At 46.0% G+C, this 208,450-nt stretch overlaps 3 protein-coding genes and 2 long non-coding RNA genes across 8 annotated transcripts; 2 read left to right on the top strand and 3 right to left on the bottom strand.

Moving 5' to 3' along the window:
* Window positions 1–10,197: 10,197 nt before the first annotated feature.
* Window positions 10,198–35,857, bottom strand: LOC133218120 (uncharacterized). Its single transcript, XR_009727053.1, has 2 exons — window positions 35,754–35,857; window positions 10,198–10,472 (listed from the first exon to the last, which is right to left on the bottom strand). It is a non-coding gene; the product is annotated as an uncharacterized LOC133218120 (long non-coding RNA).
* A 66,958-nt stretch (window positions 35,858–102,815) lies between these two features.
* Window positions 102,816–117,431, bottom strand: OAT (ornithine aminotransferase). The gene is made up of 10 exons (XM_061364116.1): window positions 117,289–117,431; window positions 114,247–114,473; window positions 113,058–113,282; window positions 112,835–112,930; window positions 110,183–110,310; window positions 108,426–108,548; window positions 107,249–107,377; window positions 105,592–105,705; window positions 104,681–104,825; window positions 102,816–103,785 (listed from the first exon to the last, which is right to left on the bottom strand). Exons 2-10 carry the CDS (start codon window positions 114,443–114,445, stop codon window positions 103,625–103,627), a joined length of 1,320 nt encoding a protein of 439 aa, XP_061220100.1. The 5' UTR covers window positions 114,446–114,473; window positions 117,289–117,431; the 3' UTR covers window positions 102,816–103,624.
* A 216-nt stretch (window positions 117,432–117,647) lies between these two features.
* LOC133218067 (uncharacterized) lies at window positions 117,648–127,282 on the top strand. Of its 2 annotated transcripts, none has more exons than XR_009727044.1 (3): window positions 117,648–117,862; window positions 119,366–119,434; window positions 127,107–127,282. It is a non-coding gene; the product is annotated as an uncharacterized LOC133218067 (long non-coding RNA). The 2 variants fall into 2 exon arrangements; XR_009727043.1 differs by lacking the exon at window positions 127,107–127,282 and adding an exon at window positions 124,834–125,405.
* Window positions 127,283–128,293: 1,011 nt separating this feature from the next.
* NKX1-2 (NK1 homeobox 2) lies at window positions 128,294–130,766 on the bottom strand. Of its 2 annotated transcripts, XM_061364122.1 has the most exons (3): window positions 130,486–130,766; window positions 130,225–130,386; window positions 128,294–129,373 (listed from the first exon to the last, which is right to left on the bottom strand). In XM_061364122.1, exons 1-3 carry the CDS (start codon window positions 130,709–130,711, stop codon window positions 128,811–128,813), a joined length of 951 nt encoding a protein of 316 aa, XP_061220106.1. In that variant the 5' UTR covers window positions 130,712–130,766; the 3' UTR covers window positions 128,294–128,810. The 2 variants fall into 2 exon arrangements, with proteins under 2 accessions (XP_061220106.1, XP_061220105.1); XM_061364121.1 differs by having other exon boundaries at window positions 130,225–130,766.
* Window positions 130,767–134,096: 3,330 nt separating this feature from the next.
* LHPP (phospholysine phosphohistidine inorganic pyrophosphate phosphatase) lies at window positions 134,097–206,124 on the top strand. Of its 2 annotated transcripts, none has more exons than XM_061364126.1 (7): window positions 134,097–134,297; window positions 145,672–145,859; window positions 146,528–146,681; window positions 150,550–150,613; window positions 151,824–151,916; window positions 159,244–159,335; window positions 159,947–160,559. In XM_061364126.1, the coding sequence occupies exons 1-7, from the start codon at window positions 134,179–134,181 to the stop codon at window positions 159,975–159,977; spliced, it is 741 nt and encodes a 246-aa protein (XP_061220110.1). In that variant the 5' UTR covers window positions 134,097–134,178; the 3' UTR covers window positions 159,978–160,559. The 2 variants fall into 2 exon arrangements, with proteins under 2 accessions (XP_061220110.1, XP_061220109.1); XM_061364125.1 differs by lacking the exon at window positions 159,947–160,559 and adding an exon at window positions 205,282–206,124 and having other exon boundaries at window positions 134,098–134,297.
* Window positions 206,125–208,450: the final 2,326 nt, after the last annotated feature.

Below are 208,450 nucleotides of genomic sequence, written 5' to 3'. Positions count from 1 at the left end.
AAGTTCATTCCTCTGCTTGAAAGGGAGCCTACACTGATTTAAAGATGGAAGGCTAATTTTGCGATCCCTTCCACATTCCACTGGTGGCTTACTATATGATCTTATTTCTCAACTGAGATGGAAAGCCTTCCTCTTCAGATAAATCCAGTTAAGTAAAGCTGGAAGCTTTTCTATTCTGCCTGATTTTAATACCCCTGACTTATTGGTTGTGGACTTAGATATAAGTCACACTGTAGCTTCTCTATGGTTTAGACAGAATTTAAATGTTGAAGGCTTGCTGCATGCTGTCTTTAAAATGGACAGATTTTAGGTCCTGCTTAGAGCAGTTCTTGTTCAGGTGTATAAGCAAATGACATAAATCAGGATCCTTTGTTATTTAGCAACACAACATGCCCTTGGCTTGTCAGTCTTGCAGAGACTCTCACGCCTTTCTGGGATGCTTGCTTTTGGGGCAGCTGGAGGATCTGAGAGGCTGCCATGCAAAGTGAGCGTGAAAAACATGCACAGTCCTTTTGTCTTCTCTGTGAGTCATTCCAGCCTTCTTGTCTTTCCCTTCCTGTATCCCAGAAAAACGGGGGAAGGCTGGATTCCAATCAGACAAGCACCAGCAGGAGCAGGTAGGCAAGGCCAGTGTGCCCACAGGCATGTGTGTAGCAGGTTTGAGGATGGGACCTGCTGAAATAGAGCACAACGAAGAAGGAAAAGATCTGGAGAGATCAGAGCAAGGGCTGGATTCCCAAGGCAGAAGTGGTTAGCACATAAAATGCAATTGCAAGCTGAAACCCTCTTCTTGGTCATGCTGCCGGTTATAGCAGCCTTCATTATGGCTATTTGTTTTAAGATGCTATCCCTGTGGCAAGGGAAGATTAATCCATTCCATTCATTGTGGTAGAAGATCTGTTTTTAAAGCCAACAATGCTGTGTAATCACCACAGGCTCTCTGCAATTGCTGGAGAAGCATCCCCAGCACCAGCCAAGCCAGTTATCATATAATGGACCCTTACTCTAGGTGTCCCTCCTCATAAATGACTAGGCTCAAGCACTGCAATGTACTTTCATATGGTGTAAGAGATGGAGAAAACTGCTCTGATGCCCCTGTTCTAGTGAACTAAACACTGCACAGGGACCACTGGTGTTAGTATTTTTTTCTTTGATGGCTTCTCAGGATCTCCAGGTGCTCAAATGTTCTCTGCAGCCTTGCATGCTCCTTCCACAGCTGCCTGGTATGACCTTCCTACCAGGACACCAGTGAAAGCCCTGTGTGATCTTGAGCAGGATTGTGCTCCCTGCTATTCTTGCACATTGTGAGCATGCAACTTTCAAACTCTGTGGAACTTCAATTACAGAAAAATGACATCTCTTAAATAGAGACTGTCCCAAAGGAAAGCAGAGCTGACAAGTTCTTTTGCTTGTCTATGGGACTAGAACTCTTTGTCATAAGTAGATGTGTACAGCAGATACTACAGCAACACTCAGAAATTAACATGAATTAGGCTTTAACTTGTGTCTTGTTCAAGAAACTCAAGCACAAACTGACTTTTTAAGCTGGTTGTGGCTAAAATTTTTCATCACGTTGAACTCAGCAATGCCAATACTATGCCTTTGGTTGACTTCACAGTGATGCAGGTGGCTCCCGGTCCAAGTAGAGTGGTTTTGTTATGCCTATTCTTTCCTAGCAGAAAAATGTCCTCACGATGGAGGGCATCTTTAACACCATGACCAAGAGGAGACAGGCCAGGATCAGGACTTTTCCTGGGGGTTTTCAAGGGAGCCAGCATGGCTCAGATTCATGCCGTATGTGCTGGCATGCTACAGAGGCCCTGGACCACCAGAGCCAACAAACTCATCTCTTTGTGAGGCTGCTAAATCAAAAACCAAACATGAGAAAGAGGCAATAATAGAAGTCACAGAAGTTCTGCATCTGTGAACACTACTTAGTACAGTGATGATAACTGTGTCTAGAAAAGCAATTTATAAAGAGATTGTATTTTTTCACTCCACCCATCTTATTCCTATGTGTGTGCTGAGCAAAATCTACGTGCCTTAGCACCCTACACCTGCTTTGCACACTACAATTCCCCTTCAGAGAAGTCTAAGGAGAGCCAGATGGTTGTTGTCTCTTGTCTGGTGTGTTGCAGATGTGTTTTATCTTAGAAAACAAAACCATTCTTCATCTTTTCAGAGCAGCAATGAGAAAGCTGAAACAAGGCAAGAACATTTGGAACCAGTGCATGAGCCTCAGCCTAGCAACAGCTTGCATCTGCAAGGCTGAGCCAGAAGCTTAAGAGGACTCATTTTAATGCCATCAGCTTCCAAATGCACCCAGGCCTTGCCCTGCTGGTCCTGCAGGTGCCTTTTAAGATTCTGGAAAACTGCTGACTTCAAACAGACGAACTTTTAATTCAAGAATGTCTTTCCTGGTCTCTTCACTTGGGTAAAGCTAAGACAGACTGACAGCTTTCTGCTGCATCGGACAAGAGGAGGCTGGGTAGAGAAGGTGATCTTGGAAGTCACAGCACCTTCACAGACCAGAGACAGCTCTGTAACTCAACTAAGCCAGGCAGGAATCCATGTCTTTTTCCTCCTTATAACTACAAAACAAGGCTTTCTCTTTCCTATCAAGAGCATTTCTTATATCCAGCTGCTTTTCTTACCTTTACACATGTCCTTCCTTCTGCAGGAGCCAAGTCCACCCTCCTATGCAGCTATGCCATCAGGTATAGAAACAGATTGAGAGTAGTTTACAGGGGCCTAAGCATGTTCTTTTGCTTGGTCTGTATCAGATTAAACTATTTTTCTCCTTCCATTCTCCTTATACACAGACTTTCCATAACTCTCACCGCACTGAATGATGTTCTGAATGTGTCTGGAAAAGCAGCTCTCTTGCTCATGCTCACTTCAGTGCTTTTTGTGCTAAATAGTTCTTTCTGCCACTCCTTAACAATCCTTGGCACAACACGTTGTGTCTAGCCATACCCTTCCTTGGGCAACGTCAGCTCACGTTATCCCTCACCTTAATTCTCCTCACTCATCACAAAACCCAGGAGTTGGATCTTGCCCAACTTTTGCTGTTTCTCCCTTTTTCTGCCTCTGTGAAGCCCACAGCTTGTTCAAGCAGGCCATATTGGTTTTAGGTATGGCCATTATACATTGGCACATATATGCTCTTAGAAACATACATGCTGTACAGGGTGACTGCAGGCTGAAGCTCTTCTACTTTCTCTGGTTTATTTACTAACAGACTTTCATCCCCTGCAAAGGAGGTTGTTTGACTCAGTCTACTTATGGTACAGTAATCCCACATTAAAGAATAAGCAAGCCAAGGAAAAGAATTAGACACCTTGTAAAGTCTGCATGTGAATAACATCATTCTGAAGCAGATCCACCTCCTCAGTCCTCCTCACTGACTTTGGTATAGCCTTATGTGCATACAAATGACTTAACACAGGAGGTACATCTCTTTGCTGATGCGCGTGACTGCTTCTCCAAGCAGCTTCAAACAGAAATCACACTTTTCCCTCATATAACTCAAAGCACCCTACAAAGTAGCAGACCCGTATCTTACAATTCAAGAAAATGAGATGCTGACAGCTTGCTGAGAGAGAGAATCAACAGCAGAAGTGGAAAAAACTTGGCTCTCCTCTTCCTAGTTCCCTATCCCAGTCATATTGACCATAGTCACAGTAAGCCTACCAGGAAGCTAGCTTTTTTCCCTGTATTTATATACTTTCTAACTGATGTTAGCAAAGATTAGATGAGCTTGGAGGCAGAAAGTCCCATTTATGCCAAAAATGAATGATTTCCAAGTCAAAAATGAGAAGGAACAGCACATCTCCTGTTAGGTACAACAGGGTGGCTTCACCCCCATGAGTGAGATGATGCTGATGCTTCAAAGAGCTGAGGTTTTGTATTTGGGTTCAGGCATTGGAGGAGACCACGACATTCTGTGCCTCTAGTCACACAGGGATCTGGTGAATCAAAAGTCACCTGCTTTTAGATGACTCCTGACTTCCCTTCTTAGCCCCCTCTGCAGACAAGCAAAGGTTTAGTTCTGTGTACAATACTGAGGCACATCTAGCAGGGGTAGGGCAGGAGTATCATTAAAATTCATTGTAGTAATGCTGATTCACACCTAGGAACCTCCAGTTTCATGCAGGAGAAGCCCAAAACCCTGTTCTCCTACCCTTGAACCCTAACCTTCCACATGGAGCATAGACATCAGCATGTACCTTACACACCACACACACTTGCTTGAAAGCCCCTAAGACCTCTTGCTGAGGTGCTGCGTGATCTGCACACAAGTGTGCTGGCTTGGCCCTGATTATGATTTGATCACCCCCAGCTGCAGTATCCACACTTCTGAGTTCATCAGTAATACTTGAACTTTCCCACAAGGGACTTCAAACCCTTCCCCTTTCCATTCATCAGCTATTCTTCTGCAGAAGGAATTAGCTGACTACAAATCGAATTAGAAAAAATTAAGTTGCTTTCCAAGTTATTCACTGAAAGAAACAAAACTGAGCAATGGCAAGTTATATGAGGGAATATGTCAAATACAAAGCATTTTCCCATTTTCTCAGCTCTTTGACATCACTGGGAACCGGGATCTTGCATCCTTAATAGGCCATAACATTTTCTTCTTGTACAAAATGAGGTATTTAATGCAACACTCATTTTTCCTGAAGATCTTCTTGGGGATGCAGAAATGAATGTTAATGTATGCAAGCCCATCTCTGGGAATGGTAATGAAGAAGTCCCGGCCAACGGTTAAGCTGAAATTAAGCACGCTTCAGAAAACAAACACAACTCCTCCAGAATTCCTATTCAACATTTGTAACTGAATGAAAGTCCCAATAAAATGTTTTCCCTGAGAAGTAATAAATTCTGGAAACACGACTGTATTTACTTAGACCTTTTGGAAACAAAAAACTTTTCCTCAGACAGGAAAACTGCTTTCTACAAGGAAAACGCAATAAATAAAACCATGCAACTGTTGTCTGGAGACTTGTAGAAACTTGTGCTGCTGCAAATGCTCAACAGGCTGGTGAATTAGAGTCCCTATCTCACCTATACAAGTGTGTTAAACTTAGAGGAAAATATAGCTCCAAAACCCACATATGTTTTTTGCTTTTTCCCTTATCTCATTGATATAATTAGAAGTTTTTCCAAGCCCTCAGTAGAGACCTGAAAAGAATTGATTTATCTTTCACTGGAAGCGATTTTGTTCGTGCCATAAATCTTCTGAAATGAAACGTAACAAATTTCCACTTCCAACTCCTTGAGAAATGCAAGATGACGTATTTTTGTATATATTATTTATTTGGGCAGAAAATAAATTGCCTCAAATTTATGGTTTACTCTGAGAAAAATGCATCCAGTATCATTACAATTGATTAGTTTTAAGTGAATGCTGACCACCTAAATGCTCTTAATGCCTCCAGAATTAACATCCAATATGCAATTCACATGCATCCCCAGCTGAAGTGAGTTCTTGTGACTGGAGTTGCACTTTAAGTGCAGTGCTCATGACTAAATTTAAGCAAGTTGTCACTGCTTAACTCCTGCCACAGGGGTTTCCACCTCCTCAGGCCACTACCTTGTATCCTGTGTGGTGTTTCAGAAAGCTCAGAAGGCACAAAATCATCCCCATCTGCCTTGACAAAGATGCTCAGGTCCCATTGCTGAGACTTGAAGCAGGTTCCTGAACAGCACTGAGTTTTGCTTAAGATAATAACAACCTCTACATGGTTTTGGTGGCACTTTGTCTGGAAACAGAAAGGTAGTGATGAAAAGAGTTCTCCCAGTGCTCCATAGCACCAGATCCATTGGTATGCTCTGGCCAGCCATATCAATGATACAAAGCAGCCTACAAACCTAACGTCTCTGTGTTAAGCCAAGTTTATGGCTGCTTTGCATTACCAGCACAGTGCAAAGCAGCTGGAAAACACCAGTGACTTTGATCCCAAACTATAGAAGGAATCCTGATCATTAGGCTAACGTGATCCCAGGCAATCAGATCTTGCTTTAAACGCAGAAGAAATCGCCTCTCAAGGAGTCTTTGCCATGTCTCATCCAACACAGACTGCTTTTCAGAGGAATCAAAGCTCAACAATTGCATTTACACAGAAAATAAAACTAGCAGCCCCCCATTGTGCACCACTGTGCTCTCCACTCCAAAAATCATATCAGAGGATCCTGGAATGGTTTGGGTTAGAAGGGACCTTAAAGCTCACCCAGTTCCAACCCGCTGGCACGGGCAGGGAGCCCTTCCACTAGAGCAGCTTGCTCAAAAATGGGGGGAAAGCATTATTTGGGCTTTGTGGCATTCAGATAGGTACATTTTAAAATACGACACAAACATCAAATCATTTTGTTTGGGTTTTCAGTGAAATGAAGATAATTTGAGAGAAAATGCTCTCTGGGACAATAAAGGACTGGAATGGTGGCACAATGTGCAACTCCTGTTGGCTCGCAACATGATTTTCATGTATATTTTATGCCTCTACTTTCATCTTTGAGATTTAATTAGCTTCCTAACAATATTCAAAGAGGAAGTTTCAGCTCCTGAGGCAATTTGGAACAAGTTTGGCCAAAATTATCTGCATTACTTAAGGATGATGTTTTCACCCTGAAACTAAAATGCCTTTATTTCTCTGCCAAACACTTCACTATCCAGGTAATCACAGTGCCAGACTAGAAACTTATCTCTGAATAAAAATACTGGAAAATCCATCAGTCAAAGTAGTGTAATGGAAATATTTTACAAAGTATACTCTAGATCATCTGCATTCACAAGGATGAGAGGCTCATTCCCATTTCTCTTAACTCAGTAATTTCTCACATGTCATTAAGCTTTAATCAGAAGACTTAAGTCTTAATCTATCCAAAATTAGCTTTAAGCAGAATATGAAGTACAAGTACAGTTAATCCATGATAGCTTATATACCCTTACATCTGTTAAGGGATAGACTGAAGGAATTATTGTCTTGCTTTCTCACCTAGTCCAAAAAGGGCAAAGGCTAAAACTTCAGATTTAGAAAGTATGCTCAGCTACAAATATATTTGACATCTCTAAAAGCTGTAATGTTACAGCAAGACTTTGAAATCTATGTCAAATACAGTGTGACTTACAATAAAAGCAAGCTGCAAACTCCAAATCAACTGTTTTTTTTCCCCACCTCAAAAGCTTTCAACAAAAGGTGCTACAACTTGTAAGCATTTATTGTGAAAAATCCGTAAGAGATATAAAGTTTAGAAGGGAATAAAAATACCCAAGCCCCTCGGATCCTTACTTCATATTGTGAAAGAGCTGTCACTGAATTTACTTCCTTTTTTCTCCTTCAGAAATAAAAAGACTGACTCTCAAATAGTAACATGGACGGAATATTAGCAGCCATCAATGCAGCACACACACAGGTTGAAATCATCACCTGCTGGGGAGGGTATCTGGTTTACGAGTTGTTTGCAGGGTGTGTTTTGTTGAAGAACCTGTAGCTGACAGTAAGAAGGGAACCAATGCCAGTTCCCTCTGCTACTGCTCTGGAGGGAAGGAGAGAAGGCAGCAGCCAAGTGCTCTTGGCCAGGAGAAACAGGGTTTGAGGGACCAAGGACATGGAAGAGAAACAGGCTGGAATGCTTCCAGTACCAAATTCCCATCTAAACCATAAAGGCATACAAAAATCAGATTTCTTCTGGAACCACGAAAGGAAGTGACTGTGTGGAGCTGGTGAAAACCAGGAACCACCAAAACCTGCTGGACCAAGAACAAGACTGGAAGGGAAAAATGGCCTACTAAGTAGGGGGGAGATTTGTCTGCAGATGATCCTGTATCAGTCCATCTCATCCAGCTGATGTGCGATGTTCCCATTTTGTGCCTTCATGAAACACAGCTTCAGAGCTCTAAAACTCACATAGCAACATTATAGAATCATAGAATACAAGGTTAGAAGGGACCTCAAGGATCATCTTGCTCTCTCTTCGAGGACTGGCCCTACCACACATGACCCCCAACACAAAACATAGGCATCCCATCAAGGACCACTTTTATCTTTTAAGCTTGCAGATGACCCCAAGACAAGCAGATCCCATAAGGCACATTCATGAGCACAGATTGGATGAATCATCTTCACCTTGTTTGTACCAGTTCATTATTAACACCTTCCAAAAATGCAGTGGATCCCTGTTATCTTCCCAGCTGCAATAACTCATATTACCATAATTGCCTCATTTGTTGCTTATCTGCACAACACATAAAGGACTTGGGGACTGTTGGCAGATGAAATCTGCAGCCGCTCCTGCAGGATTCCTCTAAGCTGCATGTAGCATAATGCATCTTTATGCTGCTCCCACGCTGGTCTGGGGGGAAGCAGAAGCTGGGGCCTCCACCTCCAGCTATGCAGACCTCTCACACGTGAGCTAACATCAACAGCTGTAAACCCATAACTTGTCCTGAGGGCCTGGGTCGCTGACGTGTTCGCTGGCAGAGCCCATGAAGAAGCACAGCCATAAACTAGGCACTTAGGCAAGAGGGACCTCAGGAAAGGAAAAAACTCAGAAACCATTTAGATTAATTTAAACAAGAGGAATGTTCTCTTCCTGGACTGTCACACTCTTTGTCTCTCTGGCATCAGGTTAGTAATGCCTCCAAGGACTATGTTATAGAGGAGTTCTGTTATGAAAACAAACTCACTCAGGCTTCTCCTGTGTTTATTATACCGCAGTGATTTGCACATCGTGATGCTCCAGCTATCTTCGCCTCGATCTGCATATAAACTTGTTTTGTTTTCTCACCATAATAAGACCCTAAACACCAGGGGCGGAGATTCCTTCCAGCCATTGCCACATCTTCCACAGCATCTTGTGACCCAGCTGCCTTTGTTGGTGGAAACTTGCTGAACAATTCAAACCACACATAAACCAAACAGGAACTGATAACAGGCTGGTCTGTCTCTGGAGAAACCTCATTGTCATCCCACCAAACTAGGTGACGACACACACCACCTGCAAATGAGAATGGGACCTTCCCATACTGGTCTTTTCCGTGGCAGAGCCCCAGGCTTGATTCACCCAAGTGCAAAGCGGAGGGCACAACTTTCAGTATCCAGCTGCAGACCTGTTCTTTCTCTAAAAGATGATCATGTGGATAATCACAAAAACCTTCACTGGTTTTGTAAGATTATCATAAATCATATTGTAGATGTTAATATTTTCAATGAGTACTCTGAGGAAAGAAGTTTAATGGGTAATGTACCGGCACAAGGGAGAAAACATGCTGAAATGTGAAATGTAAAAACCAGTGAAGCACCAAAACAACAAGTTGTCCCAGAAGAGAAGAACAGAAGGAAGGAATGATCTTTCTCCATCAGCCATGGTAGGGCTGTTAGGAGACCCATGTGGAAAGACATGTTAGCTCTGTAGGAGAGAGAGACAAAGGAACCAGAGGAGCCTGGTCTCAGCCTTGCACCCATGTATATGCTCACTACCTCACCTCCTGCAGTGCTGTCTACCAGCCGTTCAAACTGAGTTAAATATGCCTATAGGAAGAACAGTGCAGGACTGCTGAGCTACCGCTGTCTGATATCGGAAGACAAAACTGAGGGTCAGCAGCAAGACAGAGGAGCACAAGCATTCAAGCATGCTGGTGATGCTCCTTGTGCTACACTGCTGCTCACACCAGCTGCACCAGGCTATTCTCTAGTAGGGAGACTGGAGAAACTTCATGATGCATCTGAACCTTGAATTTGCTGAGGGAAAACTAAAGGCATCCTTGATAGAGGTATATGGGGTCCCCCTTTGAATCTGGTGAAGTCTATGGGCATAGCCACTTATCTCTGTGGCAAAGCTCACTGACAAGCAGCGCAAGGAGTGATTGCTTTGTGATCATTTCTTTTTGCTGCTTCCAGACAACCCAAACTCCGTGGTCCATTTCTGCACCTGGGTGATGCACCCACCTTCAGAAAGCCCATCCTGGTTTGTGGTGAACAGTATCTCCCTCATCACTCCATCAAATTCCCTGGGAATCAAGGTCAGGCCACAGCTTGGCCAAGAGAATATACTTCAGCAGGAAAGAGAAACAACCTTTCTGGTTCCAAAACTGCACTTGAGTAGGTTTATTAATCCCAAAGTGCAAATCAGGGGAAGAAAGACAGGAGAGGAGGAGAAGATACAAGGAATTCGGAGAGTCCAGGACAAAAATAGTACTATTAAACACCTCATTTCTTTTTTTTGGACATTTTCCCAAAGACTTTGAAACCTCTATGGGTTTATAGAGAATAAAAAGAGAAAAGTTTATACCCTTCACTGCTTCTTTATGTAAGGTCTTTTAGAAGACAACTTTGTATAGTGCTGTTGTATGGGGGAACTGGAGCTGCAGCTCTCCCATCCTCATGTCTGGGAGCTCAGCACCAGTCCCAGCCAGCACATCCTGTCTGCAGCCCCCTAAAACAGGAGCACAAGGGAGGCGCCAGTTAGTCCTGCTAAATAAAGGGAGAGAAAAGTCCTACTCAGAAGTAAACCTAATGGGAATGGGTGGGGTGGGGATTATGGCAGCTTTAAACCGAAGTTAAAAGGAAGTGAAAAAATACAGAGTCTTTTGTTCATCATGGGGAAAAATGATTACACAGCACTTTTCCCTGAATTCTGGCAGCAGGTATATGTATCTAAGGAATATATACCATATTTCTTCCATTAAAAAAACTTCTGCCATTAAACGTTCTTTTTTTGACAGCCTAAGATTCAGTACCTGATTTGCATAGTCCTGCTCTGTCTCTGTGCTTGCCAAGTGTAAATTAACTTCTAATTGTCTCTTTTATTGAAATACAGCTAGACCTGCATGTTCTCATGTTATAAAACATAGTTATTGCTTTGCATATAGAAGCAGATGTTGTTTTCAGCTTTGAAAAAACAAACATAAAACAGAGCAAGAAGGGAATAAAGTGACTAGGATGTATGTTGATAGTGGTGAAGTGAAAACACAACTTCACAAGTTCTGGAGTCCTCAACATAAAAAGGACATGGAACTGTTGGAACAGGTCCAGAGGAGGCCACGAGGATGATCAGGGACTGGAGCACCTCCCCTATGAAGGTAGGCTGAGAAAGTTGGGGCTGTTCAGCCTGGAGAAGAGGAGGCTGCGTGGAGACCTCATAGCAGCCTTCCAGTATCTGAAGGGGCCTATAGGGATGCTGGGGAGGGACTCTTCATTAGGGACTGTAGTGATAGGACAAGGGGTAATGGGTTAAAACTTAAACAGGGGAAGTTTAGATTGGATATAAGGAGGAAATTCTTTCCTGTTAGGGAGGTGAGGCACTGGAATGGGTTGTCCAGGGAGGCTGTGAATGCTCCATCCCTGGCAGTGTTCAAGGCCAGGTTGGACAGAGCCTTGGGTGCCATGGTTTAGTGTGAGGTGTCCCTGCCCATGGCAGGGGGTTGGAACTGGACGATCTTAAGGTTCTTTCCAACCCAAACTATCCTATGATTCTGCAAAAGGAGCTCTGCTGAACAGATTAATTATCATTGGCAATCAGGTTCAGATTGAGATGGCCAATAGCTTCAGCGAGACAGGTTTTCTTAGATGCCCTGGCAAAGGCCCTTTAGTCTGGTTTTCATGATCTGAAAGAGACTGAATGGGTGGCTGAAATGCAGTAGGATAACAACAGGAATAAGAGCCAGCACCCAAATCAGATTTGTGCATAATCAGCTCAGGCAATTCAAGCCTGTGAAAGCTTTTAAAGGCTCACATGATCCTAAATGGTTGACATGAAAGGGTAAGTGTACATGTCCATAAAATATTGAGTTTATTTAAATAGCTACCTTGTAAATACAGCTAGGCTGAAGGCTTGGAGAGGACTGGTAATGGACTGCAAGGTCTTTTATTTATAGATCCGCTCCAGTTCAAACCCAGTTCAAGGCATCAGTAGCTAGAAGCTGGATATTTTTCCTGTGGCCTGCACTTGGTCCAGGGCTGCAGAGCTGTGAGCAAGCAGGAGCTCCCAGCCCATAGGGAGCCACCTAGGACAGGAGCTTGCAAGGATGTTACAGGCTGAAAGCCTGGAAAAGGCAATTCCAGCCTTGGAGATGGAGGCACAGCCTCCCTAAGAGATCACATTACTGAGAGAGGGGATGGTTTTAATCCTGCCTGTCCTCCCTAGGTGTGCTGCCTTCAGGGTACCCAAATCTAGCCTCAGGTGCCCCTACAGACAGCACTAAATACTCAGTGTACCTAGTTAGCATCTTTGAGGTTTTAGCTCAAGGTGCTGTTTGCACAGTCTAAATAAGCACAGCCCTGCGGATGTGGTTTAACACAGAAACGGGTCAGTGGTGGCTCTGTCCTCTGGCCCATCTGGCATTGCCACTAGCAAAGCTGGAGGCTGGACCAGGGCAAAGCAGCCTCCACACTGCTGAGACGAAGCGCTGCAAAGACCACAATCCTCCTGAGGTCACTGCTCTTTAAAGTCACTGCTTCAGCAGCAGCAAAGACAAAACAGCAAGCTAAATCTGTTTAGCTCTTGATAACCAGGAGCCAAATAATCATATCTCATGACACAGCTAAACAATGCAGAAAGACAAAGCAAATGCTACTGTACAGGAGGAGTAAGCATTACAGGAGATGAAGCCAGGCTGAGAGAGCTGGGCTGGGGCAGCCTGGAGAAGAGAAGGCTCCTGAAGGGGAGACCTTAGAGCAGCTCCAGTGCCTAAAGGGGCTGCAGGAAAGCTGGAGAGGGGCTTGGGACAAGGGCCTGTAGGGACAGGCCAAGGGGAATGGCTTGAACCTGCCCGAGGGGAGATTGAGGTGAGCTTTTAGGGAGAAGCTCTTCCCTGCGAGGGTGCTGAGGCGCTGGCACAGGGTGCCCAGAGAAGCTGTGGCTGCCCCATCCCTGGCAGTGTTCAAGGCCAGGTTGGACACAGGGGCTTGGAGCAAGCTGCTCCAGTGGAAGGGGTCCCTGCCTGTGGCAGGGGCTGGAACTGGATGAGCTTTAAGGTCCCTTCCAACCCAAACCATTCCAAGACTCTAAGATTTTATGAGTTTAGACACTTGAGGCCACTCCTGGTGAGAATGCACTATAGCTTACTTTCAAAATTCTCAGGAACAGAGATGGAAGAATTGGGATCTAAGGTCAGCCTCTTACCCAGAGGCCATGACCACAGGGGATGTGAGAGGGTTTAGCAGGCAGTTCCTTTCCAACCACCAGCTCTGAGGGCTGGAGCAACAAGAAGCAATTTAACACACCCAGGGCAAGTCCAGAACACAAAAGGAGATCTGTGCCACCTACTGGGCTATCAAATATTTAATGGGGTGAGGAGAGCTCAGATTCAGAGTGGAAAAAACACAAAAAAGCTGGACCATGTGTCAGGGATGAGGACCGAAGATGCAGGATGTGTTCTCTAAACCACACTGTAGGTTGAGCACGGCCACTCAACTGTGCTACCCCACATTCTGCAGGTCTTCCTGCAGCTTACAGCAACATTTCTGCTAGACAGAGAGGGCTACAGTAGAAATACTATTGCAGTTTAGCAAAGGGAGTAAATGATCTTCCTTTGCACCCATTCCGCTCTCAGCTCTCATCTATTTTCAGGGCATCAGGTCTCCCCTAACTGTAGAGGAAGGATAGGAAAGGAGTCTGGGCTGTAGGAAGGAGGCAGAGAAGGGGCAGAGGGAGGTGAGCAGACACCCAGACAGCTACAGTTCACTCAAGACAAATCCCTGTTTTGGATAGAGCTGACCAGACTGTCTAGTCACTGTATATATATAGGAAGGAGCAGAAGTTTGCAATTACATTCCATTTATGTGGTTTACATATAGCCATGCTTTATAAGCTTGCACACATCAAGGCTGAGCATTTCAGTGGGCTTTTTCCAGGGAATGGGGTTCTTATCTCCTCTTAGGAAATAAAAACATGGGCAAATTTGCTTTTCCAGGTTGAAGAAACCACAGAAACGTGAAAGACATTTGTATAAATAACATCATGCACTGAATTCCACCATTCCTTCTTGCTTCTACTTATAGCTTCAGCTGCATGAAGTGTTTCTTACTGGAACAAATGTGTCTTTCTTTTTAAAGAAAGCCCCAGAGCAGATTTACAGCAATTCTTCCTATCAATGAACAAGCTACTGGAGCTCCTGATTCCCAGTGTTGTCACAACCAAGCACAGTGACCATCTCATTTGTGGCCAGATGGTTTGAATTAGAGCTGACCCATTAGAGTAGCGGAGCTCCCACCTCAGCCCTGCATGTGTGACAGGCCAGTGCCCACAAATGCTGCCTCCTGCTCCTAACTCCAAGGGCATGAAGGTTACAGCAGAAAACCAGAATGGTGCATTAATAAAGGCTTCCCCAGTCCATGCCAATTGCAACTCGAATGTTCCTATTTCCAAAGGATACGAGATGTTTCCTAGCAAGGCTGGAAAACCAAACTAATAGTAATCCTTTGAGTGGAAAAGACTTGCAGTTTGAATCAACAAAAAGAGGTGAGAATATTGCCTTTACTCCAGTAATGCTACCGCCTCCAGCTGCACCCATCTCCCAGTGGAAGAATGGAGCTTTCATAGCATAAATAAGAAAACCTACAAACAGGAGCCACACAGATACAAGCATTTCAGTATTAAACTCATCACACTCTGGCATTGCAGACCCAGCTACATAATGCACCATTACTTATCCACATGGCTTTACCTGTTTTTCAAACCAAGCACATGAAACCTGTGATGTGTTACAGAGTGAGAGCTCCTGCATGCTACTGATTGTCCATGAAAGCAGCTCAATTAATTTCAGCAGGGAAACGAATGGGAAGCTCCAGCTGATTCCAAATAGAAAACTCAGTGAGAAAAGTGCTCTTTCTTAAATGAAAAATAAGGAAAACTTTCTCTGCAAGATGGGTAATGAAACAAAAGCTAAAACACACCAAATTGGCTACAAGACTCAGCCATTGAGGAGCATCACAGATGAGGTCTTGTGATATGCCCCAGCAGCTTGGCCTGACTGCAGCCACAAGCAGCAACTGAAGCAGAACGCTGCGACGGCCTGGTTTGAGACACAGCGGGATGTGTGAGTTTAGGCTGTTTGAACACAACCAGCTAATCCTAAACCAGCATTTGGCAGCCTGTTGACAGTTTATTGACCCTGACACTTTATTGTTGTCTTCCCTAAAACACAGCACCATTTCCTTGTTCAGGAAGAGACCACGACAGCCAGACCAACCCAAACCCCCTTGGAAGCAGTAAGGCTTTTAGTTCACCCCAGAGGTACTATGGGGAGTAGGGCTTACCCTGTATGCTCTTGAAAACCAGTCAGTGCTCAGCAAAAGGCTGGCTGAGACTGCATTGCTTTGCATGAAGCGTTGTAAAAGAAATAAAATTCCCAGCAAACAGGAGCTTAGTTGTCATCTCTGCTTTTCTTGAGATGGAAGAAAGCTCGAAAGCCAAGAAGTGAGCAAGTTGTTCATTCTTCCAGCCATAAAACCTTACTATTAAACATTTAAGTAGTTACAAGTGGGGTTTCCCATTTCTTAGCTGCCCTACCACCCGTCCAGTTATTGGAGCTCTGATAATGGAAGCATCACTTGCAGAGAAGTCAGTGCTAATCCTGGCACCGTACCTGGAACAAATCCAGGCAGGAAAAAAAGCTGGGAAACAACACAGCAACATAAAAATTCAAGCCAAATTCCACAGGGATTGCTGCAAGTGACAGAGGGAAGGGACTGCAACTGCTGCAGGAAATACAACCATTTTTCCAAGTATTTGCAGTCAAATTAGGAGAAGTGACAGAATGCCAACAAGGGAAATGTAAACTGATGGAGAAGGGAATTGTACACTGAGAGCACGTCCACAAAAGCCAATTGAGAGAGATGAATTCTTTCATTAGAGATCAGTGTAACCTGGGTGTGCCATAAACTGGGTTGGTGCTCAGACAAGTGTCATACCAAAGAACATTGCTAAAACCAGTAAATAAAGGGCAGTAAAGCAGAAGTATTACTATGAAACAATACTGCCAGAGGGTTCCATAGTTTTAAGTTAAAGCTAAAATTGTTCCTTTGGAATTTGTTCAGGTTTGGAAGAAAAGGAGGTAATGGTGGGTTTAAAGATACGGTGAGCTGTCAATGTAATTGTGACACAGGAATAGAAAAGCATAAATGAAGCACTGGCTAGCTGTAATCATCAGATGAATGTGGGAATAGGTAATAACTAGTGAGTGCATGAAATTTGCCAAAGGATTCAGGCTAGGAAAGAGCAGTATCAATGGATCAAGACGTAATGGAGCTGCAGTGTGGATGCCTTCACACTACAGGGAAATGCTCCATTTTAATGCCTCCTTAACAATGATGCTCCCTGCAATTACATTTTTTGACAATCCCACCTCAAAAAAAGCTGAACAGTCTTCTTCTCCCAGACACGAAAGCCTGGAAATGCCTCTGCCCACCACTGGTCATCACTTCTGTAGACATGAGTATTTCTGATTTCAGCACAAAAGACTGGTGCCGGATACTCTCATCCAAATAGTCTGGGAGAAAAAGGAGCTGAGCTAGTTTAAATGCCTTTCAAATAACACCTAATAATAAACTTCATCTGAGCTTCTTCAGAGAAGCCTTTCTAAAGCATGAAATGTCATCAGCTTAAATTCTGAATAACAGAAGTCTTGGGAAGTAAGCTCCCTAATTCAGGTAGAGTTATCTCACGGGGTAGAAAATCTCTGATCTTACATAAAACACCCTGAAAACTGCCCCAGAGTCATAATATAACAAATGCACAGGACTCTTCAAGCCTCTGGCAGAAAGAAATGCATTTTGCATACGTGATAGCTGTGGGGAGCCTGAGGATGGATTGCAGCTCAGCCTGTTGAGATACAGGCTCTTAGAAGAAATCAGAGCAACCACATCTGGTCCTTGCTGGAAGGGAAGCCAATGGGTGCAGCCAGCAGTGATAACACCTGAAAATCAATTGGAAGGAGCCAGCAGCAGCAGCTGTGAGGACAGAGATGACATTCCTTTTCGGAATAGTGAGAATAGGCACAGCTCCTAGAGGGGAGCTGAAGGTGCGTTGAGTTGGGCTGTGCTGCTGGGAGGCATTGTGCACAGCAAAGACACCCCAGGGCTGTGAGAAGTCTGCAGATGGGCTCAGTTCTATTCACTTTGCAGCCTGAGCAACCTGAACCTCAAGTATTCAGGCTCAATCCCCAAAATCCTGACTCTCCCTCAGCGTACTCCATCCCTCAGGCTGCATTTGGCATGGTTCTATCTTTGCAGTGAACCATGGCAAAACCTGAAGCTTCAGCACTCTTAGGCTAAGAAATCATCAAAATCTATATCTGAATGTGTCCATATGGACCTGAAAGATCTATACCATCCTGAAGCAATTTGGCCATAATCCTGATGCAATATGCTGTTTCAAAAAGCTGGTGTTGGATAGGACAGATATGATAAGCAAAGCAGTAAAACCCTGAGCAGCCTGACTGTTGGGAGAAGAAGGGGTTTGAGCCCTGGGAATGGATATCTAGTAAGGCTGGGGAGGTGTGAGGAAGGAAAAGTGAGAGACAGCAAACATGTGAGTGAGACAAAGTGAGGATATGTGGATTATCAAAGTGAACAGGAACAGCAGGGGAACCACAACGTGCCAGAGAGCCCACAGAAAGCAGCTGAGGACACAAAAGCACTCAAAGAACTGCTCTTACAATGAGATGTTTTCCTGCCCAAACACATCAAAGGTGCCACAGATGAGGGGAGGGGAAGATAACACTGAAAATACTTCTGTGCAGATAGGGAGCTCCATCTGAAGTCCAAAAAGGACAAAACCTTTGAAGGCTGTGCCCAGCAAGCCTCAAGTGAACTAGCAGCACTAACATCACAGTATCTACAGCCCTCACTGTAACCCCACTACAGTCAGGGTTGCCTTTGTCCCCAAGGACACCAGTTCCAGTGGTAGCCCTTGGATAAGGTCTGATGTCAAGCATCACTTGGCAAGTGTTGGCACAAGCATCAGAGGCTCAAGACCCCAAAACTGAAGTCTTAGAGCTGCAGTTTACTTCATCTCTAAATCTACAAGGATTTGTGATAAATCACTTGCCCTACTAGCACTGGTTCTGCTCTCGGGCCACTTTAATCTTGCAGAGCTATTCCTAGGTTGTGCCAGGGCATGGGGAGATTTCAGCATGTAAAAATTCACTATGATTTTTCACCTGAATTACTCCAAGCTGCCAGCAAACAGAAACAGCGCCTTAGAGAGACTTGTTGTAAGGATTGTTTGAACGCAGTGTAGGGTGGTTTATGTGTGGTGCCAACTCCTTCTGCAGTAAATCAGAGCTCCTCAGCACATGCCTCTCGGGAGGTATAAAATCACCTGAGGAAAAAAGTCCTGGCCATATGCCTACACTGTGATTCTTTCCAAGGGAGCATCGTCACCCATGTGTAACACACATGGGATGAGATGCTGCTAGGCTCGGCCAACACTGACCCTGGAGAGGGGCCTCTGCAAGAAACAGTTATCACTTTCATAGTACTCATACATAGGATGAGCTAAACCTGTTAAATAGCACGAAAAGACTCACTCACAGTGATTTTAGTGGTAGTCCACTGGATGTGTTTCATATCTGAGACCCCTTTCATTCCCAGAAGAGTTGTCTCCCCTATAGCAGCACACTGGGAGAACGCAGGATGAGCAGCCAAGGGAAAGCAAACTTCATTAACCATTTAATTTCAGTATCAGCACTTACATAGTTCATTGGTTATCTGGCTGCACAGACTCCTTCAACTGCTTAAAAGTATAAAATGATGCCAATCTGAAATGTGCTTTGCCAAGACCAACCTTTTGGCAGCTATATTGCTGGAATGAAGTTGGAGAACATGCCGCTCCAGCAAGACCACTTTACAGTTTATAGGATCAGGAGATGGACAGAGGATGGACTGATCCTGAATGCTATTCACACTCTTGCAAGTCATACTTTGACTGTGCATTAGGACTATTGACATGAAAACTTACCCACAAGGATAAAAGCACCCTACCAGCTCCCTTTCCTCCCTACATCTTTATCTTCTGACCATATCATCTCTAAGTTTAGCTCTTGAAAAATATTGCTCAACTGAATGATGTTACTTCTGTGGCCAAGCAGGTGGTTCATAACAAATAGTTGTGATTCAGCAAGATCTGGCCTTTGGGTTCTGTGGGAATGTGTCCTCCTGAGTCATAGCTTTCCTTCTGTTGAGTATTTTTAAAACCATGCATTCTTAAAACCAGATCCAGTGTCACATTAGCTTGTGTCATCCAAGAGCCTGGGTTCGGCACTGTGGCTCATCTGGTAGTCAGATTGCTCTGTTAAGTTTCCAAGAGTTTGGTTTTCCTCTTGATGCTTTTCTGCTGGCTAAGAAAAGAAACATCTGTTGATTCCCAGCCTATTTAACCCCCCACAACTATAAGTGTCACTGCAAAAGGTTTTACAATTGATTGTTTCCTTATTCCCTTCCAAATTGTGTATTAAGTGCTATAAATGAGTTAAGAAGAGAAAGCCATTCTTTCTGTTAATGCCTTCCTTTGCAGCTGAAGAAACTACAATGATAGCTGAAGTTTCCTTTCAGTCTGTGACCATACCAAAGAGAAGTATAAAATGTTAACTAAGGGGAAATAACCTTCTGTTCAAAAGACTTGAGACTAAAAAGTAGCCTCAAGTGACCACACAATCAAAAGGCAGGTATCATTTGCTGGTGAGGTTTTTTTGACTACCTTGCCCTCCAGCACCCAAAGGCCACCCCGAACTTGACGTTCCTCCAACTACATCTCATGATTTTCACTGCTGCTGCAGCAGCACTGAGCACATCCCGGATGTATACAGCAGGGCTGGTAAGACACAAGGGGTGCATGCCAAGTCATTTCAGCACAGGCAAACGCCCAGCTGAGCAGCCTTTGTAGTGCACCGCAGCATGAAATGGCCAATTTGTCCTCCTCGCCTATGCTGCAGCAAGGTGTGAAATCCTAAAGAGGAAAGGCAGCTTTCTCGTTTGCCTTTGGGAGTTGGTGGAGAGCCGGAAGAGCAGCAGAGTGCTGTAAAACCCTTACTTAGGAAGCCCAAGATGAAGCAAGGTGCAATTCGGGCAAGACGATGACCATTGGTCATGAACACAAGGCACGGCAGTGCCTCTAATCCTGCCCCCATGTGTTTCTTCCTTCTACCTAAACTAGTTTTCTTAGCTTTCACAATTCATTCTCTGTGGAAAGACACTACAGCCCCTAAAGGGAATATTTTTGTGGATCTATGGAGATAAGGGCTCTCAGAGTGGCCAACCATTTACCTGCTGTGGTTGGGAGCCCTGAGGAATTAGGAAGAGCAGGAAAGAAGCATGGAAAAGCTGCTTCTCCATCATTCACTCCTATTTTGGTTTCCAATAGGCAGCAAAAGGTAAAAATATAGCACAATTTTCAGGCCAACCAGGCATATGTGAGATTCATGCTGTAGCCATAAAAAAGATTCCAGTCATTAAAGGAAATGGAAGTGGCATTTTGTAAGACTTAAGGCTCCAATAGAGAAGTGGGTAAGAAACTTATTGTGGGTGTTTCAAGGGATGTTTGCAGAAATTATTATGGGAATATCTTGCATGTGGTTGGAATTACACAGGGAATGGATTTCTACTGCAATAAAATCAGCCATGGATGTGGTGGAAGCGCATTGTTGCAATAACCATGACCAAGATTCAGGATTTGCTGCCCCAAAGTCTTCTTTTATAGGGAAGTTATGGGCAAAGAGCAGGTCTGACCTTTTCAGCAGCTCCCATGGAAGGTGGCAGTGGGAGGGTTATAGGGAGTTTATTCTTCGATTACAGTGGCTTTGCACTGCTATAACATGTGTTTCAGGGAAGTTATTCAGAGCTACCCTTGTAACACAGTCACACCCTTTTAGAGGGGATAAATGCACAGTTTGATGTTATTTTAGGTAACAAGAAACAGGCTGGACTGCCTTAAATAACTCGTAGCCTGTAATCATGAGCTAAGAGTTGCTGCATACAATGTAAAGAAATCCTCTGCATGACCAGAATGGAAAATATGCCTTTGAACTGAGGTGGAGATGCTCACATATTTCTTCAAGCATATGCCCTCTCAGGCACAACCTTGCATACCGTGTATACGTTTGCATCACTGCTGAGCATAGGGTAATGTGCTTCTTTGATCAGATATGAAGAATGAATCCATTATACATTCCCTGCCAGACAGCCAGATTGCAAGGGAAGCCTGATCACAGGATTTCTTGGCTCATAGTCCATAAAAGCTGAAGCAGAAGGATGACGCTGTCAAATACAAGATGCCAAGTGGGAGCAGACCTGGTTTTATGTGACCTTCCCTGCCTGCACAGCACCAGCATGGCTCTGCAGGGCATCCCCATTGCCTCAGGGAAGTCTCACCTAGCTGTCCATCACTCCAACACCTACCCCAGCTACAGGATGGAAAAGAAAGGAGACATCCAAGAAAACCCAAATGACAAACAGAAAAAGAGGGAGCTACATTAGATCCAGGAGAACAACATAACATGGTGTTAATGAAAAAGGGATTTCAGCCACATATCTCATCACCCACAAGTCTACTTGAAGAACTGGAGTTCTTAATTAGTCATTAATACACCAATCAAAAAGTATCAAAAACGAAAACATTTAGGAGTAAACTGTTTGAGAGACTTGTTGCAACTGGCATTTGATGGCTTCTGACATATAAACTGTGCTTTGGTGATAAGGGTAGGACACCCAACTTCAGCTGGGTATTCCATGACAGCATCTGCTTTTGAGGCAGCTGCTATAGTGAACTCACAATAGCAGCTTGATTCTCCTCCCTTGAAATCCCAGGGCAGGCCTAGGGCTCACTAATAGTTTATTACTTATTGTTCTATGCTTCATTAGCCTGAGCATCGCACAAGATTGGCAAAGATAGCAGGGACTGGAACATCATAAAACTAGCATTAGTTTCCTATCCTGTCAGTGACCTGGCAATGGGTTTTCCATAAATGATTTAAATTTCCTGGCTTGTTTTTCTATATTGAAAGAAAAAGTAACTTTTTAATAAAATGGTTTCATATCTAGTAACAAACACACGACCTAAAATAGGTTATTATCATATCAAACAGCCTGTCCCATTTACATGCTACAAATGTTATACTACAAACCCTATAAAACCATGAAAAGTCGGTCCATTAAGTACTACAAAACATGTGAGCATTAAAAGAACAAAATTCCCTGGAATTGCTGCACTCCGTGCTAGTACAGGTTAAAAAAAGAAGTTTGAATATAAATCTTAGGACATAGTAACTGTGCATAGAGAGCAAGTCAAGCCTTCCACATTGTATGGCTGCAGGTTTTAGCTGTTAATGGTAACAGCATGTTGAATGTATGTGTTTTTCATTATTGGCTAATGTTGTTAAACACAGTCAGACCCAAATGTACACATGTATTGCATTACATTACATCTGTACAAGGAAACTCTTCCCACAGCAAGCACCACTTTCCAAATCCCCAGTAATAACTATTCAAAAGAGCAATTGCTTGGAGCGCACCCCATGTATCTTATGGGACACATATTAAAGTCTTGGATCAAATGTTGCTGCTCTTTCACTTGTGATTACAAAGCTCCTGAGAGCATTAGCAAGCACAGCCAAGCAGAACCTACAGCACTGCAATCCTATAACCCACTTACTGTGAATTAGACAGCCCCAAGGATAAACGCTTGTCCCGACTGGTCAAAAAGAGATAAAGTGATTTTAAATACAATAGCAATTAGCAAGGCTAACAAGGGTTTCCATGTGGGATATTACTAGGCACAGGAAAGCATTACATAGAGTAGAAAACAAGGACAGTGGAGCTCTGCAAACTCAGGGCAGTGTAAATATCCATGGTGGCAGCGAGATATAAACCAGAGCAGCTGCATTCAAGAGTTAGCATCACACGAAAGAGTAGAGGAACGGGCTCTCATCCTTCCTTTAAACATTTAGATTTTGCTGCAGAGAATGCTGCTGTTAAACCCAGTCGATGTTGCCCAAAGAGGTGGTAGATGCCCCATCCCTGGCAGTGTTCAAGGCCAGGTTGGACACAGTTTGGAGCAACCTGATCTAGTGGAAGGCATCCCTGCCTGTGGCAGGGGGTTGGACCAGATGACCTCTACAGTCCATTCCAACCCAAACCATTCTATGATTCTATGAACCAAGTCACAGGGGAGACTGAATTTTCTGTTAAGCTTATCTGCTCCTCCTCTCCTCCACTTACATTCATCTATTTCAAGGTCAGGCCAGATGTGGAATGTAACTTGTACCACCAGAAAATCTGCTATGGGGTATTTCTAAGCCCATCCTGGAACAAGAAATCTCTGAATCATGTGAGAAAACCTGATTCTCACAAGATCTTTAGGCAAAAATTGCAGATAAGCTTAGATAAGTGTGATAGCTTCAGCTCAGATGGTCCTTGGCTGCATCACCTGGCATCCTTCCACTGAAGTAAATGCAGTTCTGCTGATCTGGCTCCATATCTGGGGAGGGTTGCCAACAGCCAAGCTGATGTGAAATATTGTTAGAAAGAATGAGGGAAAAGTATTGTTAGACTAATAAAAAAATGGCAAGTTTGGGGTTTCTCAACCTTGTACGACTCAGGGGGTAATTCAAAAGGAATCGCTGCCCATGTTTCTGTGACCCAGGAAAGATAAGTGACTTCTCAGGTCTTCTTCTCCTGGCCAAAGTCCTCAGCCAGGACTAGAGGTGCTGAACTCCAGCCTATCTCACCTGGATGGGCTGCAGGCACTTCCCTGCCCATCCTGCCTTAACACCACTCTCACCCTCCAAAAGCACAAGTGAGACACAGAGCTTGCACACGTGCATGAGAACACCAGCATCTCTGCTTATTTACAAAGCTACTTTAGTAGGGTGAAATGAACAGCATGAGCCAGCTTGCAAAGAACTGTCAGCATTAGCATATAATCTCTCCATTCTAAAAGTCAGCATGTTCACATCAATTTGAAGTGTGTGTGTATGTGGAAAGAGCTCTTAGTTGTTCCCTGGTTTCTTCAGGGTTGTGTGTCACCAAAGGTTCCTATTCTGGCAACAAGGAGAGTCCAGAGCAGCACAGGCTGCTGGGTTTTACCCCCTTCTTAGACTCATCTGAAAATCTATCACTAATAGAAAATGCAGAAAAGGCTTAAATTCTGGTCAACTGGAATATTCTGACATCCCTCCAAGTTTTTCTGCTGGGGTTTGGTTTCCAAAAGGAATGAGCCACAGGTAAATTCCATGTAAAGGGACCAGAGGCCACCTGCATCCAGGCATCAGGGCTCATCTCTGGCAGATACAGTTGGCTGTTTCTCTACAGATCAGGAGTTAAGGGCTTGCGCATCAGCACTGGGAAAATACACAGCAAAGAAATTTGGTAGAATGTTGTAAACTGAACTTTAGGCAAATGCAGAGGAGACTGAGCCTGATTTGAGACTGGGGAATTTGATACTGTCCTTGCAAAGGGGACCAAAAATTACTCATAATGATTTGTGTTGGAAGGGACCTTAAAGCTCCTCCAGCTCCAACCCCTGCCACAGGCAGGGACCCCTTCCACTGGAGCAGCTTGCTCCAAGCCCCTGTGTCCAACCTGGCCTTGAGCACTGACAGGGATGGGGCAGCCACAGCTTCTCTGGGCACCCTGTGCCAGCGCCTCAGCACCCTCACAGGGAAGAGCTTCTGCCTAAGAGCTCAGCTCAGTCTCCCCTCTGGCAGGTTCAAGCCATTCCCCTTGGCCTGTCCCTACAGGCCTTTGTCCCAAGCCCCTCTCCATGCTTCTTCCTTAGGTAATTTATTCTGCAAGTAATCCCTAGTTTCAGGCCATAGAACCCCCTCCAGCACAGGCATTAATGGGAAAAGGGCAAGTTTCTTAACCAAAATACTTGTTCATGTACTTTTAGATTATACCTTAATTGTTTTTAAGGCAGAAGGTATTATCCCATTGGCTTTCAGGTCTGTCATGCTTCTGGGCTTGAAGTACATTGCTGCCTGAGCTGGATGCAGGGAAAAGGAAGAAATAGCTATATTTGTCAAAAGCCCTTCCTATCTCTTTTTAATCCTAGATGGTTTATCATATTTCAACAATCATTTATATTGGATAGCAACTCTCTTCAGAGATGCCTGTGCCCACATTACAATTATATCGACACCTCACCCCTTTGATATGATTACTGTTTCTGGTGGAGTCTGCAGCAAATCAGACCCGGTCCTGACCAGTTCATGCTGCTCGCCTGATGAAATCAGGAAAAAATGTAGCTCTTGTTTGTTGAGGAAACAAAGCTGCTTCCATAAATAAGCAGGAGGCACAAAGGAGAAGCAAAGATGAAACAGCACTCTGAGGGACGCATTTCAGTCATTTTAGAAGGATTTTGGTGCAAAAAGACGACAGGAAGAGATTTCTTCTCTATAAAGAAAAGGCTTATATTTTTGGTACACTCAAAACCTTCAAATCCCACTGGAGGAAGAAATATTAAAGAAACCTCAGCTTTAAAATGTGGTAAGGAGCCACCCTCCTTTCCATGGGCATGGATTTGTTCCCAAGGGAATTACATTTAAAAATAGGAGGAAAAGGAACAAAAATTGCAGGGATATAAACTACTGTCCTGAACCACTCGCAGCTCTGCAGCTGTACGACACTGGTGCTTGGCCATCCCTGAGCAACACAGGGACACAAAGACCATGCTCACCATCACTGCCAGGTAGCATCAGGGAAGAGCTTCTACCTAAGAGCTCATCTCAGTCTCCCCTCTGGCAGGTTCAAGCCATTCCCCTTGGCCTGTCCCTACAGGCCCTTGTCCAAAGCCCCCTCCAGCTTTCTTGTCAGCCCCCCTTTAGGCACTAAAAGGCCACAATGAGGTCTCAGCAGAGACCTCTCTGAACAACCCCAGCTCTCCATTTTAATTATCCAAAATACAGTTTCCCTAATTGTGGAATGAGCACTTAGGAGAAGCGATGGAAATTAAAGCTGACACAGGATGATGGAGATGCAAGTACCCTTCCCCTGCTTATCTATGGCTCCCTTTTCATCCCCCCTCTCATTAGCATCTCACACACCTTTACCATCCGGAGCAGCATCCTGACAATAAACAGACCGCAGGCACCCGTTCTAGTCACATCCTTGCTGCATTTTGATCAATGAAGCACAGAAAAGCTTTCACGTTCGTCTAAGATGACTGCTGAGAAAAAAACCTGAAGGGCTGGATGTTCAATACCCAGAGCAATGTGTCCAGAGACATTTACAAGTAAAATCACATCAACAGAGCAATACACATGAAAACTCTCAGTTCATGTGACTAGAGCTCACAGGCATTAACCATGGTGTATGTCAGGGACTCTAGCACCTATTCAGACTACAGAAATCAGCTCCTAGGCACCCAGTGGGTTTTTGTGATGAACTGCATCACAGCTCTGTAGTTAAGAAAGATGAAATTTCATCAATAGCATTGTTGGAGGTCTCACTTTAATACCATTTGCAAACGTTCCAATAAAATCCTCAGCCTTTCGGCAAGTTTTGCTCATAATACCATATCACTGATTAGTTTAAGCAAGCTACAAATGGCAAACCGTCTGACTGCTTGTTAATGCAGGCATCTTCTCTCATCTGCTGTCTCTTTAGAATAACAATGAATGCAGCATCCTTACACTTGCCAAATGCACTTTAAGCTTATGAAATACTAGCTTTATGGCAAAAAATGGGCTTCTTGCAGGACTAGAACTTGGTAGTTTGACAGAAAACAGAGAACAGTTGCAGCATATCGAGAAAAGATGCAGCTTTACCCCAAAATTCAGATCTAACTTCTCTTTTCAAAGGTTTTGGAAAGACAATTTTGATTGAGCCATGGCACACACAGCAAGAGAAATGATTGTGAACCTCAGACTCCAAAATGAACCTATCATGAATATGGCTCTCAACAAATGGCTTCATCATCCATATCCTCCTTGAGCAACTCCAGAGGAGGCCATGGAGATGCTGCGAGGGCTGGAGCAGCTCTGCTCTGGAGCCAGGCTGAGAGAGCTGGGCTGGGGCAGCCTGGAGAAGAGAAGGCTCCTGAAGGGGAGACCTTAGAGCAGCTCCAGTGCCTAAAGGGGCTGCAGGAAAGCTGGAGAGGGGCTTGGGACAAGGGCCTGTAGGGACAGGCCAAGGGGAATGGCTTGAACCTGCCCGAGGGGAGACTGAGCTGAGCTCTTAGGCAGAAGCTCTTCCCTGTGAGGGTGCTGAGGCGCTGGCACAGGGTGCCCAGAGAAGCTGTGGCTGCCCCATCCCTGGCAGTGCTCAAGGCCAGGTTGGACACAGGGGCTTGGAGCAAGCTGCTCTAGTGGAAGGGGTCCCTGCCCGTGGCAGGGGTTGGAGCTGGATGAGCTTTAAGGTCCCTTCCAACACAAACCAGGCTGGGATTCTATGATCCATTGCTGGCATTCCCCAGCCTTCAAGAAAACAAGTCTCCCTAATGACTCACCAAGGTCTAGGAGAGGAGCCTGGGCTGTGTATGCAGTCTGTCTCCATCTCCTATACAGGGTCCATCATCCCTAAAGATGTCAAGAAGAGGCCCAAAGGCAAAGGGAAACAAGGGGAATGCCAAATCCTCAGACAGCTGCAGGGAAAGGCCACAGCCTGCATTTACTGCCCTTATCCAGATGTATCACAGCTGGCCCTATCCCTGCCTAGCTCCGCAGTGACAGGGGGTTTTATTACTCTTCCAGGCTCCATCCACTACCATTATTGCAATGAAATAAAATGTAATCACATTTACATAGGATTTTCCACCCTCAGTAAGAAACACTTGGACTTTAATTGCAGACCTCGGTTCCCTACCAGCCTCCCTACCCACCCTGCATCCCACAGCTGACTGACACATCCTGCCCTTTGTCTAACAGCCTTTCACAAACAACTTCAAAGAAATCCTTCTTAAAAGCTCCTCCTGACCATCCTGCCCCACTGCTCTCCCAGGGGGGCACAGGATAACAGCAATTCAAGGTTTGCTTCCTTTGTACTGCAGTGCTGGCCATCTCACCACCATTAATCACCAGCTTGGGTACCACAAGGCACTGGGATAGCACAACAGCACAGTCTGAGGGTTTGGGGCTTCAATCAGTGGTACTAATATTATAGGAGGAAATATGGGAATTCCAGGGTAATCGCAGGCCTTTCTTCAGATACTGAAAGCATTTATAGACTGCGTTACAAATGACTGCGAATAGTTAGGCTAATGGCTGGGAAACTTCCAACACCAGCTAAAGTCCCGAGTTAAGGATGAGGGAAAAGGTCTTGTCTACAAGCTTTATGCTGCAAAGCATGACTTGGATTGCACGCTTGCATTGCTTTTGCTCATTCCTTTCCCTCCTTCTGTAGATCTCATCAAGAAGACCAAACCAAGAGTATTTAAACATCAATGCTTAAGACTGTACTGCAACAAATCATATTGATGGTGCTTTAGCATGTTTAACCCTTTTTGTATATGACATGTGGGATAAGAAATGCTTTGCTCACCCTTCCTGTTACCTGGGCCCCCATAGCCAGGCTCTCTGCAAGGTTCACCCCCATCAGAGAGGCTAAGGCTGGGGTTGCACAGAGGTAGCTCTGCTTCACAGTTGGTTTCCTCAAGTGATAAACGTGCCCTTTCATAAACAGCCTTGTAGATGTGCTGACCTTTTTATGTCCATGCTAATAGAGCTGATGTTCACCAACCCCCTCAGAAGATCAAGCAATAAAATCTTATTTTCTCAGGAAATGGTATCACTTGTGTATCTTAATGAAAACACTGTGGTTTGTTGTTTTACACTGCACTGGAAGCCCCAAGATCAAAGATTTAACACAAGGTCCAAGATTAGATCTAGCTTTGTAAGCAAGCCATGTAGTCTTTGAGATGCAAACAAATTAAGTTGATTTGATAATATCAAGCTATTAAGAGGTTCAAAATGCAAGCTGAGCACTGGCTAGATAACTGGAGACAGGCATCCTGATAAAGCAACATTAAAAAGATACATAAAACCCAACTTAAAACTTTGGAATCCATCCAAACACAGATCAGAAAGTCACACTGATTTTGTGTGTCAGTATTTTACCTCCAGACACATCACTTAAGGAAAGTGTGGAAGGAGAACCTGATGAGATTATTTTTCATATAGCAACAAGTTTTATAGCTGCAAAACTATTAATACTTGTGGATGGACAGTGCTCAACCCCATTGGATTCACCTTAGAGGGAAAGGTTTGAGACAAAGTTTTTGAGCTGGTTTAGAGGTTATGTGTCAGTCTTCCTTTCAACCTATTAACCTTTTGGAAGATATCTATAGAATGTCATGAGCTCAGCAAGCTACTTAGAGCATGAGTTATTGTATCACAATGAAATGTAACCACTGATCAGTGCATAAGGAGAGAAAGGAAATCTCTGCCTCAGTTTCTCTGTAAGCGAGTGGATAAAAGCTGCTTTGAGCTCTAAGTAGAATCTGCTTTTTCACTTTGGAATATTAAGACTGGCCATGGACAACAGCAAGACTATGTGATAACCAGTTGCACCCCAGTGGTGCCAAGGATGTCTTCTTCTAAACACCTCCCATCCAAAGCACAATCACAGCACAGCCGGAGCAGGGTCAAAATAACCCACAAAGCTGCTTCCCACATATCTGCTTGTAGAGCTCGGACCCCAACGGTAGGGAACCCTCAGACAACACCACATCACTCAGGGCCTGGACAGCAAAATAAGCTTCAGAAAGGGACACCCACCTGGAAGTCACCAAGTTAGAAACTCTCTCCCACTCTTGATGTTACTCATGACTCCAGGCAGGGCAGCTTCCCAAAGCAACTGCCAGCTCTCCATTCTTAGGACCTTCTCTGTGCCCTCATCCTGGAGGCAGATTTGTGCTTCCCCACCCCAACTGGTATTCAGCCTCAGGATGTGCCAGGCTTTCCTTGTGTCTATTTAGCATCCCATCTATTTAGCTGCTTTGCCCGAGCAGCTGCAGGTACAAGGCTTAGTGCTTTAAGTGGTTTTTATACCCGCTCAAAGGGGGCTTTTTTCAGGGCAGCCACAACAAATCAGAAGAGTTTTAGATGAAGTCTCTGGAATAAAAGAAAGTGTTCAGACTATTGCAGCCGCACAAGCTGGCACGCAGATGAGGCTGTAATCTATGGTGGTTTTAAAGACACAAATGAGCTTTTATTGTTTCAAAAGGGAGTCATGGAGAAGAGGGAGACTGTCACCATGATGTGGTAACCCATTCTGCTCCTAGCTTTTCTTATGCTAAACCCCCCCAGCTGATCATTTGCATTAAATCTGTACCTGCCTCTGCAACCGGACCCGGCACAAAATAGAGCAGAAAAGCAGAGGTCATCCCAGGCCAGCAGCGACAGAATGCACAACTATTCCCCCAGTTCAATGCAGTGAGAGGCTGGGATGTTACAGACTTTAAAGGCAAACAGAAGCAAAGTGCAAATGCTCCCCCTTCCAATACCAAGCACCACGGGAGCCACCGAGTGCTGTTTTCCCTGGGAGGACTGCATGTAGACTGTAGCAGTATGTCTTGCCTTTTTAATACAGCTCTTTATTGCCTGCAGTACTTATGAGCCTCAATTGCTCCTTGTGCACAGCCGGAGATAAAGCACATATCGGTGCACAAATACGTGTTGTGAGTGGCCCATGAGCAGCAGCCAAAGCCCTGTGCACCACACCAGTGTCTCTGCCACTATTTTGTGACTCACGAGCTCTAGGAGTATCTCAGTGGCAGAGCCAAGGCAGATAATCCATCAAGCTCAAGTACACAAACACTTAGTGTAATACATTATGGGAAAGGCTACATCCTCCATTTAATGTCCATATCATCACTGGTCCAGAATTAATGTTCATGCCAACAGCATTAATTACGCTTTGCTTTGATTTCTCACAGGTATAAGGCAGGCTTCAGAACACTGAAACCCCACAGTCCCTTATTACAACTCACTTCTCTTAAGTCCAGGAAAAACTGTGATAATCAATATTGACTGATTCCTGTGCTTAGTCCCACTGCTGCTTCTAAATCACAAAAAGCACTCCATCAGATAATGCATCCATTTAAGTTTACCAAAGAAGAGGTAGTTACACATCAGGTTCAGGACCTAGACATGCAAGAGTGCACCAACGACTCCTGAAATACACGAGAGTAATTAAATGGCTGAACACACAATGCTAACAGGAGTGCTGCCACACACCTGACTTTGCTGGCTGAGGAGCATGGATTAAACACCCTTCAAACAGCTGGACTCCTGCCTGCCCCACCATCCATGGCTGTAAAGCAACTCCCAAGTGTGGTTGCAGAAGCATGGATGGGCTTCTGGAAGAGGCAGCAGATTAATCATCTTCACCTGTAATTAGCAAAGAGCCATGGGTTTAAAAGCCCTTTCTACTTGAGACATGGCACAAAGCCCTCATTTCCCACCTCCCACAACAGATCACTAAAATACACCATAGGGATGCTCTGAGCTCATGTGTCTGGATGAATTCTTCAGGTGGAAGAAGTGGGAGCACACCAGCTCCCTGAATCCCACCAGGATTTCAGCCACTCATGTATCTGTTCAGCAGTGCTGTATCTTCACAATAAAAGCTGGAGTACAAAGCAGGATTTCACTGCAGAGATGAAGGCAACCACAGGTGAGGGGGACAGGAATCAAGGCCAACAGGACTCACTTTCATTTCTTTGTGTGCACCTCACCCCAGGTGTTGGTGACACCTCAAAAATAAGATCCCCAGTCACATACAAACCTCTGTATGTACTGCAGTTAGAGTGACAGAATCCTTTCTATCGATTTCCATTAAAATCCAGCCCCAGAAACCTACCCAGCTTTGAAAATTATGGGAAGCTTTACCTATATAGTTTGTAAAGACTTGTCAGGATGTGTTGTCAGGCTAGCGTGGGGAAAAAATCCCAATATTATCTATGGAATCCTTTTTTTTCCTGCAATGTTATCCCAAATTCTGCCATTATGTATAATCAGGATGGTGGTCAAATACACTGGAAAGAGGAGCTCAGATTCATAGCACCCAAGTACAACACAGGCTCAGGAAAAGGTATTAAATCATTCCTCAGAAGAAAAAAAAATGGGCTTCCCAAACAGCCACACAAAACCATACTTAAACTGTATTTTATTAACAAAATCTAAGATGGGCTGAAAAATAATGAAGCCTGCCTGTCTTCCCTTGCCACTTGCCTCTATATTTGATCGTAACGTGAGAAAGATAAATAGCACTTACTTCACAAGGCAACAAGCATCTTCTCTGGTAGCCAATGAAGCTGCCTATTCTCAGTTGTTCTGCATCAATATATCTTCACTGAAGCCTGTGGAGCCCACCAGCCCACAGTGCTGGGATCTGCACTTTCAAGGGCATTAACTTGACACCATATAAATATTCTATGCTTTTCTTTCACTTTGTAGCTCAGAATTGATTCATCCTAGAGCACAGTTTCAGGGCTGGAGTACAACATCACTCATCTCCAACTGGGCTGTTCTCTGTGGATAACAGAGCATCCCTACACCCAGCGGTAAAGCCACTAAGAAAATAGCATGTCTTTCTTGCTCATGCCACTACAACCCTGTTTGTGATTTGCCCTCTTCCCTTGTCTAGTCCAAGAGAATAGCTGTGCTAATTCTTTGCCCTGTTCTCTCACTGCAGGCTTGGTTTCGTTTTCACCAGAAATTGTTTGAATGGAAAGCTGGTGTAGTCAAAACATTGAAGCACATAAACACCTCCCTGGGTAATAGCATTCCTGTTGGAAGAGAACACAAAACCCACAGTGTGCAACAGCAAAGCCAAATACCCAGTTGCACATCAGCTGTGAAAGCTGGCCAGAGATAGGTGTCCAGCACCAAAAGGGAAAATGAGATTTGATGGCTGAGCCCGAGATGAAGATGCCGTTTTTTTACTCAGGGGCAGTGATTTCAGTCTCCAACCTTGCCTGGGGAGAGGATGATCTGCAGCGAGCTGGCTGAGCTATAAACCATAAGAGAGGTGAGGAATCTGCCAGAGAAATAAGGCAGAGCAGCCGTGGTGCTGCCACGGAGCAGATGGAGTCACCAGGAGAGTGCTGCCTATTTTACATGCTTATTTTACACTTCTATGCAGTGCTGAAGGATTTGAGTCCAATTACTGCTTTTTAACCTGGCTAGTGAAGCATCCCTTGCCTGCCTGTTCTACAGCATCCAAGACCTCCATAAGGCAGGGTACTGTGGACAGAACATGACTTTCCTGTGCAACAAGGAGTCCTACTCACTTCAGAACTGGTATATACACTTCAGCACCACTAAATCCATGCACAATCTGGGCTTGGCTGGAAATCTGGATTTGACACAAATACAGTCTCAGTCTCTGAAAGAACAGGTAAATCCCTTGATATTTATAAATAATCGCTTCTGTATTTAAAGCCTGAAGCTTGAAATCTATTGTTTGTCAAGTGATCAGCCTAGCTGGCTAAACCAAAAATGATAAACCACTATTTCCAACATGAAGCAGAAGTTAGCTTAGTCTATACAAAGGCATGTTCCAGAAATATCAGCAAGATGTCAGCAGAATGATACAACACTGCAAGAGAATCGAGTTGCTCCTTTAATAGCTATCAGATAGATATCAAATCACATCCATGGATTCCAATAGCATTTCTCAACAGTACCCCTACACAGAGTGCTTGCTACACCTCTCTGCTCTTTCCTTTCTGCAAGCAATTGACTGACATTTGCCTTTTTAAACGCAGGATTACCTGTTTGGGGAATACACCTTCTGCAAGAGCATTTCAAAGCTCAAGGGACATCCTCAAGGGCACATTCTGCTTGATGGGGTTCTTGGCTAAGTGCTTAAATTTCTCCACCAAGTATCCCTATTTAGCACTAAATCAGATTTTAAGAGCTCTTGCTTTGAACATACTGTGTTATTCTCAAAGTGATGCTCATCAAAACATTCTAGTTGTAGGTTTCTTTTATTCACCATATTCCTGAAGGATCATTCCGTGTGGACACAACCCATAGAATTGCTTTCCCCCAGTTCTTCTCATTTTCTCAACTGATTTCTTCTAAATCCCCATGAATCTCCCACTCCAATGTGGGCTAGCGCACATGGTAAAATGGGTTTAGTGCAGCTTGTGCAAGCCTTCCCCACATGCCATTTGCAGAACGTCTTACTGCACTGTCAGTACTTTAGCTCATTGTAACAAAGCTACTTTCAGAGACACATAGAAATCACTAGAATATAAAAGAATCTGTTCTAACAACTTCTTAGAAATGTTAAACTTAACGTTCACATCATTTGCAGGCTTACATCTTGAGCAAGAGGTCTTTCACAAGGGACTCCAGACTTGAACTTCATCAAGTTTCTGAACAGGTGCTGTGTAAAAAGTCACCTAGATCTCCTATTCCCATCCCTTTCCTTTTCTCTGAAGTAGTTTCTTCTTTTTCCCTAGGAATTTCTCCCTTATCTTTCACAGGTTGCTGGCTTATGGCATCTACTCTGGTTGTCTTCCTCTGCTTGGAAAGAAAACCTCCCTCCCAGGGCAGCCCTTAGCACACAGAGAGACACTTCTTTCCCTGCTCCCCATAGGGTTCCTCAAACACATCCCAGGAGAGGACACAGTGGCACCATGCATCACAAGATACTCATTCCTTGGCTTGCTCTTTCAGATGTCATTTCTTCCTCCTTATTGAGGAGAGAATGCCAGCTAAACCTACGGCTGAAATGAGTTTCCTCCTACATCTTCCAGAACAATGGAAACTGTACACATCCCATCAAACAGCAAAGGTCAGTCTGGTTTTAAAAATGCTACATCTTATCATAGAATCCTAGAATGGTTCAGGTTGAATGGACCTCAACACTCATTCAGTTCCAACCTCCTTGCCAAGGGCAGAGACACCTTCTACTAGACTACTGTAACCGCACTTGAGAGTATCATCCTAGTTATCAGACTGCTGATACTGCATATTACATTGCCTATAACCTTTAAGAGAACAGATGCTTCATATGCCATCTAGAAAACAACTGTTAATGAAATGCAACACCAGAACAGCAGCACAACAAACTTCCAGCAGTCTCCTGTTTTTCCTCTACCTCAACAAGATCAAACCACAAACATACTACCCCAGACCATCACTGGTTTGGGGATCTTCAGGACTTCAAGCTAAGCTCTCAGCAGCATCAACTCAGTACAAAGAACTAGGGAGAAACTACAGAAGTTGGGACAGTCTTGTTGAAGTTGACCAGTTTAACAGAGCTGCTTGCAATGGAGATCTCACATCCCTAATTACATCAAAGAGTCTTCTGCAAGAATGCCTTGATAGCATTAGTTTATTCCCCTTCCCAGCTGGCCTCTGAGCATTGACATCAAGCAGCCAGAAAAAAAAGGAGTGCCATAAGTAAGCCTACTACTAAAGCAAAAATTTGCTTTAATCCCATTCCCAAACATGACTCATGTTCTTTAACAGAACTTGAAAGTAAAGGTTCTACCCGTTAAAGTCTTTGCCTTCACACAGCATTAGTCTCATAGCAATTTTCCATGCAAACAGGAAAGTTTTAATTACATAATGGGTACTCCTGCTGCTTTCATAAGAATTCCTTTAATCAGATGCAATGCTTAAAGAAAGCTGTTCCTTACTCAAAGGCCAGATTGTTGAACAATAAGACACTATCCCAAACAAATAAAGCAACATTGCAGTAAATGCTAACTTAGTGTCACAATCTGCACCTCCAACTCTTTGCTAACCCTACCCAGATTCAAAAACCATGAGCAAGTTTGGTGCTGTCTTTATAGCTTACCTGTATGCTCCTGAAGAACAAACTCTACTCACAGGTGGCCTTAGACATTGATGTCCCATTAGGAACACCAGCTACACCATCAACCTCCCCACAGCTAGGGGAAGTGAAAGGCTCAGGGAAAGTTCATTGGCTTATATATAGCTATGAGGTTAAAGCATGATGGGAAATGGGGGTGGAGACTTTCTTAGAAAAGGTCCCACCATGTGCCTATACTTTGTGAAGAAGTAGGTGTTTTATGGTTTTAACATGTAGGGGCTTTTCCCCTTCCCTCCACATTCTGTTTCTTTGATAGTGCTTCTTTGTTTTCTTGTTTTGCAGGCTTTAATTCTATTTCTTGTGTTAGGATGGGTGGAAAGAAAAAGCTTTTACTAGAATACAAGTATCTGCAATTGTATGAGTGGCTTTATCTTGCTGTTCCTTACTGTGGTTGCTACAGTGTAATAGGCAGAGGAAGCTATGTAGTCTGTGGCTGCTTATTCATTTTAGTGGTTTAATTTGTTTTTCCCATGTATTTTTTTCCTCAAAAAACTCACAGAGTTATTTCTTGGATTTCTCATGTTGTTCACCCACACTAAATAGCGACTGGAGTCCTGGTTTAAGCTTAATCAGACACAAAAGTCTCAAGTCTTCTGAAATTTTGCTTCCTGTAATTCTTACCTCAGAGAAAGGGATCCTTCGGGAGGTTTTGTGCAAAGCTGCTCCATCACCCCCTGCAGCTCCATTTTATCTTAAGCTAATCGATATTTACCCTTATCTGCTACTTTGAGTCTCTTTGTGTCAGCTAAGTATCCATGAAATGGGACCAGGTGATGCTTATTGGGGTCTTTAAAAAGCCATTGATAAACCCACTTAGGAAAAGCTTTGTGAAACAAAGAAGGTGCAAGTTAATGGGCTATAATAGTCTAAAGAACAGCTAAGGAACAGAATATGACAGAGAACTGCATCTTCTGAAAGCCGACAGAGCTATTCCAGCCTGCTGAAGCTGTAAGTTGGCACCATATGCAATTCCAAGAGGAAGGTAGAACATTAAGTGAGGTAGGCTGCCTTTAGTAAAATTAAGGGGGGGTCAAGTAGACAACTAACACAATGAAATTCATTGAGCTCAAGATATCCCATTTTCTTAATGCAAATGTTTGCTGCATGTTGCTGGGAGTTCTGTTGTACAAAACATGTATGCTGCACTGCTGCAGGCAGCTGAATGAGACTCCTTAGTGCCTGGCAGCATTAATAGCAGAAACAAAGCGCTGTCATACCTTCAAATGTAATCTAATCTAGCCTGACATGGTGTGTTGTTTACCTCTGACCTCCCCAAGTCCAAAATCCTATTAAGGACATGAAGAGGCTTTGACTCATTGAGATGAGCAGCAGACCAGCTTAAGCTGTTTTGCTTGAGCAAGTTGATAAATGACTGTTGTCATGAAAGGTGGAGAAGAGAGAAACTGGGCAGCAGTGCCAGGCTCTTGGGGAAGGAGAGCCTTACGTGTCAGTACTGTGGGCTAATATCTCCTGGAGGAAAGGATGGGATTTACCCATGTTGGATATGCCAGTGGTGGGAGAATGCTTACCTTCCTCATGGCTGAGATTGCTCAGGGCTTTGATAGTGACAACAGAACACCAGAAACACCTTGGGAACAGTGAATAGAAGTGAGCTGAGACTATATCTGGTTGTTCTTGTCTGGCCCTTCTTCCTCCCTTCAGGTATTCCGCCAAGCCCAGATAGGTTTTAGACTCCTCTGTTTTGGGTGCTGAGACTGGTCCCACTCTGCCCTTGCATTGCCGGTATCCACGTGAGAGGAATGGGAGCTAAGAAAAATAACCCACTGGGAACATTGGAAGGGATTCTGGTCTGCTTAGAAAGACTGAGAGGAGATATACTTGCAAATGTGAAGGAGCTAATGGCGAAGAGGGTGCATTTCAGACAGCAAAGTTAAATGTCAGGATTCAACACTGCTTATTGTGGACACCTCTAATCAGGTGGGGTTTCCAGTTTTTAATTCATACAACATAAACCAGCTTGTTAATGACACACGTGGAACTGTTTCAGTAGCTGGTTCCTACCTGTGCAGTCTATAAGAAAGTATTCTCTTGGCTTTCAAAAGCACTTAGCTGTAAAGCTTCAGATGACAGAATGTTTTAAAGTACAGTGTAGGAACTGAGAGAAGATTCTTGATGCTCACTTCTTTATGCTTCATGAAAACCAGGGCTACAATAAGAATCTGACACCTTTTAAATGCAATTGTTCGCTTTTGAAAACTTCAAAACTCTGGGTTTACCCCAACCTTTTTGCTGGTGTAGGCTGTGACTTGTAGTTTCAATCATAACTAACCATCTAAGAAGACCCCCTAGGTGTAATATTGTACAGTCAACACGGCATGGTTTTTGTGGCTTTGTAACTGCATCAGAACGCTAGATTACTGCTGACTTGCACTGCATCTGCAGATCACTTTACCCCTCTCGACAGCTACCAAATACAGATGAAATAGCCAATCATTTCAGTGTTGGGTAGATTCAGAACTTCTGTAATCAAGATGAATAAAGAGTTTTACTTATGAAAGACAATTCTTGAGGCACAGAACTACTTTAGAGATTGGAATCACAGAAAACACCTTTTCTCATGCACACTCAAAGGAAATAAAGCTATTCCCAGCAGTTTCCTGCAGCACCCATGACTGTGACATTACATTTACAACATTATCCCACTGTCTGCAAGCAAAGAGTTTACTTGTGTTAATTAATAATGCAAAGTCAAAGTATCAGAAGAGCTGTCTTCATCCTCCTGGTGGCTAAAGAACACTGCAGCCTGTAGACTAGCACCCATAAGTAGAAGAAGTCTTTCGGTGCTGTTCATAGCTGTAGCATGAGCTTCATGTGAACATGCTCAGAATATAAGGGCTTTTCTGTGCTTTTCATTTTGTTGCTGCACCAGAGAAATCTGTGAAACATTTCATTTAAAAAGCAAGTGTCCATACACTTACATTTATTTATTATAATTTATTTCATTAGGAAGAAAATAAACTGGTTTGTGTAGTGTGATGTTTGTAGCTTGAGAAAGTTCTCCTATTGCTTAATGAGAACTTTAAGAACACTGTTCCAAGGGGGCAGCTGAAGAGACAAATGTATTTACTGTTTTCCTGATGATTATATTTGCACTGAATCAGTGGCTGGTTTAGAAGAAGCAACCTGGTGCAGGTATAACAGCTTAGCTGATTTAATGGAAGCACTTACGAAGCTTTAAAACAATTGGAATAATGACACAATTGAGGCCTTCATGATGTCTGGATGATCTGTTGCTAGACAAAACCATCTCTTTATATCACAGGTGGCTTTGGCTGCTCAGTGGTCTCACTTGGTAAATGAGGGAGAGGAGGGGGGTAGGTTTCCTGCCCTCCCTATTGACCTGGCCATATCTTTGTGGGATGTCACATTAATTTGGTGATGTGCCAGTTCCTGGAAACATCAGTTCTGCACCACCAATGATACCATTTAGCTGCTCATGCATCCTCAGTGTAGTTGCGAGATTTTCTGTTCCTTATTTCATGGGTTAATGAGGGTGGGTAACACATGGCCTCTCTAAGCTGTACCAATAATTCCTCTGCACATGCAATTTCTTCTTGCCTTCTTGATCATGTGCTGAAATGAATCATTAATTTTCACTCACAGCTGCCTCAACAAGTTAACAACATCATGCATATTCTAAATAGCAAATTTATTTTCAATACCAGGCTCTGAATACCAATTTTTCATTAGTATAATTGATAAATTTCTACCATACTTGTCAACAGAGAAATATATTTCTTAAATCATGTAGAAGTGCCCTCTTTAATTTGCATCCTAGTGGGAAAGGTTTAAAATGTAAATGCACAAAACATCTGTATTTGCACTAAATAAGAGGTTAAAAATGAAGGGATGAAGTATAAGGCCCAAATCAATGAGGGATCTGATCTGAGGTTGTTGCAACACTTTTCTATAACAGAAACCCCTTTCTCTAGTACTTTCTGGAAGATAGGAATGTTTTTTTCCTGCTGTGGCTCATAAAACACAACTTTATATTGTCAGGCTTGGCTAGAGTTTGCCTTGACGTGGATTTCCTCACTCTAAGGAAATCGTACAGTCTAATCTCATCTAGATGATAGCTTTTACTCCAAGATTGCTCAGTAACAGCATCTAAAGCCAGCTCAGTTCACAATTATTACATTGTTCATTTTACGACAGGGGTGCAACCAGATGTGCTCTACTACTGCGTAGGGCAGCCCTCCCCTAAACCATTTGCTTTCCAATCATTTTCCCTCTGCCAACAAACTGCCTTTGCTTTCTGTTTTGATTGTCTTTGATTATTTGTGTTATCCAAATGAATATTTGGATACCATTCTCACAGGTTTTTGCATGAAAATATCAGTGGAAATCCTTTTGCATATATATGGCTGATTTCCCAGCCCAAGACTCCTGGCAATGACAGCTCTCTTCTTGCCTTGGCCCCCAAAGGAGGTGTTTCTTTTCCACCAGCAGCCATAAACACCAATGGGATGAGGAGTTCCAACTCTTACCATTTATTACAATAAACCTTTTCAGCCTCAGTGTAATAGTATTGCTGGATCTGTTCTGTTATCCCAAAAGATAATGGGGAATGTGAAATCCAGGTGAATTAGTATTAGATGATTTTGCAAAGTTTTCTCTGTAACATGAGCTCTCTGGTGCCCTTCCAGTTTTTCAGCATATTCCAAAGGGAGAATAGATGATCTACCAAAACATGAGCAATAAGTGAATCACTTTAGATACAAATCAGGAAAAGGTAGATCTACCGCGCTCCAGAAGCATTTGTTTATGGTACGTCCTACTGATTTCAGTGTTAAATGATGGTGGTGGAAAATAGCCTACGGAGGGAACTTGCAGAGTAGATTGGAGTCTTGAGTTCGAGTGATATAAGGAGAAAGAATTTCTTAATGACCACAGAATTCTTTGTGTGAAATTTCCTTTAGAAAGCAAGTCCTGCTGTTGTTTAGCTACTAAAGCTTTTAAGGTCTGTTCTGGAGTTGGCTTCTTTTCTTAACAGGTTTCTTTACATGTTTTGTGGGTTTTTTGAGCTGGTCTTGAATTACCTCCAGGCTGAGAGCTATATGAAAGCTTTAAATCTTTCCAAAAGTAAGAGGTTCAGCACAGCCTCCCAAATGTGTTGGCAGAAATAAGGAAAAGGGGTTTGAGATAGAGGTAAGTTCATAGAAAAGAAATTATAGGGAAAGAATAATCATGGAATGGTTTGTGTTGGAAGGGGCCTTAAAGCTCATCCAGCTCCAAACCTGGCTTTGAGCACTGCCAGGGATGGGGCAGCCACAGCTTCTCTGGGCACCCTGTGCCAGCGCCTCAGCACCCTCACAGGGAAGAGCTTCTGCCTAAGAGCTCAGCTCAGTCTCCCCTCGGGCAGGTTCAAGCCATTCCCCTTGGCCTGTCCCTACAGGCCCTTGTCCAAAGCCCCTCTTCAGGTTTCTTGTCAGCTCCTTTAGGTATTGGAAGTCAACACTTTTTGCTCTGATAAATCCATGTGTCTGAGCTGTTGATAAATTCCTCATGTGTTTGTTGATAATGAGTGTTGGTATTATACTTACATTGTATTAATCTCCTGCTTCAAGGCTTGGTTATTCACGTGGGGCAAGATCAACTTTCCTCCACTTGACCACTGTTTTGAGAGAATGAGGGAGGAGGGAGAAGCTCTCCTTCCTCTAAGACTCTTTGAAAGGGCCAAAAGAAGAGACATGAGATACGCTGATGCTGCTGCTTGAGTCTCCAGGTGGCTGGTTGATGTTTGGCCAGGGCTTGCACTGCTCATCAGATTGCACATCATCACAGTGCCCTTTCTGTCTCTGAGCTTTGCATGGTCACTGAATTCAGCTGCAGGGAAGCTGTGCATCCAACAGCCCTTGAAGGTTTAATAAACGCTTGGTCTGCTTTGCGTTAGCATTCCCTGTGCACATGTATTATAATTGTTGAGCTTTACAAGATCTTGGCACTCACCAGAGACCAAACTCTGTCGGTAATTCTTCAGCGAAGCATAAAAATGTCTGTTTAAAGATCTATTATAAACCAGGCTGCATGTTTGTCCATTTTCACCTTACTGGCCAACAGTGTGTAATAATACGTCAAGATGAAAGATGTTAACTTTACAGATACAAACAAGTTGGAGCAATAACTGCATTAGTCAAGCACTTTGAAGGGCATAAGGGATTTTTTTCTTAATGCAAAAACTACAGAAAGAAGGATTCTCCACTTGATTTGGTGCTATCGGAAGCAAAACATTTCAATGGAGGCTAAAACTCTTCAGCAGAAGTGGTTTGCTCTATACTGTGGGGAAGGATGAATGATAAAAATGAGGTGTTTGCATTGAGGAAGAGGAAATGCAATGAAACAATGTTGAATAAAGAGGCAGAAATTACGCAGGGTACAAAAGCCTCAGCTTCAAAGCCAGTTTCTAGGAGGCTTGGAGGCTGTGGATGTCATTAAATCTACTATAGCAGCATAAAAAGGCAAACATTGTTGTGCAAAAACATTGAGGTGCAAAAAGTCACAAGGAGCAATAAAGAGGTAGGTAACAGAGAAAGGCTTGAATGGTTAGTGAATACAATTAAAGATGCCAAAGAAATAACACTGAAAGTAGTGATATAGATTACAATATGATTTTACCAGACGATGAGCAATAGGAAGTGTTTCCAGTATGAGAAAAGTGTCAGTGAAGGAGACATGGGCTTTTTAAGGCAAAGACAATAATTTCTAGACAATAGATCGAGCCTCTGCATGAAAAATAAGTTCTTTGCTTCAGTGTTCATAAAGGATATGGAACAGATGCCAAGAGCAGATGTACAGTTTCCAAAAGAAAAGAGAGAGACATTGCAGAAAATCATTGCTGTAACAGCTGATCAAGAAATAAAATCTCAGCAGTGGGCTAGAAAGCCAAAATTAAACAAAGATCCATCTCGCTGTTCAGAAGAAATCCAAAGAGGAAATATGTTGAAAAAGGGAAGCAGGGGTAGACTAAAAGGATATTAAATAGGGATATTAAACTCAATGCCCCAGAGCCTTATCTTTCAAATCGGAAAGAATGAAACTGTATGATTATGTGTTTTTCTTATAAAGGGCTTGAATTGCTTGCTACAGTAACACAAACACCAGTTTAAAAAAGGACAAAAATAAGAATTTGGGTTTATTTCCTCTGAAATACCCATTTTGTGGTTCATAACTTTCTGATGGCATCTTACCTGTACTGCACCAGATGTGGATCAAATACATCATAAAATAATTGTGTTTTCCATTTCAGCACGTTCCAGCTATTCAGCATTATGCTTTCAAGATGAAGAAGGACGTTTTTCCCTTGTATCCTCATGCTTCATAGGATTTATAACAATAAATATGAGCTGGTAGCTGAGGGGAATTCTGATTTGTAAAGTGACCATCACAAAAGTAAAGCAACATGAACTAAAATTAAACTTGAGGTTTGGGGTTGTTTCCAGGAGCAGGATCCTATTACTGGTGATGAAAGGAAGGAAGCAGAGTAAATCAGAACAAAGTTATTCGTGCAGCTAGAAAGCCAGAGCTGTACAAAACCTTGTAGATTAGATGGGGATGGTTTTAACACTTTGATTTGGAGCACCAGTGAGTTAAAAAGAGAACTGATGCAAAGTTGCTTTCCTGCCAGAAAGCGCTCAAGCTAACAAGACTGCACTTCAGTAATACTTCACTTAACTGAGGTTGAATTTCTTTGGAAAGCAGTCAAAATACTTCAAGAAGTTAAAGTAAACTCATAAATTTATCAAGAGAAAAATAAGGTGCATTGTGACATTCAGAAGCGAGGGAACACGGCAGCAGGTAAGATGCTTTCTGAAGTACTTTAATACATTAAATTTATCTTCCAAAACAATGTCAAGGGTGAGAATAGAGTACGGAGAAAGTGTTGTGCCCTTGCTGCAAGATGGCATCTCTGAAGGCAATGGGCTACACAGGTTGGAGAACAGGGTTTGACTGGTAGAGGATTCTGAATACATGTTTATTTCCCCAGTGATAATTTTGCAGACAATAAAACATTGCAGCCGTGTTCTGCAGCTCTGCACCCTTCTTATCAGGTATGACTGAAATTACTGGCAGTTATCTTTGTATGTTTAATATGGTAGAGTTTAAACTTTCTGTATGAATACAACAAGGGGTAATGGCTTCTAACTTAAACAGGGGAAGTTTAGATTGGATATAAGGAAGAAGTTCTTTACTATGAGGGTGGTGAGGCACTGGAATGGGTTGCCCAAGGAAGCTGTGAATGCTCCATCCCTGGTGGTGTTCAAGGCCAGGCTGGACAGAGCCTTGGGCATGGTTTAGTGTGAGGTGTCCCTGCCCATGGCAGGGGGTTGGAACTGGATGATCTTGAGGTCCTTTCCAACCCTAACTATTCTATGATTCTGTGATAATTGCAAAGAAAGGAGACTCAGGAGGATTCAGAAGGGCTTGGACACTTCCACTGGCTACTGACATTTTGGGTCATGCTCCCAAGAAATGGGCATTTTGTAGAATCATGCAATGGTTTGAGTTGGAAGGGACCTTAAAGCTCATCCGGCTCCAACCCCTGCCATGGGCAGGGACACCTTCCACTAGAGCAGCTTGCTCCAAGCCCCTGTGTCCAACCTGGCCTTGAACACTGCCAGGGGTGGGGCAGCCACAGCTTCTCTGGGCACCCTGTGCCAGCGCCTCACTAAGAAACAGATTACCAAGAAACAAAGAGTGGAGATGTTCTTCCAAACCTTGGCCAGTTTCAAAGGCTGAGAAGTAGAAACCACTTACTACAGATGAGTATCCAGCTAGAGAGAGGATAACATCATGCACACTTTCGTAAACAAGTTTTGAAAGAACATTGAGAGGGAGTAAAAATAAGACTTAAGAGGGAGGGAGAGCACCATCAAAGTAGGTACTATGTGGGAGGAAGTCGTGTTGACTTCTTGCTCCAAGTGCAATAACTCCCTATCATTTCCTGCACTTTATTAATAACTGCTCTTCTGTTTAAAAATATTTTAATCCCTTTTGTAGCTGGAGTGACTCATCAGCTCCTTTCCATTGCTGAAGACGATGTCTTCCAGCCTCTCAGCCACCAGAACAGTGTCCCCAGGGAGTAGCATGGTGCGAAACCAACAGTATGTCCTACTTTGTTCCCACAGATCCACCAGTCTGATTATTGCCATTAAGAGGCAGCCAAATATCTATGGTTATGAAAAAAAGAAGTCAGCAATGCCATACTCGGCTGATACGAGACATGAATCTATCAGGAGCAAGAGGCTCCTGTTGCATCACATGAAGATACAGTGCTACATTATAGCACTAGAATCACAGTTTTGCCCCTTCTTGCTCTCATTGCTCATGAACAAATAGTCTTGAGAGACTTCACTCTTTCTCCAGCAGACCAGTGAGTAGGCTGTGCAAAGAGCCCCATGGAGGGACCTTTAAGCAGGGCCTGCTGTAATAGGATGAGGGTGGTGGTTTTGAACTAAAAGAGGGGAGAGTCAGGCTGGATGAGGAAGAAATGCTTCACAATGAGGGTGGTAAAACACTGGCACAGGCTGCCCAGAGAGGTGGTGGATGCTCCATCCCAGGCCAGGCTGGATGTGGCTCTGGGCAACCTGGTCTAGTTGAAGGTGTCCCTGCTGATTGCAGGAGGTTGGACTGGATGAGCTTTGAAGGTTCTTTGCAACACAAACTGTTCTATGACTGATATTTCCAAGAAGCAGGTGTCATGCAAGGGGTAGGTGCTCTTGCCTCTGGGCAGCCTTGTTACCTGCCAGCCAGAAGAAAGGCTGTTTCTGTTAGCAAGCCCAAACAGACCAAAGCACTGTTTCCTACTGTGGGTCAGGAGAATGATGTGGGACCAGCACTGTGTTCCGGGCATGGAAGTATGCTTGGGAGGGAAGGAGGCAACTGTGCTTGGTTAGAGAGGAGTTCACAACACATTTTTTCACTCAGTAGCTGGCACACCACTAGTTTTACCTCCCGTGAGGGGCAGAAAACCAAGGGAGAGGCTTTTCTGCTGCACCCTTACCCTATCAGTGGAGAATGCTTGATCCTGCCCTGAGCAAAAAGCCTATAGTCAGTAGGGAAGGATGTTTACAAATGGTTCTTCCCAGTGATGGAAAATATTGTCTTTCTACAACCTTTAATTCCCTTATTTCTATTCTCTTTGTTATCCCTTATCCCACTGCAGAAAGTGATGCAAAGTTGTTTTCCACATGCTGTTGCCACAGATGATGGTGTAAGACCACCAGATTTTCTCCTACTGTGAGGTCTTTCGGTCAAGGCCAATGGAAAACACAAATATCATTGAGTCAAAAGATGGGGTAAGGACATTGTTCTGACTGCTGACCTGCAGGCAGAGAGGCTGGTTAAGTGTAAAAGGGTCAATTTATCATGCTAGCTTAATTTTAATTTGAAAGTAATCCTTTTTGCACCACTGACATTATTTTCCCACTTGTTGTCTATGCCAGTGCTGCAAGTAGAGCAAATTAGGCTTCAGGGATGATGGCACACCAGGCTTTTTATATTTGAAGTCTATGAGAAAGGAAAATGTGGTGGAATCTCCATTTTTTGAGGTCTCTGTTTCAGTGCATCAAGACAATAACTCCCTGAGAGATACGCTATCCTTCAAGTGGCTTTTATGAGCTGTAGACAGAATTATTGACTTGGTTTCTTTAGACTGAGTTCTGCAGATCAAAGAAGGTGTTTGTAATCGTCTTCTAGGAACCTCACCAACGTCAATGTCGCAAATTCCACATTAATAACCATTGTTTACCACCCAAGAAGGCATAAAGATGGCAAAAAAGTGACATACAGACAAAAGGGAAATAATAATGGGGAAAATGACTGCTTTCCAAGAGCAAAATTTGTTTGAGAGTAACTGCGAAGAATACTGTGCATAGTTTAATCCACACCAGATCTCCTGGTGAGCATATAAGCATATTCACACTATTAATGTTTCCACTCAGAAGCAAATTACCATTGCACTACATAGAAACTTGTCAATAGAGAGGTGGAGGTGATGGGAACTGAGGTCCTATGGGGGTAAAGACTGAGTCCCACTACAAGCAATGTGAGCCAAGCCCATGCACGACCCTGTAAGGTGATGTTTGAAGATGCTAATAGGTTGCTTTCTTCAGATTAGTTATTTGATTGTGCATAGCTCAGAGGAAGAAGGAACTGAAGCTACCTATGCTCCCATCACCCACAAACAAAGCAGTGTGTAAGCTTCTTCAGGGTATCAAACAGCTTTTTTTATTTCAAATATGAACATTCCTTCTATTCAAATCTAAACACAATGGACTTTATCTTCGATGGGTTCATGGGGCCCTCAAATGTCAGATCTGTAATCCTGTGGAACAGATCCTCATCACTGTCTATTGTTTTCCACCAAATGAAGATCTTCCATAGAAGCTACATAAATAGCCCATTCATAAAAGTATAAAACCATATTGTACCAAGACAATAGACCCACAAGGCCAGCAACATCCCTGGTGAAGTTAGCAGAGTAAAACATGCAAAGAATTTCCCTCTCTCCTCAGGCTCCAGTGCAGAATCTCAATAACCATCATCTTTCTCATCTCCATTTCTATCACTGCTTCATAAAGACTGGGAAATAAAGATCAAGAGCAAAAGACTTTAACTACCTGGAGAGCTCTTGTGTCCATGGTGTAAAATGGGCTATGATAGTGTACAGTCAGATAGAGTCTATTATCCAGTTCTCTTTAAGATGACTTCTTAAGAGAAGTTCCTTTGTTTATAGCAGCAGCAGGAAAGTACTGAGGGGGTCTCCTCATAGCATTGCATGCACGAGAACTAACATTCACATATGCTTGGCTTTCCCTCTTCCATATGTACTACTTGTATTCTGCTTTGCTTAATATTTAGGAGACATTAAACTGTTCATCAGAAGATGCCCCATCCCTGGCAGTGTTCAAGGCCAGGTTGGATCCAGGGGCTTGGAGCAAGCTGCTCTAGTGGAAGGGGTCCCTGCCCGTGGCAGGGGTTGAAACTGGATGAGCTTTAAGGTCCCTTCCAACACAAACCAGGCTGGGATTCTATGATAAGATGCATTTTTATATACATATTCAGATGTATTTATATTATAAGATGCATTTTCAGCATGCATGTGGTCATAACATGAATTTCCTTTGGTCTTTACTTTAATAGAATTATATTTAGAAATGTAATGGGGATGTAGATCTAGTTCACAGCTATATTTATGTATATCCAGGTCATTTACCTCTTTCTTGGACACATAATGCACCTTTTATCATGGCACGATGCATCTGCCTCACATCACCGAGTCCATCACGGCAGCCCACAGTGGTGACTTATTGGCAGGCCACTTCTTAAGGTCAACATCAGCATTGCCTTTACACAAAACAGAAACGCTCTTTCTACCTGATTAGGCACCACTGTAAGTGAGCAGTGGGAGGCCAAGGATTCTCGAGTTAAAAGGCTGATAAGTCTGCCTTAAAATAAACTTAAATTGAACCAAGGGTGAATGATCCAGAAAATAACAAAGTACAGTTAATGAGGGTGGAAACGGAACAAACTGTGCTCTGCCTTTTTGGCTTCATTTTAGATGTTACTGAAAAGCGATAAGCACTATGCATGACATTGTGGAAGAGCTTGAGTGGATGAGCCTCTTGTCTTTGGCCAGATGCTCTTAGTGTTTATACTAAGATAAACAAGAGTCTTCCTTGGTATGGATCCAAGGAGCTGAGGCCTGTCTCATGTCACATAAGCCCAAGTATGACCCTTGAAAAGCCCAGACTCTTCTTGCAGTCCTTCACATCACAACCAGAACATGTTGACCTCTTTGCTTAACCCTAAATTAAATTTGCCTTTGGCATTTCTGGGCTGCAGGGTCAATTTACAAAGCATTTGGAGCTGCTCTGTTCCCACCATTATAAAGTTCAGAGAATGTCAACTCACAGTGGTACCACAGACCCCAGCTCTGACCGTCTGCCCATCAGTGTGCACGTACTCTGTACATCGGCTTTGTTAAGCACATTACTCACATGGTTTTACTTGTGGTAGCTTCTAATACTCAAAGTACACTGAGGATAGAAGAGAACACACAGGAAGATTTATAGATTTCCCTGGGAGAGACCTGGCATAGAAAAGCATCACCAAATGAAAGAAGAAGACATTGAAATGTGCTGCTGTAATAGGAACGCAATGAAGTCTGTAATATCAGCACAGGATGCTGGTGAAATTACCCAGTTATTTCAATAGCTGTAGATTTCTCTGGTGTCCTGTAAGCTCATATTCTGGGGGAAAAAAAATAGCTTAAAAGAAATAAAGGTGCTGCACCAGCAATGCTTGTGATTTGATAAATCGGTCTTTCCTGCATCAATATCCCTTAACTATGCAGCTAGGGACAACATACTAATTTCCAAGTCTAAACTGAAATGGGGTGGAAAGTTCTTTCCTGGTTTTAATCCTAAGATTCTTTTCTGTAGATGCTGTATCTTGTACTTACTGCCCTTGGGGGCTTGGTGTTTCGGTAAGAACACGCTTGACCGTACCCTCTAAGGTTCACCGAGGGCTGGGCTGTCCCTGTACGAGTACACAGCTGTATAACATCCTAGGCAGGGCCTGAACCAGGAGCTGACTCCTGATCTGAATGGCTTCTTGGTCCAGATAGATAGGAATTACCCTGAGCCAGCTTCTTTGCCTTGATGTATCTTAGGAAGATGACCAGTACTTTGGGGAACTAAGCCAAGTCTTTGTCCCTCCTATTCTGCCCAGTTGGGGTGAGAGGTAGCAGTGCCAAGTGGCAGCAAAGGGCTGGGCAACCCTAAGAATGAAGTATCCTATGCTCTTAAATGCAGTAAGGTTTTCAAACTGGAGGTGTTGGGGGTAGGACAATTATTAGTTCTTAAATTGAATCATTTTCCTGAGGTGATTTGACCTTCTGACTGCAGAGGTTTGTGGGTTGTGCAGCTGTACATGGCTGGGATGTCAACATTGGCACACACAGCTGCCAGCATTGCTCAGAGGTCAAGCTCCTGGAATGATGAAAGAGTCCAAGCAAAGGAAGAAACCTAAAGCATGGAAAAAGGAAGGCGGGGAGGGAGTCTGAAGCTTAAATGTTTGTGGCAGATCCTAAATTATGGCAGGAGGTTCTAGTGTCTCTATAGTCATGATCAAAGCCAGGATCTGACCAAGAATCAGGCTTCATTCCCAACTCCACCCTCAGCTTCAGCAAGGCCAGACTGATCCTCCTAACACTTGACAAAGCAGACCTATCCCAGGGTAGAGTTTTTCCAGCATGCTGGGAAAAAAGTCTGGCAATGCCTCTGGACAGCTTCAGGGACCAAAACACTCCGGGGCCTCCTACACTGGTAAGATTTTCCTATGATTCCTTGTTTGGTTTTCTTTTTATAGATTTTGTCTTTCCTCTAGAATGACAAACCCTAAATGTGTTTGCTTTATTCCTCTCTCTTCAAAACAGCTCTTGACTGGGGTAGCAAAAGAGATGCAGAAGGATGGAAGAGGCTGTGTGGAGGTCAGCAGTGTAGCCATGCTGGGTATCTGATGGCCATGTACCAGCCTGCAGCTCATGTCTGGCTCCATCACTGATGGCACAGGTGAAATTCTTTTGGAGGCTGAAGGACATGGAGCTGCTGGAGCAAGTCCAGAGGAGGGCCATGAGGATGATCAGGGGCTAGAGACAGGCTGAGAAAGTTGGGGCTGTTCAGCCTGGAGAAGAGGAGGCTGCGTGGAGACCTCAGAGCAGCCTTCCAGTATCTGAAGGGGGGCTATGGGGATGCTGAAGAGGGACTCTTCATTAGGGACTGTAGCGACAGGACAAGGGGGTTAGGGTTAAAACTGAAACAGGGGAAGTTCAGGTTAGATGTAAGGAAGAAGCTCTTTACTGTGAGGGTGCTGAGACACTGGCACAGGGTGCCCAAAGAAGTTGTGAATGCTCCATCCCTGGCAGTGCTCAAGGCCAGGTTGGACAGAGCTTTGGTCGACCTGGTCTAGTGTGTCCCTGCCCATGGCAGGGGGTTGGAAGTGGATGATCTTAAGGTCCTTTCCAACCCAAACCATTCTAGGATGCTATGATTCTATGTTTCTATACATTTCCTGCTCTCTCCATCCCTTTTTATATTATCCCAGCTCCAGTTAATAGCTAAGAGCAGGAATGCCCTTCTTCTGCACGGTTAGGAGAGCCTCCCAGGATACTGCTTGGCAATCCATCTCCAAAAAGCATGTAAAGGCTTTGAACAATTTGTGAGCAAGTGGTATTTTTATGTATATGGAAGTGTTCAGGCCTTGAGATATAGGCTGTATTTCTGCATTAACTCAAAGTGGATGATATCATACCCTTGAATTAAATCACTGGGCACAATGATGGTAAATCTGGCTTTATATTGATAGTGTCATCTTATTGTCCCTGCTTTATGTCTCCTTCACTACTGCAGGATGGCAGTGAAACTCCAGCATGGATGTTCCAGCGTCCATGTCATTTAATACAACTGTCTCCAGTGTTATAGAATAGATGGCTCAATCCTAAACAGATTAACTCCCTCTGAGAAGCTATACAAAGGTGATTTATTTTCCCCTAGGTACCCATGCAAATACACAGCCACACAAAGAGCTGACTTGCATGCACATCAAAGAGAATATACAGCCTGAAAAATCCCTCACCACATCCAAAGCCCTGCAGAGAGGAGCAGTGTGAGTAATAGTGAGAAGTTGATCCCAGCCTATGGGGATTTCATTAGGCTAAGTAATATTTATCTGCGTTCATATATCTAGAGCCCAAATCCAGGTTCATGTGGAATAAGGCACAGGTGACTCACTCGGTGGGATTTGCTGGTCTCTAAAACACTGGTATTCTGGAAAGTTCACAGAATTAAGCTCTTACTGATGTTTCTTTTCCATATGTATAAATTTACAACATCAAACAGACTAGAAGCCTGTCTCTAGAATGTAACATGATACCACATGAATTTCCAGGTTTCAGCTCCATTTAATAACAACTTATATTTCTAAGCCAATGGCAAAATAGTTTTTCTAAACCACTACTAAATGTATTCTCTCCTTATAAAACGAGATGTCCTGATCAATGTTTGATGGAAAACCTAAGGAAACTGATGATAGTCTTTCCACTGACCTCAGTAAGTTTGGATAGAGACCCCGAAATACAAGTTAATGTGCATCTTGGGTGACATGGTTTATAGTGTGCGGTGTCCCTGCCCATGGCAGGGAGTCGGAAATGGATGATCTTAAGGTCCTTTCCAACCCAAACCGTTCTGTGATTCTATGATCAGGATAAATAGTGAACTGGAAATGAAATACCAGAGATAAGTATATAGCCTGAAATCACCGCAGGGATAGCGTTTATCTGCTGTTTCTGTGCGGTTACATTTTAAACATGCTCTCTGCCTGGTTAGAGCAAACATTTTCCTTAAATGAAAAGCAATGGAGTCTCTCAGACTTCCCTCACTTTAAACGCTGATGGTATTTTTCATCTTTATGCCTTTCTCAAGAGCTTGTCCAGAAGAACACGAGATTCTGCTGAAGCAATAGGGGAATTTACACATTCAGAACAGATTCTGCACCAATATAACTTCAACATATAATGCTGAGGCAATAAAATTTATGACTGTCTTCTTCAGTGCTTTAATGAGGCATTGCCGGGCTCACTGCATATTTGCAAATGTCTTAACAGATAATGATTTTAAAGAGTGCTGGAGTGCAGCTGCCAGCACAAATGGCCATAACACCAATTATCTGTGCAGGATTTAGTCATTATGTTGAATCAAAGGCAAAACTGAATCATCGGCCAGTTTTCTCCTGCAGTTTGTGAGGGAAGTCAAGGGAATGCATTTCTTCTGGACACATCTCGTGTTAGTTTTCCTCCCATTACACCTCCACTGCTAGCATAATCCTAGCAATTAAACTGAGCCTTCTGATGAGACTGCTTCTTTTTAATCCAGTTTGTTAAAGGGTATAAGTGTTTTCTCTAATCCAGTTTTGGCATGCGTGCTTTCCCAAGCATAGCCCTTCTTCTGAAGGCAGCAAGGGTGCTCTGATGGTGCTGATGGTTGAGTGGTTGACTGACAACCCACTTGAGCAAGTGACCCCTAAACTCACCATCATTTAGTCATACGGGGCCAGCTATAAGATGGTGAAGGTGAGTGGATTGACAGAGTCAAGCATGGAAATGTTTATGTGCATTCCATTGGCCTTCATATCCTCACAGAAAACTCTCCATTCCCAAACATCTGTGGGGCCAGAAAGTGCAAGAAAAATCATAGAATCCTGGAATGGTTTGGGTTGGAAGGGACCTTAAAGCTCATCCAGTCCCAACCCCTTGCCATGAGCGTGGACACCTTTCACTAGGGCAGGTTGCTCAAAGCTCCATTCAGCCTGGCATGGGATCTCCTGTGTTGCCTATCTCCAAACTCCTCCATGTTGTTCAGCTATCATAGAGTGAGTCTGTCTGGGGAGGAAATGGCAAACCACTGAAACCTTCTCTCCCTTCTCTTTCCCTACCAAGAGACATGCCAAACCCAGTAGCTAGCTTGTTTAAGGTTAGACCAGCTAAGTGTATGGGATTTGAAGTGCTCCTGGAAGGTGAGATGGCTGATGCTAACTTTATTTCCCCTAAATTCTGACTCAAGTAATAGGAAGCAGCAACTTCTCTGTTTCCTTTGAGAAGAAAGGCAACTGTGGCCCACTGACATCTTTAAGTTACTCTGTCTTCTGTCTACAGCAAAGGGAGAGTCACTTGGGTGTAATATACACACTGAAAGCCCAAGGGAGAGCTGAAAGCTCATGTGAGGAAACAGGAGGAGGAAGGTACTGCACAAATACACAAAATCTCCCCCATGCTCTACCGTAACACTGTGCGTCTCCACCCCTTACAGCCTCCAAGAGTAGCCTTTGGCAGAGGGTTGGTCAGTAGCTGAAAGCTGCTTCTGGTTTTCAAAGCATGGAATCCCAGGCAGAGCATCTCTTCTGGGAGGTCTCTGTTTCAGCAGCTATGTGTTTGAAGGATAGCAAAGGCTGGTCTAACCACTGACTCAGCTGTCTCACCAGGAAGGCCAGATTCTTATTCATAGGTCATGGTGAAGTCATTAGTTATGAGTTTCCACCACGCTGGGCTGCAGTTAAACCATCCCCATGACCTCACCATTAATCTCAGCAATTCCTCTTGGCTGATACCAAGTTGAAGCCATGGAATGATGCCAGGGCACCCATCTGCTGTGGCTCTTCCTTCTCTGAAGGCATCCCTCAAGCAGTCACTATGTGCTGACTGGGTCTCAAGGAACAACCTTCAGCATCATTTCTTGCCTCTTCCCACACCTGACTGGCAGCTAAGGCAGAAAACTATTAATGTATCTTCCAGGTCAGGTATGAAAGGAAAGGGTGCGAAGAGTTCACTGGCTTAATATCCTTAGCAGCATGGGCTGATTTAAGGTACGTGTTTTGGTAAGGTCTACAGACCAATTCTTCCTGTCTAATAAAGCAGGTAAATGAAATGGAAGCATTTTCCTGCAAGTATTTTAATGTGCATGGCTTTCCCCTCTGAAATAAATGAGATTCTTAATTTATCCTCATCCACTTGGATGCATTTGATACAAAGGTGCTGTCAGCGCACCTCCCTGTTGAGTGTACAAGTGGAATGTCCTTGGGCTGCTTGATTCCTTTTCTGTCAAGGGATAGAGCTACATGTGAGGCTTAAAACAGCAGGACTTTGCTGATTTGCTTTAGCTGGAAGATTCTGAAGGTAAGTAATTGATGCTGTGGGTTACATGCAGCAGTTTCTCTCCAGTCTCACACTGCAATTTCTTCTTAAATACCAGCTTGGACACAGGGGCTTGGAGCAACCTGCTCTAGTGAAAGGCGTCCCTGCTCATTGCAGGGGGTTGGAACTCAATGAGCTTTAAGGTGCACTCAAACCAAAACTGTTCTATGATTCTATAACACTTCATAAACACGTTCACTTTAATATATGGCACCATCACAGGATGAAGATTGTCTTGAAACAGGTGCTGTAGAAACCACAGAAGGCAGAGAAATGTTCAATCCAACCATGAAGCACAAGATGAAATGGGGACCAAACAGCCTAGCAACTGCCTGAGACCCAACAAGACTTCTGGAGGAGGAGGTCCCTCTAAAATGCATATTTTGGAGCAGCAGCCTAAACCCAGGTAGAATGTGAGCATTAATTTGTGGATTGCAACATCCACTGAGATTAGAGTGAAGACTCAGCTCTTCTGTGCACTGATGTTGCTAAAAGCAAGTGTTGCTTTCATTTGCAAACCCACAACTCCCATGTGAAGTATTATTTCCCTGTTTTTCAGTGCTAAGAAATGTGTCTATATAAAAGCTCTCAGAAATATTGCTCTAAGGCTTCTGTAATTCTTGTTGCAAGTCCCAGCCTTAATAACTACAAGGTGATTTTTCATACAGTTCTAAAATTGGCAAGATAATATTTCTTGAATCAGACACAGAAGAAATATTGCTCCATCCTTTGCCTATCCTGTCCTCATCAACAAGTCCAATTACAAAACCCTATTTCCCTAGCCCAGGATTTCAGGGCTCCCTGTCAGAGTCATTCTCCCATCTTCCAGAGTCAATCTGAATCCTATTACACCAGGGGAATGTCAACTGATTCGTCTTCCACCCCTGATGGCCATAACTTCCATTTCTACCTATCAAATATATGTCATAGCTGGAATGGATGAAAAGCAAAGATATTCTTACAAGCCTAAAACTGAAAGACATTCATACTGAGGAACAAAAACAGTGATACAGGTTCCCTCTCCCCAGGGAACAGAGCATCAGCTCCAGAATTAACAACTTTATGCTTATCAGGGGGTCCCTGTGGGTACCATTTACTACTGTTATTTAATCAACTCAGAACTGATACCTGTGCTGGGAAACCAAACAGCTACGTGTATAGAAGTAAAAAACACATCATGGAAGAAAAATGGTATTCTTCAGCCAAAAAAGAGGAAGCTCTTTCCACACAAAGGTTATAGATGCTTTTAATTCCAAAGCTCCATATGCCAGGGCTGCAGTAATTGATGCTACAGCTTGACAAGCCAGATCAATAATTAATGGTGAGTTTGCTAGTTTTGAACCAAACAACCTCAGCACAAGTTAAATCCATTTGTTCCCTGTCATAGGAGCAGTGTGCTTTTAAAATGCTGAGCAGGAATTGGCAGGGTGCTTTACAAGGGTCTGGTAGAGAGCTGGGTATTTTGAACTCTTTAATACCAGCTTAATTTAATTGAAGGCATGCTGCATAATCAGGTTACTGCAAGCATTGGGTGGCTTATCTGGCGAGTGGTGTGTGATGGATCCCCCGTGTGTTAAACACCTTCCTTCTGCAAGTGTCAGAGAGATGATTGATTTTTCTACCCCTGTGCTGTTGGAAAGTTCAGTTGCAATGCCATGCACTTTGTCAGCACTAAAACAAAAGTCCAGGCAGGCAGCACTGAGTGAAATGGTGACGCAGGCAGTGTGTGTCATTCCTATTTGGTGGGGATTAAAGCATGGTATGTTGCTAGCCTTTTAAAAGCTGTTTACCCACATACGGAGCATCCGTTTACCTGAATGGACCTCACAGCCCCGTGATCTCTTATTTCCAATCCTGCTCTCCTAATAGAAAAGAGATTATTTGATCTGAAATCAACCTTTTAATGTTGTTGATCCCAGGCACAAAGCAATCAAGAGTTAATCCTCAAGTTTTCACTCAGGGAAATCATCTTGTATCAGCAGTGGGCTCCTGCCTTGTGTAAGCAAGTCACGATATCTGACTAATTTATTGTGATACATCTTAAAGATGCAGCAGTGATAAGTTAATGTGTCAACAGCAGCACATGCCTAACCATCACAATGTGATGCTGCTGATGCCATGTTCTGCTCCTGGATGGCTTTGTCGGAAGCATCGCCTTGCCCTCCTCATGCTGCAGTACCCAGCCTGTGTGCCATCAGTTTGTGACAGTTGTGCTTTAAATCAATGGCTCCCATCAAACAGGAGGCAACTCTCAGGCATTCACATTTTTACCCTGTGAATCCAGGGCCAGAGCACCAAGAGCACGGTGCCAACTCTCTATAGTCTGTGTAGGAACGTGTGCCTGTTGCTGAAACACTTTCCAGTGTAACCAAAGGTTAATATATGCATTGCCATGCATGTAATTAACACTTCTTCTCTTGCAGCACTTCACCTTTTCACATTAACTTTGCTCTTGTCCTTTTGTCACAGTTGGCATTTCCCTTCTGGTTTTTACATCTCCCTAAATTTACAGCACTGCTTTGCTGACCTCCACACGTGTATCTGCAAACCCGTGCTCAAGTCTCACTTATGAGACTCTCTGCTTCAGTGGCACCGTGCAGTGCCCAGTGCTGAGGTGGCTCCTGAGCCAACCTGTGGGCAGGGAAGGATGCTCTGTATGTGTCTCCTCTGCATCCGCACCTCTCAAGACCTCCCTGCAAGCTTCCTCCTTGTCCATACCTGCAAACTGAGATGCAGAAGCTCCTTTGCCAGTTCAGTAACCTGACAAAGTCTTGCTTCCTTCCTGGTTGCTTTACCCACCCCTGCCCCTCATCCCAACTGCCATTTCAGCTCCTCACCAGACCCACTTCTGACCTCTTGACATTTTTGCTCTTTCAGTTGAGCCTCTTCTGACCACGGCATATGCTAGTGCTCCCAAGGGATGCTTTGCTGCAGTTTCAGCTTCTTCTATAACGATCAAAGCTTTAGACCTTGACAAGGAACTGAATCAATCCAGAGTCTGATTGAAACATTAGCCCATTGAATATTTTAATGCTCAGTATTGCAATAGCTGGGAAGATGCTGGCTGCAAGCACCTAACTATCCTGGGTCACATTTCTTCACACACTCCATAATTAAGGATAAGCGCATGTTTTCGGTGTTATGTCTCTCTTTTGAGCAGGATTTCAGGTGTCCCCATGAATGCCAGCACGCTGTCCCTCCAACGTGTGCTCCACGAGGGAGAGCTGTTGTTTGTTCACCCACTTCCACCCTCCCTTGGAGGCTTTATAAAGAAATGCTGAGAGCATTCTGTTGCTGGCAAACAAAAAAGATGGGGTGTTGTTAAATACTATATATCCCAAACGACCTCAGAGTATATGCCCACACTGTGTGATTAATAAGAGGGACTTCTTTAATCAGCACTCATTTCCTGACCAGTCGTCAAAGTCCTCCTTTCCCCCCCTATGCTTCCTTGTAATGCTGAGTTCAGTGTTTTCCTTGGGTTTACAGCATCCACAAGGCATCATGCTCGGATGGCAGTTGGTCACCCCGCAGGGACCACACATGTGCCAGCAGTGGTCACCAGCACTGCACAATGGAGGGAGGTCAGCGGCATTATGAGCAAGCTGCTCTAGTGGAAGTTGTCCCAGTCCATGGCATGGAACTGGATGAGCTTTAAGCTCCCTTCCAACCCAAACCAGCCTGGGATTCTGTGATTCTAACTGAAGGGGGATATAACCTAAATGTCAGGCCCCCGAGTGAGGCAGGGGCTTGGATGGATGCAGTGGCAGGGATGGTGAATGGATGAGAACAGCCTGTTACAGACTGTGCTGCGTTTGGAGCCAGGAATGGAAAGGGAAAGCAAGCAAGTGAAATACTTGGAGGCTGTTTTATCCCATCCTGCTGTTTGTTTCCCCTCTTCCTCTGGCCCTGCTCCTACCATGAAAACACATCAGGCTGAGGAGGTTTAACTGCATGGTGGTAGAGGTACAAATGAAACTTGAAACGCCCTTAGGATAAGGACACCATAAACCCATACCTCCTCCTGCTGTTCCCATCACTACATTATGCTTCCTAAGAGGGGCAACAAGTGCTTTGCTACGTGAGTGCTTGTCTGCAGACTGTTTCACACTGCACCACTCCTTCTGAAGGCAGTGAGGAGTTTAAAAGTCAAAACACTGGGATATATAGGGAAAAATGGTCCTTTTCTACTGTTGTTTTCTGAATTATCCTTTCAGCATCATAAAAAAAGCACAAGGGAGGAGATGGATTTTAAAAGACCAAAGGAAATAAACATCATCTGAACTTGTTTGACTCCGCTTGCCAGACTTGGAATTTTTAGTGTTTTTAACATATCAGGAATGCCTGTAATTCTCTGGAAACCCAAAGGCTTGCTTGTTTTCTGCCTTTCGCTTTACCCCGATGAAAGATGAGCAAAAGCCCGTGTTTTTCTTTTTCCAGCCTAAGACAAAACTTCTCTAAACAAGGAGGAATATCCAGGTCAACAAAGCAGGAACAGGCTGCACCATGGAACAAAAAACATCAGCTCCATTTCCAGAGAGGTGAAGAATCAAAGGCCTTGTCCCTGCCAGGAATTCCTGTCTCCCAGAGAAACTCAACTGAGTTATACACTGAAAAGACCAGAAAACCCTCTAAATTGAGGAATTTTTTTCCTCCCCAATAGGAAAAGGGGCTGTTGCATTCTCTGTCTCATAGAAAACCCCTCAAACTGAAAGCTGGATGTATTGTCAATGCCTTACAAATCACTGTGTTTTTGAGCCTCTCTTGTTGCTCCCCCGACAGTGGAAGGGCTGATTTATGTTTCCTGGGATAGGTGATGACACCTCAGTCATCTTGGAACGTCGTTAGCACAAGGAGTCCCATTGGAACATAATCATCTGCAAAACTGCCTGCTCATGAAAGGTATGTGCAGGCTGGCTCCCATAGATGGGGCTGGGCCAAGTTGCAGTCAAGTCATAAAATACAATCCTCTGGTCTGTTTTTCCCTAAACTGACTTTCCTAAGGCAAAAACCCTTCAGCAGGTATTTTAGCCAGGCTCTAATGATGGTTTATCCCATTTGAGTAATCCCACTCATAACAGTCCAAGTTACCTCTAAAGCAGCTCTCTGGATTTAGCTGTGTTTAGTTAGCCAAGTCCAACCCATTCAGTTTTGTTCTTCTCCTGAAAGGATTCAATATATTCAACTGCATTGTGACAATTGCATAGACCTAAAAAAGCACCTAAAAAAATCATAATAATAATAAAGGGTATGTAGGAGGGTGCCAAGAATTCCTTAGGAAAGTTGTTTTAAATACATGTGCATAAACCCCAGCGCTTTCCATTCAAGGCACGCCTGACACTGTTAGGAGCTAGAGCTGGGGAAAGCATTTTGGCTTGGGAAATGGTGGTGCAGTGATGGTGAAAAAGAATTCCATTCTTTTTTTCTTGGATGAGTAAAGAACAGCTTGTAAAAATCACTTTCCTCAAATCCAGCATGATGGATTACAGGAACAAACCCCAGGTAAAAGAGGAACTTGCAGGGAAAATGTGAGGCTAGTTCAGCAAACCCGTTCATTCAAGCTCTGCACACTTTGCTATGTTCCAGCAGTGGCAAGGTGAGTGCATTTATCTGAGGAGCCGATTCTGCCACCCTCCCTTGGCTGGCATTTCAGAAGTTGCACATAATTACTGGATAAATACAAGATGGGAAGAACCCTTCTTCCTCTGATTGAAAACTACTTCCTGCAGGTTTCTTTTCCCCCAGACTATGCCGCTTATGCTGGTTCTATAGTCACACTCTTTGCCACAAGTGGAGTTATCACTTCATTGATGGCAATGTTCTTCTCCCAGTCAAGACAACCAGACTCATCCTGTCTTTCAGCTCCTGAAGGATCAGGTATCCAGACACTCTGGCAGGGCGAGTGCTGATGATCTGTGCTGATATAAATGGCCTTGGAATGAGGTTCAGCAGTTTAGGGTGAAGCCCTCTTGCATTCCCCAGCTCTGCTGCTGGCAGCTGTTTCACAAGGAGACACATGCCAACCACATTGTGCTGCAGCCCTAACAAACAGCTCTACAAGGTTCAAGTGTTGTAACTGGGAGGGAATTCATGTGAACAAATGGCTCCAAAAAAATGGGCTTTCCTTCTTTTTGGCTCCATTCTGCTGGTCTATGTCACAGAATCACAGAATCCCAGACTGGTTTGTGTTGGAAGGGACATTACAGCTCATCCAGCTCCAACCCATACCATAGTCAGGGACACCTTCCACTGGAGCAGCTTGCTCCAAGCCCCTGTGTCCAACCTGGCCTTGAACCCTGCCAGGGATGGGGCAGCCACAGCTTCTCTGGGCACCCTGTGCCAGCGCCTCAGCACCCTCACAGGGAAGAGCTTCTGCCTAAGAGCTCAGCTCAGTCTCCCCTCCTTCAGCTGTTCTTTGGCACCTTAATGCCCTGCTGCATCTCTCCGTAGCCGCCATGGCCACAGCCATGCGAGGCAGCCCAACAGGAGAAGAACCTCCCAAAACCTTTCACTGTTTTTCTTCTTTTTTGCTCCATTTTAGTTTAGCTTTTTTTCTGACACTGGCAGCTGTACTGAAAGATGCAAAGTCATGAAAGGCTGTGGGCTGCCTGAGTTCATGCTGCTTGGCATAAAGGCCAGCAAAGGGCAGAGCCTCCTCCATGGAGAGCAGACAGAAACCCCTCCTTTCTGAGGCAGGGCAGCCACAAAATGCTGCTGCAAATCCCACCAGGCATTACTGAGGACCAGTGGGTGAGGGCATCCCCTCTAATGGATTAAGGATAGTTCAGAGCAGGACTGTAAAGGGCAGAAACCTTCAGGAGATGGGGAAGCTCCACCTTCTTTTATCTGTTCTGTAAAAAGAAATTCATAAATAAAATATTAACTCAGGATCAACTCTATGGCCATGCTCCCCCCCCCCCCCCAACACTGCAAATTAGCAACAAGGAGGCACTTCAGCACATTGAAGCATCCACCAAAATACAGAAAGAAGAGGGAAACTGTTTTTAAGTGGAATGCTGTTATTTTTGTCAAGTGTTTACCAAAACACGGGTTGGAAGATTATCTTGACAATTCAGCCAACTCTAACATTGCTCAAGGCTCAGGCAGTGAGGGCAAGTGGGATGTGGAATCGTTTTTGTGTAGCTGTGGTTTCCTCTGTGCTAGAAATGGATGTAGACTGATTTTATTGGGATTATTAATTCCATGGTAGCCCAAGTCAGATCAGGTAACTGCGTTTTGAGTTGTTCAGCATTCTTACTAGAAGGTGGATGGGAGCCAGATATCTTGAAATACCCCTACTACTCCATTTGCTTCCAAATATCTATTTTAGCTTTGAATTTGGAGTAGGAGTAGCTCCTACCAAAGGAATAAGCACGTTTCTCAGCGTGGTAGTGCCTTCTGGGCCATTCGAAGTATAGATGTATTATCAGTGGTGGAAGTTGTTTTATGTTAGCAAAGAGGGTCATAGCTCTGGGGTAATTATAGCCCTGGATGGTATTGCTGTAAGTGATTTACATTTCAGAGTGTTTGGGGTAACATGCCACTTGGTGCAACATCTCCCATTGAAGCATGGAAAAGAGCTGTCATGCCAACATCTCCTTATGGTACCTCGAAGGATCTGCAGAACAGTCGGGCCACCCCAGCTAATACTGGCATGTCCTACTTCTCTATATGTGTTAACCAATTCTATATTTGTTCTGCTCTTCCCTCTCACCTACTCTGCTTTTGCTGCTCCCAGAAGAGAACAACTCTAGGTCATGAGCTTCTACCTTACAGTCATAGCATATGGGCTCCAAAACTGCCTGGCATCTTCTGTGGGGAAGTCAAGGAACAAGCTGTAGTGACACTGCCTGCTAAATGCTGCAGGAAGATCACTGCAATTCATTGCTATTTCCATACCACTATGACAGGAGAAACTAATTTAAGGCACTTTGAAAATGTAGCTGTGTTCTGAAGGCTGAAACAATATGGGCTGAGAGCAAAGGCCAAGAGCACGTTCTTTCCAAGGAAGGCAAGCACACTGAGCATGTGTTAGATAGGCAGAGCCTTTCTAAATCAGTGGGTAACATAACTGCTGTAGCAAAGGGCCCTTTCCTTTCTAGGATTCACAGGTTATTGCAACCATCTTTTACCAACGTTGCAGTCCTCCTCCACTCAAACCAGCACGGAAAAATGAAAGAATTGAATCTTTTTCAATAAAAAAACCCTGTCAGGAAAAAAGGACATGATCAACTCAGAGAGCAAACCCCTTTAAAAGTATCTATCTTTGATATCTATCCTCCAAGCTATATTTACAGCATCTCCTATTGAAATTGGTGGCAATTAGGCACTTAGATACCTCTATGGTATCTAAGGCTTCCCACTCCCCCAGCAGTTCTAACAAAAGCTTTTGAGTGTGATCCCCTGCAGGAAGAATTAGTTTGGAAGAGGGAAATGGGTTTACAAGTTGTGAACTCAGACAAGGACATTCAAACAACAAAAACCTGGCCGACTCCTTTGTTCAGCCACAAAAGCCAACCACCATTTGGCTGAAACCTTCCTTTTTTCCACTGCATCTTCTTAAATGAGCTTTTGGAAAGTCCATTTGTAAGAAGCAGATAAAACCAGCTGCCAGCAAGGAAATGCTGTCTCATACTGGATAGACTTCATTTTGACAGATGCTGTGGCTTCCCAGGGTCAGAGACTGTCCCCACCATCATCCTTCTGAGGGCATGAAGCTGCTGCAGAAATTGTTCTCCAGGGAAACCTGTCCATGCTGGGGTGTCGAAAGAGCATCAGAGAACCAAGAAACTCCTTTCCAACACAAGAGGCTTTTATGAGAGAAACAGCACAGACTGGTTCTTGCTGGGTGCCTTCCTCTGCTTCTCCTTTCCCCAAATAGACACAGTGTCTGTACGCTTTCTGCTGCACAGCTTCTCCCCCAGACTCTCCTCCTCCTCTGAAATCCTGCTAAAGACTGAATGAGACAGGACTTGAAGAAGCAGAGGCTTTTGAAGGAAGTTTAAAGGAAGCTTCTGAATAGCCTTGGCTGGGTGAATGCTGAGAGGAATGTGAATGTGTTTGCCTGTGCCTGGAAATAGAAAGGATGGGAGAGAATTATTCAAGGTGTTTCAAGAGGTTATAAATAAAAATAATGAGATGAGATTTCAGAGAGAAACTTTAAGGCTGAACATCAAGGGGAATTTCCTGACAGTGGATGCTATAGGTGTTTCTTAGTGGTTTCTTAAGAGAAGTGATGGAAAAGTTAGCACTAAAGGCACAAAGGGGAGAAGGCGTTGGAAAATGCACATCAGGCAACTCTACACTCTGCACAGGAGTGCAGAATCAGTCCCCTCCATCTTCCCTAAGTCCACTGCTTGTTAACAGTAATGTTATCCTAATGTATGTCCCCAGCTAGCCAGGAGCAATGTGACCACCACATTTTTGTCATAGGAGTTCCTGCATTAGGTTACAGGGTTACACCTTTACATGTTTCATTTATATCAGCATTTTAATCCTCCAGCTACTAAGTCCCATGTTACTCAAAACCCATCTGTTTTGCATAGGCCCAGCAATAAAATCACAAACCATCTTAGACATTATTTTTCTCAAGGGATGCCCAGACACTGAAAGAATATTCCTGATATAAAAAAGCCAAAGAGGGAACAGGGCATTTAAGTAACTTTACAGCAACAAAATACAACTCAAATTAACCACTGCACTGCTGCACAGGAGACAGTTGGATGTTGTAATATGCTGGAATAGCTCAGCTGTACACACAGAGCTTAAAGGTTTGTCTAATGTCAAAGAACTAAAGTTACTCTCAGGGAAAGGATGTGGGTATTCAAATGTGCAATCGTGTGCTCTACCCAGGGAGAGGGGTAGGTGACGATGAAAAACCAAATTCCTTTACAGTGCACTACTTTCTTTCTAGAAGTATCTTGAAAACGTAATGCATCACTAGTTAACACTTGTTCTACTACTAAATATGAATATCAATGAAATGGTAATGTGACATTTTGCTACAATCAGGTCATTAATTTAATGATGTAAAGATCCTCATTAATTATGTTCTCTAATTGCAATGTTATTTGCTTCCTAAGACCAAAACCGTAAGCATGATCTTCTGCAATAGTTTCCACTCCAATACTTGTATAAAGCTCTTGGACCCACAATGTTCTCCATGATCCATAAACTGTATTAATGACATTAGAGACAGAAGGGTTTGGTGGTTATCATTATCATATCTCCTGCTCAACAGGTAGCTTGAACTAAGGTTCCTCCTTGATTTTGCAGAACATCTTCATAAAGAGGAAATAATCTGACAAGGGAAGATGTGATTCAGCAGTTTGGTTATATTCCATGGTTCAGTTTCAGCTATGACTCATGAGCTCTGTCAAACACAATGTGAAAGTCCTCTAGTGTGAGGTGTCCCTGCCCATGGCAGAGGGGTTGGACCTGGATGATCTTAAGGTCCTTTCCAACCCAAACCATTCTAGGATGCGATGATGCATCAAAATCAAAGACAAAGCAGTCAGAATTATTTGTATCAAAACCCTGCAGTGTCTAATTAGTCCCTCTTTGTGTCCCTCACTAAGACTAGTTCCAGTGTTTCTTTGCAGATGGTTAGGACAGTGTCTATTAAAACATCCCCCTGGAAAGCCACATACATGTTCCTGAAATCAAAGTGCTATTTTGCTTCTAATCACTTTCATTGATTCCTTTGAAGTCAGCCAAATGGCTTGTAAATCAGATAGCAAAATAAAATAAGCTTTATCTTGTGACCACACTGGATTTTAATCAGACATCCCTCCCAAGAGGGAAAGCTTGCATAGATCATCCAAAAACTGTAATTCTGATCAGTTTTCATGCTCACCCTGCAGCCACTGTTCTTGAGACTGATGAATCCTTCCATGTACTGACAGTCATCCAACACTCCAGGCTGCTTTACTTATATATATGACAACAAGCATTTTTATCACTGTCTTGCCCCCAACCTATCTGCTTTGAAGTTGTAGCAGAAGACTTTGCCAGCTTCTTAATGGTAAACACGTTAAAAATGAGTAGATGCTGAAAGGATTTTCAGTTCTGATGGAGGATCGTACATTTCTGCACTGGCCACAGCTTCAAATTCAGTAGCATGGGGATGTGTTTCTATATATTTAACATTAGTGTTCAAGACTAGGTTGGACTGGGCTTGGAGCAAGCTGCTCTAGTGGAAGGTGTCCCTGCCCATGGCAGGGGATGGAACTGGATGAGCTTTAAGGTCCCTTCCAACCCAAACCAGGCTGTGACCCTGTGATTTCATGTTCAGGATGGTGGAGGGCTGGCTTCCCAGGTTGTCAGAACAATTTATTTCCAGCTGATGATGACAGGAAGCAGAGCTATGTGGCAACAAACCACCAATCTTCCTTACTTTGGAGGAGCTCGGCACCATGATGAGCTGAGGAAAACCCAGCAGCAGTTGAGGTTTTGAATGGTGTGGAAGGTTGTGCGCCCACATAATTAGCCACACAAGTCCTTTGATTCATAGCTCCTTTTCAACTGTATGCTCCAGCATGTAGTTTAGCATGAGTAGAGGGAACCTCGGTAAGAAATAGGTGTCTCTGTGTCTCTGTCCTACAGGAGCTGGGGAGGTTCAACAGCAAAACGGAGCTCCTTGCAGGCATTGGTTGGGATGTGATGGGGACACTAGGAAGGATGTCCCCTCCGCCTCATGGAACAGCAGGAGGTGGGACATGCATGTCCTTCCCGCATGGCTCAGAAGGGACCACACAGTCCCACAGACAAGCTCCAGCCCCATAGGCTTGTTTTCATTTGTTTTCCCATTTTGTTCTTGTTCTTTCAAGTGGAAATGACTAATTTGTTCCAAAGGACGCTGGTGGAGAGCAACTTATTTATGTCCTTTCCACAGCTGGGGAGTCTGTGCAGGAAATGCAGGTGATTTATCTGAGGCCATTTAGAACACAGAAGATGGGCTTCCTGCACAGTACGGGGGCACAAGCTTTTCCTTCTTTTATTTCCTCTCCTATTCCACTCTTTCCTTTTTTATGAGGGTTCCAAATTCCTCTCAAAGAGGGATCATGTTTTTCTAAGATTACTGATTCCTCTGCTACCTATCAACATTCTCTGCCTTTTTCAATGCAAAACATCCTCTGGATGTCTGTGTTTTCTTACAACATCTTTCCTGGTTAGCAGCCTGCATGCTCCATCAGCCGCAACCACAGCTTCTGAGCTAAATGTAGTAGAAAACCACATTAACGTAATCTCTGTAGTGATGAAATGAATTCAGTACATACCATAAATCTTAAAAGTACTCCTACAAGCATGAACTCATTATATACTGTATACATCCATTGTTACCAGGGTCTCGTAGGCATGAACTGAAGGGTTTTCTTCTTGTATAAGAAACTGGGCAAGTGCTATTGCGTAGCACTGATGTATTTGCAGATCATCACACAGGCAGCCCCAGGGCTGAGCAGAGGATGTCCTGGTGTGACCTGTGGCTGGTTTCTCACAGCCCTCATGCAGTGGCACAAATCGGGGCACAAAGGCATGAACTCACATCCAGCAGCTATTGTCCCCCTCAGCAAACCTCACCTTTCCCTCACAACCAGCCTTCCCCCCCTCACTCCTTTCTCCTGTGTTTCTCCTCCTCAGCAGTACCTCGTACCTTCTGAACATAGTTTCTGCCCACCTTCATTTTGGCATACCCTTGGATTGCTACGAGATGTGCTTCAAAAGCCTTATTTTCCATGTCTCCAGACACGCCCCAATTCCCAGTACAATTTAACATTCCCAAGCATTAGGATAGAATCAGATAGGATGTTATCATAGAAAGGAAAAGACCTTTCAGATCATCAAGTCCAACTGTTAATTCAGCACTGCCAAGTCCACCACTAAACTGTGCCCTTAAATGCCACATCTACACATCTTTTATACACTTCCAGGGATGCTGATTCCACTACTGCCCTGGGCAGCCTGTTCTGATGCTTGACAATCCTTACAGTGAAGACATGTTAACGTTTGTTTGGAAATAGCTAACTTCTCTGTTGCAGTACATACTTATACAACACAGGCAATGCTATCTGCTATTAACATGCTGCCTAGCATCCTAATAAGAAGGATGTTGAGGTTTCTATGAGCCTACTGCTGTCAGAATAATGGTCTGTATAGCGTATGGCTGTTCTGGAAGCATCAGGGTACTGACAGTGGAAAGCATCACATAATTTCAGGAGCACACGGAGCGCGGGCACAACTTGAAATCTTTATCTTATTAATATTTGATGTGTTGTTTTCTTTCATCCGTGCTGGAGAAATCAGAGGAGTTAAAAGAAGCAAAATGATTTAAACCCTCACTTTCCTGTCCTGAGAGACGATAAACACCATTTTCCTTCCTTGATGTACTGAGTGAAGTCACTGACAGGTACCGCGGCAGGGAGCACAAACAGTCTGTGCTTTCCAGTCTGTTGTGAAGAAAGGAAATGCAAACCAGGTCGGGGTTTGCAGCTGATCATTGCTCGCGTGTCTGCTGGGTGACAGCTCGTGTGTGTGTGAGGAAACAGCTGCACAGGAACAGAGCAGTGACATTCATCAGGATGATGGTGACGCCAGCCTCCAGGTCCACCCTCCTTGTTTTCAGCTCCATGGTGGTTTGTCTCTTAAAGCCTTCCTTATAGAGGTATTAGCTGGGTTTTTCCAGCTTATGGCTTTACTGAGGACACAACCACCTTCTCTTTCACTCCTCTTTTGCAACTCTCCCACTGAAATTCCACATCAGAAAGGATCTGGTGATGAACCTGGGGCCCTTTACATCCAGTTTCATGCCTTTCTACTAGAAGAGAGTTACTTACTCACACCAGGCATTCTGCTGCCGCTTTCTTAACGGGTTCCCAGGGGGGCATCACTGGAAATGCATGTCCTATTTGCACTGACATTTATAGAGGTCATCTTTCTCTCCTTTGAAAACCTGCTCAGGAAACAGGCTACACACATGTCAAGCTGCTGCTTGTTTGAAACCGTGAGGAGTGAACTGAATTTTTAATGGGCCTGTCACTGTAAATCTTGAGGTTTAATTGCACTGGATAAGTCTTTCAGCTTGTCTTGGCACTAGCTTAGTCACACGGAAGATATCTAAGTAACTGTGTCAGGTAGTGTGGGCTTAAGTACTTTGAAATGATCATAAAAGTCTCCAGTGAGTAGCAATTTACAGCATATTATGTTATTCTTAGGAAAAGGAAAAAAAGAAGCTTCATGCAAAATCACTGCTTTGAATCTCAGATTAATATGTTTACTGCTACAAAGTGGGAGAGAAACACTTCAGAGATGTGTTGGTGCTGCTGTTCTTCTTGGTTCATACCTGCTTTGTAGCTCTCTCTCTTGCAGACTCAAACTGAGGTCTGGAGCTTATGAGCTGCTTGTACTGGAGGAACCTCACATGTGAAGAAGCAGGATAACCAGGATGGTCCTATGGGACAAGCCATAGAACCTTGGGAACCAGATCTACCAACCATCTCCGTGCTCCTCATAGGAGCTTCCCTTTGCAGCACCAAACTGATACTAAATTAGGTGAAACATTGATTAGTGCAGCTTATGAAACCAGTGTGCTGGAAACTACCATGGGAGACCATGGCACTCACTGGTTAATGGGATTACAGGGACTGACATCAGGGCATCAGAAGCACAGAATACAAGTTTCATTTCCAGCAGCAACCCTGTCAATGCAGGTAAATACAAATGAGAATGTTCTTTTCCTAAGTGCATTTACATGGATCCCCTCATATGGAGAAAAATAAAGGAGGAAGATTAAAAGGCCATGTTCCTAACGCTAATTTTTTAGTGCACGTTTTAGTTTGCCTGTGCCAAAACCAGTCTGTCAGGGTGGGAAAACACAGCAAGAGGCAGGAAACATCCAGTGCAAGCAAGACGCCAAACATCTCGAATTTACATCCCCAGCTGGTTTCCGGTCATTTTTGTGGACATAGATCAGCTGTGGAAAAATACCAATAAGAGATCTGTGTCCCTCATTTCTTCCTTTTTCCTACCAGTGGGTGCCTCAATGATTCTGGGTTTCCAGCAAACGCTGTTGAGTTTTGCAGCAGAATAAACCCAGGATCCCCCTTAGTGAAACAGCATTCCCTGGGCTCAGAGGACACTCCTGCTGCAATGGGCACTGTGGTCCCTGAGCATCTTCCATCCCAGTGGTTCCCACCCCACTCTCCAGTTGGAGGAGGAATCTCCAAGGATCCATCTCCTTCTAGCCACAAAAATCCAGTGTGCTTTGATCACCAAAACCTGGCTGAGAGTCACCCAGAGCCAAGGCCCCAGGATGCGCAGGCTGTTTGATTACGTTGGACACATCTTCCCTTTTCTGCTTTTGATTTGTTTCAGTTCATAGGAGAGAAGTTTATGATCTTTTTATAGCTTTCAGATAGCCAGCCCCATGGTGCTGGTGTGTTGTAAAGCTGGACACAGTAGGCAATCCACACTGGATTTGATCCCAGACCACGGCAGGTGCTTCGCACATATTGCCCTGCTATAATTTTCCCAGTAAAAGCAGCATAAAGTCTCCTTGCCAAATTTTTTGTCTCTTTAGTGACTGAAAGAACAGATTTAGCCATTTTTGCATTAATGAAGGCTAGTAATTAAAAACGTGCAACCCGGGTGTGATTAGAAAAACAATGAGAACAGTGCTAAGGCTTTATAACTAATGACAGCAAAATCCTTCTACTGCAAAGCTGTGATTTAGCTGGGGAAGTCTTTACATTTCAACACAATGAGCTAGGAGGGGGTCCCTAAATGAGCCGTCTCATTCCTTCTCCTGGACCTGACTGTCTGGAGCGATGCTGGTTGGGGTGGCTGCCTATACAGCTCCATCCACACTCAGAGCTCAGGTGGTGCTGCTGGACAATGGACACAGCATGTGTGTATCTGAGGTTCACTGTCCACTAGGCTCTTACCTGCAGAGGCAACAGAATCACTGCAAATCCCCATCTCTTGCTTCAAATGAGTTTTCCTGTTGCACAGGAAAAGCCATTAAAGTTGTGGTTTGTTTTTCTCTTTTATTTCATGAATGCAAGCAGACAGAAGCATATGTGAATGAATAAAAAAGGCTCTCCTGCCTCTTCAGCAAATAGACTCTTCCAAACCTCGGATCACCCTCTCATTGGGAATATATCATTTTTTTAAAGAGCTAATTATAGTCTTACCTCAGAAAATAAGGGATTCATGCTCCAGCTTCTCATGGCAGATAGGGTACACATGTGAATCTCTGCCGATTAAAAGTTAGCTCACGCAGGTGTACCCCAAGTCACTGTCTAAAGTCTCCTGAGCATTTAATGGCAGAGCTTTCTTCCCTGATATCCCCAGCCTCCCCCTGTAAAAGCAAGCTTTGGGTGTCTGTATGCACAGAGAACAGAGAAGCGGGGTTCTTGTAGGAAATGTGGTTTTATCCCTAAAACACCCTAAATAATAACAATTGCCTTCAACTGGTCTTTGTTCCCCACATTGTGCTTCCTGGGGCCCACCATACACAGTGCCCATCACTCATGGCAACCTATTATACATCACTGCCACCCCATGTACGTCAAACCTTACACTGAGGTTGCTACCTAAAGCGCCCAAACACATCACGCCAGCTAGGAATTACATGGACAAACATTTAAATGTCATTTCTCCTGCACAAAAGCTCTCTTGCCTTTTTCCTTTGGCACCCTCCCTTCCAAAAAACAGCAGTCATTCCTTTTTAAAACCCAGCTCTTTTCGGATGCAATTGCTTTCTGGATCCTGTGGTGCTACTTCCCACACACAAATCTTTTCCATTGTCCTTGGCAATTACAGGAGTCTATGCCAAGTGGTGGAAGATATTTTCTATTGCCACAGCATCTGGCTTCCTGGCTGGCTGGCTGTAAGTTGTGCTGTTGACTGTGGAGCTACCTCTGTTCCTGTTATATATTTAATTCATGGTATTTTGTCCCCATGTGCTGTTTTCCTTTCTCACCTTTCTACTGCTTTGAACATTTTCCCAAGGATTAATACTTCCTTGTGTAATTTCCATGAGTTCAAGAAGCAGAATTTCCCCAAAATGGTTTTTCTTTCTGGATATATTCCCTGAGTTCATCCACGGACACATTTATAACATAGCTGAGTGTTTCCCCATGGCTTTATGACATATGGTATTTGCTCTAAAAGCAACCATATTTCCTGTGAGCTCTGTGCTGCTCTGTACTGGTGATTGTCTCCTCCAGAAAAATATGTGCCTTCCACCACAAATCACTTTGTGTCTAAAACATTTGGAGTGTTGTCTCACAGGGAATGTATTCATTTGGTTTGTTCTTATTACCAGGGAATACAATAGACTGGTCCTCAGTGAAAGAGAATTTAAAGGCAGAGTTGTTCCCAAAATTGGACATCTTAGACAGGAGATATGCATAACGCTATTGGCAAAAAACACTGCCTTGGTTCACTGAAACAACTAAGGATTTGTAGGATCAGATGCAGTGATTGGGGGTGGGTTATGTTTTTAATAAGTTTTGCATAAAAGCAGATTATCAGCCTCTTTAAATCAACGTATCCTTATTGAGTCAACAGCGACAGCTCAACCAGCTGAGAATCCAGCCCCTTGCTTCCACATCGATGCTGAAAAGAAAGAAAAAAGAAGTCTTTCAACAACATTAAAGTTCGGCTACCTGACAAGCAGTTCAAAGGTTGGCACTTTTTTACCCATAAAGGAAAGCTGTCTTGCTGCTGCTGAGCTCAGCAGTGCAGAGTGCACCTCGGAAAAGTCATTTCCCACTCATTCCTGATTCGAACTGACATTGCTGTTCCTCTGCTACCAGCAACAGCAGGGGACAAGTCCCTTTGCCGGGTATTTGCATGAGCCCATTTCACAGGTCCTGCCAGCACTGGAACAAGATGGAGAGTTACGATAAAGCCAAGGAACGCATGCTCCTTGTTGGGAGGCTGCACAGATGGAGGAGAACAGGTACTACATGAAATAAACACTGATTCATCTCGAGCTTTGCTCATCATGACTTGACATAAGTCTTGTTAAGAGACCATTAAATCACATCTTCTCCAAGACCAAGAGGGCAGTTAAGGGACATCAGTTTTCAGACAACCTCAGGAGAAGGAGACTGGTTCAATAAATATGCATCAAACTTGAGTTGTATTGCTAAATACTCTCATTCCCACCTCCAGTTTAAGGCCCTACAGCTGTCTAATTGATGTTTCTACTGATAGTAGATAAAACACTGATTCATACAGCAACTCATGCACAATACTTCTAATAAAGCATACAAAGCTGATCCAGGAAAGTCAGATTAGGCACAGAGCACGTAGAGAACAGGCTTTGGGTGCTTTTATTCCTCCCCAGTCATATCACTCTGTCCTGTGTTCAGCAGTAGCAGTCATTGTTTCTCCTTCTTAGTAGCTGGTGCAGTGCTGTGTTTTTGACTTTCAGCCTGGGAACAGCGCTGATAACACCGGTGGTTTTAGTTGCTGCTCAGTAATGTTCAGTCTGACCAAGGACTTTGTGAGTCTCATGCTCTGCCAGGGAGGAGGGGAAGCCGTGAAGAAGCAGAGACAGGACACCTGACCCAAACTGACCAAAGAGGTATTCCATAGCACAGCACGTCATAGCCAGGAGGTAAACTGAGAGTTACCCAGAAGAACTAACCACTGCTCGATGGGGCTGGGTATTGGTCGCTGGGTGGTGAGCAGTTGTATTCTCTTCCCTTGTTATTTCCCTTACCATTATTATCATTGGTGGTAGCAGCAGTGGTTTGTGTTATACCTTAGTTACTGGCCTGCTCTTACCTCAACCCATGGGAGTTACATTCTTTTGCTTCTCCTCCCCATCCCTCCAGGAGCAGAGAGGGGAGGAAGGGGGGGAGTGAGCGAGCAAGACTGCTTGGCTGACAGAGTTTAAACCATGACACACCCCAAAGTGCCACACCAGCCTGGAAGGCCCTTGCTCATGTAGGGGTGACTGCTGAACCCCTTTCTAATGGCTGTTGGGTTATGGGATGTGCCTGCTTGTCCCCTCTGAGCCTTCATGACCTAAAGAAGCGAATGAGCAGCCGTTAGATGTCACAGTTCTTCAGTGGCCAGGATTAAGCCAGAGCATGTGTGAAGTGAGGACACGAAGAAAAAACTCAGCATCTTGTTAATTATACCCCAAGCCATGCACACTCCATAAATCAGTAGCTTCACAAACCTGCACAACTGTTCACCATTGCAATCTTCTCTGTTCTATTACGACAACAAGAGGGAAAATGATTTTATTTTCTTTCTTTTCCATTGTGTGGCTACAGGTTACAACACCTTGGAAATTACGGGTTATGCTGCAATGTCAATGTTACCTCAACTAGAGAGGAGAAGATGAGGCAATCTCAGAAGACCATCTGGCAAGAAATTGTTTCTGAAAGACATAAAAGCCACCAGCGCGTACTGTTCATCAGCTTCACGCCATCAGAAAGCACTGGTTTCATCTTTGCAGAGAGACCATCCGTGTCATCAGTCACATCATTTAGAGTGAGAAATACATAAAGATTCTGTTCAGTGGCAATTACAGTTATAAAGAGCAATAGAGAAACCATTTGCCGTGCTGCCAGCTCAGGGATTACAGATCTGATGTGTGGTTTCAGTGACCTCGGGGCATTAAAAGCGATATCCCTCTCAGCACAGTAGATTGAAAAGTATTGATGAGAGAGTCAAGATGAGGGAAGGGCAGCTTGCTCACATTCCCCTGCCTCTGCCCATTTGCTGCTACATTAATCTTTCCTAGATCTACGAAATTCCATTTTCTTGGACATTTATTCTGGGAGCACATAGAAATGAGCAGAGGCTCTGGTCATGGATTTGGGTTGCTTTTAGGGTGTCATCTGATGAATCCAAAATGATTGGAAATATGTCACTTGGCAATTAAAGATAGGAGCTTTTCACCAACATATGAGGGAGACCATGACTTCCTTTTCCTTTTAGTTGCATTGACATCAAGGATTTCTGCTAAAACTGAAAGCATTTCCATTTTCCCAAGTTTCAGAACTACACCATAGCCTATATTATTTTCATAGTAAAAATGCCCCTGTGTTTAGCTACCCTCTATCACATTTATCACAGAGGAACCTGGGCATGAAACTCAAGCGCATCTTTGCATATGAACGGTTTTCCCATTAAGGACCTAAATAAGACTGGGCTTTCCAAAGCGCTGCATACTTAGAGCTTCTGCCTACTCTGTTCTCTGGGAGTCTTTGCTTCAAAGACCTTCAGACAGAGAGTAAAGAGTACTAAAAAAGTAATGCACACTATAATCAGTACCTTACAAGCAGCACACCAAGGAGTGGTGCCAAAACCCTTTGTCACATTAAGAGCTTTCTGAAGGAGTCATTGCTCTAAAGCAGGATGGCAGGGTTGGAGCAGAAGTAGAGCATACAGTGTAGATTTCCCTGCTCTTGCACAATATCCCTGATGGAAAATTAAGCTTTTGTAATTGCAGCTTCAATACTCATTCTGAGGAGCCTTGAAGGGCTTCAGTCTGCTGCAGCTCTTGCAAGCTTTAGCCCTTAACATCCCTCAAAACATGCTCCTCAAAGCAGTGAGTTATCTGCTCCGCTGAGATGATGAGCACTGGCCATGTGTGATCCCAGCAGGACTCAAAGGTACTCTTTTCTGAATGGTGTCGGGGAAGGATTTATTATATTCCTGTCTGGAGGAACAGGAACTCATCTTCTGTTCCTCATTACAGCCCCCAGATTCATGTGTTCACTGCTCAGCTGCACAGCTGCAAGGGACATTCTCCATTATTTTCATACACAATTGTGTCCATCCTCAGAAGCCAGCTCGTACAACATACCTCGCTGAAAGAAAAGAGGAGAAATGTCTTTGCTGCCTCACAAATGGAGCTTTAGTTTACATCTTTATAACTCTGACTTACAGTTCTCTTAACTGTAGGACTTCAGCTCACCAAGTTTTCAGCACAGTTCAGCACTGAAACTAGCTATGCTGCTGAGGAAGTCCCATGGACTGGATACCCCTAAACAGCCTGATTTTGTTACTATTCCCTGTAAGAGCCTGAGAAGGAGGAGAGATCTCAGGAATACTCGTGTGCACTGAAATTACAGGCTAGACCTTGTTAAGGGCAGTGATGGCAGTGGTGAATACACACTGACTGTTGTTACCTCTAACAGTTGCATTTAAAAGACAGCTATTGCAAGTGAATAATGTATAAGCTTGAAATCACTTCCCAAGGTACCTGAAGCCCTCAGCTGAGGTGCACAGCACAGGTATGTTGCTTAAATTGCCTTCAGAGTGTTATGCCTTATTGTTCTGAAACACTGCCTATCAATCTCCCTTAAAACATCAGTTTGTATAAATCACACCTAACAGAGGTGAAGGTGATTTGTATGAAAGAAACTGTTACAGCTCCTGCATCTCATGAACCCCTCGAGCCCAGGCTGACCAATAATAACTGTTACAACCAAGGATTTGATTTTTCATAGACAGAAATCATGTTCTGTGTCACCACATGGGCTGCTGCGTGCCCTCTGCTTGTTTTCCAAAGGCAATGGTAATAGCAGCCTTCCAGTGTCTGAAGGGGGCTACAAGGATGCTGGAGAGGGTCTCTTCATCCTGGACTGTAGTGATAGGACAAGGGGTGATGGGTTCAAACTGAAACAGGGAAGTTCAGGTTGGATATAAGGAAGAAGTTCTTTACTGTGAGGGTGGTGAGGCACTGGCAGATGAAGCTGTAAATGCTCCATCCCCTTCAGTGTTCAAGGCCAGGCTGGACAGAGCCTTGGGCAGCATGGTCTAGTGTGAGGCGTCCCTGCCCATGGCAGGGGGGTTGGAACTGGGTGATCCTAAGGTCCTTTCCAACCCGAACTATTCTATGATTCTATGATTCTATTGATCATTCCTGATTAGGCAAACGTGACTTCTGACAAATATGCAGACACAAAATCATGAGAGCTCTGAGCATCACAGCACTTTCTATACAGCTGCAGTTTCCACCCCAGTTTTCTTTAAATGTCCCCTTCTGCAATCTCAGTTAAAATGGATTTAGGCTCTGGGCAACATCCAACAAATCACTTTGGAGACTGACCCTTAAAAGTGCCATGCCAGCCCTGAAGCCTTGCTTTCCCTGGGCTCTTCTTGCCAGATCTCTTCTCAAAAGGAAACATGACAGTGAGTCTGGATGATGCGTGATTGCAAGGAATTGGGAAATTCAGCATCCCCATCTTCCTGAATGCAAACCTTTGCAGAACAGACAATATCCAGTGAGCACGTTTCAGAAATGGAGTTTTTTGGCTCTGCTTTGCTTTTCTTTGGAACCCCTGCATAGAAAACTATTAAAAATGAATTAAAGCTCCTGAATGCAATAATACATAATCTGGAGTCCAAAAGAATCAAAGTTAACATCACTCCACAGCACTGGGTGGCTCTGCATGCTCATTAAATACAGTCTTTAATTACCCAGTTGCAGGGTTGCTCTTCTTCCCTCTCTTCACAGGTGTGATGAGAGCGAGGGGGTTCTCTGGAGCACTGCCCTGTTCAACACAGAGCTGTGTGTATGTGGAGTAAGGCAGCAGAGTAGGGCTGAACATAGCTACTGAACAACTCAGCTGATTCACAAGCACCATCCACCATGCAAAAAGAGGAAAGGGAGAGCCTGGCACGTCATCATGCAATTAGGGACCGTGGAAAGCAGATAACCAGTGCTTGGTTACTCCAGGAGAGGACCTAGCCCTGAATTATACGGTGTATTCATACAAGAAGGAAAAATCAAAGTACCACCCTATTTCACTTTTAAACTTCTGATCATGTAAGTGCTCCTCTTGATGATTCCTACCTTCTTTTTTCAGTGTTTCTTTTAAGGAACAGCATTTTCCTGGCTTTCAGCAGTAGTATTATTAGTGATGCTATGTCTTGAAGGGTTGTCAAACATTGGAACAGGCTGCCCATGGAAGTGGTGGAGCCACCACATTTAAAAGATGGGGCACTTAGTGACATGGTTTAGTGGTGGGAATGGCAGTGCTGGGGTAATAGTTGGAGTCAATGATCTTAAAGATGTTTTCCAACCTAGCTGATTCTATGATCGCAATTCCTGTGAACCAGCATTCACTGCCCCATTTCTGTTGCCAGTTTTGTAGTGGTGGAAGGTAACTGCTTTCAGCATAATATCTCCAGCCTAACACAGCTGTAACTAAATGTGACATGAAATATGGCATGAAATACAGAAGTGCTCGGGTTTGCACTTCTTTAACTGTTAGGTAATTGGCTTCTGTTTATATAATGGGGAATATTCTCTGGCCTAAAAGACCTTTATAAACATTTCTTTTTACTACAGACAAGGAGAACTACAGAACTTCAAGCAGGTCCTTTCACTACACACAGACCCATGAACACACTCCTAAAATGTTATCCTCTGTAGTTTATTCCACACACAGGATAATGTGGATAAATAGGATTTCTATGAGTGTCCCAGTTATGAATAGATGTAAAACCAGGCAACACTGAAAGCAATTTCACAGCTGTTCCAGTATTACAAGTTCTTTGTAAATAAAGTGAACGTTATGTCAAAACAGCTGTAAAAGTGATTTTACTGAGTCACTGGGCACAAATACCATGTAACTTACCCTTTAATTATCCTGCAACTTTGTAGATTCCACTAATACGGAACATGTGGCAGGAGGATATTTACCAATTCCTACAGGTTTCTATGGAATTACACTTAGGGAGATTTGTGGTGCATGGCCTGTGGAACTGTTATGTCTTTATTTTGGTACATTGCACTCTTAAATCTCAAAGGCATCCATCCCCTCATTCACCACCGTGCCTGGCAGCCACTTTGCATTCATTTCAGTGGAGGCTGTCAGAGAGCAGACACAAATCCTAACGCTCATCTTCCCTAAAAGCTTTGACTTGTGCTGTTTTTCTTACTGCTCTTTTCCCTGAAGGGTAGTAGAAGTCTTTTAGATTGAAAATAACGTTGTGCCATGTGTGGAAAATCAGAGCTGACTTCAAAAGTGGCTTTAACATAACCTGAGCTTCTGTTTAGAGTGACAGCAACAGCATCCTTACAAACTCTGAACTGGGACTAGGAATAAGAATCTGATTTCCACAGCAGTTAAATTTGCTCTGTGCCAGTCATAGTCCAAAACGAGCAGAAACCGAGGTTGCCGATGGCAGAGAGCTTCATGGCTCCAAATAAAACTTTTGGTGGGAGGATCTAATGGCTTTAAGCTTCTTTGAATGGAAGAGGATCAAGGCTTCTCAGCAATGTTGGTAAATGTAGTTTTGCTGCCCACAGCACAAGGACAAAGCTTGACAGCAGCATCTGGTAGGGCACCAGGGGCAAGTTGGAAAAGCCATAGACTCACAGGAAGGTTTGGGCTCAAAGGAACCTTAAGGATCACCCAGTTCCCATGGGCAGGGACACCTTCCACTAGACCAGGTTGCTTCAAGCCCCAGCAAAAGTGAAAGTCCAGAAGGTTTCGCTGGGAACCCCCCAGGGACAGCGAGTGGCAGAGGAAGACAAAACCTAGGTGCTGCCTTGGGGATGGGACACATGTACACATGGGGTACATAGGCCACCCCCAGACACTTCCAGCCAGTAGAGAAGACCATGGCTTCCTCATCCCATACACATAGCCTCCCCTCTCACCAGGGTGGGTTAGCAGAGCTCCATCTCGCGATGAGTAAGTGGTACTAGGGGTCCTGAGGACTATGCAGTCAGTAGTAGCTCTCCTATAGCATTTCTGCCTCCCTGATCATAGAATTATAGAATCGTAGAATGGTTAGGGTTGGAAAGGACCTTAAGATCATCCAGTTCCAATCCCCTTGCCATGGGGAGGGACACCTCGCTCAAAAACATATCACCCAAGGCCTCGTCCAACCTGGCCTTGAACACTGCCAGGGATGGAGCATTCACAACCTCCTTGGGCAGCCCATTCCAGTGCCTCACCACTCTAACAGGAAAGAATTTCCTCCTTATATCCAATCTAAACTTCCCCTGTGTCAGTTTTAACCCATTACCCCTTGTCCTATCACTACAGTCCCTAATGAAGAGTCCATCCCCAGCATCCCTATAGGCCCCCTTCAGATACTGGAAGGCTGCTCTGAGGTCTCCACGCAGCCTTCTCTTCTCCAGGCTGAACAGCCCCAACTTTCTCAGCCTGTCTCCATACAGGAGGTGCTCCAGTCCCTGATCATCCTCGTGGCCTCCTCTGGACTTGTTCCAACAGTTCCATGTCCTTTTTATGTTGAGGACACCAGAACTGTACACAATACTCCAAGTGAGGTCTCACAAGAGCAGAGTAGAGGGGCAGGATCACCTCCTTCGACCTGCTGGTCACGCTCTTTTTGATACAGCCCAGGATACGGTTGCTTTTTGGGCTGCAAGCGCACACTGAAGCCGGCTCATGTTCATTTTCTCATCGACCAGCACCCCCAAGTCCTTCTCCTTGGGCTGCTCTGAATCTCTTCTCTGATGTGAAGGGTCCTGACATTTATGTGCCTTATCTGCATCGTGTCATTCTGATATTAAAGGTATGGAAGTGGCTGCTATCAGCTACCCTGACAACATGGAAAATAAGAGGCCTTGGAGAAAAGTAGATGGGAAATGATAAATAAACCTGGGAGAAGATCACAGTGTGAAATATGTCACGTTCTTGAATGATCTGGGAACTGACTGAATTTGTGCAACAAGAAATTCCTGTGACTAAACCTTCAGCAGTTTTTCAAAACCAAGCTGTCCTTTGCTGTTGCTTCTCACTTAATATTACTTTATAGTTCTGTTTTTAGGCAGCAAGCTGTCTACTGCATCTTGTCTAAGTGGCCTGGCTTCTGATGGGAATAGTTTCCATTGGAAAGCTGCTACTGCTTTAGTGTGAATATTCTTCAATGGTTCCTAATAAAATACCTATTCACTAAAGGTTTCACGGAAATGAGCATCACTCATTCAGCTAAGAGTTGTGTGAAGCCACACCAGTATTACTGAGGATAGTGGAGTGTCAGGAATTCCCTAATTCATGGATTAAACCACACTGTGTAAAATACAATGTCCTGGGATAACAAAAAACATTATTCCTGATAAAATGTTATTTGTCAGCCTCACAATTTTTGTTCTTGACATTTCTTTTCCAGTCAAACTAGAGAAACACAGCCCTAAGTATGGGAGGGCTTTGCCAGTCTCACCTGCTTTTAAACTGGCCACGTGGTTCCTAGAAGTACTAAAGGAACTTAGTTTTATGCTGTGTTAATTTTCCTGTTTATCCCAAATGGTTTGGTAAAAGCAGTGAGACAAACAGTGATTTTCAAAAGCAGAGGCCAGGTAGGAAGAGTGCTCACTGACTCAGTGCTTAGCATTATCCTCTCAAACCCCCCATAAAGCTTGAAGAGTTGTCTTGACTCTGTAGAAGTCAAACACATCAGTGTTTTACAGGGTTTTCTCATTAAAAGGACCAGCTGAGTGACTCTGAATGCCTCCAAAGGCCAGTTTGGGAAGGATCAGGAACAAAGAAAGGGTATTATGAATCGTTATGATGAATTGTTATGCGTCAGCAGTTGAAGGCTGTGTTATCATAACCATGAACCTGCTGTCTCTGCACTTAACAGGAGGAAAAAGCATTTGGGTCAGTCTTTTGAAGTCAATTGCCAAGTCAAAATGACAAATCCTGTAGAAATAAGCATGGGTTTTTTTTCAGGAAAATGATTTTCTGCTAGCACGTCTTTCTTTCAGGTATGGGACATGCTTAGTGCCCACCACAGCGCAAAGGTCTGCAAGGCCACCAAGAAACATGACTGTACAGCATGAATGTATCTGCTGTTATGGGTTTGGGGCCTCACCTGTATGTTTCTCTGTAAAAAAAAGAACATTTGAGTGCAGATCTCCATTTCACACTGGAAAATGTGCTATACATCATCTAATCCTGATACATCATCTAATCCTGAACATGAGCCGGCAGTGTGCGCTTGCAGCCCAGAAAGCCAGCCGTATCCTGGGCTGCATCAAAAGGAGCGTGACCAGCAGGTCGAAGGAGGTGATCCTGCCCCTTTACTCTGCTCTCGTGAGACCTCACTTGGAGTATTGTGTGCAGTTCTGGTGTCCTCAACATAAAATTACATGGAACTGTTGGAACAAGTCCAGAGGAGGCCATGAGGATGATCAGGGGACTGGAGCACATCCTATATGAAGATTGGCTGAGAAAGTTGGGGCTGTTCAGCCTGGAGAAGAGAAGGCTGTGTGGAGACCTCATAGCAGCCTTCCAGTATCTGAAGGGGGCTTATAGGGATGCTGGGGATGGACTCTTCATTAGGGACTGTAGTGATAGGACAAGGGGTAATGGGTTAAAACTGAAACAGGGGAAGTTTAGATTGGATATAAGGAAGAAGTTCTTTTCTGTAAAGAGTGGTGAGGCACTGGAATGGGTTGCCCAGGGAAATTGTGAATGATCCATCTCTGGCGGTGTTCAAGGCCAGGCTGGACAGAGCCTTGGGTGCCACGGTTTAGTGTGAGGTGTCCCTGCCCATGGCAGGGGGGTTGGAACTGGATGATCTTAAGGTCCTTTCCAACCCAGACCATTCTGTGATTCTATGATAGGGTCAAAACTTGGAGAATTAATTTTACATTGATTCTCCTTTCAAGACTTTGAGAGCCATAGGGGCCACACAAGTAAGAGTTGCCAGTGCCATTACTTTAGGGCCAAACATTAAAATAGTTAGAAGAGAAAGAAGTTGAGAAGCTACGTGACACTGAGCCAGTAAAGCTGTGGTGATTCACACCATACATCTCAGACTGTGAATCTCAATCTCTCCCAACATCTGACTGGTCTACACTTCTCTAATCCAACTATTGTTTTCATATGGGATTTAAAAAATCATGTGTCACTGCTCTAAAACTGTTCCCATCGTCTTTGAGGTCACTGGGAGCAAAGACCAAACTGAGCATTTTTTAACCCCCATCTGTTCTTGACTGGCCTCATCACCCATAAGCAGTGTTTCTCTTCACAACCTGATTATAAGCCAGCCCTGAGCATAATGAGAGTGGGGTTTGAAAAGATCAAGTGACTCTTGATAGATCAAGGCTGGGAATAAGCCCTCTCTTATCTAGGAAAAAATCAAATGAAAATGATTGGAAAAATCACTTCCCCAGAGGAGACGATTAGAGACCTGGAAGCCAAGGTTGCTAGATGGAATGAATTGTTGGAATGGTAACTGAAAATGCCACGGTTCAAATGAAAAACTCTTTTGGAGAGAAGGAGGGTTTTCCCCATTTTTTTTCATTGTTTTTTATCATTTGTAGTAAATATATTTGCATCATTTGTACATCCGAAGTATCCCAACTGGGACTAAATATCCACTGTGTTAGACAACATACAAACACACAAGAGAGCCAACCTCTGATGTGGAAGGTTCACAACCCAGTGCTCAGTTTCAGCAAATAACACTTGATAAGCCAAAGTGTTCATTCTTTTTCTTTTTTTTTTCCCCATCTATTAAAAAAGGGCTCTTATCCAAACCCTCAGTAGCCCTTTCAGAAGCTAGAAGAACAAGGAAATACTGTGCCTTGGTTAGTGATGAGGGCTGGGGTTTGCAATCCCAAGCCAAGTCTTCTTACTCTGGAGCAGACTTTAACACAAAGCAAGGTTCAGCTCCCCTGTGCCTTTGTAACCTATCTGTAAAGCAGTAGTAGTGCTCCCTGTACTAGGGGTAGGCTGAGGGTGAGGGCATTAAGATTAGTAATGTAGTATAGAAAGCAAGTCCTGTAAGTATTTCAGAGAAGAATAATATTTATAGTCTTTTATCACCAGCAAGTGATAAAACCCCAAGCCCTTAGGACTGGATGGTCATTTGATGCAGTTGTGTTTCCTAATCAAAGCAGTAATGTTTATGGTTCCCAGCACTAAAACTCAGCACTTCCAAGGTCAAATGTGTTTCTCCAGACAACTTTGCTACTCCTGATAACATCACTGCTTATAAATGCAGGCTCCTGCCTCATTGCCAGGTGCACAATGTAACTTCACTGTGTTTAACCCAATGCACGCTCATAAAACCAGGACTGATGCTCAAATCCAATTCTACATCAATAGCTGAACCACTAAGAGTAAAATGCCAGCTATAAAACTTGTTGAGTTCCAGCTACTGGGAGGCTGTAATATGCCATAATCCAACTGCTTTTTGTGGTCAGTAACAAAAACCTGAACAGATAAGCCTTTTTTTATCAGATGCACCACAAGTCCTCCATGCTGGGTTTGTCCTCTTTATTCACAAAGGGCAAAGCTTTGCTGCAGGAGAGGAGCAGTCATTGATAGGAGTCGTCTCTGAGAGGGGAACACAGGGTAGAAAATCAGAAGGGAAATCTACTATTATCCACCAGCATCAGGCAATGGTCTGGCAAATCTGTGTGTAATATGCAGGGACAAGGGATGGAGATTTAGACCTTTTTTCCATTTCTTCCCTGTATGTGGCAGGAGGAGGAAAGTTGCTTATCTCGGAATACTTTATTCCAATATCTTGTTTCCCTTTTTCTTTTCCAGGCTGGTTTGCTTGTTGTCCATGATTTCCCACCTTGCACTTAAACTTGGTTACATCCATCCAACTACCATTAATATCCAGCCTCTGTCTCTAGTCTGAAGCTGGATCCTTGGGCATTTGTGGACAGCCCCTGCATCAGCCTGCCTCTCAAGGACCAAGCATTTATACGCCTGACACAGCCTCCTCTTTCCTCCTTCTTCCCTGGGGATGCCAGATCCACATCCTGGTCCATACCTGCAGCATATTAAAATGCACCTGGACTTTGGCATCTTTGTGCTCTGCCCTGCTTGGATGTAAGAGGCTGTGCACGTTTGGGCTTGCTGCATGAGCAATGCACAAAGGAACTGAAAAGGTCTTATTTCTCTGCAAAGCCCCTTTTGAGTTTTATTCCCCCTGTGTTCAAGCAGAAATTTTCCTTCTGCTGCTGTCAGGAAAATATTCCCTATTACCATGTGGAAAAATCACCATCTCATGATGTTTTGCTCCTGATTTCAGGTGGAAAAGGATCATTAATGTAGGGATGTGACCTCCAGGTGAGTCTACACAGTGTGGTCTGTGCCATAAGCCTATCATACTGCTCATCATTTGCAAGAACTGGTATGTTAGGATCTCACACAGGCTAAGAGGGGGAGCGCAGAGGGAATGAGGCTGCATCAGGGAAGATATATTTCCTTGCAGTGGCCAAGATAAATACATAGGAATCAAAATAGAGGAAAGGCAAGAGTAGCTACCGTGTCCAGGACACAAGTGGCATTTCGTAAGCGTGGAAAATATGACATGTGGATAACTGCCAAGATGGCAGTTATCCCCAGAAAGTAGCATTGGTCCTCTGTGTGTATCATGTACATTAACAGTGCCTGCATGCATCAGTGGTTCTGCTTACCTCGGGCCAGGCTCTGTTGCCCTTTCCCAACTCTCCAGCTTTCTGACAGGCTCTGTGATCCAAGTATCTACTAACTTTGTTCCAAGACATAACTTTAGGCAGTTTGCACCAGCTGAGGATGACCAGCCACAAGGGTGGTAGAAAGAAGCAGCAGCGGCATCTTTCTGCTGAGAGATTCAGAGCACAGCATTGCCTAAATACCAAATATCTGCAGTGAGCTCTCCTGTTAGGCAGCTTCAAACCAATTACATTCAAACTTCTATGGCTTCTCCAATAGCTTGTTCTGAAGTCAGGTTACTACTAAAGGTAATGCAGAGGGTACTGAGCTGGAGGTAGGCTGGTGTGGGTGAAATCTAGGCATGCAGTAAGAATAAATCATCGCTGTAAACAACAAAAATACTCAGTGCCCATTTAGAGCAGTACAGCAGATGGGTCTCCAGAGAATAAGTCTATTATTTCCAGGCCTAGTCAGACTCCTACACATAGTTCGGTTAGGACCTGTCTAATTATAGAAGCGTGGAAAAGTACAGCCAGCAACACTAGATTGCTGAGTATTCTATTTTGTAAATGTATTCGTTTGTTGGTTGAACAGTAACGAGCTCTGGAATAGCATTATCTGTGTCTAACAAGATGCTCACTCTATAATAAGATGCAGAGATGATGCTCATGACCGAGGGCTGTTTGGGGAGTAACAGTGTGTGATCGCAGGATAAACAAGGAGCTGCATTTGCAGAGCACTTAGCAAAGGAAGTTTAATGACAGAGCTGGAGAGCTGCATGGTGAATCACCACCATCCAGGAGTTAAAAGTGTTCACCTCTATTAAAGAGTAGCCTGAAGGCCTACCTTCACGCTGCAGGAACCTGCTACCTGAGTTCAAATGGGGATTAACACTTCGGTGTCTGAGCCAGAAACATTTCTCTCCCTCTTTCTAAGTTTCTGCAGAAAGGAAAATAGGACCATCCAAAAGTCCCTGAATGTAATAAATTATTGTTCTGGTTTAACAGATTGAAAACACCTAATGGGGAATGAAAGGCTGGTCTTTGAGAATTGCCCCACAAGTCAGCTATTTTAACTGAAGGCACAGGCAATAGGGTGTATGCTTTATCACTGCAAAATTAAGCACTGCTCTGATCAAGGAGAGCCTGCCCCCTGATATAAAGAGTGCATTAATTATGTATAGCATAGAATTGTGGAATGGTTTGTGTTGGAAGGGACCTTAAAGCTCATCAAGTTCCAACCCCTGCCACGAGCAGAGACACCTTCCATTAGAGCAGCTTGCTCCAAGCCCCATTCAGCCTGGCCTTGAACACTGCCAGGGATGGGGCATGGATATCTGAGCTTCTGCTGGATCATGGGCTCACCGTGATTCATGGCTTTGAGCCTTGATGGAAAGCTGGCTCCTTGCGGTACAGTTGAGCTGCATGGTGAGCCTGCTGGGACAAGCTTTCCCTCCTTCCCTCATCAGGAGATGATGATGATGGTGGTGAGAAACGAGGCAGCCAGGGAGCATGTTGTGTGCTGCTGCACACAAGCCCTGACACTTGGGATGTGTTTGTTTGGGTGCTTTGGATGTATTTTAGAGAAAGCAAAGCAGACTGACCCTATGACACTGCAGTGCCTGAGCACTCAGATAATGTGCAGATTGAGTGATAAATATGGAGTGACTAAAATTGCATTATCCACTGAAAACTCTTGCAAAGAAACAAAGCTCTGCATGGTTTGCACAAAACCACTGGGGAGAAGCACAGGTCCCTGGAGACAAAGACACAGACATAAAGGCAATAAAAGGATCACCAGTTTTAATGACTGTCTCAGCATTCATCATTCACCTCCACTCTGCAGCAGAGATTTTCCCTTGGACAGGTTTGAATCCCTGCAAGCTTGGTTCACTCTTGTTTCCTTGACTGGCAAGACACCACCTGCTTTACATCGTGGCACTTGCTTTCTTTGGGATTTGTGAAAGAAAATCAACTAACTTTAAATTGCAATTAATTTATCAATAGACACATTATCTTCAGATTGCTTTGCTGTTGCTTCAATACAATTTGCTGCTTGTCTTCAGTGGGGGCAGAACTGACATGAACACATCAATCTTGCCTTATTTGCCTTGTAGGTCTGTAAATACCAACTGCTCCAGGTACCTCCGTGAGAAAGGACTTGCACAGCTATGAAGATGTGTTGAGTCAAAACCCTGCAAGCCCAGGCATCCATCAGGAATGTTACTCATGTGTGCCATTTATTGAGTTATGTATGCTCATTTAATGGCTGGGCAGCTGGGGCTGGGGCTGCAGATTCTGGTTTAACAGACTGAAAACACCTAATGGGAAACTAAAGGTTGGTCCTTGAGAGGTGCCTCTCAAATCAGCTGTTTTAAGTGAGGGCAAAGCAATAAGGTATATGGTTTATCACTGCAACATTAAGCACTGCTGTAATGTTATACAAGAGAGACAACCTACCCCATGATATTGGGAATGCATTAACTATGTGTATCTGAGCTTCTCTTTGGTCATGGGTTCACTGGTCTAGCTTCTTTTCCTCCCAAGAGGGATGGAGCCAGACTTTGGCCAAGGCAACTACAAGAGATTTCTTCAAAGCAATTCCTGGGTTAAGGTGGTTAGCTGGGAAGTGCCAAACAGACACAGCAGGTAAATACCCGTAACAGATCCTTTTACAAAAGCATCATTCCAGAATACACAGGATAGCAAGGAAAACAGGATGTACCAAACCCTGGCAACACTAGCCTGCCAGCCACTTGCAAGAGGATGGTTTGTGCCAGCTTGCTGAACTGGTTGGTGGTGGTTTTTCAACTTCCTCAAGGATTTGTTGAAACAGGTGGTGCTCGTCCTCACCAATACCTTCTCCAGGGGTTCACTGTGGAGCAATGAGAGGGAATACTATAATCAGTTCAAGAGGCAACAACAGAAGAGCAACGTGGAGCTGTTGGAGCAAGTCCAGAGGAGGCCATGGAGATGCTGCGAGGGCTGGAGCAGCCCTGCTCTGGAGCCAGGCTGAGAGAGCTGGGCTGGGGCAGCCTGGAGAAGAGAAGGCTCCTGAAGGGAAGACCTTAGAGCAGCTCCAGTGCCTAAAGGGGCTGCAGGAAACCTGGAGAGGGGCTTGGGACAAGGGCCTGTAGGGACAGGCCAAGGGGAATGGCTTGAACCTGCCCGAGGGGAGACTGAGCTGAGCTCTTAGGCAGAAGCTCTTCCCTGTGAGGGTGCTGAGGCGCTGGCACAGGGTGCCCAGAGAAGCTGTGGCTGCCCCATCCCTGGCAGTGCTCAAGGCCAGGTTGGACACAGGGGCTTGGAGCAAGCTGCTCCAGTGGAAGGGGTCCCTGCCCGTGGCAGGGGTTGGAACTGAGTGAGCTGTAAGGTCCTTTCCAACACAAATCATTCTATGATTTGTTCTATGATTCAACACACAGGAGAGCTGGGACACCAGGGAAACCATAACAGAGGGTGCAGTCACAGCTCATCCTCAGCCCTAGAGGATGCTGGGCTGAGCAATCTGTATATATCCAGGAAAAGGTCATTTTGAGGAGGATTTGCACAGGGCAAAATGGGTTGTGGAAGTAAATGCTCATTCCAAATCACCAGAGGTGATACAAGTCAGGTGGGGCCAGATGAAATAGGGCAAAAAGCAGACCTTTCTATACAACCCCAAGAAACCATAAACCTCTCCTTGCTGTCCGGCTCCAGTTCTGTGATTTACTTTGAAAAAGAATGGTCTGTTGGTTTTTATCAGTCCATGTTAAAGGCCATTTTTTCTACACTTAAGATTTTTTCCAAAACCTTTATCCTTATGCTGGGGTAACTTTTCCATAGGGGAAATAATTTTCATCACATTTGGAATAAGTGTGGTTTAAAAGAGCAGAACTTTGGGCTGGGCAGGGTATCAGACAATAGGATAAGAGTCAACCTAATGCAGAGCTTCTTATTTCCTCTGGTTGGCTTAACAAAACCAGGTCTAGCTGTTTATTGCTTAATAAAATGTCATCAGGCGGCATCAACCAGATTAAGTTCCTAAGGTAATGAATAAACCAGGAATGTTCTTTCACCTCCTGCTTTCCACAGATTTGGACCGTGTAGAATGGAAAACACACAGAAATGTGCTCCCCCCATGTGCTGAGAAAACCCAGCATAGCTGGGTCTGAAGGTAAGAAATGCAATACCAGGCATGTTAATGTGGTATTCTGGGATTTCTCAGGCAGAATTGCACCATCCCTGCTGCACCCAGACCAAAACCTGTCCCCAGTGCATCTTTAAAAGCTATCCCCTGGAAGCCACCCCTACATGGGAACCATGGCCAAAACCTCCCAGATGTCCTCGAGGGTGTCTGAAGTGCCCTGAAGTTAAACAGTGAATAAGATCCATAAAAATGGGTGACAGAGCGGGACATCAGCAACGATGGCTTTTACTGGGATGCAGAAATGGAAACAGTGAGTGAGATACAGAAGAGGAGTGGGAAGTCCTGCGCACCACTTGCTCCTAAATCAAGGCAGTGTGTGCACTGATTTATGGGCTCTAAACACAGTTGTTAAATATGGCTGTTATCTGATGAGGGCTGCTAAGCCAAGCTTTTATAAGTTAAAGACTACTTCAGGTATTAGAAATGCAAGGCATGTGTTTTGGCATGTAGAATGAGATGAGTCACTGTTTCAGAGAGCGGCTTTCAGTATCTGTGGATGCTGCATGAATGATGTTTGATTACAGTTCCTCTCCTGAAGAATTTATGGGTATAATCACGCAGAACTTTTGGAAATTAAAGGTGACAAAGTTCTAGTGAATGTAATTTTCATTTAAGTGAGGTTTAAAGATTATCAGGAAGACTCATGGAAAGGAAAAACCTCCTGGAAAAGCCTAGCTGTCCTGGAGCAAGAATAAAGACAAGTGAACAGCAGAACATTCGCTCCACACTTTCAGATCTCCTTCCAAAATCTGCTGTAGCTGCTTGCTACAGAGCAAATAGTATATTGCATTAATTTATGTTGTGTGCTTCCTGAAGGAAAACATCGGGAATTGCACTGAATCTCATTGGGAATAATGATGTAATCAGACATAACTTGAAAGATCACTGTTCCCACTGCTTTTGCATATGACTTAACTGTTTAATCATGCCCATTACATTGTCTGTGTTGATGATGGACTCTTTCAGGAATGCAGATTTTAAAACAATTCCTGCCAACTACTTGTTGGCCCTCAGTATTCCTTCTTTTTCCAGCCATGGAACTGTGTCAGACATACCCAACACACGGTGTTTATAGGTTTGTGCAAGAAAAAACCTAGTCACATCCAAACCTGAGTGTGTGCAGCCAGAGCTGTGAAGGCGCAAGTGTAAGGCAGCACATAAATCAGCTCCTCTGCATAGGGTGGAGAATGGGAAAAGAAGCTGTTTGTGGGTTTCCAGCTGTCTTTCTCTTGCATCAGAGGTGTGTACGATGGTATTACCCCTTCACCGGACCAAATCTCATTTCATACTTGAAACAAAACCTTTGGGCAGGGCATGGTGCCATCCAAGGATGCAGGTGTAGCTCCCCCTGGCACATCCTGCAAAGCAACCACTTCCTTCAGGTCTTCTGGGACTACTAGGAAGACAGCAGCGTGCTCCACATGTACACTCCCTAAACTTAAAATCACATCAAAGCTGTGATAGATTTACATTTATCTAGATTTATTTTATCCAATCTGATTTAGACTGGATATAAGGAAGAAGTTCTCTACTGTTAGACTGATGAGGCACTGGAATGGGTTGCCCAGGGAGGCTGTGAATGCTCCATTCCTGGAGGTGTTCAAGGTCAGGTTGGACAAAGCCTTGGGTGGCATGGTTTAATGTGAGGTGTCCCTGCCCACGGCAGGGGGGGTGGAACTGGATGATCTTAAGGTTCTTTCCAACCCTAACTATTCTATGAGTCTATGATTCTATAAAAGCCAAAGTGCTCAAGAATTAAGGCTAGAGCTGACCCCAAAGAGATGGGAGCTCTGCAGAGGTTTTTCTTACCTGAAAAGTCTCCAAATTCAGCTTACTGTAAGAAATAGATAGATAGATAGATAGATAGATCGATAGATACATATAGATTAGTATAGACACATAGATGGATATATAGATACTGATATATCAGATATAGATTAATAGAGAGAGATATAGAGAGATATGGATATAGAGAGATATAGATGATATCAATATAGATATCTAGATATAAATATAGATATGTAGACAGATATACAGGTATAGATATTGACACATTAGATATAATTATAGAGATATAGAGATAGATACAGACCTATGTGGGAAGGGCTGCAAATAACAGTGTAGTCAGCTGCTGAGTATGATCCACCCATGATCTGGGCATTTCGGATGGGGCACAGGCCCAGATTTCTGGTGTGTGCAGACAAGAGACCCATTCAGAGAGTAAGGATGGATAACTGAGGGTTAAATTATCATACAGAAAGATGAGGCATCACATACTCAGCCTCAAAGAACATGTGTCTTCTAAGTATATCTAGCCTAGAGAACATTTTATGTTGGTTTTGGACATGATACTTTCTTCTGAGCCTGTACTTTAAGCTTTGCTCAATACACCTTTATTAGGGTTATTCCAGGAGTGCCAGGTTGCCCAGGGCAGAGTGGTACTCCCCATTCCCACTCATCCTCTGCCAGGGCATGCAAAGAGGAGTGGAGGAGGAACAGGGCGTCATAATCTGAGGAAGTGTCTCAACACCTTTTACAGCACACCAGTGCTCTGCCCGCACAGGCAGCCACAGGCAGGAGCCAAGAGGCACAAGCTGAACCTGCTGCTCTCAGAGGGGCCCAACTTTAGACTAAAGCAGCCCAAAGCCAACTGATGATCCAGAATTTCACTTAAAGGCAGGATGCAGTGTGTGATACAGCATGGAAATCAGGTTTGGGAACAGTCAGGTAACCGAGCAAATGCTTTTATTGCAGAAACATGGGCGCAGCAGGTCCATTCCAATCAGCTTCATCTCATGCTGCCTTAAACTTTTATCGATGAACAGGAAGACAGCAGAAAGCTTGTCACAGAGATTAGGGAGCTGAGGAGGAGGAGGAGACCATGCTGCAGAGGCAGCAGTGCAGTGATGCTAGTAAGCTCAGCCAGAAAAACCTGCCTGTAGTGTAACGTAACCCAGGGATGATGAAGATCTCAGCAGCTGCAGGGATCTAGCAAGGATCTAGCAGGGATCCAGCAGGGATCCAGCAGCCCACTCCACCTGCAACCTCCCCTGCCACTTATCAATATGAAAGGATGATTTAATTTGCTTTCCGAAAGCTGTCTGAATCACCATCTTGCAGAGACGGCTATAAGCTGGGGCTGGGAGATACAAGCCCATGGGGCCAGCGGTTACCCATGTTGGCATGATGTGTTCTTAATGTTAACTGTCTGCTTGCATCTTGGTAATGAGCAGGGATTATGTGCTATTAATAGCCTTCATTCTCAGTGACTAGTCTCACTCCTTAATTCCAAAGCTTCCTATCCACAAGATGGGCTGAACTCAATTGTCAAGTTTCTATCTGCTTCACTATGATTTTAATATTGCCCATTCAAATCCACCAGGACATTCAAATCTTCTAAGCCCTGCATGGAATACTCTGACGAAAGTCACCCTCTCACATAAACTGATTAGCAAGCATGATGGATGTATCAAGAAAACATCATCTAAATCAATTTTAGTCCCTTCCATAGCAGACTGACAGGATCTGTGAACGAGGGGAAAGCAGTGGTTGTCCTGTATTCTCACATAGGGAAGGCTCTTCCTGCTGCTCTCAGAATTAAGCTCTGGAAATGTGGTTCTGCTTGAAACTGTGGTAGGATCAAGTGCAAATACATCTGCTGGCAGCTACCAATGGCTCCCTGGGAAAACGGGATGAAGCATTTAGTAAGGGTCTTTCCATGACCTGGCTTGGGTCACTGCTGTCATAACAGGATGGGCAGTGGTTAGAAAGGTGTCAGGAATGAAATTCAGCAAGACCTTGACAAACTGGAAAGAGGCATGGCAGCAGGGACCTTGAACACTGCCAGGGATGGGGCAGCCACAGCTTCTCTGGGCACCCTGTGCCAGCACCTCAGCACCCTCACAGTAAGTATCTTCTAATATGTAATCTAATTCCACCCTCTTTCAGTCTGAAATAAAAGCCAAGTCTTTTAAAAAAGGAAGCAAATACCCATGCTTGGATGTCTAACTAAGGAGAACAGCCTTGAAGGTGTGCTGCTGCTAAGTGTAAGCCCTAGAAAGTCTTCATCTGTAGCCAGTTTTGGGAGCACAGGGTGAGATCACCCCAGAGAACAACAGAAGTGCTTGAAGACACAACACTGGTGGGAACAGTCCAACACCTGGATTGTTCAGCCTTAAGTGAAAAGTAAGAGGGCATGTGGTAAGCCTTTAAAACAATAATAAAGTGTACTCCAAGGCCTGGGTGATAAGAGCAAGGAACAGAGACACGAAGAGATGAAGTGGGAGATGACAGCCCAGACCCCCTTGGCAGAGAGGAGCGTTCTTTGTGGCTTCCCAGATTAGGGGAGAGAGCTCCGGCCTGGAAAAGTATGGCTGGAAGGAGCTCCGTGACCTGCTGCCACTGCCAGCACTTTGTTTCTGCTCTTGAAAAGCTGCTTCATCTCTCTTGTGCAAGCTCAGCTAGCTGTGCTTCCTCCCACCGAGCTAGCTCACATTTTCACATCCTCATTAGTTTTCTGGTTTTTACATAAATATTGATCACATTCCAGGATCCTTTTAAGTCACAAAAGCACAGTCTCCATAAAGCAAAACTTTCAGCTCTGCCAAGAGACTCAGTGCTCTCTTGTAAGGCAAGGCAGGCACTAGGACTTCTCTGGAAGTGCTGGGTTTCACCCCAGACTTTGTTCCCTGTTCAATAACTTTATCTTCATTTCAGGATTGAGGTCTCAGCTGCTCTGGTCACAAAGAAGCGGCAGCACAGTTGCAGAGGCCAGCCATGAGGCAACGAAAGTTGTGCCCCATGGGGAAGCAGGTCCCAGGCACCACTGTGGTTTGCAGCCCTATCTGGGTTTTAGTTTTAATTTACTTGTTATTGGTTTAGCATGTGACCACCCACCAGCCTGCAGAAGAATAGCAGAAAACCAGCATGTTCCTGCTCCAACTCATGTCATGTGAATGACAAACACTTGACTTTCAGCATGGGAAAAGCCATCCCCACCACTCTCTGAGAAACCTGTGTTTCCCGGCCACCCACCACGGTGCTTCCCCCTGGCCATGAGGGGCCCAGGCTGCAGTGAGAATCCCTTTGGAAGGCCATCAGTAACACCTTGAGACTCTCCTGGAAAAATCTGATGACTGGATTCCTTGCCCACAGAACAAACACACCCACAAAGGTGAAAGCACCCACGGGTGCACAAGGGGCCTCCCTCACAGGGATTAATTAAGCCAGGTCATACAATCCTAAACAGGTTTGTGTCTGCTTGTAGAGGCCACTCTGTACCCCCCCCAACCGTGTCTCTAATGATGTAGGTACTGTCTGCTACAAACACAGCGGCTGCACAGGAACGCCTGCCCCATTTGGCTTTAATCTTGTTTTCATTTTTGTGCTCTTGAAGGTTAACTTCAGCGCTGGGAGCTCAAGCCCCAACTCTTTTGCTCAGAGCTCATACCGCATCCAAATCCAAGTCCCTTTCCCTCACTGCCTTTAACCTTGCTGTGAAGGAACTGCTCTGGCAGATGAGAGAGTGAGAGAGAGATCAAGGAGTCTACCAGGAAGGTCGTGGCTGTGTTTCTCCTCCAACTGCCTGACATTTCTTGCAGTCTAGACAATACAGAATGCCCTGATTACATGGCTCCGGTCCACACACAGCACACAGCACCCCCGCAGTAACGGGCAGCAGATGCAGGGATGCAAAACACTGCAATGATTTTCATACAACAGCATCATTTTCCCCTTTTTTCCCTTTTATGTGTACGATGTTGTTGTGTTGTTGTGTTGTGTCCCTGTGTTGTATGATGCAAGTCTGCAACTGTGCATGTGCATTGGCATCATTTATATGAGGAGTACTCACAGGACAGTATTCCCTACATGCCAGAGGAGAAATCCTAGAACCATGGAACGGTTTGGAATGGAAGGGACCTGACAGCTTGTCTAGCTCCAACCCAGCAAAAAGCAGTAGGGCCAGGTGAAGATCTTGCCCAGGAAGGGCAAACTGGTAGGCAAGAAGCTGCAGGATCCCATCTCGGAGACCCCAGGGAAGAGCGGGGTTTCCTACAGAGACCCAGGACCTGCTTGTGCTGCAGCTGCTGGACTGATGTGTTGGACAGTGTGGCTGCTGGCCACCCTGGCCATTCATAGCCTGGCCAGCCACTGGCTGCAGAGGAGCTGGAGACGGGGTTGATGTTCTGAGTGCCCTGCAGGCCCAATGCCCTGCCCAGAGTGCTCCAAGGCCAGTGGCTCCTCTCCCACAGCCACCTTCTGCTGCCTCTTCATATGGGACCGCGACTCTGTGGTTGGCATCTTTGAGGGCTCTTGGACATCGCAGCTGCCTACTCCGAGTCCGGTGGAGCCCCATGGTAGCTGTTTCCTACACCCTCACAATGAATAAGGCTGAAGCCCAAAGGTGCCCAAACAAGACTACAGTGGCCCCTCTGCCAGGCGTACGGGTGTGCAGGGACACAAGCTCCAGGCCCTCATCCAGGGACACGCTGGGGACAGCGCCTGCCCCACGGGTGTTTGGGGTCCTGAGGTGAGAGCAGAGCACAGCAGCCGCTGCAGGCTGCCCTGTTCATAGGACCCCCAGGCTGACAGGAGCTGGTTTGCATGTCACTGTTCGTGTGCTTTATTGGGAGGGGGAGAAGGGATGTCAGGAGGACAGCAGCCCCCACTGTGCAAATGGAAAATCCTTCCCAGTGCACACACGAGGTTGCTGTGGGTCTGCTCAGGAAGTACACGCGGAAGCACGCAGGACAAGAACTCAGGGTCAAGGCGCAAGGTGCAGACAACTGCAGCACACACAGATGCCAATGGCCAGGTCCAGGCTGATCAAGAGCACGGGGAGCATCCTGTGAAGCAGAAGAGCCATGGGAGACAGGGCAGGGTGGATGATGGCAACCCTATGTCTCCTCTGGACTTGAGGGGGCCATGGGCTGCCCCCAGCCATTTCTCATTGCTCCCTTAGGCAGGGTGAAACGTGAGACTCCTCAATCCCAGGAAACACCCAGGCTCAAGGAAAATTGACCCTGGCCGCTGCTCAGCGAGAGCCCAGACCTGGGCAGCAGCACACAGCATCAGCCTGAGCTTGAGCTGGCAAGATGGAGCAGGCGGCCAGGACATCCCTCCCACTGCCTGGAGCGGGGTACAGGGCACCCCGAGGGGAAACTCACTGCAGCCAGTAGGAGAAACCACGTCTCTTGGCCAGCAAGGCCTCTTCTCCAGCTGCACCACGGCCTCTTCCAGCTTCCCCATGTGCTCATGCAGAACCTGGGAGAAACAAGGGTTGGAGTCTCTGAACCTGCTGAGGCCTCCTCCAGCCTCACACTCCCCAAGGGCCTGTTCTGCCCTGGCCCTTTTGGCACTACCTTGCCCTGCAGGTTCTCCTGCACCCAGGCCCTCATGAAGGCAAGCTCCTTTTCCTCCTGCAAAACAAGGGCAGCGTCGTGCTCTCTCCGCCTCCTCCAGCCCTCACTCCCTACCCCACTGCCCCAGGGCACTGAGAGCCCGGGCGGCTCCAGGCCACGCACAGGGAAGGGATGGGTGCCCCATCTCCTGGGCAGTGTGTCCTCCTCCCCAGTCACCCTTGTGCCCGCAGCCAGTGGGCAACAGGTGCCAGAGAACCCTCCTGCAGCGGGGGGGGCTGGACAAGGCGACCCCCCGAGGACCCTTCGCACCGCTCAGCCCCAGCCGGCACAGCTCTAGGACGTGGCGAGAGGAGAGGGCACCAACCTGGCTGTGGAGCTCCTGCACAGCAGCAGAGAGATCCTCCTGAGTCCCGCCCTGTGTGTGGAAAGGAGAGCACGGGCTCAGGGTCTGCGGCCCCAGAGCCCATGGACCAGGAGCCCCTCCACACCTCCCGTGTGCTGCAGCAGCTCCTTGCTGCCAGTCTGCACGGCCAGACTGATGGCTGCTCTCTCAGCCTTTGCTGCCTGCAGGAGAGGAGAGGGAACAAGCGCGTGTCCAGGAGGGGCACAGCCCATTCCACCCCTTGCAGACAGCAGACCGCAGAGTACATGTCACAGAATCACAGAATCCACTGGCTTGGAACAGAGCTGTCGCATCGAGTCCGACCATTTCCCTGTGTTGCCAAGCCCACCACTAAGCTAAGGGCAAACTGACCTTCCCTCAAGATCTCCCCTTCATGGCTGCCCCTCATCATCTCCACTCACAGCCACCCCTCATCTCCCACCCATAGTGGCACCCGCCCTAGAGCTGCCACCGCTACCCCTCATGGCCAGCCCTCATCTCCCCGCACGATTGCCCCTCATGAACGCTTCTCACACCCCATGGCTGCCCTTGCTCTCCCCTCGTGATCTTCCCTCGTGTCCTGCCCAGTCATGCCGCTGCCCGTGGCTGTTGGGGTACCCGCACCAGCACTGACACCCCCTTCCCCGTCCCTGGCAGGACCGGGAGCCCCCCCTCCACACCCACCACAGGCTGTGAGCCCTTCCCTGTCCCTGTCAGCACATGGTTCTGAGCAAGCGGCTCTGGGTGGCCCTGCTTGAGCAGGGACACGGGAGCAGAGCAGCCGATGCCCAGAGCTCCCTCCCCACCTCAGCCAGGCTGAGGCTGTGCAGGTGCCCTGACACCCACCCAGTGCTGCTGGCACTCTCCCACTCCTGCCCAGCAGCACCCGGGTGCTCCCGGTGCTCCCCACCGCTGGAAGCAGCCCAGCGCTACACCAGGGCGTCTGTCACAGCCCCGTGGTGACAGCAGTTCTATGGCCACCCCTGCCCACTGTGACGTGGCCGCTGCCGGCAGCAGGCGCTGAGCTGGGGCCCAGCCACAGCCATCAGGGAAACAGGGCACTGCTCTTGGTGCACGGGCTGGAGCGATGGTGGCACCGGGGAGTCCAACTCCATCATGGTCACTGCTGGGGCACACGAGCTCCTCCGAGCTTAGGGAGGGGGGCCCCAGGGGAAGCTGGGTCACTGCATTGAGAGGGAGATGGAGTTAACCCAGACTCAGGGCTCCGCTGAGGATAGGGCACAACAGGGGCTGAAAACTGGTGCTTCTCCATCAGTTCCATGTAACAGGGCCAGAGCTGGGCTGAGCTGCTGGCAGTCCCCCAAACAGTGGGAAACTCTCCTTGAAATCACTTCGGCGTTGCTCTGGGGTGGAGCAGGCTGCTCAGGGCGACTCAGGATACCCAAGGATTTCTAAGCACAGAAATGGGGGACTGGTGTGGTGCAGCATGGAGGTTGGAACTAGACGATCCTTCCCATCTCTTCCAACCCAAACTGCTCTGCAGTTACACTGCTTCTCCCCGTGTCTCATTTCACAGCTATTGCAAGTGACTGTATTAGCTTGAGCTCATCTCAGTCTCCCCTCTGGCAAGTTAAATCCATTCCTCTTGGCCTGTCCCTATAGGCCCTTGTCCAAAGCCCCTCTCCAGGTTTCCTGGAGCCCCTTTAGGTTTTGTCACAAACCTCTATCTTTTGATTTATTCTGCTTCAGTGCTATGAGAAAAGCCTTCTTCTCCTTCTGGAAAGCTGCAGCGGGTATACAGGAATCCTTTTCACCATCCCCTTCACATAAATTTACCACAATAGTGGCCACAAGTTGCGCATTAAGATAGAGCCCACAGAGGAGCCTCAAGGTTTTGTCACCTTTCGGTACCAGTAAAGACCAAAAGGAAACCTCCCAGCCTCGCAAGACACCCAAAACTCCACCCGGCAGCAATCTCTTAGCTTAAAACTGAGCTTCTGGCTCCACCTGATGGAAAAGAGGAATAAGGAACAAGAAGCAGCACCAGCCAGAAGAAATAAAAGCTGAAGCGCACAACTACAGCCTGCTTTTTTCTGCTTCACTGATCCACAGACATTGCTGGTGAAACACAAAACAGAGATTGCTTTATCATGGAAACGTCTAACAAACAGGGTCAAGATGTGCGGCTCTTTACCAGGTCATGACCAACAGGCATTTGGAGACTATTAATTATCTATTTTGGTCATTTTTAATGTTAGGAAATACTGTTTGTTGACATCAGTTCGTGGGTTTACAGCTGAAAAGCAGCCCAGATAAAGAACAATGTCCTAAGCATGGTTCCCATGCAGGAAAGGGAAAACCTGCACTGTATGTTTTCCTGTCTCACTGTTCACTAAGCTGCTCTCAGCATGCAACATGGTGCCTTTAAATCTTGGCTTACATTTAGCCATAAATAGCATGATTCATGTTTAATGCCAGTATATATATTCCCTGCTTTCATGCCAGAAACCACACACACTTCTCCTGCTGAAGTGCACAGGTGCCCAGCACAATTGGGCATTATTCCTGCAAACAAAGCCTCCAGTGAAGCCAAGGGCTGCCCTGGGTGCCCCGGGAATGCTGGTTTGGCTCTGGGGTACTTACATTACCTCCCCGTGTTTGCACAGCACTGAACGCAGAGTCACTGTTCATTTGGGAAAGCATTTCATGTGCCTGATGCAAAGAAACATCAGAAGCTACTTCACTGGAATACGTGCAGGCAATGTGATGGAGTATGCCTTTACAGCCAAATGCTTAAGGGAATGTGTTGTAGATACATATGTATCCCTTTACAACATTTATTGTTCTTCTTAAAGAAACCTAAACCCTCTGGGTAGGCAATACAGCTCTCTGTCAAGTACCACTTTAAAAATAAATTTCAATTAAATTTAGAAATAAATTTCTAAGAAAAGTAATTGAAAAACACCAGGAAGGTACAGAAGGGGCATTCTCTGAGCTTGCTTTTCTCACTTCTTAGCCTCCTATGAAGTTAGGATGCAAAGAAAGACCCCCTCATATTTTTATGAAACACTACAACCTGGAGAGTGCCTTTGGACAAGGGCCTGTAGGGACAGGCCAAGGGGAATGGCTTGAACCTGCCCGAGGGGAGACTGAGCTGAGCTCTTAGGCAGAAGCTCTTCCCTGTGAGGGTGCTGAGGCACTGGCACAGGGTGCCCAGAGAAGCTGTGGCTGCCCCATCCCTGGCAGTGTTCAAGGCCAGGTTGGACACAGGGGCTTGGAGCAAGCTGCTCCAGTGGAAGGGGTCCCTGCCCGTGGCAGGGGTTGGAGCTGGATGAGCTTTAAGGTCCCTTCCAACCCAAACCAGTCTGGAGTCCTATGAGATGTCTCACATATTTTTGCACATTCCAGTGTATAAACTACACTAATTTGTGAATTATTTGCAGTTCAGCCTCCTACAAATTCAGCTTTGCTCAGCATCAGCATTTGGCTGAGCTATAGACACTTGAGCAATAAGTGGAACAAGTACAAACCCGACAGCACTGGATTTCTAGCATGAAGCGGGTCATGGCCCTTTGGTTGTCTACAGTCTTTTGGTAATAAAAGCCCTGAAGACAATTTCTAGGGATAATTAAGATCCCAGACAACAAGAGACTGATTTACAAGCAGTAAGTTATACAAGCAGCTATATTTGAGAGGTTTAAGCAGTGTCACATTCAGCCAAGTCCCAGTTTATGTTTGGTAGAAAACTGACAAACACTTTCCATGATGAAGCAAATTCATCTCTGCTCCCTCTTTTTCTCCCAACAGACACACATATCAATGCAGATAGCTTGTAAGTTTGCACACTAAAAGAGAGGGAGCTTTGACATTTACTTTGGCTATTCCAGCTCTTCCTTCACTCACACAGACAACTGTCAAGATGTTTTCTATTGTTGTTGAAGCAGAAATTAACTGGTGACAGGCTCGATATCTGGGACGAGAAGTTCTGGGTTCCTATCTTCACTCCTGAAATAATGCATATAATTCTGTATTTGTTCTGGCATTGAACTGTAATTAAAGCAAACATCAGATGCTCTTTGTCTGCTTTAGTGCCTAGGCCACAGCCATACACCCTTGTCCTTGCTTTGGCCACCTGAAACATGTAATTAGGGTCTGAATATGCCTACAAGCTCTGGGGACTGTCATCCTTCATCCTGTTCCTGAATTTCTGAGCTGCTTAGGCAGGTAACATGCACCTGCCTCCCTCACACAGGTAGCTGTGGCTATGGGAACAACACAGGGTTGAAAGCAAGGCAGAGAGAACCTTCAGGATAAAACAGAGAACTCCTCAATTACCCTGTCATTAAATAAGGGCAATTTAGGATGACAGTTTTTCACTTGTGTTCAGAAAGGCTTATACATACCTTGATGTTCATAAGCTTGCTAAGGAATTGGATTAATGAAGCAAACATAAGATAACTAAAAAGCCCAGACATCAGTCAACAATGGCCTGATGTAGAAAAACTTCAAGTTCTAAGCTGTCTTGGCCTAATGAATCTGCAACCAGAAAGCGGCTTGGACAAGATGAGAGCTCAAATTGAATACCAGAACCTAGAGATACACTCTCAGAAATAGAAGACGAACATCAGTAGACCACATAATTTTACATGCTTGTAATTCCTGCTTATTGCACGAATGAAAGGGGAGGGAACAGCTTCAAAGCTGTTCTTCAGAGCAGTTTGCACGAGAAGGGAGTCTGGGAACACAGTATGAGAGATAAAAATATGCTACTGCAGGAAAACCCAAACCACAATACCGGGCATAAAATACAGTACAACATAAAAGCCATGTGCACTTGTCTAGCACTGCTTGGCATTAGTGAGGGCATGGCTGGAGCAGTAATCACAGCAGGAGATCAACCAGGGCTCTGGGAAACATTCCTCCTCTGCAAAGAGCTGGAATTTTAAGCAGAGGAACAATGACTGAAACAAGCTTTAGGTATGTAAAAGGCCATTGCATAGAAGGAAAATAACCTGTTCTCTGCAGCCTGATCGACACTATAAATGGACAGCAGGAGAGACAGATGGAGAACATGGTGAGAGACTTGCTGACAGTAAGGACAGGGAGGCACTAAAACACAGATGGGTCTTATGCCCTCCAGCCCTTTCAGGCCATTAAGTAATAACATAGATGTAACTGGGGCAGGGGAACAGACCTGAGCATGTCCTTCATCATTGCCAGCCCTATTACTCTGCAAAAGTAAACTTTTTGGCTGCTAAGGACTTTTTGGGGTTTACCATTTTGGTCTGTGAAAGGACTCCAGCAAATGCTGTTGACATTATGGTTTCCTTCAGTTATTTCACTCCTTTTCAATCAAATTACCTAGGCGCAGCTTTTAGAAATACCCAACTTCCTAAGCAACACCTCTTGGGATACTTTTCTTATTCCTAAGACTAACAGTAACAATGATGTATCACGCCTTGCAACAGTGAGGCCTTTCCAAACTGAAATCAAGTCTGACTTTATCCACAGCAGATGAGCGCTCATTTTCTCTCACCCAAAGCAAGGTAGGGTAAACTGTTATATGCCCCTAACCAGCAGCTTGGATCATTTCCACAAACCAAGTTGCCTTTAAAACCCCAAGGGATTATTTACCACTTCCTACTACAAACATGTGACTGCATTTAATCCCTATGCTTGGCAAAGGGAACATTTTGCATTAACAGTGATTAATCAGGGTTTAGTCTCCGCTAAACCCAAGTCAGTTAAGAAATACAAAAAGCAACCTAGGACAGGAATAGCAGCCAACTCCACAATTTCATATGGAATACCACATTGGCAGCATCCAAAGGCATGGAAGTGCAGAAGCATTCACCCTGTATGTAAAGCACAGCAGAAGCTTCCACATAGAGACTGATATACGTACATAGACTGCAAAGGCAGCACTTGCTCTGTCTCTGGACAGAGGCAACTACGAGTTTCTGTGGAGCTTGCTTCTTTTTTGAATACACTCTGTATTATAATTGCACATTAACTTCTTTTAATAATGCAAGGCATGGTTTAATATAAACATTCAGGTTACAGAAAGTTTTATAACGGTATAAACCCGTCTGTCTGCTCAGATCTATTGTACAAGATTACAAAGCCAAACACTGAGGCCAGGCTTGAAAACAGCATCTCTTGTCATACAATCAGAATATTGTACATACAGAATACAGCTCGATGCTTCTCGATGCTCGATGGTTCTCCAGCATAACACCCAGGTTGTATTATTCATCCATAACACAAGTGCTTCTATCTTACAGGCACCTCACCAAGGGGCAGAAATGCCAAATACAACATTTTGGAGAGTGATATAGAACCACAGAACCATAGAATGGTTTGGGTTGGAAGGGACCTTAAAGATCACCTAGTTCCAAACCCTTGCCATGGGCAGGGATGAGGGTGCAAGATTACCCTTAGTAAAACATATATAAATCACACTTTGGCCAAGACTTTCAACAATTAACCAGATTTCTATAGATACCTCCCCTCAAACATTCTGACTTAACTGTTCAGTTGGTACACAACTAGATGAACAGAACCTCATCAAGTCTGGGAACTCTTTAAACTGGAAACTCTTTAAAATCATTCTGTATTTTCTTCAGACCTATTATAATTGAAGGGCATAGCTACTTTTGAAGAGTCAAGTCCTCTTGGATAAAAGGAACAGGAGATGCTTGCTTCAAGACCAGGCCTTCATCTCACTTATTTCCACGCAGCACCTTGGGTCAGTCAGCAGATACACTTGGAAAGCCACATGTTCAGAAAGACAGAATGGTCTTATGAATTATTTCAATGCACTCTCTAATTTCATCCTCCTTAATGACAAGGGGTGGTGCCAGCCGGATAATATCACCATGAGTAGGTTTGGCAAGAAGTCCATTATCACGAAGCCGCAAACACACCTTCCAGGCGTCGTAGTCTACAATTGAAGATAAACAGGAGACACTTAGAATACAGCACAAAAAGCAGCACAATTGAAGCATGTGGTATGTGGGGCCAGACTGTAAAATGCCGGCCATCTGGCAGTGAGATGAAGCGTGTTCACAAATGAAGCAGTTGCTTCTGAGCCGTCCCCTAGAATTTGCAGTGAACGTGCAAGACTGGTGCAGAACTGCAGTTTGTCTGAAGGGACTCACAAGTTTGCCTCCAGTACACTGAGTGCTTGCCTTGTAGCAATAAATTTAAAACAGGGAACCATGCGAAGCATTACATTTATGCCTGGATTTCAGCATATCATGTGCATGTCTTCTACAACAGCTCCCTGCAGCACTGTGTCACTTAGAATGTATTCAGAACAAGTATAATTGTCTGCTCTGGGTCCTACGCAGTTTTCTGATATAACTCAAGGTGTTAATTCCTAAAAACATGTTCCCAGTTGTCAGCTTTTTACTTCTTTGTACTCTCCTGGAATCATTGTACTCTTCCAGGTATCCTGGAAACAACCAACCTCAGCCAATCCTTCTATAATCTGGCAGAAACAAGTGTTCCAGATGTGGCCAGTTTTATTCTGATGAAGAGACAGAAGTGTATTTGTTGGGGGCAAGATTCACCCCAGGTTTGAACATTATCAAATCATAAAAGAACTTAATTCATAACACATAATTGTTCAGACTTATTTAGTAAAAAAAACCCCTAATTTTAGTAGCTCACAGTCACTTGCCTAGATTTTCAGTAGGTACTACAGTACTATAGCCAAGATCAGAATCCAGACATTATGCCTATAAACCATCCTCCTACTCCATTAAGATACTTTCAATTTAAGCTAAAAAATGTTTGTTCATGCTGTGATTGTGCAGTTGATTTTGTTTCCTTACCTTTGGTTTCCCGAATTACAATTGCATTTAATAGTCCTCTTCCTCGTACACAAGTTACAATATCTGATGGTGTCTTCATGAGCTCATTTCTTACTATATTACCCATTATTTCTGCATTTTTAGCCAAGTTTTCCTCTTCAATTACCTAAAGGGAAGTCAGATCTCCAGTTAACTGCAGGGCACTGCATTTGTTTTCTGTACCTTGCTGGAGTGGATAACTAAGGACATTACAACTGCTGAGCTGCTGTATCCAAAGTATTGCTGCAAAGGCTGCATATCCAAGCAGATTAGTATTAAGCCTTTTCATTCTTCTTCACAAGAAACAATAATCTCTTTGAAATTTTATTCTAAATTAACTGCTTTTCATTTGCTGTTATTTACAAGTAAATGATAAAGCTCTGAAGACTCTTAATCTGTCCAGGTCCACAGACTGGGTAATGATGAGGCTTTCAGAGTGACTTGCATTACATATAATCAATTATACAGTCACAGACTAATTAGAATATGGACTCTGTACAAGGCATTTTGCTAGCTTCTGATTGAGCCCCAGCAGCACATATGTTATCAATGTCACAGAGCAGCAGCCTCTGCAATATGGTCCTGTAAAATAAGCCAATTTGAAATGTCTTTGTGAAATTAGTGAAACTATTTTACTGAAACCTCCCTTAGGTAAACTTTGTCATTGAAGACATTGAGACCATAGGAACATAACAATTAGGACACATTCCCAGTAAAGACTTTAGCAGTTGTTTTGTGATCTGTGCAAAGTTAACCACTACCGATCCTCTATCCTTATTTAAAGCTGGATTTCCACTTGTAGCATAACAAGTAACATCATTTATTTAAGCAATGATCATGTCAGTGTGACACTTCTTTTCCTTTGGAATCCAAGTCTACTACAACACACAAACCTCCAGTGCTGCTATTGCAACACGGCAAGCTAATGGATTTCCTCCATATGTAGATCCATGTTCACCAGGCTTAATGGTCAGCATGACTTCATCATCACATAGTACTGCTGAGACCTGAAAGGGAAGGTCAGACCATTGATTTACATATATATTCATATTGTAATCTTACATATCTCTGAAGTATACTTTTCCCCAGGGCTCAGGAAAGGATAGTTTTCACCCTGTGGTGATAAATTACATTTACATTCCCAGCTCTGCATAGAGGAGTGTATCTGACAATCACATTACAGCCTAATCCCTTAAATACACTTAGCTATAGTGGTGACATTAACACTGAAGGGCATTTCTCCAAACTGAATATTATTTCAAGTTTCAGCTTCAAATGCTCTGTGCAACAACTGAGAAACCTCCAATCAGCCAAAATCGTTCAAGGCATATTGTAATTTCCAACCTAATCAGCAGGAATTTATATCACTCCAAGAGGATAAAAATCAGTCACGTGGGCATGCCAAGCAGACAAAAGTTATTCACAAATAGGTTGATAATGTATGTTTTAACACACATTGGTATTTTCTTTCCCTTTGCAGAATTCACCTTGAAATAATCCCAGCAAGACTGTGATAAATACTCTCCAGAGAGAGTACAACAGACTAACAAGTAATTCCAGACTGAAAAGCTAACCACTGGATACTTATTTTCCTGACAGGATAATATCAAACTGAAGAAAACAGAGATCAATTTTTCAATTAGTTGACAAGGGCTAGAAACACCTAAAAAAATGCCTAAGAAGATGGCATCTCATAACTTGCCAACCTAGCAAGTCGAGTATTAACACAGCAAGTTCAGGATACCATATAGACATTTCAGCTATAAAGGTAATATAGATCCTGTAGTTTTCATATGTATCTCTCACAACTTGAACTATTTGGCAGCACTATTTTGACCAGCAGGTTGAAGGAGGTGATCCTGCCCCTCTACTCTGTTCTCATGAGGACTCACTTGGAGTATTGTGTGCAGTTCCGGTGTCCTCAACATAAAAAGGACATGGAACTGTTGGAACGAGTCCAGAGGAGGCCACGAGGATGATCAGGGACTGGAGCACCTCCCGTATGAAGATTGGATGAGAAAGTTGGGGCTGTTCAGCCTGGAGAAGAGGAGGCTGCGTGGAGACCTCAGAGCAGCTTCCAGTATCTGAAGGGGGCCTATAGGGATGCTGGGGAGGGACTCTTCATTAGGGACTGTAGTGATAGGACAAGGGGTAGTGGGTTCAAACTTAAACAGGGGAAGTTTAGATTGTATAGAAGGAGGAAGTTCTTTCCTGTGAGGGTGCTGAGGCACTGGAATGGGTTGTGCAGAGAGGTTGTGAATACTCCATCCCTGGCAGTGTTCAAGGCCAGGCTGGACAGAGCCTTGGGTGCCATGGTTTAGTGTGAGGTGTCCCTGCCCATGGCAGGGGGTTGGAACTGGATGATCATGAGGTCCTTCCACCCCTATGATTCTATGATTCTAATTGTCTCATAAATCATAGTTAATCTTGTAAACACTGATTTCCAAGTACAACAAACATCAGACTTATTGTTCTTCCAACTAGTAGACTTTCAGTGTTAATTACTTAGAAATCACTATTCTACAAATAGATACTTCTTTGTTTACTCACGGGATATAAGCCACCAGAAAGGGCCTTTCCGAGAAGAACTATATCAGGTCTCACATTTTCATGGTCAACAGCTAGCATCTTCCCTGTTCTGGCTAAACCAGTCTGTACTTCATCAGCAATAAAGAGAACCTTTAGAGAGACAAGGAAGAAAAATCCGCACATAAAAGGATGATTTTTAACTTCCATTCCCAACTCAGTTCAAATAATACAGCAGAATTGCACGCAGTAAGTGTAAGACCTTCCAGCTGCATTACTTTAAGTACATGAAGGTACTTCCTTTAGCTCCTTTAAACCTCCTGGAGACTTAAGTGTTCTATGAAATGTGAAGCTACCAACAAGTGAACATATTGTCCTCTCTCTCCGATAACTTTAGCACATTCTGTTCTACATAAGACATGGACACTGTCCAACCAATATCTGTTCGCCATATCACAAGGAGTAGGATTTCCAAAATGTTAGGATTCATCTATCTCTACTCCCAGTGCATTATTTGTGCCTTTGGAAGTTGAAGGACATGGAAATACACAACAAACATACCTTCCCACCCTTCCAGAGACACTGAATGCAAGTCTGTCTTTCTTCACTCACAGACAACAGTTATGGATCTAACACTCCATTTTCAAAACTAAACATTTCTTAGTACAATTCAGACAGGACATAATATTGAGAATAGGAGTCAGGACTGGGGCATGAAAGAGAATCTAAGAAAATGCTGAAAAAAGGACAAAATTATGAGACCTCTGGTCATCAGAGAATTTAAAAGATCACTCTTAAGCATATTTTCTTCACTGTGCCATTCTGTGACCCACTACTAGCTCTTGGTAACGCTTAAGCACTCCATAACAAGGTCCCTTGACAGCCATGGTAGACGCACTGCAGGAATTAGCTTCTCGCCTAAGAAACTTATAATGTGGAAAAACAAATGAAAAGTTAATATAAACTAAATGCAATTTCAAGAGCATTCATAAGAAACTTCAGTCAGGGACAGCAGCAAGAAAAATGTGCACTGCTAAGAAGTACTTTCGGGTAAGGAAAGAAGTCTCCCTCCCCTATTCCACTGAAAGAAAAGGAAATTATTAAATAGTACATGAAGTCCTGTACCTTGCATACAAGGATGACCTTACAAAACCCACCAGTGTGTAATGTTTAAGCCACTTTGTTATGGAGAATTCCTTACATTGTGTTTTGTACAGAGGTCCCGCACTCCTGTGAGATAACCTTTGTCAGGAATGACCACACCTGCTTCACCTTGAATGGGTTCGACCATGAATGCTGCTACATTGGGATCTTGAAGGGCCCGCTGTAAAAATGGACACATAAGGAAGACAAGAAGAAAAAGCTTTTATTAGGTCAAATCTAGAAGATATGGAACTGAATACATATAGCAGAACCTAGCTCTAAGCCTGGAGTTCTGCCTCAAGTGATAACAGTATCCATACCAGGAGTTATCCCCAAATGGCATGCCAGTTCCAACACAAAAGCCTGTGTTATTTTTGCCTTGAGAAATCAGTTGCTGTGCTTGCTTGGAAAGTTACAAAGCTTAAAAATTGCAGACTCAGACAAGCAGATTATCAGGGCAGCTCTTAAATTACCTCAGAAATACACCCACTTTGGCATTACCCCATGCAGGACAAACAGTTGCTCAATGCTTCCGTCAAACGCAAAAGAACGGTGCCTCTCCAGAACAGTTTTGTCACCTTAAAGCAAAGTCCATAGCTATATTCTTGCACCATCAAGTTCTAAAAGGTTTAGAAGTCCATGAGACTCAAGAGATATAGTGATTCCCAGCATGAATTTACTACATAATTTCTCAGTATGGCCCCATAAACAGAATGAATTCAGTCATCACTCTGACAGACACAGAACCCTGTTTCAGGTCTCCACAGCACATTATTCAAAGCCTTGATAAAGTTGGCTAAAAGCCACTAAATACTTACAGGGCTTTCACAATGGGCAGCTTTATGTAGGTTCAAATCTGAATAAGCTTTTCCACACAGCAACTATAATACACTGAGAGACCTTTGTTTCCTCTAACCAAACTCTAAGGAGGCAAGCATCTCTGTCTTAAATCCTCCGATCTCCACGGTGACTCACTTGTACAAAGGAGACCCAATATGCAGAGAGGACTAACCAACTCATCACTCAAGGAGACAAAGGGGAATGGCATTAAGCTGGAAAAGGGTAGATTTAGATTAGATAACGGGAAAAAATCTTCCCTGTGAGGGTGCTGAGGCGCTGGCACAGGGTGCCCAGAGAAGCTGTGGCTGCCCCATCCCTGGCAGTGCTCAAGGCCAGGTTGGACACAGGGGCTTGGAGCAAGCTGCTCTAGTGGAAGGGGTCCCTGCCTGTGGCAGGGGGTTGGAACTGAGTGAGCTTTAAGGTCCCTTCCAACACAAACCAGTTTGGGATTCTATGATTCTATTACCCAGATGATGGAAAAGTGGCAATGCCAGTGTTCCTAGTGCTTCAGGACTACCTGTGTTTGGCTGGAACCCTCGTCTCCCAGGTCCCAAGTCTAGCACCCTATGACTGCCGTCAAGCACCATCTGCCCTTTAATACTTTAGCCTAAATTATGAGGATGGGAAAGCAGGTTAACTAGTTTCAGAATCCAAGTCCTGACTTTGGAATGTATGCTACTGATGTGAATTCCCTTAAGTTGTACCTGCTGTTCTTCATTTGTACCTTGAATATCTTACTGATGTGGGAAATGAAACAGGTTGTGTGGTTTTCCTTTTACATCCTAAAGCAAAACTGAAAGCAGATTTTACACACATCTCCCATATGTATTGTAATATATATATTTCTTATGTCTAGATACATATATCTTAGTGTCAAACCACATTTCAAAGGATAGACTGATTTTCCTGCCTTGCTATTTACCAATGAGATGCTGTAAAATAATTGCTGACAAGAGAACAAAAATGGTCAAATACCTCAAGAGCTGGTAGGTCGTTGTATGGGATCACTTCAAAACCCGGCATGAAGGGTCCAAATCCATCATAGCTGGATGGGTCAGTCGAACTAGAGATAGCAGACATTGTTCTGCCCCAGAAGTTGCCAGCTACAGAAGAATAAAAGGGGTGAGTTTGTTACAAAACCAAGATGCAGAACAGTTTAGAGGACATCACACTTTCCATCTGGTAATGTGGTTTAAGAGTTGTCTAACATTAGTATATTAGCATCCTTCTGCTAATTGTCAGCATTTTATATGATGCCATACACTGTGTTGCTGTATCAAAAGCACATATCAACTTTTTAATTCACAAAGTTCAAGGAGAACCCATGTAGATTTACAGAATACTGTGGCATTGTGCTGTTTCCTATAGAAACATGAGTTAAAATGTCTAGGAACCATCTATCACCAAGACCATGACATATCCATTTAATAGTTCAGATAAGTCAACATACTCCCAGCTAACCAGTAAGAAGGTGCTTAACAAGACTAAGATTAAGGGTTCAACATCTTCACAGCATTCCAGTACTTTTCTTTCCCCCCTTATTTCTGTGTATGTAGCTGTGATCCCAGGGGCAAAGATTGCTCTCAATCTGCAGGAAATCCTAAAGTCAATTGTTACTGAAGCAGCCAGCTCTAGGCATCCCCTCTGTCTCATTGCCAGAGTAAACAGCATTACAGTGTTCACCACAGCAATGTCTCCTAAGGGAACAATCCCTGCCAAGCTTTGCTCAGTCACGTGCTTGTCACCTCAAGGTTATGTTAGAGCAACCCTCTGTATCCTGAAGCAAAGCCCTGAGGACTGCATTACTCAGAGCAGAGCAGGCTGGCTGCTGATGGCAGGCTCTCTCCACCTTAGCACCACTCCAGTCTCTGTGCTGGCTCCCTATCAAGCACAGAATCTACGTCAAGTTCTCCAGACTGATGTTTAAAGCCATATTTTGTTCTGACCCAGGCTACCCAAGAGGGCCTTTCTTCTGCCAAATTGCTGGCTTAGACAAGAGGATTACTGGGTTTTTTTTTCCTAGCTACTTGGCACATAATGACATATTGTGGTTCAGGGGACTGGATCATAAAAATGGAGAGCATATCCAGCTCGTCAAGATGAGAAAGCACTTACTAAAAATTAATTGCATGAAGAGCAAAATAAACTATATGGAAGGGAAGGAGGGAGAAATATATTTGTTTAAAGAATTCCCAGAAGAAATAAACAACCACCTCATCTATTTAATCCCATAAACCATAATGTAATCTTTAACTATGAATTGCAATTTAGAAATGCTGCCTAATCACAGTTTATGGTTCAGGTACTATAGATACCAACAGTCAAAACCAGTATTTGCAGCTGGACCAATTAAAAAGAAGTCAGTATTTAAGTAATAAGCTTTATTCTGGAAGGTTTTATAAAATACAGAATCACTGAACAACATTAGAATTGACAAACATACTTCACTTATAACCAAAACCACCAAATGTCAGTTATCTGAATTAGACATTTATTTATTTCCCTAATAAAGCACAACAGTCTCTTCAGAGCAGGTAACTTCTTCCTGTTAGACAGCCAAGCAGAGCAGGCAGATAAAGGGCATCAGATACTTAATCAGGATTTTCCAGGGCCCCATATCTATTTTAGCAACATTGCTTTTACTGTCATTGTGTGATCAAGACTACAGTATGGCTTTACTGGGTTAATGCCAACTTCTCAAAGACCTTAAGAACGTGGAAGAAAACTATTGGCAGTGAAAGCCTAAGAAGGAAACAGGCTTAACCCTGATGTGAAATCTGTGAGAAGAATGAATTCACCAATTAGTGACACCCAAGCAGCAGTTAAAGGAGCGTGGAGCACTCAATGCACTTCCCAGGCATTCAACCTTTTTAGCTGTCAAAAATGGGTAAGTAGTACAAATAAGGTCCACTTTAAATACTCAATACTGTTTATAAAGCCTTATCAACCACCTTACTAACAACAGTTTCCTCCCTGGATTTAAGTTCACTGTTGCATTTCCCTTGCAAAACCAGACATTACCAGCAGTTCCTGACACAGCACAACTACCCTCATTGCCTCTTGATGCGTACACCTCCACAAGGGAGAGGATCTGAAACTGATTTGTCACAGGAATTATACTCACATCTCTTGCTTTTACAGTCATATAAGATCACAGGATCATTTCTGTTAAGATCACATGTGTTTCTTTAAGGACATTACATTAAAAAAAACCCAACAAGTTTCTAATTCATTGTAACTATTCAAGGTTAAAGCCAAATAGCCAGAAGCTTAGGTAGAATGTTTTGTCAATAGAATATATTTTAAGACTGAACTTCACAATTTAGGAGGAGGCACTTGCCTAATCCTAAAGTCCTGCAAAGACTCTTGTAACCACAACAGAATCACCAACTATAGGTACGTGAGTACAACATAGCCTGTTAACAGCTTGAGAACTTAGCTTCCATTATTAAAATGCCAAAGGTTACAGAAACCTTCAGCAGACTTGGTTCAGTGACAAAACTGAAACATTAAGAATGCTGCAAAGTACTACAGCTATAGGACAAAAAGTGCTATATGCAGTGGCTGGAGGTGTCTTCCTCCTCAGTACATCCAGTACAATTAGAACTCATAACACATTTTACATACCTGCAAAAATAATTTTTGCTTTGTACTTTGGAATTCCTTTCACAGTGTATGCCCACTTCCGAGCCAGCTTACAGGCAGTTTCTCCAGCTTCCACTCCTAAAACATAAAGCAGAACCATTATCACACTTGTATATGAAACAGGTCACTAATACAGAACCAAATGCTACAAGACCATTGAATCTCACAGACAAGAAATACAATGGAAATAAAGTTATCTTTTTACCTGTGTTCATTGGAAGAACTTTGTTATAATTGAACATTTTGGTGACAAACTCCTCATATTCACCCAGTACATCATTGTAGAACGCTCTGGATGTAAGGGTCAGTTTCTCAGACTGAGTTTTCAGAGCATTCACGATCTTTGGGTGACAGTGGCCTTGATTAACAGCACTGTAAGCACTCAGAAAGTCAAAATACTTTCTACCTTCAACATCCCACACATAAACACCTAGGAAAACAAAGGTATGGTCAATACACATAACAGAAGAAGACATGAGATAATGCTAAAGGGTGGAAGCTGAGAGCTACAACACAACCTGGTCAAATATAAATGGTATTCTTGCTATTCGTTAGGCTTATCTGAAAGGTCCTCTAATTAGAAAATAATCAATTGACAGTGGAAGGTTGAGCAACAAATTAGCACAGTAAAACTAAATGCCCAAGGAGGAATCAAGAACAGAAGCATTTCACATGTAAAGCTGCGGTTCTACTATGTTAGTAAGTAATATCAGAGTATTACTTCCCCTCCAAGTCCCTGTTTTGCATCCTAAAATGTAACTAAAGGATATTTTTGTAAGAGGATTAATAAGAATTGGAGGTCATAAAAGAAAGAACAAAACCGACAGAACCCAAAGAGTCTCAAAATTTAAGAGATGGTCAGCTCTGAGCTGTCAAACTGTGTGCTGAAAGTGAAAAACTATTGGGTCAGTATGCTGATAGCATTTCAGTATAAACTCATAGAATTTAACAGGCAGAGAACAAAGTTCCTTTAAACATAATTAAAAGATCAGAGCAAGAACAGTACAAAAGGACTAAATAGGGTTCCAATGCACCTTTTCCTCTTGACATGAGAATTAAACCTCTCCACAGAAGGTAACAGAAGAAATAGAATTGCTTGAAACTTTCTTGTTGAGTTATTATGAATTATGATCTGAATTATGAACTTAGACCTCTATTTAGATGAATTATTTCAGAGACTACAACTTTATTAGGCAGCTTTATGCATAATGATCCAGTTCTCTAACCAGCAATTAGTCTTTATTTCATCAACTACCTCAATTCCATCCCAACCCCCAAAAAACCCAAAGGTTCAGAAATTGATTAGCTCAACATCATTATGCCATGATCCCATCCCATCTACACACACTCATCATCCCATCGACACCACCCAGGGAAGAGCCTAGATAAAATACCTTTTCCTTTTTCCAGAGCAACAGGCAGTGGGTGATAATTGTGGGCACCATATTTAGCCTCACGTTCAAATATGAACTCGGAGGATGGAGGTCCTTGAATGGTTTTCTTAGTAGCAACTGAGGTGGCAGAACTGAGCGAAGCATGAACACTTCGACAGAGAACAGCGATGCTCTGTGAGCGGGTTAGCTTGGAAAACATTATTGACTTCAGGGATGCTGCTATAGATCTGGGGGGAAAGAAAGAAAGTTAATCATTAGCACTAAGAATACTTCAGGAGAAACATATGACACGATTGAGGTGCTTTTATTGCCAGGTTACAGGTTTTTCAATTCTTGTGCAATTCAATCGAGCTCTTATGAAGTATAAATGAATGCAGTAGTAACTTTAAATAAGTATCGGTTTCTGTTTTAACATACACTTACAAGAACATACACATAAACACTCAGCAGCACTTTAAGACCATCAAAAATCAGATATTAATGATTATTATGGCATCTTGTATTTTCTATAGCAGAACTCTGTGATTTCCCCTGAATCCATAACCTTGTACTGGTAACGTCTAAGGATTATCTAAGAGCAGAATTTCATGGGACAAACACATTTCCTCCTGTGCCTTCACCTCAGTCAATGTAAACATAGGTATGACAGAAGGGAAACTGAGCTGGCATTCTAAAAGCTCTTCAAGCAAGCTCTTCTTACAGCACCAAGTACTGGGAGCAGCACAGAGCCCCTAAGGAAACCACAATTGCTTTAACAAGGGCAAGAGTTCTCAAAGCTTGAGTTCCTAGTCTTGCAGAGCATCACACATAAACTGGCAGAAGATGTAAGGCTCAAAGGAAAATCACAGATTATAATGACAAGTACTTTGATTATCAAATGTAGACTCTTTTGTCACATACTCTGTAGCAAACTGAAGAGTTAAGGAGCCTTGATACTGCTGCACCACCCAACAATAAAAGCATGCTGTAAAACTTAACCAAAATATGCTTATTAAATATCAAGATGAGAATGCTATAATATATTAAATATAACAGAAGCAAAGGCAGAAGCTCTTCCCTGTGAGGGTGCTGAGGCGCTGGCACAGGGTGCCCAGAGAAGCTGTGGCTGCCCCATCCCTGGCAGTGTTCAAGGTCAGGTTGGACACAGGGGCTTGGAGCAAGCTGCTCCAGTGGAAGGTGTCCCTGCCCATGGCAGGGGTTGGAGCTGGATGAGCTTTAAGGTCCTTTCCAACCCAAATGGACTCTATGATTCTGTGAATGCAAGGATGATTTACTCAAGGCTGTTGTTATTTCAGGCTGCTTGCAGAGACAAATATTAAGTCATAGATATTTTCTAAATTTATTTTGGAAAGGGTCTGCACTCTGGGTGTGTCACATTTAACAGAGGGGCATTTCTTTCAGCACAATCCTCAGGTATTACATTGCTGCTCCTCACTTCTAAGCAAAGCCAAGCCAGGAGACTATTTACTGCATCTGCCAAAACCCAAGTCTTTAGGAAGCATCAATAGTCTCCATTCCAGCAAGGCATGAATAGCAGCTTCACAGCTCTGGGCATTTTACCAGCTATCATCACCGTTGTTATATATTAGCTGTTTGTGTTAATACTTTAAGATTTTACAAATAAAAGAGACAGATATTTCTCTGTGCAAGAAAAAGAATTGACAGGAACTGAGCTCAACTAAGCCACTCCAATTTACAACTTGCTTAACTCCCAAAATGTAACTGTGCTGCGATATCCAGGCCCCTGGCACACCTCCAAGGCACAGCAGATAATTCTGCCACAGGCTCCCACGTTTTTGGAGACTCTCTCATTCCTGAAATGAAAACTACAAGGAAATGAAGCTGCCTTGCTTCAGAGAGCGACTGTTCTGCACGACGAATGACAGACCGCTAATACGAGGTTCTCCTCTTACTGTGTTCAGGCTGGAAAATACTAATCTGAAATGATCCAAAGGTTTTCCCCTCTCCTTGAGGAGAAACACCCTCAAAGTGTGCTAGTGAGGTCACATCATGTTAGCTGAGGTGATTACATGGAGTAGGGCTGGGTGAAGCTGGGAATTATGGATGTATCTAGAATGAAAAGGTGAAGAAGAATTCAGTTTTGATGGTCAACATGAGAAGGTGAACAGAAGTTTTGGGATGGAGGAGAGGCACAATGAAGGGGGGGGAAGAAAGAAAAAAAACCAGACTGTGAGGAAGTGAGAAATATGATCGTGCACTGCAGCACGCAGTACTGGAATCAGAAGCCAGGGTGTTTCACCAAGTGGAAAAGGTCTTGCATCAGAATAGAAAAGCTACACGAAGCACAGCTGTAAAACATACTTGAACCATTTTGCTCGACTGTTGAGCAAGAACATCCAGAGAAGCACTGTGCCTGCAGACCCCACGGAGCAGCTGTATGCACCCCATCTCTGACATGCACTGGAATACACCCCAAGCTAAATGGCATGCATTATCAGATACATGAAAACCATTCAGGTTCATGTTGATACAGCATGCCACGCTGCAGCCTTTACTAACTCAAAGGGGGTGAACGTTCAAGAGCACAAGCTATAGCAGGAGGCCTACCGGTCTAGACATGCCAAACCACCTTTTCAGACCACACCACATCAGAAGCAGCCCGGGACGTAGCCCAGCAGACAAGAAAGAGTAAGAAACCCAGCGCTGGAACACCAGCACCCTCTCGCCATCCCCTGGCCAAGGCCGCTGCAAAGGTGTCACGGACCGGAGCAGCGCTGCCAACAGACACAAAGAGAAGAGTGACGGTGGAGGCTTGGCCTCCCCATACCCCGGCCACATAGCGACAGCGGCTCTGGCCTCAACGCTGCCCGGCGCTGCCGGCCCCGCCGAAGGGCCCTGCCCCGGGAAGCAGCCGCAGTGGGGAGGCCCGACCGCTCCCGCCGCCTCAGTGACGGGGCCTCTGCGGCCTCGGCTGCACAACCGCTGTCCTGCCGCCGCCGCGGGGCGGAACCCGGGGCAAGGCGGCACCGCGGGAGGCAGGAATCGCACCCCTCAGGCCGGGTGCCCCCCGCCGCGCTGTACCTGGTGGTGCTTCCGCCGCGGCTGTTGCTGCTCGGCCCGTAGCCCGTGGCGAAGAGGCGGAGCCGGCCCGCGGCAACTGTCACCGCTCCTCGCCTAGCAGCACGCCCCGCCCCGCCGCGGTGACGTTCCCGTCGCTGCCGCCTCTGATTGGCTACCGCGGATGATTGGCAGCCTCCACCCCCCGCTCTGCCATTCCCCGAGTGGCCTCACCGGCCCTCCCACCCGCTGCCGCTTCCCATTGGTGAGACCGCGAGCACACCCCGTGCTCAGCCAATCAGGATGGGACGCCGGCACACCCGCGCGCCAAGGCACCGCCCAGTTGGCCGCCGCCCGCCTCCTCGCCTCTTCCAGCAGGCCGGGGGCTTCGGGATCCGCCCGGCTCGGGGTAACAGCGGCCGTCGGGGCGATGGTAGCAGCCACAGAACCCCTGCTCCGCTCGGCGGGCCGAACAGAGCCCCCTCCGGTCCAGTATCACCGCCCTCGGGTCGGGTACCGCTGCTCAGCCGGCTCCTCCATTGTGCCAGTCGGCCCTTGGACGCGCTTGCTCCCGTCTGGGAAGCTGCTGTAGAAAAGGGTGAGCAAGGAAATCAAAACCTGAGAGGAAAGACACTCCTGGAAATGGGAAGTGTGTGGGATGACTGTGGGAACTGTGAGCTGGCTGCTGCTCGTCCTGTGGCCTCCCTGCATGGGTAGCAGCATCCGCAGGTCATAGTATAGAATGGGTTGGGTTGGAAAGGACCTTGAGCTCATCCAGTTCCACCCCCCTGCCATGAGCAGGGACACCTCACACTAGACCATGGCACCCAAGGCTCTGTCCAACCTGGTCATCACTCCCCTGGTATTTTATGAGATACATTTTCACCAAAGCTTCAGTGATCTTTTTCAACGAGCTTTTTCCTGATCTTACACTTGTGGCTTAAAAGAAATCATTTAAAATAACAGGGATTCACTAAGTTTGCTAATGAATTCTCCACAGAGTTCCTGTGCCAACTGTTCTCTGCCCACATGTAGATTGCACCAACTTCCTCTGCAGTTCCTCAGTGTGGTACCATGCCAGGAGCAGACTGCAGGTCCCTGCTGGTGGTGTGGCATTGATGGAGACCTGGCCTTCACACCCTGCTGCCTTTGGAGGGATGGAAGCATTGGGGAGTGAGGTCCATTACAGGACAGCCCAGCTTAGAGCTTTCATGAGGGAGGCAGCAGGTGAGCAGGGGCAGGCTGTAACTAGCCAGCACAACCCTGACCTTTCCCCAGGCTAAATTACACTTAGAGAGCATTTGGAAACACCCAGAAAATCTGGATGTTTACAAGGAGCTGTGAGATGTGTTTGATAAATACATGCTGGGTTTAATCCAAAAGAAACACATTGAGAATATTTCACTTTTTCTATTACCCACCTGACCGGGGGACCCCAAAACCCCTCAGTCTTAGCAATGATAACCTCTAGCTGCCTCTTGCTTTTTGTTCTAAAATTATCCTGACGATTTTATCACTGCTGGAAAACAGTATCTTTTTGCCACAGAGAAAGCATGCTGTCCAAGGTTGATGTGCCATTTGCATATCTTCCCTGCAACCCTACAACTGAAAATACTCTTGCATCTTGTTGTATCTTCTAACCAAATTGCTCAAACCCTGGCTGTCAGGGAGCAGCATTGCTTATGTGTTTGAAGAGCAGTGCCCTCAGAGAAAACATTTCCCAGTGTGCAGTCAGCTTGATGCAGCGAGAGTTGGGAGCACAACTGCTGTGCTCGCTGTAAATACACATACACTTAGGCTCAATTTGCTAATATGGTTATAGCTCTTACTAGGTATAAACTAGATATAGTGCCCTACATCTGCTGCCAAAGCTGAATGCATAAAGCACCGAAAGGTTGTGCCTTGGGTGCTGAATTGCAAAACACATTTCACAAGTCATTGTTGAATGAATACATAGTTGTACTGTGCCAAGTTTTTAAGTCCAGAAGCAGTTATTATCTGTTATTATCTTTATGATTTTTTTCCCTGAAATGCCTAAAATTTTAAGTCTGAAAATGTATTTATTGTTTTAATTTTAAGTACTTTCCTGGAGTTCATCCAGCTCTGGAGCCCCCACAATACGATGGACATGGTGCTGCTGGAGCGAGTCCAGAGGAGGCCACAGAGATGGGTAAGTTCTATATAGGATCAGCATGTTCCTGTTGTGGCTCATTTTCTTTCCTCCCTTTCTTTAGGGAGGAAAGGGAGGCACTTATAATCAAGACACAGAAAATATCCACTTTTCTTCTTTAAATGGTATCATGTTGGGATTTTAAATTGTTCACATTGTGCACAGTGGCAGCTATTACTGTAGATCCTGAAGCAGCTGCTCCCAGCTACATGTACTATTTCCTGTGACTTAGAAAGGAAAGCAGAAGTTCAATGGGAACTGATTAGTTACCTGTAGATACCTGAAAGACTCCACATGACTGTAACCAAAATATGATCAACAGAAGACATGAAAGTTCACATTTGACAGAAATTTGCCCTGCAGAAAAGAAGAAAATCTTGACCTACTTGAGAAAACAAGGTTATTATATTCATTTTGCTTATCCAGAAAATACAATTTGACATGTAAGTAAACCATAGAGTTATAAGAAGAACAAGTTAAGTCATGCCAGTTGTTAAGAGTAATTCTGCAGCTCTGTCTCTGGCACAAATGCTCATTGAAGTCATCAGGAATTAGGCGTGTGGGGAGACTGAGGAATTGCATCCCAGTTACTGTGGTTATTTAGAGGTAGGGACAAACCCAAGGAATTACAGCCTGGGCCTCCTGAGTCGGTTTGGCTGCACAAGCTCAGCGAGTGAGTGCCAGGGATTAGCATTCTGCTCATGGAGGCTGCTGAAGGCACTAACACAGTGAGTTTAACACTCTGAGCTCTGCTGCAGTGAATGTCCAGAGTGCCTCAGCAGCTGATGTTCAGGCACGTGGCACCAGTGTTCAGTTCTTCAGTGGCACAGTAGTTTCTTACTCTTCTTACTCAGCTCAGAGGAGGAGTTCTTTACCTCAGAGCAAGACCTAGACCAGTCAGAAGGCTGAATGTGGAGTTCATCCAAGTCCCGAGGCTCAAGGTGCAAGTTCATGATTAGCTAAAACCAATGCAAGTCTATGGTGCTGGCAGCAAGGGAGACCCACCCCTTTTCCCATCTCTGGGAAAGCCACAAGGGTAGTCTTCACTCTTTCTCCTCTTGCTGAAATTGTACTGCCACTCAGCAAAAAAAATTACACTTCTCTGAGCCAAAGGCAGATTTTAAGGCAAACCTGGTGCTGAGTGTATTGCCCTGGAGATTGCCCTGTAATACCAAACTTTTCTGTGGCACGTGTCTCCAATTTGAAAACAGATGTCTGGGAAAGACCCCAGGGGGAGATTAAGGTGATAAGATACCAATGATGGATGGGTCATATCAGGAAATTTCTACTTCAACACTTCAATCTTTCATCAGTGATAGTTGAGAGCTGGGCTTGTTCAGCTTGGAGAAGAGAAGGCTCCTTAAGTGGAGACCTTTAAGCAGCTCCAGTGCCTAAAGAGGCTACAAGAAACCTGGAAGAGAGTCTTTGGACAAGGGCCTGTAGGGACAGGCCAAGGGGAATGGCTTGAACCTGCCAGAGGGTAGACTGAGATGAGCTCTTAGGCAGAAGCTCTTCCCTGTGAGGGTGCTGAGGCGCTGGCACAGGGTGCCCAGAGAAGCTGTGGCTGCCCCATCCCTGGCAGTGCTCAAGGCCAGGTTGGACACAGGGGCTTGGAGCAAGCTGCTCTAGTGGAAGGGGTCCCTGCTCTGGCAGGGGTTGGAGCTGGATGAGCTTCCTTCCCAACCCAAACCATTCTGTGACTCTATGATTCTATGAAGTTGTTGCAGACTTTTGGTAGTGCCTTATATAAAAAAATGCTCTCCATGGCCCGTGTTTGCATTATTCTGGTTATTTGCTGACAGCAGAATTCTACATTAAGACATTTCTTTTGGGACAAGTAACGTGAGTCTTTCCTGCAGCACAGCCAGAATATTTTACAGTGCGATGTGTCAGAACCCATGAGCAACAAATTGTAATGTGTGCAAAGCACATCTACCTCGCACGTTCAGTTAGAGATTTGTTTTTCACATCATATCTTTAAAGGTAGTTTGGCAAAGCTTAGCACAACTCCCTCAAAATCGTGCTGTTCTATTGGAGGGATGCAAGATAACCCAGCTTAAAGCACAACAACAACCCTTACAGCTGATATTCCTATTGCAGTATAAACCTTGAGCTATAGTTAATACTTATCCACCCCAATTTGTGCGTTGGCTTATTTTACACAGATCTCAACAAGACTCTGTTTGTTAGATGACAGCATGGATAACTGAATTAAAGAATCAAAACAGTTTAAGTTACTGTCTTCTGTTAGGCATTGTTTCCGATTTTGAATTTACATTTGGTTATTTTCCTTTGCAACTTATGTCCAGAGCCTTCCACAGATGAGATGAGACATCTTATTTGTATGAATAACCTAGATTAAAAGGTAAATTATAAGCTCTTTATTTCTTGATCTTGTAGTTAATTAAATGAAAGAGCCTTTCTATATACATTTCTGGTGAGCAGCACAATCTATGTGCATTACACTACCAAGAAAACACACAGTTGAGAGAGTTTGGGAAAACAACTTTCAGTGTACCAAGGCAGATTAAAAGAGCTCACTAGTGGTGAGTTTTAGGTTTTTCTCTAGTTCTGACATGCAACTCTGACAGTAGTGCCCCTGAAGTTCCTGCAGCAACATGAGCCAAGTGTGAGAGCCATGAAAGCAGAAAGTGGGCAGGGGCCTGAGAATCCCCAAGAGCCTGATAAATGGCATTTTCTAGCATAGAAATCAGAAATGGAAAGATAAAAACCAAAGAAAATCTGTGTGAGGTTAAGTCAGTTTGAATTCCAGGCTTTCAAGTGCCTCATATGTGAGCTTGCTTCTTCCATGTACAAATGTAGTTTGATTTGAACCCTGCAGATCTTCTGCTTCCTGACTTCCATTCTTCATTCTTGGATTCTTCAGTCTTTTCCAGTGATTTCTGGAAGAGGCAACAACTTTACCTCCAGACATTCAAATCTGACCCAGATGGCAGCTATAAATGTGATGGCAGCACAGAGAAAATGAATATAAATACATCTAACTGTGTAATAAGAATAAATACCTTGTCAATTTGGTTAATCTCAGGATTGAGTACTGAACATCTGGATACATTTTCTCTCAGGAGCTAGGAAGCTCTTCTCAGGATTGTACCAGGACACATCCCCACTGTGGCCTACAGTTCAAGTGTTTGACATTGCTGCAACAAAGATTTGTGACCTTACTAAATGCAGTGTAAAACTGTGCTCAGGGCTGGTGGAGTCTCAAACTGAAGAACTTACATAATGCCTTGATCGAGTCAGACTTTAACTTGGTGTCATTGCAGTGAAAGATTAGCAAAGGAACCTATTGCATCATCTGCCTCCTTAGGATGACATGTGGCAAGTTCCTGAACTTCCCCATTCAGGACTTTAAAAGAGCCATAGATTTTGTAGAATACAGATCATTCAGAAAATTACAGGCTTTTTTTGATACATGCTAGGACAAAAGACTTTGCTTTGAAGTCCAGTGTTTTAAAACAATTTCTTTCAGACAAGCATAGAATCGTTTGGGTTGAAAAGGACCTTAAGGTCATCCAGTTCCAACCCTTGCCATGGGCAGGGACACCTCACACTAAACCATGTCATGCAAGATAATAATTGTTGTCAAAAATCACACAACTTGAGGTATCCGAAGTATGGAGAACGTATGCCAAAAGGAAGTAAGATCCTCAGAAAACAGAAAGATCTTGACAGAAATGACCTACTCTGGAACTATCATATGGTGTTCCTTAAAAGGGGCACACAAACTAGTAAAGCATTTAAACTCTTTGCTCGCTGTGGCTCATTGACCATTTCTCCAAACTAATGCTCTTTTCAGGCAGTTCCAGTGAAGTGCAGCATTTCTTGGATTCAGCAATACCTGGGACTTCCAGAGTGATTCAGGGAGGGACTGAATGATAAGAGAAGCTGTGAAGCTAATGGCCACCTACAAGCACTAAACAAGAGGTGTCAGCACAGGTATTGGGTGTTGGGACATTGGCATGGAATTGACCTAACCTGAGAGGACAAGGTACAACTCACCTGACTCTAATTCATCACATCAGGTTCTTAAAGATCTACAGATATGAAATCTGATATCTTTTCAGATTCCCATTTTGCAATGTCTACGTATCTCTGTATATTCTCCTTTAAAAAAGATAAATGAATGTTTAATCTAGAATCAGAATTCTGGAATGGTTTGGGTTGGAAAGGACCTTAAAGCTCATCCAGTTCCAATTCCCTGCCATGAGCAGGGACACCTTCCACTAGAGCAGCTTGCTCCAAGCCCCTGTGTCCAACCTGGCCTTTAAGGCTTCTTTCTTTCTTTAAAAAATAGCAGTAAGTAACTCCCATGATCAAAGCTAGCATGTGTAGGAAGAAGTAAGATCTTTGATTTGTATTGATTTTCATCTTGTACACAGATCTGGTATCTTTGAAAGTATTTTCAGTATGTCAGAGGCTGCTTGGTGGAAAAGCATGAATCTGGGATGCTTCTGACATCCCTCTGCAGTGTTGCAACGTGCCTCAGCCCCATTTTTAATTACATTTTTTATGTGGCATTCCACAGAATGTAGAAAATGAGGTGATCATCTTGAGAAAGAAGCTTGTTTAGGAACTCTTCAGGTTTTGAAGGGGAAAATCTAAGAGAAATTGTGTTTAATACTTTGTGAAGCAAAGGTAGTGTTGCTACAGGCTACATGAATCACAGGAACCACAAAACAGCTCCTGTAAGTAAAACAGCACAGAACGCAGCAGAGAGGCTAAAGCAAACCTGTAACATGCAGCTTGTAAACTAGCTGCACACATCATTATCTTCCCAGAGACTTTTACTGAGCGCACTGCCAGAAACAGGGCCCAGACCATGAGTTTCCTATGTCCAAAAAGTGCTTTTCAAGGTGACTTCAGCTGATCGTGGGGTCATACTGGAAAACAAAGAGATGTGGTCAGGTCTAGTGATGCAAGAACCCCACTATCAATTTTTCCTCAGGAGAATCTCACCCACCAAATATTTTTCTAGACGTCTGGTCTGCCCATGAGCTGTAAAGCTGCTGGAAAGCAGACTTTGATCTCATTCGTAACTGATGTATGGGACCAACTCCATCATTCCTGAGTCACCTGACCACTTAGTGGGCTGATGAGGCATTTAATAGATCAGCTGTTGTATTTTGTGAGGCTTGTGATGAGCACATGGGTACCTTGACTTTCATCGCTGCTCTCAACATGGTATAGAAGTGGCAGATAGCCAAAGAAATTGTGTTTATGAAATTAGGTGAACAGTACAAAGGGTCTAACTGCTGGCCTGAGTATACCACCACCAGGTTTGCACATACCTGTTGTGATATGTCACAGAAAATGAGGAAGGATTAGGTAGCAATGTGTTTAAAGGGGATTCAACCTGCTTTGTGCATATCCTACAGAGAAACGGCAGGCTGGAATCCAGCCCACAGTAAGTGAGTTTTAAATATTTGGTACATTTCCTATGGCAGATCATCCTAGCCAACACCTTCTGTAGTAAGAGCAAGGAGCTCATTTAGTCCAGAGAGAGCTACCTGGAGCCCATGAGGCAGGTGATAAAGAGAACAGCCACAGCAAACCTCCATGTTCACATCCCCTGCACGTCAGCCATTCCACACAGCACACAAGCATGTCTGTGGGTGAGGATGGACTAAAGGACGTTTGCCAGAAGACATCTCTATGCACCTCTCAACATAAGTATAATCTGTGCTGCCATCAGGAGGTGGGACTTGCATGTTCCACAGTGACAACATAAATCAGTGGTCATGTCTCTTCTGAAGACAGAGGAAGAGCAGCAGAAGGCCTCTGAGCTCACTATCTGCTTGCTCCTTGTCTTGGGTCTTCCTGGGCTCTCTCTACATGGTCCTAGTTGATCTCAGGAGAAATACACAAGTGGATTCTATCCTCATCTCAGGAACCTGTGTGTAGGTAGCACATGGTTTACTACAGATGTTTTAGCAAATAATAATGATGTGAGAGAGAAAGAGACTGATTGTTAGGAAGGAAACAGAGTTTAATTCTCCAGTCATGTATTACACAACAAATCATGCTGGTTTTCTTAATGAAAAATCACTGACATTTCGACAAATGTATTTTATCTGTCATTTCTCAGTGTATTTAGTTGTTCAGTCTATTCTTCAGACTTTGCAAACCCAACAGTGTGAGTTATTTGGGGTCTTTTTCTCAACTACAGATCTGAAAGCTTGGTTGAAATTGAGGTTTCTGACATTGTCAGGTGTGATGTTATGGTGTTCCCCCATGCACTCCTTTCATCAGTAGGAATGAAGTTCATTTCCACGGTGCTTTTGTAGTTCTCAGACCACTAATGTTGCCTGTGTAGAGAAAAGGTATGAAAAAAGTATTTTGTGCAGAGATGAACACTATGAGTCAAGAGCTTTCCTCTCCTGCAGCTGAAGCACAGCACGTTTCTTGCTGTCCTATGATGACACAAGTACATGCCATTGCTGGAGGTGAGATTGCAGGCCCAGTGCCCCAGCTGCTATGTTATGTTCTGGAATGGAAATGAAGGTGTCTAAGCAAAGCTTAACAGTGTTTTGGGCAGTCTGAAACCAGGCAGTTGGTGCCTGCTCGCTGCAGACACCGTTATTATGGATGTTACAGGGCTATAAGGGAGGCAATTGACTTTCCTGTTCTCTCTGGAGCAAATCTCTTTGAATTCAAAACTCTTAATATAGATGCATTTTTGTTTCTTTTTATACATGGAACTTGCAAGATTCCCTCTAACATCTTTATTCGGCTGTGAGGAAAGTCAATTTTTGTCTATGCCTGTAACTATTACACAAATCTGTGCTCAGAACTGTTAGAGATAATGGATACTCAATGCGGCATTCCCAAAAGTGTTACCAGTGTGAATGGCATAATCTGGACAATGCAGTGTATAACAGCAATTGCTATTTCCAGGACTGCTTTGAATTGCTGCTGTAATAAGTGGCCATTCAGCACATACCCAGCTAGAAGCTGAAGAGCTCACCCACCTGAGCTCCACAAAGCAGGAAGGCTTGGAAGCAATTAGCCAGAAGAGCTTTGGTGAACTAGAATCAGTGCCATGCAGCACCCTTCCAACACTGTGCAGAGGTGTGAGTCATGCAAAGTGGGAAACATGACTGGTACCTTCTCTGGGATTAGCCCTACAACATCTTGTGAATCTAATGGAGTGATTGGGAAAAAGGGCTGGCATTTCCTGCATGGGAATCAAGTATTCCCGTTTCCTGTAAAGCTGATGGAGTTGGGCCAGAGGCAAAATTGCTCGTGAACCAGAGAGCCTCAAGATGTTTATGAACAGAAAAACTACAGCCTCACAGTGAAGAAACTCCTGATATCTAATCTAAGTCTGCCCTCTGTCAGTTAAAAGCCATTCCCCCTTGTCCTGTCATATGACAAATGACCTGGCACAAATCTGTTTTTTTCCACCAGACATTAGACATTAGACAGAAGCTCTTCCCTGTGAGGGTGCTGAGGTGCTGGCACAGGGTGCCCAGAGAAGCTGTGGCTGCCCCATCCCTGGCAGTGTTCAAGGCCAGGTTGGACACAGGGGCTTGGAGCAAGCTGCTCTAGTGGAAGGTGTCACTGCCTATGGCAGGGGTTGGAGCTGGATGAGCTTTAAGGCACTTCCCAACCTACATCCTTCTTTGATTCTACAATTCCACGATTACAGGCAGCCAGCAAGGGACAGCAGGTTGTTGGCAGCATTGCATCCTGATGGTGCAGACACCGAGATGCCTTTGCAACACCAGCTCTGGCAGTACACTGAGTGGTTGTAACGACTCCACATTTTGTAACTCTAACTTAAACCAAATTAGAGTTTAAAAGTTACTGTAATTAACCTGCAAGTAAGTACATTCATACAGTAGTTATGACTTCCAAATCCATGACCTGAGGCAACTTCATAGCTTTGCAAACAGTGAAGAAGTAACTGATACCTCCCCTGTGGTGTGGAAAGCCAACTGCATGCCATTCCTGTTCCCCACGGCTGGCTTTGTGGGTTCCACACTTCTGCTCCTGGCAAGCTGGAAGTCAGGAAGGTGATTTGGGGAAGAGAGGGGTGTGCCGTGAAGCCCCCCTCACAGCCAGGGCATCCGCATTCAAAGACTGTATCTGCACCCAGCCGCCCATGAAGCAAATTCTGCTTCATCCCAGTACAATTAAAACCAATTAAACACAGAATAATTTAAAACCCCTTTTTATTTAGACAAGCACAAGAGCCAGATAGGATTTATGAGCTCACAGTTTTTTTCATTGGAGAGCCAATATGTACTTTAAAGCATCGCAACAGACCGAGAAGACACGGTCTTAAACAGTGTGTTGCAATAATGTGGAGAACTGCATGAGACAGAGTTTTTTAAACCAATTACTCCCCATCCACTCAGGGACAGATAACCCCCAGACAGAATTCCTTTTCATCCCAGTGCTTGGAACGATGAAGATGAAATGTGATTTTCCCTTCTAACAACCACTCCAAACAGCAAAAGAAGAAAAAGCCTGTGTTTCTCTGTTATGGAAAATAGGTCTCAGCATGCTGGAACCTCTGTGTTTCACTTATTTTCTACCCCAAATGCCCTATTTTTAAAGGAACGAATAATGCAATCATGTTCTCTGAGTTACGGTTTCTTTCCTGCCTCATTTGCTGTGTTAGTACAAGAATAACTGTTCTCTGCAAAAAGAGTGATCTTCAGACATCTCGTCCAAAACCTTTCTAGTCACTGGGAATGAGCTGAAAGGAAGAAGTCCCACAGACCCACAGGCAGATTCCTAGCTCATCGCCCAATGACACAGAGCTGCAGTTCCATCTCTTCTTAGACAGAACGGAAAACTCTCCTCCAGCTAGGAGGCCAAGTGTATGGCATGTAGTTTTCAGGTCACAAGTCAGATAGGAGAATAAAACATGGGTCAAACAGGGCATGACTGAGTCGAAGGAGTGAATTCGGAGCAAACTCAGAGCCAGGAGACATCTTCACTGGCGAGCATCCCTGGGATTTGAAACGTCCATGTTCACCATCACCATCAGCAGCAGCAGGGTAACAGCAGTGGTATGGAGTGCTCCCAAGCCCTTGAGAATTGAGACATGTGCTAACAAGCCAAACATCAGCGAGGAGTGCTTTAAAAACCAACTCAGAGAAGAAGCTGGAGGGAATTAGTGCAGGGCATGTGTAAAGAGAGTCACTGTTCCCATCTCCAACACCTATAATTACATCTCAAATGTGCTAATAAAATCCAGCGGCTTTTTCTCTTTGTCAATGTGCCTTAAACATGCTGCTGTGACGCTTAGAAATGAACTTTCTTACACTTGAAATCGCCATGCAACCACCAGAAGGGAGGGCGCTGAGACCCGCACCCGGCCCCGGGCTGTCCCGCCACCGCCTCAGAGGTGCGGGGCGTAGAAGGGGCCGAGGAAAGCGGGGCCGAGGAAAGGCGTGAAGGCCCCGGCGCCCAGCGCGAAGGGGGCTGCCGGCGGCACCAGGACGTTGGCAGCGGCGTAGGAAGGAAAAGTCTGGAAGGGCAAAGGGCCGGGACCCGGTGGGCTGGGGCTGCCGCCGCCCGTCACCGCCACCGCCGTCGGGGATGAGGATGGGGCCGCCCCGTCGGCTCCTGGGTGCTGCTTCTTCCACTTGGTCCGCCGGTTCTGGAACCAGATCTTCACCTGCGTCTCGGTGAGGCTGAGGGACAGCGCCAGGCTGAGGCGCTCGCACACCGACAGGTACCGCGTCGCACGGAACTTGTTCTCCAGGGCCACCAGCTGCTCGTAGGTGAAGGCCGTCCGCGCCCGCCGCGGCTTACCGCACCCCGGCTCGGCCCGACGCCGCCTGCCGCCCCGCGGAGAGCCCGGGTCCTCCGCCGCGCCCGGGCGAGCCCCGGCCCCGCTGCCGTCCCCGGCCGGACTCTCCTCGTCGCGCTCGGTGCCGCTCTCCAACGCGGGGTGCGCATCTAGGCGAGATGGCGGCGCTGGTCAGGGGGGTCTGCGCACCCTCCTCCCGCACCTCCCCGCAGACACCCCTCGGGACCCGGCTCTGTCTCTCCGACACCCCCCAGAGCCATAAAATAAGAGAAATCGTTAAAACAAGATAAAGGTGAGGCGAATCCCCCCCGCGCTCCCCGCTGTGCCACCGCACCCGCGGTGGGGAGGGGGCAAGCGGCGGTATGGATTTCTTACCAATTAAAAAAGAAGTTATTAAAGTCCCCCTTGTGAAGCGAAATAAATCCCCTCCTCCCTCCCGCTCCTCCCCAGCCCCGCGCTAATGGAGTTTCAGATTTGCGAGGGCCGGATCGATAGATGTCATCTATTAAAGGTAAGTTTTAATCGAACAATATTAGGATCAGGCCGGGGGAAGGAGGTTTGAAGTGGGCACCTGCAAGCTGCGGGCAGGAGATAGGCGGGAGTCGGTAATAGGATATCGATCAACGGGAGCTCAGGCATCCTCCGGTGGGAACGGGCTGAGCAATTACCCAGCTCGCCCGCCGGGGCAGCCCACCCCTCCATACCCACCCCGGGCAACGGGGACCGGGGGCGAGAGCCGGGGCGGACATGAGGATGCCTCAGGAGCCGGGGTTGACGGACACGCACCGAGAACTTTTCCCTTCGCATCATCCAGGCTTCAAATCCAGCTCCAGCCCTCCCTTCCCCCGCGCTGCCCGTTCCATCCTCCTGCGGGAGCCCCGCACTGGGATCCTGCACCGGGAGCGCACCCCGAGGGACCGGGAATGGGGATCCCGTCCGCCGGCGCCTTCCCCTGCTCGCCCCGCCAGCACCGGCCGGAGAAACTCGAGCGCGTTCCTACCATGTGCCTCGAGTTTATTCTTCCCGCTGCCGAGAGCAGCAGCGTCTTTTCCTACTTGAACTCTTCCCAAACTTTCCTCCCGTTCGCCCGAGCGGGGGGCGCTGCCCCAGCTCCCCGCGGCCGGTTCGCGTCTCCTGCTGAATTTCTGAGGATCCAGGATGTCTAAGATGGAGAAGGAGATTTTATGATGGATGGGGGCCGCCTTGCCCCCGCGCTCCGGGCATTCCGGCATCCCCCCCACCCTCCGCGCTTCCCGGAGACCTGCTGGCTCCCAGCGCGGAGCCGGCGGAGGCTGCGCGGGGCCGGGCCGCCTCCCGAGCCGCACGGCGGGGCGCTGGGCGCGGAGTGAGCGCCGGGGAGGAGGGGAAGGAGGGGAGGGGAAGGTGGCGGGGGGGGGAACAGAGGAGGGGGCAGCGCAGCCATTGGCACGCTGCCCCCGAGCCCCCTCCCCGCCGGCTCCTTTCTTCCGTCCCTCAATCCCTTCCATCCCTCTGTCACTCCATCACTTCGTCCCTCTGTTACTCCATCCTTCTGTCCCTCCATCCGTCTGTCCTTCTATCCTCCCATTCGTCCATCACTTCATCCCATCATCCTTCCATTACTCCATCTCTCTGTCCCACATCCCTCTGTCCCTCAGTCGTCTCATCCCCTCTGTCCTTCTGTTCCTCCATTCCTCTGTCCCTTATCCCTCCATCCTCCCATCCCTCTGTCCTCCCATCCTCCGTCCCTCCATCCTTCCATCCCTTCATCCCTCATCCCTCCATCCCTCTGTCCCTCCATTCCTCCATACCAGCCTACCTGTGGCCAGGCTTTCCCGTTCCCTGCCGCAGGCTGGGTGGAGGGATGCGCCAAGGGCAGACAGGAGCCCTGGCCCCAGGGCCGGGTCTTTGGCCAGCACAGGTGTGTCACTGCTCTTGGAGCCACTGTCCCCTGGGGTCCTTCTCCACCCGCCCCCACTGACCTGCGTGCAGCCCCCAGCTCAGGAACGGTCCTTAACCTCGTGTCACAAAGGGACCGAGAGAGGGGACAGCTCCTGCATCCCTCCACTGCTTCAAGCAGACTCCAGGATCAAAGTGCTCTGCTCTTTCAGATGGGAAATGTTTAACGGTTATCTGTTAAACTAATAGATAACTAATATCTATTTCAGATAAGATATTAGGAAAAAAATCTTCCCTGTGAGGGTGCTGAGGCTCTGGCACAGGGTGCCCAGAGAAGCTGTGGCTGCCCCATCCCTGGCAGTGCTCAAGGCCAGGTTGGACACAGGGGCCTGGAGCAAGCTGCTCCAGTGGAAGGGGTCCCTGCCTGTGGAAGGGGCTGGAACTGAGTGAGTTTTAATGTCCCTTCCAACACAAACCAATCTGGGATTCCATGAAACTACAGGGAGAGATGAGCAACTCTTCATTTTGGGGCAGCTCAGGATTGGTTTGTTTCAGACCCTGGGCTGAGGGCTGGCCTGAACTGAAACTCAGTGAGTAGGCAGGGAAACTGAGGAACAAGGTGCTAGAGAAGCACTTGCCCCATGGGGCAGCCCCCTGACAGACCCTCCTTGCCTTGAGTAGAGACACTTCATTGTCTGTTCAAACTTGTAACTGGGACAAGGTGGGCAACAGCAGGGCCAGCCTGTGCCCTGTGCCAGTGCCATGGCCACTGGTAGCCAGCTGTGCTTATTATAAACTTGTTGGCAATGTATTTCTGCACATCTGTATCTGCTCAGGAGGAAGCCTTTCCTTCTCCTTAGTGTCTGTGTTGGTGGTGTGAGTCAGGCTGAGGTGGGGATGAAGGAAGAGGCCCTCCTCAGCTGGAGAAGGCAGCCCTTGGTGGGAATCTGCTGCTTCTGCTTTTACCCCTAGGAAGAGGTGCAGAGCACAACCCTCCTATTACAGGTGACCCAGCAGAGCTGGGGTTCCTGTTTGCTGTTGCAAAGGCACAGGCCTTGAGATAACGTTAAAACGAGAGGATGAAGATGTTCAGGGTGATGTAATTACAAGTAATTCATAGAATCCCAGACTGGTTTGTGTTGGAAGGGACCTTAAAGCTCATCCAGCTCCAACCCCTGCCATGGGCAGGGTCCTCTTCCACTGGAGCAGCTTGCTCCAAGCCCCTGTGTCCAACCTGGCCTTGAGCACTGCCAGGGATGGGGCAGCCACAGCTTCTCTGGGCACCCTGTGCCAGCGCCTCAGCACCCTCACAGGGAAGAGCTTCTGCCTAAGAGCTCAGCTCAGTCTCCCCTCGGGCAGGTTCAAGCCATTCCCCTTGGCCTGTCCCTACAGGCCCTTGTCCCAAGCCCCTCTCCAGCTTTCCTGCAGCCCCTTTAGGCACTGGAGCTGCTCTCAGGTCTCCCCTTCAGGAGCCTTCTCTTCTCCAGGCTGCTCCAGCCCAGCTCTCTCAGCCTGGCTCCAGAGCAGAGCTGCTCCAGCCCTGCGATCAGACTACAGACATTTCTGGTTGAGTTGCTCTGTCTGCAGGAGCTGACAAGGTAGATTGCAGCACTGAATTCATCTGAGACATCCAAACATCACCGGTTTAACAGGTGCACACACACCAACACACAAACGTGCTTGTGCAGAGGCACGCATGGAACCCCCACCCTCACGGAGCAGTTTTAGCAGTCTGTTTGAAGTTGATCTGATTCTCAGCTCAGGCATTAAAATTCCACCCAAGTGCTGCCTTTAAATTGCTTTGATGCTAGGTGGGTTTCAGCCCTGACCTGTCCTGATGGCAAGTGATGGCTGTAACAAGCTGTGGATCAATATTCATAGCGGGTGTCCTGGGCTGATAACACCATCCAAGACAATGTTCGCTATCGGTGGAGACAGCTGAGATATTGCACCATTAGGAATGTTGTTTTAAATAACCTGATCCATTTCTGGGTCTATTTAATGAATTTCACAGTTTAGATACTATCTTTAAGGGAAAGCCAGAGGCTATTCCAGAAGCAGTGATGCAAGTCATTTGTGCCAAGGCTCCTTGGATTTCCTTAAAGTGCACTATAATTCCACTGCAGATCCTTATATATTCTGGGAATCATGGCATGCTATTGATAATGTTAGCAATAAGAAAGCATTTGGACTTTATCGAGGGGGAAAACACTATTATCTGTAAAGCTGCATCACATTTGGTAACATCTTATCTGAGATTGTGAAAGTCTATATGGTGAGACAGTGGTTTTTTCTCTCTTGTCTGTCTGTATGAAGTACTGGGCATGGATGAGAAGATGCCATCGAGGAAGAGCACGGCCTTGTCAGCATCCTCAGCCTTCTGCTGTCATATGGTAGGTGCCTTGCTCCCCAAATCCTACCCTGCTGCAGCCCATCCGTCCCAAACTCGCTCATGTGAAGGTGTTCCTGAGGGTCAGGAGCCCCTCTAGGACTGACAAAAGCAGGGTGGATTTTGAGGGAGACATCCCCGGGGCTTTCCACAGCCTCTGCTCCAGGTGATGTCTGTCCTCAGGGACACGACATCTTCCCTGTGAGCGTGCTGAGGCGCTGGCACAGGGTGCCCAGAGAAGCTGTGGCTGCCCCATCCCTGGCAGTGCTCAAGGCCAGGTTGGACACAGGGGCTTGGAGCAAGCGGCTCCAGTGGAAGGGGTCCCTGCCTGTGGTAGGGGTTGGAGCTGGATGAGCTTTAAAATCCCTTCCACCACAAACCAGTTTGGGGTTCTGTGTGTCTGAGGGAGTTTATCACAAAGCAGGAAGCAAACCCCACACTCACTGCGCCCGCCTGAGGTGCTTTAACAAAATGAACGCGTTAATCGATAATGGCAGGCGGTAGCGCAAGGTGCGCGTAGTTACCCGCGGTCTACACACGGCCCTCCTGGGACTACATTTCCCAGCAGCGCCCGCGGCTCCCTTCCTCGGCTCGGCTCGGCTCGGCTCGGCTCGGCTCGGCTCGGCTCGGCACCTCCATTCGGCTCTGTTCGGCCGATTCGGGTCGGCTCCTCTCGGCGTGCGGGCCATGGCGGGCTGGTCGCGGGCGGTGCGGGGCGTGCTGCTGGACATCAGCGGGGTGCTCTACGACAGCGGCGGGGACGGCGGCGGAACGCCCATCGCCGGCTCGGCCGAGGCCGTGCGCAGGTGGGTGACAGGCGGGGCCCGGCCTGGCACTGACCCCCTCACCGGAGGAGGCCGAGGCGGGGCCGGCAGCGTGAGGGGCCGCCCGGGGCAGGTTGCGTGAAGGGGGGAACACCCCAGACATGGCCCAGAACATCCACTGCGGGCCTGGCCCTGGGCTATGGAGCTGCACTCAGAGACAACAGGATCAGGGTTACCCCCCCAACTGCTCAGCCCCGTTTGCTGTGTGAAGTTGAGTGGGACAGCCCAGCAAACGGGCTGCTTTTAGGCATATTTAAGGTGTAGCGGGATCTGCTTTCGCTGGGCTGATGGGGAAAGGAAGCCTGAGCAGCACCGACAGCTCATACCCTGCTTGGGTTCTGTTTAGTCATCGTCACACGTGTAGCGGGAGCTGGTGGGGCACAGGAGGTCTGGTGATCCCCTGGTGATCAGTTTTAAGGTACTGCCCACGTGGGCATGGTGCTGCTATCAGTTAATTGACTTTGATCCAGGGCAGACTGGACACAGGGGCTTGGAGCAAGCTGCTCTAGTGGAAGGGGTCCCTGCCTGTTGCAGGGGTTGGAGCTGGATGAGCTTTAAGGTCCCTTCCAGCACAAACCAGGCTGGATTCTATGATTGTATGAAGTTAGGTGGGACTTCCTGCAGTGAATTGACACCCCAGCAGACATGGAGTGCTTCCGTGCTGCTGTTAATGATCGCTCAGCTTCTGAGTGACTGGGAAGCGGAGTATTGTCATGGCAAGTTACTCACCAGTGCCCACAGGTAGTGAACCCTTTCACTTTTAGCTGGGTAATGCAGTCCAGTTAACACAAGAGAAATAGCCATTGCTAAACAGCAGTGGTTTCACTTAGTGAAGTTAACTGACTGTAATTAACTAGGTTGACTTGCTGGTGTCAGCACTGTTTGACCAGAGGAGCAGGATGGGGCTAGAGGAGAGCAATGGCCACAGGGCTATTGTTGTTTAAAGAGAGGTATTGATTCATGGGTCTGCTCTGCTGGGGGACAGAGGTCACAGGTTTCTGGAAGAGCCTTTGGCTCTCTGTGATGTTTCAGTAACCCGCTGCAGAGCATCCAGATCTGTCTCTTGTGGGGAGTTCTGCTGTGCATACCCCATTTGAAAGGTATGTGTCTATATGCTGAACTCCTGTGAATTGCTGATTGCCTTCTTGATGAGCATCTCTGTGGCTTCTGCCTTCTGGGGCCACCCACCATGGACACACCTGTGCAAGTGCTTTATCAAGCAGGAAATGTGCAGCAAGAAATACTGAAATCACTAAAATTAATCATATGAGTTTAGCTGAATATGTGCCTTAACATTGGTGGAGACACCATGGAAGAGGCAGAATTGGGGAAGATTGACTGTATAGATGAGGTACATTAGTGTAGGATGTGTTTGATGAGATGCTCCCCATGACCCGGCTTCAGTGTGTGCTTGAGCCCAGAACCCCCCCATGTGCAGGGCTGCACCCCCAGAGCGTGAGCAGCAGCTCGGGGGGGGGATCCTGCCCCTCTGCTGTGTTCTGGGGAGAGCCCCCTGCAGCCCTGATCCAGCTCTGGGGCAACAGCACAAGAGGGAGGTGAATCCTGTCTTCTATGGGACAGTGTTGAACGCTTTGCACAAGTGCAGGTGGATGTTGCTTTTCCACTTGTCAGCCTCTTTGCTGACTGCAAGGGGTCAGGCACAGCCCGGGTTAAACTTCTCTGGCTTTCCTGCTTGTCCCACTCAAATCTTCCTTGTAATGTTGCTTCTGATGAGGCTGATGCACGTTGGTGAAAAAGAGTCTTCTGCTGTCCATCTTGCAGAGGAGCACATCTTCCCACCTTCCTTCCAGGCACTTTCTGCTGGGACATGGCATATGCTGGGACCTCTTGGCATGACTAACCCAAACATAAATAACAACTCCATAATAACTGCTGGAGAGAAGATAATTCCTTTCACAACCATGACATACTCTACAATATCTGAACCACTTTTGCCATGTTATTTTTTCTATGAGGTTTTTAAACTTTATTTTATGCTGTGTTGCAGGCTGGTATTAAATAACTTTTGTCTCTGTGTTTGCTGATAACCTCCTGTGTGGAGGCAACATTAGCTGCAACTTGTCTTACTCCAATATTAGAATTACAGTGATGAAACAACAGCAAAACTCTGGCCTTGGGCTAAATGTAAGATATTCTGGGCTTTTTCTTGAAATCCTGGGAATTTGGCATTCATATAAGTGGCTCAGTATAATCAGTTTCCTTGGGTATACTTAAGCAGCTGTATTTATCTATCTCTTAGTTTGGTTATGGTTCCAGCTCCCACCATTTAAGATTGTTATTGACTCATTATCCTGTTGCCTCTTGGTCATTAATTGTTGTGTCTGTGTTACAGCACAGCTCAGTGGTTTCAGGCAGATGGATTCAAGCTAAAAGCATCTCTTCTTTTAATGAATTCGTGTCAATTACTGAGTCATAATTGCAAATAGCTGGGAACTTTAGAACTCGTTCAGATTGATGTGATCTTTTGTTAAGATGTGTCTGAAATCCTTCAGTGCACATGTATAGGAGTCTTAAATACTGTTTTGATCATCTATATTGCAGTTATGGACTCTCATAATATGACAGCTGACCTGTTCTCTTCAACTCGTTCTTGCTGTATCATCTCCCACACCATTACAGCAGTTAACTCAGTGTAAGAACATGTAGTACACAGCAGTGAAGGTGATAAGTAACCACTTTGATTAGCACTGAAGCCATTTCCACTTGTTAAAACCATACTTGCAGTATTTTCCTTGTTTTCAGCCAGATTCTGCAGTTATTGGAGTTTGTATTTGAGAGCGTAGCAGTGTGATTTCTACCAGCAGGATTTGGCCAGTTGTATGTTTATGATGCCTGCAGGGGGGGGGTTCTCTCTTGTTTGTTTGGTTTTAGCAGCAGTACAGTCAGGTGGAACAGAAAAGTGACCAAAGGAGCTGATGGACACTGAAACATCCTGACCAAGATGAGATCAGTAACACACTCCCCAGTGCTGTAGAGACCCTCCTGAGGAAAGCATCAGGAGGCACTATCAACGTTGGTACAACTTGTGATGAAACACAGTGTTACAACTGGGAAAGCTTTATTTATTGCTCACATACCTGCATCACTCATCAATCTAAGTGTGAAATGTCTTAGGGTTCACTCTGCACTGATGGGGAATTGGTAAATCAGAGACCAAAAGGATGAACCACAGAGTATTTGTTGTACAGAGCAGACCATCTGTGCTCAAGTAATGATAAAGTGAATCCAGATCCTTTGTAACTCATCCAGACTATGGCAAACAGGCACCCATGTGCCTAAGGGCACTAGCACCCCTGGTTTGACCCAGAAGCCATGGTGCCAGCAATGTTATTAAATCCACCAGGGACTGCTAATATTAACTTTAGGTGGGGATATTGGAGTGCTGGATGACTGGAAAATCCAAGAGCAGCTTGGTAAAGTAATTTGGCTCTTTAAAACTTTTAAACCCATAATGTTTCTTGCTTGTTTAATTTACTGTGCATATTTTAATGAAGTCAAATAAAACACAGAGTTAAATAAAACCCATGTCTGAGAGTGTGCAGTTAACTGGCAGACACCGTGGAGCAGATTGGAAAGCCCATGCACAAGATCAGAAAGCCCATCGGTGACTTAAAGGCTTCTTCTGGAGTCAGCCTGAGCAGTGCCTCTGCATGTGCTGTTATTGTCTTAACTGATTTACACAGCATTGACACGAGGTGAGCTATTCACGTTTTAGCTTACAAATAGCAGGGAGCTGGTCTCTTACAAGACAGAAGGTGGTTAAACACCCATAAAAGATGTCAAGGCTCTGCTCTGTTATTTGCATTTACAACTGTGTGCTGATAGTGTTCCCATTAGCATATCCATATGAAAAGCACACAGGAGTTGGACATTTACAACATCCTGTTGTTTGGCCAGTATAGTGCATCTGTTAGCACAACTTACTACAGGATCCTTTAAAAGAGCAACGGAAATCTGGGGAGCAGGGAGGCTGGGGAGCAGCTGGACAGTCCTGTTGAAGTAGAATACCTGGAGAGTCTAACAAGGGGTGGGTTGGGAGGAGGACAAGCGGAACTGAAACTGTAAAGCAATTCAGCATGCAGGGGTTTGCCTGGGACAGTTGGGAGGTCACAAAGAGCCCTCTGAAAGTGTGTGTGTGACAAGGAACAGGGAATCTTTGTTGTCACAGAAGATAAATGAAGCGTGGCTTAGCGCAGTGTGTGCAGATGTTCAGAGTTTCAAGGCTCGCCGTGCCTTCAGGACATGCAATAGCACAAGAGTTGTTCCTCCTGGAAAGAAGCTTTGAAATAAAACCATACAAACCCTTGTGCAAATATCCATTTGTTTGTCTTTGCACTTAACTCCTTGCCCTTTCTAGCCATGGATCCCAAAGAAGGGTAGTGTCCCTTGTCCTTTGTGAAGCAGCAGACACAAAAAGGTGAAGCACTCTGTCATGCAGAGCCAGAAGATCCCGGACTTGATCCTCAGTGGGTGCAGTTATCACAGCTTCATTCCAGTCTGTAGTATTAACTGTGGCCTCAGTTTTCAGTGGCCCTTCCTAACCCATGTTTGCGTTCCTAATCATCAGTGTTCATTAGTTCCTTAAAAAGATCTCTGTCCCTGAAGTCATGGGGACTCCAAGTGCTGCCTACACAAATTGCATGAGTAAGTGCTTATCCCTTTGAAATTTAATCATCATTAGGGTCTTGAGCTATACAATTATGTGCTGTACAAATATTGACCAGCAAAGGATAATAGGAAATATTACAGTGATACCTACTGCCTACCTACCTAAGAGCTTGTTTGTCCACTACCTTGTGTAAACACTGATTAATCCCTGAAACGGGTGAGCAGCACTCTGCCTCATTCTGTGCTTTAGAACTTGAGGCTTGTCTCCATTTACCACTGCAGTAGTAATTTTTTACCCCTCATCTTTCCTGTTTGCTGAGCTCAGCCTGAGATCTTAGAATTGAGCCTGATTCTTTGCATATCAGCAAAGATCTTTGCAGCAGCATCACCATTCAGATTCTGTGCTGTCTTGGTAAGTGATGTTCCCAGATCAAAATCACACCACGTTTCTTGGGATGCAGCTTGGTCTTTGAGCTATTGCAATGAAATATGTGGCGCTTCCTGAAGTAGATAAGCAGAGCACCCAAGAGTGAATTCTTTTCTATAATAGAGGTGAAATGAAACTTTTGGCAATTTACTTTCTGAGAAACAGAAGGATATACGTGTTTGTATATAAAGTAAGAGTTCATCTGTGACAAAGGGAACTTGGTGTTGTCTGAAATTTGAATGGAATAAAAAAGCTACAGAGGCAAAAAAACCCTGACTGCTTTTAGCACAGAATGAAAGCTATTGCAGTGAGTCATTATATTGCAAACAGGCATATTCCAGACCTGTTCATCCTAACTGAATCCCCAAAGTTCACACTTTTTTCATGACAGCTCCAAAGTGGAGTTACCAAGTATTTAACATCCCCCCCGAGTTTACTTGTGTTACAAAATACACCCATATGTTTGAATCTACTCAGTGGTGTGCTGCTGTGATGGAACACAGCCAGGCACTACAAGGGGAGGTGAGAAGCCCTGATTCAGTTCCTGCAGCCTGGTTAAAGCCTGAGACTGCTAGGGGTAATATTTTAAGCTAACTTGGTAACCTGCAGCAATTAGATGCATCTTCTTAGTGAATAGAATGGACTGGAAAGGTTTTCCTTTTGCTTTGTGCTTCCTTCCTGCAGGTTCACTTCAACAGCAGATGTTATATTTATTAATAAGTAACTCTAACTTTCACCCTTGTGGCATGTGGTCTACAGATGTGTAGGCAAATCTGTTGGTCACCCTTCTGTTGGGCAGGTGGAATGTGTTTTATGGTACTGGGTAGTTTGTTCAGTAATCCTGGTATCCAGTATTTGGTGGTCAGAGGGAGGCAGCCTGTGTAGGGAATTCAGGGCAAAACAGGCTTTGTGGTAGGTTTGATGTACAACTTCCAGTATTCATTTTTACCTCTGCAAAATTGAAATACCTGAATAAAGCTTCCTGTGAGCTACAATTCAGTGATTTTTTCAGTTTTTGCTGTTAAACAGTGTCTCAAAAATGATGATTCCAGAATCTTTAGTTTTATAACAGTACCGTTTCTTATTTCGCCCTTGCTCGCCCTTGCCCACCCTTAAATAACATCGGCTTCTTTCCTTGTGATTCCTTCGTTTGTGCCTGTTTTCATGTTCTTTCGTGCCTTCATTCATGTTCAAAGGTACCCTCCTATTTTTTAATGCCTTTTTAATTTCTTCTTTGGATTCCCTCCAAATTGTGCACTTTTGTACCTAGAAAAAGGTGAGCCATGTGGGTCTGGAAGTTGTGCTTGTGAGATAGCAGATGTAGAGGTGAGTTTCGGACACGGGAATCTGAGGGGGAGTGGGAGCAAGAAGTGTTGTACATAAGGATTTCTCAGGCCAGCCTTGCTATATGGAGCAGAAAGCTGGGCCACCAGGGAGCAGGAATGATAATGAGCTTGGCTGTACTCAGACATCAGCAAGTGGAGACACTGGATCAGGGCACAAAAGCAGCAGCAGGGATGCCCCAGCAAGATTTCAGTGCTTTGGACCCACTGTGAGGATGGCAGGAAGCAGAGGAACGGGAAGGTTTTGCTTTCTGTCCCTCCCTGCCCATCTGTACAGGACTATCAGCTTTCTCTTTTCCATGTTAGCAAAGCCTTTTCCTGTAGAAGGCAGCGACCAAAGACTGGAATTCTTATACCATGTCATTAGTTGCTTCTGCTACGTGCAGGACAACGTGAATTTCACAAGGAATGATGCCTTCCAGCCTAGATTCCAGAGCTGTTTCTCTTTTCCTGTTGGTGTCTTAACCTTTACATCATCTAAAAAGAACAGGTTTTGTGTTTTATGTGCCCAGAGGCTGCCCGCAGAGGTTGGCAAGGGCAGTTGGTGAAGTCTGCACAAGGTCAGCCGGGATGTCTAATAATTGTCTTACCACTTTACCTGTTATGGAACAATAATGAGAGTTTTTTCATTATTTTCGGGTGAGTGAACCTGGCAGATGCTGACAGGCAGCAGATGTGGAAAGTTCGAGGTGATTTGTAAGGGACTGGCTCATCTGACGCATGGTAATTGCATTGTGGGACATTGTCACTCAGCGTCGTGTCCTGCACCAGCGCAGCGAGGTAAAGGTCAGTTCAAAGAGCTGGTGTAGCATGAGGGGCAGCCCAGGGCTGGCATGAAAAGCCTCATCTCCATCTCTCCCCTATACCTGTGCTCACAGCATGCCTCAAGCCAGGTTTGTGCCCTGGTTCATAGAATCATGGAAGGGTTTGGGTTGGAAAAGACCTTAAGATCATCCAGTTCCAGCCCCGTGCCATGGGCAGGGACACCTCACACTAAACCATGGCACCCAAGGTTCTGTGCAACCTGGCCTTGAGCACTGCCAGGGATGGAGCATTTACTCTAGGTACCCTGTGCCAGCGCCTCAGCACCCTCACCGGGAAGAACGTCTTTCTTATATCTAACTTGAACTTCTGCTGTTTCAGTTTGAACCCATCACCCCTTGTCCTGTCACTGCAGTCCCTAATGAAGAGTCCCTCTCCAGCATCCTTGAAAGTTTTAGATTTAGGGATTGTGAGTGGTTGTTTTGGTCTACAGTGGCCTTAAACCCCTCCTCTGGGAAGGCTTAGGGAAAGTCTCCTTACCCACCTGTTGGTTACATTGGTGTTCATCTGTCTGCTTAGAATTAGGGGCTTGGAGGTTTCTTTTGTGACTTGTTCATAGAATCATAGAATCCCAGACTGGTTTGGGTTGAAAGGGACCTTAAAGCTCTTCCAGTTCCAACCTCTGCCACAGGCAGGGACATCTCACATTTGAGGAGGTTGATCCAAGCCCTGTCCAACCTAGCACTAGGAGCGGTATGAGCAGTCCTATTGGAAACAGAGCGAGTTTGTCTGGTGGTGAACCTGTTGATGGCCCCAAATGGGGAGCAAGAGATGTCTTCCAAGATGTCCAAATCACCTGGACCACACTGAGTCCCTGCACACAGAGTGTGGTGCTGCCTGTCCATGTGCTCAGCTTGCTCTCTAATCAGGATTGATTTCTGGTGCTTCTGGAGGTTCAGTGGGATCTTTATCAGGCTGGGATGTGTGGAAGCCCTGATTGACTGGGTTTCCTGGGTGTGCCTGTGCTTCTGTAATACAGATGCTGATAAACCTCTAATACCCTGGAGATCTTGATAAAATGTGTGTTGTGTATTTCATCTGCTCTTGCCTCTTTCTTCTGTATTTGCTGGTATCTAATCCCCTGCTCTTTATCTCTGCAGGATATCATACTATAGATTTTGTCCTTTATTATTCTCCTAAAAGCCCCGCACTTACCAATACTAAGAATTGCAGTAGCTCTGCATGTGCTTCTTGAAGTATGAACCCTGACTTAGCTCAGTTGCTCAAGGTTTCCCGTTAAGCTGGCCAGCTTAGGAGCAGTGCTCCCCCATGGAGTATAAACTCTCTGTACAAGGCATCTTGACTCTGTCAGAGAGAGACCTTCAAGCCATCTTTTAGTTTCTCATAGAATCCCAGCCTGGTTTGTGTTGGAAGGGACCTTAAAGCTCCTCCAGTTCCAACCCCTGCCACAGGCAGGGACCCCTTCCACTGGAGCAGCTTGCTCCAAGCCCCTGTGTCCAACCTGGCCTTGAACACTGCCAGGGATGGGGCAGCCACAGCTTCTCTGGGCACCCTGTGCCAGCGCCTCAGCACCCTCACAGGGAAGAGCTTCTGCCTAAGAGCTCAGCTCAGTCTCCCCTCGGGCAGGTTCAAGCCATTCCCCTTGGCCTGTCCCTACAGGCCCTTGTCCCAAGCCCCTCTCCAGCTTTCCTGCAGCCCCTTTAGGCACTGGAGCTGCTCTAAGGTCTCCCCTTCAGGAGCCTTCTCTTCTCCAGGCTGCCCCAGCCCAGCTCTCTCAGCCTGGCTCCAGAGCAGAGCTGCTCCAGCCCTCGCAGCATCTCCATGGCCTCCTCTGGCCTCGCTCCAACAGCTCCACGTCCCTCTTGTGCTGCTGCCCCTGAGCTGGGTCAGGACTGCAGGGGTGGGGGGGGTATCCCCAGAGCGCAGCAGAGGGGCAGGATCCCCTCCCTCAACCTGCTGGTGCAAAGCCTGACCATGCAAACTGAGCGTGAGTTCTGCTATAAGCACAAGAGGAACCAGTATTTCCCCCATGTAGCATTGTTAAAAGCTCTCCCTAATATTTAATCTCAATAGTGGGTTGCTGATGTAGGTAGACATGCAGGCTCTGCTCATGGTCTCCATGCTGAGCATGAAGGGTTCCAGGGTGTGTGTAATTGTGCATGTACCAGTCAGTGTGACTGTACTTTGGCAGACAACTGGCAGATACTAGGCATATAACTTTGAAGGAAAAGGTGGCTTTTCAATGCATCATTTTTTGGTAGAAATAAATCTTGTCTGGAGTTGTTGATGGTTTTTCCTTTGTTTAGTGTTCCAGGACATCTTGGAGACTCCTTTCCGTGTTCCACCATAGGTCTCGCATTTGCTGACCAACTTGGCTTAATTCTCTGTAGACTTTACCTTATCCTAAGTATTTACTGAGCTCATTTGTTGAGAGAGTAATTACAGGTGGCTGCAGAGGCACGAAACAGTCCAGGATGTGTCCAGGCTGCTTCTGCTTTCTGAGGTGTAACTGGTTTTCATCTGAATACTGAGAAGGGAGTTAAATCTGTGTTATAGCTTCTCATTCAACCAATGTCTGCTTCAGGGCAGTTGTGCATCATGGGGTTTTTCTCCTAAGAGTATGCAGATAGGCTTTGTATTTAGAATAAGACTTCTTTAACCATGGCACACTCTGTGATAGTTTGTAACGTATCCAAATTCCACTGCTTTGCTTTCTAACTCCAGCCGAAACTGTGTTTGGAATAGCAGATGTGGAATAGCGTCATCCCGCTGTCGCACCGATTGCTCATTGTTCTGAGAAGGTCACATCATAATTCATTAGCAGTAATTACTCCCTGCGTACCCCCTGCACTCCTTCACTCAATTGCTTCATTAACTGGTGAGTGAATCTCACATTCAGCGCTCCGATCGATGAAGATATATTTATAATGTACAAGTGGATGCTATTAGTTACAATATATTAACTGCCTAATTTAAAAGAGAAAAGCTATCTTTATGAAGGGCAATTAACCACTAAGTGTAATTGATAATTCACATACCTCTGATTAGGAAAGACAAATAATAAGGAAGAAATGGATCGCCAGTGTTATTGGAGAAGACACTGGCACGTGGTTCTAACAAGCAGAAGGGGCTCTCTGGGTCAGGACTGGAGTTCTAAGGATCCTTTGATGGAGAGCTCATCACTGGATGCGTTACCTCGAGGTGGCTTTGGTGTTTGCATCAAGCACCTGGGATCATCTTCCTGAGCAAAGGAGCACAGCGTGTTTTGGTGTCTTGAGAAGCAGTGCAGGGGCTTTCCTAATAGAAAAGTCCTTTTTCATCCTAACACGAAGAAAAGTAATATTTTAATGGGAATTTATAAGCCTAGCCCCAAACTTGCCAAGGTAACTGCACCTGCGTAAGCTCAGGTCCTCAAAGATAACTATGTATAAATTCACAGTAAAACTGACCAAATTGAGGCTTTTTAATATATTTGAGGAGCTGAGTGATGCCCCCTTTGGCAAATATATATATATATTATAAATTGTGGTACGTTTTCAATACTTTGGATTGTCCATGGCCACTTTAAAATACAATGGTTCTCCACAAACAGCTGACCACTCATCCTTGGAGAATAGGCCTTTTTTTGTGACATCCTCACTAGATCCACCACAGTTTGGGGCAGGAAACAAAGAGGCAGGACTTGAATGGGGTTGCAGAGTACTGATCCACAGGAACCTTAACCTCACTTTTGCCACTTGGGGCCATGTTTTCTTCCTTTGAGAAGCCATTTACCAGTAAACATTTATTAATGAATCACTTGGAAATACCATACTTTCCAGGGTTATCCACCAAGTAACAGCAAAGGTGTTTTATGAGAGATTAAATGGTAGCTGTAACTGAAGCCACCCCAGTGTTGATATCTCCATCATTTGGAGAAGGTCTTTTTGACAAGGGCAATGCAGTATCAGGACAAGGGGGAATGGCTTTAACCTGGCAGATGGGAGACTGAGATGAGCTCTTAGGCAGAAGCTCTCTGAACGTTTTAGGTGTGTCTTGGTCACAGTAAGAGATCCTGCTCCTGTTCTGTAATATCATCACTGCATGTTCATTGTAATTACCCAAGTTAGGCGTGGGGCAGCAGAACTGATGCTCTGTGTGTAGTTAACCCTTCTCTGCTCTCTTTACTCAACAGGATCAAAGCATCTGGTCTGAAGCTTCGGTTCTGCACTAATGAAACCCAAGCGACCCGGGAGAAGTTTGTGAAGAAGCTCCAGGGCCTGGGCTTTGACATCTCCGTGGATGAAGTCACTGCCCCAGCACCAGCAGCCTGCCGCATCTTGAAGGAGCGTGGCCTAAGGCCACACTTGCTTGTACACAATGGTGGGATAACACTGCAGCAGATGCTGGGACATGGAGGGGGACAGCTCAGGGAGATGTGGGTCTTTGCGATAGAGCAGTGAGTTCCCACAGCTCGTGTGGGGAAGGGCTCCCACATGCTGTTTTCCTACAGGGAAAAGCTTCTTCCTTAGTCATGAGAATGCAGAATATAACTTAGTGGTCTGGTCTGAGTGGGATCTCCATTGTGGCAGTGATAGAGTTGTGTTGGGAGGTAGCAAGAGCTCAGAGGAGTCTGCTGTTTAACCACAGTGACTATGAGATAGGTGAGGTCTTTGTCACCATGACAGAGGTTTTAAGTTTGAAGTGTTTCCTGCTATAGAGTGTGGGTATGGAGAAAAGGGATGGATCCTGCTCTCACTGGTACACATTTTCATTTGGGTACCCATGTTTGCCTTGGGTCTGCTGAGACAGGGGTGGCAGGAGCTAAAGTAACGGTAGGAAATGGTTTATTTTGCTCTTTGTTATAGGACAGATGAGTAGCAGGAAACAGTGGAATAGAGGGGTCTGAAGAACACTTGATTAAGACTTGGGTTTACTTATCTTTTTAAAGCATTGTGTCATGGACGAAGTGAAACACACATCTGGGGGAAACAGTCAGTTCCAGGGGGATCTGAAGTAGGGATTTCTGGTTTATTTTTTCCATCCTTTAGATCTCATTCCTGAATTTGCTGAGCTTGACAAAGCAAACCCAAACTGTGTGGTTATTGGAGATGCAGCAGAGAACTTCACCTATGCAAACCTTAATGAAGCTTTCCGAGTTCTCATTGGGATGGAGAAGCCTGTTTTGATCTCCCTTGGAAGAGGGTGAGTTAAACATCGTTTCTTCCTCAAGTCTCTACAGCTTTTAATCTGCACCCGGTGTCTTTGTAGTTAATGGAGGCCAGATAATGGTGTGGGCATTCACAGTACCAACTTCTAAGCAGTTATCTCTGTGTCTGGACTGGGAGGCTGATCTGCTCAGGTATCTTTCGCTGAACAGTCACTGGTGGGTAATTCAATTTACCTGTCCCAAGTCACTTACTTATGGTCTTTCTAGGGGTGTAAGTGAAAACTGAAGTGATCACACTGAAATAGGTCTCTAGAAGGTGGTATGGATGTTTGCCATGAGCCACGGTTCAGCCCTGTGCTGATGCTTCTTGGGCACTGGAAGGTACTGAGCTTGCCATGCCAAATCCTCCAGTTGACTTTGAAGGTATTCATCAGTAGGGTCTGTGCTGCTACAGCACTGGGTGAGCATCCCTTGAATATCAGCTCTCAGTGGTCTTTCTGTAGACAGTGCAGAGGAAGCACTTGTGTGGATGTGTTTCATTGGCTTCTCGAGGGTGAGGGATATAGGTGTTCTAAGGAGGAATTATAGCAGCTTTTAGAGAAATTGGAGATGCTCTGGTGTATGAGCACAGCAAATGGCAGCCTCCAACCCTTTGAGGTGAGTGTTTAAGAGGGAGCTAGACCTGGATGAACAATCCACATGTTTGCAGGTGGCAGTGGAGGTGTTAAATAGAGTCATAGATGCTAGGTTGGAAGGGACCTCAAGGATCATCTGCTCCAACATTTAAATAGCTGTAGTTTGTAAGCCACCAAGAAAAGGACTTTTCTTGCTTTAAGAGCAAGTCTAAGAGCATCTTAAAATACCCCATAGAAATCATGCAGTTTGGATTTTGATGTGTGCAACCCCCAAGTGAATGAGGTCAGTAGGATTACAGGCACTGCTTATCTTGTGTTTGCCCCTGCAAGGTCTCAGAATGAGAACTGTTGTCTGAACTGCTGCCTGTAGCCATGTGTTCCTGTCTGAACTGAAAATAAATGAGCTTGATAGTGACAGAAACCCAAAGCTGGCAAGAAAATCCAACAAGCCATGCTTGGATAAAACGTTGTTGATGTAGATTTGGGATGCAGTTTAATCTTCCAGCATCCAGAAGTTACTAATTGTGAGGAGGAGCAGGTGGTCCAAAATTGCTCTGTTTCAGCCAACAGCCAGGTTTGTTCTTCCAGGCTCAAATCCTGCCCATGTCTGTAGTGGTTGAGATGTGATACTGGTTGTGGCTAACAGCCTGTGTGACCTAAATGACGTCCTGCTTTTTGAGTGATGCTTAAAGATGCTACCTCTGAAAGCTGGTGTTAACATCTCTGCAGGTTGATTCATATGTGTGAACACGCCAGACATAAAGGAGCACTTTCAGGCTGGTGGCTTGAGAATTGCTGTATGTGAGGAACAAGAAGCCAGGAGAGTTTTTATTTGCTAATATAGAAACCCTACCAATGTGTGAAAGCAGCTGCAATGCACGGACTCCATCCAAACTATGTTGGAGATGGGGTTAGATGTTCCTCTGGCCATGAGTGAAGTGTGGTGGCCATGAAGACCTCGAGAGAGCCCAAGGATATACAAGAGAAATGGCTGGGCTGGTGGTATAGCAGTTGATCTGCAAACACAACTGTGCTTTTGACGTGACAGATCAACTGCTTTGACAATTTGAGTATCAAAGGGTGTGCTTAGTTACTCTCTGTACATTAAAGGCACATTTTGAGCTCCTGCTTCCCCATGCAGGGAAAAGCCAGTCAGGGAACTTGAATGTTCTCCTAAAAACAATTCAGTTTTCTGAGACTTTAACAGGAGGTTATCAGTGCCAGCACTGGATAATGACAAATCCCAGTGGCTTTGAAGGAGTTATTCTTACCTGTTGTGCAATGTACGGGCTTAAAAACACTGTATATGTTTTGTTTGAGGAAACTGTAGTGACACCTTGGTTCCAGTGCTTCAATAGACTGCAACGGGTGTGAAACCCCTTCTTGGTTTGTGGGTTATTGATCTGGATGGGTAGAACTTCCCAGAGAGAAGGAGTGCGGCCTTACTTAATGCTCATGCTCTGATCCTACAACGTGGGCGAAAAATCCTTCCTGTTTCTCAGTTAGGAGAATGGGGAAAAGATGTTGAGCCAACAGCAGAATGGTTAATGTATGTAAAATAACCAAGGTTTGTGTTATGAAACAAATCTTTAGGATTTGCAGCGTGTTCAGTGCAAAAATGGTCTTTCATGTAACAGTATATCTTTAGTTGGTCGTTCATTGATGTAGATGGCTCTAAAAGAAGTCCCTGTTACTTGTTTGAAATGTTAGTTTTCATTTCCAAACACAGAGGTGTGGATATTCTGAGCTCAGGTTTTGCCATGAGCATTTATTTTCTTTGAATATTGATCATTTTATTTAAATATTGATCATTTAGGTAATGTGAACGTGAGTTCTGCATGGGTTACACTGGTTAGGTAAGTTCTCTGACTCGAAGAAGGGCAGTTGTAACTGGGATGAACAGAAATCTCATTGATGCAAAGGGTCATATGCAAAACCCAGCCACAAACCAGGTTCATTTTTAAAGGGCAGAACCAGTGTAATTGGGTGGACCTTAACAAGGTGCCTTTCTTGGGCAAATCCATTCATTTTGGTTCAAGTCTGAGTTCATCCCATAGAAAGCAAAAGTGTCGGAGCCACTGAAGCAGAATGCCCTCCTCCTGAAAACGGAGTGATTTACATTTAGCATCTGTTTTGGGCTGAGAGTGGGAATTGGCTTTGTAATTCCTTCTGTCATGGCACTGTCAGAAAATTAAGCTGTTTACCCTGGACTGTAGAAGGTTAATGGCTGTTCTAGCAAAGGTCAAGTGGCCATTTGAAAGGGAGGCAGTGCTGAATAATCGGAAATGGCAGAAAGATAAGGCATCATATCTTATCTGACTGCTCATCCTGCCTGTTTCCCTGTCATACAGAAACCTGTCTTTACTCTGATCAGGAAAGCTTGGAAGATCTGCCTTAGTGTGAGTTGCTATTCCAGAAAAGTGCTATAAAGATACTAATTTTATGTGCTCTCTGGCAATGGGAATGTTTTTAGGAGGAACAGATTTAACTTGGGCTTTCTTAGTCCCTGGTTTTCCTCATGTGGAAGACTGGTGACAAGCAATGATGATCAACTCTTTGGAATGAAAGAATGAATCCTGGAATGGTTTGGTTTGGAGGGGAACTTAAAGCTCATCCAGTCCCAACCCCTGCCATGGGCAGGGACACCTTCCACTGGAGCAGCTTGCTCCAAGCCCCTGTGTCCAACCTGGCCTTGAGCACTGCCAGGGATGGGGCAGCCACAGCTTCTCTGGGCACCCTGTGCCAGTGCCTCAGCACCCTCATAGTAAAGATTTCCTTCCTGATATCCAGTCTAAATTTGGGGTTCTCTTCCAGATATACTGAAAAAGATGTTGCAGCTGCTGGTTGGTACCAGCCATCATCTTGTATATGCCTGATGCTGATTAAAGGAAGAGCAATGTAACTGCTGTCCTCTGGAAGCAGCTAGTCCATGTACAATAAAATACAGGCCGAGTTCAGCCTTCATTTAAAGTAGTTGAAATCCTTGATATGACTTAGTTGAAATCCCTTTGAACCAGTGGAGTCGTGTCCTGGGTGCCAGATGGGCATCTGGTCTGAGATCTTTTCCCCAAGCATTGCACATTACTGAGCCTGTCCTTTAACTTTTAATTCCTGGTGTTAAATTAAGGCTCCAGAGTTTCTGATTACTTGACTTTTTTGTTGCAGCCATATGGACATCTATATAGGCACAGAAATCATAAAATGTGGGGTTTTGTATTTAACTGCCAACCTTTTCATTTCATTGGAACTTTATCACTTTCATTTCCAGACGCTACTATAAAGAAACCGATGGTCTGAAACTTGATGTTGGAGCATATATGAAGGCATTAGAGGTATTTTATAGCTTGAATTATGCTTAACTTGCACACCTTGTTAAAAGAGTAACTGGGATAAATACGGGTCATCTTCTGTAATTACTCACCTTGGCGGAGGAAAGGTTCCACAGATTGAAACTCATTTGCTGCATTCAAAAGACTGGTGGATTCTAAAGGTGGATTCATTTGTTCTCTGGCTTTGCTCAGGGGTTTTTACATTTTACTTTAAAATGTGAACTTTTACCATGTGGTGGTACCTTTATATGAATTGAGGCTCTTGAAGGAAGGAGTCAGGAAAGAACAGCATGGAATATAGTCTGCAAGGTACACTGAAGGTCCATTTTATGTTTGGTGTAACGTTAACACAGCCTTTGCCCTTAAAACGGTAGAGAGCAAAAGGCCCTTATTCAGCAAGATACTTAAGGGCAAACCTGGTTTTAAGCCTGATTAAGTCTGTGCAGAAGTGGAACCCAATGACCAAGCTAATCTGAGAGAAGGAGAGAGTCGTTACTCTCCCTTTTATGGGCTTGCAGAGAGATGTAAAATAATACATGGTGAATGCAGAGAATAAAGCAGACTAGGGTACTGGACAAGCACAGAGGATAGTGGAGATAATGTATGCTTGCAGCACATTCGTTTGTACCTCTGAGTTTTGGAGGTTTTGCCTCCCAGATAAGTTTAGGTTTATAATGGTCTAGGGACAAGCTAGAAACGCCTTTTCCAGCCTAGTACTGATGCCTCTTTGCAGGAAAATAGCCTCAAATCTGGCTGGTCACTTGAATCATTAATAATAGGCTGGGTGGTTGAAGAAACCCTCTACAGTCTTTTAAGGCCCTCCAGCACTTTTGATCATTTCATATGAAGGATATTTGCTGTTTTTTTTAAGAGTGGCGCTCTTAAAAAATGGGAGCTACTGGAACAGAGTAGCTGAGCTCTCATGAGGGAGAATGTAAGAGGTTTGTAACTGGAGACTGTTCAAGAGGACTTTCTCTCCTGCCAGCGCATGTGAAACACTTGTGTTATCCTGATTCTCTGATACTCACCTTCACCCATTGTATTGTTGAAGGCAAAATCAATAATCACATACGTATATACTTTGGAGGTTGGAACTAGATGATCTTAAGATCCTTTCCAACCCTATTCTATACAATTGACTGGAGTTATAGGGTTGAAAATTGCTTTTCTGGCCAGCACGTTTTGTGTGCATCCCTCTCTCTTTTTTCTCCAGTACGCTTGTGATGTTGAAGCTGAGGTGGTGGGGAAACCAGCAAAGCCATTTTTTGAGTCAGCCTTAGCAGCAATGGGAGTTCCACCACAGCAGGTGAGTTTGTGCCATGCAGGTATGCTCACTGATGCATTTTCTCTGGTTTGCTGGCTGTCACACAAAGTTATCAAAGTTGAAGGGAATGTGGCCAGTGTGTTACACATGGTGCAGAGAAATATTAATACACGGGATCTCCCTATGAATGACTCCAGAAATTGTAAGGAAGAGAGAACTGGTTGAAAAAATGCTTCAGAGGGAAAGAAAACCCAAATATGTTTGCCCATTCTGTTAGATAATATGAAGTAGATGAAAGGGAACTGGCAACCAAGAGGGTAGATGCTTGCAGGCTGCATTTCTTCTGCCCTGTTTGTGCTTCCTACCTTCCTGAAAGGCATGCCATGAGTTTCTCTGCTTGCTTTGAGGGCTCTTATTGCTTGCCTGCTATTTCCCTTTTCATTCCCTCTGCCTGTCTCTCTTTGCTCTGGCTTGTGCTCTCCATCCCTCTACCCAGTTTAGACTCTTGTATCCGTTCTCTGCTGCGGCTTCTCCTACTTGTACTCATGTTGCACTTTCTAACTCACCTTCCTCCCAAACCTTATAGTTCAAAAGAACACACACTTCTCTTGTGACGTTCCTATATTTGGAGACTAAAGAAAGCAATACAGAAAAGTTGGTTTTCCCAAGGAATTATGGAAGATGTTGATGAGAGGTGTGTTGCATTCCACTTGGCAACTAGAGGCTGCAATGTGGTGGATTTGCAGCTTTGGTTCCCTTTGGTGTCACACTGACTACTTAGAAGAGAAAGGTAGAAGTAAAATGCTGTCTAATTTAGGTGAGTGGGAAGCACTGACTGACTCAAAACCTCCTGCTATGTTGATGGATTCATCCAGTGTGTGATGCTTCCTGCTTGCTTAGTACAGACCATTTTCCCCGTCACTGTAGCTGTGGCTAGATCTTCTTTATTGATTTGTTGTTATGTCCCACAGGGCATCGGGATGAGTATGAGATGACTCGCAGGCAGCAGTGAATTACAGCATAGTAATTCCATCAGGGGGTTTTGGTGACATTATAAACAACCGGAGTGAAGTTTGGGTGGCTTCTAGGTCCCTAGAGCCTGGAGATGAAATTATGGCCCTGTAATTCAGTATGTGGTTGGGTTTTATTTTATTATAGAGAGGGGAGATGGAAAAGACCTGGTAGGCCATATAATCCATCTCCTTCTTTGTGCAGGTGTGTTCCCTGCTCCGGGTTATTAATGTTTTGTCCAGTTTACAGTGAGCCAGACAGCTGGGCTTCTATCAGGACCTTAGGGACAGTGTTCACAGCAGAGTAGGTCTTATGGGCCCTTTTAAACTGCATCTCCTCATTTCTACTTTTACTCCAGGTAACAACCACAGTAACTGCTTGGCCTCCTGTGTATCTTCTCCCTCTGATTGTCTCCAGACTTGTTACCATTACAATAGTTGTCTCTTTCTAAACCCTGTGTTTAGCTCTCAAGGCTTCCCTTGGGATTTGGTCCCTCTGCACCCTGACCCCCTGCAGTGATCCCTTGTTTGTCAGTATCTTCCCAGTAACAAGAGAGCTCAGACTGGATATAATACCCCAGGTACAGCCATAGCAACTATTCAATCCATTCATCCAACCAACAAACCAAGGAGTCCATTTCAGACACAAGGTGACATTTGGATAAGTAGTAGATGGAAAAAAGAATACAGGGGAAAAAAGCCCCACAGAGCTCAGCCCTTGGCTACTCTTTGTGTAAATCAGATGCACGAAGGGTCATGGTTCCTTCCTGCTTGTACCAGAAATGAGTGGTACACACGAGTAGGAAGGAAGCTGTGGCTGCCCCATCCCTGGCAATGTTCAAGGCCAGGTTGGACACAAGGGCTTGGAGCAGCCTGCTCTAAAGGAAGGTGTCCCTGCCTGTGGCAGGGGGTTGGAGCTGATGAGCTTTAAGGTCCTTTCAACCCAAACCAGCATGGGACTCTGTTATTTTTGAGTTCTCTCTCCTTGTGACCCTGCATAGCAGCATTCCTTGCCCTTTTCTATAGGCAGGATGGTGCTGTTGTCCTCAGACACTGTTATTCCAGGACCATGTCAGCGCATGGCACCAAGGGAGGGCATCATTACAGGGATGTGACAGGGCACCACAACTCCTGTCTCAAAAACTTTGCCCCAGGAAACAGATTTGATTGAATGCATCAAAACTGGCAAAACCAGTCCCATAGGGTGAGCTTCAGTGAGAGGTTGCCACCAACTGCAGGAGGATTTGGTTTGGGTACATAAAAGCAGTAAAAGTCCCCAGCAGGGGTTATTTATTCATTGTTTGTTGTTTGCCATAGTGCTAATGGTGACTAGCTTTGTATTTTGACAGAGATTTTTCTTTTCCTATCTACTTTCTAGTGTTAAATGCCATCAGTTTGTTGTAGTAATACAGCTGGTCTGTAGGTGTGATATTTTGTATTCAGGGAGATTGGAGATGAAGGGAGTGTGCCTAACCAGAAGCAGCACAGCAGACACCACTGCCTAATGGCACCACTCACTCCATGCTTTGCGTAAGGAAAAAATAGGAGTTGAAACCTAGATCAGGACGCACATGTGTAGGAGGAGCAAATTACAGCAAACTACCTTAATTCTAACACCTTTTCCTAACTTTGAGTGCTTGATCTTGCAACTTTAGTGTCCTGTGAGAAGCATTTGCAGGTTGTTTTAGTTTGTCATACATAATAATAGAAACTCAGTATATTCAATAAGTTCCTTAGTAATGCACTGCAATAGATTTTAATCTGTCTCCTGAATGAGCTCTTTACTCCTCTGCATTTGTAATAATATGACAAGGACTGGTTTTACTTGCCTTTGCTTTCAGAATATGCTTGCCCATGATTTATTCCACTTGTGGAATGCATTTAATCCATCATTAAACCGTTTGAGGTGGGCTGTGCTTTTGAAAACATATTACAGTTTTCTTTCACCTGCCTTTTAATGAAGAATACCCTTTTAATAAAGCTGTAATTCCAGACGGTGGCAAATCTTACATTTCTGAAGCTGCTTCAATCAATAAAGTTATCATCAGTTATTTCCCTTGATAACTGCTTCTTTCCAAGGCCCTGACTTTGCCTTCTGCTCCTGAGATGTTTTCAACCTGCACTTAGAATAGAAGGAAGTCCCCAAAGTCCAATTTTCATTTTAACCTTTCCTCAATGGCCTAGAAATAACATATTGACAGTATTACTTTAATAGATTGGAAATTTAAACCTCTTAGAGGTAACCAGACCTATCTCCTGCTTCGGTAGTATGACAAAGAATAACACGTCTTAAAGGTTACTGAAATGCCTAATTCATATGTTTTAAGGCAGCTGTAACAGTGGATGATTTTTACAGCTTTATAATAAAACCTAAATAATGTTAAGGTTCTGGTAGTTTTATATAATCATAAAAAGTTCTCTGTGTAGCAAATGGTCCTGGTTTAATGGGAGTTATGGCAGGTCATGCTGGAGTGCATAAACTACACATAGTTAAGCAATTCCCATTCCTGCCACCTGCAAGTCTCGCATGGGAGTTAGTGGGGCGTGAGAGCAGAGGGAGGTCACCCCGAGAGGGGCATCAGCATCCCCTCCTTGTTCCCTGGCTACCACAAGGGAAGCTTTTCCATCCCCAGAACAAGTGGGAAGTGGCCAAGGGAAGTTTTAAGCTTGGAGTCCTGCTGAAAGCACATTGAAACCCATCTGGTCCTGCAGCCTGTGGAAACCTGCCCGGGAGGGTTAATGTATATTTCTGTGTTTTACCTGCCTTGTTGTACGTTTTCTCCCATCACAGGCACCAAGCCTTTGCATGTTTGATGTAGTTCCAAGACAGAAACATAATTAACAGTAATACAGGATCCTGAAGCCTAGGAGATTACCAGTTGGACCAGGAATAGGGAGACAAGAGAATGCACTGTGCTTCTTGTGTAAAAGGATTTAATACATTAGTGAAGATTTTGTGTATAAACTTTATTTCCTTACGTCCCTGACACGTTTAGCTTAAGGTTATTGAGTCTCTAGCAAGAATCTGTTTGGGTATAATTGACTCTAGAAGCATTCCCTGTATTAAATAGTCTGTTGAAGTTGATACGCTTCTTTCTGTGCATCTCTCTGCATCCTGTGTAGCCTCCAGCATCCCACATATCATACCTGAGCTTGTCCTAGTAAACATGGAGCCTGGCTGGGGAATACAGGATGTGTTTATCTTTCTACCTCATTCTTTTCCTTACTCCACAATTCCTTTTCTGATCACTCATTTTTCTGTAATTTTAGTAAATACCAAACCTCTTGTTTGCACACAAAAAACACCCCAAGGGTCCCATTCACCACCCTAAAGCATCTCTGAAGCTTTATTAGTGTTGTCTACTTCTGTGCATGAGAGGAGTCAGTCCCCACCTTCACTCAGCTCTGGGTCTGTGGTCCAGACCACACCAGTCAGGTTGCTGACTGTGATGGTGATCTCTGTGCCACAGATGTTTGTCCAGTGGGGATTGTATTGTGCCTTCCCACCCCCAAATCCTTGGAGCTCATGTTCATCTCCTCCATTAGCACTGTCAGTCGGAGTTGAGGTTGATGCGGAGTCTTCGAGAGCGGTGGCCTCACTCAGCTTTGGCACATGTGTGCTTTCTTTACTACATGTGTACAACCACACACACCACCTCTCACCAGATACAGGGGCTAGGAAGGTATAAATTACACTCATCTTAATTCTTTGATGATTTGCCTTAAACCGGAGAGAATGTCTCACTTAAGCTTTGGCCTTTTTTAGTCAAGTTTTAGCTGATCTAAAAGAAGTAAGTTCCGTGGACTAACTGATCAGCTTAATAGTGTGATCCCTGTAAAAACCATGAACACAAGCAGGCATCTTTCAGTTCGTGCTCTCAGTGGCTATGTGACCTTTCAGTTTTATCTCTTTCTCTCTCCTCTTACCATATTGCATTTGGAGGGGAAGTTAAACCCAGGTTTGACAGGTAGGGTATTTTCATTTCCCTCGGCAGCGCACCTTTTGACCCCTATCTTCTTGCCAATGATTTTTTTAATCCTAAATGATTTGGGAATAATTGCTCCTCCTTTAGTGATTATTGCCCTTCACCGATAGTAAATCTGTGAAGTCCCTGGGGGCTGGCGTACAGGTTTGTATACGGATGCCACAAGCTGGCCTGGACAAGCATCGCTGCTCATCGCTGCTCACAGAGCTGCCAGGACTCTTGCAGGAAAACTTGCCCAGACAGGGGAAATAGAGCCCCAGGGAACAAGGGAGAGCTGCTCTCCCCCGCTCTGCCATTCCCTGTTTCCAGAGGAAATCCAGTTTTAGGGTATGGAGAACCCAGGAATGAAGTTGGCTTTGCTTCAGGAATCTCATCCTGAACATCTGGGTTCAGGCTGAGGAAGGGCAGAGAGCAGCTCTGCTCCTGGGTGCTCTTCCCTGTCCTCCCTGGGGAGATGTTAGTAGGAATTGTATAAGAAGAAGGGATTCTAAACTGTTAAAGCCAGGTGTTGAGAATGATTGTATATCTCAAAGCATCTTGGAGGGGAGTCGGCAGTGGGAATTGGAATCCCACTGCCTAGGAGCAGTGTTGCTGGGTTCTTTGCAGCTCTGCAGGTAACAGTGGGGTTATTTTGTTTTCCTCATCTGTATATGCATGCTTTATTTACTGGTTACTTAAAATTAACCCATCATAGAATCCTGGAATGATTTGGTTTGCAAGGGACCTTAAAGCTCATCCAGTTCCAACGTACTGCCACGGGCAGGAACACCTTCCACTAGAGCAGCTTGCTCCAAGCCCCTATGTCTAACCTGGCCTGACAAGACATGCTTCTTCTGGGCAGAATGGAGTAAGGGTGGGCTTGTATAAACTGTTTCAAAATAGACTACTTCAGCGTGGTAGTGGACAAATGAGCCTTGACTTGAGAGGGCATCCTGTTAACATCCCATCACCTGAGGGATGATGATCATCCCTCACATGAGCAGTATTACAGAACTGCATAGAAGATAGATTGGGCTGGTACCTACTATATTTAATCTTGCGCACTGCACCTGATGTGTTACTCAAAAGAGGAATTAGTCATTATCAGCTGAAGCTGTTCCAGATATACTTGCTCATAGCTCATGGTTTATAAGTGATTTCAGAAAATCTTCTGTTCAGCTGCAGCATTAGGTATATCCTGAGATTTCCTTTACGTGCCATGTAATATGGGGGAGAAGATTATGGTGTAATTAGATGATTAATAAAAATAGCTCTGGAGCTTAAGTGGTTTTACACTTGTTCAGTAGGTTTAATTTAGTCCTGCACAGCAGACTGCTGGCACAGTGGGAACTGAAGTGTAGGGAACACAGAAGATGAGCTGGTTCTTGTATGGTTGCATTCTATGTAAAAGGGAGTGTAAAGAAGAGGACCTTAAAGCTCATCCAGCTCCATCCCCTGCCACGAACAGGGACCCCTTCCACTGGAGCAGCTTGCTCCAAGCCCCTGTGTCCAACCTGGCCTTGAACACTGCCAGGGATGGGGCAGCCACAGCTTCTCTGGGCACCCTGTGCCAGTGCCTCAGCACCCTCACAGGGAAGAGCTTCTGCCTAAGAGCTCAGCTCAGTCTCCCCTCGGGCAGGTTCAAGCCATTCCCCTTGGCCTGTCCCTACAGGCCCTTGTCCCAAGCCCCTCTCCAGGTTTCCTGCAGCCCCTTTAGGCACTGGAGCTGCTCTCAGGTCTCCCCTTCAGGAGCCTTCTCTTCTCCAGGCTGCCCCAGCCCAGCTCTCTCAGCAGGGTTGAAACCAGATGGTCTTTAAGGTCTCTTCCAACCCAGACCATTCTATGATTCTATAATCATCATGTTACATTGGGCAAAACTGAACAAATGAGATTTTACAGTGATTTCTCAAATTGTTGCATCAACCTGAGAATGGGTCGGGATCAAGCTCAGCAACTTACACATCTCGGTGGTCACTATCTGAAGCGTATAAGTGGCTTTTACAATACCAGTTTTAGGAATTGTTTAAAAAGTTAAGCTTAATTTAAACCACTTGGAGCATGACATAAGTGGGCCGTTAGGACCAGCTTAGGCCTAGCTTCCTAAAATTCACCCTTCCCTTTGAACTGCATGCCACATCACTTTGATTTATGTTCCTGATTACACATTGCACGGCTCTGTGCTGCACTAGTACATTGCTGGAGGAGCTATAGCATGAATTAAATTCAAGGTAGGGTGACTTTTAATCAATACGATGACAATATTATCTTGTTTAATTTGTCTGATGGCGGTATTAAACATCAAATCAAGCTGTTTGTTATGTCAGGGGAGGGTGACGTATGGCAGAAATAAACCTCACTTGATGCCACTTGTTCTGTGTGTCATTGCTTTGACAGGCCATCATGATTGGAGATGATATTGTGAGTGATGTAGGAGGTGCCCAGCAGTGCGGGATGAGAGCCGTGCAAGTGCGGACAGGGAAGTACAGGTCAGTGCGCATCCTACACCCTGCGCTCCATGGGGGAATCATGGAAAGGGGGAGAAGAACTGCAGGTAATGGTTCTGCCAAATCCCACTGTGCTCTGATTGCCTTACAACACATTCATTTCTGAGAGAAAACAAATTCCACTCTGGAACGTGGTACATGTTCAAAGTGAGTGCACAAAATCCCATGCCTTTCCCACAGCTTTTCCTGTTGGTGGCACAGGTTTGCAGTCAATGTACACTTGCATCTGTTGTCTGAACAAATGGCTCCTTGGGCAGCAGTTAGGCTTGGGTGGGTGATAGCATGTTCAGTTGCAAAACACAGCTTAGGGAAACCCTGTATGTACAAAAGTGGCAGGAAGAGGAAGACACGTTGTCTTTGAGCTCCTAACAAGTGTTTGCTGTTAAATTGCTGCTGTGGTTTCCCCATCAAGGGCACAGAACTGGAGTGTTTCTCAGGGTTTGCTTCTTTCTTTTCCTGCAGCTGAAAGTGTTGTTCACTTGCTATGAGACGTGTCTGAAACTTGTAGCAGGGTTAAGATCATAACATTTGACTGTCGACTCAGTGCTCTCTCTGGGTTCTCTCACTGCTTTATGAAGGACTCTGCATGTCAGTTATCTCCTCCAGACACGTATTCAGCACTGAGATGTCTGAAATGCGTGAGCTGCTTCTCCACTTCTCATCTAACTGGAGTGCAGGCTTCATCTCTTTCAAATGACCCTTCAAACCCTTCTCCATGCAGCTGTCTCCATCATTCTGTGCTTTCACTGACCCAAGAGCTACCTCCCTGCAGCTGCTGACGGGAGACCTGACAGGGCATGGTCCAGGGTTGACTGATGGAAAATGGAGCCATGATCTCATGCTCAGGCCAGGTTTGGTTTGAGGTCATCTCGAGGTGGCTCTCCAAACGCAATGAAACATCGGCCCCTATGTTTAGTGTCTGGATTCCATAACATTCCAGATCTCCTCTTAACCATCATCTCCTCTTAACCATAACCAGGCCTTTTTGGGGTAGGTTCAGCAGCACCATCTGTCGGTTGGTAGATCTGCAAATAGTGAGAATGTAAAAGAAGGATCCTCTTTTTGGGAGGGATGCAGCACATGAGAATGGTGCTTGCCATGGGTTAGCTGAACAGTTATTGCATTAGTTTTCAAGTCAGTCTGTTTCTCAGTTTTCCTTCTAGTTTGTGTGAGGTGATGAAATGATACCCAGTGCCTTAAATCTGATGGACCAGTACGTGATGATTTCTGAGGAAAAAAGACATACAAGTGTATTGTATTTTGTGTATCTAAGATAGTGCATCTCAAAATAAGTTTTCTACAAGAATGAAGCTCCAAAAATCCACAAGATTAAAAAATTAAGGATAGAGTTTGTGCTGTTGGGATTATTTGTCTATAATCTGTGTAATGCCATTAATTTCCTAAAGGAGAGAAGAAGGATTCAACAGTTGATTCTATTCTGGTATTAAGGGGATCACTCGATGAATCTGCATCTTGATGTCACTCAGATGCAGGTGTCAGTGGAGGAGGTATCTCTGCACCTAGAGGTAAATGAGACCTCTGTGCTAAACAGGTATCTCCTGTGATGTATTTTGCTCATCACAATATGCCACAGGTGATGCTGCATCCAAGTGGTTCAGGCATCTGACACAAACTGTGCATACACGCACATACACATAAATATGTATAATCATCTGCTGGAAAAACATATCTTGTATCAGGTTTGAGTCATGATTTCACAGCTGAAAAGGAATCATTGGCTGTTCTAGATGGGGAAAAGAGATTGTTTTGTGCTGCTGTGTTTCCTGTCTTAATGTGTGGTTGCTGTCACCTGAAATAGTGTTCTGTTGTGTATAAAGGAGTGTCTCTCTAAAACGTGGTTATTAGCAACTGGGAGTAAAATGAGATAGCTCTTGTTTGCCAAGAGAGGACAGGGATGTATGTATTTATCGGAATGACTGATTTAGCACACATGGAAAATCAAAATACACAGTGCATATTGAGAAAGGGGGGAGAAAAACAAAAGAATGAAAGCTGATGGGCAATTTAAATTAAAAATAACAGAAAATGTTGTTATTTTATGGCCAGTTTAGTTTAAGTTCTATATAACATCATGCACAGCTCCTCTCTTGCTTGTGTGGTAATCCTGTCAGAGAGCTGTGTGCTACATCCAAGTACCTCTGGATGGCACCATTAGTACGGTGCTAGCCACAGCTTCGGGACCTCCCCAGTGTCTGAAGCTGGTTTTGCATAGGTGTAAAGCACAGAGACCTTGGGGTTTGTGTCTGCTGAGTGCTGGTGGGGTGGGATTTCAGTTGTGAGGTTCTTGTGGCTATGGACAGGGGTGATCACCCCAGTTGAGCTGTGTCTGTGTTCCTGCTTTGTTCCCAATCCCACCACAGTGATGGTGCCTCACTTCAGCAAAACAGATGCAGAGCTGGTTTGAGAATAAAGTAAAAGATAACAGAGGAACCATCCCAAGGCATTGCTGCAGGTGCATTTACCACTGGGTATGTGAAAATGACATCATTTGACCAAGTTATCCCAGTGAAGGCATTTTGGATGTCGTTCTGTAGGTACAAGGGATCCTATTGTACCCCTCCAGCCTCACCCAAATGCTGTCCCTGACTGGCAGATGCTGTCACCTCTGGTGCACACATGTGCATTGGGGCAGCTCTCCTTATTTCAGGTGTTGGTGCAGTTCACATCAACATCTTTGAGGTCTGGGTTTGTCAATGCGGGGTGGAGGATGTTGGCTTTGCAGGTGGGTCGAGATCCAGAGGGGAAGCAGAAGGGGTGCATGGAGAGCTGGCATAGCCCTGTGCTGTCTCCCTGGCCTCTGCAGGATCACTTTCTGTGTTGGCTGCTCCCAGGGTGAGATGCAAAGTGAGGATTAAGCTGCTGCAGAAACATTTGGGTTTACATCACCTTGCATGGAGGTCCTGAAAATCAGTTCCTTTGTCCTGATTCTTTCCATCTTTAACCAAATGTGTGGAGATGGTTTCTTTTAGTATAACAGACTTCACTCCTGCATCCATACTTGTCTGCTCCTCGAATGCACTTAATCTTCCAGCAGGACTTAAGTGTTGAGCTCTTTCTCAGTAGCCAAATGAGACATAGCACAGATTAGTCCATGAAGACATAGAATCCCACACTGGTTTGAGCTGGAAGGGACCTTAAAGCTCACCCAGTTCCACCCCCCTGCCACGGGCAGGGACACCTTCCACTAGAGCAGGTTGACCTTTCTGAGGTATAAAATCCAAATGCAAAGGGTCAGTCTGGTCTGCAGGTTTGTCCACCCTCAGCTTGTCCCTTCTACAGACCAGGTCATTGCTGCAGACTCTTGTGTGCCGAGAGAAGAAGCTGATGTTGGGTTGTTCAGCGTTGGGAAATCTGATGCTAATTCCAGAGCTTCTGTGCACACCTGCATGGAGGCCCTTCAACACAACACCTTTCCCATCTAGGGAAGAACATGTACAGGGTATGTGTTAATTCCACTTGCAGCTAATTGGCCTTGACATCAGACCAAACATTTCCACCCTAACTATTGATTCTGCAATGCTGCGGAATATCCTCGTTCCTCTTTGTAGTGTGTAAGTTAGAGCAGGGAAAAATGGCTTTGAGGCTCTTCCAAGTGTCTCCCTGCAACGTTGGAAAGAGCTTTAGGTGCATCAGTGCTTCCTATTGCAGGTGGTTCTTGGCAGGGTGAAGGAGTTACTTACCCTTCTCCTTGTTGTCATTTACAGGTCTTGATGTAAGTAAAGACCTTTCCATCTCTGGTGTGTGGCAGGAGTCAGGAATGCTCATGGCAGTGGTACCCACTGCCCCTGCTCTCCTGTGGGTTCTGAAATGGTTCCAGAGTCTGGCAATACGGGGTCATCCCCCCTCTGTGCCCACATGAGGTTTTCAGTGTTTGATTGGAGATTTATCTCATGGCCATGGCTGATGTTGCCACATCCCTGTGCTGCCTTGCTAGGGCCATAAAGGATGCACCAGGGATGGAGGATAAAAGGATCAAGGCCCATGAGAGCTGTCATCTCTCTCCTGCTCTGCCACGGTTCTTTGAGGGAACTGGGTCAAGTTACTTCATGTTGCTGTTCTTCAGTTTCCCCACTTTATAATTAGCCTTGGAGAATAATTATCCTGGCTTTCTTACTAAAGTGGCTTCTGATCTGCTCCTCTTATCTGATGGAAGAAAACATAACAGAATTTGCACAGATTTATAGGGAATTGGCTTGCCAGAAGAAAAAATCCAGACAGTCAAGATGAGTTGTGACAGAGGAAATAATCCTTCAGGCTGCCATCACCGACTGATAAAGGATGAGACACCCAGGGTGGGTTGTGGTAATAACCTCCTAAATGAAGTTATAAAGTTATCCTTCAAGTCTTTCCACTCATAGATAAGTTCACAGCTGTCCCTGTGTTAGTCAATGGAAGCTCATGATACCTTCTGCAAAGAAATAGGCACAGCTTAGCGCCCTGCCGAGCAGGAGCATCCCTCCGCCCTCCTGTTCTTGCCCACTGCATTGCCAACCACAGTTTGCTGGTTTGTTCACATCTCCTTGATGGAGCCTACAAGCTGTGTGTAATGGGAATGAGCAGGCAGAGGCACTCCCTGTGTGCTGAAAGAGAACCAGAGGCATTCTGATGGCCTCACAGTCCTGGTAATTAAGCCTGTTTCAAGTATGAAATGGAAAGGCTTCCAACCTGTATTTGCACCATAAAAAGTTGTATTGTAATCCCTGTTAACCTCTTAAGCAATGTTTATTCAAGCCTAGTGCCAGCGGGGTGGTTTTCATCTTAGCGTGATAGCTGATTGCAGTCAATCCTCAGGCGTAGCCTTAGCCATCATTTATTGCACATTCACATCACAGTTTGCTCTGTCCACATGAGGATCTTCACATGTGTTTATCAGTTTCTGGGCCATGGTTTGGTTGCCATAATCTGTGAGTCAGCTCTGAAGAGGAAGTTGAGAGTAAATGCTGCAGTCCCTCAGCACACACCCTCATCTGATGACAGCCTTAACTTTGCCCAGTGCATTCAAGTGTCCAGACACAGAAATTATACTTCTAGTATCTGATGCTTTAGGAATGAGTGGCCATGAGAAGGTGTAAGTAAGGTATGAGTTCTTGATGCTTTAAGTATGGTGTTACAGTCCCACCACCCACTTTTCAGCATAGGGTATAGCCAGCTGCAATACAAAATAACCAATTGCAATGTGTTATTGTTGAACTCCAACTGTTGTTGGACTAAATGACCAATGTAGGTTCTTTTCAGCTGAATTCTATTTGGTTCTATTGTGTTCTGTTACATTCTATTCTGGTATATTCTATTCTACTCTACTCTGCTCTACTCTATTCCAGCCTATTTACTGTTAAATGCAGGTTATACCTGAGCTAAAACACACCTGAAAGGAGTGTTTGGGGGAATAGAGAGTTCTGCTGTGTTGTAACTAATGTGTAAATTTGATTATCTGCAGTCTAAAAGAGAAATGGGAGTTTTGGTTGTGGGGTTTTTGTTAGCATTTGGTATTTTTTGTTGGCATTTATTGGTACCATAAAACACCTCGAGGAGGCAGAGTGTGCTCAGGGTATAGTCATGCTCAGTGCTGTGTGTGTGCTCATGTGCTGTTCCAGACAAATTAGTCTGAATATGAGAAGAAGGGTCAGTCTGTGATGAGAGTAGGGACAAGGATAAGTAAGGGAGGAATGGATCAGGTCAGTAAGGAAAAGCAGTATTACTCAGCAGTCTCAACAGCGCTGCTGTCTACCTGTCTAACACTTCTCTTTTCTTTAGCAGACCTACTCTAATCAGTTGTCACATCTCGAACCCTTACTCAAGAAAGCAGTTTGCATCTTCAGGTCAAGATGGTAGTGACCACATCAGCCTGTGCTGCAGCTTTGCTTTGCCTCTTACTTCACATCCACACAACACACTGAGCTGAACCCAGGACACTCATGCAGTAGCAGAGTCCAAAATGCTTCCATTTCTCCTCTTCTGAAGTTGATCAGTAAAGGGCTGAAAGAGGAAGAGGTGATACCAGGATCTGCTACGAGAAGCAAGAGGGCCTGAGGGGGCACATGGCTCAGGTGGGCTTGGTGTATGGGACTAAACCACTTCCAGACCCCCTCTGGAAAGCATCCAAAGGTAATGGTCATTCTGCTTTCACGCTCCTTTGCCCTGGTGTCTCGATAACTTGGTAGTACATGCTCTTTGCTCTCTCAGCCTGGGTTGGCAGCCATCCTCCACCCAGCTCATACATCTACATGAGTAACACCGAAGCCCTTGGCAGAGGCAGTTGTGTTTCTCTCCTCTCTGCAGATACATAATTCATGAGCTGAGGTGGGATGTGGAGCTGTTTGAGCAAGTCCAGGGGAGGCCATGGAGGTGCTCCACATCCCTTTTGTGTTGTTGCCCCAGAGCTGGATGCAGGATGCAAGGGGGGATCACCAGAGTGCAGCAGAGGGGGAGAGGAGTGGAGTGGAAAGGGAGATGTAGGTGCCTTTTCTTAGCATCAGCATAAGGCTGCAATAGGAAGGTTCCATAGGGAAGCAGCCTGAGAGGCGGCCTGGATGTGCAGCAGTGTTTCTCAACACTTGTCGCTTGCAGGAGCCTGAGCTGTATGAGCTTGTTCAACATTTGACAGCCCTGATGCATTCCATCCCCATCACTAACTGCTTTATTTCCCTAGAACTGCTCCTGAGCATGTTGAAATGTGCTGCAGCAATGGCACAGCTGGGACAGCTGCTCGGTCGTGGCTTCAATAGAGATTTCCTTCTTTTTACAAGGCAGGTTCCTCTTCTCTGCGTGGTTTCTTCCTGTAGTTAAATGTCACCCCAGCTCCTGTGGCTCATGGAGTCCCCTCACGGAGCATCACGAGGAGTGTGGCAAAAGGGGTGACTCCTGTGGTTGATAAAAGCAAAGCAGAGAGTTGTTTTCAAAGGCAGGGAGACACAAACAAGAGGGAGGCCAGCCAAGAGAGCTGCTGATGTAACTCCCTTGGAGCAAATGGTTCAGTATCTGGAATTTAATCTCCTGGCTTGGGCTCCTGCTCGCACTGTAAACAAGCTCAGGAGCCGCAGTGCTGGAGCAGTACCGTATGCTGGCACCCTGCATGCACAGAACAGCTGAGAGCACCTCCTGTGTGGAGACAGCTGAGAACATTGGGGTTGTTGAGCCTGGAGAAGAGAAGGCTGCATGGAGACCTCATAGCAGCCTTCCAGTATCTGAAGGGGGCCTATAGGGATGCTGGGGATGGACTCTTCATTAGGGGCTGTAGTGATAGGACAAGGGGTGATGGGTTCAAGCTGAAACAGGGGAAGTTCAGGTTGGATCTAAGGCAGAAGCTCTTCCCTGTGAGGGTGCTGAGGCGCTGGCACAGGGTGCCCAGAGAAGCTGTGGCTGCCCCATCCCTGGCAGTGTTCAAGGCCAGGTTGGACACAGGGGCTTGGAGCAAGCTGCTCTATTGGAAGGTGTCCCTGCCTGTGGCAGGGGTTGGAGCTGGATGAGCTTTAAAGTCCCTTCCAACCCAAACCATTCTATGATACCATGAGCATTCAGGCTTTAGTACTGGAGATGGATGTTGCTGAGATGGGGAGGCTGTGAGCTGCACAAACTTCTGCACTTCACACACTGCAGCCACAGGGCCCTTATTCTCCATCCCCTGGGCTGCTGCCGGTTCCCTGTTTGTACTGGAGGGGACGTTTCTCACCGTGTGGAATTCCAGAGGGTGGGATGCAGGCAGCCGTGCTCTGCAGTGCCCGATCGCATGCAGCCCCTGGCTCTGGCTTTCCAGTTGCACTTTATGGAGGGTGGGAGCTTCAAGTGGTTTTCATCTTGGTGTGTGCAGCCAAGCACCATGCTGAGCAGAGCAGCTGCCTTCCTGCCTTCCTAAGGGGCTCCTGTGCTGCAGAGCCCCTTCGCTTGCCACAGAGCCAAGCCTTGCTACAGACCCCAGCAGGCGTTTGCAGTGGGATAACACGAAACGTTCAGCTCAGTCCTTGGCTGATGACACTGAAATCAGGCCTAAAAATAGAGCCATGTCTGACCCTGAAGTGAAGGATTTTCACTCGTAAGCCAGCCTGGCGCCCGCCCAGGTGATGTCATCTGGAGGGGAAGTTGGAAAAGCTTCCAGATTTGTTGCTTTCAGTGCGGGAGTGCTAAATGTGTGTGTCAGTGGGTAAGCAGAGGCTCATTTGCTGTGGCCGTGGGTCGGGGGAAGGAGGGATGGGGAAGACTCAGAGATCAGAGAATCCCAGCCTGGTTTGTGTTGGAAGGGACCTTAAAGCTCCTCCAGCTCCAACCCCTGCCACGGGCAGGGACCCCTTCCACTGGAGCAGCTTGCTCCAAGCCCCTGTGTCCAACCTGGCCTTGAGCACTGCCAGGGATGGGGCAGCCACAGCTTCTCTGGGCACCCTGTGCCAGCGCCTCAGCACCCTCACAGGGAAGAGCTTCTGCCTAAGAGCTCAGCTCAGTCTCCCCTCTGGCAGGTTCAAGCCATTCCCCTTGGCCTGTCCCTACAGGCCCTTGTCCCAAGCCCCTCTCCAGGTTTCTTACTCAACAGCCCAGTGATGTCTGGTGATATTAATGATGGTTGTGGTTTGAGTCTGTGTGATTTATACTTGCAAGTGCATGGATACTGCTCACGGTGGCCATGGAAGCATCCGACATGCCAGGTATTGAGTGACCTCCCTTGGTTTCAGCTCTGATACTAGAAAGCAGTTTAGCTCAGACTAACCTTCAGGGATTTGGTCCAGGTCTGTGCTCAGGTAGCATGGATGACCTTACTGCTGCTGTTCTGAATCCAGACTGCTTGAAGCCAGGTCCTCATGCTTCTGTGCTAAGCTGCTTGTTCTTTAAAAGAGATGGTCTAAAAATTGAAGCAGGCATTTTTCCTCTGAAACTTGATGTCTTTTTCACTCTGGATGCTGCCAGGCAACTCCTATGCTCATCCTCTAATGAGGACACCTTTACCTTGGTGTGTTGATGAGTGCACACTGGAACCTGTAGCTCTCTTCAGATGGTGAGAGCTCAGTGTGGGTTTTACACGGGGTGTCTCTGTTGTCTGTTTCCCTTCTGCCTTTTAAGTTCTCATTACATATTTATAACAGCAAAGATGCCTAAAGCACAACCGTGGGCAGTGTTTGGTTTCTGAGTCCCAACTGAAGCTGAGGAAGCTGCTGTTGCTGTGTAAACACCATGGCTAGAGCTGATTTCATGCATCCTGATGGGCCTTTTGAACAATACTGATGAGAAGACGGGGAAAGTTTTACCATATCAATGCCCAATCTAATATGGAACCAATTGATTTGGTTAGAGACTGATGGAAGTGTTGAGGCATCCCAGCCCTTCTTGCGTTGTCATCACAGCACTGAAACTCTTCCTGCAGACAGCCTGGGTGTAGACATCTGCCACAGCACAGGCACATACGAGCTGCTTTTCACTTCCTCAGCCTTTGGGGAGGGTTTGCCTGACTAAGCATGAGGATCTATCTGGTTGTCTGCTGGGAAATGATCAGGCTGTGGCTGCAGATGTGTTTTGTTGGCATCAACTGTGCCTATGGAAGGCAGACGATAGCCCAGGCAGGTTGGGGATTGATTTCATAGAATCATAGAATACTTAGGGTTGGAAAGGACCTTAAGATCATCCAGTTCCAACCCCCTGCCGTGGGCAGGGACACCTCACACTAAACCATATCACCCAAGGCCTCGTCCAACCTGGCCTTGAACACTGCCAGGGATGGAGCATTCACAACCTCCCTGGACAACCCATTCCAGTGCCTCACCACCCTAACAGGAATGAATTTCCTCCTTATATCCAATCTAAACTTCCCCTGTTTCAGTTTTAACCCATTACCCCTTGTCCTGTCACTACAGTCCCTAAAGAAGAGTCCATCCCCAGCATCCCTATAGGCCCCCTTCAGATACTGGAAGGCTGCTATGAGGTCTCCACGCAGCCTTCTCTTCTCCAGGCTGAACAGCCCCAACTTTCTCAGCCTATCTTCATACAGGAGGTGCTCCAGTCCCCTGATCATCCTCGTGGCCTCCTCTGGACTTGTTCCAACAGTTCCATGTCCTTTTTATATTGAGGACACCAGAACTGCACACAGTGCTCCAGATGAGGTCTCACGAGAGCAGAATAAAGGGGCAGGATCACCTCCTTCAACCTGCTGGTCACGCTCCTTTTGATGCAGCCCAGGATATGGTTGGCTTTCCCATACCAGGGTTAAGTGTATGGCCCAGAGAGGGGCTTGGACAGCTTTTCCATGTTGTAGCCATTTTAATGTTCAATCTTGCAGCCTTTCTGGCTGGATGGATCTCTATTTGCAGCTATACTGTGAAAGTCCTTAGCTTTTGATCCCTGGTGCATCTGTTTAAGTACAACCTATTAAAGGTCTTTTCCAACCTAGTCCATTCTATGAAGTAACCATGTGAAAGGCAGGAACCTAAACCTAAGCAGCTGGTATAAATCCTGTGTATGCCAGCAGGGAATGGCAGTCCTGCTGTACATCAGCTGCTCCATTACAGACCCGTTGTTTCACACGGTGTTAATGGAGCTGACAGAAATGAAACGAAGCACACACTTGAAGAGCTGCCTTTTATTCTTGCAGACAGAGCTCTTTATTTTGCCTTGCTGCTTGAGATGCTCTAGCAAACACTCCCTTCCTTGTTGTCTTTAAACTATGTGAAGGGGTGGGGAGTGGGCTTTTACCAAAGCAAATGGACTTGTGCTTTGAAAAGTCCCTTCCTGCTGTTTTTGCATGACTATCACTGTTCTTTTGTACAAAGCTCTATTTCTATGCACATATAAGCTTTTAAAGCTGTGTGTTTAAAGCCACATCTGCGGATAGCATTCCTGTAGCTTCACACACAGTTGGAGATGGGTGCAGAGGGCTTGGGAAGAGGGCTCAGGGGCTGTGAGGTGGTGGTCAGAGGTGCTGGCAGACACACAGTGATGACCAGCGCTGCTGCACATAGCACAGGTTGTCAGGTAGCATTCAGGTAAAACAATACATGATAAAAGACTGTGACAGCATGCATTCAACCATATTGTACACTCCTTAATAAATGAATATCCTTAATGAAACCCTCGCGTCGCTTTCCCCACACCAAATCCTCCTCTCTCCATCGCTCAGAGCAGACACAGCCTCATATGTGGGGGACCTACAGAGCAACTCTTTTCCCCTTGGCAGTCACTGATTTCCGTGTGGGTTTTTCTACCATGTCTTTCCAGCAGTTAAAATCAGACATTAATGCATTTATTTATGGAGCAGAGCTTTGGGATCCTGCCTTAACTGTACTGGCAGAGGTTAAAACTAACACTGGCCACAGGGTCAATTGCTCACACAGTTTGAAAGTACATGAGCATTCCATGTAAACGTGTTGGAAATGCCACTCGTGGCCATGGTGGGGACATCTCTGTGTGCTCAGCTCTGCTGCAAATGGACTCCTAGGTGGTCCCATGCAGATGCTTAGAAAATCACAGTGCCCTAAGAAAGACATGGGAATCATGATGGAACAGCATGGCTGGGCCAAGGGAGAATGTGTTCAGTCCCAACAGCACTAACAGCTAAAGCTGCCTACAAGGCTGTGTGCATCTTGCCTGCAAAGCAAGTGGAAGAGGAGTGTTCCAAGGGCCTCTGAGTTTTGGCCTGTGCTTGCCTGCGTTCCCATCTGCACTGCCGGTTCCCACGGCCTCCGAGCGGTGACATTGAAAATAACCAGAGCAGCAAGATGAACTCCCAAGGATTTAGGTTTCTCAGCTGCACCTCCATAAATCTGGCTGATGCTGTGCCACAGGAAAGGGTCTGGGGTGTTAAACAAATAGACAGTAAATTTCAGAGCCTTTGGTAAAATTAGGATTGTCGTTACTTTCCCATTCTGAGAAGACTGATCTTGGTTATAATGATCCCAGCTCCATCCAAGTCTTTTCAATAGCTCGTACACTGATAAATGAAGAGTTCCCTCTCACAAATGCCTCTCCTTCCCCTGATGGATTCAGTGTGGTCCAGATGGACGGAAAAACCATTTTTATTCCTTTTACACTTGCTAAGCTATTTGCAGGCACCCAGTGGGCCACAGCACCAGCAGGTGCCTGGAAATGGAACTCTTTATAGCAGGTTATTTCTAAACTTAGAACAATGTGTTCCACATTAGTGATCTTCGCCAAGCAATGTCCCATGAATGAGCTGGTAAGAAGAAAACCAACTCATTGAGGTTGAGCTGAGCTCTTAGGCAGAAGCTCTTCCCTGTGAGGGTGCTGAGGCGCTGGCACAGGGTGCCCAGAGAAGCTGTGGCTGCCCCATCCCTGGCAGTGCTCAAGGCCAGGTTGGACACAGGGGCTTGGAGCAAGCTGCTCCAGTGGAAGGGGTCCCTGCCTGTGGCAGGGGTTGGAGCTGGATGAGCTTTAAGGTCCCTTCCAACCCAAACCATTCCAGGATTCTATGATGAAGGCAAGCGGTGGAGCAGAGCTATGGGCTTGGAAGCAACTTTGAGACCATCATTTAATATGACAGGAAAATGGGGGTTTAGTAACCGTTGCTGGTCTGGTTTTGCAGCACGTTGGTAATTGCTGGGCCTGTCTGCATCTGTGGGTTTATGAGCTTGTGCTGCCTTTTGGCTGAGTATTTACTCTTTTCTTGCCACAAAAGTAGGTGTCTTTTCCAGTCCAGCATGCCCTGCAGGAGCTGAAATGCATAGCCTTGATTTCCCGTTCAGCATTACAGCACTGAGGGATTTTGGAGCTGTTATAAGCGCACGTGAATCCCCAAACAACAAACCATGAAAGAGGAACATAATGGCCCAAAGAAGAGAGAATGAACATTTCCTTTGACTCCTTCTAAGTCAGGGTTTGAGTCCAAGGGCGTCAGGAGCGCTGTAAGGGCTTTGTGCTTCATGACACAAGCCAAGTTCTCACACATCAAATTCAAAGGGCAATTTTCCTTCAGGGCACAGATTCTAATAATATAAAACCTCCTGCATTTTCCTAAACCACTGTCAGAAACTGGCCACTGTTGAAAGCAGAATACACCAGTACACCCGGGCTGCATGTCTGAACTGGTGCCGCAGCTCTCACGTGCTGTATCTTCCCATAGGATCACGCTGGAGGGGTGTGTTGTCACCAGTACCGCTGCGTTTTCCCTTGGAAGGCCACAAGCTCCAAATGGGTTGGGTAATTGAGGAGGCAGGAGGGGAAGATGGGTCTGAATGTGTTTCTGGGGTGCTTCAGGAAGCCTCAGTGCCCCCGTTGCTGACGCAGTATCGGTACAGTTCCGTGTTCCCAGCTCCATTGCTGCCATCCCTGCCTGCCCCTCACCTCGGTGGGTGATGCACATTAGAGTCACAGAATCCTGGAAAGGTTTGGGTTGGAAGGGACCTTAAAGCTCATCCAGTTCCAACCCCCTTCCTAAGGCCTTTGTATCTCACTGGTGCTGCTGCAGCCTTGGCAGAACTGAGGCAAGTGGGTATTTGGGAGCAGGAGGCAGGGTTAGGAGTGGCTTCAGGCTTGTACTTCCAGCTGTGCACCAGCTGTGGTGTGGCCATGGATGGGGGAGTGCCATCTGCCTATGGCAGCCTCCTCATGCAGGTCTGGTCCTTCTCCATCTGAAGCTGGTGGGAGCCTTTCCCATCACTGCTGAAGAGTTGGAAAAGGTTTTGCAGCTCCCACAGGTGGCTTTCTTCCTGTATTTTCTATTACTTTTAACCCATTGCACACCCCAGTCACAAGAGGCAGAGGCTTTCTGGGATTCCTGACCTGGGATTGCTTTCAGCTACAAAAACCACTGTGACATGGTTCATGCTGTGCCTTGGGAGGGTGTTTTCATAGAATCATAGGATAGTTAGGGTTGGAAAGGACCCCCCTGCCATGGGCAGGGACACCTCACACTAAACCATGGCATCCAAGGCTCTGTCCAACCTGGCCTTGAACACTGCCAGGGATGGAGCATTCACAACCCCCCTGGGCAACCCATTCCAGTGCCTCAGCACCCTCACAGTAAAGAACTTCTTCCTTATATCTAATCTAAACTTCCCCTGTTTAAGTTTTAACCCATTACCCCTTGTCCTATCACTACAGTCCCTAATGAAGAGTCCATCCCCAGCATCCCTATAGGCCCCTTCAGATACTCAGATCACTCAGTATCTCTCAGGATCATGATGCCTTTCAGCTGGTACCATTTTAATCTCATAACTGAAGTTATTACTTCACTTTCATGTCAGAAGTTGCTCAGTGAGGCTCTTGGAAGGTTTTGGGAAGGACAGTATGGAGATGTTGAATAGGATGGTCACAGAGGAGGGAAGGAGTAACCTCTTTGCCTTCCGTCGGTGCCTTGGAACCTCTGCAGCTTGCTTCCTTTAGCTCAGAATTCTTCTTCTGGCACCCTCCTCCCACACCCTTCTTAAAGGCTTTGTCCCTGCCAAAGCACAGCCTGTTACCAAAAGCAAAGCAGTTAAGAGGAAGCAGTGGAGTTTGCCATATAAACCTGTAGGGCTTACCCATGCTGCATAATAATGCAGAGCCTTGTTTCATCCACACAGATGCTTCCTGGATCAAAAGGAGCCACTGGATCTGATGGGAATGGGTAAACAGCTTTGCAGCTCCCAGTTCCTGCAGCTCAGGTCCCAGTGTCTGTCCCTGCCTGGCTGTGGGTCACTGCTGTCATGAAGGGTGACATGTCCTGGGGGGCACAAATCAGCTCTGGGTGGCTCTGGGCAAACCAAGGCAATGGAAAGCTTTCCCCAGCCCCTTTTCTAACACTGGCATCGTGCCCCATGTGCACTTCTGCTCTCCTTCCCTTGAAGTTACTGAGTAGGGACCTCCTTGCTGCTGGTAACGGAGCCATTCCCATTCCCTTTGGATGCTGTGGGGACTTCCCTTTCCAGGAAAATCCAGGCTTTTTGGACCAGGATGCTGTAAAGCCCAGTGCCCCAGTGACGGGTTGTTTCGTCCCTCCTGACTTTGTCTGAGGACTGAGGCTGTGTTGCAAGCCTCATTGCAATGAATTCCTCATTCATCTGAGGAATGAGGCTGTGCTAAGGGAAGGGTATAGGGAGAGGTTTGGGGGAAAAGCAGCCCAAACCATAAGTGGGCTCTGTAGGTGGAAAGGAATCTGGAAGCGGAGAGCTGGACCAGCCCAGCCTGTGCTCCAGGGCCCCTTTATGCTCCCAGCACACCCACAGGCAGATGGGTTTGTATCCAGGAATGTTTTCTGAATGAAAAGTGCAGAGTCCTGTGAGAGTGGCTGGAGGGAAACCCCATCTTGTATCCCTCTGCAAGGGCACTGCGAGCAGTGGCGACAAGAAACAGCTTACACACAAGAGGAATTGGCAGCATCCTTCCCATTCCAGTGCCCCCTAACTCCATTACTGGCTGTTCCTCCTCTCCAGGCAGCCTGTGAGGTGGCGTTGATGGGACCAGGCACTCAGCTGGCAGGAGGTGACAACAAACAAGAAGCAGTCACAAGTGTTAGTCTTGCCTTAGCATTCCTGTATGGAATGAGAGGGCTATGGTACACCGTGTGGCTGAGGCTGGATAAAGCACAACCTGCCCCTGTATTCAGCGCTGTCTCGACTGGCTAGCAAGCTAACTGGATCCCAAGTGGCCATCAGCTGGGAAGTGCCTGATTGCCAGTAAATCCAGGAGCTGCTGCTCTATAGGAAACTCCTAGAAGATGGACTAGTAGAACAACAGTTTTCTATAGCAATTACTCTGTGGGAATTTGGCCAGATCTCTGTATTGCAAAGGTATAGGATGTACGTCTATGGAAATCCTTGATGATGTGATAGAGTTCAGTCAATCCCATTTGCTGTATGGATCCAGATCTCCATGGCAGATGTCAACGGAACGCTGGAGGGAGCAAAGCCTATTTTCTGCATCTTTTACACAGCAAGAGGAAAGGGAACCTTCCCAAAGGCACAGCACGATGTGACTGTAAAACCACAGGAGGAGTCAGGGCTGGGTGTATACTCTCTGGAGTAGCCAGACTCTTATGGACAAGACATTCCACTGTCTCCAGAGAGCCATGGGGCTGTCGCTGTGTTGTCAGCCTCCTTTCAGAAGACAATGTGGGAGATGTGTCCTAAGATTGGCCTAAGCCTGCTTTCCAAGTCAGTGCTGGCTCCGCATCCAGAGCCAGCACATGTCATAGAGTTGGGACACTTGGCAGGGATTTCCTATCTTCACATTCTAATTACTGGGACAGGAAAAACCCACCCCTGGACACTGGTCTGGGTCTCATCTGCTGGTGTTCTTAAAGAAAAGGCACAAAGAAACACTAAATAAGGAGATAAATATGGTATTTACACCTTCCTAAAACAGCAACAGCCCCAAAAGGCACCCCAGCATTGTTTCTTTGTCTTGCAGAGTGTTTGCATAGAGCATCCTCCAGTATTTGGGTACTGCAGGCAGTGCCAGTGTTGCAGTGTGGCATCTGACAGCAGTGTCAGCATCAGTGAAACTGCAGTGTGAAATGAGCCTGGCTCTAACTGTCAGGAGCCTGTCTGGTGCACTGGGAAGCACATGGGGAGGGAGGGAGGAAAACTTAGTGCCATGGAGTGACTGGACCAAGTTTAGTCCATCCTCATGGGAAAATGCCAGGGATATCAGACATACCTTCCAAATCTTGTTTCTCCTTCATTCATGGGCAGCAGCCCAGCTTTCATTGCAGAGACTTGTACCCGTACTGGGCTGTAGCTGGAAGTGAAGGAAGCCCTTCCTGCCTTAACTGGCTGCTATATCCCTCCTTTCCCCTTCTAGGAGGGCCATAATCTCCTCTATATTGATCCTTACAGCCAAGGGTTCCTCTTCCTTGCCCTGCTTTCCATGGCAGTGTTCATTCCTTGGGCTCTGCCTTCCTGCCTGGTTTTAATGGGCTCACAGCACACCATGTTTCTGAAAACCTCACTGCACTGTTGGAAGTCCCACAGCATCTATGGATCCTGCAGAGCGTCACTTTGCCGGATGCACTTTCCAAGCCTGCATCCTGCTTACAGCATCCAGCTGCTCATCGGAGAAGGCCATAGAGCAGCAGGTCCCAGGTCGTGCAGCCACCTTTCCAGTAGATGGCATCAAAGACAGTGAGTTCCTCTGCCTGCCCCAGCTCCCAGCTCCCCATCCCTCTGGCCCCACAGTCCCATTTCCCTACAGTGCTAGAGCAGAGATTCCTTAGAAACCGCAAGCTCTTTGAAGCAGCTGAACAAAAGCCATTATAGACCTTCAGGTGCTGGTTTTGGTGTCTGAATGTCGTTTTCCATATATACTTTTTATAGGTATATATATTTTTTGCATATATAGTGCCCTGCCTAGTAGGAAATACTCTTCTTTGTAAACCGTGATTAGACCTGATAGTTGTTGGAGGTCATTGACCTACTGGACATGAAGAAATCCCAGTCTCAACATACAGATATGGAACTGTTGGAACAAGTCCAGAGGAAGTCATGAGGATGATCAGGGGCTGGAGCACCTCCTGTATGAAGATCGGCTGAGAAAGTTGGGGCTGCTCAGCCTGGAGAAGAAAAGGCTGTGTGGAGACCTCATAGCAGCCTTCCAGTATCTGAAAGGGGGCCTATAGGGATGCTGGGGAGGGAGTCTTCATTAGGGATTGTAGCGATGGAAAAAGGGATGATGGGTTCAAACTGAAACAGGGGAAGTTCAGGTTGGATCTAAGGCAGAAGCTCTTCCCTGTGAGGGTGCTGAGGCGCTGGCACAGGGTGCCCAGAGAAGCTGTGGCTGCCCCATCCCTGGCAGTGCTCAAGGCCAGGTTGGACACAGGGGCTTGGAGCAAGCTGCTCCAGTGGAAGGTGTCCCTGCCCGTGGCAGGGGATGGGACTGGATGAGCTTTAAGGTCCCTTTAATCCAGACCATTCCAGGATTCTATGATTCTCAACTGCCACCCATAGGAGTTCCCATGATCAGCAGGTTTATCACACCTGGGCACTCCGCTGCACCGGCATTGACACATTGCATTTAAAATCTGATCATTGACTTACAGTTATTTCTGTTCTCTTTGGGAGTGTTTCCAAACTCACATTCCCTGCATTAGCAGAAGGAGGTCAGGAGCAGCAGGTGGGTCCCTGGTGAAGTTTCGGAGCAGGGAATGTAAGTGTAGTTTTCATTTCTAAACTTAGACCCCAGTGACTTTTAAATGTAATGCTCGTAGCATACCCTGCCCTTGGGAAGTGTATTTAAGCTGCCTCGCAGCGCTTGCATTATCCAATAGACTTAGCAAGATTTTATGGATCTATTTTCAACTGAGAGGAAAGGACTGGAATTTCTTCCTGCTGGGTTCATCTATTTGTGAATTCAAAAAAACCAGAAAATGCCTTCCCTTCTTTCCAGGCCATAGATACCATTACATACACTGGGCCTGACTCTTCACTCCCCACCTGCTCAAGGTAACCTTGGCTGCAGCCAGCAGCAGGCAGGATTCGACCTGTTGTAGTGTGGGAAGCAGTGCGAGGGTTTGGGGGCTTCTGTCCTTGAGCTGGATCTGAACCTTCGGTATATGGACAACTGATCTGAACCTGGACCGGAGTGAAAGCAAGGAAATACTTTATGGGTTTACTGGGTGGGAATAGCAGCTTTCCTTTTGAAAGCCAGGATTCTGTGGTTTGTAGCTTCAGGAAGGTTTATTTGCCCTTCTTGACCGTACCTGGGGACTTCACCCTAGTGACCAGTCCATAGCCCTTAACTCTCACATGCGGTCCCAAGAGACAGGCACAGTTTGGCTTTGCATGCACTGAGGAATGAATGAATAAATAAATAACCCTTCCTGGCTCATGCAATTCACCATTTATAGTCATGGAACCAAATCCTGCATTCTGGGTTCCACAGAGCCAGGGGCTGGCTGGGGCAGGGAGAGGGGATCCTCTCCATCCTATGGAGGGAAGCCTTGTCCCATGCATGGGGTGAAGTCTGTCTGGTGGGGAGAGCTAAAAGGATGCTGTGCTCTGCAAAAGCCACAGGAAGCTGTCCAACAACAGCTCCATTCTGAGTTATCCTTGTCTAATTCCCACATCATCCATATATACATGTTATAGTTTCATGGAATGGATTGGGTTGGAACGGACCTTAAAGCTCATCCAGTTCGAACCCCTGCCACAGGCAGGGACCCCTTCCACTGGAGCAGCTTGCTCCAAGCCCCTGTGTCCAACCTGGCCTTGAGCACTGCCAGGGAACAGGCCAGAAGGGCTTGGTTTTGTGCTGAGGCCATATAAGTGTGGCAAGTGAGTTTGTTATTTGGCTCACAAAAGGATTCAGTTGCTGTCCCATGCACTGATGGGGCTCACCTCTTGTGTTTCATGGGTTTGGCCCTTGGTTTGGGGGAAGTCTGGAACTCACCTGCTTGTTTCAGTGAAGGCAGCACATTACCTGCCTGGAGCATAGGAGCGCTGGGCCCTGGGAGGATGCTGCTTCACAGCCTAATTTGAGCCACCTCCTTTGTGTTTCTGATTTGGCAGAGATTAACACCAAAACCTCCTATGTAGTTGTGCCAGGGATCTACAGTGAGGGGCGGGCAGTGGTTCAGAGCCACATCGAGAGCACAAGGATGCGTGAAGACAGAGCTGTGCTCACAGAGGTTCCACCTCTCTCCTTATGTGCATTAGGAGATGGCAGAGGTTTGTTGGAAGGGGCTGGGATTTTCCTGCTCACTTTGCTTTATACAAACTTGTCCAAAATAACCTTTAATTCCAGCATTTTAGTAAAGGAAGCATCAGCTCTCCTTCCTGTGTCACAGATGATCATACCTAACACCTTTGGGAAAGAGCTTGTGAGATGCCTCTGGTTGATTTTTGGGGTATATAAATGTGTAAATTCAGTCAATCTCTGCTAAAGTGGATTCCCCTTTCTTTACTCTGTTTTTCCTTGTGTTCAATCTCTAGTTTAAGGGGCTGTGGAAACAGTCACCCATGGTTGCTGCACTTCTGTTAAACCCCTAACTTTAAGTGTTGCACTTTAACAAAGCCTTAATCTGTCCCTTACTGGATCTGTGTGGGGTCTGGTGTTCACCATAACTCCCTGACCCAGCCTGAATACAGACTAGATTTGCTCCTGCTTGGTTCTCAGCGTAATCCATTGATAGTACAAGATGCAGTTAGCAAGTGAGGGCTTCACATGAAATCATCCTGTCCCGTTGTCTGCCCCAAAGCTGGAGCCAAGAAAGGTCTCAGGGAGGAAACTGAGTTTGGCAGCAGTTGTTGAAGCCACTCCATGCTTTGCTCCTTGAGGCTGTATGTTATGGAAGCAGGTGACCTTAGCCATGAGAGGGTGTATTATTGCCCTTTGAATAGCCCACGTTACTGTTCTTACACAAAACCCAATGGAAGACTCCTTATCTAGTACCAGCATTGAATGAAAATTAGCTGGGGCTGTGAAGTAGCATCTGTGTTATCTTTTCCTTAACCCCGCTTTACCTCATCTCAACATGTAAATCCCATCGCTAATGGGATTTATCACACAAAAACCTCTGGAGCAAAATCTGTGGCTTTTGGAGGAAGGTGTCCATAGTTTCTTCAGTAAATCAGATCAGTTCTATTCAGGATGTTCAGCTGCAGTGTGCTCCTGCGATCATGCCTAGTTCTTGCCAGAGAATGTCTTGTATGCACAGAAATATGCTGGATGCTGAGTAGAAACTCCCAGCAGCTTCTATCACTTCAAGCCTTTGGTCTTTGAATCATCTTTTCCTTAACCTGACCCTGTCTTTATTTCCCAAGGAATTTGCAGCGTTCAGTTGTTTGGACGTGGCTGCTTCTGGCTGCAGGCTCCCTCCTTTCTGGGGCTGCCAGCACGAGTGATGTGATCTTATGCTAATGTGCTCACCTTATAGCATCTTGTGTCCCTCCAGCTCTTGGCAACCTAATAGGCCCATAATTAGGTTTATTCCCTTCAGTATCCCCTTGGTGTTATCTCCTCTCTACTTGGGTATCTCTCTTCTCTGAGGTGATGGTTAGCCTTGCTTATAAACTCGTATGATGGACTTCTACATCAGGCAGGCAGGCCTGATTCTAAATCAGCTTCCAAATTCAAGTGTAAAATCTCCTCCCTATATTCATGCACACCCATGTGTGCACTGTCGATGACTCGATATACTGGGCAAACACCAGTTGCTAACTGGGTTAACGTGGCCAGTTAATGAATGCTGTCTAGAATGGGATTATCCTGGCACTGAAGAGCTCACAGATGTTGTGACACTGCCGTGGCAGGGCTCAGCAGTGGTTGGGTGGTGTCAGGAGGGTTGAGAAGGCTCTGATGACCCCTCACTCCCCATCCAGGCCGTTATTTGGGATGAGAGAGGTGACCATAAAAGTACGAATAAGCTGCTGTAAAACACCATCAAAAAGGCCTTATCATGGTGTGAGGGAAGTGGTACGAGCGTGGTTGTGGGTGTGCCGGTGTAGGTGCTGTGCCACCAAGACCAGAAGGGTTCAGCACCATCAGAACTGTTGCAGCGAGTCGCCCATCCCCGTGGTGTGTTGGAGGAGAGGTGTTGGTGCGTGGCTGTGCTGAGCCTTCAGCGTGACTCGAAGGAGGTGTTTTGATGGCAGGAAGCCTTTGGTTCAGACTGGTCCAAGTGTCACCTCTCCCGCTGCTTTGTGACACCTTGACTCATAACCACAAGCTCTTCCTGAGCTCACACGTTTTCCTCCCCAGCCCTGCCTGTGAGCAGCTGCTGCTCTTGCAGAGCCCCTTCACCACTCTTCATGGCCCAGAGACCAGAAGGGAGATGCACCTTTCCAATGCTCCCATCAGCTCCTGCTGTCTGTCCAGGGCAAGCCAGGTTAGAGGGTGGTTTCCCAAGCTGTTCCTCACAACACAAACCCTGGCACCACATTTAAATAGGTGATGCACCAGCCTGGCAGCGCTTTAACTGTCCAAGTCTGCCCAGTGCTTTTGGGACCTTGTTCCCCTGTGCCCACCCAAGCATCTCCAGGTGGTTTAGAAACATGAAGGGTTACTGAAGGCTCTACATGGCCGGGAGAAAAGGGATCATAGTGACTTGAAAACACTTGTTTGGTGCTTGGAGAGCAAATGTGTCACTTCTGATAGGAGCTGAGTGAAGACATCACCTGCAGCAAATGCTTTCTCCTGCCTCAGGCAGAATCCAGAAGAAAGAAGGGGCTGCGTGTTTTATCTTAAAGAAGTGCAGAGACAGGTGCTGCCAAGGGAGTGGGAGAAATGAAGTCCAGCTCTTTCCAGGGAGGATGTCCTGGTTCCAAATCCCCTCTTCATTTGGCCTTGAGAAGCTGGATTAAAGTAGGTCAGTTCCTCCTAGGGCTGCAAAGGCGAGAAGTGGAGCTGCAGCACGGCACAGACAGGAGATGCAAACCCTCAGTCCTCACCTCCAGGGCTCCTGGCATTTCAACCCTGGGATCTCTTGAGCTCTTCTTCTCTGATCGGAACTTTGCTTAGCTGCTACCTATGTACTGAACACCTTTTCCCTTGGCTGCTGGTAGCAATATGTGTGGTTTCCTCTCTATATCTGTTGTAAGATAATGATGACCTCCCTGCTCTACACCTTGTGCTTAAGAGCAGGGTAGCAAATGGCCCAGCTCTTACTGCAGTGATGTGCAAAATGCACTTGCACCGAGTGATTCCAGCTTTCCTCAGCTCTTCCCCATGCCACAGGATCGGAAGGGACTGAGGAAGTCAGGATTTATAACTGGAGGGCAGCAGGGAGGTAATGGTCCTGATCTGTATTCCAGCTATTCTGAATATAAAGCACACAAGAAAATCTGGATGCATCATTTGAAGTAACATGAATTGCACTCAGCTGAAGAATCTAGCTGAGCTGCAAGCTTTGGACAACACATTAATATTTTCATCAATTTGACCCCCAAACAGCTATTAAAACCCTTTCTGATGCTAATACACGTTACACGCTTTTGGTTTAATTAGAACAAGACTAATCCATACTTCAGTTAAGTTTATTACACTTACAAACTTAATACAAAAGATCCATGATCATCAACCAAGTCCACTGTAATTAATATGTACAGAAAACTTCTAATTGCATATCCTTCACAGCAGGTGAGGAGGGATGTGAGGCCTTTCTCTCTTAAGCTGCTGGTGCTTAAATCAGGTTGCAAGCTCCATATTGTGTGTCCCAAACTCATAACCAGCTGTTGCTCATGCTCTTGGGGTGCAGCCCAGCACACACTGAAGCCATGGGGAGCTTCTCATCAACCAGCAACCCAGGTCCTTCTCCTCAGGGCTGCTCCATCCAGTCTCTGCCCAGCCTGTGTTTGTGCTGGGGATTGCCGCAACCCATGTGCAGGACCTGCACTTGGCCTTGTTGAGCTCCATGGGGTTCAGATGGTCTCACCTCTCCAGCCTGTCAAGGTCCCTCTGGATCCCATCCTTTACTTCCAGTGTGTCAGTCATACCACACAGCTTGGTGTCATCATCAAACTTGATGATGGTGCACTTGATCCCACTGCCCATGTCACTGATGAAGATGTTAAACAGCACCAGTCCCAATACTGACCTGTGAAGAACAGGGTTTTTTTGGTGGAACATGGAATTATAGGACCAGGTTTGCTTCCAGCCCCTCATCTGCTGACAGCTTGCTTTGACCTGTTATGCCTGGGCTCTTCTGGCATCCTTTGCCCTCACCATTAGCCAGACCCAGGTGGGATTTCCATGCCCTGCTTCAGTGCAGCACCTTGGGGTAGCACAGCCAAAGCTCACAGGGACAGCCATGGGGAAGCCAGAGTGATGGCGTTCACTCAGTGCCATCAGCCAAGCGGGACCCATCACAGGGATGTTCACAGCGAGGGAGCTCTCCCAGTGATGTACCATGGTGTTTCATCAGCTTGGGACCACCCACACAGGGAGGGGATCATCAGAGGAAGGACAGCACGAGCTGTATCAGGTCCATACGTTGTTGGGTAGCAGGTCCACACACTGACACTGATAGTACCCATGAAGCCAGCGAGCACACTGGCTATTGGACAAGCCATGGCAGCAAGCTGTGCCTTTTTGCACTGGGAACCCCTAGATCTTCTCCAGAATCCCTTGTCTGCAGCTCCTGATGAATAGTCCCTTTGTGCTTCAGAACCAAGTAGCTCTGGTTTCTCCTCCCTGAGAAAAAAACCCAGCATCCCTCCTCAAAGGGATGGAATATGCTCCTTTTTCCATAGGAGGGCTGCATCATTCCCTGTAATTTCATTATCTCTGTGCACTCAGAAATCCACCACGTGGCTCTTCTGTCAGTGGTGAAGGTAAGAGGCTGCACCAGCACGAATTGTCTTTAATAAGGTTACACTGTGATAATAGGCTATGAGAATAATGTAGCTCCTGATGATTTTGTTCATTTTTGCTTCCACGTAATCAAGGGCAATACCCCTTAAAGCTGCCCACGTTTTTAATTATGCAGTAGTAAGTATATATTCTACGTAACAGCTTTGCTATCCAAAGGGAATTGTTGTTTCTGTGGGCAGTACTTCTTTGTTGTTGCCATTTTCAGGGCTCTGTGTGTGTGTCTGAGCACATGCAGGCGGATGCTCCAGTTCCTGCAATACACCGGTGGTGTTTTCTGTGGGCAAAATCCAAGTGTTGAAACATAAAGCAGCCAACGAAGCTGTCTGGAAGGGGATCAGCCTTGTAATGCTTTAATCTGATTTGCAAAAAGAGAAGTAAAACCTGTAGATGATTTCTGCATGCGGATGTGTTGCCTCACATCAGGCATTCAAGTTAGGCTTGACTCCCCCAGGGCCTCAGTTTCTCGTGCAGTTAAAGAGATGAAGGAGTTGTTGGGACTTTTAAACCTGCCTCTGGATCTTGCAGGTGGTTTATGTTGTACCCTATGAATGCTGAGGGATTTAGTTCCTGAATGTCTGTAAAACTCTCAAAGGGGGAATGGCTTGAACCTGCCCGAGGGGAGACTGAGCTGAGCTCTTAGGCAGAAGCTCTTCCCTGTGAGGGTGCTGAGGCGCTGGCACAGGGTGCCCAGAGAAGCTGTGGCTGCCCCATCCCTGGCAGTGTTCAAGGCCAGGTTGGACACAGGGGCTTGGAGCAAGCTGCTCCAGTGGAAGGGGTCCCTGCCCGTGGCAGGGGTTGGGGCTGGAAGACTTGAAGAAGAGCTGTATAACCCAGCCCTGGGAAGCTCCTCAGCTCCCTAAGCCCTGCCTGCGCTGGGTCCCTCACTGGTTTTCTGGCAGATGGAGAACAGTAGCAGAGATTTTCCAGCCAGATGAGGCAGTGGAATTGGGGGTCTGGAGAATGGGAAAGGGTCGTGAGTTTTCCTTTGTGATGGCAGAGGCCTTTCCCTGCTGCTAACTGGGAGGATTTAAGAGTGAGTTCTTCAGCCTCGTCCATCAGCCCCAAGCTGAACCCATGGATGAGGAGCTGGCTTTTCATTTGGGCCTCACAGGGCTCTATTCTGCAAGCTAAACAGAGCCCAGATGGCTTAGAAAGACCAAGAGAGCTCCAGCCCGGGCGCAGCTCTTGCCACGCACGTTCCCATCCGTTTCCAACAGGGGCTGCTCTGCCAAGTGTGATTTCAGAGGAAGCTTGGAAAGAAAGCCCAGCCCCGTCTGTCAGCCTTCCTTTAGAGAGCTTCTGGTGTGTTCACGATGGGCAGAACAGCTGAGAGAAAGGGATTTACAGAGCTCAGAGCTGGCCTCCTGCATGTGCTGCTTCCCATCTTCCCACGATGAGTCCTCTTCCTCCATGGGTGAGAGTAAGAGACTTTTTAGGGTGAAGAGGACAAAGAGGCAGAAGCTGGCTCTTCAGAGCTGTTGTGCTGTGCTTGGTTGGTGGTGGATCTGCAAGCATCTGTCATCTGGAGCCTGGGGAGTTCAGTCCCAAAGAGCTCCGGTGCAGTGCAAGCTCAGTGCCTTCAGTGTGTTTCCATGCATTGCTGTGCGCTCTGCTGCTGGCCGCCCCTTGCTCAAGGTGGATGTGCTTCAGCAGAGGAGCAGTTTGCACATGGATGAATGTTCAGTGCCTGTGGGTGCAGACCGTGCCAGCAGTGTGTTAAAGAACTGTGCTGGAGCTGCAGGGCTGCAGGGTTTGCCTCCTCAGCACTAAAACAGCGTTGGAGGAGTCAAACCTCACCTCCTGCTGTGGTGAGACCTCCGTGTCTGGCCACATCCTATGGAGCCAGGCTGAGAGAGCTGGGCTGGGTCAGCCTGGAGAAGAGAAGGCTCCTGAAGGGGAGACCTTAGAGCAGCTCCAGTGCCTAAAGGGGCTGCAGGAAAGCTGGAGAGGGGCTTGGGACAAGGGCCTGTAGGGACAGGCCAAGGGGAATGGCTTGAACCTGCCCGAGGGGAGACTGAGCTGAGCTCTTAGGCAGAAGCTCTTCCCTGTGAGGGTGCTGAGGCGCTGGCACAGGGTGCCCAGAGAAGCTGTGGCTGCCCCATCCCTGGCAGTGCTCAAGGCCAGGTTGGACACAGGGGCTTGGAGCAAGCTGCTCCAGTGGAAGGGGTCCCTGCCTGTGGCAGGGGTTGGAGCTGGATGAGCTTTAAGGTCCCATCCAGATCCCTGGATGGGGGTCTGTGATCCTTGCAGACCAGAGCAGTGTCTCTGCTTTGGGGCACTGCTCTGATTGCCCTTGGAGCCCCCATGGGCTGGAGATGCATTGGGAACCTGGGTGCTCTGTGCTGTGATTGAATGCCTGAATGCTTCAAAGGTGGCTTTGCAGGTGTCCATCCAGCTTTCATCCTGACACCCGCTGCGTGCTGCAGGCAAGCATGCCTTGGCTCAGCGCGAACACCCCACCACTGCTCCATCCTCTGTGAGCTGGAAAACTTATAATTAAAGCCAGATTATTGGTCTTGGCCCTTGTTGTTAGTGTTTTGCTTTGGGGGTTTCTTTTTATAAGTCCCTTCAAGATGTCTGGATAGATGATACTGAGCTTCATTTGTTTGTGATAGAGGAAGTGTTTGCACACAGTGGCTAAATGTTGTTGGAAAAGAACAAAATTACTGGCTGCTCACTTAATCCTGATTAAACTGGCAGCTGGGAGATACTGATCAGCGTGTTCACAGCAAACTATCCCTGTCTAATGCGCAGGGCAAACAAGCCTGAACTGCAGCTCCCTTAACCCTTCCCATGTCAGTGGCTTTGTGCTCTGAACCGGAGCATCACTTTTCCTGAGCAGTCACCCAGGTCTGGGACCCTTCTCCACTGGGGACCTTCGGTGGTCCCCACTCCCAGTTGCTGCTGCAGGGATGCTAATCATAGAATCAGAATCCCAGAACGGTCTGGGTGGGAAAGGACCCTAAAGCTCATCCAGTTCCAACCCCTGCCACAGGCAGGGACCCCTTCCACTGGAGCAGCTTGCTCCAAGCTCCTGTGGCCAACCTGGCCTTGAACACTGCCAGGGATGGGGCAGCCACAGCTTCTCTGGGCACCCTGTGCCAGCGCCTCAGCACCCTCACAGGGAAGAGCTTCTGCCTAAGAGCTCAGCTCAGTCTCTCAATGGTTGAAGTAGATTGGAGTGTTTCATATTATCCAGAAAAGCTGCCCTGAGGGAGTACCCAGGGGGTCAGCACTGACTGATTTTAGGGGTTTAAGTCACAACCAGGGCTCAGGCAGAGCAAGGAGCACCTGGGATGGTTTCAGCTTTCCTGATGCTTCGAAATCCTGTTGGTTCCATCACTGTTGCTTATTTTCCCACCCATCCTTTTATTTCTGCTGTGTACTTTGTGGGGACAGGTGGCAGGATGGACCCCACACACCTCCCAGCCAACCTTCCTGACCGTGCTCTCACCCTCAGCATCGTAACCCAGAAAGCAATTCTGATGCTGCCAAGAGAGGTAGCAATGAACAAGAACAGCCCAATGTCCCTGCTCGGGTGCTTTGTTGTTCCCACCAAACACAGGCTCCACATTAGAGGCCATGCATTCTTATAGCAGCCACACCAGGGTGTCTCCAAACGAAACAAACTGCTCTGGGTTGGGCCTGCCTTCAGCATTCCCAGCTTCTTTTCACCTCCACTGCTTGTGTTAACAGAGGCCAGGTGCATTTCTATGGGAATACATAGGACTGTGCTCAGCCTCCCTGGGAATGAGTGGGACTGGTGCTGGAGTGGATGGGTGTTAAAGTGACAAGGCAAAGGGATAGTTTGCTGGAGGGCACCCAGAAATGCGTTTTTCCCTGAGGAGATCAGTGCTGCAGGGGCTTAGCTTATCCTTGGCAAAGACTTCATTTAGAGGAGCACAATTCCTGTTGGAGGTTCCATAACCAGTACCAGGTCCTGCACAGAATTAACTCATTGTGGTAGATCCTGGTGCTGATTCACCACTGGAAAAGGTCAGTGTTTATTTCTTGACTGTCAGATAACAAACTGTATTCCCATGGGATTAGTGGGAAGCGTGGAAGGGAAGTGACCTCTCAATACCTCAGGCAGCATCACTGCCAAAACCAGCAGCTGTCTCTCCCCATTCCCTCCCATCCTCACCCTTGCGCTGCTTCTCCATCCTGGTGCTCTGCCCACCTCACGCTTGATGAGATAAAGGCTCCTCACCCTCCCAGGTATCCCAAAGAAAGACGTTCCTCCAGATGTTCCCCCTCCTGGCACGTGACAGTCTTGCAGGAGCATCCATTGTGTGATATAAAGGCAGGCGCTATTATAATCCCTGTCCTTGGGCAAACAGGCTCAGGCTTCCTGTTTGCCTCCTTACCCTTATTCCACCAAATGCTCCTCTATAGGTGCATCCACACAATAGCTGACTCTGAGCCCACACCTGTATCCTCCGTGCTCCGCTCCGGATGGTGGATTGCTGTTGGATGCCGTTCCTCCAGGATGCTGATGGTCCTTCCTGAAGTGTGCTGTTGCTGACCACAGGCCCAGCTCCTCCTCCTCCCATCCAAGTTTGTGAGATACAAACTTGGATGTTCATGTCCATGGCGAATGAAACCTATCTGCCATAGGTGATGGAGTTGAGCTGTTTGACAGCTGAGGAAGCTTAAATCAAGATGGACACAGTGGTGGAGTTGTGGCTATGTTGCAGTGTGCTGCTGTTCTCTTCTGCACATGGTAGAGAGCGTTGTCACCTCTCAAGCTTGCAGTTCAGGTGTACACTCAGGCTGTGGTGCCCTTCCTGTGCTCCCTGGGGTTGTTGGCATCACTCGGTTCTCCTTGGGGTATGTGTTTAACTCCCAGAAGCCACCACTGTGTTGGCACACGTTCATCCTGCCTCTCCCCAGGGGCCTTGACTACTTCAGCCTGTTTGTGTTTGAATGTTCTTCATTCCAGCCTGGGCACGCAGGGTTTCCTTTGCTGCTGCTCAGTCATGGAGCCCACTCAGAACTGACCGCAGCGTTTCTTGGCATTGCAGGATTCTGTCAAGCCCCAAGGAGATGCCAGGGTGAACAGTGGGAGTGCCTGTGGGCATCCAGAGTGCTTTCACGCCTCGTGCTCTCCTTTACCTCTAAGAGATCAACAAAAGACTGCATTTTTTCCATAACCCCTGACAAATCTTGCTTCTTTCTTCCTCCTTATTGGTCCTATTGGCCTGAGCAGCCACCTCTTACTTCTTAGTCTGCCTTAGAAGAACCACCAGTTAGCAAAACACCTTTATAGAGTGACAGAATGGTTTGGGTTCAAAGGGACCGTAAAGCTCATCCAGCTCCAACCCCCTGCCATGGGCCCTTCTCTCGGGGTTATCTTACCCCACACAGCTTCCCTGTGGGAAACTCAGCCTTCTTCCTCTCCTCCATGTTCTGGGGCAGGACAGGGATGGCAGATATTGGAGCAGATGTTGGCCAGGTGGACATGGTTGGGGTGGATTGCAGTTTTGCAGAGTGATAAGGGGGATTGGACTAGATGATCTTTTGAGGTCCCTTCCAATCTCTAACATACTGTGATACTGTGATAAGGAAAGATCATGAGTTGTCTCCATCAGGGATCCTTTACTTTTGCTCTCCACCAGCACCAAGAGGGGAGAGAGGTTTGACCATGGAAGACAGTCTAAGGCATGGGGATGGAGCAGTCTCCTCCCCTGTGTTGTCTCTCAAAGTAGAGAGTGTATTTACAAGCACAAGCAAGACTTTGATTACTGTGCCCTGAGTATCATCAATAGTCATTGTCCATGCTATAGGCACATGGGCAATGTGGGCATCACAGGCACTGAACTCATGACACATTCTCCTATGTGGCATGAGTTCAAATCTGCTCAAATCTGCTTCCCTATAGTGCTTGTAAATATGTTTGGTTGCATTAGTTTTCTGCAGGTGTAAGTGATTTGGATAAACCATAGAATCATGGAATGGTTTGGGTTGGAAAGGACCTTAAGATCATCCAGTTCCAACCCCCTGCCATGGGCAGGGATGCCTCACCCTAAGTAAATGATTATGGGTGTCAGTGGGCAGATCGGTGATTGTTTTAACATCTGGAACAAAGAGAAGTGCTACCTTCTCTTGTTATTATTCCTAGAGACATGGAGCAGAAGACATTGTTTAGTTACTATCCATGCAGCCTTTAGGATGGACCCTGATTCCAGCTTATCTCTGGAAAAATCTGGTGGAGTCACAGTGTGGATTCATGGACAGTGGATGAGATAAGACTGTGGAAGGTGTTGGGTGAGTTATCCATTGGGCGGGATAGTGGTTTTGAGGGAAAATAAAGCTGTTCCTGTGATTCCTGAGGTCAGGATGTGTTTTACTCCTCTGCAACTTAACTGACACCACTGTTCTCTCCCCTGCCTTGGGCAGGACGTGTTTCATGGCCACTAAGTGGAAGCAGCTCAGTCTTTCACGTTCTATAGTGCGCTTGTTCCCCCTTCTTCGTCTTGCAGCCTTGGTATCACTGATAGGATGACAGAATGTGTTCAGTGCACAGAACTGTTACAAGTGTAGCTCAGATGGTGCTGATGGAGGATGACATATTCTCCTGAATAATTTATTTTAACAGGAAAGATTTGCAATGCTGAAGTGTTAGGAGAACTCTTCCCTTTAACTCTTTATGGGGCGGCTGCTTGTTGGGATTCACTTGTTTGGGCAAGAAGAGGCTTGGCCTGTTGGAGCATGGGTTGGGCATCTCTTGTCAGCCAAAGCCACCACCTCCTTCAGGGACTCTCAGGCTGTTGGTCACGGTCCTTTGGAGGCTGGAGGAAAGGGATTCCCACGAGGACTCCATAGGGAAGTATTGAAGGAGCAGTCACTGACAGTTTGATTTGCTCTGCCTTAGGAACAGCGAGATTTTTCCAGGGTGGAGGATTGAAATGGGCTGTAATTACTGCCTGCAAAATATTGATGGTGAGCAAGGAATGGTTGGATACCTTTAATTCCTGGCAGCAGCTCAGTTCCCTGGAGGCAGTGACTGTAAGTACTTGCTCTCAGGAGTAGCTACTCCCACCCCCTGTCCAGGGGGAACCAACCAATTTGATGCTGATCCAGGGGTTTGGACAGCAGTAGGTGAACCAGATGGAAGGAGAGTGGTTTATAATCATAATCCTGACACTTCAGACATCTCTAAAGCATGTTGGAGCCTGGAGAGTACGTCCAAAGGATGTCTAGGTGGGAAAAGGGGACCTGGCGTATGCTTAGGTGATGCTCAGAGAGTGCTTTTGTCAGCACACTGTATCAGGGAACAGAAAGACAGAAACTCCTCTATTTCGGGTTTACAGATGAGGCCCTGCAATGTAAAAGGTGAAGCTCTGATGTTCTTGAAGTTGATGCCAAAACCCATTCATGCCTCCCAGGTGGCCAGGACATCATCCTGAGCAGTTTGTGACTCCTGCAACCCCTGCTTTAGGGCTTGGCCACAGATTCATCAATCACTTGAATCTTATCCATGTTAATCTATGGCTTTTCCATAATGAAGTATCAAAGTGTTCATACCAAGGAGCCAAGTATTGTTATTCTCGTGTTTCAAATGGAGAACCAGTTCATGGAAGGCGAAGTGATGTGCCAGCGGCAGAGGCAAGAGTGGGTTCTCCATGTCCATCATTCCTCTCTCATAAACCCAAATTGCAATAAAATGAAACAGAGGTTCACAGCAGGAAAAATGAGATTTTAGATCAACCATGGACTCACTGTGGCTCAGTGCAAAGTTAATGAGCTCTGCAAAATGGATAGATTTTTGCATAGCTAAATTCCAAGGAATAATTGGATCCCTCTTAATTACTGCGACAGGAACTAGTAGGAGAGAAGATCCAGAGTCTTTAGGTCACCTTCATCCATCACCAGGCCTAGCAAGAATTTGTCTTCTGAATAAATACACCCTATAAATTACACCCATAAATTGTTCCTATTGAAGCAAGTTGTCTTCCTGCTTTATGCATCATTTTAAAGGAAGATAATTGAGTATGAGTAGAAGAACAGGAATTTCCTTCATCGACAGAGAAACAGACATTCAGAATGAGTAACATAAATGCTAATGCATGTATATGTGTGGGTATCTGTGTTTTGGGGATGGTGCTGACATCTGCATGGGACACATTAGACCAAGGCTGACTTTTCAATAGCGGTTGGAGACCAACACTGCTCTCCAACCTGAGGACAATTCTCCCCCATTCCAGTTTCTTTGTGCATTAGCAATTACTTTCAAATGTTTAAAACTCAATAGCAGTTGCCAAAACCTGCGTTGCCTCCCAAGGAAATGCTCTTAATTTCTTTGGGATTAGGTTCCAAATGTGTGGCTAAGCTCAGCTCAATGGTAGCTGAGGTTTGGGGTTAGGCAGATTGTGAGTCCATGCACAGATTTAGTGCTTGGGATGTGCACACAGCTGTGACCATGCTGGGGCTGGGGCTGTGGACATGTAACAATATTAGTGTTAGAGGAGATTAATCTTTCCCACATTTCCTGCTGTGGTTGGAGGTGATTTTCACATTGTTTTGTTCTTGGCTGTCCCCGTGAATGCACTGAGTCCTCCTGCCATGGGAACCTCCTTCTTGCAGTGATTTTACAGCCTTGTGTATGATGCACACATGAGGTTTCTTGGTTCCAACCAGAAAACAAATACGTAAAGTCACTAGAAAGTGGCTTGTATGTAGAAAGCCATAAAAGCAATCGGAGCAGTCCCTGAATGAGATATAGAGGGACTTGCTGTGTGCAGAAGTAAGCTAAAACCGGGTATTCCTCTTTGATTTTAGGGCTTTTATGTTTTAATACCTCTGAAATACAAGTGCCTGTATGCACCTCGCTGGCTCTGCCACCTTCCCACTCCCTTTAGTACAACACAACGTGCAGTCTTGGGGTCCCATAAAGTTGTCAGAGGATGCTTTTTGCATCCCTGTCCCTGCAGCAGCGATTAAATCATAGCTTAGGCTTGGAAAGCGAGGGAGCATCATAGACTGAGCCGGGCTGGAGAAGGATATTGCATTGCTGCAAAACTGCAAGGAGAGGGTTATAAAATTATCATGCCTGTAAATTCCAGATGTGAACCATATGACGGCAAAGCCCTTCTCTCTGTCCTTGCTGAAATCTGTTCACCTCCTAACCCGCCCCAACATCTGTCTGCTCTGAAAGCTCGGTTTTCCCTGTGCTCAGTCACGTGCACAGTGCACACCTTGTGCTGGGACTGAAAGGTCTATTGAAACAACCCCAGCATTATGCAACTGATGAAGTGTTTGCTTAGGATTAGGTGTCGTGGTTAATAAAAGCATTAAAAAGCGTCTCTGGCCACTGTCACAATGACCTTCCAGTTCCTCTGTTAATACGGATGTTCATCTGGCTGGAGTGGCTTTTGTCCTGTTCCCTGGGCACAAAAGAAAGAGGAAAACTGGCCTTTAAAGGATGGAAAGTTATGCAGCAGTGCTAAATATATCAGTGTTATTGGACCTGCACTCACCAGGATACGCTGTTCCAGCAGCACTTCCAGCACAAATGCACCAGAGGCGAGTCTGCGTGGGAGCGCTTGGTGGGGTTTGTTGGGAAATAGGGAGTTTTATCCACATGGAAGGGCGGTGGCTTTGGGGAAGCTGGAGCACGGGGATCCTGCCTCTCCGCTGCCGGGTCCATGTGAGGCGTTGGGATGTGCGTCCTCTTCCCGGGAACACTCGAGTTACACACGCCTTGAGCTTTGCCATAATGGCAGAGGAAGGGAGAGTACAAAGGTTATGGAAAACAAAACATTAATTCTCCCGAGCAGCTGCGTTACAGCAAAGTGCAGCTTATTTATACCCAGGGCAGGCTGTTTGCAAACCAGGCCTGCTCTCCAGCAACGCATTCAATGACAACTATTAAACTGTTCCACGATGGTCTCATCATTACCATCTGATAAAAACCAGTGCTCCCTCCACTGACCAGGGCTCCTCAATCACAGCTCTTTATGCCTGGGGAAGGAGGAATGGGGGGGAACAAAGCCTTCATCAGGCTCAGTCGTGTTCTGCAGACGTCTCTGTGGGCACATTGTGTGGGGAGGATTGATCGCTCGCTCAGAGCTCGGAGTCTTGCAGCTTTTAATTAGGGAGATGGGCTGGTGATGTGAATAGCCCTTTGGTTTTATGGGATACCTTTCCATGGAGAAATAAATACCCTGATGTCACTTCCATCCATCAGTGTAAATCACAGCTGAGGTGGGTGATGCTCCCTGGGGAGGCTGGACCCCAGCCCACGGTGCATGAGGAAGCCGGGGAGCTCCAGCACATCCACTCATGGGCCCTGTGCGTCTCCCATGCTTGCAAAACCAGGATGCATTTCCTATTTGTGTAAGTGAATTCAAGCCACAGGGATGGAACCTGGTGCAATGTGGCATCCAGGAGGCTCCCTGGCCCACTGGGGCTTTGTAGTGACTCCAAGGGCTTGTCCCATAGGAGGGCACGTGCACGGCAATGGGGGGATGCATAGATCAATCCTCAGCCCTCTGGATTGCTTCCAGCCTTCCAAGCAGGCGATGCTTGGAGCTGATGGCTGCACAGAGCCCTGTGAGGGCTCCTTTGTCAAGGGCATACCCGAGCACTGAAACCGCAGGGACAGCTAATTTATGTGAGAAGGTTTCCAGTGAATCAATGGGGAGGGCACTGCTGCCCAGGGGCTTGCTCCTCTCAAAGTGTTTAATTGCTAATCAGAGCCTGGCTTCAGCTGCTCCCATTCTCTGGCACTTTCTGTCTGTCAATCGAAGTGGAGAGGCTCAGGCTTTATAACCGAGATGTTTATCTCACCCCAATGTGGGAAGCGCTAGGAGGCTGCTGTTTGTGCTGCACAGCCTTGATGAGGGAAACAGTTGCTGTTACTTCAGTTTCAGCCAGATTTGAAGACGAGGAGCTGGGAGGAGGATGCCTTAATTAATCCTTTGGGAAAGTGGCTGGGATTCGGGCTTGGTTTGGGTTTGTAGCTGGAGAGCATCTCCCAGATTCAGAGCAGTGAAGCTCAGGTCCAAATGTTGCCGTGCGTCTCTGCAGCTCTCCAATGGGCAATATTCCTTCTTCCTTCAGGCAGCCTGCTCCATTATCCTAAATGAAGTTGTTGCTGCCAGACTCTGAAGCTTGTCAGTCTACAGACACTTGTGGGCTAGCTTAAATAGTGTTTTATTCCTCTCATGAAGTAATACATGGTAATGGCTGCTGGGTAGTCAGTCTGAATGTCTCAAGAGTCAACTGGAAAGAGAAGGTCTCTGTATAGATACTGGCTGCTTTTGGCAGGGGCTATTGAATATGGGTTAGGAAGGTATCAAACATTCCTTTTTCTACCTGTTTTTAATCATGTTGAATGACAGCCTGGGTTAGAATTGCCTTGTCTTCGTAAGCAAGTAGTTTTCAGTAGAGCGTGATTTCACCATAGCATTTACTATGATCTGCTGATGCTTACCTGAGAACCCCTGTTTATCTGCATAAATGTTACTTAAACATTTTTTCAGGCCCTTTTTCATATTATCTGGATTCTTGGAATTTCCAGAGCCTCTGTATTCTCTGGGTGGTGTTTGTTGGCTTAGCTGCAAAAGCACAGAGAGGCTTTGTCTGGAGTCAACACACTGGCATGTGAGAGACTGCCATGGGATGCAAGCTACCATTAGCCATAGAGGCTAATGAGTTAAAATCAGATTACAGTGATGCAGGCAGAGTTAGCTTCAGAACCTGTAAGAGGTCACAGGGTGAATAGAAAGCTTTACTGAAGCCCTTAGTCCTACAAGATAAATGTGTTCCAGCAAACCCAGCTGGAGCATCACTAACACATCACTTCTAAAGCTGGACAAGTGACTTCCAGTGTTAGGAAATATATTGAAGACCCTGGAACCAGGACTTGGGCAGATGCTGTTCAAAGTCAGAGTGTGTGGATTGCCTCTAGAAATAGTTATTTGGAGGAGAAGGTAGAGAGGTTATTCACAGGAGAAAATACTTGGTGGATGGCAACTAGGTTATGTGTTACTTCCCATGGGTCCCATCAGGTGGGAAACAGCAAGCGCCTGCCCCAGTGTCCTTGCCCGTGATGTTTCAGGAGCTTGTCTCATCTTGCTTAATCTTAGTGAATAATCAAGTGTAGGAAACTACCAACCAAATCATAGCAGAGTCCATAGGAAAAGCAGGGCTCTTGAGTACAGGTGTGTAGCAAACACACACCTATGGAGCACGCAAGAGCGGCCGATGGAGGAGCGTCAGAGAGTATCACTGAAAGCAACGTACTTGTGGAAGCCTGAAGTCCACATCAGCCTAGGGTTGGTTTTACTGACGTTAAATCACTAAAATGCCCCATTCCTGGCATTCTAAATTGGGCAAAAAGGAGAAGTGTAAAAACGGGGTTTGGTAGCAGAAGAATGAAGGCTGGTGAAGCACAGGAAAATATTCCTACACCAGAATACCCAAAGTAACCGAGAGACCCCCTAAGTGCTGGAGAGAACCCAGCCTATCCTGCTCACTTCAGAGGGCTATTTTAAGACATAGGTGTTTTTACTTTGGTTTTACTCCAGTGTTGTAGATCTCCATAAGGGAAGGCTGCAAAACGACTTCTTGAAGCGCACCCAAAGCGAAGGCTGATGCGGGTGGCAGGTTGGAGGGTTTGCACAGCCTGCAGGTCCTAGCCTCCCCTTTGGAACCTGAGTCAGTATTTCGTTAGGGTGTGCAGCAGGAGGAGGCCTGAGGAGCCTTGTTCTCAGTGCTTTTTCTTCCTGATGGGGTTCTTCAGCCTGGGTTGGAGTCAGGGCTCCTGCTCGGGGTTTGTCTGCAAGAGGATTTCACCCTCGGCTTTACAGAGCAGAAAAGCTGTAGTTGGACACTACAGGACATCTTTAACCTGTACTAGCTTAAATACAGATATATGCACTCATAAAACCTGCAGAGTATTGCCTATGTAGAGAGCTACTCAAAAAGTTTATACTACACGTGTGGTACACTTCAACATTCATTGCTTTCTCAAGACATGCCCATTTGTATGGACTTGGGACAACTCCAGGCTGCCTGGCTGTTCCCATCCAGCGTGAATGTATGGAATGGGAGTAAGGTGGCGTAAACAGGGCTGGAGGAAGGTTTTCCATTAGCTGCAGGTAGTAATTTATGGTGGGAAAGCAACAGGCAATTAAACCCCTTACATCGCTGGGCATTAATGTATAGTGCTGTAAGTTAGAACATTTCCTTTAATGTTTTACCTAATGAAGATGAAGCCTCCCTCTTTATGGTCTTAAGTCCTTTCCACACAAGGACTTGTTTCAGAAATGTCTGTATTATACATACCCACATAGCACACACGCCCCAGGCTTACATTTCAAGCTAGTGCTCCATTGCAGACTAGGGAAAAGCCAGCAGAAAGGATCAATTCGCCCTCCACAGATTGCTCTGCGTGGTCTTGAATGCAGTTTGGAAGGGATTGGCTTTGTTGGGTTGTTTTTAACTTCAGAGGCAGATTTCCACCCTAAGATGCCTTGCAAGAAGCTAGCAATCTGTGCAGAGGATAGAGTCTTCTTGGCTGCTCCACCTCCAGTACAAAGGGATCCTTTGGAGCGTTTTAAATACTAGGTTTTCCCAAAGGTATCGAGCACGCTATGTAAATAACCTTCATTTCAAGCCAGGCTGGGTTACAGAAGCAGCCAGTCCACAGCTAATAATAATAAACTGCCATGGGAGGTATCTAGCCAGTCCCACTCAACCTACTTTAAAGAAGCTATTTGGAGGTGGCCATGGCGTTTATTAGACATCATATTTATGAAAGTGGTGGATGGGGACCAATGGAGAGGATGGTGCTGGAGGCTCTGCAAGTTTAGCACAGGGCGCAGACCTTGCCTGTGCAGAGCTGATGGGCTGCAGCACCCAGAGCTGAAACCAGGTGTCTCAGGCTGAGAAAGTTGGGGCTGTTCAGCCTGGAGAAGAGAAGGCTGCGTGGAGACCTCAGAGCAGCTTCCAGTGTCTGAAGGGGGCCTATAGGGGTGCTGGGGAGGGACTCTTCATTAGGGACTGTAGTGATAGGACAAGGGGTAATGGGTTAAAACTGGAACAGGGCAAGTTCAGGTTAGATGTAAGGAAGAAGTTCTTTACTGTGAGGGTGCTGAGGAACTGGCACAGAGTGCCCAAAGGAGTGGTAAATGCTCCATCCCTGGCAGTGTTCAGGGCCAGGTTGGACGGAGCCTTGGACAACATGGTCTAGTGTGAGGCATCCTTACCCATGGCAGGGGATTGTAACTGAATGATCTTAGAGGTCCTTTTCAACCCAAACCATTCTATGATTCTATGAATGCTTTACTGCTCCAATCCAAGTATTCAGCCCTCAGTGACATGGCTTAGTGGTGGCCTTGGCAGTGCTGGGGGAATGGTTGGACTTGATGATCTTAAAGGTCTTTTCCAACCTAATTCACTCTATGGTTCAGTTGTTTCAAATTCGGGATTGTTTATTTGGTCACACAGAGCAAGATCCCCATTGCCTTGACTGGCATTAGGTATTTGACAAAACCCTTGGGAGACTTCAGCAAGACCAGCTGTTTGTGCTGACTCTGCACTAAGCGTGTGCTGTAGCCCACAGGCTGGGCACACCAGCGACCTTCATGTGAGGAGCTGTAACTCAGAGCTGGAAGGAAGTGGGTTTAAACCTCGGGCTGTTCTCCCGGTGCAGGCACAGGGCTGAGTGCCAGGAGCACCGGGGATTTAATCCTTATGCTAACAGTGTTAGCTTAGCGTGCTTTCCATAATCCATTCTTAAGCACAAACATCAATGTGGTTTGACACCTTGGAAAATGTGCTAGCTGGCTTTCCCCAGCCCACTGCTCCCTCCCATGTCCTGCCTGATGTGAGGACCGTGTGGAAGAGAGCCAGGCGGAGAAGGAAGACCCCATGGCCATCCCTGCTGCCCCTGCATGGCTATACTAAGTGTGTTTCCAGGCCAGTGGTGCTGCATGTTTCCTGCTGTGCTTCCAAAGAGCTTGAGATACTTGGCTGAAGCGTGGTGCATATATACAGTATGTCATCATTCTTTGAACAGCTTCCCATCTTTGTGGATGGAATTGACAGAGGACATCCTGCATTTCTCTAAGGGAGGTGTCCTAGCCTAAGATCTCCATTGCCAATTAAGAAAAGGGATTCAGTGTGGGCTTCCTAGTGCTGGTCCATACAGAACTGTGCTGTTTTCTATCGTATTTAGGAGCTTTTCTCCCCAACAGACCCATAGAGCCCCATAGAGTAGCTCAGAGGCTGCAGGCACATGGCACAAGGCTTTACTTCATTACTTGCTCAGCTGCGAGGGAGGCCTGGTTTTCTCATCACTAAGACAAAGCAAAAAGCAAAGCTGCTGATCAGCTCCATCACTTTGAGCAGCTGAAGCAGGCTCTGAGAAATAAACGGCTCTGTGAGATGCTACCTTAGATGTCAGAGGACCAGGAGCTGCTGTCTGGCTGATGTGCATGGAGCTGTTTTCCCGGCTCATGCAATCCCCTGTCACTGGCAGAGGTTGGAAAGAGTGAAGAATAATTCATGGAAATGTGTTCTTTAAAAGCTTTGAGTTACTGCTGGTGTGCCCAGAGAAGCTGTGGCTGCCCCATCCCTGGCAGTGCTCAAAGCCAGGTTGGACACAGGGGCTTGGAGCAAGCTGCTCCAGTGGAAGGTGTTGGAACTGGATGACCTTTAAGGTCCCTTCGAACACAATCCAACAGGCTGGGATTCTGTGATGTGTTGGCATTGTGGGCATGGAAGCGCAGGTAGGCAGATTATGAAGATCTTATTTACAGAGTGGCTTAAGCAAATGAGCCTTAATTTGGAATAACTGTGGCAAAACTTCTGCTTTGGAAGGGGCAGAAGTTCCTGAGGAGCACATCCAAGTTATTGGGTGGGCTCTGTGTGCTCAGGTGGCTTTGAGCCCTTTCAGAAGGCATAAATAACGCACTGACTCCAGGTTTAGGCTGAACTCTCATGTGCTAGTCCAAATATGTATTTCCTTTCATTATATCAGTTAATAGCATGAGCATGTTTAGAAACAGGTGGGTTCCTGACACCCTTGAGCATAGTGAGCTTGGATGTAATGTTCGTGTCTGCTCTGGGAGGAGAAATAAGGCAGAGACCCCAAGGAGACCTGCTGCTGTGCTGGGGTTGTGTGGGATCCTCTCATTTCCTCATCCAGGCTGAGTACCTTTGCAGCCAAGGATGCAGAACATGCCTTAATCTTCCAGTGAAGGTGCTCTTTTGGCTTCCCACATGAGGAAGGCTTGGGAGCAGGGAGGTACCGGTGCCCAACACGTGCATGAATTACTGTTCCTGCCCTTTGGAAGGAGAGCTGCCTGCGTGCGTGCCTGCCTGCTTGGGTCTCCTGGGAGTGGCACAGGTATCTCATGGTTTCATTCTCATTTCAAATTAAGGCTGATTTAGTGAGCACCATCTGAAGACCAATGTTATTGTCCTTAGGGCAGCTCAGATTCTTGTGCGGCGAGCAGCAGTTTTTAATGCTGTATCCTTGTTTAGAGGTTATATTATCACAGAGTTGGCCTACTACTTTTTAAATTAAACTTCTCCAAACAGCATTTGAAATCTGAAATGGAGACTTCATTTATAGCAAAGCTCCTTTCTTGCCTGTGTCTGCTCTGTGTCTGGATCTGCCAGGATGCTGAGGCTTAAATCTCCATGCGATGCTTTGCCCGTGCAGAAGGCAGCATTCATTTTACACCTTTCATATGGATTTTGTAAGCAATGTATTAAAAGCAAGCAATGAAATATTCTCTTAGGTGAAGGTCTTTAAAGTGCCAAACAGAGTAAGGTGCCTGAGCACCACTAAGCTTCCAATTCAGCCCTTAAAATTAATCTTTCCTACTCTTATACTATTAAGTCCCCTTAATAGCTAATGCATTAGTTGCATTTAAGATGCACATCTGTTCAGATATATGCACAAAGGAAATATTGATGTCCAAATTCTTTCTCAGGGGCATTTAAAATGGTTTTCTACTGAATTGAGTAAGGTCATTTGGCAAAGCCATGCAGGTCATCAATAATTAATCCAAGCAGGCCGAGCTGAGTCTCACGGTGCTTGCAAACACCCTGTTAGACAGGAGAGTTTGGCAAAGCAGAGCCAGCTCTCAGGTTTGCTCTGCAAAGAGAGAATGTGCCTTTAAGGGGGAGAGGGAGATTTGCTTTTATTGAAACCAGCTGTACTGTACTTGCATTGCAGCACTAGGTGGGTGCATCCATATATGCTGTGCAGAGCTTCTGATCCCCCAGTCCATCCCTATCCAACCTGGGGGCCATTTAAACACTCCTGGCATATCCAGTTTGTTTCCACCAGGTGCTGGCAGGCTGCAGGAATGCGAGAGATGAGATAGGATTTATCTCAGTTAACTTTAAACTGGACGAGGGGAGATGAGCTCTGAGACAGAGAGGGTGCTGAGGCGCTGGCACAGGGTGCCCAGAGAAGCTGTGGCTGCCCCATCCCTGGCAGTGTTCAAGGCCAGGTTGGACACAGGGGCTTGGAGCAAGCTGCTCCAGTGGAAGGTGTCCCTGCCTGTGGTAGGGGTTGGAACTGGATGAGCTTTAAGGTCTTTCAATTACCTGATCAATGCATATAAGTATCTGAAGGGAGGGTGTCAAGAGGGTAGTGTTTCCTCTGATTTGTTCTTGCTTAAACAATACATGGATGAATCTATATATGTCCAATCCACAGCCCGTACAAACACTTCCAGGGCTTTTTGATCTCCAGAGCTCTTAATCTGTCGTGTTCACATGTTCTCTGCTTCCTGAGAGAGAAAATAAATAGGGATGGGTGGAGGAAAACAGCTCCCTGCGTCATCCGCTTCCTCAGCACCATCAGTGGCCTGGTGGTGCACTATGGCTTGCAGGAATGGCAGGGATTGGGGTTGTTCAAGGGGTAATTGCTCCCTTGGATGGGGGCTCCATCCCTGGTGGTGTTCAAGGCCAGGCTGGATGGAGTCTTGGGTGACATAGTTTAGTGTGTGGTGTCCCTGCCCATGGCAGGGGGTTGAAAGTGAATGAGCTTGATTTCCTTTCCAATCCAAACCATTCCATAATCCATGGAGGTTTGCTGCTGCCAGCCTCCAGCTTCTGCTGTCCTTGTCACCTCTGCCCCTTGTACTTCTGTGTTTTAACAAAGCCCCACTCGTTCTCCCTGAACCACTTAACGTCTGCAGCCATAATCATCATTCCCAACCTCCTCCTGGCTCCCTGATGTGATGTCCTCCACCAGATCTTGCCAAGTGGCAGGTTAAAAAGACCTGGTGGAGGACCTGGTAGATAAAATGCATCAGGGACACCAAGCACTCTGTCATGCACCAGTACTGACAGCATCCTCTTCTCAATAGTTATTTCTGGAACTGTGTATTAGTTAGAGCATCACCAGCAGCCAACTGGCTAGAAACAAATTACCACAACACTCCAGATTAAACCTTCTTGTACAGTCAAAAAGTACAAGTATTCACCCCAGGAAGTGCATTGGAATTCAGGAACACAGAGATCTGGGGAATGTTTGCTGGTATTTGCCAAGCTTTGGGTAATACATGAAGAAAAGTAAGTCCCTATCCCCTCAGTCTCAGTGTTGCCTTTCATGTTGAGGTGTATTGCCTGGGGAAGTGGTTGTACCTAAGCTGGTTTATTCTGCTCAGTTAAAGCTGTAGCAGTTCAATATAAATGGGAAAGATCAAGCAGCAAGCCCATGGACTTCCTTCAGATGTTAGCAAACAATTTGGCTGTTAATTTCTACCTGTTTGTAGATGCTTGACTTTAAATGAGTTGCAATTAAACGCAGTTAGCTCTGTGTGCAGTTCTGCAAGGCAAGAGAAAAGCAGTGGAGGATGCTGGTTTGCTCTGACCGGGGTTTGCTTTCCTGGAGCTCTTGTGGGCATTGGCCAGGAGGAGATAGTATGGCAAGGTCATCTCTGGAGATTGCCTGCTTCTTGGGAGCCCATCGGGGACTGTAGTGACAGGACAAGGGGTAATGGGTTAAAACTGAAACAGGGGAAGTTTAGATTGGATATAAGGAAGAAATTCTTCACTGTGAGGGTGGTGAGGCACTGGAATGGGTTGCCCAGAGAGGTTGTGAATGCTCCATCCCTGGTAGTGTTCAAGGCCAGGTTGGACAGAGCCTTGGGTGCCATGGTTTAGTGTGAGGTGTCCCTGCCCATGGCACGGGGGTTAGAATGAGATGATCTTAAGGTCCTTTCCAACCCAAACCAGTCTGTGATTCTGCAGCAGCATAGAAGGCATCCTCAGCTGCACGGCTTGTGCTTAGAAGTTTCTGTTGATGGTGCCAACGTCTGAAACAAAAGCATCTTCCCAAGAGCCAGCAGGAAAGCAAAGGATGTGGTAGCTGCCTTGTGAGGACAAACCTTCAGCCCTGGGTCACACACTCCATCAGAGCAGCCTCCAAAATCTAGTGTTTCAACCACAAAAGCCTCTCTTCCTGTTCCAGGGACATCTGTTTGTGACATAAGAAATGGGGTGCAGATACAGAATCACAGAATCACCCAGGTTGGAAAAGACCTTAAAGATCATCAAGTCCAACATTTATCCCAGGACTCCCATGTCCACCACTAAACCATATCACTAATAGAATCATGGAATCAACTGGGTTGGAAAAGACCTTTAAGATCATCAGGTAATGGGGTTCTCTGAAATTCTGGGCCCTGCTCCAGCATTGGATGTGTTTAGTAGCTTTGGTGCAGGTTTGTTTCTCATCATAACAGCAGGAAATGTGCTCTGCAGCCATTCATCAAGTGCCCATCAACAGTGCTGTCAGTCCCTGGGATTTATTTGGGCTTTCGGTGCCAAACATTAAGCTGCACATTTTACAAGGAAGAGAGTTCCACACGTGTCACCAAGGAAGATGACTGCAGCAGTCCAAAGGAACTAGCAGTGGTTACAGTGTCTGTTTGCATTGCTCCTAAAGAGAATCCTGTCAAACCCTGTCTCGCGTTTCACAGCCATGGGGAGACCCCCTGAAGAATATGCTGATGGAGAAACGCTTTCAAGCTCTTTTATCTCGTTTCATGCAGCACGGGTGTGTGCTCTTTAGTTGGGAGTAAGTGGGAAGTTGTGTGGTGACACAGAGAGATCCTTTGTACCAACAGGGATTGCAGTGATAGGACAAGAGGTGATGGGTTCAAACTTAAACAGGGGAAGTTCAGGGCCAAGTTGGACACAGGGGCTTGGAGCAAGCTGCTCCAGTGGAAGGGGTCCCTGCCCGTGGCAGGGGTTGGAGCTGGATGAGCTTTAAGGTCCCTTCCAACCCAAACCAGTCTGGGATTCTATGAACTAACCCAAATGAAAGCACTGCATTGCATATGGCACTTCTTCATTCAGGCAATAGCAGCATCACACAGGGATCGCTGGAGGACAGTTCATGCTACTGCAAGATCCTACAAAACTGTGCAAGTAATTACTGTTCTATGGATTTTCTCTAGAAACAGGTAAAGAGGAACTCACTTCTGAGCTAGGGCCAAGAAAGGTCTGTACTCAGTGAATGGAAGGCTCCATCAGTTTCACTTTGCAAGACCACCACCTTCTTGTACATCTTAACAGTGATGGTGTGCGACAGTACCATGGAAAGGGTCAGATTCTGCCTCCACCACCCCAAAGCAGAGCAGCTTGAAGCAATTAGGCGCAGATGCTGCATCCCATTCCACTGACTCAGCAGCATTGCTGGGGACGAGCAGGACAGATGTGGGAGGCAGGGATTTTCCAAACCTCCTGGTCCTGTTATGGCTCCTGGGCTGAGGAACCCACCAGCTGCTGGAAACATCTGTATCTTATACACTTCCTGACTTCCCTTTGGAAACAGATGAGTCCCAGTGTCCACCCCCCTATTGCTCCCTGTAAAGGACAACCCTTTATTTAGCACAGGCCGTATTCCCAGTGGGGAAGATGCGTTTCCCATCGGATGCACGGGAGGCAGAGGGATGATCATTATGATTATTTATGATGTGCAGAATTTGGTGAGCACTTGTCTGTACGAGCACCGGATCCTCTCTTCAGCTCCAGCACTGGAGCTCCCCAGAGCTGGTTCCTTGCTGCTCATTTCTCAGCCTCGTTCTTCATGTCCGTGTATTTGAGCTTCTCACCCAGGCACGGCCTCCTCTGGGCCCTCACGCTGCTCGAGGTTGTACTTTCTGCAAGGTAGAACATGCCCTAGGAGAAACAAAGGGTGCTGATATTGAGCTTTCCTTGTGTGACCAGCTTGCTCCAAGCCCCTGTGTCCAACCTGGCCTTGAGCACTGCCAGGGATGGGGCAGCCACAGCTTCTCTGGGCACCCTGTGCCAGCGCCTCAGCACCCTCACAGGGAAGAGCTTCTGCCTAAGAGCTCAGCTCAGTCTCCCCTCGGGCAGGTTCAAGCCATTCCCCTTGGCCTGTCCCTACAGGCCCTTGTCCCAAGGCCCGCTCCAGGTTTCCTGCAGCCCCTTTAAGTATTACCTAAGTTATCTTTAGGCACTCATTAGTGATGTAGTTGTCTTCCATATGAGGCTTTGCCCAGCTCTGTTGCACAAGGACATGGGATCTACTGTAATGTGCTGGAAACACATGAGCATGGTGGAGGTAGGGAGGGAAGGGGGAACCTTGTCATTGCCCTTTGTGAGCAGCACAGCAGGAAGACAGACCTGGGCCGTGGGACCCGCTTGGGACCTGTCAGTGCTCAGCTGTGCCCTTCTGTGTCCTCTGCAGGCCCTGTGATGAGAACCACCCCCAGGTGAAGCCCGATGCGTACGTGAACAACCTGGCCGAAGCGGTTGATATCCTCCTCCAGCAGCTCTAAACCTGATGACACCATGGGTGATCTGAGGGAGCAGGGGTGAGGCCCCTCAGCAGCCCCTCTATGAGGCCACCCCCTCCTCTCCCACCTCCATTTGACATCAACAGACCCAGCCCCAGCCTTGCCCGGGCTGGGGAATGCCTGAATATCCGATGGAACAGGATGGAAATGATGGACTCTGCTCATCAGGGAACACCAGACCTGTCCTGCACCTCTTGAGTGTCCTCTCCTTGGGGCCAAGCCCCTGCCAGCTCTCCCACAGTACAGGCTCTTCCCTGGCTGCCGCTGAGCCTTGTCTGCCCAAGGGGAGTCCTCAGGGTGATGCTGGGGGGCCCTGAACCCCCTTTAACTCTTTGTTCACACCAGGGACCCAGCCTGGGGGTGCCTGGGTGGGAAATGGGGTCCCAGCCATTCGCAAACAGCTTTTGCTGTTTCTCTCACCCATGCTGTGCCTTTTGAGGTGCCTGGGATTGGATTGGGGTGTCCTTGAAGGGTGATGGAGGCCACCAAGCCCTGAGTTGGGGTGCACCGGTCCAGCCCCATTCTGTGGGGTCCCATTTGTGACTCTCCTATGGGTGGCACAAACACCCTTGTGGGGCAGGGGACATCCCTGATCCCTTGGCAAGCTGCTAACTGTGTTTCTCCCATGATTAGCCCCTGTCCGGCACTGCCCTGGGATGGGGCACGGGAATCTGGTAAAACTGGGACACCTTATGGAATACCAGTCAGGAATAAACCCCATCCTGTGGATCTGGCCTGTTTGTCACCGTGTTCAGTTGGATCGGTGCTAATAGGGATGTTTAGAGGAATGTGAAATGCTTTTCACTACCTGGAGTACTCTGGTGAGGGCTGTGGGATTGATGGGCTTTTCCTTCCCTCCGTGGGGTCGTCTCTCCGTGGCTGTATGTGTGGGGATGTGGGTTTCCTACCTCTTCCCATTAAATCCCAGCCCTGTTGCCAGGGCACTGCTGGTGTTGAGTCCCACACAGCTCCAGCTCATCCACCAGTGGGTGCTCCAATGGGAGCGTCACTGCATGGCATGGCACAGCACGGCACAGCTGGCCCTGCCGTGGAGGCAGCACAGGCGACCTGGCTTCAGCCAGTGCTGATGCTCCTGGCATTACCTTTATGGTCCAGGCTGGGAACCAGTCTGTGTAAAGCACCGGCTCCATCATTCCTGCCAGGACTATAAATGCTGCTCTATAAAAACGAGGTGCAAGTGTTCAGCCACTTCTTTCCTTCTCAGTCACTGCTGTTCTCCTAGATACCAAAAGCACACGGGCACACACCACTCTCCCATGGCTGTAGCTACCTGAACCTGGTCTACATCCCTGTGGCTTGATCCTACTGAGACCCATGGCATCAGTTCAGCCCCAGCTCAGCCCCATCCTGCTGCCAGGGGAGCGCTCAGCATGGTCAGGCTGCCAATGATGCTCCATTGAGCCAGTGATGCTCCATTGGGACAGACATGAGACTGGGTTTTGGGCAAGACATTGTGCTTTAGAGTGCAATGAAATGAGACCATCTGGGCTTTAACCTGCTTCAGACCTCCCATGGGACCATGGAAAGGTGTGGAATTACATACATGTTTTTCAGCAGTGTATATACATACATATATACATATACTCAGGCAGCTTGTTCTGGCCACTGTCTGCATTTAGCTACTGCTTCCTGCATGTGCAAGGAGGAGGTATGTGGTAATTCCAGCTATTTTCCAGCATTCCCAACAGCTGAAGATGACCCTGGTCCCTGCAGGACACTGGAGGGGTGATGCTTTCCATTCCTGGAGCAGCCTGTGAGCACTGGAGGTACCACTGAGCTGCAGGGCACCCCTTGGGACAGCAGGCTAAGGAATTAAATCATGATAAAACAAACCACATGTGGGAAAATGACTTTGGTTCATGTCTGAGGTCTGGTTTTGTACCTCTTACCCTTTGGGTAATGGTTCGGCCAAAGGGGACGATACCAACCGCATCCACGCACATGAAGGATGCTGTGAACCCCGGATCAGTGTTAGGGCTGTGATGGACCACTGAGAGTTTCTTCTTTATCCCCTAATTCTTCCTTTGTGTTCCATCATACTCAGCCTATCGCTTCAATCTGATTCAGTTCTGGCAGATAAACATCCTGCCATCTGTCATGAGACTCTGTGAGCTGTTTGCTGGCTCAAGGAAACGCAGCAGTTTTCCTCTCGGATTTGCAAAGGGAGATTGCCCTGTTTCCCCAAGGATTTAGTTAACACCCTCCATGTGCCTTTGCTCTGCTGGGAGCTCCTGCCAAGCATGAGTTTAGGTTTTCTTTTAAGGGGTAGGACTTCATCTCTGTCCTTAAACACAAAGTGTAACGTGCTGCTTGGTGCTTAAATATTGACTCGGATATTGCTGTTGCCTCTTTGGCTGCGTTACAGCTACGTAACAGCCAATGTCAGGTGAGGGGGGGGGCATGGGCTGCACCCCCAGAGCATGAGCAACAGTCGAGGGAGGGGATCCTGCCCCTCTGCTGTGCTATAGGGAGCCCCCCCTGCAGCCCTGATCCAGCTCTGGGGCAGCAGCACAAGAGGGACCTGGAGCTGTTGGAGCGAGGCCAGACGAGGCCATGGAGATGCTGCGAGGGCTGGAGCAGCTCTGCTCTGGAGCCAGGCTGAGAGAGCTGGGCTGGGGCAGCCTGGAGAAGAGAAGGCTCCTGAAGGGGAGACCTTAGATGAGCTTTAACATCCCTTCCAACACAAACCACCCTATGATTACATCTGCGTGCACGTGAACATCCCAAAACGCCCGTTTCCTGATGCAACCCATGGCTGGGACTCCCATGCTCCAACAGAGGCTCCCCGATGGGGGCTTTCCCAACCCACACCCATTTTTGGAGCACCATCACCACCCGCATCCCCAGCACCCATGTAGATGCCAAGAAGGTTCAGCCAGACCCGCTCTTGACTAGAAGGGCTCCTGCACCCATCAAACTCCAACCAGAGGGGCAGCAGGACCCCCAGCTCCCTGCTCCCTGCAGCCACAGGACAGCACAGAGAGGCGAGACACCCCTGGGGGATATTGAACCAGGAAGCTTTATTTACACAGTAAAAGT

This window comes from Neopsephotus bourkii, unplaced genomic scaffold (assembly GCF_033783945.1).
Source record: "Neopsephotus bourkii isolate Nb327-2 ecotype Australia unplaced genomic scaffold, CSIRO-AGI_Nbou_v1 NB_1189, whole genome shotgun sequence".
Classification (NCBI taxonomy): domain Eukaryota; kingdom Metazoa; phylum Chordata; class Aves; order Psittaciformes; family Psittacidae; genus Neopsephotus; species Neopsephotus bourkii.
Note: the sequence above shows the minus strand (reverse complement) of the source record. Positions and strands in the feature narration are given on the sequence as shown.

Bases quoted from the DNA above. Each gene is read 5' to 3' on its own strand.
- OAT (XM_061364116.1), bottom strand. From the start codon at position 114,445: ATGTTTTCCAAGCTAACCCGCTCACAGAGCATCGCTGTTCTCTGTCGA. The intron at 112,931-113,057 runs GTAAAAAGATAA...TTTATGTTTTAG, and splicing joins AGTTCTTCCAATGAACACAG to GAGTGGAAGCTGGAGAAACT. The intron at 107,378-108,425 runs GTAAGGAATTCT...GTCTCTCTAAAG, and splicing joins ACCTCTGTACAAAACACAAT to GTTCTCTTTATTGCTGATGA.
- NKX1-2 (XM_061364121.1), bottom strand. From the start codon at position 130,711: ATGGAAGGGATTGAGGGACGGAAGAAAGGAGCCGGCGGGGAGGGGGCT. The intron at 129,374-130,224 runs GTAGGAACGCGC...CATCTCGCCTAG, and splicing joins GAATAAACTCGAGGCACATG to ATGCGCACCCCGCGTTGGAG.
- LHPP (XM_061364125.1), top strand. From the start codon at position 134,179: ATGGCGGGCTGGTCGCGGGCGGTGCGGGGCGTGCTGCTGGACATCAGC. The intron at 145,860-146,527 runs GTGGGATAACAC...TCCATCCTTTAG, and splicing joins ACACTTGCTTGTACACAATG to ATCTCATTCCTGAATTTGCT. The intron at 151,917-159,243 runs GTGAGTTTGTGC...TTGCTTTGACAG, and splicing joins TGGGAGTTCCACCACAGCAG to GCCATCATGATTGGAGATGA.